Source organism: Sebastes fasciatus, chromosome 5 (assembly GCF_043250625.1).
Source record: "Sebastes fasciatus isolate fSebFas1 chromosome 5, fSebFas1.pri, whole genome shotgun sequence".
In the NCBI taxonomy this organism is placed as follows: Eukaryota; Metazoa; Chordata; class Actinopteri; order Perciformes; family Sebastidae; genus Sebastes; species Sebastes fasciatus.
The window spans coordinates 10,218,834-10,507,191 of NC_133799.1; the positions used below are offsets into that span (position 1 = coordinate 10,218,834).

The window sequence follows — 288,358 nt, forward strand, 5'->3', positions numbered from 1 at the left end:
TTAATCGCTTCACTCATTTTTCAAGCAAAAACGCCAAACACATCAAATTGAATATCTTTAGTTTTCCGAGTGTCAGTCATACATGGCTTAAAACTAATCTATGCGTAAACTATAAACAATATAAGTTAATTGATAATGATTTTTTTTATTAGACCTAGATCTACATTAGAAGTAATTTTCAATCTCAAATGCCAATATGTCCTAGTTCCAATTTTTCAATTAGGAAATTTTGCTGCTTTCCTAATGTGACAAGCATTAACCAGTTGGATATTCGGTGGTTTTAAAGGTCTCATGTCGTGCTCATTTTCAGGTTCTTACTTGTATTTTGTGTTTCTACTAGAACATGTTTACATGCTGTAATATTCAAAAATCCCTCTATTTTCCTCATACTGTCAGCCTAAATATGCCTGTATTTACCCTCTGTTTGAAACGCTCCGTTTTAGCGCATTTTGACGGAATTGCAACAGAATTGCGTTGCTAGGCAACAGCTTGGGTCCATGTGTACTTCCTGTCAGCTGATGACATTCACATATACTGCAACCAGGAATAAACTGGGACACATTTAGAATGTTTACATTTAAAATTGTGCCAAGGGTCTAAATATTGTATATTTGTGACATCACAAATGGACAGAAATCCTGACAGCTTGTTTCAAATGCAGAGTTTCTGAATACGGGGCTGTGTGTATTTCAGAATAATCAATAATGAAAATAATCTATTTGGCGGGCCTTAATTACATCAGTGGTGCAAGAAGTATTGAGATCTTTTACCTGAGTAAAATATAAATACTTCAAAATAAAATATTACACAACCTGGCAACCCCAAAGTTATTATTCATGGCTTAAAACTAATCTATAAGTAAACGATAAACTATATAAGTTAATTGATAATAATTTTTTTTTAGTAGACCTAGATCTACATTTTCAATCTCAAATGCCAATATTTCCTAATTTCAATTTTTCAATTAGGAACATTTGCTGTGACATCATTAACCAGTTGGATATTCGGTGGTTTTAAAGAGACATTTTTTTTCCGAATACAATTTCTCTGCAAGGTCCCTGAACTTTGAGCCAGGAAAATATGCCAAATATCTGAGCTGCAAACATGAGGGGAAGGTGAGGTGAGGCGCTAGAGAGAAAGGAAGAGAGGGAGAAAAGAGGGAGGGAGAGAGGGAGGAGGGCAAAGTGTGTGGAGCAGAGAGAGAGAGAGAGAGAGAGGTGGTGCAGTTGAGCAGAGAGAGAGCCAGCAGTGAGTGAGTGAGGCGCCAGAGCGGAGAGGTGACAGCGGAGAATGGAGAGGAGCCCGTCCGCCCGGCGAGCTTTGAGCGCGGCGAGCGAGGAGAACCCACTCGGCCCTTCTTCTCTTCTGGAGCCAGCGTGCTGAAAGAAAACCCGGGGAGGAATTTAACTGGGGGGGGTGGGGGGGGCAAAGGAAAGGAATGGCTGATCCTCTGCGGAGGACTTTACTAGCGAAACTCCGGGGGAAGAAATCCAAGAAAGGAGCGACGGTCGGCGGTGGTGGATACGGCTCTTCTGCTGCTTCTGCGGCGGTGAATGGTGGCCGAGAAGGTAAAGAAAAAGTTGTGCAAACGCAGCGAGACTCCGACTCCGAGGAGGCTCGCCCGGTAGTGTTGCTCACAGCAGGGCTGCTGGAGGAGAGAATGAGTACGTACGAGAATTGTGTTGACGGAGCGATGGTGCAAACTGTGATAGTCCCGGAGGAGAGTTGTTGTTGCGCAGCGGAGGTGTCCGTAGTTGGCGCACGGCGGCTCCAGGGGCGCAGCAGCAGCAGTAGAGGGGTCAGGGGGGGCAGGGTTAACGAGCAGCTCCCGGGGGTCCCACTTCAAAGCGAGGTGCAGTTTGGGGGGGAAGAGAGTGATAGGGGCCTCAGATCCGCTGGCAAAATCACCTTATCTGCGGGGGTCCCACTTGGAGGACTGCATGTCCAGAAAAAACACTTCTTCGTGTCGGTGCCGCGCCAGCGCAGCGTTGGCGACTCAATTGGGTTTGGGGACAATTCAAATCACGTTTTGTACCGAGAGCCGCACACAGGGGTCGGTAAACCACCAGAGGGCCCGGCTCCTACTACCGCCGATAGTGATGAGCCCAGAGACGGAGGAGGACACTCCCGGCACATGGCAGCAGAGACTGTCCATAGAGACTGTAGTGTCCATGAACACAACAACGCCAACTGGAGTTGTGACAACAACCAAACTTTGGAGACAGACTCGCCAGATTGCGCGGCACACGTGCATCCAAACTGCGCCTCAGAAGAAAACATTGTGATCAGAAACGTGGAGAGTTATGAGCCTGCTGAGTATGCAGGGGACGTCAGAGGGACCTTTTTCCCCACGGAGTTAGACATATGCGACATTAACGTGGCATCCCTGTGCGTCCCAGAGGGGTCACTAATTAGATACCCGTTAGATAGCGAAGATGAGGATTATTATGATAACGAAATTCTGCCTTTTTATGAAAGTTTAAGAGCAAAAAGTGATGATGGTGACAGAGCAGAGGTTGCAGAGCAGCCGGGTCAGGATAAAGGTCAGCTGGATGATGGTAACAACAGCGCCCAGGAAACAGACAGGCTTAGGAGCCAGCTGAAAGAAGCTTACTACCTTCTTATCAATGCTATGAATGATATCAACCTGGATGTCCAGCAGATTAGTGGAGGTTTAACTGAGCAGCAGGCCACCTCCTCCTGCAGTAGCCACTCCAGGGACAGCCTGTGCTCCAGGTTGTCCGCCAAAAACATGGACAGTGACTCATGGTCCTCGGGAGGCGACCACAGCGCTCAGCAGGTGTCTGACACTGACTCACTGCTGCTTTGCCTCAGTGGGAACCTTGAGTCAGGCCTCAAAGGCGGGCTGATTAGTAAGAGTGCGGTGAACCTGTCCTTGACCAAGATGAGACCCACATTACGGCGCTCTGCCAGTGAGGGAGCTATCAGGTACGCAGGTGGACCCTCACTCTGTATTCAGGCACCTGGTGATAAAGGGGCCACAGAGGCTGAAGGGTTTAAAGCTACAGGAGTGAGGGAGCTGTCAGAACCGCAGGTGCTTTACAACGCCATCAGCAGTGATGAGCTGCTACAAGATGCTGGCGGTGACGAAGACCGTGGCGGGCAGTTCAACGAGAGCGGCGGCTCAGTCAACAGCCTTACAGGTTCTTCGGACAGCAACGCCGACGCATCGACAAATCGGGGTCACGACAACAACAAGCAGGAGCTGACTGGCGTCCGAGCACGCTCTGTCAACAAGGGGCACGGCGTCACCGTCAACAAGATGCAAGAGTGGATGCACAAGGGCCGTTTGTTGTCCTCCGAGATGAAGCAGCGCATCGAGGGCTCGTCTTTGCCCCACGGCGGAGGCCAAAGCCAGGACCACCGGCCCTGTCCACACGGTAACCTCGGTGCGTGTAAACCGGGGGTCCAGACATCCAGCCGAGGGGTTAAATCTGTCAAGGCCAAGTCACCACCAGGTAGGAAGGCTACACGGAGTGGCCTCAACTCCCGTGGATCCTCTAAATCAGAGAGATATCTCACCCTCCTTCCTCCCGTCTGATTATTGTCATCCTCCTCCACTCATAGTAAACTCCGTCTGGTGGCGGTTCACCCTGCACTCCTCCTCCTCCTCCTCTTCTGGATGCAAAGCAAAGGGACGAGACCTCCTTTGCTTTCCTTTTTATGATTCTCTAACCGGTGGCGGGTTCTGTCCTTCACACTAATTTAGGTGCATTTTAACACTGAATTAATCAGCACATCAGGTTTGTAGGCCGGATCACTCACGGTGTAGTTCAGTAACAACTAACTCCCTCTCTCCTCTGCTAACTGCGGTGGTGTGTTTCATGTTGGTGTGTTTCATGTTGGTGTGTTTCATGGTGGTGTGTTTCATGGTGGTGGGTTGGTTTGTGTGTGAATGACTTTTGATTATGTACAAAATGTCAAATGATTTTTCTGTGTTTGTGATGTGGTGCAAAAAACAGGAAAACATCTGTATCATGAAACCATTGAGAGCAACAGGTGACATCATGTTATACCAAATGAGTTTGTTCAAGTGTTCAAAATGCAACCCAAATGTGAGATAGTCAGGGATTAAGTGGGATGTACATTGGTCTAACTTTACTCAGTTGGCAAAATAATCTCCCCCACAAGGGCCATTTAGTAGCTCTTCTGGAGTTTTCAATCATTACCACCAAGTTTCCTCAGCAGATGCAGTTTGTCCAATACTTCTCGTCCATGTTGGCTTAAAAGTTGAGCCTGAAACTGAAAATAATCTAACCAAAAGCTCCATTTACCCACTTATTATACATACTTTTAATTGCATTTACAAAAGTGATGCTTTGCACTTACCTTGCATGGCAGTTGGATTCGATGTCACAAGATCACACGAGAATCGCGGGATCACACATCACACGAAAATCCATCTTGTTATGGTTCAAGTAATGCGTTTTTGTCCGGCAAGCCAGACCACGGACCAATCAGCGTCCTACGAGCTACTGGTGTGGCTTAGGTGTGTGTGAGACAACACAGAGAGGCGACAGTTCGTTCTAAACAACAATGCCGGCTCCTGAAGAGGTTAGCGTGGATGCTGCTATAGCCTCAGTTATATCAGAACTGGAGAGTATTTTTTCATTGAAAGAAAAGCAAAGAACGGCACTGAAGGCTTTTCTCGCTGGAAAAAAAAGTTTCGCTCTTCTCCTAACTGGCTTCAGCAAGAGTTTGATTGACAGATAGTTCATCCAATCACCTGCCAAGTATTTTTTTAAAGTGCCTGCCCTTTTCCAAACAGTTTCCAGTGACGGCTTCTCAGATGGTTCTTTGAAACAAACCATCTGGCAGGTCGGGTTAACCTTGCACCACCTTTCAGTGACAGTACAGTACATAACACTGGGTGCACATTTTGCATACAAGTTATCATTTTACTGCGTGTAGTGCATAGTTTTACTACATGAATTGCACATTTTGTCCGTGCTGACCTGGACTGACTGCAAACAAGGCAGTTTGCCAGTTTAATCACAGGATTCGGATACTGCCTGTGTGGTAAACTATCAATTGATATTTGTTGTTGCACATGATGTGGAAATCGCTTTGTATGGATCAAAAACACATCATCTTTTTATTCAGTCACTCATAGCTTTGTAAGTGTTTGTTTGTACGGTGTGTTCTGACAGTGTTCTCCAGAGTAAATAGATGACTTGCCAGGCTGTTGTTGACTGTCAGTGTGCTGTGCTGCTAGAAATAGAAGAGTGTGATCTCTGAGGCTGCTGAGCGGAAGAAGGCCTCTGTGTTTGACTTCCAGCCGCTGATGGCTCAACGTATCTCCATCTTTTACAACTCAAACTCTTTCCTCTGCTGTGTTTTAGTTCAAATAAAGATGGGGCTCTTCTTGATATTAGTTTCCAAGGTCTCTTTCGCCCCCTTGATTCTCATTTTTTCCCCATTTTGCTCAGCTTTTCCTTCTCTGTCCCCACTGAACTTTTCCACAGCTGTGGCCAGAGGAATCCAAAGCAGGAGAGAAGCCACTGCAGTTATCCTCTGTGGTAGCGGGGTGTGTGTGTGTGTGTGTGAGTGTGTGTGTGTGTGTGTTTTAGTGTGTAGGGGGGGTTGGGCTGTCATGTTGCCTTCCTCCCCAGTCGTTTGCTCCGGACAGCTCCCTGGTAACTTGCATTTTAAAGCGACTCTGGATTGAATATTTAGGATGCCATTCCCGTTGTTTAACTTGTTTGCGTTGTGTCACTTAATTCACCGCCATGAATGAACAAAATGAAGGGCGATTAAGCATTTATTAAGGTCAGCTCTGGGCTTATCTTGCCCCTGTGGGCCTCTCAGCGCCTCACAAAGAGCCATTTAAAAAAAAAGAAAAAGAAATGCCAAAGCTCTCCAGTGAATTGCTTGTCTTGGCTTGAAACTCTTTATTGAGTTTATGGCTCTATTCTAAATGTATGCAAATATTTATAACATTTCTAAAAATAGTCCTGTTCCTCCCCCTGAGTGCTGCTTGGAAATTAATTTCTCTGTGAAGTCATAGGACAAAAATATTGGCTTAATTAGACTGCAGCTAATTTATTTCTGTTCTGACTTGTCCTTTAATTACTGTGTTAAAAAAGATCATGTCGATTATCACCCACAGCTGAGTGTGCCACTTTATATGCATATGTGTGGGTGAGGGATACTGTGCACACAAGAATGCATATTCACATCTCCGGTGTGTGCATGCGTGTTTGTAGTTGCAGCCAGAGGATTTATAGTTTTGTTGTCTTGTGTTGTGCTGTGGCAGAGGATTGGCTTGCCGGCAGGCAGGCGGTATCCAGGCTTCATGTTTTGGCCAGACCTGAACTCAGGAGTGGTATGTCAGTCAAAGCTGGTGTTGAGACTGAGCCATAGACACCACAAACAGAGGAGTACGAGATCCTCTCCCCGGAGGCAGATATTTCTGTCTTTTATTTCTTCTTTTTTTAACTCTTTTAACGAAGAGGGAAATCATACCCTGTTTACATGTCTAGGAATACTGACCACCATGGAGCAGAGAAGAAAAAAGTAAAAAAGCTTTTTGTGTCTCCCAAAAACAGCATTTAGAAGAATAGATTACCAGAAAGAAAATAAGCTAATTTCCCAAAATGCCGTAAAGTTAGATGAGAAGATTAATATCACTCGCTAGTTAGCTTAGCTTAGCAATAAAGACAAAGCTGGCTTGACTGTCCAAAATTCAAAAATATGTTTAAAGCTTGGTAATTAACATGTTTTATCTGGTGGGCATCCTCCCGATCTGAAAAGTGAAGCCAATGCTGAAGTGCCTTAAACTTGCATTCTTTCTAATAGCCAGCAGGGGGTGACTCCTCTGGTTGCAAAAAGAAGTCTGATTGTATAGAAGTCTATGAGAAAATGAGCCTACTTCTCACTTGATTTATTACCTCAGTAAACATTGTAAACATGAGTTTATGGTCTCAATCGATAGTTTCAAGTCTTCTTCAATACAGCATGATGTTCATTTAGTAAATTATGGTCCAATTTAGAGTAAAATAGACCATAAAGCAGGGTATGCTTTAAGGCGTGGCTACCTTGTGATTGACAGGTCATTACCACAGCGTTGTCCGCGTTTTTGTCTTAAAACGTCTTATATACACAGTCTATGGTTATATCTTGTTTGTTTAACTCGTACAAAAAACAAAGTTTGAGATTGAGTTGTGTGCCAGACTACTTGCTAGCATGGAGTGGTGACTTCCCGGAGTCTCCGCTCCACAACATGTCGTTTTAATTAAAGGAGCTGGTAGGCAGATTTGGTTATCTTTGGACAGACCCATGCTGCTATGCTGTTTCCCCCAGTTTTCAGTTTTGTGCTAAGCTAAGCGAAGCTAGCCGGCTGCTGGTTTGTCGCTTCATATTTACCTACAGACATGCAGGAGTGAGGTATCAATCTTCTCATCTAAATCTCGGCAAGCAAACAGGCACATTTCCCAAAAATGTTGAACTCATCTTTTAAAGATATCACATCAAATATGAAGCAAAGATTAGGCACACAGTGCCGTATTGCTCAACATTGTGATTACATTAATTCTTGCTTGCTCAGTAGATAGAAATGTACAGAGTGAGACAGGAGAGTTCAGGTGTAATATAATCCTGCTTGACTGCTGTCAAGTCATGTCAGAACGATGTGGCGTTTGGTTTTCTGCCTCGTGCCAAAAACCTGAGCTGCAGAGTTGTTGTTTTTTTCACATAAATTTATCTTGTCTGGTGCGTTGGACAGATTTATGGAGGAAGGTAGCTCTTAAGACAGATCAGGTGTTGGGTGAGAAACTAGAGGCATCAGGGTTCATACTAGGATGGTTTACGAGATGAATGAGTCACGTGATGGAGTCTATAAAGAGCGTGGGGCAAACTAGCAATTTTAAATGATTGAATGAGTAACTGGATTGCATTTATCAGGTGGTTTAATATCTTGCCTTATTTATATCAGTGTTTTGTACCTAATTGGGTCACAATGTGAGTCTGTGTCCCTCCCCTGAAGTATTTTTATCAGTTTTTTTAAACAAACAATGAGACAAGACAGAAGTGTCACTGAAAGAGCTGTGACATTGAAAAGAAATTGGGTTTCAAGCCAACGTATGGAGGAGGAAGTGGAATTAGCATTAGCAGGCTGCCAGGACGCCTCACCGGGATACAAGTGTTGACATGTGATGCAACCCTGGACGATCTCAGCCCTGCGTTGATGTAAAAAGAAAAAAATCTACACTGTGAAGAATCCTCATTACCATATGAATGAGTGTCAACAGGAATGTATGGCACACAGCAAAAGATTCCTTCTGAAGGGGGGAGCCTGAAACTCTGTATACACAACAAAGTGTTGTCTGTATGAAGGAGAAAACTAGCTGGTGTGTGTTTAGCACTTATCAAAAGAGGAGCCTCCATGAAGCAAAAGGAATTCAGGAAATAAAAGAAAAGCCTATGGGAAAGTGGATCTAGTGTTTTGTCTTAGAGGAGAGAAAGATGCTGAAGATTAAGACATATAATTGGGTTTACTGTCAGGCTCACGTGGCACAGGTTCACACCAGCACAACCAGGAAATACGCTTTTTCTTTATATGTTTGCATTCCTTTCAGCACCTCAGACAAACCCACATCGCTCCTCCCCATCCACCTCTCGCCCTCTCGCCCTCTTTTTCTCTTTATGTTCTCACACAGACGTGCACCCTTGTATTATGTGCTTTGGCCATCTGTTACCTTCAGGTCAGGGGTGCCCTGAACGCATCGTCTTCATGCCATTGCAGCACATGGGAGGCAGGCTGTGCATTGTGTTTATAGGAGGTCAGTACGTACTTGTGATGGTCATCGGTCTCTCACTCCAAATAACAACCAAAGCAGTTTTCTTTCTTTTAATTCCTGGAAAGCTATCTCGTATGTGGTAGCATACTAGTAGGCATAAATGAAAATTCAAGCTAATAAAAGAGTCACCTTTTTAAAGGTCTCCAAAAAGTTCTTCTGTAACAGGGAACTCTGCTGGTTTTCACCAACAAACAAACACCTAGGGCTGCAACTAACAATTTACATTATCAATTAATCTGCAGATTACTTTCTCTATTAATCAATTAGTTGTCTGATCTTGAGACTGCGAGAAAATTATGTAAAATGTTGATCACAATGTCCTAAAGCCTGAGGTGAGGTCTTCAAAATGCTTGTTTCGTCCAAAACCCTCAAATATTAAATCTGTTTATTATCATTAAAGACAAAGAAGCAACCTCAACACGGAGACAATTTTGTTATAAACTATCAAACTATTAATCGATTATCAAAATAGGTGTTTTTCTGATGATTGGCTAATAGATTAATCAACTTATTGTTGTAGCTCTTTATCTTCATTGTTCCAAACAAACTAATTTATATCTTTTAAATAATCATCTTTTGCTTCAATGTTTTGTAGTTTTTGTACGGCTGTCCTCGACCAAAGAAATTCTTAGTTGACTAACATTCATACAATTTTGTCGACTAATCGATTAGTTGATTTAATCGACAGAGCTGTAAAACGGAGTTTCTCCCCAAAGCTCCACTTTAAATCTTGTGTTTACCAGAGATGTGCTTATACGTTTCTTGGAAATAATTCATTCAGCATGAAAAAAGCATAATCGACTCATGAAATCTTAGTTGACAAAGACTAAAACGACTGATTAGCTTTAATTCTGTGTGTCTTTGCCTCTAAGTGTCTAAGAAAATGTCATTTTAACTATTTCAGTTAACACCTTAAGCACCACTTATCTTGTAAAAACAGTTCTCCTCTCTAACCATATTATATTATTGTAGTTTAAAGGTTATTTTTAAGAAAAGCAGACTCCAGACTTCCATTATCTGTTTCATCTGCTACAATCATAAATAGCTTTTCATATCAAAATAGTTAAGGGGGGGAAATGCTGATGTCAGAAGTTGAGAGGAGCTGGATAGTGTTGTCACGGTGAAAATGGCTGAAATCTCACTCATTAAGTCGAACCAGTGTCCTGCCGTTGCTTCGGGGAAGGTGTTGCTCCCGTGAAAGGAGACGGCGGCAAGGCTGTAAATCTGGAGCTGTGGTCTGGAATGCTGCTCGTGTCAGAACACGCTTCCTCTTCCAGTTATGAAAGACCCCTTAAAGAAGATGGCACGCTGACAACAGCTCCATGCACAACCATCTCACCTCTCTTTAGTCTCACGTTACCAGGTCGAGCGTTGGCGGCGGCAGGAGTCCGCTGTTTTTGGATCCGTCTTGGTTTTAAAAATCTTTCCTCTCTCTCCTCTTCTTTGCCTTTTTCCTACAACTTATTTAATTCTTCTCCATCCATCAAGTGTGTGATAGTTAATTGTTGATTAGTGCGTAAAACAAACTTAACTTCTACCTCTTAAATTAAAATGTTTAGCTTCTTTAGTGTCTGTGCTTTTTTTGTAAATGACAAGGCTAGTGTACAAAAATGTCTAATTACTATTGTGATGTACCTTTCTGTAGGTTTCTCCTCATGTAGATTCAAATCTGAGTGAAAACATTGGCTGTAGACAGAGTTTAAAGGGTTACAACAAGGAACTGCAGGCCAGAACAGCTGAAAACAAACCACCACAGCAGATCATTACAGCCTGCCAGTTTGGGCCTACACATCAACTCATGGGACTCAGTATAGCAGCAGAAGCATACTGCACTCTGCAGTCGGCACATGTTAAAGCTCCAGGCCCTCAAACACAACATAAGCCAGGCTAATGCAAGCACACTGCTGGCTCACGTTTCTGGCTGGAAACCTTCCTTAAATTAAACAGAGCAGAAAGGAAGAAGTACTTAATGATGTGCTTTATATCAAGGTAGCGTGGAGGTCTGTTTGAATTCGAATGAAACAGAAGACGGAGGGGCTGTGACTGGTTGTGTTCTTGTCGTTCGTTGTTTTTTTTCACTGAGGAGATTAGCTTTAAAAGTGGACTCTGTTCTTGCCACTGGAAGCTGTTTTATGTTCTCTTATATAACCGTCTGGAACGCAGAGGAATGGCATCCCTAACAGAAGCAATTTCATCCCACTTTATATCATACTTGGCATATTTCTCAAGTGGAGGAAAGCAACAGGCAGCAAGAAGATAAATAAAGTTGTTTTTGTTGTAATGAGAGGAACTCCAAAGTTGGTGTTTATGGGATTTTTGAGGCATTGGAGATGGCGGTGATTATCGAGGTGCTTTATAAAGTAGCCTTATTGTAGATCACAGGATAGCAGAGTTCGGAGAGGCTGGTTGACTTCCAGGGAAAAGTAAATCCCAGTGGAGATCTCTGCTCTCTCTCTCTGCCGCTTTGTCAATAAGAGCAACCAAGCAAAAAAAATACCTTAGTCTCAATCCACTGAGTAGGACTTATGTAATTTGAAACCATGTGATTTTTTAAATGTACTTCAGTTCTCTTCTCTTGGACTGCTCTGGATTAATAACACAAAGACGTCAGGGTTTATTCTGACTCATTCACACTTTTTTAATAGCACAGTCGTACAAGCACATTCTGGATGCCCTCCGTTGGATTTCGATTTCGTAAAGTGAAAATATTCCCCAGGTCTATAATTTGGTGGCGTGCATGAAAATGCATTTCCTAGAGGAAAGGAGAAGTTGTCATTATAGCATGTGGAGGGGCTCGTCTGGGAGCCGCTGAGGATCAAAACAGTCTTTTACATGAGCCTGCTGTACATGTTAGTGCAAGACCCTGCCCGTCACACACACACACACACACACACATGCTCAGAGGTTGTTTTTCTCTCGCTGAATCTTCTCATCAAACCTTGTGAAAATAAAAGCACGCCAGGTGATTTGCAAAGGTGCTTTTTGATTTCTAGGGAAAAACAAATTCTTACTATCTGATTGAGAAAAAAAAAATCCACAAACAAATCAACACACTCAAAGCTATGCTTTTAATGCTCTCTTTGGGGACATTAAGAGACCACGTCACCATCTCTATTATTTGTCCTTTTTCACTGCACATACCGCCACCAGCTGTAGTTATCGTCACCCCCTTCTCTCCCCTCTCTGCTCTATTTTCACAGCTGTAATGCCGGCGTTTTTTTTTCGCTCTTTTTTCCAAGTTGCTGTGATGGAAGATATGTGTGTGTGCTCAATCCCTCCATCTCCCTGTGATCTCTTTTGAATTCAAAGCCCACATATTCCCGAAATGGGAAATCACTGAGGAGAAAAAGGGGAAGGTGCTCCAGGGGGACTGCGGTGGTGTGATTGAAAGTTTGACTTTGGTCATAAAAACAAGTTATAAAACATATCAAAATCAATTGAGACAAAACAAAGACTCAAAGGCCTGACTTTAAAAGGCAGACACAAGAATAAGAGGAGGGATCAGAGGGGAAAACTCCATAAAGCCTAATGAGCGTTTCTACACCTGCGGTTTCTTGATACAGATGTTTTCTTCAACTTGACAGGACATGAATAGTCTGTGAGATTAAACATCATTTTCAGTCGTTAACTTCAGTTCAATAATTACTGAAATGATGATCATGATGATGATTGGTTGCTTTTTTATGCCAAGAAGTTGTAACTTTCACACGCTTTCCTCTTTCCGTCACACCCTCAGCTTTCATTGAGAATGTCCAAACCCCCTGTGCTAACGGCCGGGAGGTGGGCAGGGCCAGTGAGTCTTCGTCGTGGCGGCCGCCGCTCACCACCATCACCGTCTCCAAGAAACGCAATTGGCTGCAGCAGAGCTCCCTCGGGAAGAATCACTGCGCCAAGGACGAGCTGCAGGGAATGCTGGGAACTGAGGAGGAGGGCTCCCATCAGTCGCCACCTCCTCCCAGTCCCTCTCCAGACCACCTGAGACCCTCAGGGGGAGCTCCATCACGGCCGGCCCGCCTACACCTGCCTCAGGTTAGCCTATGTGTCAGATGAATCCCACCATAACACCACAAATTGTCCTTCATAAATGGAGCAAACAAACACGACATAATGTGTTAATCAGTGAGCTCAAAAAAACTACGATTAACTTTTCGTAAGATACCATACGAACCAATGCGTTGACAGACATGAGTGTTATCAATTCTCATCTAACTCCTGTCAAGAAAGCAAATAAACATATTTCCCAAAATGTCAAACAATTTCTTTAAAAACTCGGGATTCAATACAGTGGTCGCTGTGTGTTCCTGTTCAGGTGGCATCATGCTTTTATCTTTTCCTCAAAGTTAATCAGGAAACTTCTGTCTTGATTTAGATTACCGTCGGTCAGGCCAAGGTGTCTCCTCACCCTCGGAGCGTGGACCCAGCCGAGGAGAACGACGCAGATGACGAAGGAGAGATCTGGTACAACCCCATCCCCGAGGACGATGAACTGGAGATGTCTCGCCGGCCCTCCGTTCGGCTGCTGGTTCCCCTTCGATCAGAGTCCCAGAGGAGGCCCAGCAGGGGAGGGGATGCGGGTCACGGTGGCAGGAACCTGGGAGGCGGCGGTAGCGCCGTGGGGCCGGAGGCGCTCGGGGAAAGCTTAGGCGGCGGCGTCGGTGGTTCAGGAGATGGGAGTCAGGGGAATGCTGTACATTCCACAGAGGCACTACATCTGCACAGACAGATGCTCGCGTGCAAACCTCAGGAGGAGGGGGGGCCTTCCACCAGCAGAGCCACAGGTAAGGCAAAAAAAAGACGAATGCACACCTACGCTCATTCGCACTTCCCTTCCTGCTTTTTGTCAACTTAACCATTCAGTCTCTTTGGGGCCGATGCTCGATGGCCAATTGGCGTTTTGTCTCTCAGCCAGTTATTCTCAGCAGATTTTTGCGGTTGTGCACACCTTGAACACAAATTACAGCTGTTGAAAATGTTTCCAATCAAAGCATCAACAGAGTTATTTAGCTGCAAGTAATTCCTGGCGTACTAAAGCTCTACTCAGAAATATATAAAGTATTCAAGTGCGAAGTTTAAGAGTTTTGCTGAGTATAAAATCCAAAGTTCCTCCTGTAGTCTATAACAAATGTAGCCATCCTAGCTCAGTTTGTTCTTGTTCTGTTCTGTTTGATAGGAGCAGACAGGAGCTTTGGCTGTCTAATCATATCACTCCATATCAGTGTCCCTCATTAGTTAAACTCAAACAGACATTAACCAGGAGGAATTCAACAGGCATTCCTCTCAGAAAAGAATATCCATTTACTAGTGACAGCAGCTCACACAGGGCTGTGAACTCTGTAAATTGGTGGTTCTTAAATGTTCTTCTTAGAAGGCTCGCCTGGAAAGCTCGCTCTTTAAAGCTGCTCTTATCATGTGTGCGGATACAAAAAAAACAATTTCACAACCTGCAGAGTTACCACAAACCAATTGTGAGTGCTCTCTCTGCACTTTTTGATTTCCTCGTGCGCTTGGAAATTGTTGACAACTCTGGTCCGCAGCGACGGCGTAATGATGACAGCCAGCGCACGGCTCCCTGTCTCTTAATAAGCTCAGTGTGTTTTTTTCTAACTTCCGACTTTTTGTTCTCTCTGATGTGGCAACATGGTAGTTTGAACCAATTGGCACATCTCGAGCTGAGCCTATAATTACAACTTTTGACAACACTTTTCTGTGGCACGCAACAGCCATTTCTAGTTGTGGGAGCACAAAGCGAGACTGAATCGTTTTGAGTGTGCTGAGTGAAATCTAATACTTTGGCTTTTAGTCTTCAAAGCCACAGTTTTACTGCAGGAATGAAGGCATGAAATGAGCTCGGAAATATATTTACTCCCTGAAATATGATAGTTTTAAAAGTTAAAAGTCGTCGAGATCTGTTCCTATAAATTAAAGAATATACTTAAGGCTGTAGTTTTAGTCTATATAAAGAAATGGTTTATCTGGAGGAGTGTAACGTTCTTAACCTCTTGAGATGCTGCATTATCTCCCAAAACAAACCTGCCTGTGACAAGGACACAGCAGGTTTTATTGGCTGCTGATAAACTCCTTGATCCTCATTGACTGGCCGGCGTCAAACTCCTGGCTCTCTCTGACATCACATGTGGCTCAGCGAACCTCTCCTGAGACACTCTCCTTGTAGGATTAGGATTAAACCAGTCCTGAATGAGTCTCAGTGCACCAGCACTGGGAAGGCGCTAATCATAGGACACAGAGCTAATTAAATTTAGAGTATTTCTGCCTGCACCTTTTGATAGGTTTCAGTCCTATTTTGCAGTCTGGATGAAATGTCCTGTTATCATTATGGCCTTTTCATGTTGGGTAAGCAGGTTTGAGTTGATTGCTCAGCAGTTTTAACTTGTTCTGAGCTTCTGAGGCTTTTTTAATGTTCACTGAGTTGTCAGCCTTTTTTAAAAGGTGATTCATTTCCCATCCTTGCTACCATTCAAAGACCTGCACCTCATCTACATCCTGTAATAAGCTCCTGTTTAATGAGAGTAGCAGGTCTGTGATAGTGTGGGTTTACTGGTGCTCTGACTGGCCGCTGTGAAAATGAGAAGCGGGAGAAGTGTTGTTTTTTTTTCTGCTCCCTCCCGCTCCGGAACTGCCTCCCTCTCTGCTGCCTGTTGACTTTGCAATTGATTCCTGTGGGTTTGGCGACGCCATCCCACTCTTCACTGCAACAAAAAAAAAAGAGCAACAAGCCTGGCTACGTGTCATCAAAGAGGAAACGCTCATTACTGGTTGTTTGTGTGTGTTGTGGGTGCAGTGGGCAAAATCAAAAGGAATGGTAGGAAGGTAAAATATTGCTTTAGTTAGAAACCTCCTATACCTACAGAAATTGCTGTGTGTGTATTGCGGATGCTGTTAACTCAGTTTGTATTGGCTCCAGTATGACACTGCACTCCTCCTCCTCCATTCACTCTGGTTGGGAGGGTTGGAGGATGGTGGGCAGGAGTGAAAAGGACAACCGCCTGCTGTGGGTGCTCCCTCCACCCTCCATTCAGTGTCCCATCTCTACACTACAGGGTCAAACTGGGCCTGTTTGGGGACATAGATAATTACCAAAACAACATTTCTATGAAACCTTTTGTGTATTTTCCACTGATTTGTCAGATAAACTGGACCTTTACAGCTCACTGAAATACCAGACATTTGATGAGCTGACAGTTTTCTGTACGACTTAAAAGGGAAATAATATAATATTATATATAAGCCATACCAGTTGTTTTGCATGTTGCATTTACAACAACTCAACATTAGTCTTTTAATGCTTCATGAAAACGTGTACCAGAGGATGGACCAAGTCAAGACAGACATATCCCAAGTCCTAAACTTTGAGTTTTCGAGTCCTAAACAAGTCATAATGCGCTCTTAACCAAATGTAATGTCATTTTAACAACAGAGTAACTGGCGCTCTGTAATGTAACGTTAGTTCTTCATGGTTTTCTCCTGCAACTTGATTGGATGCTCTTGAATTAGTTCAAACAAAGTGGATCTGGGGAATTAAGTATAAGATAGTCAAATGTTAGTACCAATAATATTCACCAAAAATATTTTTTTCCCCCACGAGTGAATGCTCTTCCAAAACACATCAATAATGGATCTCTCCAAAACGCTCTCGGAGTTACCTGCGGTACCGGGCAGTTGATTGTCTTCGTGCAAACACTGTTTAAATAGCATACTTTTTCAAGTTGAGTCTAACGTCATCAAATTTGTAACTTGAATCTAACTCGAGTCCAGTCATGTGACTCAAGTCCACACCTCTGGCATGTACCAAAATAGCAGAATAGGAACTGCTGCACCAAACTAAACCTCACCAAACTAAACCTCACCAAACTAAACCTCACCAGACTAAACCTCACCAAACTAAACCTCACCAAACTAAACCTCACCAAACTAAACCTCACCAAACTAAACCTCACCAAACACACGTGTTTGTTGCATCATTGTTACCGCCATAGCGAGCTGTATCTTTACCGCATCTACTGTATGTGTGTTTGGGATACCACATCATGAACTGCCTCACCACATTTTTGTAAATGTGCCCAAGCCTCCTAGGAAATAATGGTCTTTGATGTAATAACACAAGGAGTGCAGCCAGAGTGTTGAACACTATTTTAGTCCCATCTTTTCTTCATAAATATGAGCCCATACAGACTCCACTTTATCTGCAGGGCTAAAGACTTGACAGGCCCTTCGTTGATTGAGCACGAATAAGAGCGCCAGCTGAATTAATGAAGCAGTGCAGATATAGATGACTCTCTGCGGCTATAGCTTTCCTCTGTTCGGCTGGCTGCTTCTTTTCCCTCACCGGATACACTCCAGACTCCTCGTGTGCTGCCTATTGACTGACTTTTTGTCCATCTGAATGCTCTATTTGTATGGAGAATAATGATTGATGGACTTTGGGGGTGGTGAGAGTGGTGTGTTCCCAATCTCTTGTTCTTTAGCGCCTGTTTGGGGAATCTGACTTGGCCAGCGCTCAGAATGGGATCAGAGCTATTTCTGGGGGTTGTTTTGGTCACGCTGGCTGCTGCGTTTGAGAGTTGGCCCCGGCTGCTAAAGTTACAGGAGAGTTCAAGCCTCTGAGCTCAAACCTGGAATCTAATCTCGGCTGACGATTGCACGGTTGGGCCTGGAGGAAGTCAACAACTCAGAGGAGCAGCATTGTGATAGCAGCACTTCAAAACCAGAGCAGATTCCTTAGCTTGGCGCTAGATGTGAAGTTCAGGTCACATAGTGTTCTCATGCCTCCTTCCTTCTGTTCTGTTCTTCATTTCATCCCCAGAGCAGCTGCAACTGTTCTGGTCTCTGTGTTGATGTGTAAAGGATTTTATCTCTGTACACTAATGCATAATCCTTCCTTAACTGGTCATGTATGCATTGGAGGTCACAGTGGTGTGGGGATGACGTATTTTCACAGATTCCTTCGACAAAAATGGTATTTTTTCTATTGGGTTTTGGATTATTGCAGAAAATAAGCTCTGTGGCAAACACCAATTATGATTTTGGTTTGGCAGCTTATGAGTTAGTTAGTTCTGGGTTCTTTACCCTGCTGGTGGTGCATCCCACCACACAGTAGCTTTAAGGCATTTTTCTGTAGTTTGCTTGCAGACAAAATTCACAAGGAGGCACCTTCACGCAATACAAAGTCAATGGAGGGCGATGAATTGTTTTCCCCTCCGATGTGGGTGGGACTTAATTTCATTTTGTCTATAGTAGTGTTGACACGATACTGGAATATCTAACTTTGATACAATACCTTGAAAAATATTGATATCTGTTTTTGATACCACAGGGAAACATTGACTCAACATTTAGGGCATAAAATTTTAGATTTTTATTAAAAGATAAATAGCAGTGTGTGTGTTTTTGTCAAGTCGCTGTTTGAGAGAAGAGCATTAGTCTATAGTGAGTTATCTGTAGTTTAGTTGGTAGAGAATCTGATCCTGAACATTTTGATGAGAGGTTTTCCAGGAGTGTTTATAACCCATTAATATTTATGGCTACAACTTACTGTTGTCATTATTGATTAATCTGTTGAATATCTTTTCAAATAAACTGTAAACGGTAATTGATCACAGCCGTTGATTCAGGTGTGGTGGGGTGCCTCCACTATTAAACACCGCTGAAACCCTTGAATGTTTGGCATTTGATAAATGATTTTTATAATAATAATAATACCTTTTATTTATATAGCACTTTTCAAGAAACTCAGACACTTAACACAGCTAAAATGATCATAAACAAGGACATTATAAAATATAAAACACACAACATCAATCACACATTAAAAAGCAGTTCTAAAAAGGTGAGTTTTGAGTTTAATTAATTGTTGCTTCAGCAGTACTGAAAGTGATCTATAGTGTCTCGCGGCCTCTTTGTGCCATCAACAATAAATTCCTCACTCATTCTGTGTGATGAAGTATGCATTTTTTGTTATCGATATGTATTGCAATAAAGAAGTTCTATTGTAAAACCATTAAATTAGGATTGTATCTCCATTAAATGCTAAGTGCTGAAAGTGTTTTTGATTTGTTTTCAGATAAAATAAGTCATTGGTCAACACTCATCACATAGCTGCCTTGTTGTTTGGATGGTGGCGGTGCAAGCGAGGCCGGTGTGGCTGCAGGTTGTCCAGAATTAGCAGCCGCTCTGTCGGTCGAGGGGCAGCAGAGCAGGAATGCCTGCAGTGGTAGGCGAGCTAGGCTACATGAGGGCTGCTTTGGCAGGGGGCCATGTTGTGCTAGTGAGAAGGGCCTGCATGCTTGGATATATTAGCAGGGGTTTTGTAACCATTGTAATGAAACGGCCGGGCTCCCGCGGCCCCTGAAAGGCCTTCCAGCACTGAATGATTTAGAGCCAAAAGGAGAGGAAGCAGCACCGAGCCTGGCCTCGGTCACCGAGGGAAGAAACTACAGGACAAGTATGCCATTCACCGGTTTATTTACACTCCCCTTGTTTGTCAGCACACCCTGGTCCTTTCTGTTTATACATTTATTTGGCAGACATGCTTGTACAGACACACACACACACACACACACACACACACACACACAAGTGAATACAAGTGGTTTTACAGGGGTAATCAGGGACAGCAGATTGTTGTCTCCCTCCAAGGCTTATCAGAGTATGCTCAGTGTGTGTCCCTCTTTCTCACACACAAACGCACATTGTTGTAGGCAAGGCGCCTAATATTGTATCATAGGAGGGCATTTCACATTATCTGACTATTATTTACATCTTGGCGTTGGCTGGAGGGACAATTTGGCTCATTATGGAGAATACAAATATCAGCCATATTTGATAATGATCAGGTCGTCCCTCACACACACACACACACCCTCCTCCTGCACCTGTCTGGTGCCAGCGTTGTGAAAAGCCTCGTCATAAATTCCTGGGCATTGTCAAGAGGTGTCAGTGACCGGGCGCCTGAGGAGGGCTGCAGGGTCACCGAGGGCGTGTGTGTGTGTGCGTTTGTCTTTATATGTGCATATTTACATGCACTCTCTTTGTGTTACAGTAATGTGGTGAGTGCATGTGCGTGTTAAAGCGTTGGGGGTGGACACGGTTCCTCGGCTCAGGTGTCACCCGGAGAAATGCAGACCTTTTTGCCCTTTGACCCAGGAACATGGCTCTGGAGGGTTGGGTGTCAAACCATTGCCCCTGATCCTCAACCAGTGAGGTGTCGTGTTACTCTGCTGGCTGCTGCCACAAGGCCAAAGGCTACAGAGGACACAGCTGCATGTGTGTGAAGCCACAGTCATTAACCATGCAACAGTCACTAGCTGATCTGCCTTACAGGGCTAGTGGACGTTGCCCCAGTTCATGTTGATGGAAGGATCTCATATACAGTAATGTGAGATGAGAGGATTTGAGAGTGTGATGAAGTCAAGTAAATGGACATTGATGTTGTCTTTTCTGAGTCCTGCATCTGCATTGTCACATGCAGTATGATCCTTCATAGTCCGTATCATAATATTGATGGTATTATCCTGATATTGATATACCAACCAAATATTGAAAAGTGAGATGTACCAAACGTTGGTACAGTTGGTCATTCTCTTACGCTTGTTTACTTATTCTTCTCTCAGATATCTACATCAGAGAACTTTTGAGACTTTAGACTTTTTGATGCATTGAGCAATTTGGCATATATATATATATATATTTTTTTAAATGAAACCCAAAAGTTGAAGCATGTTTATATTCCCCAAACTAAGATATATTTTGTAAAAAGTATCGTGTTTTGGTATTGAAACTGAAAGTACTGTATTGGCACCAATAGAGTGCTGCATGGACGACGTATTTTTGTAGGCCAACCAGGAAGTTAGCATCGACCTGGGTTCCCTCAACAAAAAGCCAATAGGATCTTTACATTGGATTTTGGATTATTGCAAAAAATAAGCTCTGTGGAAAGCATACGTTTATGATACTTACACGTTTTGTTCAGCAAGATAATCTCCACAAATGAACACCACTTTTATCTTTTTTGAAGTGTAAATAAAATCGCCAGAAGTAAAAAGCTAACATTATGCTATAAACAAACTACACCACGGTCTCATGACTTCACGTTGCCGCCACTAAGCTTGACATGTTCAGCGGGATGATGTTTAATGTCCCCGACAAACTCTGTTGTCTCATTTAACCGCTTGTAAGCAACAAGCTTTTTTTAAGACAAGAAAAGCTTCAAAATTCACAAGTAGGGTATTAACTAATGTATTTTATGTTGGAGAACAAAACGTTAAAATCTCTTCAGCTTGTGTTAACCACAGACCTTATTTCAGGCTTTTAACCAAAAACCCGTTCAAAAAGCCCACTGACTTTCAGACGAGGGAACCGGAAGTGCTAAAATGCGAACTCATTTCTGGGTTTTTAAGACGTATTCCTGCAGCACTCTATTTCAAACAATATCGTACCATAATCACAATATGGCAAATGCGTGCAAAATCGTATAAAACATCCATCCATCCATTATCTGTAACCGCTTATCCCATTCGGAGTCGCGGGGGGGGGGCTGGAGCTTGGCGAAGGCGGGTTACACCCTGGAAAGGTTGCCAGACTATCGCAGGGCTGACACATAGAGACAGACAACCATTCACGCTCACATGCAAACTTTACACAGGAGGGCCCCAAGCCAGGGTTACTTAGCTTGTATAAATGTGATGCCGTCTTATGTGCACCAAATGTGCAACTACTATTGAACATTTTGAACAGCCGTTTTGATCCATTACAGTTTTGTGCTACTTATATATCATACATTTCATTCTCATTAGTACTGTTAATACTCAGTACAATGTGTAGAGAAATTAAGATTATAGACGACCTCAGAAGTTAAACCGTGTTTCATGTACAAGGAATTTCCCCTCGTGAAAACCTTGTTTCAGACCTGACCAGGGCTCTCTGTGTACCCGACCCCACCCAGATGTTGTTTGGTGAGTTTGCACCTCCAGCACCCTCCACCCATGTTTTCCCTTCTCAGAGCGCCTCTGTGTCTATTATTGGCAGGAAGCCGTGACAAGGAAGGCTACTCAGCCAGGGGGGAAAGGAGGCTAAACATGGTTTGGTGAGGAATGTGAGGGAACAGCCGTGTTCATTTTGTACATTCACCAGCCAGCTTGCCAGCCTTCCAGTAGACCATCCAGACCTCTGAGTGCCTGGACAAGGGGCGCCTTTGTCCCCCATCTGCCGGCTACACCCTGCCCTGCTCCTGCCCCCCATCTTACTCTTCTCTCCATCCTGTTGCACCTCCTCTGCCTCCCCCATTTCACTTGTGGGCCCTCGCCCCAGAATAGCACAGCAGGTCCCCTCTGAAAATAGAGCTGGTGATGTTGGCAGGGTCATGCTCTCTCTCTCTCTTCTCTTTCAACTGTGTATCTCTCGCTCTCTGTTTTTCTCTCTTTGTCTCTTACAGAATCACTCTTTTGTTTCTGATGTTTATTCAGAGAAAGTAATTAGCTGATAAAAACAACAGAATAATTTATATTTGAAATGAGAAATCCAAAATCATGGATTAAATGATCATCAGCCCCTAGACTTAGTGTCTTCTTTACTATCTAGGCCAGGTCTAAAAGCACTTCTAACTAGGCCTACAGAAGGTAAGCTCTCCCTGCAGAGTCATGTGGTCCAGCCTCCAATGGACCCATGCAGCGAGGTAGTCCCTCTAAAGTGTAAAAAAGACAAGTTAGCCATGGAGGAAATCTTATAATAAGAGCGCTGATTGTAGAAAGTTTTCTGTTTGAGACTGGCTCAAGCTTCCCGTTGGACAAATAGCAGGATGCCCATAATATGACAAATTGCACTTTAATATCTCAAATGGCTCCGTGCCAACTCTTTCTCTTGCCAGATAGATTATTTGAATGTGTAAAATGACTGAAAGAGCAGCGATGGTGATGGGGCTCTTAGGCAGTAACAGAGTACAAGGTACATTGGTACGTCGTTATTTGTTGTCGTTATGACAGTTACAGTCAGCACATATGAATGGATGGAGGCACAGTGTACAAAAGAAAATATCAAGACCACCCAGATGAATTTAGTGTCCAATATTCACTCTCCTTTTAGCTCTGTTTTTGGTCTCCACCAACTCCTGAGCGAAATATCTGTCTCTTTAGCTGCTAGATGACCCACTATGTTCACCAGTTAGTCGCTAACTGTGTCTGTCTGCTGTTTGCTGAAGAGCAGGTAGTGTACAGTGGGTTTATACAGCTTTTTTTGCTGAAACCAGCTGCCTGCTGTGGCACCCAATTCAACTGTTGTCAGGCCATTAAATAGGCGTTAGCTATAAGCACCATAGATGTGGGTCATTACGGGCCTACTACTCCTACTACGTTGTAAAAGTGAAAGCGAAACTTAGAAGCAACACATTCTAACACGTAAAATTGAATGAAACATTAAGTTCTTTAGGTTTAGGCAACAAAAAAACTTTGGATTTTGGCTTAAAAAAAGTGAAAGTGAAACTTCTTTTATACCTTTTTTTGGTAATCTACCATGTGAATAGATGATAAAAACCTAATATTGGGTGTAGTAGGCCCCTATTGACCGACATTTACGGTGCTTATGGCAACTTCCATCCATCTTCAACCGCTTATCCGGGATCGGGTCGCGGGGGCAACAGCTTATGGCAACTTATAATGCCTTTTTAGTAGCCTGACAACAGTCTAATCAGCTGGCTGTGGCCAAGAGCAGTGACAGTAAACCAAAACAGTAACATTGCGGGCCTTAAAACCAAAACAATGAGCTGTAAGACACTAAAAGGCTCTTTGGAGCTGAGAGGGGAAATGCAGACTCTGATACAGTAATTCTCTGTGGGTATATGAGTGACACCTTTCACATTACACATAGTGATTAATTCATTGTTAATATAAAAATACTAATTACAGCAGTTTTAAACATTGTAAGATTAATAGCCCAGCCACAGAAAGGCTCTTGTTGGGTAAGCGACCTGCCACAGCTCAGTCCTGTAGACTAAACAATGGCTGTCACTCCTGCGTAGAACTCTAGACCCTGACATTTCACGTTGTAGACATCTAGTTAGGCGAGAACGGCCTACATGGTCCAATCCAAATGGATATTTTTCAACATGAATAATGAGTGAGTAACTCTAGCTCGGCCCTGGAGCAGTCGGCGTCTCTAGACAGACATTTCCCAGCTTGGAGACCACTGTTTTTCCTGGAGCTGCAGCTAAAGACATTCCACTTCAATTTACCTGGTGTTTGATTGAATGAAGCCCACTTATAAAGTAAAGGGGCCTCATGGAAACTCTTTGTGAACAATTTGATTTTTGATTTTTAAACTGTTAATTATCTAAATCGCTGTCTAGGTTTACATATATAGACTGTAACTGTATTATATAGTGCTCAAGTGTTTATGAAGCGTTGCCTGCTCAATGTGTCTCTGTCAGTGGATTACTGGGTTGCATGTAAACCTAATCACTTGATGATGTGCCATGAAGGTGTAGTGCTTTTTCGGAGAGACGGTAAATTATGGCTCCTGCACACTTTGCCTTTGGTTTTAGTCTTTTCTTTCCTGTCTGTCTTCGCTGGACATCTGAACAGTTACTTGTAATCATGGCAGTGAGGTGGCTTGTTTAGTGAAACCAGTGATTACAGTGACTTTAAAAACTTGTGACTGGTGGTGCCCATTTGTTCCTGCGAATAATCCCAAAAAAATCTCTCTAAATATTTTATCCTGCCAAAGAATTTGTCTGTAAAATGTCAAAACTTTGTCAACCAAAGAAAAATAAGTCTGCGTCAAGCTCTCCTTTTAATCTGCTTTCTCTCTTGCCGTGTTATTTCCTCTGTAGATGGTGCTGACCTGCCCAACGCCGTCAGCTCCCCTCCTTCCAGCCCGAACCCGGCCAAGAAGAGCAGCTCCCTCAACTGGTCCTTCCCAGACAAGATCAAGTCCCCGCGCACCGTGAGGAAGATCTCCATGAAGATGAAGAAGCTTCCGGAGCTTAGCCGGAAACTCAGCGTCAAGGGGACCCCGAGTAGCAGTAACAGCAACAACGGCACCGGAAGCAGTCATTTAGAGCCCAGAGCCCATTCTCCCCGAAACAACGTGAGCGGGTCGGAGGTCGTCCCCCATTCCTCGGGCCCTCCCAGGTTAGCTGCGTCTGGGGGTGGACAGGCGAGCCGTAACGTGATCTCACGCTACCACCTGGACAGCAGTGTGTCCACGCAGCACAGCTTCAGCAAGAAGAAAAGTAACGGCGGCTCGAAGTCCGCCAGTAAAGGTGGTTACCTCAGTGATGGGGACTCGCCTGAGCTGGTGGCCAAATCTGGGAAGCACGGCTCCGCAGAGGGGAAGGGAGGGAAAAGCAAGGAGACGGAGGGAGGAGGCTCTAAACTAAATGGCACAGAGCTGGACATTGATGCTTTCCGCCATTACAGCTTCACAGAACAGCCCAAGTGCAGCCAGTACATCTCCGGACTGATGAGCTTGCACTTTTACGGCGCCGAGGACCTCAAACCTCCGCGCATCGACTCTCGAGACGTCTATTGCGCCATCCAAGTAGACTCGGTTAACAAAGCACGAACCGCTCTCCTCACATGCCGAACTACCTTCCTAGACATGGACCACACCTTCAACATCGAGCTGGAGAACGCCCAGCACCTCAAGCTGGTGGTGTTCAGCTGGGAGCCCATGCCGAGACGCAACCGCGTCTGCTGCCACGGCACGGTGGTGCTGCCCGCGCTCTTCCGGGTGACGCGTAGCCACCAGCTGGCGGTGAAGCTGGAGCCGAGGGGCCTGATCTACGTCAAGCTGAGCCTGATGGAGCAGTGGCAGAACTCGTTGGACGGCGGGCCAGATGGAGACAGGGAGCCTCAGGTGTTTGGTGTGGAGGCGTGGCGGGTGGTGGAGAAGGAGAACGCGGGACTGATGGTGCCGCTGCTCATAAGCAAGTGCATCAATGAGATCGAAAAGAGAGGCTGCCAGGTGAGTCTGAGTGTGGTTCAAAGAGTTTGGCTTTGAGAAAAAGAGTCTAGCAGGTGACACTATGACAAGCTGCAGTATGTTTCTGATGGTCATGCTGCGGCTTTTATATACCTTGTTCATGAATCCGTCTGTTCTAGTTTTAATTAATCGATTAATAGTTTAGACTACAAAATGTCAGAAAATAGTGACAAATGTTCATCACAATTTCCAGAGCCCAAGGTAATGTCTCTAGATTGCTTGTTTTCTTCTGAGTAACAGCCTAACCCCGACCATATCCAGTTTGAAATAATAGAAAACAGAAAAGCAACAAACCCATTTTAGAAGCTGCAAACAGGGAATATTTTGAATTTTTGCTTTATAAATGATTAATTAGTTGTCAAAATTGTTGTTGATTATTTACTAGTGAATTGATCAATGATTTCAACAATTAGAATGAAAAATAATGATTATTTTCATTATCATTTAATCTGTTGATTGTTCTCATTCCTAAAATTAATTATTGAAACTCCCAGAGCTCAAAGTGACATCTTTAATTGTCTTGTTTTATCTGACCAGCAGTCCAAAACGCAATGATAGTAAATTTACAATGAAATAAAACAGAGAAAAGGAGCAAATCTTCACATTTGCAAAGCTAGAAGTAAAGAATGGTTGGTATTTACTTGAAAAAAACATTTGAAATGATTAATTGATTATATGAGAAATAGTTGCAGATTACTTTTCTCTCGATCGATTCATTTAATAATAATTTCAGACACATATATACACAGTACAAGTAGGTGGAAGCCATTCAAATCCTATTCGGTCATTTGAAAACAGCTGGGGATTCGTTTGAAAAGACGGATGGTAGGATATAATTATATAATGCATTTTTGTATGAGATGTGTGAGAGAATGGGGAGAGAAATAATCCCACATTCATTCAGCCTCCTTTTAGCTCAGTGTGCTGTGAGAGACGGGTGCTCGCCCTGCAGCCAATTCTAATGCTGGATGACTGGCATGAGCAGAAAGGACAGAGGAGATGTATCACACTCCATGATGTCTGAGCCTTCCTGGGGCGGCTGGCTCTTTTATTCAGAGAGGAGAAAGACTCCGAGTTAAGAGACTGACTGGTGGTGGTGGTGGTGGTGGTGGTGGTGTTGATGGTGGAGTGTTTCCCTGGATCATGTGATCATCTCTTGTTTTGTCCCCACTCCCCTTCACATCTCATGTGCTCTTTGAAGCCCAGAGAGAGGCGGCGGCGTTTCTCCTAATTAGAGCTGAGACAGCGGCAGTAAAAGTGTCTGGCCACTGTTCCTGACTGATCACTCTAGGGGGGCATGCCAGGGGCAGCGGGTGCCTGGGGCCAACAGACAAACATTAGGCCTCTCCAAGGAGCCTGTCTGTCAAATCAGACCCCGCCTCTGACCACTTGTGCAGCATACCGGGCTTGTAGCTGGAGTAGTAACAGCAAACCTGATAGTCACTTGTTTGGTTTCAAAGGTAGAAAATGATTTTATTCACTGATGTCAAATTAAAAGTTTCTCATTACATTTCATTTGGCAACACTTCATTTTACAGGTCTGCAAATTTCATGGTAATTAGGTGATAATTAGCAAGTAACCTATTTGAAATGTCTTTGGAATTTCTGCCAAATTACCCCAATATTTACCTAAAAACGTATCAAAAATTACTTAATTATAAACATTATTTAATAATTTTATGCTAAAATAGCATATCATGATTAAATATAGGGCCCTTAGGCTTGAGAAGTTGCTGTGCGCTGCTCTTCATCGGAGGTGGAAAACCAAAACTAATAGAAGACACTTCTGATCAGGCACAAATCTCGCCATTGTGTGACTTATTGTCTACACATATATAACCTGGTAGCTAATGTAATGATTTAGGGAGTTTTTTAAAGACATTTCAAATAAGTTATTTGCTAATTATTATCTATTGACATGAAAATAAAGCATATCAATTAACTTTGTATTCTTTTGCTGGAAATGTATTAAATAAATGACCAGCTATTGGGAAATAGTGGAATCTAATTATTAAATAATGTTTATAATAAAGTACATTTTGAGGTAAATATTGGGATAATTTGGCAGTAATTCCAAAGAAATTTCAAATAGGTTACTTGCTAATTATCACCTAATTACCATGAGATTTGCAGACCTGTAAAATGAAGTGTTACCATTTATTTTTTGTTAGTAGATAATGAGCCTGTCTATCATAGTTGGTAGTGCGTTAGACTAGGGTACCAACTAGTGATTGTTTTCATCATCCATTATTATGTTGATTATTTATTTGATTATTTATTTAGTTGACCAAACCTTTAAATCTATAAAATGTCAGAAAATAGTGAAAATCACAGTTTTCCAAAGCCCAATGTGACATCTTCAAATGTCTTGTTTTGTCCAGCCAAGAGTTCAACAAACATTTTTTTATTAATATGTTAATTTTTTTTCAATTATTAAATTAATCTCCAAAATCTCAAAAAAATGTCCATCATCTGTCCCCAGAGCCCAATGTGACCTCTTCAATTAGCCTGTTTTATCCAAGGAAGAGTTCAAAACACAAATATATTACGTTTCCAATAACATAAGTTGGAGAAAAGAAGCAAATTCTCACATCTGAGAAGCTGGAACCAGAGAATGATCGGCATTTTTGGTTCATAAATGATGAATCCATGATCAAAATTGTTGATTATTTTCTGTTAAGCAATAAATTACTGAATCGACTAATCATTTCAACACTACATGAGACTCTTAAGTGCAGTGTTGTCTCTTTAGCCCCGTTTCCACCAAGATGTTCCTGGTAAATTTAGTCCCGGGACTACTTGTCATGGAACTAAAAAGGTTCCTTTGGCCCATTGTTGTCTGCGTTTCCATCAAGGTCTAAAGACCCCTAGTTCCAGGGGAAAGTTCTTGCGTTAGAAACAAAGCTTTTGAGCCCCACAATGAGGATCTTTCAGGCCTCCTGCAAAAAAAAGTATGAGTACCTGTATTTGTTAGTTTAATTGTTTAGGTTTAGCCACATTTCCCCTTGAGATTTAGCATAAATGTAATGAAAGACCATTAAAATTCCAATTGAAGAAAAGGAAACATACCTGTTATGGAAGTACAAACTCACCTGACTGTCCTTTTCACTCACCTTCTCACTTAACCAATAGTTTTCAGCCTGTTAGCTCAGATTTCTTGTGTTTATGTAATTCACTCTGCTTTGTGTTGCCATATAGCGATTCCCGCCTGTTTCTGTCTCCTTGTTTGCCACAGTTTTCTCCCTCTGGCTCTGTTTTTCACTCTCTGGCACTGTCAGTATCAGTCTGAGATCAAGTATAAGGGCTCCCCCAGGTTGTAGGCAGACGGGGGTTAGGACGGGGTTGACACCAGATCCCAGAGGAATTCGCAGGTTGTGTCAGTGAAGCACGCACGGCCAGGCGTGCAGCGGTGTGCCTTTACAAATGATTATGTGGATGTTTGATGGAGACTCTTTTTCAGAGTCTCTTAGAAATGAGTGTCCTGAGGGCTTCTCCGAGCTTTTAAGACGCTGGATGATTGTGGGTGTTTTTAAAAGACTGCACATAATGTCTGTAGTCAGAGACTGGAGTTATGTTTGTGAGCACTCAAGAGACACTTTTTAAAAAGGATCCATCCCAGTAACCCACATACTGCCATACAGTACATGACAGTAAAAGATGCACACAGATGTTGTGACATGTTATGAATGGCTGTACAGATGCACCATTTTAGACTTCGTAGCATTGTGTTGATAAAGGTTTAAGTTTTGACTCTACGCAGATGTGACTTCCAGACTAAAGCCCTTCTCAGACGTTGAATCTGTAACCTTGCTGGCTTCATCTGTTTGTTAAAGGAGTTGCTTTTTTAGGCTTTCAAACACGTCTCTGTTACGTAAATAATCTGTAATGGCTCTTTTCAAACATGCCAGGACTGCAGTAGTATTTGGGCTATATGTAGCATCTGGCACAGACGAGAGACTGGTAGAAAGAAGGATTTCTTCTGTTTTCTCACAGGCTACATCAGTAAATTATTAATCAATTATTTTGCAGTTCAAGACTTAATGATCATAAGCACGAGGGACGCTTGGCTCTCAATAATGGATCCCTTAATAACTTTTCTTAGATAGGGTTGTAATTTCATAGTCTATTAGGTAAATTATAAAAATCTCATAAAGTACAGTTCAGCGGTGCTAAAGCATCGTTAAAAGGTTTAAAACGTTATTAAATTGTGACTCCCCTTTAATTCCCGCACTGGCTTACTAGATAGTCATACAAGAGGAGAGTTTTTTTCCTTTTTGTTCAGCAGTGTGAGGGGAAAAAACAGTGACCTGACAAAAATCGCCTTGACAATAGAGGTGGGAATCACCAGAGGCCCAACGATACAATGTCACAATACAATTGTATGTGCTGAGTATTGCGATAAGATATATTGCAGTTAATTACCTTTTTTCAACTGCAAATTATGCAATTTGTCAACTCACTCTGCTCATCTCAGAGTTTTCATTCACATATATTGAGGTCAGAGGTCAAGGGACCCCTTTGAAAATGGCCATGCCAGTTTTTCCTCGCCAAAATTTAGCTTAACTTTGGAGTGATGTTTGTTATTTTTCCCGACATGCTAACATGACATGGTTGGTACCAATGAATTTCTTAGGTTTTCTAGATTCATACGACACCAGTATCTTCACTCTATAGCTTTAAGACTGATCTTGCTACAATCTCTGAAAGACAGAATTGCGTCTGGGCCCACCAGCGCCTATTGCCGATATGCTGTATTTGTCTTACACCTACATAAGGTGGCAGCTGGCTGGAGGGAGATCGCCGGGAGATAGTCTGAAAAGAATTTCCAGTAAATATCACAACAAAAACGTGCGTTTTCTTTTTTAAAAAGTACAAACCTCGGAAGATTGCCAGTACTACTCATCTTTTAAGTGGTTAAATCTGATCTCCAATCTGATCTTGAGCGCACAGCTGGTTTGTTTACATGACGTAACATAACGCTTGCTGTTATGACACGGTGTCTCTTTCTGCGGCCGAGTTCTCTGCCATCATTACAGTTGTTGAATTATTCCTCATTCAGCTTGACCTAACGTTACGTATTTCATTTTCAGTTCATGAAAGTGACATTGTGTGACTCGTGCTTTCAGTGTGTGCGAGGCAGACAGCCGCGGTAGTGCTGCTCTTTTTTTTTTACAATTGAATATTAATTTTAAAATATGAATATCTGATTTTTTTTTTTCTATTACTATTTTACTACTACTACAAATTTATAATATTTGTTGACAGCACTAAATATGTGGGGAGTCATGGAATCATGCCAGGAATGCGTTCTGTCATGAAGGTGAGAACAGGACATTATTTCCCTGCTAGTGTCGATTAGATCGGTGAGTCATGTTTAGAGGAAGTCAACAACTTGGTGTACTGACTTGTCGAACACTCAAGAGCATTAATGCGGTCAAATGCACTTTTCTTTCTTTCCTTTGATGTCTCTATAAAGTCTTTAAGCTAATCCCAGACCAAAAAAAACAACTGATCCCATCACTGGTTGTAGAGTCACTGAGCATCCACATTCCTGTCGGGGGAACTCATTTGGTTTTGTGGTCATTGTGTCTGCCTCATTCTGCATATAGATCTTGGCTGGTGCTGCCTGTTGTGTTGCCCGGCAGCCGCAGTGCATAAGTGCAAGCCCTCTTTTTTGCTAACAGCTGTTCCACGCCTGCACTCGGCTCCCCTCCAAAGAGAGAGACTTTTTGAATGGACTTGTTGTTCATTGTGCCCAGTGACTTCTGTTTACTCTCACACAAAGGCAAATCCCTGCCTAATCTGTGCTCCTCTCTCCCTCTCGTGTGAGGTTTAGAAAACGCTGCTCGACTCGACGAGGAGCGCTCACAAATAGTTGGTCTGGTGGGGAGACATTGTAGTGCTCCTACGCTGGAGCCCGGAAAGGCCAGCAGCGTGTGTGTGGGTGTGTGTGTTTGTGAGGAACTGGACCCGACCCGCCATTCACAGCCCACTGACTTAACACGTTACCGGGGCAACCACACCAGTTGGTCTGCTATGCCACATACCAGACAGACACATGTAGGAGAAATTATGGTATGTCTGTAGCCAGGCCTAATCCCAACATAACAAGGAGACCACTGGTGCCAAGTTTCAACTATCAAATGTCAGCGTCTGCAGGAAATTGTTAAGAGTTCCTTTAGGTCACACCGTTGGAGGCTTAGATAAAGAAACATTAATGGTTTACTGCGCAGTGCTTCCATTTTTAATGCTGAGCTGTCAGCTGGGCTTTTAGTGGAGCCCAGTGTTTATCCAGACAGTCATAAAGATGTGATGTATTTATCACACCTCTGAGTGTAGTTTGGCAAAACACAGCTCGCATTCTTTTCTTTTATTCACTTTCAAATAATCCAAGCGATGAAGCTCACAGATGTGTTGGAAATGATGCACAGCAGTGTTATCAAATTATACTATATATCATTTGAAAGAAGAAATAACCAAATCCTCCTCTTACAATTGAAAAGTTGAATTCATAAGCAACAAAACACACTGTTGCTCATTTCAATCTACCAAGGAATTTTAGCGCTACAGCCTTACTTGACTAGTAGTTTACTGTGGCTAATGTTAACTAACGTTGCTGTGTAACTGACAATACTGAGTCGCTTTGCTGACTGGAAGACTCTTTTTTTAATTTTTTTTATTGCAAGACAAAAGACAATACATTAACACTCTTTTTAAAGGTACAGTGTGTAGGTTTTGGGCGGCATCTAGTGGTGTGGTTGCAGATTGCAACCAACTGAGTACCACTCAGCTGAGTGCAAAACCGCGGTAACGCCGTTCGCCTCGCTCAGAGGCCATCCTTATCATAATAACACTACTTTAGGAGCAACGGAAGTCAGCTGGCGGTACTGGCGGTACCACGGCTCACGTTACCGCAGTTTCACAAGCGTGTCGGAGAACTACGGTGGCCTTCAGGCAACATAAAAACACAAAAGGCTCTCTCTAGAGCCAGTGTTTGGTTTGTCTGTTCTGGGCTATTGTAGAAACATGGTGGAGCAACAACGATTCTAGTTTCAGCTGATTATACACTAATGAAAACATGGTTATGAATATTATATTCTATTTATGCTAACAGATCCCCCGAAACCCTACACACTGTTCCTTTAATACTTGTGTTATTGTCAGCTTTTAGCACTTAAATAGAACCATTAGGCTATCATGTAACTGGTCAAAGCGTCTTGATTTCAAGTGAAACACAATATTCTTCTAAAATATACTTTTGCTTTTGTAGCTACCCTTAATCTTTTGCCACTAAAGGTGGTCTGGTATTACCACTAGCTCATTTTGGCTAATGTTAGCAACATATTGTTTGTAGACTAACCGACATTACTGAGTCATTATGCTCATTTCCACCTACTCTCTTTGTTACTCTACATTTTAGCTTGTCAGACAAATAGTTCAGTTTTAAATGTTTAAAAGAAACATGCTACAACAGTCTGTCTTCAGTCAGTCTCTGTTGAGAAGATGCAGCTGGTGGTCAATCAAGTCGAGTCGGTTTTATTTGTTGAGCCCAAGTTTGTGTCAGGGCTTTACAATCTGTAAAACATAAGCTATAACTCCATCTACCCTTAAACCCTTGAGTTGGAGAAAAAACAACAAATGTAAAAAATAAAGGGATGAAGAGCAACAGAGGAGGCAGAGGAGGGATCAGCTTTTTCAAGATGTACATACATTCAATAGGCGCAGTATATGCAGAGTAGACAAAAGTAGCAGAATTAAGATATGGAGAAATAAGATTACAATAGTAAGTAGATGAAAAGTAGAAGATAAGGTAGCCTATGTATGTAAATAAATAGTAAAAACTGGGCCTCCTGTGTCCCATCAAACAGTGAGCCCCGATAGAGCTAAATATACAATATATAAAAGGTTGTCAGTGGTTCCTGTAATCTGCCTTTACGTTGAGATAAACCAGACAAAAGTTTTGAGAGGCGTGGATTTTCTGTGAAAGTAGTTTTGGCTTCTGTCCAGCACATTGTTTGAGTGCCGACTTGATCGACGGGGTGGTAAAACTGTCTCCGTCTCTGTCGAATGTTCTGTTTATTTGACCTACTTGTGTGTCTATGTGTGTATCCAGGTGGTGGGTCTCTACCGTCTGTGTGGGTCTGCGGCCGTGAAGAAGGAGCTACGGGAGGCGTTTGAGAGAGACAGCTACGCCGTGGAGCTGTGTGAAAACACGTATCCTGACGTTAACGTCATCACAGGTAAATCGATCGCTGGTACCAGAGAACAAAAGCACGGGGATCACCACACACACTCAGTATAATTAGGAATTGGTTATTTAACTAGATGGCTTTTCCAAAGAGCGTTGGCGTCCCTCTGGTCTTACCCGTACTTCATTAAGATATTACACTGAGTATACAAAACATCAGGTACGCTCCCCATGAAGCCGACAGAAGAGGTGATCCCAGATAAAAATCTATTTCCATTAGCAGCTATTCCACAGATTATTTTCTAGATGAATCGTTTGGTCCATAAAATGTCAGAAACTAGTGAAAGGCCCATCACAATTTCCCAGAGCCCAAATTAACATCATCTAATCGCTTGTTTTATCCTGTAAAAACATTAAAAGCAGCAAATCCTCACATTTGAGAAGCTGGAACCAGTGAATATTTGGCATTTTTGCTTGAAAAACGACTTAATTTTCTGAAATTGCCTTATCAATTAATTACTTAATCAGTTCTGTCATGAAGCAGAAGAGGAAGAAGAAGTTCACTGAAACATTTTAGACAATTGAAACATTTTTTAAATGTTTCGAGGAAAAAAAGTCACAAGTTATGTGTCAAAAATATGTAGTATATTGAATTATATCAATCACTTTTAAACCTCAATGTCATACATCTGTCAGAAGAGCATTGTGTAATCTATTTCATACTTTTGCTGTTTATTATGGCAGTAATGAAACTTAAATTATACAGCACTTTTTTGGCAAAAGTTCCAAATTGCTTTATATAAGACTATAAAACTTGTAATAATAAAACAATTAAAACAGATTAGAAACTAGGGACACTTTAAAACTCACTGACTGAGTAACTTAATTAAGAGTTCAAGGCTTTATTGCACATCTACATTAATAATAAAACAAAGAGGACGTGACTCAGATGGAGCCTGGATTCAGTATTGATCCAGTCGTTGCCCCAGTAAACGTGTCTGAACTGGTGTGTCCTCTGCAGATAGGTCAGCACATGCGTACGTGTGTGTGAGTCTGCTGTTTGTAGTAAAAGCATTCCAGCAGTCAGCTAACAGTGTCGACCGGTGCCTGAGGGAAGGGCCCACACACACGCGAATCAGACCGTGCTGTACATTCAGGTCATTCTTTCTCCTTCAGGTTTGTGGTTGAGACATGCTCTGTATTATCCCTTATAGGACATGTTTTATACAACGTACTCAGTCAGGTTACTTATGATGGCAGAGTTAGTGTGAAAGTTGTTTTATTGCCCCACAAGCACTGCCACAACTTTTATGTCTATTTATGTATTATTTAAAGCCAGTAATTTAAATGTCACTCAGATTCCTGTGAGTTGCAGCTTGCTTCCGCTCTGACGCTGTGAAATAAAAAAATGGAAACAGTGAGTTGCAGCACATCATCAGCTTACAAAAACAGCCGTGTCATTGGATTGAGTAATGATTGCAGCAGTGCGACAGATGAGGTGGGGGGAGGGCGAAGTTGTAGAAAAATTACTTGGTCATGATTTTTTTGTTTCTCCCACAAAAAGAGGAAGACCATGGAAACCCCTGGGCATTGTAGGAGCTGCTGTTGGTTTTGGGAAGAGGCCCCGTATAGGCGTCGTCCTATCATGCCTGCTTTGATCCACATGCGTTTGCATGGCAGGGCAAAGAACACAGTTAACAGTTGAGCGGGTTAGAAAAAAAGGGCCAGCACCAGCGCGGATTGTTGGTTTTTGCTCGCTGCCTAAATTTGCTCCACCAAGCGAGTTGCTGTTGCAGATGGGCCTGAGTGAGTGGAAGAGGACAGAGAGGGAGAGAGAGAGAGAGGGGGGAAGGGAGGCAGATGAGGGGTTATGGTGTGTGCTGCAAAAAATGTGCATCTGGGATATAATCATGGGTTTAGTCTTAAAACATACTTTCATGAAACATTTGGTCAAAATGTGCCCGTTGATAGACCTTATTTTACTTTCTCTTGCCAGTTTTTTGAAACGTAATCTCCTCATGCCTTCTAATTTGAATTTATAACTGAGATGAAATGTTCCCTCATGTTATAGTGTCTACATCTTTAAAATTAAAAAGGCTGAGATTTGGATTAAAATGCAGTGTCTGCGGTGCGGAGTCAGACCAGAGGCTAATGAGCGAACAGCAAACGGATGAGCTAAGAGGGCTGGCGTGTCACACGGCTAATTTAAACGCGGAGGTAGTGAAAGGGATTACCCAGAGATCAGAGTTCAATCCAAAGCTTGCAAAACATGCTCGGTGCGCGGCCCTCCGTTGTTTCAAATCACAATTCACTCAAAAGAACCAGAGAGGTGTTATCAACACGAGCAACATGCTGTTGGAAATCAGGACAAACCATATTATCTTCAGCAGTTTGTGTTCAGTAAATACTCCTTCTGCTCTTGCGGTTAATCTGTTCATGTGTGACATGTGTTTAGAAGGCGGTCATAGAAAGAGTGTGTGTTGCTGTAGAGCAGCTCCAGTATGTTGGGTGATGTGGAGGTGGACCAAAAGGATTCATAACCTCCATCAACTCCAGGGTCCTGGGTCAATTCACTCGACTTTGTTTTAAATATGTACTGTAAGAAAGTGTTGTTACTTTTTCCTAACTACTTTAATTTACACTGTATCTATCAAATAACCAAACACCGGCTCTAGCGAGAGACTTTCATGTTTTTACGTTACCCGAAGGCCACCGTAGTTCTCAGACACGTTTGTGAAACGGCGTTATCGTGAACCACAGAATGCAAAACCGAGCTAGCGCCGTCTGACTTCCGTTGCTCCTAAAGTAGTGTTATTATGGTAAGGATGACCTCTGAGCGAGGTGAACGGCGTTACCACGGTTTTGTACTCGGCGGCTCACGTTAACGCAGTGTTTGAAAGGGAGGAGTGAGCGGAGGGGTACTCAGTTGGCTGTAATCTGCAACCACACCACCAGATACCGCCAAATCCTACACACTATCCCTTTAATCCGATAAGCGAGCTAGAGGAATTAGAGCAAGCATCTAAACTCATCATCGTGAGTCCAGCACATAACCACTCGTAAAACCACAACTTGTCTTTTTTTACTTTCATTTTTTGAACAGGATTAAACAAAAAAGATATAACGTGTTAATTAGCGAGCTTAAGAGATGCTGGTAGGTGCATTTTTTTCACCTTTTGTCAGAGCTAGGCTAGCTGTTTCCTCATTTCCAGTCTTTATGTTAAGATAAGAAAACCGGCTGATGGCGGTAGCTTCATACTTACTATATGAGAGTGGTATTGATTTCCCATCCAACTCACTCGTCAGTATTTCCCAAAATGTTGAACTATTTCATTAGATAGATATTTAAAGTTCATCTTGATTTCAGTCACTTCATTTTAAACTCAGTATTCCCATGTTTCCCTTATTAATACTGCAGGAGAAGAAGCTTAATTGGCGCAGGACTTTTGTGCTTTTAGACAGTTTAGACAGTCTCAGTAGCCCTTTGTGTTGTTTAAATAGTTTAAATAGTTCAGTTATTCAAAATATCAGATGATGTTTTTCTACCCGGTAAGAGAGGCTTCACTCAGTAGTCTGGAGTGGTAATGGAGGTCAGTCAGTAAAATCTTATGGGCTGTTTGGCAGCTTAGTTTATGACATCAGCAGTGCCAAGTGAGACTTAACATAAGCAGAGTGTAACCTCAAAATGAAACTTTTAGACTTCACCTACCTCCTTACAGATTACCCTGGTTGGATAAATCAAAATACACAATGAATCAGTGTGTAAAAAGTTTAGTTTTAGAGGAGACTGACTGTAGCGACCTTAACTAATGATTAAGCCCTCAGCTCAACCTGTGTTGTGTGGAAACAAAGCTTCTGAAGTGATCCAATGATGGGAAACTTCTGTCCTCAGAAAATGAAAGCAGTGTGTCCCAAGCCCGGCTGGTTGACAGCTCAGCACAGTTATTGATCCTGGTCTTTTAATTTGCCATGCCTGACTCGTGTTTTCCATAGCCTACTTCCCTACTTTGCCCCCCTACCCCACCCTCGGCAGTACACCAGTGAAGACATGGAAAGTCATTAACAAGTGCCCCCTTTGTTGCCGAACAAACACAGATGGTATTTGGCTCACGCATGGGGGATTAGCTGAACCCTGGGCCGGCCGGGGAAGCAGGCAACCGCTTTACAAAGAGCTGCAGGCCTGTGTGGGTGTCAGAAAATATCTTAAACTGCAAGGCCGGGAATCATAAAGACGTATTTCTGATGATTCCACATGTAGCATGAGAGCACCACTGTTTCCAGATTTAGCAATGGGGTTTGCTCATTTGGGGTTTTGGGGGAATACAGAAAAAGTGTAAAGCTTTACCGTGCCACAGGACGAGGCAGCGACACGCACACACATCTCCTCTGGCCCCCCCTAGTGCTGTGGGGGCGTGCAGGACAGCAGGGAGGGGGCAAGACGGAGAACAAACCCCCATTTGTTCTCCGGGGCGAGGCGTTGACTGCAGCACTGACAAGAGGAGTGACCTTCCGCTTTGTTTGAACAAGAGGTCAAAGGTAGAGCCGTGCCCCAGTGCATTGTGTGCCTTGTAGTGTTTGGTGGCACATTTGGAACATTGAACGTCTGAATTGATTAGAAGACAAAAAAAACATTTACATCTAAATAGTTTTAGGCTGCTATCATCTGTAGCTTTAATTGCATGTTTTGAAGGTTCATTTGTCTTCATCGCTGAGCTGCCTTTTCACTGCAGGACTCATTTTAACGGTTTGGTGTTAATCAGCCATACGTGTGGGTGGAGATATATGTATATGTAGGGCTTATCTCTGAGCCAAACAACAAACAGTTTAAACGTGAGAGAGCAGACACTCAGCGTGTGCTTGTTGTCAGCTTGGCTGTGAAGGAAAGTGAAGCACCTGCAGGGGAAACACACCTGTTCACCCCTGAGCCCTTGTGTGTGTGTATATGTGTGCTAGGGGCTAAGACACTAAAGTAAACACTAGCACTGACTCATAGCAGGCTAATGATTTACCTGAAGGGCTGTATTCCCCTCACTTCAGACAAACACAAGCACATGTGCACAAGGTTTTACTGACATGGTGTATTTTTTAAAGTCATTGAAATGGAAAGAGCCTAAACACGTAGTCAGTCATATATTGCATGCGAGGCATATGAAGAGGACGTTTTGTTTCATGAAGCAGCGCTAACGTAAAAACAGTCGTGCTGTTGTTGTGTCTAGATGATCCGCCTCACAGCACAGCGAAGGTCAGAGGGTCCACCATGCGTGAGTTTCCATTTTAGGCACAAATAAATAACTAATCAAGTGGCAACTCTCTGCATTTTGTTTTGCCCACTCGCTCGACAAAAAAAAACGCCTTGCTTTGCAGAGATAAGGGTGAAAACACACGGCTCGTTTTTGCTTCAAGGCAGTCTGTGTTTTTCCTGCGATGAAAACAAGCAGATTATTATTATCTCAGTTGAGTCTCAGTAAAGATTGACAACGGGAAGCCGGAGGATGTTCACAAAGCATTTCTGTGTAATCTGATTTGGAAATCAGCGTGTCTAGATGAGCGTTAAGGAGAGAGCATGTATCTTGTGTTTGTGTGTCCTTATCGTATTCTGCTCGTAGCAGATTGTTTCATACCGAACCCGATGAAGAGAAATGATAACTGATGTGAATAAAAAACAAACATGGAAACACGTCGCCACAGATCAGCTATTCGCTGGCTCAGAGCGCGCAGGGGACACGTTCAATACGATTTTATGAAGTTTTAAGTGCATGTTTGCCTGAAGCCATGTTAAAATCTGACCCTGCTGACTTCTAGCTGTCACTGTGTTGGTTTACCTGAGATGGGAGGGCGGACGTGGAGCGCCGCTAGTGTGCTTGTTTGGGTATGAGTTGTTTTTCCTCAGAGCCACTACTGCCTGCCTCAGGAATGCACAATATCTCTCTCTCTGTATCTCTATGTGTGTATGTGTGTGTGTGTGTGTGTGTGTGTGTGTGTGTGTGTGTGTGTGTCAGGACGTGTTGAATGTCGAGTTCAGAGGAAAGAGTTGCGGAACAAAGTTGCTGTTTTTTTTCTGTTAAGATGGTAGCTGGCACAAACAGTACATTATTTATTATTTACCTTTTTTCAAGTATTTACTATGTTTGTATAGAGGCAGATTCACAGCTTTGAATAATCATCAAAAGTTCCTTAGGTGTGTGAGGTGACACGGAGAGGCAACTGTTGGTTTTAAACAACAATGACGGCTCCTGAAGAGATTAGATGCTGCAGTAGCATCAGTTATATCAGAACTGGAAAGAATTTCTTCATTGAAAGAAGAGCAAAGAACGCTACCGAAGGGTTTTCTCGATGAAAAAGATGTTTTCGCCCTTCTCCCGACTGGCTTCGGCAAGAGTTTGATTGAGAGATAGTTCATCTAATCATCTGCCTAGTATTTTTTGGAAGTGCCTGCCCTTTTCCAAACAGTTTCTAATGACGGTTTCTTAGATGGTTCTGTGTAACAAACCATCTGACAGGGTTAGGCTACTAGAGACCATGGATATCTGTCCCAGTTTCATGGCAATCCATCCAGCAGAAATTTCACTAAAAGTCCTAATAAGACCCCTGATAACCTGCGACCGAGTTCATGATCTTCAAAAACTGTTTCAAGTCACATTAAATGATCCCAGCTATGATCTATTTTGACTTCTGTGGAAATATACTTAAATACAAGTGAAGTAGTCTGAACTACCTTTTGACACCTCAAAAGAAATAAGTGATGACGATTCATCCATTCACGATTATTTCTATTATTTATACCTGTTGAATTTATTGTAAAATATGTTGTTGCATTATGATTGAAGAGGGGTTTTATCAGTAAATGTAACACTTAAAGTTTAGAGTGGATTATTCCCCCGATGAGTGTTTGTTTGTGTTGAATGTCGCAGTGCAGATACTGAACCTGATGCTAATCTGAGACTAAACACTGAACTGAATTTAGATCCTTCTCTCACTCTATAATACGATATTCAAAAGCTCTTATGCCCATGCAGCAGTCAGAAAGGAAATTTAAGTGTCATCACCTAAAAAACCTAATTCAAAGTTTCATTTTAAAACATTCTTCTGTCCACTTTATTAGATTAATGTGTGATGGACCCACAATGCCAGTTAGGAATAGACTGCTAAACTTTAAGCCTCCCTTAAAGAGCAGAGTGGGGACTTACTGGGATTAAAAATGAGCGTGTTAAATTGTGCCCTCCGTTGTCCTTACTGGGCCTAAAGGGATGTCAGCAGATTTACAGTGAATCTTGTTGTAGTTTACTGTAAATAGAAGGCAAGAGGTAAAACACCTCGGGTGTAACCGGCGATGTAGACGTGGTAAAGTAGGAGCTCCTATTTACAGCATCCTAATCAGAATCAGTTGCATAAGATCAAGGGGTTGTGTCACTCACTACTTTGGGAATCCCTACAAACTGGACGGTGCTTGACATGGATATATATCATACAAAGATCCCAGTTTGTAGTGAGCCAATAAGAAAACCACCAAAACAATGCAACAATCTACGACACAAAAGCTACTCAGCTCAGAACACGCATTGCACTAAAATCTAAATATTCATATTTCACCATGGCATAAATCAACAGCGTGGATGCATCATAATGTTTGTGCCAGACTTAATCCACAATTGAGCGAAGCAAATATTGCACAGAAACAAAAGGAAGAATCAGAAATGAGCCTCTGCAGGAGAGCAGTGAAACAGTCTCTGCAGCATCACAGCACACTGATCGTGTCAAATACACAAAACCTGAACAGTGCCAAGACATTATATGACAAAACGTGTTGGCACAAGTGCTTGTTGTAGAAAAGCAGCAATCTGGGTCGTCACGGTCCAAAGGTGTGGAAAGCAAGGGACAGGAAATCTCTTATTCTGTGCATGTTTGAGGCTAACAGCTGATGAGATAAGTGACAAAAACACAACGTTGTGGAACACCAGCAGCCATAGCAGTATGACTTTTCCTCAACAAAGCCATCTTGAAGCGACATGACTGGACTGAAGGCAGGTGAGCTTGCTTATGAGATGTTGTTCAAGCATCAGCAGCAAGAGTCTGCAGCAGCAGCAGCATTGCAGAACAAAACTGCAAGGGATGCGTTGGCTATATGGTGCAGTGTGCATGTATGGATTCAGTGTGGGTTTATTGATATATGTTGAGTTAAGTGTTTAACATTTGATTGCAGCAGCACAACACTAGTTATCTGCTTTCACTAGCTCACAGGTGTCACTCCGTTTGTAGCTCACTTTCTGGCATAAATGGCAAAGGTTAAAGGTACAGTGTTTGCAGATTGCAACCAACTGAGTACCCCTCCGCTCACCCCTCCCTTCCCAAGACTGCAGTAACATAATAACACTACTTTTGGAAGTCGGTACCACAGTGGCCGACGGTGGTTTTACACTCTGCGGCACACGTTACCGCAGTCAGAAAGCTACAATGGCCTTCAGGTAACGTAAAAACATGAAAGTCTCACTAGAGTCAGTGATTGGTTTGTCCGTTCTGGGCTACTGTAGAACCATGGCGGACTCCGTGTAGAGGACCTGCTCCCTATGTAGATATGAAGGGCTCATTCTAAACTAACGACAATGCAACAATTCTTATTTTCAGGTGATTATACACTGATGAAAACATAGTTATGAATATTATATTCTATTTCTGCTAATAGATCCCCTGAAATGTTACACACTGTTCCTTTAAAGTTGCCTTTGGGACAACAGAAAAGTATTGGTTAAGTATGTCGATTGCATTTCTAATTGGTTGGATCACCATTGTGCTTTAATTGCTGGTCATTTTAACATTGTAGTGACAGTTTCCCATAAGTCTTCTAAAAACATATTATATAGACCTTTTCATTGCCATTCTGTTGCTATGGCAACAACTTTGGTCCAAGTTTGCTCCCTGTCAGCTACTGCATTAACAAACATTGCAACAGGAAAATACAAAGGGCCCATTTAGAATATTTATATTGTCAAGTTTGAAAAGGTCCGTAGTGTTACTCTTTGTAGACATTTGTGTGTATTACTTTGGAGCATAACCAATATTGCTAATTACACAGACGGCCCCTAGCCGTCTGTGAAAACTGATACAGCTTCATGCAGCGAGCAGACACTCACCACAAAGAGCTGTCACACTGCCAAGATCCTTTCTTATTCCCGTATTTATTCTTTTTTTTCTCCCTCCTCCTTTGCCTTTGATGAAAAGACATGCCAGCGATATTTTAGGGGCTTAGTGGAGACAGACAGCGTGGGTTTCATGTTTTCCTGCAGCTTTTGTCTGAACTACAGGGGAGGCTGAAGTCACAGGTGTGAACGCACCGTCACAGACACCACTAGCCCCCACACCCCTGACACTTTTTGGCTGCCGAGTCCCATCCGACTCCAATCGAGCATCTCGGTAGACGCCACAGGAACCTCAATTTGCAGCCAAGAGAGTGTACTGGGTTCATCGGTGTAAAAGAGAGGCAAAATAAAAGCCTTTTGTTTCTAAATGACAGCACTTCATAAAGATATATTGTCAGTGATTTGTCAGGTATAAAAGCTGCGTGTGTGGGAAAACTGAATGACCCTCAGCTCTGCTGCAAAGAACTCATTTATTATTTATTATCCATTCATTATCTTGGCTGCAGCAGTTTTTCCTCACGCTTAATCCTCTTTCTCTCCAACTTCTCAGGAGTGCTGAAGGACTACCTGCGAGAGCTGCCCTGGCCTCTGATCACCAAGCAGCTGTACGAGGCGGTGTTGGAGTCCATGGCCACCAGGCCTCTGCGGATAGGAGCGGCGGGCTGCGAGAACGACCAGGCAGACACGGAACACACTGTCGGCCTGTTGGACAACCTGCCAGACGTGGAGCGGGTGAGGAAGACAAACCGTACCTCTCACAGTCATCGCAGTGCTAGAGTATTGTCACAGAGGTGGTTGTGAGAGGGATAATTGTGGCAAAGATAATGATGGTCATGATGATCACTACTGTTTAGTTTCTATTACGTAGGCTTTTACATCGGGGGATATTAGTGGTGGCACACAGTATACAAGCCGGTATCATTTTCTCCTACAGCTTTTCACTGTCATATAACTATTTTCAGATTAATCAGATATTACACACAATAAAATCTTTTTAAGGCAGATACCAATGTCAATATTTTAGAGTTTAAGAATCCTATAATGATATAAACACACAAAAATATCATTGACAAGTATTTTTAATGAGGATCCAATTTTGACCGAGAATAAACTGTGTAATGGTGACACTGTTTCTAACATATTTTTTCAGTACTGCAATGTCTTGTTACTTATCGGCTGACATATATACGGCATGCTGGTACTGATATATCTGCTTTGTTTGTTAAAAGTGAAATCTTTCTTCATTTCCAACATGAAATATAACATTTTATTGCTACAAATAGCTTGATGAAGTAGACTTTGCAGTGTAGCTCTGCTGCTGCTGCTGCCAATGGTACTACTACAACTACTAATCATAATAATAACATGTCTTATTTGTCCGTGTGTGTATGTGTGTCATCAGATGACACTGCAGAAGCTTCTCGACCACCTGAAGTTGGTAGCGTCCTGCCAGGAAGTGAACAAGATGACGTGTCAGAACCTGGCGGTGTGTTTCGGCCCCGTGCTGCTCAGCCAGCGTCAGGATGCGTCCTGCCACACCAACAGAGTCTTCATCGACTCCGAGGAGCTGGCCAGCGCGCTGCACTTCAAGAAACACATCGAAGTCCTCCACTACTTGCTGCAGCTCTGGCCTGGTGAGTCATTGTTGAATTTGTGATTGATTCACGCTAACAAGCTGTGGCCGTGTTCAGCTCGTGATTGGCTCGGGCGGGTGTGTGGGCGGGGCTTCGATACCGCGACTCCAGCCTCCCGATCACTACTGCGCGCAGACTCTGGCTCTAAATAACGTCAAAATCTCAAAATAGCAGCTCCCGTAGGCTATCCAGCTTCATTTTTGTACAGTGGGAGGAAGTGGAGACACATCATCCATCTATAGTCTATGGTCTGTATATACCGGCCTCTTGCCCTGCCTGCTCGAGGGTCTTGTACAGTCAGTGCCAGCTCTGCGGTTCAGCTCTACAAAGGGCTGTTAAAGGGCTGGGCTGCTTTGATCCTTGAGGTTTTTTCACCAGTGGCACAAGTACAGCTGATAGCCATCGGCTCAACCATCTGTTGGCTCCTCTGAGATGAAACTCTCCACTGAGTGCTTCATCATGGTAGACTGAGCCAATCACAGCCCAGCCAGTAAGCCCCAGTGTAAACCGAACTTTTGAGGCGTGGCGCCCCGTCTTAAGATAAATCACCGACCAAGGACAGAGACCCAGTACCAGCTTCGCTCACACACAGGTCATCTGTCTGCCTGCACAGCTGTTCTCTGCCAGCTGCAGCTGTCTGCTCGTCGTGAGATATGAAGGGACCCAAAGATTATTCAGGAGAGAGTCGCGAAGGATGGGAAAGAGCTGCAGGCGGGGAGGAAATTTGTATCGGTCACAGCTACTAATTTGATATTTCTCAACCTTAAGCGTTTCAATTCTTTAATATCATGTGCTCACCGCGTCTCTAATCAATGTGTGAGCCATTCAGTGGCTGCTGTGGTGCAGTTAAAGTCTCAGCTACTGTGGAAAATTAAACAAAACATTGAGCACAAAATTGACCACTGCCAACACACAAGTTGAAAAGATAAGACCCTGTGAATAGAATACAATAGAAAATACTTTATTGTCTGCTTTTTGCATACAAAAAGCAGAAATTTATCTTTGGTTTGCACGTGCAAAAACTGCTATTACAGCATTAAATCACATCATATCACATCCAGACAGGACACTTTAAAACACATTGACATAAAACACAATACGCCAATAGAAGCTACATTAAAAAGGAGCACCTGGTACCAGGACTGAATCAAGGTTTAATAAATGGATATAAAATGCTGTGTGCTGAGGTATCAGGCTGGCTTCAGAAAGTGTCTGTTTTCACAGATTAAGATACTTTATGGCAACACGACGAAGATCCATTACTGCTATTATAGGATATAATCGTATTACTGCAGTAGTTGTCGGTTTGCCTGTTGTGTTCCTCTGTTGGTTATTAACATTTTTATAAACCCTTGAGGTGATGAGACTGTTTGAAAATCCATTTAAATAGGTCATCAATCCAAAACTAAGCCTGTTTACTGCATCTTCATTGAAAGAAAGCACACATTTTTCAAAATTCACATGCATGTGTTCCTCCTAGCACCAATTTGGACAGACTTTATCCCGGAGCGATTCAAATCCTCAGCACTCTTCCCTGGAACCTGCAGCTTTAGCTAGATCTGTTTACTGATGTCTGAAGAACTGACCCTGTGTCTGGACTGGCCTTTTAAATTTAAACACATCCTCCGACTCCCACGTTGAAACACTTTTGTGTAAACTGCTGAAGTGGAGCACCCTCCACAGAAACACACAGAGAGGGAAACAGCAACTGAATAAGTCAGCATTTGTGAATCCCATAATTGCTGGTAGTCTGGTGAAGTACAAGTGGAGTTTCAAAAGGAGGGAGATGAGGTCAAGTGCTCTGTAGAATAGTTTTTAATCATCAGTAGTAGCCTGCACTTGTTCTGCACTCCTGTCTGCAGCTGATGTCACCCAGCTAGTACCTATATAATAATGACCTGTAATAACCTTGACAAACCGTTAAGTTCAAGCCTCTGTTTACACCCTCAGTGACATCTCCATTCTGCCCACTTCCCCCCAACTCAGAGCGCAGGACGCCTGGACTATAATTAAAGACATTCCAGGCTTAACCTTAGGCCCTCGGCCCCCGAAGCTTCAACCTAACATTTCACAATCATTATGGGATATTTTCAGCCGCCTCTTCACGCCTCTCACACGCACATACCCGACCCTCCGAGGCATTGTTGCTCACGCCTCAAGTGTGCATGTCTTTGGGCTAAGTGCAAGGGCATCTGACGCTATAGCGGTGACACTATTCACAGGTAGTGTGAGAGAGAGCATGATGTGTGTTGGAAGAGGCCGAGGGGGTGTTGTGTGTTTCGGTGTGAATTATGGAGTTTGCCAACTGTATGTGTGAGTAGATGGTTAGACAGACAGAAGAGGAGAATGTCTGTCTCTGTGTGCATTTGTTCATATTACGCTCTTGTTATTGTGCTTGTGTGCAGGGATATAAAGGAGATCAGCATAAGGAGCAGTGGTTTTGTCTGCTTCCTGCCTTCATTTCCTCTGTTGACAGCTAATAACGTAAATCGTGTCATCAGTGAATCATGTCTGAAAAATTAAATAACACGTTGCCTCTTAAAGGAGGATAATTTCTGTTTGTTTTAGGTGATAATTGGTTGAGACTTTAGCCTCAGGAGAGTAGCAAGGCATGCATCCACTGCACATAAATACTGCATCAGCAACTGCCACTCCTGATGAATGAACCGGAGTCAACATGGTTCATAAGTCATCATTTATTGTAAAGATAATATTTGAAACCTCTTTCATACCCATCTAGACTAAATCCAGTTCAGTTTTGTTTATATTTTACCTCTTGTATAGCCATACCTTTTAACACTTTTTCTGTGTTTTGTTCCTCTCCGATCCAGTAAGGGAGAGCTAGCGGTGTCAACAAAGTGTAGGTACACAGAGATAAAGACAGACAGGTAACCGGACTGTGCTGGTTGTGTTGGAGTGCTCGCTGTTCCCTTTTGGTGGGCACAGTCGGATGATTCTTTCATAATGTCCAAACAGGGTTTCACTTTAGTTAATTTTTAAGTTTGGTTTAGTCAACAGTTGATAACAAATAGGACAGAAGGATGGCATCAAAGTCACAGTGTGTGTGTGCATGTGTTTGTCTGACTTTGAGCACAGTGTGGCATGTTCAGATTATTTTGGCAGGGCAGATATCAGGGCTCCCACGACTCATGTTGCTGGTTTATCCAGATGTTTTTGTTACCCAGATAGAACTTCATTCAGATAAACCTGTGGTCTCAGTTGTGTTATAAAAAAGGCTTGTTGTTTTCAAGGCATGTTTTTTGACCATGAAGTTATCAAAGGGGGACTTGTAACACCTAATGGGTCAGTTCATACAAATTACAAACAAATTGTACTTTGTCACTTACTGTACTTCAAGTGACATCTTGCTCTGCAGATAGTTTTGTGTTTGTGGCACTCAAAGCATTGAAAAATTAAAATAAAAAAAAACTTCCGCAGCACTTTGACTGCCCATAAACAAAACTCTGTTTTCACTGGAACTACTTTCTACCGAAAAAATAGTCCCTATAAAAATTGGGGATGGTGGTAGAAATCTCAGAGACTGATATCTCAAAACCTGGGCAGATAAAACCAAAAAAACATCTGCATGGCTAGAGATTTGTTATTCTTGTAATTTGGGTGAACTAACCCTTCAAATAAATATTTTGTCATTTTGGGAAATATTCTTTCCAAAGATAAACAAAATCCACTCACTGTAATAAAACCTCTTGCCGTCTCCCCCTGTTCACACTCGTTATGCGAAGCTAAGCTAACCAGCTGCTGGCTGAAGCTTCATATTTACCGTACAGAGTGGTTTTGATCTTCTCATTTAACTCCAGGCAAGAAATCAAATAAGCGTATTTCCCAAAATGTGGAACCATTCCTTAAAGGATATGAGTTCAAATGGCCTCTATAAGCGTGATTAACTCGGCCTGTCTTTTTGTCTCTCTTCTTGTCTTGCTCCTCCAGTTGTGGACCCAACTGGCCGGTCCTCCTCGCAGCCCTATGCGGCCTCTTCGGCTCCGGCCTCATCTGACCTGCTGTCAGCTCCTCCTCTACGGCGGAGAAAAGAGCGCCCCCAGGTCCTGAACCTCTCCGAAGCGGAGATGGCGGGCGTCCTGCGGCCCAAACCGGGACGCTTGGACAGCCCCAGCAACCGCTACGCCGGCGACTGGAGCGGCTGCGGCGAGAGCTATTTCCCTTGTGAGTTTCTGCCGCCTGCCAACAAAGAGGAGGCGGACTATGACGACGTGCCCTCGGAGGATACGGAAGCAGCCGAGGAGGCGCAGGAGAAGCCTGAGGACGCAGAGGAAGATGAAGAGCAGATGGTCACGAGCCCTGCGTCTGATCCTGCTGAGCAGGAGCAGCCTCAGAGAGACGAGGAGTTGGTGAAGGAGGAGGAAAAGGAGGAAGAGGAGGAGGAGGAGAAGCAAGTAGAGAGTGATAGTTCAGGCAATGGGCAGCCGTTAGAGGACAAGGAGGAGGAGAGGGTGTGCGATCACATCCTGCCGCCTCGTCTGCCCAAAGAGCACACCTACCAGGCATACATGAAGATCCAGGATATCAGCCCCGTGCTGAGCAACAGGGTCAACCTGAAAGACCTGCAGGAGAGCATCGACACTCTGATAGGAAACCTGGAGAGAGAGCTCAACAAGAACAAGCTCAACGTCGGATACTGACTCCTACTACACAGTGACACTCACACACACACACATATCCACTCACGCACTCATAAAGACTGATGGGGTTTGGAGAAGACCTTCTTTACCGATCAAGGTGCTTCAGGATACAGCCACAGTGTTTCCATGGAGACCCTGTGATGTTGGCGCGGTGCTGCTGTAAAAAAAAACCTTAAAGGATGAGATGAGAAGAAATGCAACGGGGCACTTCCGGCGTTTGTACCTTACCCATAGACATTCCGTTATGTTTTTATTCTCCTTTGATTTTGTCGACTGTCTTACTTTTGTGTTGTTGGTTTGTTTCAGTCCGGTTCTGTGTTCCATGTTGTTATTGTTGCTTCTCTTCTTATTAGAAGAACCCATTGACCCCTCAGGGGTTTAAAAGGTGCCTTAATTGTGTGAAGGTGGTACGTCAAGAGGAAAATCCACCCTGAAATGAAATGCATTCCCTCGTGTGATCTTGATACTGTTGACAACCCAACAGGATGACATCTATGATGTTATGAAGAGTTGTTTTTACATCCAAAAAGGCTGCGTTGTATTGTGTTTTTTAGCAGGTACGAATCCACCCTGAATACTATGGGGCTCTACCCATGCAAGCCTTTAAGCGGTGATACTGATGCTGACATTTGTTGAGCAAAGTTACTGATAGACACTTTTTTAAATTGACCCTTTTCATACCAAAACATCCCAGCGCTTCCAGAGTTTCCCTGCTAAATATTTAGTTGGCAGGCTTCTGAAGCAGCACTTGGACATTGGACACTTCCACATCTATGCAGTGGTAGGAAAAAATCTGGGATGGATTAGGCCTTTCAATTAAGAATTGGTCTCCAACAAAAATATGTAATTAGGTAATTAGATTAATAGAGAATGTGCAAAGAAGCCAGGCCATCCATCACTTTTGGCGGTGGAAGAAATATGTTCCGATGTTTTATTGAACCCTGCTGTTATTGACCAGAACATTATAGTCTCTAATGCCAAAATGGAAAAATCTGAGAGCAAGTAAACACCGTGTTCAGTAATGCAAAACCAAGATCATAGGAGGAACCTGTGTACATTCTGTTTGAGGGTGGATTTCCTCTTTTTAAGGCAGCAGAGAGCTTTTCTATTGAGGTATGAAACACTAAATGTTGTACAACAATAATGCACTTATGAGGCAGGCAGTAGTGTAGATTGTCATTATAGCTCACGCAGTAAATAATACAGACTGTGGACTGAGTTGTGTGGAGAAACAGCCGCCACTGAAAACCTCCTCTTAAAGATAAATATGAAAGAATATGGCTTGATATTTATTTACGTTCTGCATTGTGCGAGATGTTTTAGACACCCATGTACAGGCATACAATAAAACTCTTATCTCTGTTCACTGAAAGCTGTAGGCTACAGTAGGGATGTGTGTTTCATCTTAAAGCAGGCAACTAAAAACAGAGAAAATGTGTTTCATGTGGCATCATATTCACTTTAGGCTGAAGAGAATAGTCCAACATTTTGGGAAATTTGCTTATTCGCTTTCTTGCCGAGAGTTAGACGAGAAGATTGATACCACTCTCGTGTCTGTATGCTAGATAATAAGCTAGAACTAGAAGATCATTATTTTAGTTTAGCTTAGCTTAAAGACTGGAAGCAGGGGGAAACAGCTAGCCTGGCTCTGTCCAAAGGTTCAATAAGTAACAAGTTACTAGCACCTAAAACCAACCCTGTCTCCTTCAAAATTACATTCCCATACAACTAAGCTGCATTCTCAATTACGTTTTGAGGGAAATGTATTTTCTCCCAGATTACGTTCTCAGTTTTAAACAGATATAACATGTGGTTAACGTTGTAAATCGCAGTTTTAAACAGATATAACATGTGGTTAACGTTGTAAATTGAAGCAAAACAAAACAAAAAATGCAACAGAACTACATTGTTAGGTTTAGTAAATCATTACAAACGTATTTGTGATACGTCAAAAACAAAACGTAATGCAAATGTAATTCACAATGCAGTTTCGTTGCATGGGAATGTCATTTTTAGGATAGGGCTGCTAAAATTAACACATTACATCTTGTTAGTTTAATCCGTGCGTTTGTGTCTTTATGCTCTGCTAAGATTAGCTAAATTATCAATCTTCTACCTCTCTGCAAAAAGACCAAATAAGCTCAAGATGTGTAACTATTCCTTTAAACACCACCAACCAGTCACCTTTCTGCTTCTCCCAGCTTTTTGACATAACAGTGAATAATAGACACGGCCGAAATGTGAAGCACAATTTTTTCAGAGCAGCGGTGGAAACTTGTCAGCGGAGGGCTTCGGTTAGTACGACTTATAGCTAGCTGCCTAAATCGACAAAGGACGTTTTCAGCAATCCAGGGATTCAGAATGATCAGTATTTAACCTATATGTATATGTATATAATTATATAAATGTATTTGGAGTATATTATTTTTACAGCTTCTATTTCAATGGCGTATTTAAATACTTCTGATGACCTCGTATAGTGTTGTAGTAATAGTCGCTTCTCCTCCCCCTCGAGCTACCTGTACACATCTTAATGTGCTGGACTAATGGTACAACTTTAGCTGTAAAATATATGATAAAATCGTGCTCTTGCAAGAAAAAAGTGATATTTTTTATTGTATTGTGTATATATTTGACATTGTTCCGTGTCTCTGGTGGACTAAGCTGTGTTCATGATTATTGGTGTTGTTGTTTTTTAAAGGTACTGAACGTTGCATGGTCAAAAGCTTTACTGACATAAACAAGGCTCTTTCTCATCTGCCTTTGTATTTGATATTTATGTGTAAAAAGACTTATTTTGTAATGTATGCTCGTTTGTTCGTCACCCTGTTCCTCCAATAGACAGATGACTGCACTGGTCAAGCTTTTTCTCCAGAGGACTTAAAGACAGACAGTTTTTCAGTTTGGTACACTTCAAAATTGTTTGTTGTTTTTCTCTATAAATATACAGTATATTCACAATTATCTCAGAATATGGCCATTTTATTTCCACTACCAAACATTTGTATCTCAATTTGTCATCTACAGTCTTGTTTTTAATTTTATTTTTTTCTTAAAGGTGCTAAATGTGAGATTGGGAGCATTTCTATTGCCGCCGCACAGCTCTCAACATGGCGAAGTAGAGTTTGCATTTTTATTTATATATTTTCCATTTTATTTTTTCACCGTCGTTCCACACCCCCATCCTCCAGCATGGTATCTGTTCACAGTCCTGCTGCTTCCTGGTGGTGAAGCTGCTGTCAGTCTGAGCAGGTCGGGTGAAAGTGAGTTTCAGCAGGGTTCCTTTCAAACCATCTGTCTGACCGGGCAACACAAAAACAACCAGGGTCTCAGTTACAGTATACAAAACAGCGTAAAGAGCATCATCTGCAGTTTCATGTCATTTAGATCGTTTTTTTTTGTTTTTAAATAGGATCAGCATCTTAGAATAGATGCTGATTTCTGCCTGCAAACACTTAAAAGATACAATTTGACTGAGATGTTTGAGTGGTGCTCAAAGAAGTCGTTTTTCCACATTAAGTACTCTCTTCCAGTCTGTTTTAGCATCCTCTCGCCTCTCTTTCACAGAATATATCAGCAAACACCTGCATGTTTAGAGCTTTCTGTCTTGTCCTCTTTGTCCTTTGGAGGGAAAATGTCACACGGAAAGCATCACTAAAACACAAAACAGAAAAGTGCTTTGTATTGATCCTGAGAAATGTATGGTCATAATAAAGTATATTATTTTACGTTCAGACGTGGACTACGAGTCGTTTTTTGGCAGATATACAAAGTCCATCATTGGATTCAGGCATAATCTGCCAAAGATGTAATTGAGCTTTCATCTCATCTCAACTTTCCTCATTTTTACTACATTAATAGTATATTTCCCACCACACAGTCAACATTTAAGTTGCAATATCACCTTGAATGAGCAGAATTAAACACTCACTTGACCTAAAGCTTGCCAAACACTGGAACAGGATTTCACAGATCTGATTATGCAGCTGTCGAAACAAAGAAAAAACAGTTCTGTGCTAAAAAAATACTGAAATATCTTAGTCTGCACAGTCAGAATATGTTAACATATTCTCACTCCTACACACAGACAAGCCTGGAATTCATTCGTAAATAACTTTGCTCTGATCATCTTTTATAAAAACACATCACTCTTGTTTAAATGACTCCACATTGCAGCCGCACTTTCCCAAATCACCATCTTTGTTTGATTGAAGACCTTTGGGAAAATCTGACCTTATAGCTTCAGGAAACTGGACTCTGTTATTTTTGTAGATTCATCTCTTTGCTGTGGGAGCATTGTAACCCAGCCTCAGCAGAGAACAGATAAATAAGTCGGGGAATTGCCCTTGCTGGCTTGTGGGAATCTCCCAGAACGACTTCCAGCTTCAGGGACATTCCCAGGATGCAGCTGCATTTAGCCGTCCAGTAAAATCCACTGCTGGAAGGCTGCACTTTCACTGTGGCTTCAAAAAACACATTACCAGGAGCACTTGTGAGATAATTAACCTAAACTTAGAACGATGTGTGTACCACAGGTAGACTCCAAAGCAGTGTACTGAAACTGTTGTTTTTTACAAAATCAGATCTAAAATAAGGACCTTGAAAACTCGGCTCCAGCTGAGGTGATACATATCTCTGGCAGCTAGCATGAGAAGTCAGAGCAGCCGCGGGCCTTTCACCACTAAATGGTTTTAAGCTTTGTTTGATGTCACTACTGTAGGTTCATATCACACATTTTAATGGCTGCCTTGAACAGGTATGAGAAAGCTCTAGGGTACAGAATGTACACATACCTGTCTGCGCCCTGAAGCCCTGTTTTATATCCCCACTGAAGTCAAGGAAAAAAACATCTACCGGCATTAAACCCTCGTAAACACTCACACTGGAATTTTGTGGAGGTGGAGACAAATATTTAAGTGACAGTTTCAAAATGTATATAATTTTAAACACAGAGAATAACATCCCCTGTCAGTCTTTCACCATGAAAAAGGATTCACTCTACACTGTAAAAAAACAAAACAGTTTTTTTACAGTTTTTTTCAAGAAATTTAAATTTTTTTGTCTGTATTTCAAAATGACAGAAATAAATGTAAAAAATACATGTTTCATTTGTGATTTATATGTAAATGGTCTTAGATTTACAGAATTATCTGTATTTAAGCTTTTCTTGATCATTTTTAAAGATAATTATTCTGTTTTTTAGATGTTTATGACTCTATTTTAACAATTCATTTATGTTAGAAGAAAAGGATTTCATGGAATTCTAAAAATATTTCTTGTAAAAATAGAGAGTTAATGTAAATTTGGGCTTTTACAATGTAAAATTACATGTTTCATTTGTGATTTATATGTAAATGGTCTTAGATTTACAGTGTATGACTATTCTAACAATAAATATATGTTAAAAGTAAAATATTTCTTGTAAAATGACAGTGATAAAGGCTAATTAGTTTATTTGTGTTAATTAACTGACAGTATTTTTCCGTTTTTTAACAGACATTTTCTGGCGCCCCTGCTGCCGGAAAATTTCCGTTATTTTACACTTTTTTTTTTTACAGTGTATATGTAATATTTATTTCTAAATTCCATCTTTAAACATCTGGGAAAAAGGGCTCAGACTCAGGTGCCTATTTTAAAAGTCCTTCATCCGTGTTTGACTTGCAAAGCAGTTCTCTCAGGCCCAATAAAAGCAAGAGTGAAATCCCATATGAGGACAGAGGTAGACATAATAACAACGGGGCCTGTTTGGATTGGTCAGGGTCGCCACTTGATATCAGGCTCAGTCTGTCTGGAGTGAACTGAACTAAACTTTTGTTCATTTCTAATTTGGGAGAGATATGGGTGTCTTCAGGTAAACATCCTTGACAGCCACCTGCATGTGAAACCAGACCTTTTCCTTCTTCTTCGCTCCCCTGTTCCCTTAATCTCTGCTGACCTTTTGAGTATCATGGCTGCAAGTCAACCGGCCAACCACAAAAACACACGCTCTTTGTTTCAGACTCTCTTTTTTTCTCAGTATAGTGTAGTGTTAACCGTGATGAGACGTCATAGCAGACATTTAATGTGACATTAAAGTAAAGCATTCATTCATTCATTATTCGTTACGGCTGTATGTGTTTGCTGTGCTGTTTTCCCTTTTCCCTCTCCAGTATCTCTGCCCAGGTGTGCTGCACTCCTCAACGACGTGCCTGCGTAAACCACATAACAATAGTGCATCTGTGACCTTTTGATTTAAGTTAGATTTTTATTTTTCTGACAAATGGCCACTACACATGGCTTGAGGTGCATAACAAGGATTACCACAGTGTACATGTCAGAAGGTACAAATTACAAAGTCACATTCAGCACGTTCAATCCTTTTATACGTCTTTCATTGGACGTATTCAGAGAGGCTCAGGTGGGTTAATGTTCTCCTATATATACTACCCATTATAAACATGGGCGAGCTAAGCCTGAGTAATTGCTGGGAACCTTTACGCCGTGACCCCGGGCACACATTCCATACATGCGGTGCCCTTCAATAGGAGCGCTATTAAACACATTTTACCAAGGTCTCAGTCTTTCTGATATGTTTTTTTGGGGGGTCTTTTGTTCCCCCTTACGGTCCGGCCCCCTGTACTTGGCAGCTCATCTGAAGGCCTCGGGGCAGATCTCTTGACGCACCGCTGACAGATCCGCCTGTTCTGGACCGCGGTGATGATGTGAGAGCAGACCAGAGGAGAGAGGGGGAGATGATGAGGAGAGAGGTGAAAGTGAAGAATGGAGGGAAGGAGAACACAGAGGAGCGGCGCTTCAGATCCTCAGGGGCCTGGCCTCACACAACGTAGGCCCTCTCCTCTATCCTCCCTGCCTCTTCCCTCCTCCACCTCTATTGCTCTGTCACTCAGGACTAGACTATTTCATTTTAATAAGGCTAATCCCTCCTAGAAGTAAGCTGCTCATCACCTCTCCCCCCCCTCCTGCTCCTCCAGACGAGAGCAATCTCCTTTCAGCGTGAGGACAGGATGAGGGTGAGGGCTTGCTCCGCTTGATAGGAGAGAAAAATGTGAAAGGTGAGACTGAAAAGAGGCCTTGACAGCAGCTGCGGTCGGGGCTCAATGAGAAGATTTTGGGCCTCCGTGGTTTGATAAACTCGCAGGTGGCGCACCTTTTGTAGTGATTCATCCTCCAAGCGGCCTGTAACATCATGCTGAAATGAGGCGCGGTGATAACTTTGTTCTTAGCAGAGGAAGTGGAGTGACACAGTTGGTATGTTAGTGTATGCTATCGCCTGCCTCCTGTCAGCAGAGCACTCTCCAGCTGTCAGTAGGAAAACTTAGTTTGCCTGCTGCTTGAGAAGTCTCCTCGATGCTGACTACTACAACGATTAGCCTCTTTTCTTAAAGGAATAGTTACACATTTTGGGGAAATATGCTTATTTACTCTCTTGCTGAGAATTAGATGAGAAGATCGATAACATTCGTATAGGATAAATATGAAGCTACAGCCAGCAGCCGGTTACATGGATGTATAATAAGACCTGGATACGGCGCCGCCGCTCAGCCTTGCTTCCGATATTTTCCAGTGGCTATATTACAAACAAAAAATCCGCAAAGGCCACCATTGAAAAAGAGATGTCTGTAAAACTGTTGACAGGACACCTCGAACTACAAACAAGGTTGATTATGATTCTTTCTATTCACAATGTTTGATCCATGGAGGTTTTATATTTGTAAAACTTTCCTCAAGTTGAGAAAAACTATTTAAACATCTGTGACGTCTTCACAAAGCAAAGTCTATGGGCCGAGCAGGAGCTTGTGGGCGGGGCATATTCAGTGGGCCGCATAACCTGGAAGTAAACCAGAACACTAGAAAACGTTTTTTGCAGTATGCACCGTATGCACCAGTCAAGCAATTCTCATTGGACTGAATAGGCTCTGTCCAAATCTGGCAAAATTCACCTACCAGCACTTCTAAAACTCATTAATTAACATGTTATTTAAACCATACAAAACCTGAAGTGTAAAAACGACACAGGGATTATATGTCGGACTATTTCCGACTTGGTTTCCTGAGTCCAGTCTTTGTGCAAAACTATCTGGTTGCTGGAGTAGTTTAAAATTTATCGCACAGATACGAGAGTGGTATCAAACTTCTCGCTAGAAAGCAAATGAGCACACATCCCAAAATGTGGAAAACAAAATCCATAGCAATGCTTTGGATTTATGTTTGAACTTCTTACACACAAATAGACTTTATTTCATGGAAGCAAAGTTATGTTTCACCATCTTTCAATCAGTGTCTGTTTGTCTGTTGTCACCTCTAATGATGACAGTAAGTTAAAAAAAGTTGAAGTTTGAAGTTTCCATAGGAAAAGCCTAAAGGGTTTTCCATATGTTTGCTCTGATGGACTGATGGTTTAGATGACAGATCCCACTCTTGAAGGGACTGCATCCTGGTCTGGGTTTATGCCAAGATACCGTATGAGAAACTTCTCAATGTGCACCTGAACCTGAATTCCTCCGGTAGAAATATTGTGGATTTTTCCCTCACTGAAGAGCCGTCTTTTGATGTGGATCAGGCGGAAGAGCATCAGTCGTTCATGCTGCCTGGCACAGCATGCGTCAGAGAGAATCTCCGGCCTGAAAGGAAGTCCTTACTCGGAATAATAACAAACTTTATTTTTGCACAAGAGCTTAAGAAGTACTTTACAAAAGAACATATAAACAAGGACAGTATAATATAAACTAAAGATTAAAGGTGGAAACATTCAAAAGAATGCACTACTAAATTGTGGTCAAAAATATAAAGAGACGTTGATACTGTAATGAGCATGAACGTTTTGAGATTGGAAACAGTAGTTTGACAAAATAGTCTTGACTCAAGGTTTAGTTACTAGCTTTTTCCAGAGCTCTCAACTGCTTATCGCAGTCTTCATCAGTAGATGGAGTTTGCTTTCTGAGTAAAAACATTATGTAAAGCAACAATCTCTTGAAAAAGCACACATCTATAGTACAGTTTGACAAAGAAATGTTGACTCAAGGTCTACTTGTTAGCTATATCTTTCCTGAGCTTTCCACCACATCTCATTGTTTTCATCATTGGATAGAACTTCCCAGAAGGCAAACTGCTGATGAACACTGTGAGATACTACTGATACCTCTAGAAAAGAAGCTAGCAAGTAGACCTTGAGTTGTTTATTTTTGTCAAACTGTACTTTTATAATTTGTATTCTTGACTGCACACAAGACATACACATGTCCCCTCTCTCTCTCTCTCTCTCTCTCTCTCTCTCTCACACACACACACACACACACGGACGATACGTTGGGTTAGGGCTGGTAAAAATGACAAGAATCCAAACTGTTGAGAGCTTTGAAATTAGAAAATGAAAAGGAGTCAAGAGGGAACATTCCACAGCAGCGCCCTGGTCACCTGATCTCTTATGAGGTCAAGGGTCAACTAATGAAACCTACCGACAGCCTCTCGGAGGTTTTAAAGAGAAACGGCTTTTACGGTTTACAGCGACAGAGCCTGACCATTTTTTAACTGTTGATAATTTTAGCAACTCAGCGGCTGCTCTGAGGTTAAAGGAAGGTGCTGAGGAAATGCTTTTTCAGACAAATTACTGTTTGTTTGTTTTTTTAACTAAATGCAAATATGTTGTTCTGATGGACAAGGAAAGAATTAGAAACATGTCTGATCCATAATTTTCTCAGAGGTAAACCACCTGTTCCTTCTCCTGCAACATCATGTGAGTGATGTTGTGTGTTTGTGTGACTCGTAACTCTCCGTCTGCAGCCTGGGGTTCAACTTGGATGTGTGAAATGTGCAGGGTGCCCCCATGTTGGGAGATTTAGGCAGCAGACCCTCGCTCCACCCCACCCCACCTAACATCCTCCGCAGCAGGAGCAGCTAAGAGGCCAGCCAGAACAATGCCAAGGCAATGGCTTAATTCGCCAGGCCAGATTTACAGCCCCTCCTGCCCAGCACCTGCTCACATTGTTTCCCAGGATTTGGCTTGAAAACTTTGAAGAATTGGTGATAAAAATTGGACAATCCATCCCAGACACCCCCTCTATTTCTTTTTATGTTTGGGAAATCTCTTGGATTTAGATGAAGAAATCAACTGAGGAAAATCTGACATCATGAATACCCTTCATTACCAGTGAGTGGGGGGGTCACTGGGTTTATGGCTGTGCAGTCATTGTCCGAAACATTAAAGAAGTGTGAGCGCTAAGCAGCGGAGCTTAACCTGCATGCGAACATCTCTGTGGAACCTCAAATGCCACGGGTGTTTACGTTGTATGCAAGCTTACTCAATTGCACAACATTCTTTGCATCAGCTATTACAATAATAACTAACCCAGCGAGGGTGAAGACACTCCCTGTGTGTGTGTGTGTGTTGGTTTGCAGAAGGCACATTCCTGAGCTGGCCTAGGAGAAAGTGAGAGGCTCCGCAGAGGAGAGAGGGACTGCAAAACAGAATTCCCAGAGAGGGTTTGAGGAGGGGACGACTGGAGAGCAGCAGAGGCCCCTTTTGTCACCCGGGCCTTGTTGGTGCCTCAGGGGCCATATGGACGCCTGTCTCTGTGCACCCTCACATCAGCCCATTCTTCACCCTCCACCACCACCCCTCCGCTCCGTGACAGGACCGTCCACGTGAATGAGTCATGGCCAGAGTGAAGTCAACCACAGCTCACTTCTCTTGAGGGGAATCAACTCTGTTTTCCATCCCTTCTTTCCTCATCACTCTCTCCTTCCCCCCTCTCACCCAACATTCAACCATTTGTGTTGCTGTTGCTCTCTCAATCCTCTCTATTTCCTTTTGAGGCATCTCAGACAGTGTGAAAACCTGGCAATAGACAGCTGCCCTATATTATGCAGTGACCCCCACCCCCCTTCCTCTGTCCCCTCCAGCCTCTTTTCTGGCAGGATACCGGCTGTCAGTTTGTGACTATAGGTTTGCTGGGCTGCTCTTGACCTGAGGTGGACCCAGCACTCTGAGGCGTCCTTATTTTATCCCCATGAAGGAGCGAAACTAATGGAGTCCAGAGAGCCGGAGAGGTTGCAAAACACTGCAAGGGAAACAGCATTCTCAGAAATGAAATTTCACTTAGGAAAACCTTTCCCTTGTGGTGAAAACTGAAATTAATGACACCACACTCTTTTTTGCTGCAGAGCTATACTTGTAGGTGTGAACAGCACTCTGCTGCTGCTGCCCTGTTCCTGTTGACACAGTTTCAAGGCCGCTTGTTCAGGTGCAGCCTGTTGCAATGTCAAAAACAGCCGAGTCTCACAGGTGATTGGACAGCAGCTAGTCAGCAGGTGATACTGACTTAAAAACAAACTGAAAAATAATAAGATAAGATAGGAATCCTCCCATTAGAATGACTGGATTCACATTAGGAAATTGTCAATGTAGCAGGCTGCTTCAAATCTACAGGTAACATGTGACTACTGTTTAGATCATGAAATCACAGCAGCATTGAGGGCAGCAGAGCAACATTACTATCATTCATGTGGAGTCATGATTGTGGCCACCTGGCCAATATTCTAACTCTGTTTTGGTCTCCACCTCCAACTCCTGAGGCAAATATGTGTCTCTTTAGCTGATAAATGCTCCACTATGTTCACCAGCTAGTTGCTAACTTTGTCTGTCAGCCAATTGGTGCTGAGCAGGTATTGAACAGTGGGTTTCCTCTTTCTTCATCATCTTCCTGCTGTGGCTGAAAGCATGGTAGATGAGAGCGGCTTGAGACTGAACCAAAACAGTAAAATTGTGGGCCCTAAAAACAAAAAAACGATGAGCTGAAAGACTTCGTTCGTCACTACAAATGAGTCCTTTCACATTAAGCTGTCATTACACCCATTGTTTTTATACTAATATTGATTAGTGCAGCTTTAAGAATGTGGTCCAGTCATGTTTTTTCCCCAACTCAAAATTTCTAAAATCATGAATGATTTACAGAAAGTAGTATTAGTATGGCCTTGCCCTCCAAATGCAACCAGGCCCACATCCGCCCACTCCAACTAGTTGATGATTGGAGACTAACAGCTTTTGCATTAAACCTGGAGTACGGTACTTTTACATATAAATGAACATCCGTTACATTCAAGCCTTGCCAAACGAGTTCACACAATGCTGGTTAAGCCTATCGCTGACAGGGAAAGCTCTCTGAATTTCGCAGTATACTGGAGTTATGCTGTCTGGTGTCTGTGGCGACTTGGTGCTGCGTTTTACTTTAACCAACCAGAGCTAAAGGGGCCAGGAAGGGGAGAGAGAGATGATAGTGATGGAGCAGCAGTAAGAGTGTGGTGGAAAATCCTAAGAATTGTCCAAGAAAAGTTTCTGGAGTGGATGCTACAGATAAAAAAGAAACTCTGCATCCAAAAGAAAGCGATCGACGGCGTGAACAAACACTCCTGGGGGTGGGGAAGACGAAGTGAGCTCACCTGTGTTCGCATAATTACTAAAAAGTTCCGCACTTCAGCTTTCAGGATTTGTGGTCTGTGACTTTTAATTCCTTCTTTATGAAACATTTCTTTATCATCAGCACACGATGAGTCATACAAAATTGCTGATGTACTTGAGCAGCTTTCAACAGATAAGTATCATGAAATTAAAGAGCCATAAAATGACTTCCTGCCAAGGTCAGATCCTTGAGGTATTTCAGACTGTTTCCTCAGGGAGCGGTGGTGAAGAGGGGGCAAATGGATGGCATTACCCAGTAACTAGATATCAGATGGGTGGATGAAAAAAAAATCCATGTTTGACCCTACAGCACTAACCCAGAAACACTCTGAACGTTGACGGCAGAACCAATTTACAAAAATGTTCACTGTTCTCATATATTACAAATACATCATATTTCAATAAAAATGACACATCCATACATTAGTAGTTATGACAAATATTGTGAAAACAGCAACAAAGATACAAACAAGGAGATTTCAAATGAATGATGTCAAAATAGTTAAGGCAATCAAATTTATAAAGAAAGAAATAAACAAAATGATAAAAACCTGTTTTATATATAATGGAGTTTGTGCAGACGTGTGTGATATCAGGTGTCTTGTGTGTCGTCAGTAGATTGCCACAGGCCCATGTCCTTCAGGATGCTCTCCTGCAGCTCCTTGTGCTCCTTCATGGTCTCCTCTTCAATCTCCATCAGGTATTTTGTCGGCATTTCAGGTTCCTGGAGACAAAACATCAGAGAGGAATTACAGTCATAAACAATGTGAAGCAAATTACAGCGGCACTTTAAAAGTTCTCCTTACCCGAGACCTGACATTTCCCCTCTCTGAAGCAGAAATATTAGTTATAATCAGTTTGCAAAAATATTGCTCATTAATTTCCTTTCACCAGAGGGTGTAGGCTTTCTTAAAGGAAGGTTTGTCAAATGATAATTTTCTGTTATCACTTTTTAATTTCATTCTAAACATAACCAGATGACACAAATACACTACACAAATAGTAATCGTATAGTTTTGTTTGTATTAAATTCCTGAAGCGTCTTGTCCTTGTCATGTGATGACAAACGCTGGAAGTGAACATCAGAAAATGTGAGAAATTTACGGCTGATTGGAGGAGCAAGAAGAGAATATCCACACACACAAACACTGCAACAAAACAAAACTTCATCTGCATCCAGGCTAGGATTCGAACATTTAGCCACTAAAAGATTTAGCTTCTATAGTTAGCAGAGACACTGCGAGCCACTGGCTGTCAATAACTACCCTCTCCTCAGTGCTCGGGATCAAATAACGATCTGACTGAATTAAACATGAGGGGAGAGAGAGGGAAAGAGAATAAGAGCGACTCAAACAGGGGAAGAGTTGCAGCTTTTCCAGCGTCAACTTTGAACTGGTGTACACACTTTTAACTGGGCCAATGAAAGACATTTGAAGGTATCACTGTTCATTCAGAGGGCTGTTCCCTAATACCAGTGGCTGTCAGTCAGGTTAGAGTGTAGCTGAGGATACAAGGTCTCATTCAAGGCTATTTTAAGGGCAAATATTGATGGTTGGGAGAGCACAAAGCCTGTTTATTCTTTCTACAGTCAGATCAACAGCTCACCATTCTCTTTTCGAGTTCTGCAGCTTCCTTCTGCTGTATCGGCCACAGTTCCTCCCTCTTCAAAAAATCCTTCAACCTTTCTTCCTCCACCTCAAAGCATTTCCTCATACTCAAACTCTGCATACAGACGACAAGAGAAAGGCACTTGTTAGCAGGCAGACATTAAATAAACTTGTGACTAATAACACAATAACCCATAATCATAGTTTCTCTGACAATGCTGGAGGTTTGGTGACCAGCATGCCTATTACTAGAATGCCTTATATGTGGACTTAATGTCAATGTAATAAAGCAACAAAAAGAAACTAGTGGCATGCTGCAGTGTTGGATTTGTTACCTCCGTTTTTCAACCTTAACCAAGGGTACATTATTATTCTTTTTTGTAAAATACAAATTAAACAGACAACTCCTAACCTTCTTTAAAGTGAGTACATATTATAGGAGGTGGTTGGATTGTCTTACCTCATTCTTGGAGGGAACGTAGAGAATCTTGGGGATTTCGAAAACACGGACCGTTCCAAGGTCGTCACTCACAGCCAGGAAGTGCTGCTTGGCTGTATGTAGGAAAAAAAATCCAGTAAATGAGCTTCATGGTTCAACAAATTTTACAACAAGGAACTTATCACCAAGGCTGTGAAAACATAAATAAAACAGACACAGAGGCAGGCACAGTATCGGAGCAGCAGCAAGAGATTACAGCAGAGAGTAAAGTAGATTGTTTTATGGCCATTATTTATTTTATTTTATTTTATTCATCTTTTAGAATGTTTTACTCCCTATTTTATTTTGTCTTTTATTTGTTTGTTTTTTAATCTATTGTTATCTATTTTGTTGATTTTATTATTATATTACATACAGTCTCAAATTGTTTTACTGTTTTCAGTTATTATCAGCTATTCAGTCATCTGTAAAGCACTTTGAATAGCACTAACCTGTATGAAAGAGGCTATTCAAATAAAGTTTGATTGATATATGTTGTACGTTTGTAGCAGCACATTCAAGTTTCCTCTCTAATCTAGATCACAGGCTTACCTCCATTTATTTTCATTTATGCAAACATACTATTAAAATGTGATTTGGATGTGAGACACAAAAGTTAGAAACAAAACATAATAAAACAAGTAATGTCTTTTTTAATGGAGCCACACATATGCTAACTAGTACTGTGTTGTGTACCAAAGAGGCAGAGAACTCACAGGAGCCGGTCCAGGGTTTGATGCAGGTAATCTTGGCATTGGTGACGTGTGCGTGGACCTGCGCAGGTTCACTGATCTTCTCCAGCAGGTTCCACACATCGATGCTGCCATCCTCTTTCCCAATGAAGAAAACAGCTGGTCGGGACAGGGACCAGCATCCCACAGTGCACACCTGCTCAGACTCCGGTGACAGGATGATGGGGCCATCCTGGATGTCGTAGAACATAAAGTCAAACAGAGTCAGTGGATTTAAAATGCAACAAATCTGGTCTGATATACATTAAATATGATGTATTTTATCTTGTTGTGTAGTACTGATTATGTTAAAAGTCTCGGCTCTTCTGTGTTTATTCATTTTTACTCAATCGAGTATGTGGGTGTGATTTCAACTGGTTGCAATGTCTGCTACTGTAGTTGAAGCGACAGGTGTTGTTACCATGACTCCCTCCTTCCAGATGGCGAAGTTCCAGCTTCCCGTTGTCAAAATGATGTCTTTGAAGAAGGGCGACCTCTGTACTGTATTCACCAACCTGTGATGGATGCTATAACAGTGGAGGACCTTGGCACCTGAGAGAGAGGAGAGACAGGGAGAGAGTAATTTGCTTCCAATGAAGCAACAGGGCAATACAAAGAACAATTAACCCTCTGTGTCCTCTGTGTACATGTATTGACTAATGTATAATGGTGATTACATTCAGCATGGCTGCCAAACCAAAGAATTGACTTACAATGATAGTGGCTATTCAAATAATTTTAATAATTAGCTTTTATGATTAAATCTATTACTGCTGATGGCTTCTTTTGTCTTTTGACTTCGAGGTTACTATTACTGTTGTGGATAACATCAAACTGATAAAACAAACTGCATTCTGCTCTGCTTTGGAGAATAGTCAGCAATCAGGAATACATGATACATGTACATGATTTGCAGTTAATGGGCTTTAAACTGACTTTAATAATGGTAAACCAGAATACTCACTTTGCAACCGTCCAGACATGTCCTTCTCCATTTTCCAGTCAGTGTAAACAATCTCCCCATCCTGGCAGTAAAAACATACATCATGGGATATGTGACAAGGGAACATGGAATAAACCTGCATACCTTTTTTTTATATTTGTCTTAGTTTTGTTATCAAGCTCATTCAGCAGTCCAGTGTTGTACTGAAGTCGCTGTTGTTGACTTCACTGGTAGGAATGTTTACCTCTGTTCCAATGCAGAGTTTGCTATTGACATCTTCCAGAAGTGTGAGTGCTTTAGCTGAGGGCACTCTGAGATGGCTGAAGTCGGGGATGCCCTCTGTACTATCATCATTTTCATTAGCTTCTTCTGTCAAGGGAAACAACAAGGGAGAGTGTAGAATGTAAGGTTAAAAGTTCAACTCATACTTTTCTTTTGTTATTGTTACATTCATGGACCTTTTTCAGCCAGTCAAGAGAGGTTGCATGATCCTCATTAGGGACAAAAAGTTCTTCAGAAAACAATTACCTACAGGGGTATACAGCTGTTGGAGCCAATATGGGTGTTTTTTGGTTTCTTTTTGAAAGACTAGTTTACATTTTGTGGGTAGGCCTATTAGCATGCCACGCCACAAGGGGGCAGTTAACATGTTGGTGATGGGTCTTGCCACACAATCAAGTAATCAGTAGACACAGGTGACTGGTCTCAGTGTGTTTGGAGCGCTGGAGATGAAATGGTTCTTACTGCAAAACTAACACAATTAAGCGACACAAAACAATAAGCTAGATTCTAAGTAATGTTAAGTACTAACACAGCTAAAGAAACTACAGCCTGCAATCAACAACCACAGCAAGACAGAGGAAGCAAGCAAACAAAGACAAAAAGGTAGGCCTATGTGCATCAAGGCCACGTGTAGTGTTCCATTCCAGTCACAACAACCTTTACTTGCCTGGCAGCTATTTTGGGTCTTGTTTGCATAGTACAAATTCCCCAAACCAAAGGAAAACACAACAAAGCAGTGGACGAACACTATGCAAGAATTTGAAAACACGAGTGACTTATCAGGAAAGAAAGACAAGAGGCATTAAAAACATCTACAATTTATTTAAAGTAAGGAAATAAGAGAGATTGAACAGTGACATTGGAGCAGACCGCTCTGTAATCTGACCGTGAACAAGACGACAGGAGGACAAAAGAGAGGGAGGCGGGGAGGGGTACAGCTGAGGTGAATGGGTTGGTAAGAGGGGAGATGAGTGGGAGTGGGAAAGAAAGGAGGTAGAGGTGGGAGTGAGGACGGTGGCGAGGAGGGGGACAGTAAGGGAGAAGGGTGGGAGGGTTGAGATAGGCAGGGCTGGTAGTGATGGAAGAAACCTTTTCCATCACAAAAGCCCAACTGTCTGTCAGGGACAGTACAGGACTATCTGTTCACACCCCCTTATCAGCGAGCCGCTCCCAATCAAGTCTCAGCCTCACTCTGCTAGATTAGCTCTTGAAGGTCAGATCATATTACCAAATCACACATCTTCTAAATCCACTTTCCCCCAGTTAAGATGTGTGTAAAGATGTGAGACAGACGATTCAGCGCAGCAACAGATGTAGACATTGTTCAACTTTCACCACACTGCACTGCGGCCTGACTGTTGCTTAATCCCCACGAGGGGTTGTTGCTCGCAAAAAGCTGGAGTGGAAGGTCATGTGGTACCGTCGCAGGGCAGGGTGGAGCTTTCCTACAGTGGCTAAGTGACTTCGGCATCAGAGATGACAAAAGGCAAAAAACAAACTTGTTGAATATAGAGCTCAGAGGCAGACGGTGTAGACTCGATCGATATGAGTCAGACATCTGAAGTAGCAAAGTATTAATCACACAGGGATTAATTAAAAACTTAATAACAGACTGCCTGAGGGCTGCAGCAGATTTATTGCCTCAGTTTGTGAACATATTAATTCTACAAAACGCCAGCCACCAAAGCTGTGGTTATGGAGGCAAGACCTCCATCCAGACAAAGACAGGTCTCTTCTTGACCAGCCAGGACACACACGATCATCTTCTGGGCCTAAAGGAGCCTGAGCAGCATATTGCAAAGAGCTGACAGTCAGCGAGGCTAATGCTCCGCAACTATGAGGGCCTTGTTTTGGAAGTATCACTTAATAAAGTGCTATGAAACCGGAGGAGAGAAGAGGGAGGCGGACAGAGAACGAGAGAAGCTAAGGGCTGATTGAACCCTGCCCCACTGATTACTGTGTTCAACCATCCAAAGCAGAGTTAAAGAATCCAAAATCCTCCCCAAAATATAGACTCGCAGCCATGCACACACTTTTGAGAATTATCATACATGGGATATTTACTTTTGTAATGCTCCTTGTTTGGTCTCCTCACTTGTTTTTAACACACAAATATTCAGAATCCAGTAATTTCACAAATTGTTTATCATGATAGCCTTTCAGCATATTGTAATTCAAGTGCTCTGAGAGAAAACTAGACTTCTGCACCTCCTCATGGCTCTGTTTTCAGGCTTTAGAATATCTAGCCCGTGATGGAAGACTTTGACCAATCACAGGTAATTTCAGAGCGAGCGTTCCTATTGGCTGTGCTCCGGCTGATGGTCGGTGCTTGGTATTTCCTAAACTATACTACAAGTTGTTTCTGAAAACATTTGAGACGAGAAATAGGCATTATAGTAACAGAATATTGATTCATATTTGATCAGCGCTGCCTAGTTTGACTTTTTGGTCGGAGTTCGTGAGTGATTGTCAGCTGGCTCTCATAGAAGGCAGCTGGACAGCAGGCTCCAGCTCAGCTCTGATTGGTTGTTTTCCTACGGTCTGTGATATCTTTCAGATGCCATGAGGAGCACCGGAGGACAAAGAGGCACATGATTTTTTTCAGATTACCAGTCTCATGCACTACGGTCAGGATATAGTGACCATTTTATAAAAATAACTTTTTTTAATCATTAATCATGCTCCATTTCTACCCACTGCTGCTTTATCAAAATTAGCTTTTCTCTCATCTGTGATGTTTCAAAGATTAAAACGAAAAATAGGAATACTCGTGCAAAAGTACGCAAAACCAGGTGCAGTGGCCCTGTGTGCTCTGCAAGAAAAGTAATAGCGTCTGCAATTTTGACACTGCAGGCAAAGAGTGTTACAATTGCAGCTTTTTATATATCTTATCACTGCTGTAAGTGTACATTTGTGTGTGTGTTTGAAATTTTGTATTTTACATTTTGGACTTGCATACCGAGTTTTACTTCTGTTCTTCTTTTTTTTCTGAAACTGATTGAGTGTGTGTGGGTTATAATATCCCACTTTTATGAGGTGCTTTGCATCCACCCAAAACACCAGACAGTATTTATTGTACAAATTATTGTAATTGAGTAATGCTCATTTGAGTGACTGATTGTAGGAGAAGGGAGAGGCAGTGCAACAGACAGGAACAAGTAAACCAAAGCCAGCCTGAAGGGTAAAATCCTTTACCTGTGGTCCTGCCTGTATTATTATCTTTACAGGTGTAAGGTTCCAGGCTGAACTTCAGAGGAGCGTATTCTCCACCAGTATCGATCTTTGGCAGGGAAACCTGACACGACAGGCAAGAAGACAACCTTTGATATTTGAAGAACTGACAAAACATTATTTAAAACAAAATCATGGCTCAAGTAACTGCACACTAAAAAGCATAAAATGAACCCTATTTGAATACATAGAAATACACAGGCATACACAGAGCTTTTGCATTTAAGTATGAAATAATGCTAACATTCACATTGTGGTATAAAATGTTACTTGCACTGTGGCGAATCAGTCAAACTCAAAGTCCTTCATAAAACCTGTTCTCCAAACTCCAAAAAATGGAATTGCTTAATTGGTTATATTAGAAGAAGTCTGATTGGCTTTCTTGAAAATGCCAAAAAGGAAAGCGGATGGCTAATTTAAATCCTATATTGTTTTTCTTCCAAAAAGACCATATTTGAAATCTTTAATTTACACCATTTTTATATTGAATACAGGTGTATTCATATATCTACACAAATCCATTTTGTTAGAGGTTTCAACATTAAGCTTAGAGCAAATTTGTCATGCCAGTGGAAGGCAATGTCAACATTTATTTAATTTTCTATTTGCAGGTAGAATCATTTTCTACCAGTATTGGTGGACTTAACATTTGTCTACTGAACACAATGGCGATTCGGTTTGAAGTATACTATCCCTTGACTCTGCATTACCTTGAACAGAGGTTTCCATGTCCGGTCCAGGTGTTTGAAAGTTTCTGGGATACTGTAGGGCGTCTTCTGATTCTCACTCTGCTTCCTGTCTGACGCTGACTGGCTCAACGCTGTTGACACTCGCACATCCCAGAACAATAAAGCGCTTTAGAGGGAGACAAATGAAAAACGTTAATCTTTTTGTCCATAATTAAACACGCACACTGTGAATATTGACTGATAAAGACTCTGTTGGAGGCCTGTGATTTGTCATTCTCTAACTAAAGGTTCAAAAAGCAGCATCTTCTCCAAATGTGGTGACTGCTAGTAACTGCAGGCAGCGAGCAGTACAGAGAGAGAGAGAAACACTGAGTCTAGTGGGACCTGTAATCTGGCTGGAGTGTCACGGCAATTGACAGTGAAGCTGGCGGCATTTCATTAATTTAACATTTAAATTGAACAGGTTTCTGTATAAGCCCTACCAGTCAGGGGAGCAGGTGACAACCTGAGCAGAAATCTTGTACTTGTTCTCCACTGGTATGCCCGTTCTGGTCACCTAATCAGAGAGAAAGAGAGAGAGTCACAAAATCAACAAACGTCTGTCAGGCTTAGTGTATTAAAGAGCTGATTATAGTGAAAAAAGGGTCATGAAGATATATGGGAGGTTAATGTGCCCTCGGGGGCACTTTGATGATTGCCTTATTTTACTTATCCAGATGAGTGCCAGTGGTTGTCATGATTTATTACAGTTGGCTGTATAGATGCGACGGATAAGCACCAGTGGGACACCAGAATTACTGACAACACTAAGCAACATGCTTAGGTTCTGTGGACTGTGATAATGTTGTGACTCTGTGTGACACCATAGCTCATTTTTACTGTATTTTCTTATGACTGCTACCATTATCTTTCACAGTTATCACTGCACTTCGTTGTTGCTGGGTTACAGACCAAACACCTTAGTGTCACTGCAGCAAATATCGCTTTAGGTCAATACATTTTTAGATTTACTGTGCAGAACATTCAATGATTTTCTTTTATGTTTGGTCCACTATTAGCAGATGAAAACTGGACCACAGACCGCAGATGTTAAATAACAGGAAAATTCAGTACAAGTACAAAAAAACATCTTGAGGCTATCATCATATCCTCATTATAACCTTCATAGCCTTTTCTCTGCCCTGACTACTTCACTGTGCCCACTGTTGCCTTTCCTCCAGTTAGACTTGTTTACATAAAGTGGCTTTTAACCTTAGTCCGATAAAAGCTCTGTCAATATTCCAAAACTATATCTGGAAATCATTCGAGCAATAACAGACCTGACCCTTTAAGTGCTTAATGTTTTATTATCAATTTGAGATTTAGGTGCGAAGGATTAAAATGTACTCTAGTTGCCTTCGGTATGTTGGAAACTATGCCACAGTGTTTACTTTAGATACGATAAGAAGAAGCTTGAGATTGAGAAAACATTAAAGAATGTTTTACTGTGTAGTCACACAAAACACCTTTTACTAATCAAGATAGGCCAAATTAAATACTGATTAACCTTGTGGATGATGGAAAATGACAGGAAATAACGTCTCTACGTGATCAGTGTTCTTCCTATTTAACGTCAGATTTGCAGTCTTCCAACCCCTCGGGCCTTCAGCTCTGTGTACCTCAAATGTTGGTGGCAGCCACTGGACATCAGTAATTGGTGCTTTGTGGCTGCTCTCTAAGGCAGACACTGCACAGAAGCGCACGACAGGAGTCTTATTCTCTTTGTTGTCATCGAGGTCCTGGTGGGAGGTCAGACACAAAAGGCACAGCATGTACAGTGAGCTCTGACATTTCAATTTAAATACAAAGACTTTATACAGCGGTGAACAGCCATCCTAAAATGGTCCAGCAGGAAATTCAAATATAGTATACATAACAAATTATGGATAGTGCAACACATAACTCCAAAGATTGTTTCTTCAATCTTGCACAGAGTGTGTAACAAAGGATTTTTTGTGTGCGGTGCCCCTGCAGTTGGATTTAAATGGTGTGAACAGAACAGAAATATATACAGGCGGATTGTAATTCTTCATTTATCTGATAAGCTAGCAACAGGTGCTGGTGCAGCGCAGCTTTCACAGCACTCAACATCGAAATAAAGCCTTTTAGCAGATACAACCGCCACTGTTTACACTGCAAACACAAGGGAGGGCAGTGATCTGATTTGCTTGTGTGTTATCTTCTGTGGGGACAAACTATGGCGGAGGATGGAATTGGCTTGTGTAACAGCTGGAGTATGGGAGCTGATGCTGTTGACTCTGGAGAATGAAGAGCAAACAAGGACAAAGAGAATAGAGGGAGGTATGGAGGGTGGGAGAGGGGGAAAGCAAAAGAGAAGGAGGTAGTGTGGACAGGGATGGAGACAGCTGTTCCACTGTAGAGGCAATAAAAACACACAAAGCAAATGGGGGCTGGATGATGGGGGCATATATGTCTATTTAAATACAGCAGCCGGGTGGAAGATGTCAGCAGGGGTCAGGCTTTAGGGACAGAACTGGTTTAGTGTTTGGTGTCTGGACGTCTCAACAGCTTTGCTATGTTGTGGGATAAATCTGAGCCCTGGTTTTTGTCACGTATCCTTACCTCTCTCGTCCCCCATCTATTCTTTATTACTCTACATAATACCATCTAAACAGGGCAGCAATGCCATGGAAATATTAGTTTACTATGATGTTAAGCCAAAAGAGAAACCCTCTTTGAAGTTTCAGTCTTCAGTCTAGAGTTTTTGTTTATCCACTTAGATCACCTCAATCTGACTATGGTGCTTGTATGAGTAGGCTAAGAGGCTGTTTTCATTTAGCAGTGGGGTCATGTAATGATATAAACTTGCTTTGAGATTTACTCCTGGCATTAGTACATTTGTGGAACTGGTTTTGACAGCTGTGGCTGGCTTGAAAAGGACCATTAGGCCACTGCATTCCCATCTAATGAAAGAGTGAGGATGAGGAGAGAACTCAGGAGGCAACGTATCATCGTCTCACTCTGTCATACAGCACAACCCGTCTTTACAGCAAACATGCTGCACGCTTTGATAATCTGAGGACCCGTGCTCGACAAAACCAGGCTGACATCATAGCTAGCCAAAGAATTACGGTAACTGATACCACGTGTAATACACCAACACGGACACAGAACACCATGTATTATTGTATCAACATTGTGCACATTAGAGAAAGGATATGGGTACTTACGAATGTCTCGGTGTTGACAGCAACCTTTTTACCCAGCTGTGTTCCCTGTAAGTGAGTGACTTGAGCAGAAATGTCCCACAACACAACCTGAGACAACAGACACACAAAATCAGTTACTGTGGATCAATATCTGAGCCAGGTGCAAAATACACTCAAAATAAATATGATCACATGTAAATTAAAACAGAGTGGGAACAGAAACAACACATTGGAACTGTACAGGATATGATTAAGAGGACTGAGGGTCTATTTAATAATTTTCCCTTATAATGAAAAGAGAGAGGAATGGAAAAGTGGTTACAAAAACTGCTACAAGGCAGAAAATGCAGCAGATGCAGCAAACCAGAGATGCAGAGCAGAGTCAAAGTCAGCACCTGGCCATTCATGCAGCCGCCAACGATAATATTTGGATCAGAGGGGCAAAACTCAAACACAAAAATGTCATCTGGACACTCCAGCAGCAACTGCAAACAACACAGAAAACCAAGGGCAGAAATATTATATTTCAAAGTAGACATTTCCATGTATTGGGTGCTTGCCATCCCGAATATTTATTTATTCTAGTCTCTCCATACAAGGTTCAGCTTTTAATCCACAAAACCGAGTGCATACAGTAGATTCCATTTCATCAGGCATAAAGGGGAAATAACTCCCAGGAGGGGCAGGATGATTCAGTATTACAGAGAAGTCATTTTTCCGCATCGTGTTTAAATCTGCTGGAGTTTAAAATTAGCTGCAACACTGAACTACGGCATTTTACTCCCCACACTAAATAAATATACTTATTTCAATTATATAATGTCTCTGGTTTCCTCTACACAGGACCCTTTGCTACTTTGATCACTGCTCCAGCAGACAGTGAAACCAAAGAATGACGCATGAACCAGTGAAGGCATACGTCATGCAGAACTCATATTACTTTTGAGTGATTTAGCAGCTCAGTTTCATTGATTCAGTGCCTCGGTCAAATCAATAGAGCTTCTCAAATTTTGCTAAATGGTCTTGAATGACAGCAGAAAGCAAATCCTTCCAGCCATTTGTTATCATAGTGTGTCTCAAACTGATATGAGGTCAGAATTAGCTTGTAAGCTGTCAATGACAGATACAAATATGGCCTTTTTGATATCTTTTCCAGCTTGTACACTCTCCACATTCACTGGAATACTCCTATACTTTCCATACCTGGGGATTAGAAGGGTCGGAGAAGCTATAGAAGAGAATGAGAGAAGCTCCGACAACAAACGTTGTGGAATCCTTCGACTGCTCCTCCTTTTTTTCTTTCAAAGCCACAGCTATCACACCTACCACATCAAAAGACACACCACACAATGGATCAACGACACAGCAACAGGAAAATAGACGTTAAATATGTAATTGGTGGCTCAACTCTTAACCCTCCTTTGAATAACATATATTCGCACTGATCACATGTTTTGGCACTTATATTATTATTATGGAACTTGCTGGAAGTCTTCTCTATAGGCGATGACAACATTACAAAGCAGTAGTGAAGAACATGAATGATTTCACAAAGGATGAGGATTTTAAATTCTAATACTTCTCAATGACAGTGAAATTACAGAGAGAATTAAGGATAATACTATCCTTGTCAACATTTTCCAACCATATGCTATTATAGACATTTTTTCATGTTCCCTGTTGTACTTTACCGTAGATGGTAGGGTGCCAATTAATGCTAGTGATTTTCTTGTCCTTTGTGTACTTCTGGTCTGTGAAGGCCTGATAGAGCATCAAACCTTCAGAAATCTTCCCAGACCAGTCACCGTCCTCAGCTCCTGTCCCCAGAGCCTTCCAGTCATCAAAGAACACATTCATGATTCCTTCCTGCTGGAGGGCTTGCAAAACCCTGCAATAGAAGGTAAAACTTCTAGTTGCAAAACTTGTGCATATGGTTTCATTTTACTCTGTCAAATATCTTCATAGCTACATTGCAACGTTTTCTAATACTCCAGAAAATCCAGTACACTGGGAAGGTGAAGGTGTCCTAAAAGTATGCCTTTTGCATATTCTAATGCTCCTACATGTGGTGGTAAAAATAGATGGGTTTGCGTACCCTGAGGCTGATACAGTAATGTATGAATTTGGGTTGAGTCTTCCTATACAATATATAGAAAGCAGACAAAATTTCTAGAATATTTCATCTTACCTGGGTGTCACTGAGTTGCAAAAATTCTTCAGACTCTCAGACTGGAGGATGTCCTCTTTTTCTTCATCACTTAACTCTCTTGGCGTGTACTGGGTACAAATATTCCTCTGAAACTTCCTGTAAAGTGGACAGAAAATTATTATACAATACATTTGTGGAGGTGGAGTTACTATTAAAATTATAAAGAGAGAAAAAATTATATATGTTGAATGCTATTTCATGAATGTGTCGGCTATATAATCTATAGTATAAGGCATATAGAAAAGAATTGCAGAAAAAAACTTGTCTCAGAAAGAGATTTAATATTGCATTTAGTGTTAAAATCTTGTTTTCTAAATGCCTTGAGGTGTTGGCAGAACCTGTAAGTGCTTCCGCCCCCCCCCGTAGAACAAATCAATTTTATGTGTACTGATTCGCTGGCATACCACTGTGTCTGAGCGCTGCTGCTCTGCAGTATGGGAACAGCCTGTATCCCGCTGTCCCTCTGCATCTGTTTGATGCTGAATCTGCTGTCTTGGTAGGAAGCACACTCTAGGTAGCCATCCTTAGCATCTGCAGTGTTGCGGTCAGAAAAACAGACTGGTGCCCCAAACTTCCTCCGCACTCTGGAGAACTTGTACCACAGCTGATGACAAAAAGGAGACAGAATAGAAAGGTGCAATGGAAGGACATAGGGTGAAAAATCTGATTCAATATGCCTATTTAATGTGTTTTTTGTTATATGCTGCAGTACCTTTTCTCTGGTCTCTTTGAAAGATTCTTCATCTATTTCCTTCTCACTGCCAAGAGGTATCCATTCCTTTGGTTCTGGGGTTTTATAGACTTCATTCTCAAACACTTCTGGTGTCTTCTCTCGTTCTGGGGGCTGCAGAACACAGAGAGTAATACAAGCATATACAGTATAAATAAGAGGACAAATGGAAGATTAGTTAGTAGGATATATTTTGGTGAAATCTCACACAGTCACACTTGTCACAAAATGTTTGAGCTAGAGCTAAAGATAAAGTGAAGTAGTTTTGGAAGTCTTTTATTTCAATCAGCTACTGAAGATATGCCAGCTGGCAAAGTAAAATAGGCCTCTGATACCAGCCAATACTGTTAGCGATAAAATAGTGTACAGACCTCCAATATAAAAGAATAGTAAATAATAGAGAACATTCCTCTAGAGAACTGTTTACCAGAATCAAATTGAAATCAAATGTTTTGGTGCCACACTGGTGCTGTTATGTTGATGCTAAATGACTAGGGCATTTATTCTTATAAATAATCATATTGACATATTTAGTTAGTGCAGAAACCTACTGCACCACTTTCCAAACACCAAGGAGTGGACAGAGCATTAGTAAGAACAAAAGGAAAAAGTGAACCTTGTAACCAAAACTACCGTCTACTTACGTTGAGGATTCTGTCTTTAGCTTCTGGTGTCAGAACCAGGTAGAAGCTGTGGTCATAGGTGAAGTCCCTGTCAAAAACCAGCAACAGCTCATCCTCTGGGTAGTCCTGTCAAAAGAAATACTTTAGATTTCACAACATTCAGCTATTTTCATGACAAAGTTTCTTTGGAAAAAATTAATGTAGTGTATTTGAATTGATTCTGGCAACTTTGTACAGCAGTAATTTGGTCGAGATGCAGTAATTTGGTGGATGATGGAGTGAGATGGGAGTGGCACACAGCCAAGGTCTTACCACAGCCAAGGTAAGACATTGGTTATGTGCCAAATAAAAAAGGTGCCATTACTTAGCACTTAGCACAGATGAGTCTGTATGGGTCCCTTGGGGCGCTCTCTGGTCTCATTAGCGTAATGTGTTGTGGTAGAAGGGGCATGAATGCTTAAAGTAAGAGTGGTGGTTACCATGTATTTAATCTTGACCAGAGACAGAGGGGAAATTAAGTTAAACTGGTTACTCTGTCTGTTCCCACAGCCCTTAACTTGGGGTCTATGTATCATCACAGTGTCTTGGGGGTATTGTCTGAGTATGACAATGGATCAGCCTCACCAGCACAGTCTGCTTCACAGGGCTGAAATCGGACACTGCGGCTCTTGTCTTAATGTCCTGTATGATGTCGTCTTTTTTTAGCAGCTTGTAAGGGCTGTCCCCTGTGACGTCCTCATCGGTGCGGCAACCAAAGAGCTCCTGGGTGGCTGATGTCAGGACCAGGGGGAAGATATCATCAGGGTGACCTTGGTGAGAGAGTTCACAATCAATATAGACAAGAAAAATGATAGAAAGAGGAAATTATAGATTAAAATGTGTTGGATCTAAACCTCCAATCTTTGTGAGCACGCAGTAAGAACATAATATGCTAAATCACAAACTATGGATTTTAATAGTGTTTGGGCAAAACACCATTTTTTATCACTAAGGATGTTTTGAGACTTTCTACTTTTATAAATACAATTACACTTACCAAAGTAATTTGAGCAAAGCAATGTTAATCTAAAAAATAGATTGTCACAGATAATCTGAAAACAAGAAGCCCCATATAAAAATAATGTAATGAAACAAACAAACAAGTGAGAAAACTGCTGAATTTACACAGAAAGCCAGTGTATTTTATATTCTCTTCCTCCACTCCTAAACTATATACACTATAGAGTATAAGGCCTCATGAAAGACAATCTTTAGGATCAATCTGAAATCATCAGAGGTGTTTGAAGATTTGACGCTGTACGGTGTTGACAATAATAATAATGAGCCATGAGTTTAATTGTCATGTTGTTGTGTACTGTCTATTCCGCAGACTGTACAAAACAAATTGCTGTCATCGTCTGTGCATTTAAAAGATAATGAGATGTACAAATATCATGTGAAAATAGTCCTTACAGCTGGAGGTGGCAGAATAGACCAGTTAAAACAATATATATTTTATATAAATGGTTTCTTTCTGATTATGTCCTGCATAGAAAAATCTGCATTTCCCTACCATCCACAGTTTAATGTGAATGGATGCAAACCAAGAGGTTTAAAAGCACACAACATACAATGCTAATAGCTGGATTGCAGATCATGTACTGAACAGTAAAGGGAACAAAAGGAGTTATACTGTGTATATACTACAGGTCGTAGAAATAGGTGAAACAGCTCTGAAAACAGCGATACAAGCATGATGAGCAGGAATGTAGAGATGCCACAACTAAGAGCCTAAACCTCACTTATCAAGTGATATTCACACAATGGAAACGTTTTAAAGTCACCATTGCCTACGGACTGTGACACAGATTCTTACCCATAATTTTCTGATCAAACGCGCAACGCTTCTGATCCTTCACCTGCCCCACCCTGCAGGCTGGACCACACTACAATATCACAATATGAAATGCCGTCCTTGTGAACAACCTACACGCAATGTCCAAACACTTGTAGAAGGAATGCTGCTGGTATGTGAGAGGCAGATCAATAATGCATGAATTCAAGACATAAACTGCTCAATTAAAGACATCTAACCAGGATTGTTGCTATATAAAACCGCAGCACTGCACCATCACCACAACAGAGTATTTCTCAATAAACAATCTATGCAGACTCCTCCATATCTAAGGCCAGGCTCAGTCCAGGGCACACTACAGTAAACAGAGCTCTGCATAATGATAGTTTTCATCCTGCTTGCGGTCTCTCTCTTCAAAGTCTTTCCACAAGGTTGCTGAGGGGACGCTGGGAACGCTAAAGTGCAGCTTAAGTAACCACTTCCCAGCTGGGTGTGTCAACCCTTTCCACTCACACCAGTTAGGCCTCACGCCAAATCATTGTAGTGGAAACTCACACCCCTCATTTCACACAGTTAAGTGTCAAATATGGCAGTTGTATTCATGGAAAAATATTTGCTTGAGAGATGAAGAGAGTGTGATGTGCAATGTTCCATAACCCTAAAGAATGCAATTAAACTGCATTCGTAGGCTGCGCTGAAGAGATATTGTAAATTTGTCGGGCCTCTTTCCTCTTGCATAATCCACTCAAGGCTTGTATTTTTTTTTACAGCATATTGTAAGACATTTATACTGTACCACAGTACACTGTAATTAGGGGCAGTTTGTTTTCATCGCCGTTGATACTACTGAAGAATTTTAAGCCTGAACAATAGACGTTTATCAGCTGATAAGATTACTATATCGTTAATGTCCTTGTGGTCTAGAGGTAAAGAACACCTGCATTTATATTAGTGTCAGTGGGCCACAAATAGTTGGTCCCCACAAGGTTAACTATTAAATGTTAAGATTCAAACTTGGTTTTAGGTTAAGTTTAGGGTCAGTGTTAGGTTAAAGTTAGAGTAAAACTATTAAGGATGTGTTCAATTGGGAGATCTAACAGACTTGCACTTATCCTGCTGGGTGTATAAGATGGAAATGTGTGAAATTATGTACAAAACAGAGCCAATGTGAATCTGAGGACTCATTACTTTTAACTCCTACAAGAGCCAATGACCTAATCCATAGTAAAAAGATACATTTGGTGACCAGCATTTGACCAAAAAACATGTCTTCAGGGCTGATATGTTGACAGTAAACTAGACCATGACAATGGGAGCCACAGCTGAGTAGAGCGCATGTCCAAAGGCTATGCAACAGTACACTCAAGATCACAACATAACAATGCATATACGTAGTTTCTCCAATTCCTCAAAGACTTCTCTGATTATTAGTTTCAGTCATGCTTGCTATATTCCTGCTTATACTCCTACTTCCCTATCAAATAAATGAAGGCAATCAAATACAAATTGACTCTATCTTCAAATTAAAATTACAAATGTAGCCATGTAAGATTTATGAGATGTCTAGTTAATATAATCTAAAATTATTAAAATTCCCTTCAGGATCTGCAAACCAGTTGTTTACTTTTAGATAGCTGGATGCGCACGGTATCTATTCTCAGTTTACCCACCAGTTTTACTAAAATTGTTAATCTATTTTTTTTATTTTTTCAAGTTGACATGAATACGCTAAGTTTTAAGTAAAGTAATAAAAGGGTATTTTTTATTGTCTCACACACATTACAGTTCAGGATGGGTAAATAAATAAGTGAAAAAGTTAATAATTTTCTCTTACCAGGCGTTTCCACACGTTGAGGTGACTTACTCCTTTTGCCTAAATGGGAAGTAACAGTCAGTTCACCATTTCATTTACTGTGTCTCTCCATACCATCATGCATGCATCTAAACACACTAATACTATACTAATATTCAGACACTCACCTTTATGTTTCCCTTTCCCTTTCTTTTTACTGCCTGCACTGCTTGATCTTGATCTACTTTTTCGTCCCTTGGGTGGCATCCTTGCTCTTAGGACAGCTTCACTAATGAGAGGGAGAAAGTTTTTGTACACCATGTTACATTTCTCCTTCCAAAACAACAAACTACATATTTGTTTTGTCTATACACATTGCTATTTTCATTGAGCAACTCTCAGAGTGAACATTTCAATTCACACACAGTGGCAGAGCAGTGTCTCGCAAGAGTGCCTGAAAAATCATTATCAATGCACACGGCATCATCTTGTGGAGGATAAGAGAATTGACCTGCCATTTTTACTTTGCCTATGAGAAGCCTATCTAAATGGACTTTAGCTGTGAAAACAAAATTAAGTCAGAGTAATCAAGTCCTCAGGCTGACACACATTTGTATGGTGTACTTCAGTTTATACTAATGATAGAGGAAGGGGAATTAAGTATTCAGGTTTCAGGTCACAATAAAGTCCAGCAATGAAAATGTTATTTGAATTACAATTGCATAAAATACATACATTATTATTAGCAGAAAACTTTATACTATTCAATTTTAGTTTATTTTCTATTTTGTTTTATTCTTTTTTATATTATAAAATATATATTGTGTTTCTTTTATATATCTTATCATATAAGCTATAGGAGTTACCCTGCACTATACTCATTTTTAACAGTCTCTTCTGCACTATATTCACTTTTAATAGTTTTCTTCATCTCCTTGTATTTTTATATCTGGTATATTTTGTTTTGTACTTTGTACTTTGCACTACTAACTTTTTTTACTGCCTTTTTACTAACATGTTTTGCACTACTGGAAATATTTACTACTTTATGTACCTTTGGGTAAATTCATCTAAAATACATGTTTTATAATATATTTGCCTTTTGGGTGAACATCTGTAATTAGAAACTATAGCTATAACCCAGCCAACATTTGTATGTGGGGCCCATGTGGGTAGTAAATGGGCTGAAAAATGGGCCCTATATGGGATTGTCCGCAGGTTCCATAATGGCCCAATGTCAATTGCCCACATGGATTCCATGCAGGAGTACAATGGGTGTTATGTGGACTGGGCAACATACCCAAGACCCATCTTGGTCCCAGCTTTAAGTTCAATGTGGGTACTACATGGGGACTCCATGGGCTGAAATATGTGTTGTAAGAGGGTTTGTCCACAGTTTCCATGTTGGCCCCATGCACTAATTTCCCAGTAGTGACCCAACTAGAACCCACACAGGTAGCGTCCTACTTAGTTGATCCAAGTGGGCCCCAGATAAGATGCCCATTTTGAGCCCATACCCACATGGTACCCCCAACATAACCCATGTGGGGCCCACATAACCATGTTGGCTGGGAAAACATGTAGTAAATATATATCATTTTGAAATGTAGGTATAAGTACAAATTGTCACCGTTATATTTAAGTTTACAGTATCATAGTGTAGGCTAGATAATGGTTAAAATATACAATATAATAGATACAATATACCTAGCATTTAATTCAGCTGCTTGTTTGCTATCAGCAAGTTATTCTATGTTTCTAACTTCACAACAACAACATACAGTTTGTTTATTAACTACAAGTCATCGAGGGTGCTGCTATTCAAAGTAGACATTAAGGTAAACCCCCACTGGAGATGCAGCTAAGTGTTAATTAATAAATAATAAACAATAAAGTGTAGTTATACCACAGAAGCTTGAGATCCTCTCCACACTGTTTCCTCTTCGCTCATCAGTGGCTAATGTTTGGTTGCCAAGGGTTACAGGAGTGGGTGGAAACAGACAGACCCGAGAGCCAATCAGGTCGCAGCAGTAAAATGACGCTCTAATGTCGCAAGTTTACCTGAGACATCACGACACACACACACAGGTGAGGAGTTCACTCACAATACAACACACACACACACACACTTCCGAAGTCCAACTCCTCTAACTCAAGACTCACACAGTGAAACAACAGTTTGAGTAACGTTAAGTTTTTTGTTTTTTTTAATTAGACCAAGACATTTTGGACACAAAGCGCGTGACGACAACAGACGACAACAGGTGTATGCAACACGTTGATTAACCAGGTGTGGGACTTTGGTAAGTAACAGGTTAGCCTGTTAGCTCATTTGTTTTCACTACCGTTCACTGTTACATATAGGCTACTCCACAGACAGGATATAGGCCATAATCTGAATTCATACACATGTAATGAATATTTCTGCTAGGTGACAGCAATAGTGGAAGCAGAGCAGAATGTGAGCTGTTGTGTATTAATAATCAATGCTCAGGTACACCTGACTTCATTTACTTCCTGTCCACAGACACTCGTGCATTAGCAATGCAAATGGATTTTTAAGACTTTTATAGACGTACTATACTATGACTATTTCTTTCGACATTATACTATGACTTTTTATGACTTTTTCCGATCTACTATAATATGATTTTTATTTTTTTTTAATTCGATATACTATACTATGATTTTTTTTTAATTATTTGATATGCTATACTGACTTTTCGACATACTATACTATGGCCTTTTTTTCGACATACTATAATATGACCTTTTTTTCGACATACTATACTATGGCCTTTTCAATTTTTTTTCAAAATACTATACTATGGCTTTTTGATTTTTTCAACACACTAATGACTTTTATTTGACATACTAAACTGTTTTTTTTTTTTTTTTTAAATTCGAAATACTATTTTATGACTTTTTTTTACAAAAATAATTCGACATACTGTACTGACTTTTTAAAAAAAATTGCAATGTGGGAAAAGACAATGGAAGTAGTAGCCTTTTAGAGCTACATATTGATCCTATATCCTGATTTTTTTTTTTTACTGGTTTTCAGTTTCCTTCAAAGGAAATAAAACGAAGAAGAATAACCTATACATTTCCCGGCTGTAATTAAAGGTTTCTCGGGCACACCTGTTCAGTCTAATGCAATCTTTGAAGTGTTTTATGGTCAGGTTTTGTTGATACTGTCTAGTGTGTATTCAACCTTTTTGAGGCCATAGTTCGGAGGGGAAGTGTATTGGATTTCATAATATTGGGAAGTGTTTCTATTCTATCTAGTGTTGTTTCCTTTATGTATATAAATGTAAAAAAAAAAAAATACTCTTTCAATATAATAAAGTCCAACACTTCAACACCTTCACTAAGGTCTCCAAAAAAATAGTTGAATCACAATATCTTTGACACAGTGTAAACAAATTAAGGAACATTATCAGCATCAAAAGGAAAGGATTTATTGCATGGCAATTGTGTTTGGTTGCTTTACATTTTACAGCTGGACACAATAGTTGACTGTTTTACATTATTGATGCCACCAAGGCTACGCTTAGTTTTTTAAGTTCAAACATGTAAATGTGAAATAAAGAGATCAATAATTTTGCATTTTTGTCCTGAAATTTCATTGGTCTCATTATTGTTGTAATGCAAATTTGTATTGCATGTAACTCATTCATATTTGATTGATTGTAGATATGGATGATTCCAGTGACTTGTATGACGGGTACGAGGAAAACGGCTCCCCTCCCTGGGCCGACAACCAACACCAGGTTCTGGAGGAGCTGGACAATGTGGAGAGCCTCAGAAGGAAGATCAAATATTACTTTATGAACCCCTGTGAGAAGTACCACGCTCGCGGCCGAAAACCATGGAAACTCATACTGCAGATCGTCAAAATTGCCATTATTACTATCCAGGTATTAATCTCAGACATGACCTGAACAGATGTTAATTGTGTTGTTTCACCACCCTGATAATAAATGTCTTTTCTCCCCCATCTCAGTTAGTGTCTTTTGGGCTGAGCAACCAAATGGTTGTCAAATTCAGGGAGGAAAATCTGATGGCATTCAAGCACATCTTCTTGAAAGATTATGTTGATGGAGGCATGAATACGTATGCTGTTTACAGACAGACTCATGTTTATGATCACATCGATTACATCATTGAACAGGTAACTGAATGCTCGGATCACCAAGATGGCATGATTTTATTTGTCGGTGTGTCAGTTTATTTTGATCATGTGACTCATTTTCCTTTTGTGTTACTGTAAATCATTGTTAAAATGTTATAACTCTGCGTGCTTACATGACCAAACAACTTAACAAGCTCCCGTGACAAGATGTAGCTCATCATGGGATTGGACTTGGTTCATGTTGTTTGAATTTGTCCTTTTGTTTAGTAGATTTTGACTGCATAAATCTAACCCTAAACTGCTGTAGCCTGACTTTATTATACCTGAGATTTCAATTTTTCATTTCTAGTATGGACATCTGCACAACATCACAGTAGGCAATCACGAATATGAGAAAAATGGTCCTTTCTACAACCCCATGTTAGTGTGTCAGGAGTTCTACAGAAATGGTACCATCTACCCTGGAAATGAGACCTTTGAAATAGATGCCCAAGTGGACACTGGTATGTATGGAAAAACGGAACACTTAACCAGGTTTAACAAGTTTATTTGTTTACTTGTTTTTCATTGTCTTTTTCTTATTGTTGTGGCTTGTATCTAATAGAGTGCCATGAAGTTTATCCGATGTATCGACCATCATTGCGGGAAGCACTTCCAGATTTAGAATTGCACTTCAAAAGGTTTGCGCGCAACATTTAGTTATAGTCTTTATCTTAATGCAAAATCATTTTCCTCTCCTGGTTTTATACATGATGTGAAAACCCCTCAGTTAATGCATCTGCTTTGTCTTCCAGGATGATCTTTGTCAAGATCACATTTGTTCTCAAGGCCATAAATTTACAGACAGTGAGACATCGAGAGCTGCCAGACTGCTACGACTTTACTGTTATTGTAAGTCACTTGACTTGTCCTCACGGCTCAGTAAACACTAGTGGATCACATCAGACTTTGTCTTTTAAAAGCAGTGGTATGACACATCTGATCGCTTCACTGCTGCCATAATGGTGACAATTAATCCTTGTGACACTGCACCTGTTGACACACAGCATAGATAGGAGTTCAAATGAAAAGAATCAGTCTGAATCTTGTATGTATTTAATGAAGCTACTGAGGACACAAAACTGAGCAGTCTTAAAGCAAGGCTGTTTGCACACGGCGTCAGCTACAGTATGTATGTAGTTAAATGTTCTCTTTAAGGCTTGGAAAGTGAATGTTTAGCTATGGGGTTTGACTGTAAGGATGTAATTGTAGTTAAACATGACTCTGGTTAACAGATCACTTTCGACAACCAAGCTCACAGCGGCAGGATAAAGGTTGACCTGGAAACTGATGTAGACATCAATGAGTGCAGAGACTGGAAAGTAACTGGAGCAAGTAAGTTTGCTTAGTTGAATTTAGTATGTACAAATGAATCATCTGCATTGCTTTAAGCTCATGTCCAGGATTCCTGGGATTCATTAAGGCTGCTCTCTAAGCTTGAGAATTTGCTGCTCATAAAATCTGTTTGAAGATGTTCGTCATTTTCAGGTAAGAGTAATTTTAATCTCTCTGTTTCCTCAGCTCCTAGAAACATATACCTGACTGTGCTTTTTGACTGCCTCATCATTATAACATGCATCATCTCCTTCACCCTCTGCACGCGCTCAGTGATCAATGGGATTCAACTGCAATCTGTAAGTTCACTGAACTGACCATAAAGCACAGCAAGTATTTTTGTTTCCCCACTCTGTAGTTTATTTACTCAGACTTAAGAAATGTATGATTAGATAGGTATGATTGTCTGATTCGTTATGGTACTGTATTCATAAAGTGGAGGTAAATCAATGCAAAAAAACTTTTACACCCCCCTTAAAATACCGATACTGAAGGATGGAAGTTGGAACTTTTATAATCTTATTTCTTGTTGGTGCTGATTTGTTGGTTTTCCTTTGCTTGATGTGTGAACTGCTTACCGTAGTCAGTGCAAGACTTTTTTATGTTTTATGGCATACTATACTATGACATTTTTCAAAAGACTTTTTTTCAACACGCTATTCTATGACTTTTTAATTATATACTATAGTATGACTTTTTTGAATAATTTTTTTCTGCCATATTATACTATGGCATTTTTAAGAAATTTTTTCAACATGGCATACTATGACTTTTTTTTTTTTAGACAAACTATACTGTGATTTTTTTTTTTGTTTTGTTTTTTTCAACATACTATACAATGATTTTTCCGACATACTGTACTGCGACATTTTGACTTTTCTTCGACATGCTATACTATGACTTTTCTTCGACATGCTATACTATGACTTTCTTTTTGATATGCTATACTATGACTTGCTTTTCGATTTACTATACTATGACTTTTCTTCGACATACTATACTATGACTTTTCTTCGACATGCTATACTATGACTTTCTTTTCGATATGCTATACTATGACTTGCTTTTCGATTTACTATACTATGATTTTTTTTCGACATACTATACTATGCCTTCTTTAAAAAAATTGACATACTATGGTTTTATGAATTTTTTCAACATAGTATAATATGACTTTTTTTTCAATTTATATACTATGACTTTTTTTAACATACTATGACTTTATGATTTTTTTCAACATACTATACTCTGACTTTTTTTTTGGTTTGTGTGTGTTAACTTCAGCTGTCAAATAAATGTAGTGGAGTCAAAAGTACAATATTTTGTCTGAATTGTAGTGGAGTAGAAGTATGAATTGAATGGAAATACTAAAGTAAAGAACAAGTATCTCAAATTTTTACCTACATACAGTATTCAAATAAATGAGCTTACATTCTACCCCTGCTATTTGTTATGTTAAAATAAAAAAATTGGTCACAAATAAAAAGTACTGATGTCTTCCTTACAGAGATTAACAGTACCACCACCTGCATTTCCTTTTGTTGTGAACAGGAGTACACACTATACTGCAAGAACAATTGTGGAAAAGAAGTCTCATGGTCAGACAAGTTGGAGTTTTTGAATGGCTGGTATATCCTGATCATCCTTAGCGACACATTGACCATCATTGGCTCCATTCTCAAGATAGAGATCCAGACTAAGGTAATGGGGATGTTCTATTACAGTATGTAATACTGATCCATATGAATCGATCCATGTAAATTGCAATGTCTTTCAACATTACGTCCCATCACAATGATGTCTGTCTACAGTGTGTATGTACTCAGAGTGTATTAGTCACATTTTAAACATCCACTTTTCTTTCAGGTCCTCACAAGTTATGATGTCTGCAGCATCTTCCTTGGGACCGGGACCATGTTTGTCTGGATCGGGGTCATCCGCTACATGGGCTACTTTAGGAAGTATAATGTAAGACGAGATAATTCATTTACAGCACATGTTCATTTGTTTTGTATGCAGTGAAATTATTTAACGATACCATTGCCACACTGTTTACAATGGAGATCCCATACAATGCAAATACAGTAGCATTCATCCTTTTTGTTCTTTCACCTACTGTTCATATTTCTGAAAAGGAAATGCTGCTAAACTTTGTTTTTCATATAGTTTATGTATCATATAGTTTATCTGCCAATATTTGAACACAAACATCTCCTCTTGAAGGGGAATTTTTCTCACTGTAACAATACATCCTGCAGGACCACACAATATTTCTTACACTTATCGTTAATGAAGCAGTACAGTATTGTACTTTGGCATTACATGCTTGGGTCTTTATTTGAAATTCAATCTGTAAGGTTATTTTCAGGCCTATTCTTGATGATTGCACCAAACTCCATTCTTGTGTGTGGTTTTCCAGATACTTGCTTTCAGAGGCCTGTACTACAAAGCGAGTTCAACATACCCAGGGTATCTTCTCATTATCTGGTTTAACTAACCCTAACAACCGCGATCCCGCTAAGCGGTCCTACGAAGGTGGTTATCAACTCGGTAAATCAACCCAGGGTTTCTCTATCTGGCTACGAGCGCGTTCACATGAACGGGGCAGTGTCTGCAGTTTATGACCAATCACAATCATGGACAAGTCTACAAACCTGCAGACAGACCGGCAGAGCGGCACATTTTACAAAGGAAGAGCGAACTATAATATTAGACAAATACGAAGAAGTTAAACACATAATCCAGACTAAAAGTAACACAGTTGAAGCTGAGAAAAGAAAAAATTGCGATGTGTGAATGCGTAAATTAACAGATTTATTAATTTAACCGAATACTCAAAAGTCAGATAAAGTTGTCTAGTTGGGGCGGAGACATATGAATAGCTTTTAAAAGTCCAAAGGATGATTGGATTACACATCATTATGTCCTTTAGCAATAATGTAGTGTGTATGACTAATTCAGTCTTCTTTCAGCTGCGTCCCGTCTCCGGCAGTGTGAAACGGACTCGAGAGCAAGTAAAAAAAATAAATAAAAAAAAATCATTCAAAGCGGTAAACACCCACAGCATAAATCCAGCTGTCCTTCCTGCAATTGTCAGTTTAAACTGTGTTATTTTTAGCCTGAATTATGACTGTAAGTTCTTCGTATTTGTGTAATATTACCATACGATCTACGCACCGAGCTCTGATTGGTCAGTAGGCGGTGCTTTCATACGAGTTGATCTCTTATCTGGAACATAACCTGCTCCGGAGCAGGTTAGGTGTTCAGCATCAGTTACCATGGCGATCTACCCTGGTAAGAAGTGATCCACCTTCGTAGGATGGAAAACCCGGAAGGGTTAACCCTGAAGTTACCTCGCTATTCCCAAATCCTGCTTTGTAGTACAGGCCTCCGGTCTCTTATCATCTGTTGTCTGTGGCTATTTTCAGATTCTCATCCTGACACTGAGGGCAGCTTTCCCAAATGTTATCCGTTTCATCTGGTGTGCTGGAATCATCTACCTGAGTTACTGTTTATGTGGCTGGATTGTCCTTGGCCCGTATCATGAGAAGGTATGTAGGCAAATATTGTACTTGTATTTCTACACTGTGGTACTGCTACTTTTACTTAAGTAAAAGATCTGAGTACTTCTTCCACCACTGGTTAATCATGACAGACAGATAAAAGTAATAACCTTTCTTCTCTTTGACCTTTTGTTTAAGTTCCGGACCTTGAACACGGTGTCAGAGTGTCTGTTCTCCCTGATCAACGGAGACGACATGTTTACCACCTTTAAGGACATGAAGCAGAAGAGTAGCCTGGTGTGGATCTTCAGCAGGGTCTACCTCTATACCTTTGTCTCGCTCTTCATCTACATGATCCTCAGCCTTTTCATCACAATCATCACAGACACCTATGACACCATCAAGGTGAGGTTTACTCATTTTAGATATTTGAAAACCCATCGTTATTCTCCCTACCTTGTGTTGAAGGATGATTTGTGTACTGGTTATACTCATATAGCAGCAGCAGCAGAGTGGAACCCCGACATCAGAGCTGCAAAAATTCATGTCGGTGTGTCAAGATCTGCCAAACTCTGGGATGTACAGACTCGACGAGAACAAGAGCTGCTTCTTGAACTGCTGCATCACCAGGTAGGTCAAATGCAGCTCACACTGGCTTATGCTAACTAGTCATTTCATCCTGTGCGGGAGTCTAATATCGTTGGTATCCTGGCATCCTTTGTTTTTTATGCAGTAACGTTCAAACCATTTTGGGTGCCTCTTATTATCAATGACTAATCTGGGGATGCAAGCGCAGTGTGCCAAAGCACTTTTTTAATACTCTATGTAGTTGCTAGACGTAACATCTCTAATTGAATATAAGCAGAGCCGTTTTCTCATTTCAGGTGCAGGAAACTTCGTGAGGGGCAGACTTCAGAGGCATAGCAGGCCATTAATGTGAGGATATTGAAAAAGCTTAACTGTACAACCATCTATAACCTAACAATTAATATGCACTTTACACTTTTATATTTATTCAGTGGGACAGTCTTGAAAATCCCCTTTAACATTATACTCCAGGTTTGCTCAAGTGATTGATTTAATGTAAAGTGGCAGGTTTTCAGTGCTGAACAGATCAAACATGAAGGTTAGAAACACTGATGCAGAGAGCACTTTGTAAATACACTTATTTATATTGATGTGTAGATGCAAAAAAGAAAAAGATTGACACTGAAATTTGAATTATATTGTTTTTACAAAGCATGTCATTTGAAAGGATCCCCATGTCGTACACTAAAGATAATGAATCAAGATTAAATAAATAATTTGGGATGTAAATTCATGAGATTTTATTCCTCCATTGTCAGGAGAAGGTTTCAATACAAAAGCTAAAATAACATTTATTTGTTTCCCCCTCACACTAGTTAATCCCTTATGAAATGTTGTTACAACAAAGAAAATCCCATTTCAGTTCATGGCAATAATAACTCAACCCATACAACCTAAAACGATATAAAACTGGCAGTCTTTAAAAGCAATATCTGGAAGCATATACTATAAATGGCTCCACTAGTCACCACTGCAGTAGTAGCAGTGGACGTGGACCTTTATTTCCCCAGAGAAGATTTGTCATTTGATCCTCTGAGTTATTGCTGGACAGGTCTGAGATCAATTCACACCAAGATGTACCACTCTTAAAGACTTAATAGAATCGGAAATGGGCAGAACAGGCTGTGCAAAGTTCAAATTTGTTTAATTGCTTGGGATAGGTTCACATAATGTCTCTTTTGTTCATCATCATAAAGCAGAAATCCTTCGTTTTGGCTAATGTCCTTGGATACAGTGCCTTTAGTCCATGCAACACGAACCGGCACAACAAACAGTTTGCGGTGTGAGTGTCTTGATGCAAGCCTCCAGAGTAGACAGACGTCACTGGCAGAGGTCTTTGATTAAAACGAGCAGCAGGGAGCAACACAAAATAAGGTGGTGACTACCCAGAGATGCTGTCCGCTATCTAAAAACAAGTCATTGAGTTCTGAAAACCTAAATTCCCACTTTAGTATTGTTTGGGACCTTGATTCCTTCTATAGTCCCTTGTATTCTTGGCAGTCTCGCAGGAACGTTGTCAGGACAATCCAAAAAGGCAGGAATCAAGAATATTGTGTATGAAGAAGAGAAAAAAAGGAAGCTTGGTAACTTCATCTTGTGTCCTGAGTAAAACAAAATCACTCAAGGGGTCAGTCTGGTTTGGATTGGGTGACGGCAGGCGGCGGCAGGACTCGCTGCTCCTCCATCCTGTTGGATTGGGAACGCAGGATGAGACCGAAAAAATCCTCATCTGGAACAGTTGGTCCCTTAGTTTTAGAAGGTGGAGCAGCACACCTCTGGTCGTTAAGTCGGGAGCCCTAAAACATACAAACAAGAGACTTAGCTGATACTTATCAATAGCAATTTAGTTCGGGACGAAATATTATAAAATGACTATTTTTTTTCGACATATTGTACTCTGACTTTTTTTATTTTTCGACATGCTTTAATACGGCTATTTTTTGACACAATATACTATGACTATTTATTTTTTTGACATATTATACTTGACTTTAAGATTTTGAAAATACTATACTATGACTTTTTTTCGACCTGCTATAGTATGACATTTTTAATTTTTTTTACATACTATTCGTTTTTTCAATGACATATGACATTTATTTTTTTCGAAATACAGTACTATACTATGACTTCTTTTTGACATTGACTTTATTTCTTCGACATAATACAATTTTTTTTTTATTTTTTTTTTTTAAATACTATGACTATTTTTTGGACATGCTATACTATGACTTTAATAAAAAAAAATTTTAGACATACTATATGACTTATTTTTTCGACATTATGACCTTTTTATTTTTTGACATACTATAACTTTTTTCCAACATACTATGACTTATTTTTTTCGACATAGTATAATATCAGAAAAAAAGTCATGAAAATGTAAAAGTATAGTATAACTGGAATTTTTTCAACATACTATGGTATGACTGACATTTTTAAGACATACTATACTGTGACATCTCTACAACATTTTTATGACACTATACTATGACATCCAGTAGTATGACTTTTTATGACATTTTGATGACATTCAAGACATTTATTCAACTTAATATAATATGGCTTTTTTTCAAAATACTATATCATGCCTTTGACATACTATACTGTGACTTTTATGCCATGCTATGACTTTTTTCAACATACTATTCTATGACTATTTTAATAATATTTGTTATGGTATGCTATACTATGAGTCTAATAGGAAACAATTTGGAAAGCATGACATTTCAGACAGGAATGGATGTAAACTGCAACTTGACTGGTTGGCGTAGGTATACAACCACAAGTCGGTAACTCTAGTTCTCACCTGGCACTTAACTAGCATGTCGAAGAAGACATCATCCCCCTCAGGCTGCTCAGCACTGTCCTCGAGTCGACTGTACAGGGAGGGTGTGTGAGGGGTATCTGTATTGGAGATCGGGGCTGGGAGGAGAAATCCTTATTAGTCACGATGTGAGTAGTGAAATTGAAGGAGGTGACCAAAATGGGCAGTATTTCATTACCTTGTGGAGGGACTTGATCTATGCTGGAGGTGGAGGGTGTAAGAGGCGGGTTGGAGGTGCTGAGACGTAAGCCAGGAAAATGGCTCAGGCTGACTCGTTGGTCGTCCAGACGACGGGCCTGGGAGCTGGCCAGCAGCTCCAGGAAATGACCAGGATCCTGCAACGGTGTTTCGCACTCCAAAATAGCTGAAAACAGAGATACTCATTATCTGTGCATGATGTGTAACAAATGGAGGATGGTGTATTACACCTATGCTATTAACAGTGAGTGGTGCCAATACAGGAAAAAAGAGCACAAAAGAGAGTTTAAGGATGAGATGTTCCTGAGTTAGTTATTCTATGAAATTTAGAGCAACGCTCCAACCAAAATGTATGTCTTGAGCACTCAACAGTCCCCATAGACTTGAAAGCTGCCTTTAATTGTAGTTTCATCCGTCATTGAGCATGAAGGCTGTGGTAAGCTTGGGTTCATGACCATTACAGAGGCGTGCAATAATAAACGATTTTCAGGATGGGCAAAATGTATCAAAATAGGACCACAGACGCCGTTTTGCTCAGTGAAGGATGAACCACAAACCTTTTACATTAAACTTTCAAGGCTAGAAGCGGTGTGGATATTCAAATAGATCTCATCTTTGACACAAACACAAAGGATTACACATTTACTTTGCTACAACATTTAATATGTAAAAGGACACATTTGTGGACATGCTGCATTCACACCATGTAGGGGAGAAACTGAGTGGCCACCACAACAGACTCTGAATACGATGAGTAATTGGCTTGTCAAAAAATAAGTAAAGACCCTCATCAAGTACAAGTTTCAGTTGTATTTCATATTGAAGTCAGATCATTGTGGTGTGAATGCAGATGGGAACACAAGGGGCTGACTCACATTTCCTTTCAGCTACAGGTGGGGTGGAGGAGGGAGAGGAATTAGCAGTGAGATGGCTTGGGCCATCTAGTAGGGAGCACCTTTGGTCGTCCATTCTGTTGCCCTGGAAACGGGAGAGGAGGTCGAAAAAGCCATCCTCTCCAATAGTATCCCGCGATCGTGGCTACAATGTTAAAAAACAAAACAAATAGACTTAATAACGATGGAAAAAGGGCTTCAGATAATTGAGGTAATCAGGATAGCATCAAATCAAAATACAGGAGAGAAATGGTAAACAGCATGGACATACTGCATCGCTTCTTATTTCTAAACTCCTGTTACAGAAGTAATCTTTAGTTTAGGGCTAATACAATTAATAACGTAATGTTAATTAATGTAATTGGATTCTTCAAATTTGTTAATTCATTTTCTAACACTCGTCTGAATCGTGATGGGCACTTTTCCTCTATTTTCTGACATTTTAGAAATCAAACAATAGATCAATCCAAAGAATACTTAACAGAATAATCAATAATTAAAATAATGTTAGTAGCAGCCCTATTTTAGTTGGATTAAACCGATGCAAATATCTACTGCACTCTTTGCTAGCTACATAAGTGCCATTACACGTTTGGATGTTTTTAAATGAAATCACAAAAACACTTTTAAAAAGGGGTAAAAAGTGAACTTAGAGTAGAGTTTGTAAAAGGTATAGGTTTGTTCTTGTGCATAGCACCTTAAAGATACAGTTGCATTCCTGTGTGTGGACACAGAGGGCATAACGTTTTTGACACCACTATATGGTTTGTACAAAAGGTGTTTTAATTTGATACAAAACTGTTACTAAACTAAAATAATAAATATATATATTCTTTTCTTTCACACGAACTGCAATCTGATATTGTTTTGGAACACATGAGTCAGAAACAATGCCACATTAAAACATTTCCTCCTACAGTATGAATACTGTATGACAAAAGAATCGTGAGTGAGGCTGTGTCATAAGATACATGTTTCACCTCTAACTATTTCTTGAGGGTGAATCATCCCTGCCCATCTGGCAATCTACTATATTTAGAAATACCTTAGGAGATACTGGTGCGTCCAGCTCAGGAGCCGAGGGCTCGGCGCGGTTTTCTTGCTGGTCTTTAGGAGAGGATTTGTTGTTCTTTTGCTTCTTGCTTTTCAGCCGGTGGAAGAGGAAGAGCTTAGTAGAAGCCTTGATTGTGTTGTTTTTTGAAGACCCGGGGAATACATCCTCTTCCCAGTCCTGTACATTCAAGATGCATACAGACTGATCATTTTTAACTGAACATCGCTGACAGATTCATGTTAGAGTGTAATGTTTTAACCATGTTAACACTATATATAAGTTGGGTGAACAGGTTCTTTGGTAAAAGGGACATTTTATCATTATTGTATGTTCCTCAAGCCGTAGCACATAACTGATTTAATTCATCTTGCATTATCAAAGTTAAGACTGAAATTCTGGAAAACTGCACCTACAATTTAATATGCATCACTTTGAATTAGCATCCATCATTTGGCACATTAGGGCACTTTCATTGTCACAACAGCAGTTGGTTTAAAGAAATTAAATATGACTTGCCTCATAATTCATCTAAAATATAAAATAGCTTTAACAAGCAGAGTGGTGTTTACAGTTGGACAGTTTTGTATGTTATAAGCTAGATTTTTATGTCAAATACAAATTGGGAATGTTGATCATATGTATGCAAACTAAAGAGTTGAACCATTTAATTTGGCAGTTTTTAATTTAGAGTGTCTTCCACTGGCTCGCAATGCATTTAAGACTAAAAATACACTGCATACTTTACATCATAAGTGTTCGTGCCTTGTGAAGTATTTTCATACATACCGGATGTGCCGATGAATCCCCAGTTTGATTTTTTTCGGGACTTGGAGTCAGTCCCAGGTTGTCTGCACTGCCTGTTATCCTTGATGGAGACTTGACCCCTGAAACAAAATTCACCAGTGTGGCCACATGGTTTTAATATTTATACAGCACTTTCACAACTACAGGAAAACAGTGATTTAATGGTGCACTGTGGAGTTTTCTAGTAAACACACAAAAGTTACGTTTACATTCAGTGTTGCTCACCAAAACTCTGTGTGTATCCCTGAGATCTAACAAACATGTTGATTGTGTGTCCTTCCTCATAAAATATTTGCAAAGTCAATTTTTGAAGTGTTTTAAATCCTGCATTGTTTACATTCACGTTTACTAGCTTGCAGTCTTCCTCTTTCCTGCCTTTGTTGGCAAATTGCTGTGTTTTGTCACCTGTACGGTGACACCATTGGGGACTAATGAAAAAACTACTTCATAGTGCTACTATAGGTTAAAAATCATACAGGGTACTCTGAAGAAAGTAGGGCTGTCTTTGACCAAAGAAATTCGACTAACACTCATACAATTTTGTCGACTAATCGATTGATCTGTAAAACTGAATTTCTCTGCAGAGAATCACACAAAAGCACCAGTTTAAATCTTGTGTTTACCAGAGATGTGCTCATTAGTTTCTTGGAAATAAGTCATTAAGCGTGAAAAAAGCATGAAAATAATTAATTAAAGAAATCTTAGTTGACTAAGACTAAAATGACGATTAGTCGACTAGTCGCCTAAGAGGGGGCAGCCCTAAAACAAAGCATCACAACGGGAGGCAGCCTTTTCTGGAGATTGGGAAAATAGATTTTCCATAGCACACGATTTCGCGTTATTATCACTATCACTATTATCAGTTAACTTTGACAGCCCTAGTACATAATGATCATTTAGCTGGGTTTTCTAGCAATCATGCCGCTAAAATTGCAATTATACAGATTCACAAGTGTAATGGCATATTGCTTCATGTCCCAAAATTGATTTGTCTAAATGCCCTGAAAATGACAGGAGCACAGATTTACCTTGGAGGCTGGAGAAACCTGGGTAGCTTGCTGACAGAGCAGAACTGTTAGTGTTGGTGTTGCGGAACATGTTGGTGTGGATGTTGGAGTTGGACTTCAGGCCTACTACCATCCGTAGGTCCGACAGGTTCATCCTGGCTGTCACCTCACCGCTTTTGTCTCCAGTCTGCAACATCGACAACATCAAGGTTAATGTAAACAAAGCTTAATGTGAGCATATCACTCCAAAACATACTATTGCCAAATCTGGCTTTGCAGTTTGTATGTCCATAATAATCTTTAATGAATGCATACATACAAAGAAGACATTATTCCCTGCTGTTCCCCATACAACCAGTAGAGGGGGGGTGTGGCCTGATGGCAGCTACTGATTGCCCTCTGAGGGAGAAGGTAAACAGTAAACAGTCACCTCTTTGGCAATCTCCAGATGTTTCTCAGCGAAGTACATGGCTTGCTGATGATTCCCCAGGGCGGTGTGGGCATTTCCGAGACTCCAGTACGCTCGTCCTTCCCCGACTCTGCAGCGGGACACAGAGGGAAACAGGCTGAGCAACTTCAGCTGAGATTACGCAAGAATGGGGAGGGCATTCATCAAACTATCATACAGTGCAATCTCAAAAACCTGATCTTAACTTGCGCTTGTGCTCATTTCGCAACAACAGCTGGTGTTCAACAATTCCATATTTATCACAGCCAGGGCGCTTCACAGCAGCCCACTGCTCCTAAATGCAGAGGTTAAATTTCATGCATGTACCTGTATGTATGCGACGATTGAAATAAAGTTAAAATCGTCTGTGTACACATTTCACAGAGTATACAAAAATGCTCTTATTTTATTTAAGAATAAATATAAAATGTGTAATCTGTAAATGGATGTGTCTCTTGCCTGCCTAATTAAGACCTGTTTGCAGATATGCATGTGAATTTGCATCTCGTCGCTGGAATTATGTGTTAATGACATTAAATCCCATTGCAAGACCTCAAAATGCTGTTTCCTTGTGACTTTGTCTGCTTGTCAGTGTTTTTGCAGTTTACTGTAGCTTCATGGGTGTTGGCAGTAACACCGCCACCAAATCTTGGCGGGTAATTAGTTCAGGCGCCACCCACAGGGATACTGTACATGCTCATTATACTTCAAAGACAGTTTGGTGGAAATAAAGCAACAAATATCTTTTATGGCCCACACCTGTCACTGAGGTCCTGAGCAATGACCAGATGTTTGAGGTGGTAATCAATGGCTCTCTCATAGTCCTGCAGTAGTGTGTAGGTGTTGCCCAGACTGTAACAGGCCTGGGCCTCCACTGCTTTGTCCTTCAGAAGCCTGGCCAGCTGCAGAGTCCTCCTGAGGGCGAAACAGAAGAGGAGGAAGACGGTCAAAGAATGTGGAGGGTGGGAGCAGGAGCATGATAGTTATCTGCTACTTTCTTCTCTTTCTTTGTTGCAATTTTCCATGGGCTTCTGTATCAAGAAAATGCTGGAGTAAGGGATTGAACACTTGTAATAAACTAATGCTACATGTCTGTACACGTCTGTGGCTGTTTAAAAATGACTGTGTTCTTTATATAATCAAAGCGGTAAGTCTTAAATGTACTTCAAGTAGTTGTAAACAGACATTTTAAGTGTTTATTAATGTACAATGTTTGTCAGTAATAATAACTTGTACTATGAAAACATATATATTAAAATGTTTACTACATTGTCATTCATTTTCTGTTGAAACACTTATGAATGCCTACAGGAGGAGTTCTACCTGCAGATAAAAACATTAAACCTCTGCTTACAACTACATTATAGAGCGTTATGAATTCATTAAATTATTAGATACTGCTTATAAATGCTAAATAGCGGGACATAAAGTAAAGTGTTGCCAACAAAACTCAGCTGGTGATGAACCAATTTCCCCATGGGGATCATTTAAGTTTAATCTAATTTTTCCTAATCTAATTGTGTTATGGTTGTAGAAGAGAAAATACATCTTCTTGCTTCTGTCACTTAAAGAGGACCTATAATGCTTATTTTCAAGTGCTTACTTGTATTTTGGGTTTGTACTAGAACAGCTGGCACATCAGCTGGCCCACTGGTGTGTGTGTTGTAAGAAGTGTTGTGAACAATGTACTAAAATCTCTATTGTACAAATAATAAAAATGTCACTATTGGTAATCTGGGTTCCTCCTGGAGCACTGAGCTCTGTCTTTAGGGATATCTCTTTGCCTGCTCCTCTACTGTATGCATGCATCTTTATTGCTGTAGAAAGAGATAAAAGATGTGTGGAGAAAAGGAGGAATGAGACAAAAATAGGGGAAATTAGGTGATGAAAAAAAGAAGTTATGAAGTGCTGTATCAGTGGGATGAAGAAAGAAATAAGGAAAAAATATAAAAGAATGGAGGAAGAAAAAAAAGGCAGTAATAGTAATAGAGGCAAAAGGAAGAAAACGGGTGAACGAAAGGAATGAGAAGAGAGAAAAGATATTAAAGGATGACCTATTATGCTTATTTTCAGGTGCATAATTGTATTTTGTGTTTCTACTAGAACTCCCCAAATGCCCAGTTTGCTCTGATTGGTCAGCTGGTCCACTGTTGTGATTGTTCAACCAAACCAAACCAAACCCTTTGGACTCCGCTCTAACTAGCTTTGTTTGAGGGCGTGCCAAACTAGCCATTATGCAAATGTTTTACTTGGTGACATCACCATGTTATGGAACAAAAGGCAGGACTTCAATCAAGGCGTTTCAAGAGCAGTTTCTTTGGGGGGGAGGAACTCCCTTTGGTGTGGACTTTTGGCTTTGTCACTTTATAGACCTTTTACATGCACAAAAAATATGTAACACTACATGAAAAGGAAAAAGCACAAAAGCATAAATAGGACCCCTTTAAGATGTTACAGTACAAAGAAGAAAACATTTCAGGATCAGGAACATCAGTGTACTTGTTTCCTGTCTGAGCATGATCATGACATACAGAGATGTCTGCAAACGACCATCACAAGGTGAGAAAGTCATCGAGCCTCACTTGTTTACTCACTTGTAATGACCAGCCGCCACTTCAAACTGGCTGAGGAATATGTGAGCATTGCCAAGGTTACAGTGGGCCCTCCTCTCAGCAGACTTATCCCCAAACTCTTTAGCGATGAGCAGCCGCTGCCAAAGAGGACAAACAGTAGGGTGCACTCAGCATTACTCAGGTCAGGATTAACGGGAAACGTTTTTTCTCAAGACGGTCACAGGACTCACAACCATGAGGTCAGACAACATGAAAATGCATGTGGATAAAAACCTCTACATCTTCTTCACACGTTTGTCCAATATCAACTAATGTTGTTAAATGTCTATCAAAGGCCTTTAAAAGTACAGGGAACGAAGCCAATTTGAAGCAGGCGTACAGGTTTGCCACCTACCTTTTCATGTGCAGCTGCTGCAGTGTCAAAGTCACCCAGAAGATAGTAAGTGTTGCCAAGGTTACCGTGGGTACGACCCTGGGCTGCCCGATCACCCAAGTCCTTCACCAGACACAGGTTTGCTCTTTGTAAAACAAAAAAAAAAACACATTTACACAGGGACACATTTTAACTGCTTGATTTTCATTGAAAAAAACATTTGTGTTTTCATTTTGACTGACAACAGTCAGTGAGCCCTCACAACAGAAACAATCCTTTCCTTTTGTTTCCTTGTGATGAATTAACTGGATAAATAATATACAGTATATACATTTTGACAAAATAATCTTTTTTGTGATACTTTTAGTATGATTTTAGTGAATTCAGAGGCTAGTAAGTGATTGACGTACCACCACCTGTTAGCATGTGACAAGGTTTCATACTTGGATTCAAAAGCTAGTAAGTGGACCTTGAGTTAAGATTATTTTGTCAAAATACTATTTCCATGGTCAAGACTGAACTTTCACTCTCAAAATGGGAAATGGAATGGTAAAAGGACTTTTATATATATTGCATTTATATAGCGCCTTTCCAGTCTTCCGACCACTCAAAGCGCTTTACGCTACATGTCAACATTCACACACACATTAATATACCGACTGCCATACAAGGTGTCCCCTGCTCATCAGGATGTAAACTAATCATTCACACACACTGTGTTTGGTATCTTTGCAAAAGACACTTGGGGACATGCTGACAGGTGGACATTATATATACACTGTATAATACCACCATGGCTACATGTCAGTGGCAGTCGGCAGTATTTTCTCTCCATTTACACAGATTTTCCCTACAGGCTGACTGAATAGACAAGCGTGCGCTTCATCAACAACTTCTTAACGCTGCCAAAAAGTAAAAGTTGAGGCAGCCATGCTGTGCTTTAGAGACAACTATTTTTGTTACAAATATTATACAGCATCCAACCAGTCACAAGTATATTACATTTTATATCTGAGGAATTTGGCTGGCAAACTTACAAAAAGTAACCACATAGGAGGTCAGCATCTTACTCGAGGAAACTTTTACACAAAGTAGATCAGTGGGCTGATGATAAAATATGAATATGGTACTGAGAATTATGTTGTACATGATTTATTTAAAAAGAAAAGATCTCTTATTTGCCCAGCTGAGATCTGGTATTTTCTTCTTCTCTGGAAGAAGAAAAGTAGATTTGTTTTTACTGGGAGCTGCGCAGTGCTTTGTTTAGTAAGATAAACAGATTTTGTTAGTATGGATGCTGCACAAACACCGAGTTTGCTGTTCACATATGAAACATTTAAATTATCCAGTTACTTGGGGAAAGCCTGGGAGACGAGAAAAAAAGCCCTTTATCAGGATAAAGTGTAGAAAGTTCTTTTCAGTGTACAGTGAATTTGAAATTCTTCCACATAAATATGTTATTTGAAAAAATATAGAACTATTTATAATTAGGGCTGTCAATCAATTAAAATATTAAATCGTGATAAATCGCATGATTGTCCATGATTAATCGCACATTTTTGATCTGTTCAAAATGTACCTTAAAAAGGGAGATTTGTCAAGGATTTAATACTCTTATTAACATGGGAGTGGGCAAAATGCTTGCTTTATGCAAATGTATGTATATATTTATTATTGGAAATCAATTAACAACACAAAACAATCACAACTATTGTCCAGGTCAAGGGACCCCTTTGAAAATGGCCATGAAAGTTTTTCCTCGCCAAAATTTAGCGCAAGTTTGGGGCATTGTTTATCCTCCTTCGCGACAAGCTAATATGACTGACTAGTAATATGGTTGGTACCAATGGTTTCCTTAGGTTTTATAGTTTTATATGATGCCAGTATCTTCATTCAAGCTTTAAAACTGAGCCTGGTACAACCACTGGAAGATTGATTGCGTTAAAGAAATTAGTGCCGTTAAAACAGCCCTATTTATAAAGTAACTTTTTTCTGCTCTTTTGTTTTTGTTAATGAATTACCTGAAGATGCATGTTTTATAAAACAGCTGGTTTCTTGTAATCCCATGTGGGCTAGGCCAGATGTTTGGCGTGACGCAGAAAAAATAAAACTAACAAGGTTATTGTGGGGAACAAACCTGTGACTCAAGCTGAGGTCTCAAGTCACTTATCATTCCTCAGGGCTTTTAAAATAAATGCAAAACAACAAACATTCAATGTTCAGTGCTACCAACTCACTCATAGTACTGTGCAGCTTTCCTCAGGGCTATCCTGGCCTCCTCTGGGAAGTCTCCTGGCTCGGCTCCAGTCCAGCAGATGCTCTTGCCATTGGCGTGGTACACGTTCCCGAAATTATACAGCGCCCGAGCCTGCCCAACCTACAGCACGCACACCACATTTTCACAGACGGAAACCAGCGTGACCAGTGCTGTAATTATATACTTAAAATACACTGACACCAGACCTGCTTGTTTGCCTGCATGCGGGCTGGCTAACTATTCTAGATGTTGGTACGCAGTCATCGTGCATACCAAAACTGTTCTGTGGCTGCAGAGCAAGTCATGTGGTACGATTGAAAACAAATTTGGATCCATTTATTCTAATCAAAGCAAATGGGCCATTTGGTCATTGACTGAACTTTTGAATTACAGAATAATGAAAAGTCATCTATTGTCAGTTTGCTAAGATAAGGAACTGAAGGAGTGTTTCACCTAAATAACTTGTGGTTCTGATATAGGACCCACCTTGTCATACATGGCTCTGGTGATCTCCAAATGTCTTTGGCAACAAACCACTGCTTCATCATACCGTCCTAAAAGCTTTAATGTGTTCCCAAGGTTGCCACTGGCTTTTGCCTCACCAAGTTCATCTCCAATTGTTCTGGGATTTCAAAGGAGAAAAAAAAACATTAGGAAATAATTAGACTTGAATATTAGCGGAAGTGTATGAGTACGAAAACACAAGAGGCAAGAAAGTAATTTACAGCTGCAAGCAGCGATACAGTGGAGTCGAGTCTAGCAATTTAATCATGGCGGGGGAAGGGGTGATTAAAAAAGTTTTAGCATTAGTTCAGAATATATTGTTGTAGAGTTTAATCTTAAAATCTTTGGATCTGTATAAAACCCGTATGTATGTCGCTAACCCTGGTTAAAATCTTACCAGCAGAAAACATGGGTATTTTTCAAGGTTGTCCAATCTGTATGAAAAGGGTTGTAGTTTTAAAGACAAACTAATATTAAGGTTGTGAAACTGTTTACCTGGTAAGTGTGAGGTCATGCCGATGGTACTCCAGGGCTTTGTTATACTCTTGTAGGTGAAAGTAGGCATTGCCCAGCTGGCTGTAGATGGCGCTGAGGATTTGAAGGTCCTCTGTTCCAACCTGGATGGCCGACTCAAAGAAGGACACACCGGCCTGATAGTCACCTGCCTTACAGAGCCGCTCACCTTCCAGAGCCAGGTCCAGACACGATGTCTCCATCCTGCAGGGAAAGGGGATCTACGTGAGAAGTGAAAGTGATCTACATGTCCAAAAGGCATGATATTGTTGAAATACTTCAAGTGGCAATCTCGAAGATTTTCATTTAAATAAATGTCTGTTATAAAAGTCAGTATCTATCGCCGAAAGAGGCAACACAATGGTGATTGGAGTATTGCAATATTTATATATTTGCAGTATAACGAACTCTGTGGCGGCAATCCGGGAAAAAATGCTGTATTAAGTTACTGCTAATGCAAACGGAACATTTCCTACTGCTGCTTCATATTAAAAGCACGGTCATTTTTGCAATTTTTGGACAGTGGATCGGTTTGAAATATTGCAGGGAGTAATGGAAAAAGGAGCAAACACAATGAGCTGTTAAATGAAGAGCTCCAACTTCTCTCAGTGAGGTAACCAACTGCTTACACTTTGTGCAGCATAAAATCAGATCACGATTTCTTTATTAAACACAGCAATAGTTTCTTTTGCTTCCCCCAGTATTCTAAGACTTGTAGTATTAAATCGCACTGGATGTTACCAGTAAATGGGGTGTCGCTAAATCAACCAGGACTGAAATATTTAGGATTGTCACTTTGCAACTACATCAGGACCAGACACTAAAGGCCCTGACACACCAAGCTGACGGTCGGCCGTCGGACAGTTAGGAGCCGTCGGTGACTGTCTGTCACCCTAGTTTTTGCGGTGTTTCCCGCACCATTGGCTTAAATTTGACCCCTACTTTACTTTAGTACACCCAGAGGAAGGGCTTACTGTATTTGTTACTCTGGACATAGATACAATATTTGAGACAAAACAGCTTGAATACCATAATTGACTGCAATGTCAAAATGAACTAGAAGGGCAGCAACTAACATTATTATTATATTCAGTATCGATTAATCTGCCAATTATTTTTTCAGGTAATTGGTTCTCCAAAAAGATATTCAGTTTACAGAAAATAGAGATACATTTTTTTCCCAAAGTGACGTCCTGACATGACCTGCTTGATCTGTCCCACCAACAGTCCAAACTGTAAAGATATTCAATTTAAAATAATGTAGAAGAAAGAAAGGCAGCAAATCGTCACATCTGAGAGGCTGGAACCAAACCAAATTTCTTAAAGGATAACGCAATTATCAAAACCTTTGTAAATTAATGTTCTGTCATTCAACTTATCAATGAATTGACTAATTGCCATAATTTTAAACAAATATATACTATACAGATACAAGAACAGCAAATGTTAAGCAGAATAAAGTCCAGACCACATGAAGCCACAGACAAGAACTATAAATCTAAAATAGGACGGAGCATTTCCTGTCTGTCGTGACCCTAAAAAACTCCAAAATTACCCTGGAACGAAAACATGTGCCTTACATTTAACCATGAACACTAAGTAAACTCAGATGTGTCATTGTATAGCCTCCACACCCTTCCTAAGACGCAAGATCATCCTTTTTTGTCAACATTAAACTGCCAGTAATGGAAAGAAACCGAAGTGAATCCAAACGATTACATCATATGATAGTAAAACAAATCCAGTCATGCATGGGTGAACATGATATCCAGCATTTACTTCATTTGTAAGACGCCGTTTCAAGATACAATTTCAAAAGCTGAATGTTATTTATTCCACTTGACTGATCCTAAATTTGGACGAAACAATGCTCTTCTACTCTGTATTCAGACATTGAATCCAGTTTATAAACATAACCTCTTTCTATCTCTTTTCTTCTACAGAAATGAAATATGCTAACCTGACTTTTGAGATACAATTTGATTTTAGTGCAGATCACATGAAAACAAATGACAATTACTGACATTCATTTTCATTTGTATAGTCACAGGTTTATGACTCAAGGCTTGTTTTTTGATCTCTCAATGTCACCCATTGAAACAAGTGGGTTAAGCACCTAGTTCTCAAAGGGTTAGGTTAGTACTCCCCCTCCCAGTCAGTCTCCTGACCCCCCAACAGACTGCAACAAATTGCTTTAGGAAATTGATGGTTAATGTTAGGGTTAAGGTCTGCAATTCCCAGCAAATACAACAAACTACACCGATCAGCCATAACAATATGACAGCATGGGGCACCCTGACCGGTCTGCGGCTACGCAGCCCCATACGCAACAAACTGCGATGTACGGTGTGTTCTGACACCTTCCTATCGGAACCAGCATCAACTTTTTCAGCAATTTGAGCTACAGTAGCTCTTCTATTGGATCGGACAACACAGGCCACCCTTCGCTCCCCACATACATCAATGAGCCTTGGCCGGCCATGACCCTGTCGCCGGTTCACCGGTTTTCCTTCCTTGGACCACTTTTGGTAGGTCCTGACCACTGCAGACATCCCACAAGAGCTGCAGTTCTGGAGATGCTCTGATCCAGTCGTCTAGCCATCACAATTTGGCCCGTGTCAAAGTCGCTCACATCTTTATGCTTGGACATTTTTTCTGCTTCCAACACGAAGTTCAAAGTTCAAAATGTTCACTTGCTGTCTAATATATCCCCTCCACTTCCAGGTGCCATCGTAACAAGATAATCAATGTCAGTGGTCTTAATGTTATGGCTGATCGGAGTATATTGTATAAGCTGCAGGACTCATTTATTTATTAGCCTGTCCACTCAATGGATTAATGATTGAGAAATTACTGACCAAATGTGGCTTCATATAATTCACATATTACAAGTCACTGTTGTGCTGCCTTAACTTACGGCTTTAAACTCAGAAGCTTCCCCGTCATCTCCATTCACCGGTACTACTTAAACACACCTTGGTGGCAAGGATTGAAGTATTTAATCTCGACTTGACAGCAGGGACCTTCTTTCAAAAGTGAGAGTTGATGTAGAACTTCATAAACTTATATTAGAAAATGTTTTATAGATCCACACAATTAAAAATAGTGTTTGCTCTTGGTGCTTAAAGATATTCTGTGGACAGAGTTTACCCAAGCATGTTGTGAAACCTAGGGATGAATCTGCCAGCAATATTATTTAAAACTACAAAATAGAAATACTTTGCTTCCTTGTCTAGATTAGCATGCTTCCGGATATATAACAACAATTCATTACCTTGAGTCGATGCAGAGTGACATAACAACACTTAGGCCCACATACCTGTTGCCTCTCCCCATTCTGATGCACTTAAGACAGTTTGACACGACGGACATTTCACGCTTCCCGATCAATCTCTGGAGCAAACACAGCTCTTTCAGCACATCACCCTTTACCTTCTCTTCCTTCACGTGCATACACATAACGCACGCAGCCACAGAGTCCCGGTGTCATTAAAATAAAAGAAGACACGGTTCCCTTGGATCTGCTGCTGTCCGTCAGAGCGCTCTACTAACCCCGTGGTAACAGCAAAACAAAGGACTTAATCCTCTCAGCGTTCACTTCGACCTTAGCGGTCAGGAGCCGGGGCGAGAGATCTTTTGTTTTAGCGAACACAGATTAACACCAGGTTGTTACTGAGCAGATATGAACGAAGAGACCGTGGTCAGCTAAGTTTAGCCGATTGTCGTATTCCTCTATGACTTAGCCATTGCTAACCTGCATCTATAAGCCTGATGGTGTGTGTCACTTCCAATTAGGCCAGACCTCAGTGGTAATTATAGCCAGTTTAAGTGGCTCCAGTGAAGCCTAAGGCTATTTGCTCAACACTCCAAGAAATAATCATTCAGCCGCAGGCAGCCTGGATATAGGAATTAATCTATTAGCCCCTCAGAAATAATTTACCTGCATGATAATATATACATTTTAATGAGATCGGTAATTCATTGTTGGATTTACATAATTCTCAATGATTTCTTTGGGCAAATCCCACCAATCCTTCAGAAGCTTCTAGTAACTCAGCTGTAGCCGATCCAGGTAAATCCACTTGTCTGAATTAACTAAGAAGTCTGCACCAATGTGCCCTCTAGGGGGAAGAAACAATACGTTGCCTCACCATTAGGTTGAGCACAGGGACTGGAAAAAACCATGTGACATTACAGTTGGCACCTCAGTTGACCAAAAGCAAGCTAAATCATTATATAATGAGGGTGAGTAACCCAGCCTTAGTGCACAGGGAAACGTTTTAGACTAGTAAATAATCAAAATGATGCTTTCTAAATGCCTTCTCTCGCCAAAAGCAACTCAGAGTACAGAGTCACTGTTAGTGCTGCTGCTCTTGTACCATTTGTCCTTGTTGCTTTTGAAAACACAACATCCTCCTGCTATCTCCCATTTGGAAAAGGGCGTTAGTGCTGAAGACTAGACCAGCAAGAATCTGGTTATCAGATTGTATTCAGTAACGAATGAGCCTGCAGGTTATTGACAGGAAGACTGGAATTCATTCAGAGCAGAGGAAAAAGTGCCGATGGGACACTGACTTGACAAGGCTCGTGTGTAATGCCTAACATTACAATGGGTTGATGCAATACATGCCGACTCTACCCAGCAATGACATTACAGCCTGCACACAGATGCATATTCTCACAGTTGTTTCAGTAGTGCCATGAAATATTTACTTTGTGGTTAGTAAGGACCTCCTGTAGTCTGCTCAGCATCTTTCATCAGTTAGCCAATAGGGTGTCATGTTACTGACACAGAAAAACTGTTGGTACTATCCTAACATCTATGTGGACACACAACTCTGTAAAAATACCTATAAAAACAAGTACAGGCAGGTGTAACCAATAATAAAATATAGACTGATATTTGAACAGTTAACTGATTATGTCTAATATAGAACAAAACCCTTAAAAAAAAAATCCATTAGGGCTGCTACTTATGGTTGATTGGTCAATAAAAATTTGAACCAGCAGATATTCACATTTAGGTAGTTTTAACCAAAGAACATTGGCGTTTTTGCTTAAAAAGCCAAAACAAAAATGAGACCTTAATGTGAAGGATGCAGGCCGTTTTTTCGGGAAAATCCAACAAACGTGATGTCATGCCCAAAGTTATATCGGGTGAAACCCGTCTTGCAAAACAGGAATGTGACCGACGCTGGGGGGAAAACTTGGATCAACATCGGCTGGGCCTTCGATTCATGGAGGGACCTTAGTTTGGTTTTGGGTATCACGGACCCCGAGCTGGCAAAATTCCTATTGGACAGGTAAGCTAACATTACTCCCAAGCATGTGAAATACATAGTGATATTGTGGATTAAGCTGTCAATCAGTCTTGTGTGTGTCGCCTCACTGTTTTGACCGATGCTCGCTCGCGTCTACGTAGTGCGAGCACAAGCGTGAGCAACAGGACACTGACTGTCGTTGCCTTAATGGCCACAGGTGTCACTGTTAAAAAGCAATTTCTGATTTTTACATAAAGTCCATTTAACTAACTAATTGTTTCAGCTCGAATCTATATCAAATATTAGGAGGTAAGTCTATAATCAAAGTTAAAGCATTCAGGCTATCTGCTTTTATCACAGTATATGAAGCACAGAAATCTGTAAACTTCCTTCAGATACTAAGCAATGAAAACAGATCATTTTGCAGTCATCTCAAGTCCACAAAGATACTATATTACGGTTAATGTGACACTGAATATGCAGCCTACCTCTGGCGGACATGAAGTAAATGCTCCCTGTCCCGTACATAGAGCAGAGAAACGACGCCATACATGACAGTCAGCCTGGTAGTCCTAACCAGAGCCAGAGACTGAACAACATGATGGATCCCTGTCAACTGCCAAGCTAAAGGTGTATCTGAAAAAATCTGAAGTCTAACTGACAAGGACTCGTCCCTGTGAAAGACTCAATACTGCCATGCATGGTTCCCATTGGACAACGCCAGAATTCAGCCGTCCTACTATCTCTGTCACACCTCTTATCTTGAAACTGGAGCTGGGAAGCGAGAGTAAACACTCACTGACACACCGTCATGTGCTCGCACCAGCAACATCTCATTTCATTCATTCAACACAATCAATGGAGTCCTTTTGAAAGGACGCAAATGGGAAAGCACTTGAATCAACAATGCTCTACAGTTTAAATATATTCACTGAGTCAATTATTAAGAGATTAGTGGATCAACAGAAAATTATTTGGCAGCAATTCTGATAACTTGTTAATCAATTAAATAACTTTCTGAGCAAAATTTTCTAAAATGTGAATATTCGCTAGTTTTCTTTGTCCCCTAAGATAGGGAACTGAAGACTTAAAACTAATGATTTGATAAATTCACTGTTTTATAGACATACATTTCGTTGAGTTTTATAAAACATTTGACATTTTGTAGACCAAATGGTTAAAAGATTAATAGAGGAAATCAATGACAGAAAATGACCAGAAAATGGTGAAACATTGATCAGTGTTTCTCAAAGCCCTCAAATCTCGTTTTGTCCACAACTCAAAGATATTCAATTTGAGGTCATAGAGGAGTAAAGAAACCAGAAAATATTCACATTTAAGAACATCTTTTTTTTTCTTAAAAAATTACTCAAACCGATTAATTGATTATCAAAATAGTTGGTGAATAATTTAATAGTTCACAACTAATTGATTAATCGTTGCAGCTTACAATTTTCCCTCATGTTTCTTAAAGACACAATATGAAACTTTAACAATAAGTAAAATATAGAAGACATTTTGTGGCCATGTTATCAGATAAACCTAGATAGTACTGGGTGGGATATTAACTTAATATGTGGTTAATATGCTGCTCAATTCTACACGGTGGTGTTCAGATGATGTTAACCTGCTATAAGGTGCAGACTGAGTGCGCAGAAAACCCACACCTTTGAACCCCTGCAAGAAGGATTCATCCTATTTGTGCCAAACTCCCACGAGCAAACAGAAACTTTAGATTCAACAGACCAGACAACATTTTTCTATTCTTCACACGTCCCATTTTGGTGATCACATGCTGACTCACTGTGATCTCTTTGTTTTGATCTTTGTGCACATACCGTTGCATTGAGCTATGCTGGACTTGTTTGCCTCCCTATTGGTTTGATGAGCCCTTTATCCAATGACCTCATTCACTGACTGAAGTGTTTTCACGCAAAGAACTCCAGCTGACTGCACGATTTTTTGTTGATTGCATCATCCTGTAAACTGTAGACAGCGTAGTAGGCAAACATCCCAAGGGTGCAGCGACCGTGACCACAATGTCTGGCACCAATCACACGATGTTCAAAGTCACTTTAGCCCTTTGTAATATTTGTCGGTAACTTCATTTGTTTTGACCTGTTTGCATGTTTTACATTACTGTATCCCTTGGTGTTTGAAATGTGGGTTGTAGCTATCAAAGTAAATAAAAAGAAAAGCAGCATATGCAATTGAAAAATACTGGCACCTTTCTATAACAATCCCTCATTAAATGCAAGGTAAAAAGCTGCAGACTGCACTCAAAATATTGATATACAAACAGAATATCAATAACACCGGGACAAACTTTGCAGTTAGATTTCCACAGTTCATTTTTACTGCCTCTAACCAGGTAGCATTGTAAAACTGAAGGAGAAATTCAAGAGGAACTGAGATGTATGGCCATGTAAAAACAAACAACGGAAAGTACCAAATACATGTCCTTTCACTTTTGATTTTGTCTATAAAAATCTAAATTGATATTAATGTAATGCTTATATTATCTGTTTATCTTAACTATTGCTAATGTAGATCTCTGAATTGCTGGGATGAATGATGTGTGGGCATGTTGCAAATTAAGTGAGAGCAATTAGTTGTCATTCATAATTTTTATTGGCCTAAATAACAGTCCTGCATCAGAACTACAGCTGCAACGATTAATCAATTATTAATCGCCAACTATTTTGAGTAATTTTTTAAGTAGTGAAAATTCTCTTATTCCAGCTTCTTAAATATGAATACTTCCTGGTTTCTTTATTCCTCAGGGATGTACCGATGCGACTTTTTTAGGCTCGATACCGATAGCGATACCTTGGCTTTAGGTATCTGACGATTCTAAGTACTGATCCGATAGTAGTGTTTAATTAATAAGCTGTATGTGTCACTGTGTGGAAGTGACCGGGATCATTCTTTTATGTGTAAGGCAACAACAGGCTTGACTTAAACATCGCTTTCCTAACATTGTAAAACAAAATGTAACAAATAAATACATAGATAACATAACAAACTTAGTGACTTGTTATTTATAATTAATTGTACACCAACAACTTGGCAAAAAAAATCTTCAAAATTAACAGGAATTACAGCTCAGGTGTAAACCGTTTCAATGCAGCAACAAATTGGTCAAAACGTAAACAGGAATAAAAATTCCAGTATATTGGATGGATAGATGGATAGACTTTGAGCCCCGAAGGGAACTACTACTTTAAACTAGATAAAAGAAATAAAAAAAATTGAATTAAAGATGTCTCTGTATAGTATATAAACATAGATTTGAATAGATCGGCCCTACAGTCACTGACCGATCCAGCTATGCGAGTCAGCATCAGCCCAATATCTGATCCAGTATCAGTGCATCCCTATTATTCCTCTACGACTTTAGAGAAACATTTTTCCCCATTTTCTGGCATTTTATAGACTAATCGATTAATCAACAATGAAAATAATCGTTAGTTGCAGCCCTAGACAGAACCAACCTAGGAATGTGTGTGTATGCTAGCCATAAAAGTTGAAAACCCTAAAGGAAGTTCTGTTTTTTTTTTTCCACCACAGGAAGGGCTGGCACAGCAATAATGTGCAAGGTGTAAAATATGGCACGGAAAAAAATTTTGTTTCTTCACCTGCAACATTAAAAAATGCTCTTACTTGACTTTCTTCAGTAGAAGAATGGTCACTTGTGTGGAAAACTACAAATGAATGCAAGCATAAAACAGCTCTTTGCTCTTTGAGTAACTGTCATTTAGTCACATATGCTAGAGATCAACCATAACCATTTCAATATGCATACACCCAACCAATCCCTGTCCAATTAAGGGATGTTCTCCAAAGTGAAAAACAAGGTTTCTTTTGAAGAAACCATCATTGGAGACTTAACCCTAAAACCCTGCGTGGGAAAAGAGGTTAAGCTGAGTTAAAATGGAAAACTGAGCTGCAACAGCATCACAGTAGGCTGCTCTGTAATCACAGCCTTCTTACATTAGTTAGGGTTGCTTCATCAAGAAGTGAAAGAAGGAGGTATTTATTTATTTTGTCTTATCTTTTATTTTATTTGTTTTCTTTGTTAGATATGTGAAATACATAAAATGTCATGTCTCTCTTTCTTTGAAATTCTAACTACATTTCATTGTATAATTTAATTATTAATATTGTTAGTCTGTCTGTATGTGTATATATGTAAATTTTAATAAAAATATTGTTTAAAAAAAGAGGGAAAAAAAGAAGAGAAAGAAGAATACACAAAAATGTAAAACTGTAGAAAAGCCACTCAGTTATTGTAATGAGAGCAGATTTAATACTTGCAATACATTTCCATTTTTGTGCCTTAAAAGTATCAGCTCCTGTTATGTGTTGTTTTTTGTTAAAAAGGAAAAATAGGGAAGCTGCAAGTTTTTTTGTTTTTTTTTAACAAATTCAGATTTACAAACAACATGGCTCATATATCATTGAATTAGAGTAAAATGATAAGGTGCATACAGAACAAGAGCAGATACAATATGTAACATTATACATGAAAATAATAATAAATTAAATTAAGGGCTAAAGGGTTGTACCTGTAATTTATATTCTTCTATTATACTAAGAAGTTTCAAAGCATGTTTGTGCCCTAAAAGTATCAGCTCCTGTTATTATGTTGTTTTTTTTGTTAAAAAGGAACAATTATGTAAAATTCAATAAAAATATTGTTTAAAAAAAAGAAAAGAAATATACACATACAAATGTAAAAGTGTAGAAAAGCTACTCAGTTATTGTAATGAGAGCAGATTTAATAATTGAGATTAATTACCATTTTTGTGCCCTAAAAAGTATCAGCTCCTGTTATGTTTTTTTTGTTTTTGTTAAAAAGGAAAAATAGGGAAGCTGCAGGTTATGATAAACTTATTCCCAGCTAACTAAATCATGGTGACACATTCATGATGATGGCTGTTTGGGAAATGACAGACAGCTGAAAATGAGTCAGTTTAGTGTGAACATGCCATCACATGCTCGCTTGTTTGACTGTCTGTCTCACAGCAGAACACTTAATATAGTAGAGACACGTTTTAGTCTGTTAACATGAAGACAAACTAACTTTAAGAACAGTACAGCAACATAAGTTTCACGCTTTTTACTAGAATTGGAGCACGACTGTTGCAAAAACAAACTTGTTCAGGTATCATTTCACCTACCTCAAACTGCAGTATACATCACAAGCAATGGCTTCAGCTTCAGAAAATAGTTCCACCAACTTTAAATCGTCTTAACTAATCTTTTTCACCCAGTGCTTTACTACTAAACTACTCACTCGTCTGTCTGAGAGGAACAAGAGACGTCGTTGTCTCGGAAACCAGAAGTTGAAGAAGCCACTCCTCGCGGGAAAATCTGCCTCCAATTAGGATTCCAACCAGTGATGCCTTCAAGTGTTTTCGGAAATGTCGACATCGCTGCTTAAATGTAAACGAAAAGACCAATCAGAGTAGTAAAAAGATAGGCTTTAAATTTGATGTTGCAAAAGGACATTTTTTGTCCCTTACTGGATGGATTAAAGTTTTATAGAGCAACATGAAATGCAAATAGCTTAAATTAATTCAGCAGCAATTTGCCAGATAGTTAGATTTGAGGGTCTCTACCGCCCCCTGTCGCACAAAATTGGCTATTCGACTTTCTAAAATAAAGCTACTGCCCTTGCCATTTAAATATAAAATATATTTTAAAAAAAGATATAATTAAATCTGTTTACAAACATGTTTATAAATTCTAAACTTGGAAAAGGGCAAATTCCGAGGAGCGTGTGAAAGCTGCAACAGGTTTATCAAACATTCCAAACAATTTCAAAATAAAAGTCTTTTTATGTCCATTTTTGTAACTTTTGGCTAAAAGTCTAATCTCTAATCTCTAATGTTTGTCCCTTACTGATGGATTAAAGTTTTATAGAGCAACATGAAATGCAAATAGCCTAAATTAATTCAGCAGCAATTTGCCAGATAGTTAGATTTGAGTGTCTCTGCCGCTCCCTGTTGCACAAAATTGCTATTCGACTTTCTAAAATAAAGCCACTGCCCTTGCCATTTAAATATAAAATATATAAAAAAAATATATAAATAAATATATTTACAAACATGTTTATAAATTCTGAACTTGGAAAGGGGAAATTGGCTATTAGAATTTCTAAAATAAAGCCACTGCCCTTGCCATTTAAATATAAAATATATAAAAAATATATAAATAAATATATTTACAAACATGTCTATAAATTCTGAACTCGGAAAGGGGAAATTCCGAGGAGCGTGTGAAAGCTGCAACAGGTTTATCAAATATTCAAAAAATTAAAAAATAAAAGCCTTTATGTCCATTTTTTTAAACCTTTGGCTAAAAGTCTAGTCTCCAAAAGCAAAGGTTATAAATATGTTTTATGAGGGATCTGTTGAAGCCCAGGCCTATGTCAAAATACATCTACAGCTGATGAGGATTGGAAGATATTAAAATACAAACAAAAGCTCAATATCAGCTACTGAGTGGACCTTGTGGTGTTTTTGTCAACTGGTGTTTCCAAGGTCGGGAATGAACTTTTAATGTCAACATTTCTTGTTTCCATTCTATGCTGATCAAACACTTCAAGATGCCACATCTTACACGGTCACACACAAATATTTACTGTCAACCAGCCACATATGCTCCCTAACTTTACCAAAAATAATTCTGTACCAACTATGTTACTGACAGATCTGCTATATCATGTCATTTCTACAAGAGTAAAAACAACAAGCATATGCTAATAAATGTAATATTGACCATTTGAGATTATGCGATAAATTGTACAAAAAAGGATTTGCTCTCAGTTCAACAGGATGGAAAGGATAAGAGGTTCACTCACACCTGAACTTTCCTGCTTGTATAGCATTGGGGATTTCTTCTAGTGCAGAAATCTATGCCAAAAAGCAAGAAAACAGAGAAAGCAGGGAGTAACCCTTCAGTCCCTTTGAATGAACACATCCTCAAGTTAACCCTCAATGTTAATTTGTCAGAGAATGGCCAAAGTGTGGTACTTGAATAGATGTCATGGCAGCATAACAGCAGTGGCGCAGCCTCTCACTTTGTTTCAGGATGGTGATTTTAGCCTTTTTCACTCATCTTTCAAACCACCTGTCCTCTCTGTCAAAAATGTGTACTTTGCTGTCCCCCAAGGAGTTTCTACTGTCCTTTAAATGAAGACAGACTGCTGCTTCTTGACCTGTGGGCTTTGCTCTATCTTGGCTATGTTTCATCTCCTGATAGGTCTCTACTCTGTATTTGTCATTGCTTTTGGACTGCTCATTGCTCTACTTGTGTTTGGGGAGTGTTTTTTTTATAAAGGGCAAGTTCCTGAAAAACACAGAGATGCTGTGTTTATTGAAGATCAGACTGAGTGACACTCCAGCAACATACGGGATGACTTATCTCATCTCCACCGCTTCTCCCGTCTCTCCGTCTGCTTTTTTTATTAGCTCTAGTTTCTGTGTTGACAAAAGCAGACGTTGGGTATCTGCAAGCTTTTAAAGCTTTCCTGAGATGTTTGCACTTGTCTTTCGCCTCAATGCTATTTGGCAAAGTGTCAGCCCTGTGGTGAAGAATCCTAATAAACCCTGACATTTCCTCTATTGTCTCTGTGGAGTGGTCGAGGACAATGTTATACCAACCTTGGAGCATTTGTCAAAACTATGACGATAAGACAAAACATTTTCAGATGAGACGGTATCATTGTTGTCATCAGACGTTTTGAAAGAAATTGACATCAGATCAGGGATCAAAGTAAGAGAGTAAGTCGATAATCTTTTTTTTTTTTCAGTGAATGTATTTTTTTCATGTCCTTGAAATATGTTTGTGCAACACAATACTTTTTGCTTGTCTCACAGGAATTTTGCCTCCTCTAAAACTCACAAACAGTAGTTCTTGTGTTCTTTTGCAACACTTTGTGTTTACTCACTTTATTTGTTGTGCTCACGTAAAACATTTTAGGGCAAGTTCAAAGAAAAATGTAATGAATTTATACATTATTATGGCGTGGTGAAATATATTACAAGGGAAGTCAGTACATGAGGTGTAAGAAAACACTACAGCTAATTATTTTAGTGCTGCAACTAAATTGAATTAATTGATTTATTTAAATTGAATTAATTGATTTATTCGTTTAGACTGCAGCAGATCAGTTTCATGCCTTGTATTAGAACTATGTTAAATTGTATCGTCCCTATCAAATAAAATAAAAATCAAATCACGACAAAATGTCAAAGATTTTCCCGTTTTGAAAAGCCAAAATCTCAAAATATTACATTTAAAAAGATATTAAACACATAAAAAGCGTTCACATTGTGAAACTGGAATTAGTAGATGTTTGACTTTTTGTGTACAAATGACTTTAAAATAGTTGCACATTAATTTTCTCTCAAACAACTACTTGATAAATCGACTAATCGTTTCAGCTCTAAAATATTCAGCTCCAAAATCTAAATGTTATGGCTTTATACCACCAAAATATACCGTAAGTATACAGTCAGACTGTTTGCTTAAGTATATAAGTGCATCAAGCAGTTGACAGGTGATTCAAACCAAGATTTATTCAAATTGTTCAAATATCTGATGCCATTTTCAAATACATGTGGTTTAAGCTTGTCTGCTTTGGGAGCAGTATTACAGACAGTAGCAGCAGAGAAGTAATTTCAGGGCCAGTGAGAAGAGGTAGCATTCCTCTCATTAGCACAACTTATTACCAGCCTCCAGTGACGGGGAGCGGATCAGTTTATTGGTCCACCCCCTCACTGGCAGCGCCGGTTAAACTGTGGTGTAACGAGAAGGACCGGGACAGGAGCGGAAAGGAGAAGACCCACTGGGGAAATCAGAAAGGAAGGTGGGGTTGTGAGAGGGTGAGGTCTCCATCAGGTTCTCCATCAGGGCCTGCCGTTTTTTGCGATCACGCCTCTTGTAGTGGAAGTCAAAGGGTGGTCGCAGCGCTATGGGGCCTCCTATCTCCTCAGAGGATGAAGCAGAAGATCCAGCACCTGGTGGCTGCTGTTGCTGGTTTACTAGATCTTCAGCAGACTCACTGGAAGATGAGGAGGAGGGGTTAGAGGGGTTGAAAACGGGGTCGACCACGGGGTTAAAGGGCGCAGGGAGAATGAAATCTGGGTCAAACGGCGCCGGTTGAACAGCAGGGGGCAGTGTGGGGTCAGAAGGAACAGGCAGCGGATCATTTCCTGGGTCATCGATCAGAGGCGGGAAGGTTGGGATCACAGGGTCCAACGGGAGGTCGTGACCCTGAGGCTGCACCGGTCTGAGGATGTCCACATTCTGCAGACGAAGAGACGAGATCACACCAAACTGATATTGTAAAAACTCACTCTCGCTGGCTGCAAAAAGAGTCTCCATCATGCAATATTACATTACACACCACAGCTCTATAAAAGAGTGAGAAGACGACATAATTATAGCACAGGACCATCCGATTTTAAGTTTAAACACACACACAAGCACTACGTACATTCGAAGACACGACACGCAAGATACGACAGAATAATTATACGGCCAGTGGCGTTCATTCATAAAGTTGAATTATCATTTCAAAGGTTGCTTTAGTAACATCTGAAACAAAAACAGCATAAAACATTCATCAAATCTCACTCAGGCAGTGGGTTATTACCTTCCCAACTGCAGTCCCACAGTGTGAAGTGACACTTCATATTATAATTTGCTGAAGTTTTTCACTGACTTTCATCTTTTAGTGACTTGAATGTTCTGTCCTCTTTGGGGTGTACATCTGCTGTGAGTGTTAAACCATTATGCTGTTGTTTTCCTGTATTAATGTACTGCCAGAGAGAATCTAAATAAACTTATTTGGTAGTCAGATTTCACGTGTTGGTGAAAGTATCCCCATAAATCCGATTTACTTCCTTTGTTTGTTAAAAAAGAACAGGAAAGCTCTGAAAATGGTAGAAATATGTTAGTAGATAGAGGATGGAGTTTCAATTGTTTTACATTCTCTTCCTTTCATCCGCATTTTGGACATATTGATTATTTGATTTATTTTTTCTTTGGTCTCTCTTAAAGGTGCTAACCAGTGGCTGGCTGCTAACAGTGCTAACAGTGACAATAACAGTTAACCGAAGTTAGCGTTAACCTGGGGGAAACCCGGGAGTGGCTAACACCACCGTTGGTCGGGAGGATGTTATCAGCTGTAACCACAGTATGACAGCAGTGCAGAGCGGTGGCCGTGATCTAGCCAGTGGGGCACGCTCACATGCACTAACATGCACTAAAAGCACGCGTGGCCGTCCCGGCTATGTCAACAAAGCACGGAGAAGCTTGGATTACAACACAAACAGAGGGATAATGACTTATTCTTTGCTCAGGTAGACATTACTCTCAGTGGTGTAGTGGTCATTGATGAGGTGGGTGTACTACTAGGTAGATGCGTAGGTAACCGAGGACGAAGTGGGTATACCCTCCTATATATTCCAACGGCTTTTTGGCTGATGGGTGGGTGCACTGTAAACCGGCAGAAAAAGAGGTTGGTATACTCCGTATACCTGCGTATACCCTCAATTACACCATTACTCCACTAACAAATTGTTGTTTGCTGCTATATTAACGGTCTGGATATTGTATAGAGAACCTTTAAGAAATTGCAGTCGTCACTTCGGCTTCATTCACTTAAGAATATGACGTGCGTGTTGGTCCATAACATAATTATATCTGACTGTTATGCACCACAACACAAAGGCAAATTCCTTGTATGTGAAATATGTTTCTGATTCTGATGGTAAATATTTCTTAACTGCTTCCTGTACCTGTGCTTTGAACATCTCACAGGCCACCTGGACATCAGGATGGACGTCCAAGTCTCCATGCACAGATCCTGCACAGAAACCTGCAGTCTGAGAGGAGAAGATGAGACATTTTATTCATTTATTTTAGGATAATGGGTCCACAGCTAGAAAAAAGCAACGGGATAGAGCAGGGAGAGAAAAATCATATAGATAATGATAAAACAAATCCATTAAAAAAGGAGAAGAGGACCTGTCAGGCTTCTTTTATAAAAGAGTCAATTACTGCAGCCTTTTAGTGGTGTCAGTTTTAAAACTAGAGATTAATCCGTCATGCCATCAAGGAGCTGCTTCAGTGATAGTACACAATATGCTGGCTGATTGATGTGTATTTAAGTTTTATGAACAACATTAATTAGCGTCATAACAGTGTCAGATTGTCAGCATATGAATCCATTTATTCAAATGAATGGAGCACCTTTCAGACACTGTTGTTCAATGATACTGTCCTTAGAAGAAACATTTCGATGTGTCCAAATCAAGATTGGAATAATATGCAACTCCGGGTTTTGTGTGAATTCTCAAGTATGACAGGTTACTTGTCTGATACGGTATGTTTATGATGTCGAGATAATTTTCCCTTTCTGTGTTGAGTACCTCTGTGTCAGACTCCAGTGTCAGTCGCTGGCAGGTGCCTCTTTCCGTCACTCCCTCTGGACAATCTTGGACTATATACTCCACAAAGCTGGCTTTCACTGGCACAACCTCAAATATAGAAATAACATGGTAAGGAAAGGGCAAATTGCATAAATAAACACACATATAAAATGCAGATACAGAGAGATGGTGTGGTTGCTGTAGTGTAATGGCTATCATCCTGATTCTAGAGCAGAGGTTCCCAACCTGGGAACATAAAATCATAATTACACACTTACTGGATAATTTATACAAAAGTCTGTAAATAAAAGTATTTTAAAAGATATATTTGTTACTACTTAGTTGGTCACATTCTGTTTAAAGCCGGTATTTCTGCACAGTTGCAGATAAAAATCAGGCTAAACTAATATTATCAGTATTATACGATCCGTAGATTAGATAGTGGTGACTGCGTAGGATTGTTTTCAACTCGTGTGATACAAACTTTTCCACTAACTCCACAGCGTTGTAAAGTCCAAAAGACAACATTTATTTAAAAAAAGATTTTGTAATCACTTCCAAAATTCACAACATGCTTTTATTTAACAAAATATTCTGCTTCTCTCCATATTTGTTGGCATTTAGCCTTAAAAAACAACATTTCCACTAATGTCAAAAACCTATTTGCTCTCGTGCCTGCCGCAAAACAAAGGAAGTCTAGCAGCAATCTATAACAGCAATATAAATTATATTTATTTAACCACCTTTATTTCATTAACGAAAGTTGATTTAATAAAAAAAGACTAACTCATTTAATAAACTGAATCACCTTATTCAATTTGAGGATTTTGTTCGAGGATTTGTAATTTTTCTTTAAGGATGACAGAAATGTCATCCTTAAAGAAATGTGAGAATCTTTTCTTAGATAAAAGTAGGGGGGGGGGGCTTCAAGGAAAATAGGTTGGGAACAACTGATGTAGAGCACAAAAAATGTTACCTAGGGAATTAATTAGCAATATCCCCAAGCGCACTATTCAGTTTCTCATTTTCTCCCCAAACAAAAGTCTGGCCAGACAGTACGGTCTAAAGTGCCTTCAGTAGGCCTAATCCTTTGCAACCTTGCCAAACTATTGCATCATTATGGTATTTGTGGAGCAGTAAAGGTACTCATCTGGCACACAGAAGCCCAAAGGTGCACTGTGTCTGCTGCTCATATATAAACACAGAGACTTTTCTTGAATGTCATTTCCCAATAAACCTAACATTCAACACATAGTTGTGTAATGACATCAGCCCGGAGCTTTGTTTGTCCAATCAGAGTTAATGTAATAACTGTATATCCAGTCGTCGTACCTGCACCGAAGCTCTGGTGATCTTCTTCACTCCCATCCCTGCACCCACTGGTGACTGTCTCTTATAGGACGCCAGAGTGACCTGTGCAGCGTTCACAGCCTGTGCGCTGTCTACAGGGAGCAGGGTGGGGCAGGTTGGGCAGGTCAGCTGGAGCTTTTCTGGGGTATCTACAGGAACCAGACAGAGATTATATAGATGATTTTATGGTTAAATTTGCACTGAAATTAAAACTAGCAAGTTTTCATATGCAGCATATGTTGGGCACATGGGCATTGAAGTATTAAGTAAAAGCTGAATTAGCTTTAAAACATGATTTAATAAAGCCCCCATGCACCAATAGTACACACATACAGGTGTTTCAATTTATGTGGGCTAAACATCATTGGTTATAAGGGATGAACAGCTTACAGCTTTAAGATTCCCTTAAAAATATAATATTTGCAGTTTGAGCAGAGGTCAAAATAGGCAAAATAACGTAAACACCTGCAGGTGTTCAGGGCCTTTAAGTGATCTAAAAAATAAATATTGAATCTCAGTTTGAGATTAGGGTAATAGACATTTTTCATGGCCAACATTTTGATTTGTCATAGTGGGAAATGCACAGATGTGACTAATTATATTAATTAGCTTTATGTAGGTGTGCCAGTATTATTAATGTTCACCCGTTTGTGACTAATTAAAATGTCTACAGAGAGAGATGTCTGTTCGAGATAGATTTTCTTTTCTTTCTGATGAGCTTTGTAATGTTATATTACTTGTAGAAAAATTCAAATCAGCACCAGCGGTTGCATTAGTGAGATGCTACATTAATTCTTTAAGATACAAAACCACACCATAAGTCATACAACACAATATGGTAAAATCCATATTTTCTGGTATCAAATCTCCCTATGATATCGTATTTTTCTTTATATGTTCAAGCACCTTGTATTCAATCTAACGTTATGTTAATGTTACCTGGGACAAGTGTGCAGTCGTAGCTGTACAGGTAGGAGTATCCCTCTGGTGTGTGGAGAATGGTGGTGTTACAGTTGCCAGAGATTTGCTGAAAAGAATAAAATAGATAGAAACTCAAGTTATAACAATCAACGCCACTTTACATGTGGCGTGACAAAACTAGGACAGTCCAAGTCTAAGTGACCTTAAATGTATGTACTCTTGTAGTTCCATCTTTGCAAGAACCAAAATTTTAGACCATGAAAGTGAAGACATTTTTGGGAAGTGGTCTTCCTTCTTCAATGGACTGTTTGTGGGGTAAAACTTTGGTTTTAAAGTTTAATGTTAGAATTAGCTGGGCTCAGCGCAAGGGTTTAAGATTTTGGGTTATACTGCAGAAAATCCCCTTATGCAAAACTATTATGTAGAATATATAAATTTGGTAGTATCAAAAAACATCTGTCAACGGGTAAGCAAAAGTGACTTCATAAGATTTATTAAATTAGTCATGACACTTCAAGATAAAGGTGATAGAGTGTTTTTAAATGAGATATTGTGACACTCTTATACTGCCCTTATTGCAGTGTAGGGGATGCACTTTGTCAGTGAGAGTCCTCACAAGCATAGTACAAATACAAACGTGTGTGTGTGTCCTACTGTTTCCATGAATGGTCTGACGTCGCAGCGTTTCCATGGTTTTGGACTGCCGATGTGACACTTGGTCTCCAGGACATCCAGGTCCAGGTAGTACACGTTGCCTGCTGGGCCCTGACATGCACAATGCAAACACAGTAATAAGAGAGAGGGTATACAAACAACACTGTGTGCTCAGATGATCCAGCAGTATTTTTTTGTTTATGGAATAAATAGACACATTTTAGTGTTTATTTGAGGCTCAAATTTATAAGTCTTCTGTTCAGTTACATCTCTAAGTAACCACTTAGGAGGTGCTCTGTGTAATTCCCTATAACACTTTGGACAATATCGATTTTAGCGGTAGCACTGAAAACAAATCTCAACAATTTGAGCTTGGCGTAATGGGGAGACTTTTCAGGTCATGAAGTTGAACTGAGCCTCTTAAAACCTGATCTATCCGACAGAAGGGCTACAATAGCCTTCAGCGGCTGACAGCATGAAGTTCATAAAGCCTGTTGTGTAAGGTTTGTCCCAGCGGTCCTGGACCGAAATGACCCGGACTTTTATTAACAGTCACTTCAGTCCTAAAGGCCTTTTTTCATGAGGCGTGAAAGAGGGTTGGCTTCTCATTTCATGATATAAAATTCTGTACATCAATTTTAATGTTTATTATAAGCGGCATGCGCTGATGACAGTCATTCACAACAAAGTGCATACAACAAGTATTTATTGTTGTTTTCATTCTTTAGTGGTTGCACACTAATGTAATTGCTGCTATTTTTCACGTCTTTGATATAGTTCAGTGGTTCCCAAACTAGGGTCTGGGGACCACAACGAGTCCTTGAAAAGCAGAGTTTAATTCCATTATCATTTCCCCGGAGTGAGAGTCAGCACATTGTGGCAATGTAAGAGGGTGATTTCTGATTAAAAGTTTGACTGTGCACAGTCATTTGTAACAACAAAACACAAATCTTCTCAAATGGGATCCCACTGGCATGAAGATTGGCCACGGTTGGTTAAATCTATCAGTGTGTGACTTCCTTTGTTCACAGGGATGTTTTGATATCAGCAACAACAGAAGGGAAAATAACCTTTCCCACCCCACTCCCCTTGTTAAACATGAACAAATCACCCACTGACAGAATATTACAACAGCCCCAGGCAGCTTTTCCTCACTGGGTGTTTGTCTCTGTACTGACCTGAGCATGGAGGTGGACGTTTGCAATGCGGTTGAGGGCAAACTTGTAGCCATCGACTCGATCCTCATTGATGTAAGTGACAGCCAGACGCGACAGCTTCTCCACTGCTTTGTCATTACAGGGGATGGGAGCGAGTTCAATAGTCGACAGTGAAAAACCCTCGCTGTTCACACGCAGAGTGTGAATGGATAATAGCAGTAATAATGTGCAGATGGATTTGTCCATGGTGGCAGAGGTTCCACACAGGAGCTAAAAAGACAGAGCTGGTTTAAAGTTTGTTCTCTTGTGTTTGCGTACAGACTCTGCAGTGACTTTTGGAATCAAAACAGGACAGGAGATGTTGAAATGATGCCAAGGACAAAGTTTATTGGATGTCAGAGGGCTGGTACCTGTGAATGAATGTTGCAGTGATTGATTTAGCCTGGGGAACACTCTTTCCTATATGACAAATAGAGTGGATGAAAAAAGTTGTATTCATAATATACTAAGGCTGTCAAAGTTTATGCAATAATAACGCATTAGTGCAAATTAGTTTTAACGCCACTTATTTCTTTAATGCATTAACGCAACCAATTTTTCGGAGGTTGTAGTGGGTTCAGTTTTAAAGCCAGAGTGAAGATACTGGCATCATATTAAAATAGAAAACCTAAAGAATCCATTAGTACCAACCATGTCATACTAGCCTGTCGTGAAGGAAGTTAAATAACGCTCCAAACTTGCGCTAAGTTTTGGCGAGGAAAAACTGGCATGGCCATTTTTCAAAGGGGTCCCTTGACCTCTGACCTCAAGATAAGTGAATGAAAATGGGCTCTAGTCTATGGGTACCCACGAGTCTCCACTTGCCCACTATATGATAATCACATGAGTTTGCCATGTTATGATTTGAACATGTTGTTTATGCTAAATGTAGTACCTGTGAGGGTTTCTGGACAATATTTGTCATTGTTTTGTGTTGTTAATTGATTTCCAATGATGAATATATACATACATTTGCATAAAGCAGCATATTTGCCCACTCCCATGTTGAGAAGAGAATTAACTACTTGACGAATTTCCCTTTAAGGTACATTTTGAACAGATAAAAAATATGCAATGAATCCCGATTAACTATGGACAATCATGTGTTTAATTGTGATGAAATATTTTAAGCGATTGACAGCCCTATATTATACACAAGCAAATGTGCATGCACAAATATGATTTGAGGTTATCTTATTCTCAGTGCAGGGGTGTTCTGTTTAATCCTGATCAAAAGATGTATGTAGTGTATTTAAGAGTGCAAATTTAATGCAATAGCCCCCCTTGAACTTGTACCAAAGAGTTACATTCCTGTTCATTGGCTGTAATATGAGCATCTCACCACAAGGGGTCACTGTGAGTCTGGTGTGCTGTACTGGAGGGAATTCTGGTAAAACTGTTGGTCCACCAGTCAGAACTGGGTTAATGACTCACTGATATCCAGTTAATTACTTTCAGCATTTGACTTACAGCTGTATTAGAACCTCGTAACTCTGATGTCTGTGTTGTCTGTCTTGATTTTACTAAGAAAAATAAATCATTATTCAGATTGATCCTTAATCTGACTGAATTTACTTCACTCTGGTAAATGAGCAATGGTAATTATTTCAGCTGTTCCAGATCATGGTGTTATCTACAGAATAAAAATTCTGATTAATTTCTCATAAATGGGATGTACTGTACAGTATATATATTGTTTTGGATTTCCAAGCAGTATAACCAGGCTCGACTATGTGTTATGGGTGGGGTTCACACTTTTGGAGCAGCCAGATTGGTTCTATTGTTCACGACAAGATCGATTAATGTCTGTGACTGCAGTTGATTAGGATACACACACATGCACACATACACGCACACAATCTATATCTCTGACTGCCAAACACATATTTGATTTATCAGAATTTTTCCACAGATTGTTTCAAGTGTAAAACAAAACACATGAATGATTCAAGGATGTTGTCTGTGGACACTTGAAGAAAATAAAAAAATATTTTTTTTTCATCAGCCATGTTAGCAGTGTGGCTCCAGGGATGGCAGTGTTGGTCGGTCGCTCCACCACTTTGATCCAGACTGAAATATCTCAACATCTACCACATGGATTGTTGATACAGATATTTATGCTCCCTGAAGGATCAATTTTAATGATTTTGGCGATCCCTTTATTTTTCCTGTAGCGCCACCAGCAGATCAAAGTTTTCACTAATTCAGTAAACCATCTCAACATTCATTGGATAGATTGGCACTCAACTTTGTACACACATTAATGGTCCCCCAGACGATGTAACGACTTTTGCCCTGACTTCTAACGCCACCTGCAGGTTAACATTTTAAGCTCAGAATGAATTGTCTGGACAACTATTGGATGGATTGCCCATGGGTACGTTCTTTCATATCCTCAAAAGGATGAATTGTAAAATCTTTGGCAATCCCCTGGCCTTTCATATTGCACAATCTTCAGGTCTACATTTCAGTTTACCCAATACTTTGGGTTATGATGACCAAATAGACTGTAGATAAACTGTATATAAGAAGTGGAAGTAGTCACTGTGACATCACCCATTGGTTTTTGGACTGACATTTTGAATCCTCGAGTTTTTGCCCGTCACCATCTTGGGTTTTTGCAACCAGAAGTGACATGAGAGGGTGGAGCTAAGTACAACCGAACACCGAATGAGACAATGTTACTATCAAGAACTGAAAATACACCGTTAAAGGGTTTTTGCATGGACATTTATAAGAACTGATTTTGTGGGTTCTTATGAATGCTTACGAACTCCTGCGGAACATTTGTGCGACCTAAATAATATTCAGATGGACCTCGACTACAGCGGATTTCTGCCTGCGGAAATATATGTTTGACCAATGAAATCCTTTGCTCCAACTGATCGCTGTCATTCTGCATAATCATTAGCCATCTGCTCCTGTTTGTTGCACAGAGAGGGTATTTTTGGGGCTTTGGAACAATGGGTGCTTGTTTTCGGGAGTACGGACTGTCGAACAAATGGGCTTTTTTCGATCCAATGGAACATTTTTCAGACTATTGGTGTTTTGGAATAACAATGGGCCGTCCCTTTCTCAGCACCCAATAATGTACAACAAACACTACTACCTCCACAACCAAATAAAGGACAATATATGGCTTGAGATCGTCCAGCATGCAGCTGGGATACGATGAAGATGGTAATGTAGATGATATGTACTTGCTAATGTTATATGTTGGTCAGGGAACAGGGCTAGCCACGACAGCTAGCGTTAGCATCACATTTGGGGTCTGATTAGTTTATGTATTGTGTAGTTAATGTTAGCCCCTTGGGTGGAGGGCACTATTTGGGAGGAAACTCTGAAAATGGATAATTCGCAACGGACCCGGTGTGCAGAGTTGTCAAAAAAAAATCCACATGCAAATTTTCTGCATTTTTGCATCACTTTTTTATAAATGACACACGAAAAGCGGCATACAAATGACATTCAAAAAGCTTAAAATGCGTCCTAATAACACACAGAATGTCCATGTAATGTTGTGCCATTTATACTAGCATGCTGATGTTAACATTTAGCTCAAAGCACCTCTGTGTCTAAGACACTGACTGCAGACTTTTCTTGTTTAAACTGTTCCAAATTGCTATTAATTTTCAGGATAAAACATTTAAAGTAGGCAGAAGGTTTTTGGCATCATTAGGCAAAAAATCCATGATAACCTTTCAGCATATTGTAATTCAAGTGTTCTGAGAGATAACTAGACGTCTGCACCTCATCATGGATCTGTTTTCAGGCTTTAAAAACATGTAGCCTGTGCTGCTTTAAAGCTGCAGTGGGTAGAATTGGAGGAAATATGATTTTAAAAAGTTATTTTTATAAAACGGTTGCTATATCCTGACAGTAATGCATGAGACAGGTAATCTGAAAAAAAACCATATGCCTCTGTGTCTCGGTGCTCCTAATGGCATCTGCAAGATTTCACAAACCGGAGGTAAACAACCAGTCAGAGCCGAGCTGGAGCCTGCCGTCTCTGAGCAGCTGTCAATCACTCACGAACTCTGATCAAACGGTTAAACTAGGCAGCGCTGATCAAATATGAATCAATATTCTGTTGCTGTAATGCCTATTTCTCACCTCAAATGTTTTCTGAAACATCTTGTAGTGTACTGTTTAGCTGTATGCCGCCATGTTGAGATCAGTTGAGGAAATACCAAGCACCGCCCACCACAGCTAAACAGTACACTAAAAGATGTTTCTAAAAACTATTTGAGGCGAGAAATAGGCATTACAGTAACAGAATATGAATTCATATTTGATCAGCGCTGCTTAGTTTGACTGTTTGATCGGAGTTCGCGAGTGATTGACAGCTGCCTCTGTTGAATGAACAGCCAATAGGAACGCTCTCTCTCTGAAATGACCTGTGATTGGCTAAAATCTCTCTCAGAGCACTTGAATTACAATATGCTGAAAGGTTATTATGGAATTTTTGCCCAGTGATGCCAAAAACATTCTGCCTACTGCAGGTTTAAGGGATCAAGTATAAAGGCCATGATTATCAGGGAAAACAGTTTGTTTACGTCTTTCATGTACTAATTTATAAGTGTGTTTTGCTTCAGTGGTTTCTTCGGTTGAAAGTATCTAAGTACACCTTGAGTGGTTAAAAGATTTAACATCAAATTCTTGTGCAGTTGGTTTCTTTGTTGAAAGCATCTGTCCAGGGATAATCATTTAACCCATTTCAAATATTCACTGAACCAGGTTCAGCTCTCAACAGAGGCTGGAGGAGGGAGAGACTCACTCAGCAGAACAAATTCTGCTAATATCAGAAGAAAAAAAAGAGCTGCGAGTGTCTTTGTGTATGTGAGTTAGTGCATGTGCTTTCATACAAGAGAATGTGCACCAGTGTTTGCCTGCATGCACGTCTGACCGTGCAGAGCCACGATCGCATGCGTCAGTGTTACCGGCAGCTAGTTGTGTTGCAGCAGAAAGCAGAAAGAGTCTGTGGGGGAGAGATAAGAACGACGAGGCTGCTCCAAGGACTCGCTCTACCAGCACAACGCCAGACCCAAGTTAGACAAACCTCCTTTGATGTGAGCACAGAGTAATCTCCCCTTCTGCTCGCTGCGGAGAGATGCCACGCCGTAGTGATGATGCCCAGGCCCAGATACGACAGGGCTGCTGCAACCATGGCTCCTGCTGTTCAACATTGTACAGTGATGGGCCTGGGGTGAGAGGAGGAGAGGAAATTTCAGTCTGACGTGGTCTAAATACTCTTTCAAAGGTTTCATTGGAGTTACTTTTAGTGGAAAGTTTCACTCTGACATGCTCTTAATGCTGTTTCAGGGACGTTCATTAGAATTGTTTTCAGTGTGTAGCATGGTCTAAATGTTGTTTCACAGACATTTCCCACCTTGCCAACAAGAAAAAAAAACATTTCTGGGGGAAAAGCTGGCAGAAATCTCCTTCTGTGTCACATCGCCTGCCAGTAGGAGAGGAAGAGAATTGGTTTCTTTACCGCACTGCACATTTAAGAGGAAAAATAAGCCTAATGCTTTTCTTCCTCTTTCCCTTTCTAATCTCATTCTACCTGGGTTTCTCAGTCAGGGTATTTACATGTTGCCTTTTATCATTACTCTGTTCACCTCTCACAGATACGTGTGAATGAATAGAACAAAATTACAGGACGGCAGCCAGCCTTTATCTCTAGCAAATCATCCTCCTTATCTCCATCTCCCATGCTTTTATTCACACACACTCACTATCTTTGCCTTTGTCTTCTCTTTTGCTATTTATCTCTGTTCACTGTTTCTGTTTTTCTTTCACAAGATGCTGCTGGGATTTCTTTCTTATCTTATTGGTCACAGTCTGCACCGAGAAGGGAAGACATTAGGATGGAGGGAGAACAGGAAGAGGGATAATTCCCCTCATTTAATTGGTTTCAAACTTTTTCTCCCCTGGAGGAGCTGCTTCCTACTCTGTTGTGGCCAAAACATGGACATTGATGCTAAACCCATTACATTTCACTGTAATTGGTCGAGCTATGAGTTCCTGTTAACAAAGCTTTCACAGTTGATTGGCATTCTCTGCAGCAGTGGTCATAAATCCCTGTCATTTTACTTGGATAATGTGGTCAGCTTTAGACTCTTAATTTCCCCGTCATGTATAAAGCTTCTCTTACTGCAGCCACAGGAAGTAAATGAGAGCAGGACACCCGCACTGAAACATTAGTAGTAATATGAAGAGTTTCATGTTTTTATGCCTGCAGTTAGTGTCAGATGTCTGTATTCTCATTAAGAGGAGAGAAAGATGAATACTAAATCGTAAACCTTTGGCATTTTAATGTACATTTTAGCATCACCTAATGTTTTTTCTTTGTAAAAATGTGTGATTTTTTTGTATTTTAACATATTTAGGCTTATTCAACTCTTGAATTGTAAACCACTGGCACTATACAGTATATGTATATATTGCACTATAAGAATGCTCCCTAACAACATTTGTTGCAATGGCAAAAATGAACTAAACTTTCACACATACTGCTTATATTTTTCATGGATGAACTCTATAAGATATAGTTATGAATATATTTATGATTTTTTAAATTTATCTCTTCCGTCGACAAAATCTTAAAATGTTTTTTGGTCTCACGGATTCAAAGACCTGCAGCTGTTTTCCTCCATTTCCTTATATTACCTTACAAAATAGAAGATTATGTTTCTGTGTTTGATCACATTATGATATTAACTTCTTTTTCCTCATCTTGCATTATATTCTATTTAAACCTACAGGCTGTATCTGCAGGAAATTGTTGTTCTCTTTCGTCTTGAAAGGTTCCTGCATTAAAGAGACACAGGGAGTCCTTTGCAGTCTAATTTTAAAGAGACATGAAAGAAGCGTATCCTGCTTTATGGTCTATTTGACTCTAAATGGGACCATAATTTACTAAATGAACATCATGCTGTATTGAAGAAGACTTGAAATTAGCGATTGAGACCATAAACTCATGTTTATAATGTTTACTGAGGTAATAAATCAAGTGAGAGGCTCATTTCTCATAAGCTTCTATACAATCAGACTTCTTCTTGCAACTTGAGGAGTCGCCCCCTGCTGGCTGTTAGAAAGAATGCAGGTTTAAGGCACTTCAGCATTGGCTTCACTTCTCAGACCCGGATGTTGACAACTGGTTGAAACAATCTAATATTAAGTGATGCAGCTTAAATGCTTTGGCTTGTCATTCACAGAATTTTCTGTAATACAAACAAGAGACTTGGCAAAACGGATCTAAAGACATCACGAGACACAGATGCGTTGCACAGCCATTACAGTACATTACGGTGAAAGCACAGCTGCATCAGTTTGAGTAGCAGAGAGAAAATACAGGGGAACATAGTCATGTCAGGGTGTGTTATAGAAACCAAGAGCTGGGATGATAACGCTCAGTGTGAGAGACTGCCTCAATCACTGAATGTGATTGAAGTACCATGTGTGGCACTCCAAAGTCTGGCCCTCGTGATGCATTGCCCACTCCGCATTTTACCTCCCCGGCCAACTCTAAGATGTATCACGACCAGTCACCTGCCACCCATGAACTACCTGGCTGGACGTCAGAGCCAATTATGCTGACAAAAAACAAATTATTTGGCAGTATTATTGTGGCTATTTGCAAAATGTTTAACCTCTGCTATATTTCAAGCGTGTGTATGCATACAGCACATGCTGAACATGCTCCAATGTGTTGTGGTTGAAAGCCTGTGTGCAGGTGGTTGTCTGCCTCTGTGTACCCATGTACCCTTCTCTCTGTGTGTGCTTTTTATGTGTGTGTAAGAGAGAGAGGGGTTAGAGAGAAGTCACTGAGTCAATGCATGACCTTGTCTAACCGACTGGGTATCAAACTCATGACAACTAAAACTTTTTCAGCCCTAAAGCCTATTTATACACCCATACAGGCCTCTTTGATGTCGGCACTTAAAAGCACCACTAACTCACCCTGGAGGAAGAGCCTGGCACACAGAGGATGCTCTGGATGTCTCAGCCTGTGTGTGTGTACGTCTGGGTATGTGTGAGAATGTGTGCGCGCATGTGTGTGTGCGTGTGTGTGTGTGCATGCTCACCATCCGTGTTTAGCTTCATGATGACTAACCATTTTTTTACTTTCATATTTCTAGACTTTACACCTCTCTTCCCTTTTATGTCCATCTGCTCCCAACGTCTGAACGTCTGCAGTCTTTGTTTCGGGGTGGGATGTTTTAATAAGCTTTCACACATTTAAATTCTCCCCGGACATTTTAGCATCTCATTTTATTAAAAATAATTTCGCTTCAGTTAAAGTCTGAATCTGTGCTGTAATTCTTCAGATTGTTGGGTAGATATACTGTACCGTGTGTATTTTCTGTCAACACGCCACTGATCTGATAGCCTACGTTGTATTTCTCAGACTGCCTTATATACTGCAGACTTGGGATGTCCTTGGCAGCACGCCATTTCAATTATCTTTCGCTTTCACTTTCTCTGGAGTAATCTTTTAATCTTACTGCTATCCACCTTAGTCTCAGCCCAGTCTTTGAAAATCACTTAGCATTTTTTTCTCTCTTTAATGTCCATCAAATATTGAATCTTTTCTTCTGTTTTCATTCTGTTTGTGCGTTGTGCAGCAGCAGCCTACTGCTGTGCAGAAGCCTGTTAACAGTAATATTCTGTGACATTTTCATTTAAAAAAATGGCAATTTTGCTGTCTTTATATCCGATTGATCGCACAAAAAGCCGTGTGAATGACACGATAATGCACAAGGAAAAAGTGTGTAATAAGAATGCCATTCTTGCTTTGTGTCATTTGTACGACATGTAATCTTTACTGACTGCTATGTAAATGCATCCGTGTAAAAATGCCACACTCAGAGCTAGTGACGTAGAATAAAAAGTGAGAAAGACTGCTTATAGCAGGTAGGACGAGAGGTGGAATGGTCCAACAAACACAGGACGTTCAACCAGGAGGGCAGTGTTCAAAACTGTTTTGTTTTCTAAGTTACATTAGTGGCGTTTGTCACGTGTTTTTTAGTGACACTTGTGACATGTTTTACATACTGATGTTACGTTGTTTCCGTACATGCCAACCATGACGTTTTTCCTAATCCCAAGTGAGTGGTTTTGTTGCCTCCTGCTGGTACTGCATCTTCATACACACGTGTAATATTCACGCCTCGGTGAGGCAAAACATGACACTGACACCCTATCCTTTCGTGGACAGGCGGGTTTCTTACATGCTTTGGCGTGATACCGGGTTGGATTGATATGACACAACAGTGATTCAGTTCAAACCAGGTTCATAAAAGCCTGTACATCTTTTCTTCTAAGCACTTGTTGTCTGAGAGGGATTTTTAAAAAATGAAATCTCTATCTAAATAGAAGTGATATATTTTACATTTCCATTTTTCTGGAATAATCAGAGGAGGGGCTGACCAATCAGTGATAGTCACAATGAGTGAACAGTCAACCATCTCGAATGAATCTTGAAGATGGACACTTTAAAATAAGATTAAATAATAAAAGGTTTTTGGTACTGTGAGGCTTTTTTGCCAACATCACAGAGTGGTCGGCGGTGTGGTGTGTTGCACCTGTAACTACATCTAATAGATGCGACAGGGTACTGACACACTAGAGTACACTTCTACATCACTACAGCAAGGTGAGAAGTTAAACCATTTGCTCTGGAATAAAGTTGCTCTTTAAATCATATAATTTTATTCCAACTAGAGGAAACTGCGGAGAAAAAAAAGAACATCTAACATGTCACCAGCGTTCAAGAATGTAGCCCTCTTCACCTGAATTTCACCTTTCCTTCACTTCAGCTGGATTGATCCTGGTTTGATGTTTGAATGAAGACGACTGGTTAGGGTAAAAATAAAAATTCAGGTCCCGGCACCACTCCCACACAGTCTGTCTCAAACTGACTACCACTCTTTGCTCGGCTGCCTCTGACCAACTATCTGCCTGATTGCTCTCTCTCCCTCACTCTCTCTCTCTGCCCATCAGATCAGTGTTGCTTACAGCCATGGAGAGAGGAAGTGTGAAAGCTCATGCAGAGAGAGCAATCCCAGGAAATGCCAGCCAGCCAAAGAATGACTGAGACAAGGAAAGTGTGTCAGCGCATGTGTGCATGACTGATTGTGTGTACGTGCATGCAATTGTTTGAGATGAATCACGTGTGTGCATGTGTGTGTGTGTGTTACATGTCATTCCCCTCTCTCTCCAGTTTTCTACCTCTCTGATTCTCTTCACAGCCTGACAGTGTTATAATGCACGGCATGAACTGTGGAATATTAAAACCTTGTTGTTTTAGTCAAAATGGGGCTGCTATAAATATGCGACAACTTCCATTAAAATGCACAAGCTCTCTCTCACACACACACACACACACACACACTCTAAGTATAGCACACATTTACATTTAAGTGTAACATTTGCACGTAGCTTTTCAGAGCCAAACATGAAATCCATTTCAAAACGTGTGCACACCTGCCGTGATATCACTGAAGTGGTTGTCCCAAGTCAGGATGCACAGGAGCGGCATGCAGGAGACATGATGATGTAGTCATTTCAACACTTTAATCATAGATGTTTCAACACTTAAATGCTGTACGAGAGGAAATGGAGAGTTGTGCCCTCTGCCAATGATATTAAGCATTAATGGATAAGAAAAACACTACACACACACTTCAGTGGCTCCTGAGAGGAACAGCTCTGCAGCTTTATCAACCCTGAAATGGGAAGCGGTTTGTGGTATTAAAAAGGAATACGTGACTGTGGCATGCAAGCGGAGGCGAGTCGGGTGCTGGTCAGGAGGAAGAGAGACGAAAGGATGGTCCTCAGGGTGAACAGGGTCCCTGTAATCCTAATCAACTCTACCATGTAACATGATTCTGGTCCAGAGATGAACCTCCATTTGGCTGAAGCCAAACATGGAAGAGGACTAAAACTATCACTGAAAGAGGAAAAATGAATAATGACAAGGAAACCAGAAGACTGTTTCAAAGTACTTTCTTCCAATTCAGTGCACAAATCAAGTACCTCATATCCTCCAATAATAAAAATGCTTTTCTACATCCAAAAGAGTTCATCAACATACATGTTTGGTAGGATATGACAACCAGATATTGGCATCCATAGCTTAAAGGTGCTAAATGTGAGATTGGTAGCATTTCTATTGCCTCCTCACGGCTCTCATCATGGCAATGGCTGAGCAGGTGGCTCGCAGCTAACGGTGATCGCAGCTAACGGTGCTAACAGTGAAAACATCTGCAACAATGATGACAGAGCCAACAGTGTTAACCTGGGGGGGAACCGGAGGATGGGTGCTATGCTTACACAATGGTACCGTTGGTTGGGACGGCGTTATCAGCTGTAACCACCATATGAGAGCAGTGCAGTGCAGTCACGGCCAGTGGGGCACACTCACATACACAAACATGCACTAAAAGGCATGTGCGGCGGGCCCGGCTACGTAAACAAAGCACAGAGAAACTCTGATTACAACACACAGATGGAAAAAGAAAAATTTGAGAAAAATTTGAAATCCAAGTTTTAAAAATGAATGCAATGAATTCACTCTGACTACAGGTACAAGAACCCAGAATCTGACCTCCTATAGAAAGTACTCTTGAAATATGACTTTAATTTCTTTGTACTTTCCTCGGGCAGCGATAAAGAAAATAAAACATTACCTACTGATCTGCCAGTTTGAACACTTCGACTGAGCACGCGTGTAACAAGTACTGAAACACAGATTTGTAATAGCAGTACTTAAAAAACATTTTTAAATAAATGCATATTTGAAGAGGGATGCAAAATGGCTGCTGCAGGTTGGACCATCAAAGTGTGAGCACAGGTGAAGACACGGGGCTGGTGCATGATTTACAGCATTGTAATGAGCTCCAGCCATTATGTTTCTGCATGTATAATTATAGTGAATAATGCCAGTGAACTGTGTGGGTACCTCCCACTGTGGGTCCCTGTGTAACCAGTCCCTGTGCTTTCCCATCTGGCTAGAGCTTTGAAGTGGCAGGTGTGGCATCTACATGCCACACACACATACACACACAGTACCACCATGTTAGCGAATGAGAGAGAGACATCGGCCTTTGTTGGCAGGTACAAAGAACATACACATTGTCGTTTTGGTGTTCAGGGACTGTATTTGATACAGCATAATCAGATTCACACATCTTAGGTTACTGAGGCTTTAATGAACAAAAGAAAACAGGCTTAAAACCCGCATGGTTGTCAGGCGTAAGTCATCCGGGAAGAGCGTTGACTTGACTCAAGTCTCGCTACTCATGTGCGAAAAGGCCTGATCTAACACGATTTGCCCTCCCAGTGGCACGGAAGAATTGTATTTCACATAAAAAGATGTGATTTACATGCATGTGCGCACACCCACACACATGCAAAAAGTGCCTTGAAATTATGTGCAAGTGAGCGAAAGCCGCAGTAGGATAAGTCAAAGCATTACAGAAAAGACATTGTCAGTTGTCACTATTCCACACATCAGCATGCACGCCTTGTTTTGGAGGTTGCAATGAATCGGAAAGTTTGACAAAACTACTTGGCTAAACTGAACTATTTTCTCCTCTCTATGGGGACGCATAAATGTGATCCCCAAAAAGCTTTTGCAAGCTAATATGTAGATTTATCCAATAGCGTGTGTTGTGTTTTAATCCCCAGTTTATCTTGCTTTGCAGGGGAAGCAAAATAACACAGCAGATAAGACTTTGAAAAACAACACCTATAAAATCATTTTGTCATATGACCAGTAGTGGAAGAAGTACTCAGATCCTTTACCTATACTCCATTACAAGTGCATTTAAAATCCTACTTAAATACAAGTAAGAATTCTTATCAACTAAATTTACTTAAAGTATCAAAAATAAAAGTACTAATATTGCAGAAAACTGGTCCATGTGACTGAAATATTTGGACACTATCAAGCAAAGCTACATCGGACTCACACTCTCACTGGTGCCATCTGTTGCTTTCCCTTAAACTGGCACAATCTAACCTCTGGTCTGGGTACAGCCAAAAAGTAGAACTGCTTAGCTTTCCTTGTAGGGCACTCAGTCTTAATGTGTCTTTCCTGACAACAATAGTAACAGGTTGGTTTAGACTTTCACTGGTTTCTTTTCTGTGGGCTGACTAGGAGATACACGCTGACAGACTTACCCTGTGCTACTGTGGTTCTGGGTTGAGCTTCGTAGCGGTAGATCTTGCATTCCCGTCTGGCGGCTAAGGAGGTGTCCATCAGCTGGGCAGCTTTCCGGGCAGATTATGGTGCATGCTCCCGTACCCACACTCTGACCTCTGGTGACAGACATCTGTAAAACTGCTCCAGCATGAAGATTTCGGCAACCTGTTCCTTACTCTTTGCCCTCAGGCCGTGCCCATTTCTGCTACAGTTCAGAAAGACGATTGTACAGTTCACAGGGTGTTTCACCTGTAAACTGTACAATGTACATCAATATTCTGTTACTGTAATGCCTATTTCTCACCTCAAATATTTTCAGAAACATCTTGTAGTGTACTGTTTAGCTGTAAAATGAGAAAGTTTGTGACCTGGCAGCCATGTTGAGATCAGTTGAGGAAATACCAAGCACCACCCATCAGCCGGTGCACAGCCGATAGGAAGGCTTTTTCTCTCTCTGAAATGACCTGTGATTGGCCAAAGTTTCCTATCACGGGCTAGATTTTTGAGCCATGAGGAGGTGCAGAAGTCTAGTTTTTCTCTCAGAACACTTGAATTACAATATGCTGAAAGGTTACTAGTGATTTTTTGCCCAATGTTGCCAAAAACGTTCTGCCTACTGCAGCTTTAACTTCTAATAAAGTCATTTTCTGGTTAGATATCTGTACTTTTACTCAAATGTGGCTTTCATGTACTTCATCCACCACTGGATATAAGGTTGTAGGGTAGTCCTGATCCTGAACACACACAACACACACACAGAAAACATTCTCAGAAACAGCGATCCCGGGTTAAAAATAACCATAGTCTAATTATTTTTTTGCTTTCCTTAGCTGTGTGTGTGTGTGTGTGTGTGTGTGTGTGTGTGTGTGTGTGTGTGAGGGCAGGATGGGGCTTCAGCAACAGAGTAATTAAGAGAAAGAAGTCTTTGATCTTAATGAGGTTTTTCTACTCTCGTCAGTGTGTGAGGGGATATGTATATATGTGAGAGGGTGTGTGTACTTGTGCGTGTGTGTTCATACGTTCTTTAAAAAAAAAATAAAAGTCTCCTAAAATAACCGAGTCTGAAATGAAAAGTAAACTCCAATTCTGTGCAAAACAGCAGGGAAGTTTGATCTCTGTCTGCTCTGGTGACTTTCTGCTTTTTGGTCACAGATTACATTTCACATCTTTGGAATGACAGATTTAGGTCAATCTTAAAAAAAAACTTCCTCTATCAGTTTTTCTCCCCAACTTTGTGACTAATTGACTGGAAGATAATTTGAATGCTGAACAGTGGCAGCAGGAGTCCACTCCATTCAGCGGTGAGATTGATGCATCTAAACAACACCAACAAACATGGCCCGCAATCACTCCAGAGGGGGTGCTCCACTGAGAACATCATTACTGACTCTGTGTTGTCTGCTAAATCAAAGACGCTTCCCCGCCTTTGATAAGAGAGGCTGGTGCCGACCAGACTGGGAGAATCACCGGATGATAAACCAAAATATTTTCTGGTCTGAATGAAATTAAACAAAAAAGACAACAACAAAAAAAATAGATCAAGGAAAGCTTTTATATGGTCATCATGGAAATTACAGAGCTGGACTAAACTGCCGGTTGAAGCTAGATGATAAACAAAGCGATGCAATCAAACAGAATACAGTAAGATTGGAAATATACTGTACAATACTATCAAACCCAATAAAATATGTTTCTTAGAAAGACAGTGTTTTCTGATGCCGCTATCGGCAGGTTGACATAACTGTCTGACTGACATATCTGTTTTATGAGCGTAACGATACTCTGTCTGCCTGGCGTAACAAAAGCAAGAGTCCAACAAACCGTGTTTGTGTTTGTGCTACTTTCACAGCTGAGGCGTTGCTGGTGGCTTCGTGCGGTCCATCAGCATGGCGTAACTTTAGCGAGTGTCCGACAGACCATGTGTGTGTGGCAGCGGTGAGTGTGGGGTTGTTGGTGGCGTTATAGCTGTGAACGTAGCTGTAGCAGTGTGTTTACAGTTTATTTGTCGGTGAATAAATGCTACAACTCCTCAAGACCCAAGCCAACTTCCTGTATCTTGCAACGCCGGCTCAGACTCTCTTAAGGTGGGCTGTTAAGGCGGACCAGCTCTTCTCCTTTAAGTGACAAGCCGCTCCTCTGAGTTTTGCTTAGCTTTTGAATTAATTATTAATATTTCTTTTAACCGTTCAACCGATAGCGTTAATCAGTTTTATTAATATCCCTAGTTTACATTGTAGTTACTTAAAAGCCCGGTGCTTTTCATACAGACGTTAAAAGGTGCCTTGTGTGTCAGTATCACACGCCAAGGGCCGTGACAAAGCGGCGGTATTTGACGCCCTGGGAATGAGAACTGGTATGCCACTCTGAAACTCGACTTGACAAATTGAATGGGGTCATAGTTTGGGGACATAAAAAAAGGGTCCGGAAGAGTTTGATAAAACCTGTTTAGAAACCCTGCAGTTTGTCTGAGAACTACAGTATGTGAACTCATTCTGATTGTCCTCGGCATAATGAGGCAGTTTAATCTTCAGAGAAGTACTCACACACACACACACACACACACACACACACACACACACACACACACACACACACACACACACACACACACACACACACACACACACACAGACTAACTTCTGCAAACTTCGACTTGTTAAACACATTAGAATACTTTGTGAAAGGCAGAGATGTCACTGGGTAAATGAACAAATGTTTCACACATTCTGAAAACTTGACCTTTTTAGAGCTCAGTCTGTTTTCTGTTTGTGGGACACAGACGATAGGTGTCTTAATCAAACTGGAGCAGTTGGCCTTGCGCTGCCTCTGACAACTTCAGACAGTTTCTCATTACTGAGCTGGCATTTAGCATTTAGTCATTTTAACATTCAGTTCCACTCTTGTCTGCTGACTCAGAGCACAGCCTGTACCGGCTACTCCTAAACACACGCAGACACACTCTACGGTTGGACATTAACACGGTTTGAAAACACTTAATGGAACGGTAAAAGCTGACTAATAGACTGACTAGGAGTGATAAAGACAACTACACACAGATATAAAGACGGAGTGACAAATGTTTTTTTGCTTGGCTTGTTTGTTTTTTGCTTCATTTGTTTAGTTAATTCACTGTGTTGGTCGCTCGAAGCTCTCCGTCTTTAGTATTCATACAACACACACTTATTGCCTTTTACTGCTGTAAAAAATATCTTTTATATTCCTCCCCTAACCATGCATTGACACTGCAAGCAACATAATCAGCAAGTCACTGGAAAACTATTAATTTACTTTAGAGCTGAGTAACCAAACTTGGCCGGTGTGTGGATGATACACAAACTTGTCAAAAGACAAAAAGTTGTCCGCAACTAAACTTCTCTGAACCAATGGGCCGTCAACAGCCAATCAGATTCTCACACTTCATTGTTCCCCTATCACAGTAATTTTGTTTCATGAACAATGGTGGGTCAAAAATGGACGAGAAGCTGATTACAACCATTCAAAGCCTCCGAGTTCGCTAATACTTTGATTTGAAAGGCTACAGGAATAAAGTGATGCTTGGAGAATGGCTGCATCTATCATTGAGGTCAATGTCAAAGCATAACTCCAGCATGATTGAACATTTTGCTCATTCCCTACTTTGTCCTCCAACTTTGCATCATGATCGCATTTTGAAATTTCTTGCGTTGTTTCAAGCACCAGTGAGAAACAATCCAGGAAGTCCCAGTTAACAGTAGCCAATCAGTGAGTTTAAAGGCCTATCAGACAGCAAGCGGTGTGAAGATTGTGAGGTAAACAGTAGAAATACGGCATTTACATAAAGTTATCTGCCAGGAAGGTGTGCTTGCATACCTATGTGATTGGCCAACACAGCACCTTGTTGGAAGTTGCAATGCATTGTGGCAAAGTTTGAGACAGGTTTAACTTTTCTTTGCAGACGACCCTGCGTTTTATTTGCCAGAATCCTCTGCATTTCTTACAGTGTTCTGACATGAGCATATTAATATGAATTGCTTAAATCGATAGTCTGTCTAACAACCATGGACTGTATATAAGAAGTGGATGTAGTCACTGTGACGTCACCCATTGGTTTGTGGACTGATGTTTTGAAGCCTTGAATTTGGTATTTTGGCAGTCTCCATCTTATTTTTTAGCAACCATAACTGACACTAGAGGGTGGTTGGAGAAAAGTACAGCCGAACCAAAAGGTTATCATTAACTTTCATGAACTGAAAACACATTGTGAAAGTTGTAAGACAAAAATGCGTGGTAGCGACCTGTCAATCACAAGGTAGCCACGCCCTAAAGCATACCCTGTTTTATGGTCTATTTGACTCTAAATGGGATCATAATCTACTAAATGAACATCATGCTGTATTGAAGAAGACTTGACACTAGGGATTGAGACCATAAACTCACGTTTACAATGTTTACTGAGGTAATAAATCAAGTGAGAAGTAGGGTCATTTTCTCATAGACTTCTTTACAATCAGACTTCTTTTTGCAACCAGAGGAGTTGCCCCCTGCTGGCTGTTAGAAAGAATGCAAGTTTAAGGCACTTCCGCATTGGCTTCACTTTTAAGACCCGGAGGTTACCTACGGCTTACAACACTGTGATAATAGTTGAGAAAAATGATAAAAATGATAAAACAATAAATGTTAAGATTTACTATTCTGCTGATGATGATCATTTAATATGAACAAAAGTATAAGCCAGTGGTGTCCAAACATGTACCACTGAGATGCATTTTACTCCCAGTTCTACACTACAGCAGCCATGAAAATATATACATATATAACCCGTCCAACTCACTACTCTGATGTGTTTCTGCCTCCAACTGTCATAGTGACTCACTCAGGGAAGAGCTTTCTCCTGTTGCACTGTTGTTGGTAACCCCTGCCTCTCTCAGGTGCAATCATTTGGAAAATCCCACAGTACTAAGGCTGTCTACTTGCCAGGTAATGGGACTTTTAAATGACTACCACATGCTACCTGCACTGCACGCCCCGCTGCTACACAACACAGTATCAGGAGATTATCCCCTGGCGTACAGTGAATCCTTATCTCTGCGTTGCAGTTGGGATTACTTTGCTTGGCGTTGTGGAGGCACCAGGAGGAGAGAGGACTTGGTGATGTCATGAAGCACAACTTGTCAAATTAAAAAATAGACCGGACACCTACTGGAACTTTATATTACCAATTTACTCTACGGTACGCGCAAGTTAGCTGCAATAACATTTCGATTTATTTCTTTTGTAGTGCATGACTTAGAAAACTGGCACAACACAAGCAGCACTGGATTCCTGAGCCAATAAGAAATGCCTCTGCTATGCCAGCACATCAGGTACCACAGGTGACACAGAGACGTCCTGTTAATTTCTACAGCAGCAACACTGCCAGCCAAACACACTGAATCAACTTGAACTGAAAAAGACCGGTAGAACTGTTTCAATCCAATATGCACAACATGCTCAGGAGAATTAGCGTATTTATCAACTTCTGTGTGCACGTGTATTGTTGTGTGTGTGCGTGTGTGCTGCACAGAGGGATGCTTGACTCCCAATAGATGTCATTATTTTCCACTTGCAAGCTCTCATCTCAGCATGAGTGCCGAGGTATTTTTATTATTCCGTCTGTGTTATTTTGTGTGCGTGCGCATGCACACATGGATGAGTGTGTGGTAAAGGAAGACATGTTTTTGTGTGCCTTCCTGTGTGGGTGTGTGCTTCACAAAATTTGTGTCTCCCCAAAAAGTTACTTTCTGGTTAGCTGAAAACTGTGGAAAATCTAATTTCCTACTAGAATTCCTGCAACAAAGAAGCTACGGCGCATCAAGTGTCACAGCGTCGAGGGAATCGGTTCAAGTCGCTGGCACAAATACAATCTTTCATCTCGTTCAGGAGCAAGCTTTTGAATTAACTGCGTATGTGGCGTGACTGTCTCTCAGGCTGGCAGGCACAGGGCTCATGTGTTGGAGAGTGGGATGGGGTTCACCCTTAGAGGAAAGAGATGACACGATCAATTACATCACCAAAAAAGCTTGCAGAAGGCGTTCAAAAGTGCTTTTGTGGGTGCTGCACCTGGATAAAGGCAGTCAAGCGTTGCAGTGTTGCTGTCAGCACCACGGGCAGCGGAGTCTGATCAGCACCACGGACAGCAGCAACCTGCTCACTGCACCGTGACTTCAGGTCTGATCACTGAGTTCATCTAATGTTTGACCAGTTAGTCCAGATAGATTAATTAAAGAGAAGTTTAACGAATTAATCTGAAGTCTCCACACTGGACCCATGCTGGAGCAGAATTGCTGCGTCTGTAATGGAAATGATGAAAGTCTGACAACTGGAGGCGACTCAGGGGGTTGTCAGCTCTAATGCTAAAATGTGCCTGCGTAGAAGGACTGTAACAATAGCACAGTGAGTCGAACCTGACCGAGTCCAGCTGTGACATGTTGTCACTGACTTGTCAAGAGGATTGGAGTTTTAAATGTGTTAAATATATATTTAACATTTAAATTAAAATGTCTCACACTGTTGATAGCATAGGCCTACAGCAGTACTGTGAATTTACATTGGAAATGTAATTCTTGCTATTTTGTTCAGGTTTTTGTTCTGTATCTTTTAGCCTAAATTTAATTGTTATTCAAACTTTTATTTTTGTTATATATCTGTCTTTACTGTAAGTGTATTTTCTGTTTTTAATACAATTTAAAAAAAAATTATATTTCTTTATTTTCTATGATACACTATGTGATTCTAAACAAAAAACAACAACATAGATACTTACACAAAGAACGCAAACTTGATTCTTTTGACACTTTGCATCATCAGATTTATTTGTGACACAATGCAGGACTTTTCCCGATATCTAATTTAATAATAATAATAATCTTCTCAGTTTCTGCAGAGTTCACCAAATTAAATTTTGAATGCCACAAAGTGAAGATTAATACCTGTTTCACAACTATACCAACTAAAACCACTGGGGACAATATTGCCTATATTATCATATATATATTTTCCAGTATTTCTCAGCTTTAATCATATAACTAATCAAATTAACATGACCCAGACCCAGATAAACATTAGAAAATGGATTGATGCATAAACCAAAAACCAAGAATTAATATACCAGTGTTTAAGTTTTTGCTAAAATCAACACTTGCCCATTGAGTCAATGGTGCTGAATGAAACTCCACAAAAAAAAGATTTCTAGCATGAATAGACCAACAATCCTTTTTATCTTTTAGTTTATAGGTGTATAACGTCTCTCGACAGCCTGCAATCAATGATACAAAACATTTATACCTTAGATTACTGCCTACAGCAGGCAAGAGAAAATATAGACTTTTGAAAATTGAATTTTGATGCCTTTTATTGAGGGATCCAATGCTTTTTAATACATTGCAAGACCTGCAGATACCCTGTATAAAGATTACAATTTCCAGTTCCTGTCCTGGTTATCAAATTTTACTTATTGGCGACAGCAAATCAAATTTGGTGCAAATCAACTCAATTCCTCGCAGACCAGATGAACCGTGATGCTCTGTCCTTTCTGTCCAATTTTATTTGAGTCAGCCCTAATAACTTCATGGTTTGCGCTACGAATCATTCCTCCTGCCACACAAATTAAATGAAATAAAACTCTCCACTTTCATTTCAGTTAAAGTCAGATCTAATTAATTAGGTTCCCTGCGATTCGCAGCCTTCTTGATGTTTATGAGGGCCGGTGGTGAGCTTGTTCTATTAAAACACATCCATGAGTTGATGAGTTGTTAACATTTTTATATAGTGCTCCACATCAACTTTTACAGTGTTTCCCAGCGCTGCAGTGTGTTGAGTTGTCGTGACTTTTACAACCCTTTTCTCAATTACGTAGAAGTTGTTTTTCTACTTCGCTCTTTATCTATATAAATCTTTCAAAAATATAAATCTTAGACATGAGGAAACAGAGAACATACAGATGGGTAATGCTCTTTCACCCTCTCCTAATACTCTCCACTCCATTGCTCTCCTCTTTCCTTGTGAAAACTGGGACTAATTTGATGCTGAATAACTCCCTGCAGCACTGAGTGAGATAGAAAGAGATAAAGAGAGACTGGGAGGGCAGTGAGATGAAGAGAGAGAGAGAGAGAGAGAGAAAGGTAGAAAGTGAGACAAAAGAGAGAGGCAGACAGAGAGAGGGAGATAATGAGGACAGACAGAGCAGAATATTTCACTTCACACTTCACATAATATTTCATTCTTACCGTCAGATTCCTTGGTTTGAGATTCTACCCAAGGCGGACAGATTGACAGACTATTTTTCATCAGCCATGCTTTTCCTCCCCGGCTGCTGCAACTGTAAACCTCTCCCTAAATGACTGCCATAAATCCTCCACGAATCCACATCTATTTCTGCCATATTTCTGGTGACAGCTGATTATTTCTGCAGAGGTTAATGTGTGTGTTCTACTACTACCAGTGTATTAATCTAACTAACGTAATCAAATCGATGGAGCCATCATCGTGACTGTGGGTGTGTGTGCTGATTCAATATGATAAAGACGAGGAGGGCCATTTAGAAATCAAAATAAGTTTCCTTACCTGAAAAAAACTCAACTCAATCATTACTTAAAAAAAATCCATCTTGATTTATGAAATAATATATTTAAAGGGTAATGTAAATTATTATGTGGGTTCCGGCTGAATTGCCAATTCATAGCAGTTAGTGTAGGTCTACCTGGCAAGCTTTCCATTCTCGCACAGAATAAATGCAGTTTACGGAGAATACAATATTCATTAATATTTTCATTTAAAATCTTTGATTCAGACAGATGTAGACAAAAGCAGCCTGCGTATTAATTTTCAGCCTGAAATGACAACTGTTGCTAGTAAATTTTATCAGCTGTAGCTGTTAGCAATATGAATTGTTCTAAAACGCTGTCGCCGGCTGACTTTTTAATGTTTCCAGCTGACTCGTTTTTAAATGAGAATCCTGTAAAGGGGGTCTTAAAAATACACTTGATATTGTGTTTAAGGACTAAGGCAATTTAAAGCTGCCCCGGGCAAAAAGTCAACATGCTCAGTTGATGATCCATGTAGGGAATATAACGCTGAATAAAGACACAGCATTGTTTTTGTATTGCAGTTGCAGTGAGGCTAGTTGCAGCTAGTCAGTTCTGGTATTATAAGAATGAAAAGGAAAAATGTAACATAACTTCTTTCTAACAAACCTCTTTGGCTATTATTTTGTGTTTTCAAACAGTGTTTCACTTCTAACGTCAAAAGAGGAAAGGCTTTTAGAATGAGGTCTAACCAATGTGTTTAGCCAACCCCGTCTCCTACAAAATTACGTTCACGTACAACGAAACTGCATTCTCAATTACATTTTGAGGGCAACAAAGTTTTAAACACACTGTTGATGTTGTAAATTGATACAAAACAAAAAAAGAGTTCAGTAAAACATCTTGGTTTGGCTTAAAATAAGTATGTTTGTTATGGTATTTACGGACATAATGTAAAATAGGTCAACGTTGACTTTTGGTTTCACACAGGCCATGAAGAGCAACCTCCTGGGTGAAAGTTTGTTGTACCTCTTGAGGTGCTCCTAGAAACGTATTGGTGATATGACAAAAACAAACTGAATTAATTAAGAGAAATTACAGTATGTTTCCCTTGAAACGTAATTGACAATGCAGTTTTGTTGTGTGGGAATGTAATTTTAAGGAGACCAGGCTGGTTTAGCAAACGTAGCGCCAACTCGTCTTACACTGTCTGAGGTTGTTGTTGAGTTTAAACGCCCCAAAATCCAAGAGTAGGACAAAGTAGCTAACGTTGGCCTGAACTCTGATAGCATCCGGGACCGGCTTTCAAACAGCGGCGAAACACTGTGATATGCTAGTTATTAACAGAGCTTTTTCCGGTTAGCCTGTAACTACATAAACTAATGTAGTTAGTTAATGATGTGCTTCTTGGCCTCGGAAGTACTTTAGAGTAAATAGACACACTGTTTATTTCACTTATTCTGTTGCATTTTTGGCTTTGGAAAGACTATATAATAAAAACACACCACCTAAACTCTTTGCCATGAAATAGATTAGGATTCACAAAAAGCTGTCACCTAATGGGACAGTAAAAAAAAAATAGAGACAATATGTATGAGTCAAATAAATCCATCCCAGAAATCATAATAGCAAAGTGGGATGATTATCATGATGAGCTGCCGGTCTTGTATGACCTTTGACCCTTATTCTACCCTTGAGGCCACAATATCCCCGGAGTCGTCATTATGCTGCTGGAAGAGCAGAATTAATAATAACCGTTTGTATTATATGCGATTTAGTTTTCTAAGTGCATTGCTGTGTTTCATCCCCCCACTCTCTTGCTGAGGAGAGGTGAGCAGACCTGCATGATTGAATCATGAAATAATAATTTCATGAAAAGGAAGCTCCTCTACAATACACACACTTTAAAATACAGGTGCTATTTAAACATCAGTCATTGTTAAACTATCAACAAGATATCGTATCTGTGATACCCTTGTATAATTATTGTAAACATAGGACACCGTGGTCGAGACGACTGGTAATCAGAGCCTCGCACCAGTGATGTTGTCACTGCGAATGTTTCTCTAAATGAAGACCATATTTCTCCAAAACCAATAAACCTTAAATCTTCTTAACGTGGAGCAACACTTCCTCTCAATAAAGTTGCCTCTTCAGACAAATATTTTCTCTTCTACTTTACTGAAGAGGATAAACAGCTAGAAAGTGATTTTCCATCTGTCTTTCACTCCCTCTACCATCTGCCCTCGTGAGAAACTCTGAAGCGTAAGTTCTGTTTGTGCTGGAAGAACATTAATCTCTTCCTGGTTTGTGTCATAAAGCAATAAAGCACATCTCTAGTCAAATTTAACTCTGCGGCAAACAATGCGAAATGTGGGCTATAGTGTCCGATAGAGGTTCACATCAGCTGAATGTGAATGTGCATTCATCTGTGTTCTGGCATCAGAAGACCAAATGGCAGCCAGCTCTGGCTCACATATGGCTGCCAGATTTGGCTAAGATGTTGGGGTGAGTTGGGCTGAGAAACGGCTCCAGTTAGCAGCACTCAGCTGGTGTCAACACCTGGAAAAGGACCACTGAACCCGTGACGATTTTGGCATGTAATTCGTCTTGAGTCTGGCAACCAGGCGTGCAGGATAAAAGCTGCTGTTGGACTGGACATTTTTGGCTACCCGGGTGTACTAATGCAGTGAAAGGCTACATGTGTTGCAGTAGCTTATCCAACTGAAATTAGTTTTTCTGCGACAACATAGAGATCTTATCTGTTTATCACATGTCCCGTGGTGTCCTTTGAGAAAAGATCAGAAACCAAAAGACAGACATTTATATTTTTCACATACAGTACATATACCTACAGTATGTACTTATTTTGTCTTAAATACCACTGCTAAGAAAACACTGTCCATGGCTTGTAAACTACATTTTCTGTAAATGTATTTACTTTGTTTATAACACACTTAGTTAATAATTTATACAAAAGTCTGTATATAAAACTATCTATAGATATATTTTTTGTTACTTAGTAGCAAAATCTAATAAAATATTCTGCTTCAATCCATAATGGTTGGCGTTTAGCCTTTCAAAAACGAAATTTTCATTGTGGTTGAAAACCTATTTGCTCTCCCGCTTGACGCACACAGAGAGAGGAATGCACCTGTATTAACAGGGCGGTCTAGCAGTAATCTAAAAACACCATCAATTATATTCATTTAACCACAATAACAAAATAAAAAAATATTTTGGCTCTAACGCTATCATAGTAAATTAATTACTTCGTTACAAAAAAAGATATTATGTATCTGCATTCGCTGGGCGAAGACGTCATCACTTTATTGATGACAATGACGAGTAATTTTCATTTAAGAAAGTTGGTTTAGTAAAAACAACTTATTTAATACACTGAATCACATAATTCAAATGGAGGATTTTGTTCGAGGATTTGTAAATGTTGAAAGGGTGATGATGTAGAGGGACAGCTGGACTTTAATGCAGTGATGTCATAATCTCAATATGTCTTTAGTTTGTTAAAAATTTAGCCAAAGTCACTTTTACAATCCCCGTCATTACAGCAGCACCGACATTTGTCTCTAGACTTTTTAGTTATTAAACTATACACATGCTTCCACTTTTCAAAAGTTGTCAAACTGCTGCAACTTTTATAAAAGGTTTTTGCTGAGCAAAAACAAAACTTCTGGTTTCTTTTGAGACAGAGAAGAGGACCTTCTTAAGAAAGCACCTACTACATCTAATTCATTGTAATTGAACTTTTCCTCACTGCCAGTCGAACAGAGAATCAAAAACTGTTCAGGAGACAAAGAATTGATCCGCCTGTTTTGCTTTAGTGTGGAATTTCTCTTTGAACCTGATATTTGGAAACTTGTACTCGCTGACCTCTAGTCCACAGTCACAGTCATAGTTTAGTCATCTGTCTTTCAGTGGCAGCCATGTGTCTTCCACAGTCTTCCAGTTCCATCTCTCTGTTGCTCAGGAGAACTGTGATTCTCTGGCAGCTAATTTTTAAAGTGTTTGTAATGTTGCATGGCAATGAAGTGTAGCGCGGTGCTGAAGGAAACAACGGGGGAGCCATACTGCAACAATCAGTGTGTCTCTAGTCGAGCCCTTGCCTGGGCTGGTTAGTATGGAGATTTGGTGCCGGAGGTTGAATGAGGAGAAGACTTTCCTTTTGGGAGAAAACCAGGCGTCTGCTCTGGCTTCTCACCATGTGAAATATTAACAAGACCGGGGACTGTAAAGCGGCAGCACACAGCCCTGGCCTCTGCATAACGTCAAGACACAGAGACACCATAAAAAAGAGACTTTGTTCTAAAGAGGAAGATGATAAATAAAACAAGGGAAGCTGCAGACCAACCGATACTTTCTGAAGATTTAAAAGAGCTATATATGATAGAAACTCAAAGAAAGAAAAGCTGTGAATACCTGTTTGATGACTCATGGCTGACCGGAGTCATCCGATTAGATTCCTGTGCTGACTGAAGTGTTAGGTAATCAATCAATAATTTAAAACAGATTATAATTTAAAGTAACCTTCTGAGCCCCGCTGCGTGTGAGTCAGTCTGAGCTCAGCACTTAGATGAACTCTAACATGATGCAACAATCCTGCAACTGAGACACACACACACACAGAAAAAATATGCAAATCATCTTCTAAAATATGCATTTCTTCTATTTTTAATAATTTTCCTGAATCACATGTTGGTCGTATTAGTAAACCAGAGGCAGGCACTGACTCATTCCTGATGTAGTACAAAGGCTGCCCCTCGAGAAGTTGCAATGTTCATGTCAGCAAAACTGTAGGCTTCTTCAATCGCTGCAAGCAGAAAACCGAAATTCTAATTTGTACTACAACAACATTACTTGACATTTGTTTACTGAAGAATGGGAAACAGGAAAAAGAAAAGATGGAGATAAGTAGGAGTAGGAGAGAAGAGGATATGAAATGCAACAAAGGATGCAAATTGGATTTCAATCTGCCATTATTCAAGTTCAACTTTGCTGTGTTTGTCAGTGTTTTTTTTTTTTGTTTTTAATCTTGACTTTTCGCCACCGGAGTTGCAACAAAGCATCCAAACACTTAGATATCTAATTTACCCTGTGAAGGGAAGCCCAGACGTCTTCAGGGAGCAGCCTTTGACTCGAGAGCAGAAGTATTCTCTGCTACACGAGGAGACAAGGGCCAAATGAGGCAGGCTGATTGCTATTCTGAAACGTGGCGTTGTGCAGGGAGAAAGACAAGGCCGGCGCCAAGAGAAAATCTGTACGCTGACAAAAGAGGAAGAAGTGAAGGGTGTGTGTGTGTGAGTGTGTGAGTGAGGGGGAGAAGGTGTGGAGAGAGACACGTAGGCCACAATTACTGTCGAGATTCATTCTCATACTCAAGAGTATCTCTCTCTCTCTGTCTCACACTCACACACACACAATGTCACTGAGCCATCTTTTCAAAGATGATTTAAAAAGAGATTAAAAGCGAGAACCAGATTTTTCTACAGTCCCCCGTTGCTATGGCGATACACAATTGAGTCTCTCTCTCTCTCTCTCTCTCTCCTTCTTATGGTCAAATCATCAAATCAACATGTGCGTGCAGTCTTGAACACAGTGGCAGGCTCACTGCAGGGTGTGTGTGTGTGTGTGTGTGTGTGTGTGTGTGTCACTGCGCTGCCTCCCCCTTGCTGCTGCTGTTGTTGTTGTTGCTGCTGTTACGTGGTGACAATGAGGGAGCCTGAATGAATCAGACCGGTGTGATTTCATGTTAGGGGGCTTCCTCGCACCACTGCAGCTTCAGTCGGAAAACCTTGTATCTCTAGAATGCCTGTTTTTGAAGTTGCAAAGATGAAGTTATGGATCATAACATCATTAGATAGATGATATATATAGAAGATATATATTGATATAGCTAAGAGATCACCCATCAGTTAACAGAATGGATTGCAGTATTATATCTTTTTATAAACTTAGGTTCCTGTAGGTGGCACGCTCTTTGGCCATGGTCATACTTGTAAACCCTCCGGATTTTCCCAGGAGACTCCCGTCAAGTGTGTCACACCTTTTTTTCCTTTTCATTATCTCAACCGATTTCCAGTCAGATGACAATAGAGCTACATCAAATGACATTTCCCAGTGGAAGAGAGCTGCTCGTGACCATGGATATATATATATACGCTCACGACCAACACAACACGGTTTGAGCTGCGCTCGCCACACACTGTGGCGCCCAAAGTCGGGCTTTGCTCGACCCAGCGAGAAGTTGCCGTGGTGTGGCAAATAACGAGTTTCAGAGCGCAGTGGTGCCATTGTCGCGTTGTGTCTGAAAGGGCGTTCAGTGAGTGAGAGAAGGAGAGAGCAATGGAGAAAGCTAAGAGAAAGAAATACTCAAGCAGAAGCAAAAAATTAATGAATGAATGAAGTTCACGCCAGAGGGCTGAATTATTCAGTGTTCTTTCCTGAGAATTAAAAGTAAAATTAAAAGTAGGCCTATTTAACATAAAAATGCTGTTACAGTGAGCTTATTTTTTTGTTATTTTCATTTTTTAAAAGTCGCCAGAATACAGGAACCAAACTCTCTGAAACTCAAATTTCAACACACACACCCCCCACTTTGGTTTGGAAACCCTCCCTATTTTTTAGGTCTCATGGTTGGCATGTATAGCCATGATGGGGTCATTTGTCATGGTAACAAAGAATACATTTGAGTTTATTTAAACAAATTTTAAGCTGAGTTCTGAAATATCTGCAAAATAAATTCAGTAAATCAATCATTGTGGGTTGTTTTATTCACTTTCTCAATGAGAGTTAGATCTGATGGCCAATAGACGTCTCTCATGCCTTTGTGTTAAGTATGGATTTAGAGCCAAGAGGCGGTTAGCTTAGCTTAGCATAAAGACTGGAAACAGATGGAAACAGCTAGCCTGGCTCTGTCCAAAGTGAAAACAAAATCTACTGTACCTACCAACACCTCTAAAGCCACAATGTGTGCTGTTACAGTACGTATCTATTTGTGTACATATTAAAGAAATGAGATATCATGTTAATTAGCGAGGTTTAGAGGTTTACAGATTTCTTTACCTTTGGACAGAGATGGAAGTATAAAGTGTTTGCGATTTAGGTGACATTACCCTTCATAAAGAGTTTGACATATTAACATTGCGTAGGCACAAAAGAAGCAAACATTATTTATAAAATACAAACTTCCGAAAAATATGCTCATCTCCACGGTAACTCTGACCCGTGTATACGCACACTGGAGGATTGAGAAACTGCGACACCGATGGCAGAAGGATGAAACTCAGTTGTAAAATAAATTGAAATATTACCTCTGACGTATTATAAATATTTTTATAATTTTACAGTTTACGGGAATCATATTTACTTTGCAAACAAGGGTCTACAAATTACACACCTGGGTCATCCAGTGCTTCTGGCATATCGTGTCCCCCTCTAGCACCGTCAATACCACACCTCGGAGGGATTCTCCAATTATTATAGCATCAAGGGGGTGGGTGCCGGCAAAAAGGCTACAGAGTGGCAGCATGTGATGGAGGCAGTGAATGCTGCCAGCTCAGAAGGTCGGACCCTCGCCGACAAAAAAAAAGTGGTCTTCGACTTTTATGTCAGAGAGGGTCCGACCTTCTGAGCTAGCAGCATTCACTGCCTCCATCACATGCTGCCACTCTGTAGCCTATTTTGGCATTTCTAAAGCCCACACTGTGTTCACCAAATAATATATTCTTCCTTGCCTCTACCCCTTCCAACAAGTACTTCAATCTCACACTGGGTGACATTTCTTTTTATAGCCCTTTATCTCCGAGTTCGCCATCATTGTCTGCATGGAGTCAGTATCGATTAATATTGCCATATTTCAAGTTGATGGGATTTATAAAGTGAAATCCATGTGGGACGTGCGTATGGAAATCAAAATATTTTTAGGCGTAAGCTAAGGCTGACCCAAAGCTTCGACCGTTGCCATGGTAATCAACCTCCAAATTTTATAAGTATGTAATAATAATGTATAAATCCCAAAATAGCACATGAAATCTGGAATAATCTCAAAACAGTCTTCATATTCAACATCATTATTGGTTATTTTTCAGACGGATATCGCTGTTTGTTGTTTTGTGCCCATGAGACATCGAGAGAAACAGAAATACACACATTAGCAAAGAAACTAATTTTTAAAAAGTCTTCCATGAGATGATATTTAAACCTTCAGTGGGTCACACAGTTCCCTATACTTGGGCTGGATCAGTGTTGGTTTTAAAGCAGTATTTGGTTGCGTCGTGTTCCTACTTTAAAACTATTCTCAGCAGAAGACTCACACCGTAAAAAATAAGATTAGACTGAACTACTTCCTACAAACACTGAGGGCGTCCTCAGAAAGCAACACAAGTACTGATCCCTCCAGAAGAATCGCTGGCTAAATTTAAACTTCAGAGGCTTCAGGGTAGAAAAGAACAATGGGACGCAGGAAACGGAGAGGGGAGAGGAAGGTAAAGAGGGGATAAGGTGGGAGGAAGGAAGAGATGGAGAGGACTAAAGAGGAAAGAGGAAGAGAGAAGTGTGAAAATGCAGACAGAGCAGAGATGGCATGGTGATATTTTGACCTTTGAGACGGATTTAAACTTTTACTTGAGCAACTAAAAATACATATTATTACTAGTATCTTACAGGTGAAAAATGTGAGTTCGGGAACATTTTCATTGCCTCTGCACGGCTCTCAACATGGCGATGACTGAGCCGGCGGCTAGCAGTGAAAACGACAGCAAAACTGCTGACAGAGCTAACAGTGTTAACCTGTAGGGAACCGGAGGGTGGGTGCTAAGCTTCTGCAGTGTTATCAGCTGTAACCGCCGTATGAGAGCAGTGCAGAACGGCGGCCGTGAGCCAGCCAGTGGGGCACGTTAACATGCACAAACATGCCCTAAAAGCATGCGTGGCCGGCCCGGCTATTAGGGCTGGAAGGATACACCTATCTCCTGATTTGATACTATCATGATACTTGGGTGCCAATTCAATATGTATTGATAATTTTAAGTATTGCGATTCGATATTATGATTTATTGCGATTTTTGTTAACTTTTTTAAAACTAGACCACGGGATAAAGTTGAATCATACACTTCTAGGGACCTCTACGTTAGAAAATAACAAAATTAAAATTGTAAAAATGTTTGATTTTCAGCATGTATGTAGTCAGAGATGTCCTGAAGTCAAATATATCAGTAATTGTCAAGCATTAATTATTAAGTTTTAGCCATTTAGCCATGATGTCTAGCTCTGCTCTTCCTGTCAATGTGTGAAACCCAAAGTGGCATTGACCCACGTTGAAGGCAAAGTTATTTATCTTACCTCTGCATCTACTTCAGGGAATACTTAGGGATACATTACCAGATACAGATATTCATCTGTATCTGCAAATATGTTGAATCTTGTCCAAATGCAAGACAACACTTATTGAATTAATTAATAGTATATTGCAAAGCAAGAAATTGTTTTTGTTAATTAATTGATCAGTCTTGCACTTTGAATGTTAATTCTTCATATGACACAAAACACCCGGCAGACCTTCCAAAAACAATTGACTTTTTTCTGTGTTTCAGTGGAACATTTTGTCTCCCCTTATGGGCCAAAATTTATTTGTGAGCTTTCTTTACATTGACAAGAATCATAACTGTAAGTCTGGAGAAAACACTCCATAACTGATTGAAGAGAAGATTACATTTTAAGACATTCAATACCAGCCCAAACTCTACTTCTGACCATGCTGTGAATCACTGGACTGAAGCTCTTACTAGGACATGATGAGGTCAGAGGAGATTTACGTCACATGAGGAATTTCACAGTTCAAAAAGGCAGGAATGCCATAAACTTCAGTTGTTTAAAAAAAAAAAAAGCAAGTTGTTTACTCGCTGCTGAGGTCAAGTGCCATTCTTCAACAGAAGTTTATAGCACTGTTGTTGTTGTTTCTGTAAATTCCCTGACTGTTTAACACGTCTTGTTCCCTCGCCTTCTCCACAGAGTTTCATGGGTTCTTTTAAACTATACATGGTTTGTCATCAGGTTTGATTTAGATTAAAGCTGGAGCGATGAAACATCTTCACATTGTTTTCCAGTGCTGAACTGATTTTGGTCTGACTGGAGGCTATCTTTAAAGAACAAAATGTCAAACTTTGAAGTGCCCAAACTCCCACAATCTGGTTGACATTAAGCTGGCTGCACACATTCTGTATTAATTACAAATTAAAGTGATTGGCCTAATGGGGTGCAATAATTAAAGGTCAAAATCTTTACCTCAGATGCGATCACTCAAGACACTGCAGTTCTGACTTTGACAAAGCTTGCCAGAGAAAAAAGTTACTCTGCAATTAAAATTCAGTCATACGTACAATGACGTGCTCAGTGATGTCAAGTCAGCAAGGGTGCTGGGCTGTGATCAGATAAAACGCACTCTGAGACAGGACTTCAAACCTAATTCATTTCATGGACACAAATGCTAGTTCCTTTTTTCTGAGAGGTTGCTCGTGGTACTGACATTGGTTATTTATGCAAGATATTTACATGACCTTCTGCTTTACATAGTGTTACAGAAATAGATGAAACTTTCTGATTGTCTTTTCTTAGAATGAAAATGGCACCACTGCGCTTTGAACCCCATTATTTCCAATGGATTGTGCCACGCCACGACAGCTTTTCGCTACGTCGTGCAAAGCCCAACTTTGGGCGCTGCATGCTGCGATGTGCGCTGAACCCATCGGCGAGCGCAGCACAAACATGAGCTCAAACTGCGCTGTGTAATGAGCATAGACTGCTTTCTTTTTATACACGCTGCACAGTGCGAGAAACGGGTTAAGTGTGAAAATTTGCCATAAATCAGAAGAAATACAGGAGAATAGTGACCCCGTCAGGAAACCGGGAGAGGGCAATGAAAAACGGGAGTCTCCCAGGAAAATCTGAGGGACGGTTGGCAAGTATGGCTCTGCGCCACCGCAGCACGGGCAGCAGCATGCAGACGAACGACGCCCGCCTCCCTCCATGCTGCCAGCGTCCGGAGCTCCTCGGACAGACGTGATCACTATAAATGGTTTCCACTGTACAGCTATTTTCACATATGCAGTATAGTACTCCCACAGACCTGCAAATACTTTGATGTGCAAAATTTCCAGTAAAACTACAACTCTGCAATTGCAGAGGTCTGTATATTTGGATTTACCCTCGGAGATTTGCCTCCGAGCCAACGCTGCATCGTGCTAATCCAACAACTGCACATTCATGTAGTTACTAAAGCGCAACCTCACACACCAGCTCTAGCCTCTGATGCCCAGAGAGGTGACATTACACGTTCTAGCCTTTCCACCGCCAAGTCCCACAATGCCTGAAATCTGCTCCTGATCCCGTCTCTGCACCTCGCAGATGGCAACTCCACAAGGTAGTGATCCTGCCTGGCTTTTCACCTGCAAGTATCACCCCAAGGACTTGGCTCTTGGGCCTCTGTGTTGCTATTCTGAACAACGTTGTCTCTTGAACCAGTCAGGTGTATTTATGAAAATCCAAAGCCGCAAAATCATCTTTTATTTAGTCCTGTAAAAAGTGTAAACTGAAGCAGCAGTGCTCGGAAGTGAACAGAGAGAGCTACTCTGGGGATTAACCAGTCTTAATTGAGGTAAACCAGACTTTCACGGTTGTCAACAGACATGTTACAGAATGAGCAAACAAATTCAGAAATGGCAAAGGCAGCAAGGAGTGGTCAAAAACAACCAATGCAGACAACACAGAGTGGAAAGCTACAACAAAGAGGCAACACAGCTAATCAGGCAAGTAGTAAGTGTTCACTAGAGAATATATATACTGCAGTAATTGACTAATAAGGGGCAAGCGTGCATGCTGGAGACTAATCCGGTGAGTGAAGGCAGGAAACTCATTGAGGGCAATTGCTTGACAAGTGGGGAACAAAGGACAGTCTAAAATAACAGGAAAAGTCAGTGGATGGAGGATAAAACTGTGACAGTTCAAGTAAAATACTGTATCGTCATCTAAATATAAAGAAAGGAAAGCAAAACCACCTGAACCAGATTCACAGTGGTGTTAACAGACAAGCTTTCTTTTCCATTCAGTCATTCAGCATGCGTTTTATTAAAAAACAAGACAGGCAAAATATATCTTTATTTTCTCCTTTTGCAATGTTGCCACACACAAAAATAACATTGTATTTACTAGTTGCTTTGAGCTATACCATCTTGCTCGGGGTTTTTGCTTTTGCTTTGCTGGTAAACGTGTAACTCAAGAGCAAGAGAGGGTGCTCAGTTCAGATCTGTGCAAATCTCTCCAGTGCTGTGTCATATTTATTTTAGCAGCCTAGTAGATAGAGATAGCTGCTGCTGACTGCTGCTCAATAATAGATAACCGTTCATTCCTTAAAAAAAACAAAAACAAAACGCTCGTTTTCCTGCAGAGAGTTCTGTGAGGGAAAGATAGAGGCGAATGAAAAGAGAAAGAAACAGAGCCGGAGAAGAAGAGAGAGAATCACGTCGTCTCATCAGCTCCAGGAACAAAGTCCGGAGAGCAAAATACCTCACACCAGTGGACCAGTGTTAGGAAAGAGAGAGTCAATTATTTATCCGGGGGGTTGTTGGGGGAGGAGAGGAAAGACAGATTTGTGTTGGTGAGGTTGTGTGAAGATGACTCACTCTATGTGAGACACACACACACACACACACACACACGCAAACACACATTTCATAAAGAATATCTTCTTTTTTTCCTCCCTCCTCCATCTTCTCTCATCTTCACCTCTTTCTGTCATTTCCACCGGTGATGAAGTCATGCCACCACGCCTGCAGTTGTGCCCCCCTCTGACACTCTTTGGTCGGTTACTAGTGAAAGCCATTAACCCTTGAAGCAGAGGGTGGGGCGACACGCACGGTATCATCCATAAGATATGAGCTCTGGTCCGTTTCTTTAAACTCTGAAGGCATTGAGACGTGTTGCTCTGGCTTTATCTGTTTGGCATGGAGAGGAGGTCGTATTGCTCTGGCTCTCTCTGTTTGGCATGGAGAGGAGGTCGTATTGCTCTGGCTCTCTCTGTTTGGCAAAGAGAGGAGGTCGTGTTGTTCTGGCTCTTTCTGTTTGGCGATGCCGGGAAGCTGCTTGACATCCTCCTGGATCCACCTTCTCACATATGTTCACATTATATGTATTAATATTTGTCATATGGATTGTGTATGTTGTTTTTTCATCATGTTGTTATTCTATACACACGACATCTAGAGCACGTCTGCCCATCCTGAAGGGGGATCCCTCCTTTGTTGCTCTTCCTGAGGTTTCTTCCATTTTTTTTCTTTTTTCCCTGTTAAAAGTTTTTTTTTGGGGGGAGTTTTTCCTTATCCGATGAGAGGGTCGCACTGTAAAGGACAGAGGGTGTCGTATCCTGTACAGATTGTAAAGCCCCGAGGCAAATTTGTGATTTTGGGCTATACAAATAAAATTGACTTGACTTGACCCAAAGTATGACCTATAAGTAAAACCTAAAGATGAGGATTGGTAACACTATACTAGGCTGCTCAATTATGGCAAAAATCATAATAACGATTATCTTGGCCATGACTGAAAGCACTTTGTGCTCTTATAAACAATTTAATCATCAACATATTGGTTGTATAGATATGAATGTTGATGTCACACCCACAAAGCATGGTAAACAAGACGGGCTCTGTGGTTCAAGACAGCAAAAGCGCATCGCTGTAAAGGAAAAGGGTGCGCTGGATTTATAACACGAGACAAAACGAGAGCATCATTGTGAAACAAAATGCGGCAATAATCGTTTTATGTCAATTATCTTGTTTTCATAATCGTTAGAAGCCATAATTGTCATTGAAATTCAATTAATTGCACAGCTCTACACTAGACTAAAACTGGATGGAAATTGTACAAATCTGAATTACATGGCCTTAATGTATTCTCCGTGATTTGCAGCTGTCCTCACCAAAAAAGGACAGCAGTGGTCATTTGTTCAAATGGTTAAAACAACTTGTTTTCATTTTCTTGGCAAGCCTCCGATTGCTTTCATGCAACAGTCAAGCCTGATATTGTGCAGAGCAAGGCCATTATTTTCAATGAAGGGTATGTCTGCTGGGCAGCTGTGTGAGCCATAGTGGTGGTAGACAATATCAAACACGGCAGAATATGTCAGAGATGGTGGGAATACTAGATAGAAAATATAATGTTGTGAGCTTGTAATCGTTTACATTCCAGTGTAGCATCCTTGTTAGCTCCTATATGCTTCATCCAGACACAGCCACGGATTAATTAACATTTGGTGTTGTAGTGAGTATTTACAGCAGCAGGATGGTGTATGAGGAATTGACTCCAAATAAACTACATTTCCCATGTCCATGGTAATAAAGGAACATGTCGCCAAGTGGCACAGAAGATCCACATGTATATCAGGCGTTGATTCACATCAATAGAATCAATTGGTTTTGGTCTTTTGACAAGATTTGTTGACAATGTCTTTTCCTTTAATCATAGAGGTGTCAGAGCAGTAAAACCTCCTATGAGTTGTTTTTTAAATGGTCGTTTTAGAGGACAGGTTGATATGAATATATAGCTGATTAGCTGTCGGGGCGTTTGACTTGCATTTTCAATTCAGTGCTTCAGTGAAACAAATGGAGTATATTTAATACTTTACACTCGCAGACCACACTTTATTGTAATCAAATTTCATTCCCTGTCACTTAGCTACAGTTAACGGCTTTATGTCAATTATACTGCTAACGTGTATTTATGGCATTCATTAGCAATTTGCAATAGTTCCTGTGCTGTTAATCTGTTTCATATGAATTGATGGGGCTCTCACTTCTCTGAATAATACAGTGCACCAGACTCCACAGGCTGTCAGGTAATGGGTTTCTTTTATTAGTGAATCTAGCTTTAAATGTGATTCAATTTAGCTCGCCTTGTGGGTTTTTGAGCTTTTGTGTATTTTTTTTGTGGGCTCAGCCGTAGTAAATGCCTCTATAACGCTCCGAGGAGAACTACACACTATCATTCAAAGTCGTCCTCCCAGGTTATAAACTTCACCATTCATCAACAAAGAGTTACAGTCAAAAACTTGAGTCACTCACATTTCAGTCTCACTACCATAAATGATTAATTTAGTCTTCTGGCATACAAGTGGAACTCATTATGGAGTTTTAATACCTTTTTTTATTACTTTTCAGTATGCAGTTGTCTTCTATAATCTACTGAGGAATTGATCGTACAGTGTGTCAGGTATAGGCTTAATGTTGCCTCCAGTAGTGAACATCAAGCAAAGAACATTGAGTGGCCCCATTATTATTATTTTTATTAACAATATGACCTACCCAGTTATGTGCCACGTCCTGAGTAGACTTAAACCGACCTCATTTAGAAAACTTCAATGTGTCTGTCATCCCCAATACCTGATGTCATTTTTTTTTTACATTAGCTATATTTTCTCATGGTTTGGGGTCCCACAAACCCAACTGCATTATGCTTAATAATAATAATGATAAAAATTGGAAAATCATCCACTTTTTTTCTGTTTTCAAATCTTCTGCCATTATTAAAACCCAATATGTAGAAAAGTATTAAAATGGTGATGGTGACAAATAAATCAGTGCTTCCCAAATCCCAAGATGACGTCCTCTAATGTCCTGTTTTGTGCACAACTCAAAGATATTCAGTTTACTGTCATAGAGGAGTAAAGAAACCAGAAAATATTCACATTTAAGAAGCTGGAATCAGAGAAGTTTTGAATTTTTTTCTTAAAAAATACTCAAACCGATTATCAAAATAGTTTCTGATTAATTTAATAGTTTACAACTAGTCGATTAATCGTTGCAGCTCTATCTTAAACTCCGTGACAATTTCACTTGCAAAACAAGCAGAACAAATAAAGCACATGCAACAGTTTTATTACTCACGCAGTCAGCTGGACAAAGTGGTGGTAGCCGAAAACAGGATCTTCTCTTCTCCAGAAAAAATCCAAGGAAGGTCTTCTGGTCCTATCCTTTAGTGAGCACACACACGTTTCTTTAAGTCAGTTTTTCTCATCTAAAAGTCTATTAACAAGCTGGGTGTGCTAATTGTGATTGGCATATACATTTCACCACACTACATCTTAATGAAACAGTTTAAAATGATCACACACACAAGTATTTACTATCCGCAAGCCTCATAAGTCCCATTACCCATTGGTAAACTCAGCATCCACCATGGTTATGGACCTAATTCTCCAGTAGCTTTAATATATACACACATCTTATGTCAGCTCAGCTCATAGCAGCACTTATCATCTCTCTACCAGTTGTGAATGCAACAGTGTTGCCAGATCAGATTGCCAGTTTCCAACCTAATCACATCTTAAAAGCTGCCCAATTCAATAAAAAACAGCCCAAGTCACAACTTTGCCAGAAACCCGTAAAACTTTAAAGGTCCCATATCGTGCTCATTTTCAAGTTCATACTTGTATTTAGTGTTTCTACTAGAACATGTTTACATGCTGTAATGTAAAAAAAAACTTTTATTTTCCTCATACTGTCTGCCTGAAAATACCTGTATTCACCCGCTGTCTGAAACGCTCCATTTTAGTGCATTTCAATGGAATGCAACGGAATTGCATTGCTAAGCAACAGTTTGGGTCCATGTTTAGTTCCTGTCAGCTGATGTTATTTACATACACTGCAACAGGAAATAAACTGGGACACATTTAGAATATTTACGTTTAAAACTGAGTAATGGTCTATATATTGTATATTTGTGACATCACAAATGGACAGAAATCCTAACGGCTTGTTTCAAACGCACAATTTCTGAATACGGGCTGTGTGTATTTCTCCGTATATTGAGCGTTTTGATAGTTTAACAGTATTTATAAAGCACTTAAACCTGCTTTGTAATGTAAAAGACCTGAAAATCTCACTTTTTACAATATGGGACCTTTAAAAACCATTACATGCACAATATAAAACACATCATACAAAACTTTGTTTCTGCAAATAACCTAAGAAAATGTTAAAATGTTAGATTTATAGGCTATCACAACCCACAAAGAGTGCAGTCAGTTAGTTATTAGTGAGCATTATAGGGGCTGTTTTTGTTACCTTCAAAATATATAGGCGTACCCTTCAATTTCCTCTTCTCTGTCCTTCATCTTGAGCTTGTTAATTGATTACCAAAGCTGATCAGTTTGATTGATTTGTCTTCTTTATTGACAAACAGTGCATTGTAAATGTAAGACTCAGAAAGTTAACAGCTACAAACTCACACACACACGCACGTTGTACAAACATTGAACTGCACACTGAACAGCACACACACATTATATTACACACACGCACACACACGCGCACACACACATACAAAGATGCACAGGCATACTCACATTATATTACAGCATTATAATACATTACAGTGGGATGCTCTGACTATATGAGCAGTAACACCTATAACAGTATTGTAGGTAAACAGAGAAAGGCAGACTACAGCTGATTACTGAGCTGTTTTTCTTTTTTCAAGAGAAACCAATATACAATACATACATACTGAAAAGTATGGCAAGCAATATAGGAAATAAAATAAATTAAAATTAAATAATTAAAAAGGAGGAAAAAAAACTTTTTCTGCATGTCCACGGAGTGTTTACAGCCAGGCTGCTTTAGTTCAGGTTAGTTTGATGAAACACCGTGCATGACTGAACACATGGAGGCTAAAATGAGATGACAAACCCTTCATTTTTGGGTAGAGAAGACCTTTACCTTCACAGTTTTGGGATGAATGCTCTCATGAAAACCCACAGCTGATACTTGCCAATACATCATTAAAAGATATAAGTTAAATAGTGCACCTAAGAGTAAAACTGAACTTGCTTGCCTTCACACTGTTAGTCGGTGGAGAAGCAGACTGGAAGCAGCAGAGTGAGTTGTGCAGAGAGGTTGTGGGCATTAGGAGAAGAAAGAGGACAGCCGGGTAGAGCAGGGAGAGAGAGGGAGACAAAAAGAGAAAGAGTAATCTCTCCACACCCAGCCTCATTTTTATTCAAACACGAGTGTCGAGCTCTGCCTCTCGCGCCTCCTTTTCCTCTCTTCTACTTCCCTTCTCCTCTTGCCCCTTCTATTACCTATTCCCTTTCACTTTTTTCCCTCTCATCTCCAGCCTCTCCTACAGTATCTATTACACCAGAGCAACAGGAGAGGAGAGAAGCAGCCGAGTCGGTCCAGCCTCCAGAAAAAGAACTGCAATTAAAAGATAAATCCACCCTAAAGCTCTTAAGAGGTCCTTCAGGTGACACACCTTGTATTTCTGGGCCTATTTTATTGTGTATACTTTTCCATTTCAGTGGTTAATTGGCCAAACATAATGCAACATCATGTTGACGTATTTCAAGCACAGTTAGAGTGGAGTCTGAATGGAGTTCTCTATCTAAAACATCTGCAGTAAATGCCAGGTTTCGGTGTCAGTCCCTCAGAATCAGAGAGCGAGGGCTTTTGTCTGCAGCTGCCATTTGTATCGCCGTTCAACAATGAGAAATTCATCATAGTCGTCCCCATTGACAGAAACCCCAGGAGACCAGAATGCATTGCGGCTGCAAAAATGCAGATGTATACGCCAACCTTTTTCAGAGCAGCGGGTTTCCACACAACACTAAAGTATCATGCAACACTTCATAACAAAATGACGTCCTAATAAACAACACGTATTATAAATAGAGAAACCTTAAAGGATATTCATGGGTGAATCTTTCATCTTTAGTACAGTAGCTGTGTCCCAAACCAATACTATATACTGTAGAGATGTGAGAAGATATTTCGGTGCTCCTGGTTCTGCAAGTAAAACCATTAATTTTTCCATTAGACAACGACCCCAGTTACACTCAACGTTAGGATCGGATAGCTATCTGATCTCAAGAAAGATAAGTGTAAATGCGTCCAAGAAGCATTCGGACTGAAATCCGATTGTTCAAACCAATTTTGGAGATGAAGTTAGCTTAGCTAACACCAGCTAAACTGTTATGGTTGTAACTAAACTGAAACTAAAGTTTTACCATACAGCTTCAGCTTCGTTACCACCTCCTTGTGGACTGGAGGAGGGCCGATCCTGATTTGCAGTTCGCCCAGAAAACCAAGGTCTGGCCAACAATGTCATGACGAAGTGCAATCAAAAGTGCCTTGAATCTCATCTGGACTTTCTGAGTGGTGGTGTCCGTTTTTTCTTCACATGCACAGGCACATGGGTGACATGATTCACATTCCTGCCAATAAGTTTCACATTACTACTGTACATTTTAAACACAGGTGGTGATAATGTGCCAAGAAATGCTGCATTGCGCTAGTGAAAGGCAGAGAAGAAGAAGAAGACAGTAAGCAAGACAACCTAGAAGTAAAAAAAAAGGCAGATTTAAAATGTTAAAACTAATATAATGTGTTCTGTAGACCGTTTCAAACTTGACAACATAAACATTTTAAATGTACTTCCTGTTGAGATGCTTGTTAATGCAGACAGGAAGTAAACTTGGACCAAAGCTGTTGCCCTAGCAACAGACTGGCAATGAAAAGGTCTATAAGGAAAGAAAATACATTCAACGTGCTTTTTTAGACCTCGAGGATACAAACAAAGAGTTTTGGTGAGTAACACTGAATACATGCACCGACGCATGTCAGTAAAACTGCAACTTTCAAATGTCAAGTGTCCAATAACAGCTCAAAAATCAAGATATTTTGAGTATGCTTGTCACATTTCCAGCGTGAAAACACTACTCCATCTATACTTAAAACCTGCTAAGATTGAAGCATGTACTGTAGTATGGCATTGGGACACATCTAGTGTCTTAGGGAAATATTGAATCTTTAAAAAGTCTACAGTGTATTAGCGCAAAATATGCTGTAAAATAGAAAAAAATAATAAAGAATGGCAACAATTTCAAGGATGGACTTTCATTGGAAGTTTGGTGATTTTGTTTTTCTAACATAAGACCCTTCACAAAAAAAGAGAAACATTTTAAAAGCATGATGTCAAAACGTCCCACTTTCAATAAAAAAAGATTAAAAATTTTTATTTAGCCTTGAAGTACAAAAATGCGCCCGACATTCAGCATTGATATAATCATAAAGTGTATTAACTCTGGCTACTGTTCATTGCCTGAAAGTGTATCTCTCTGTTTTCTTGTATACGAGTCTAGTTCACATACACAAATAGAAAGCTCTCAAAGGATTTAGTAACATGTTCCTCACTTTTAGGGGCTGGATTTAGGGTGGATTTAACTTTTAATACGCAAACGAACATCAAACACAGTTTTCTCCAAGAACTCTTAAAGCACTTCATCTTGTATTAATCTTTTCATATAGTGCATGATTTAACAATAAACGATCCCGTTCTATGCAGCAATGTGGACGAAACTGTTGTGTTCCTGAGTTATCCTCTCTTTGTGCTCAAACCAACACGTCGGTGTATAAATACAAGACGTGCTGTAGATCATTTACGCCTCCATTGTCTTTTCACGAACACTGACACAGGGACATGTGAAATGCCTCTGAAAGCTCACATCTAACCTTGTTAAATAGAAGAAAAAAATGAAGCAAAGGATAGACACATCACACTTAGCTACATGTTACGTAATGTATTAAGAAGCCTGCCTGTGTTGATAGCTTTTATTTCTTCTGGGTGATATTGTTTAGATGGCGTTCAATATGAGCTTTTAGGCACACTCATCTCTCTCCCCGAGCCAGCGCCGAAACTGTTTTCCCACCGGCATCTATTTACAATGAATTACGCCTCCGAACCACTGACAGTTGATCTCAATACCTCCTGATAAAATGTTCAATATGCTATCGTTTCTGGGCAACAAATTCAATTCCGGTCATGCTGGCAGAGCAGAGTTTTGCCAGAAAAGTGGAAACTGAAATGTTTAAAATAGTCGCGGACCTCTCAATGTCACATAAATAAAAGAGTTTGGGCCGTCCCGGCGCTGGAGAGCATTGGTGTGAGACAAACACAAACACGTCGTCCTGTAGGACGTGTCAGCAGTAAAAAAACGTGTTGAAAACAAACAACTAAATACTGTCACTTCTGTCATTGTGAGCACACGGCTCCGAGGGGATGACAAATAAAAATCACGACATCCAATCAGGGCTGCAGACTGGTAATCCTCGGGATGTGGGGGCACACGCATGACCAGAGGTTTGGGCTAAAGGCGGAGCGAGCCTGCTGTTGTTTCGCAGCTGGTAATCTGCTCAGTGCTGAGATAAAAGAGATCTCCCAGTGCTTCTCCACCAGTGTGCCCCAGAGTGAGATCAGGCCTTCTTGATACTAATATATTTTGTGAAGACTAGTGAGTCAAACATCACATTTTGGCACCAAAACATGATAGATACGCCAGCGATTTCCTTCTTGACCCCCCCCAGCATTTTGTATTTCACTATCTTTCCTCTGACTTGTCTGAGAAATCAGTCTTTGCCGCTTGTAAATTAGTGTTGCGTAACACCCGCCATGGAAAAGGTTGCTGTCCGCTGATGTGAACGTGGATAAGTCACTTCATGTCGTTTCATCTGCAAACTGACGCGACAGTATTAATCACTGATGTCAATCGGGAGGAAATGCGGCTGTCAAAACAGACTCTGACAACAGTGACATATCAGGCAGCCAATGAATGAAAAAATGAATTGATACAAAGGCCCCCGCCTGCCTGGCTGCCTGCTGTAGAGCGATTACCATCTGGACGGCGGCCATACCGTTTTGACTGAAATGAGATTTGTTTCATGCGTGGACAGTACATGAGCATTGGATTTCTGGTGTGTCCATGCGTTGTATTAATGCCTGACTGGCAGTCGGCTTTAGGATTTGCAGCCAAATCACAAGAACATTGGATGAGAATACCTTTTCTCTGGCCACTGCTGTGTGTTCACAACAGGTGCGTCTCAGCAGCTGGTAATGACTCAATATCTGCAGTCTGCTCTTCTTCTTTACTTTGAAGTCTGCAGTTGCTTCCTAGACTTATTACACTGCTATGGTTTAATATGTCTTTATCTGATTTTCTTTCTGTTTCCCGGTCTGTAATTGCCTTTACTCATGGGGTGTATGTGCTGATTGTAAAACATCATCCATTATGAGTAACCTCTGAATTAAGTATTTTAAGTAGGCCAGGCTTTGATAGCTTACTGCGTGGAGGAGTTTATCTTTTCCTTTTGCTGCATGGAAAGCACAAAAAATAGAACCTATTTTTCCAATTTGTTTTGTCTGCAGTCCACAACAAAAGTTTGTTCCAGTGACGAATCAGGCGGAGGAAGATAATCATAGAGCTCACAAAATACTCCAGTGGCAATTAATTGTTCAATACTGTTGGCAAAAAGTGAAAGCAAACAGGAAATAAACATCCCATATCATAATATGTACAGACTCTTCAATATGAAGATGGATTCACAAAGTCCCATTTAACTGTTGGCTCTTGTCTGGATTCAAATGGTAGCAATTTTCACCAACACACTGAAGTAGTCTCAACAAGACATACTGGAGATAACGAAGCCTACGATGGGTCTCCAGAAACACTGTTTTAAAAGACCTCTTGTCAGCCTTTTAGTCCAGCTTGTGTCCCTTCATATAAATGTCAGTTTCCTCTTCACAGTAGCGTTTGTGTGATATATCCTTACATAAAAACCAGGCCATGTCGCCCTTGACTCAAACAGTCAAGCTGGTAAAAACTGGTCTGTGGATTTCAATGATGTGAGTAATCTTGCAGGGAGATTTTGGTGGGAGAGGGAATGGGGGGTTTGTGATTGTCCCCGACAGAAAAGTCCAGACACTAGTTTGTTTTTTGTTTTTGCAGTCACAAATCATGTCTGCCTTGTTTTTCCTCTTGCACTAACTCTGCATTGAATTCCCTCCAAGAGGCATTTAGTTTAAATCAATTTGCTAAATGGTTTGAGAGAAGTCCGTCCAATGACTGAAGGATGGACCTGCTGAGGCCACGCAGACACACAAATGGCCAAAGTGATTGTTTAAAAACACGTAAAGTGGTTTAGAGTTCCAAGACTGAAGTGTATGTGGGTAAAACAAGAAGTGTAAAGATGACAGCCTGCTCGTTCAGACTGTACACATGTCAAATATCTCGTACTGTGTCACTCCCCTGTGTGGTTACACAGATTCAGTAGGAGACTGGTCATCGACGCTGTGCGTCATCGACTGAACACTGGTCAGGATTTTCTTCTGGTGTCCGGCAAGAGACACGCCAATCCTCTGAAGATCTCTGGAAAAACACGGAGAGAGGCACAGATGTGAGGTTGCATCATCTTCAGCCACTTTTAAAGGTGGTATTTGTCAGCCCTATCTCCTAAAAATGACCTTCCCATACAACTAAACTGCATTCTCAATTATGTTTGGAAGGAAACGTATTTTGTCGTAGATTACGTTTGTCATTGACCTCATACAAATACATTTGTAATGATAGTTCACGGACGGCCGAAGCAAGTAGTAAAACGAGCGACGCGCAGAGCAACATACCTATTTAGCCTATATAACATCATATACATCACTTTATATGGGCTATATGGGCAGATGACTCTTCATAGGATTCTACACAGGCCTGAATTTTAAATTATAATTTAACTCACACAACACAACATTAGTTTGTGTTACTAAGTTTAGTTTAGTTTAATTACAAGGAAAAATTGGTCAGAAAGATTTAACGCCTATTTCATCCCTGAGTAGCTGTTCCTCATCCATTAAAAGTGTTTTAAATACAGTTCAGTGGCACAGAGTCAATTCTGTGTGGCTTTATCTGCCGTCTCCACACTGGTGCTATGTTAAAGTATACTTAATTAATCCCTGTGGGGAAACTCATCCTCTATGTTTGACCCACAGTGTAGCAGACAGGGAACAGCTCCAGGTCTGGGGTTTGTGCCTCGGTCAAAGATAATGGCAGGAGAAGTGGCCACATCTCAGAGAGAAGCCTCGTTTACAGGCTTGTTTAGGCAGGAAAAGCAACAATCGACCCATTCTTTAAATAGCTAACGACACAATGCATCCTCACACTGCATTATACTTAGTAAATGAAGCTAAAACCCCCAGAATTTCTCACAATGGCAGATGGTGAAAGGAGTGAAATGCTGATTAAAAAACTCGCTTCCAACACATTCACTAGATTCAAAGAGAGAACAAACCACAAGCAGAAACACCAGGTACGCCAGGTACATGAAATAGCGACATGAAATCTTTAAAGAAACAACAGCATCACTAATATCGCTTGGAGGAAAGAGGCTTGTCATTAGTTTCATTTTCAAATTGTTTACAGCAATTACAGTTTATCTGACAGAGTTACATTGATGTTCTGTAATTGTATTTTATATAATGATGAAAAGAAGAACAAAGGATAGAAGTAAGTAAAGTCTGGGAGATTGTTCAGAGAGACTGACTGGCGTACACATGGACCAGCAGACAGCCAACCAGCCGCCCTGCCAGTTGTCCAACTAACAAGACACCGACTTGGCAGGTGAGCAGTGTGAGACGTAGGCAGGAAGAGACAGACACATAAAAACAGAGAGGCAGTTAAACGGGTAGACTCACTCGGCCGTGATTTGTGTGACGAGCGGCAAGGAAGTGAAGCCCGAGCCCAGGAAGGAGTCTCGATACTGGGTCATCTTCAACGCAGCCAGCCAGTCTTCCACAGAGCTCACCCTGCTCAGATCTGGAGCTCCGCGGTCTAACAAGGGATGATGGGGAGGACTGCAGACAGCGGATACAATAGGAGAGACAAAAATAGTGTTTCACTGAGACAGGATGAGTGTGTTTGTGTATGTAAATGAGTTCGTATCTCTCCTCACCCAGGGGGGACGTTGTTGGTGCCGGCTTTGAGAGATGCAGGGTTGCGTATCATTTTGTCCAACATGCTGACAATATCGGGGAACTTTGGCCGTGCGTTCCTGTCTTTCTGCCAGCAGTCCAGCATCAGCTGGTGCAGCACCACCGGACAGTCCATGGGAGCTGGCAGCCTGAAGTCCTGCTCGATGGCATTTATCACCTGGGACACAGTGAGAGCGGGGAGGAGGGAGAATAGGCAAGAGACAAACCCACAGAGAATTAATATATGACTCTCAGCTCATTGGTTTTACGGCCCATAACTTTACTGTTTTGGTTCAGTCTCACAAGAACACGAACGAAAGACATTTTAAGGTGACCAAAATGTTATAATTAACGTTCTTGAACTGAAAACACACTGTGAAAGGGTTAAAGTTGCAAAATGAAAACACAACTCCCAGACCGGACAACGCCATGGTAGCGACCTGTCAATCGTAAGGTATCCATGCCCTAAAGCATACCCTGTTTTATGGTCTATTTGACTCTAAATGGGACCATAATCGACTAAATGAACATCATGCTGTATTGAAGAAGACTTGAAACTAACAATTGAGACCATAAACTCATGTTTACAATGTTTACTGAGGTAATAAATCAAGTGAGAAGTAGGCTCATTTTCTCATAGACTTCTATACAATCAGACTTCTTTTTTGCAACCAGAGGAGTCGCCCCCTGCTGGTTATTAGAGAGAATGCAGGTTTAAGGCACTTCCGCATTGGCTTCACTTTTCAGACCCAGAGGCATCAAACAGCAGACAGACAAAGTTAGCAACTAGCTGCTGAACATAGCGGAGCATTTAGAAGCTAAAAGGCCAGACGTTTCCCTCAGGAGACCAAAATAGAGCTAAAAATTGAGTAATTACTGGATTTACAGGTCGCCAGATACACATGTCCAAATAAATGCTAATGTCGCTTTGTATCTGCTAGATGTGTAAATAGCAACTTTACTGTTAGCAACTGCTGATGCATTCATTATATCATCTTTGTGAGGTTATAATATGTCAGTGTTGTGTTGTAGCTTGTTCCGCTGCCCAGCCAGAAATATCAACACTGCTTTATGTTATAATATAAAATACAGTGAAATGGCAGTTAAAGCATCTTACTCCTTCTTATTGTATTATATTATATTACATTATTATATAGTTCCAGGGTTGATGGGATATGTGGGCAGGGTATAATTTTAAGAGGGATTTGATCAAATCATTCAAGGATTTGATTGCTGGGAAGCGATTTAGTGAGCACAGAGTCTCTGGGGAACTACTGCAGTTTGAAACAATTGTAGACTGCATCTACATCTTTTTTTTTTGCGTGCTGATATCCAAACACTCGTCTGTGACCCATGATAATGTTCAACTAGCTATTACGACCCACAAATTAATGAGGTCAAGTGTTGTCTAATGTAATGGAAATGTTAAGTGGCTCTAAACTCACATTTAATTGGATGAAAAATATATTCACGGATATATTTGACATGTATGAGACACAGGTTGAGGACTATTCTTCTGTGTTTTAAAACATGCCGACTTTTCCAGTAGAGGAAATGAGAGATATAAATGACAGAGAGGAGAAAATATTTTGAAAGAAATTTATTTTTGTGATCAGACATCAGTAAATTGCCCCCAGCATGGTGCTGGTCTGTGATACTCAGGATATCAAAGGGATGAAAGAGGCAAAAAAAAAGATGCAGAAGTTGCTCTCTCGCTGCTGTTTAAGGGACACTTTATATTTTACTCTCAAGTTTTGATTTGTGACTTCCTGTTGGCAGAGAACAGTTCAGTCTTCTCTGTGACAGCTCCTTTGTGAGTTTGAAAGGTGTGTTTTAACAGAAGAATCTTGCCTCGTTCAGCTTTAATTAAAACTTCAGAAAAAATGAAAACTTGGATTAGTTAAGAAGATTCAATTTCCATTTGAGAACTCCATCCTCACACAGCGTGCAGTCGCACAGTATATCATCCAGATATTCATCGCTAAGCAGCGGTGACGCCTGCTGCAGTCTCTGATGTCGAGGCAGGTAGTTTTACACAGAGGAGCTTTTGATTTCATTATGCCAGTGCAGGTATTGAGAATGATAAGGATCTGTCGAGGCTTTTCTCTGAAAACTTTTAGGCAAGAATTTTTGTACTGCAGAGAGGTTGGGCTAAATACGCCGGCATAACTTGCAGAAGTGCAGAATGTAATTATCCCGAACATCACACAATCCAAAAACTCCTTTGACTCAAAGAGTAACTAGCTGCCTTGCCACCTACAAAATGTAATCAAAGAAAGAAAAAAGTTCTGTGATCATTATCTCAAATCATTCACGCCCCCTGAGCCAGGAAAGTGAGAATAACTGTTTAAATATCTCCCAAACTCTAATTACGATAGTTGTAATGTTAAAAACTCACATTGTTGTGCAACCTGATGGCCTGAATTAAAAACATTTTCTGCTTGGAAAGATTTAATATCTATCTTTCATCTTTCTTCTCGCCCTATACACTCTATTCTTCAGAGGCCCGATGAGTATTTTTCATGTAAACAAACCCTTTATGGCATCAGGAATCAGATGGGCTACAACCTTTTGTAATGACAACCGTGTGGAAGCTGACAGAGTGTCAGCATCAGTATTGTTTGAATGTAACAATACTGAGTAATATGAAAAAAAACCTTAAACCATCCATATATTCAAAGGAAATGTTTAGGAAATCAGCTTATTTGCTTTCTTAGTAAGAGCAAGACGAGTAAATCGATGCCACTCTCTTTGTACAGTAATTATGAAGCTACAAACAGCCGCTGGTTAGTTTAGTTCAACTTAAAGACTGGTCTGCACATGAGGTTGCCACACAACAGTGGACTCCAGGAAATCACTGCACCCGGCCAAGAAATAGTCACACAAACCCTCGCAAAACCACGTTTGTCGTTTTTACACTTAGGGCTGCACGATTATGGCCAAAATGATAATCCCGATTATTTTGATCAATATTGAGATCACACTCATTCATCACGATTATTCATAGATTTTAGGCACATACTATTTTTTAATTGCAATTTCACATTTAAATGAACAGAGCGCTGCTTCGACTTCCATGTTGTGCTACATTTCAACCATCAAAAATTCTAATTGTCTAATTGTTTACATTGTTATTGTCATCTATAGTGGTTACTTGCATTAAAAACACAAAATTCAAATGATTAGAAAATATAGGACTGTAGTTCTATTTAAATATTTGCTTTGATAAAAACAAATCTTGGCATTAGTAGTTCTAATTATATATTATAAGCTGCTTGGAGCTAGTGTTGGGAAGTTAAACAGGTCATAATTCCCTCTCTATTATCTATTTTACATTGCTGTGAAAACATCTCCTTCGAAAAACTGGATGTATTCAAGTTTCTCGCAAAAATCTGCATTTTACAAGATTACATCTGAACATATATTTTAACATCGCCCCATTAGTCATTTTTACTGAGTAGAGCTTGAACGCACCATAAGCTCCATAAACTCCGTGCTGTCGGTCACTGTGATAACTCTGAGCAGCACTATGGGAATGAATTACAATAACAGTCTGATTAAGTTAGTTGTTCCAGATGTTTGAAGGTTGTTCCTCCACGGCTAATTTTGGACTTGCAGTTGTTATAAATTGCAGCTTTATGTCTTCTTCACTCACAATGAAGAACTTCCACACCGACGAAATGTTGTGTGTGTGTGACGTTACTTACTGTGCCTAACCCTAACCGATCTCACTCCTCATGCCTAAACCTAGCCGATCAGAGGCAGAGTAGGGCGGGTCAAGCCTACACTAAAGCAGGATTTGTAATTCAGCTTGCAGGTAGGCCTCGATCTCTCTCTGCAAGATTGTGTTAAAGTGTTAAGTGTTAAACTATTCCTTTAAATGAACGTTATTATTACAGTCAGATTAGCCAGAAGTTATAGGTAAATTAGTTTAAGGTCAATACATTCAGAATCTTTTTTTTATGTTTTTTGTCTGCTAGTCACTACCCTGCCATTCCCTCAGTTGTCCCCAGTGTGTTCCCAACCATCCTCCATCACCTGCTCATTATCCTCCCAAGTTTACCCTGTAGCAGTGCTCTGCCAGATTTTCTATTGTGCCTTGCTGCCAAAGCGTTCCAGTCTTTTTTCTTGCCTTATTTTATGACGTCTGCCTGTTTCTGGACTTTTGCCTGCCTGATTTCCCGCCTTTCTCCTTGCTTTTGTCGTTGACCTAGTTAATGTTGTACTAACTCCACCTGTTCTGTCTGTGATTTGAGCTTTTGAGTGCAAACCTTGCTTCAAAATCAAATCTGTTGCATTGTGTCTTGAGTTTTGGTGCTGCTGCTGGATTCTGCCTTTAACAAAGCGGATGTGCCATAAAGACTCCTTGAAATAATACCTTTTTTTTTATTTTTTCAGCACTCCCCGTGAATCTAAAGTTACTAGCCCATGTCAGTGTACTTGTAAGCCTACCTAACAGTAAGCTGAGGGGAATGCGGTGCTTCGACTAAATTCAGCACCGGGGATTTGTCTGCTCGCTGCCTGAACTCTACTTGACCCCGACACACTTCTCAGGCTTTGTGCCGCATAAATTCTCTCTAAGCACCGCTGTCAATCAAAATAGCAGCGAGTGTAGTAAAACATCACAGGTCTCTTTCATGATTAATTCATGTCGAACACAGCACCTGTGGTGGCTTCCGCTGACAATTTCACCGTTCGGTGTTCTTTGAAATCCTATGTGTGTGTGTGTGTGTGTGTGCTTTTATACATGTCTGCCTGCATGTGTGTGGTTCAGCTGTGTGTGTGTAGCATGTGTGAGTTTAGGGTGTGAGGTTCATGCATAGTTAATGCCCCAGCAGACCCTCGTTAGCTACAGTGGTAACACACACTTTCCCCATCATTATACACTGTCTGTGCCATTATAAAACTGTCTCTGTCATTATAGTGGCTCTCTGTCATTACTGCTGCAGAGACTGCTTCTATTGCTGAGGAGCGACCGTAGGGGAGTGAGGGGTGAGGCTGCAAGGGGAAGAGGTGAGGAGAGACAGCAGGGGGGGAGGTAAGAGGCAGAGGGGAAAAGTGTGAAATAAGGAGAAAGAGATGGTTAAGGTGATGTAGATGCTCGACAGGGAAACGGTTCTCTGATGACAAAAACGGGGGAATTATTTATTTTTATTAGCTGAAAATGTGTGTCTGTGTTACAGTAGGAAGGACTAATTAACTCCTCATCAATGGGACAGCTAACCAGATGGAGAAATGTCTGAAAATGTGAAAGATTAGACAAAAAAAGCTGAAAATATTTCTTAAAAGAACGTTATTAAGAGTATTTCCCAGGGGATCAACACAACTGAGGCCAATCAGCAATGTTTGGTACGATTATCCGCGGCAACAAAATTTATGTCATAGCTTAAATTCAAGACAAACTGGAGGCTTGTAAAATTCCCCGGCTCCTCTGTGTCACAGCCATTAGATATATAGTTTCAGAAAGCAAGAATTGAGATTTAGAGCCTCGGTGCTTTGAAGTGGGTTTTAGTGCCAAAACTAACTATAATCTGGGTATCACATTTCTTCTCGGAAGAGAAACCTAAAAATAAAAATGGCAGCAATCCGATCTTCTGGAACCTCCTTTTTCATGTACTGTACGGGATCCCCTTTAGGTTTAAACTGTAAAATTGAATACTCATTATAAAGAATGATACATAAAACTGCACTTCTTTTTTAAAATGTCAATCATTTCCAGCCTAAAAAACACACAGTAAGGATAAATGAAACCTCAAACCACTTCCTATCATTTTGATGCCAGCAAAAAAGAAAAAATAAGGTATCAAAATGCTGCAGCAAATTGATCATACTGTGCAGGTAATTGGAATAAAGTTGACAATGAAAAATTCCCAGAAGAAAAGATCATCTGGAAAACAAACTCCTGATGCCTTTTTGGTCTGATGTTCCAGGGAACAAACATTTCTGTGACACTTAAATTGATGTCCTCATTTTCCGTGTGTTTTCCAAGACATGCAGACACCCCGCTGTGAGAGACGGCAAAGGAAACAAACAAGCAACCCCCAACCCACACACACACACACACACACACACACATCCTCCAGAAAGGCAGTGTGTGACATAAAAAATGGGTAAACGTATGCAATCTTATACAGGTCCCAGACATCAATAAGAACACAAGAAAACAACAGAAAGATTATTTTTCTCTCTCACACACACGACCCCACACACTCACACACACAAGCATGCAGTGTGACTCACATCTTGGTTGCTCATGTCCCAGTAAGGCCTCTCTCCATATGCCATCACCTCCCAGGTGACGATCCCGTAACTCCAGACATCTGAAGCCGACGTAAACTTCCTGTAGGCGATTGCCTCCGGAGCCGTCCACCGCACCGGGATTTTACCGCCCTGAGAGAAAAAGAAAAGGGAAGAAGAGAGGGGAACATAAATGAAGGGGGAGAAAATAAGGAGAACATCTTTTGCTGTATAGTTCCACTCTTGACATGCACACTTATACATTCATCACAGTACTAAACAGAGGCCATAGGCAGCATATATCTGCAACAGTACGTCATAAAGGTGAGGACTGACTATTAATGTAATGGTCATCACAATCCTTACAGGGACATATGGTATGTCACCATATGCTGTTTTCAATGGGAGAATGATACTGTAGTAAACACCTGAATTTTCCTAAATTTTTACCTCTACTGTGTAGGTGAATACAAAGCACATGTTTAATAGTGTAGTAAGAACGATAACATACATCCATTCCACTCTTTCTCCAATCTTATCTCCTCTAATGAAGGCAGTGTGAAGACAGCGTGCTAACTTGGGAGTCCAGGAAAAAAGGAAATACTGCTACGTGTTTGTTTGACTTCACTTTTCATAGGAATATATCAACTGTGTAAACTAGGGTCGTCATGATATCAGATTTTCACTACACGATTATCGCGGACAAAATAATTCTCAATAATTAGGGCTGCACAATTAATCAAAATGTTATCGAAATCACAATAATTTTCAAATCGCAGGAGGTGCAATATGTGTTAAATTATATAGTGTTGGGCTGAAGAGATGTCCTGGCCTATACACATCCTATTCTACAGCCTTAAGAAAAAATCTTTGTTTGGTACAGATCCCTGAAAAAAAAAAAAAAAAAAAAAATCATTTTGATATGTTTTTCAGTGAAAATGAGAATAATGAAGTAAAAAATATCATTCCCTTTAATATTGCAAATCATCGCAACTGCGATACTAGTCCAAATAATCCCATCTATAAAATATTTAAAGAACAAAATAATGATAATGCTTTCAGTCAAAGCCGTCTTTAACTTTGTTTATTGTGCGTTTAGTCTCTTTTTTTGGCAAATGAATGAAACTCAAAATACGAGTGTAAGAGGTGGAGAGAGAGTCTGTAACCATAACTGTACAAAAACGTGATTTAAGAGTCGCTGGATTATTTACACGATATTATCATACATGTATTATCAACATGATATTTTATTGATATCATGTGTGTCAAACTTTACATTTATTGTCCAACTCGTGGTAAAGATCTAAGATTCGCAAAGTCATATATTTTTCATCCACTCAGCAATTTGATTTTCTAATAGCTTCACTTTAACTGTTGTTTTTTTTCATTGTGTATGAACGGTCCAGCCTCTCACATAGTTATTCAAATTACCAGCAGGAAGATTGCCATCTTTTGGCCACCGTAGCAATGCAGCGTTACTGTAATCGTCTTGAGTGTACATTTATTGCGTGTTCCCTGTGAGTGTGTGAGTGTGTGAGTCCTCACCAGTGAGCTGGTGTAGGTGGGGTCAGAGGTGTCGTCCTCCAGATATCGTGATAATCCAAAGTCAGACACCTTACACACCAGGTTACTGTTAACCAGGATGTTCCGAGCAGCCAGGTCCCGGTGAACATAACTCATTTCCGCTAGGTACCTGTAACATCAACAGGATTTATTGTGTGGATGTGTGTGTTATCCATTGCCAGCTACCTGGGCTACTAGAAAAAGCTGATGGGATTTAGTGTGTGTGTGTTATCACCGCCAGCCACCTTTGATAAAATAGGAATGGGATTTAATGTCTGTGTACATGTACATGTTTGTGTGTTATCACAGCCAGATACCTGCAATAAAACACAGATAGGATCTAGTGAGTGTGTGTGTGTGTCTGAGCAGTGTATCAAGCTGCCAAGCCGACAAGTTGTGGTGCTCTTAACTTGAATAAATAGAGTTTGTGTTTGTTCATGTGTCTATGAATGTGTGTGTGTGTGTGTGTATGTGTGTGTGTGTGTGTGTGTGTGTGTGTGTGAGAGAGAGAGAGATCTCAAGCTGCTGATGTCAGATTGCGTAGAACAAAAGTCCAGACAGTATTAGATCACCACATGAAATCTCAATGTGATATAATTGGTATTGTTACATAAAAATCAAATTTCACAACATCTGAAAAAGTTTCTTCTTCTTTTTAATAAAAATGGATTTCCGTAGCAGGAGTGTGTGTGTGTGTGTGTGTGTGTGTGTGTGTGTGTGTGTGTACCTCATTCCAGACGCGATGCCCCTCAGCATACCAACCAGCTGGATCACTGGGAACTGCCCATCATTTTGCTGCAAAACCAAAAAGCGTGACAGGATTATTTTTATTTACCGTTATCTGACTTTTTCACTTTAGTTATTTTGAGGAAGTCAATATGTCAGTTTTTCACATAAAATGTCATGAGAGGAGCTCTAACAAACAACTTTGGGAGAAAAATAAAATACTTTTTTTCAAACCAGATGACAGTGACATGTTACAGAGTGTGGCTGTAATGTGATTAAGGTGATGTACGGAGCACAGAAACACAACAGAACTAGTGTTTTTGAAATATGACTCATCTTTCAACTTCAACTTATCAATTTTAGTGATTAAATTCTCAATTTTCTATTAATATTAAGGCCTATCGGTCTTGGGTTAGGTGTTTGGGTTAGGGTTAGGGTTGAGTCAGTATGCTTAAAAGTGTTTGTAACATCATAAAACAGAGTCTAAAATATCCTGCCCCCACAATTTCCAGTATCCAGTGGGCTTTGTTCAACAATTTTTGTAACTTTCCTAGTGCGTAGTTTAGACTGCACAACTTTAGTCTTGATTTTCCCTCACTGACAGTTTTGGAGCTCCCTGACAAAAGCCACAGATCAGAGGCAAATCGGTCTTAGTTCAGTGCTTGCAAATCGGCGCTCAAGCATCATGTGTGAACTGCTCAAAGATGCGAGCCAGCCAAAAGGTTCGCCGATGCAATGCAGATGCATTCCAGATATCTAGCCTGTTAAATATGTGGATCTGTCGGGGGCTCTGTGAGGGGGCTACAGCCAATGAGCGCTCAAGACACGTGTTGAGGGGAAACCTGGAGGAGTGGTCGCCTGTATCAATAGGAACCTTACTGTGTGTGTTGCATTTGCAACACTGACCAAAGTTGTTGTTGGACCTAGAGAAAACAGGCTGGTAAATAGTAAAGACGTGTGGAGACAGGCAATTTTTGTGAACACGTGTGCCGATGACAACATCAACAAGCATGACTACGGCTGTGTCACTTCTCCTTTCATGACAAAACGTAGTTTGGAGACCTCATCTGGGATTCCTCCCAGTAAAAGATGTTGTAGTGTGTGACCCCCTGTCTCAGGTCAGTCATGTAATGTGAAAACCGACTTAAAGTCTCCCAATTACAAGAGAACAAGTTGTGTAGTGTGAACAGTACAGCGATCTGACGACTTTGAAAGTCATGTATTGTGAACTTGGCTTAAACTGACACCGCATCTTTGTCATCCTAATTTGATAACTCATGCTACATGTCTATAGTTTGTCCTGTACAGTACGAGATGTTAGTTAAATCGGTTATTTTCACTTTGAATAGAATAAAGCAGGTTGACCAACACTGCACACACGAGGCTGTAAAACAGGCTCGTAGAGTTAATAAAGTAAGAATTAATTATGCTGTTTTTTTCCCTTTGGAGAACAGTTCAGCTAACCAAAGATGTTTTTAAGCTGGAATAATTAAGCAGGGACTTTGATATTACTCATGGATGGGTTTTAGCTGTCCCATACATGTACAGTATGTGATATGATATAAACGTGGTGCATCATATAATTGCAAACATTTTATTCAGATCATTAGGAGGAGCTGTTTATAGAATGATGAAACCATTTTTGAGAATTAATCCTTAATGTGCATGAGCAAACATAACATTCCTGAACAGAATAATAAAAAATCATCAACAGTAAAACCAGATATTTTGAGGAGCTGGAGACTTGTTGTTGTTATGAGACATGTTTACGAAAACCTTTTTGCTATTTTGCTCTTTGCAGCTTTGGGCCAGACAGTCTCTGTCTCTTATAAACATCCCTGCTGACATAGTTGCAGTTGAAGGTGCGTGTGTGTCTTTTAATTCACTTTGTGCATCAAACCGCGTCTTTGATGCTCTTCTAGCCTAATCCTCTGCAGGCAAAACCTTCTTCTACGGGCACACACACACACACAGACACACATACACACACACACACACACACACACACAGATTGATCCTCTGGGTCTTGTGCCTGCAAGATGGTCACGCTAGGACAGCAACACCAGTGAGATCGACCATCGTGTGTGTGTGTGTGTGTGTGTGTGTGTGTGTGTGTGTGTGTGAGTGTGAATCAGCGGATGATTTCTGAGTCAAAAGGGGTCACGCTGTGAGAACCAAACATCAAAGAGTTTCTCTTTCTGTCTTTAGAGGCACCTCGAAAGGAGGGCAGATCAAAGAGACGGACAGACTGACAGACGTGTTCGCAGGAAGAGGAGGAAAGAGCAGCGGAAGGAAAAGAGAGGAGAGGAAGAGGAGCACGAGGTTGCTTCTGTCTTTGTGTCTCTTTCTCCCAAAACTCCCTCTCCACTCCTCCCCTCTATGTCTCTTTTCTGTTTGGGTACTTTATGTGTATGGACTATAGACCATTTCAACGGAATCGCATTGCTAGGCAACAACTTTGGTCCATGTTTACTTCCTGTCAGCTGATGTCATTCACTTACACTGCAACAGGAAATAAACAGGGGTTGCGTCCGAAATCCCATACTAGTACGCTAAAACAGTATGTGAGATATTTTAGTATGTCCAACACCTTAGTGTGAAACCAATACTACGTGAATTGCATACTATTTCCTGTGAAATACTACAGTATGCAACGCTGGATACTACGGAGGCATCAATATCCCACAATGCAATGCGACAACGTTTAAAACAGACGTTGACGGACAGCTCTGTAACATCAGTAACGCTTCAATTTAACTGTAAGTAGATTTCACTTTGCTAGGCGTGATATGTATTTTGAATTAATTCAGACTTTGATTCTCACAAGTTTTGGTCACATGAGGTTGGCACTGGTTACCATGGTTACATGTCTTTCATGACAGCTAAACTCAACACTAGAAAGCTGATAAAAGTATGTAGACCTTAGGTTGAGACTCTCAACTGCTGGTTCCAAGGTCAAGAATGAACTGTTAGAAGCTAGTTCACTGTTGTATTTCCAACATGTCTTATCTGTTTTATTATTGTTGATTTAAATAATTTTAATATTATGGTTAGTTACTTTTTTCCATTTTATTTTATTATTATTTTTTATTGTCTGACTTTATTTGCCTCCTTTCAGTCCTGATGTTTATGATTTAACCCTTGTTCAACCATGTAAAGCACTTTGTAACTTTGTTTTGAAAAGTGCAGTATAAATACAGTGTATTATTATTATTATTAGTAGTAGTACTAGTCGTATACGATATCTGACATTTGCAGCTTTAATACATAAATATTTGTATTGAAATCAGAGTTTGGGGTAATTGTAGTTGTGCAGTACACATTCCTGCACTTACACTGATAAAATAGCTACACATGTACAGTATGTGTCTGTGTGTACAGTGTGTACGTGTTATTTACCCTGAGAAACGAGTCAAGTGCTCCGTTCTCCATGAACTCGGTGATGATCATCGTAGGCCGGCTCTTGGTGACCACTCCCTCCAGTCTGATGATGTTTGGTTGGTCAAACTGACCCATGATCGACGCCTCGGACAGGAAGTCCCTTCTCTGCCTCTCGGAGTAGCCAACCTTCAGGGTCTTGATGGCCACGAGAATTTCTTTTTTCCCGACCGGCTTCAGGCGACCTTTGTACACCTCCCCAAACTCACCTGAGGAAGGAGAAAACATTATGTAGCTGAAATTACAACATTCTGTCTAAAAGCAAAATTAAAAAGGTAAAGTATACATTTAGGGCTCTTCAGAAAACAGTATGTTACACAGCAGGGAAAAACAGGTACATTATTAAGGAGGATTGTTTTTTTTAATGCTCCTTTGAATTCAGAACCCTTAAATAAATTATTACACATTAAAAGGGGAGAATAAATACTGTGACTGCATTTTAATCACATTTTATGATGTATAAATGAGTCACCAGGCGATCAGATGGGCTGAAGTTCATACCATTTATCTACCATTTATTATTAAAAATCCTCCAGCATATTGTCCTTTGCAGCAGGTGAGTGGGTCAGTAGCGAGAGGGGCAGGGTGTGTTAAACATATAAACACTCTCAGTCGTGGGAGCTGCCCTCTGCACTCTCACGGGCAAATTCACAAAGAATGGATTGTGGCCGCTGACACCACCACGAATTGCACATCACTTTCAACCGATACCCGCCCCGTCTCAAAGTCCAATTTACAAAAGATATTGTGCTAATGATAATACAGCACAAACATGTCCATAAAGTTTTGCAGTAGTGTGCGATTTATCCTTTTTTTTGCGTGTGATTGCAATTACCCATGTGGCAAAGTATAAATGTTGCCTTTGCGGCAAGAACAGAGTAGGCAGAACGATGGCAGAGACGAAAAGAAGAGTGAAATTTTCAGACTGCGATCTACAGGTCCTGACCGACGAAGTGCATAGGCATTCCTCAAAACGTCAGCCAAGGAAATTTAAACGAGAAAGAGAGAAACCATATTTGAGATTTAATATCCCAGCCTGTCAGAGCTCTTCAGTTACCACCAACTCTCTGAAGACACTAATAATTTCACTGTAACTGCATGTGGCTATTATCGCTGATCTTTGTGAATTGGACTGTTTTTAGAGTGAGGCTCATTTGCATAGAAAGGGGCCCATTTTGCACCAAATGTATGCATATTGCATCATTTTAATACATGCAAATAGCTCAGGAGCACTGAGAGGCTATTTCCTTGGCAGCACAGTACATTTCACCCTTTGCAGGTGCTTTGAGATTTACACGGTGGCTTTTTGTCTAATTTGTGCAGGTTTAGCGGTCGCAAAAGCCACGCAATCCTTTTGTGAATTCGCCCCTCAGTGTCATACTGATGGCCTTTCAGCAGCTTTGCTTGAGCAGATTCAGGTCAAGGGCTTTGCTCAAGGGGGCACTGATGGTATTTTTGCAGACCGAAAGAACAACAGCATTTGAATCCCCTCAATAGCTCCTCTCAGGGGTGAGAAAAGGTTCGTAGAAGAGGTGGCAAACAAGATAAAAGGGACAATGCCATTATTATTATTGGTACAAGGTGTACATCTGAAGTTTTAGCTTGTGGTTTAAACAAAGGCAGCCGGATGACCTCATGTATAAAGAGACTGTGCTGAAACACAAAGTTCATAGGTTCAGTCCCTGTCTGCAGTTTAAATTGTCTAGTAGGCTAAAACATTTTCTAACTCTGTTCATGAGCCTCAGAGCACCAATTTATTGTCCAGGGTCCTGTATGGTCACATAGGATTGTTAGCTAGGTAGACTACTTAGTATTAGCCTCCTGAAAAGAGGTAATAACAGGTGTTTTCAGTTATTCTGGCTGATTAGACCTCTGCAAAGTTGGGCCAGAGCTTTGATGGGAATTTATGAGGTCATAAATCTCATCCACCAATAACAATGATGAAGGTGTAATTTTTCCCGCCCTAACAGGTGCAACAAAGCGAACAGAAGACTCGAGAAGATGTCAGTCAATTAAAGTCTATACACGCCAATACAGTCCTGAAAAGAGGTCTTATCAGCCAGATCAACTGAAAACACCTGTGTGGGTGTTCAGAGGCTTTAATAACATAACGGATTTATGAAGAGTACTTCTTTATAAGTTTAATAAAGAAGTACTGTGACCCAGTAGGTGTTCCTTATTGTTAATGTTAAACTGACATTGTATGAGACTTGTTCAAATTGGACCAGTCTGTGCAATGTCCCAGAATTCACTTGTACAAAACAAAAGCCACACAGTGTGGAGGAGACAAATGCAGTCCTGTGACAAAAAAAATAATATTATTTTATGATTCTCAGTTTTTCCAACATTACCTTTCATAGTCTTTTTTTTTTTGGGGGGGGGGGGGGGGACATAGAAATCGAATAGGAGTAGAACAGACATTGAACTGTTTTCCGTGGTCATTTGACTAGTACAAAAAAATGGCAACTGTTGTTTGTTGTTATGGTGACAACAGAACACACGTCAGTGGGGCAGTTAAGTGTGGTCGTAGCTCATGGGGAGGAGAAGCCGTAGCGCTGCCGATGGCCACCAACCCACTGTTAGGCTCATTTTCTGTTACCAGTGTAGCATTGAAGCATGGTGGAATTAGCAAGCTAGCTAACGACGGCTGTGTCTAGAAGGTAACCCACAAATTGCTAAATCTGATCTGAAATCTGCAAAAACTCTCCCGAGACTCGCTGCCGGAGGACCAATCATAACCTTAACTATTCGAGATCAATGTCTAACCTTAAACATCTCACTAGAGTTTCACCAACTCGTGGGTTCCCTTCTAGACACGACCACTAACTAGCCAGCAGTCCACTAGTTTGCTAGTAAGCTAATTCCACCATGCTTTAATGCTACACTGGTTACAGAAAATGAGCCAAACAAAGTTGTCACTCCTCTGGCGATGGCAATGTGCTTTCCTACGCTGTGATAAGAGTGTTTGGATGAAGCATTAAGTTTAAAATTGTACTCATGTACTCTGGCTCTCTATGCTTTGTAACGTTAACGTTACTACTCCACTGCTCATTTGAATTGTTACTATAAAACCTCACCTCAGTGAGTTTGCGACTTGCCGTAAGTCGGTTTAGTTTATACGGAAGTTAGCCCACTACAGCGGTCGCAATGGCAACGGCACACATAAAAATGTTCGCCGCTCTGACCTTCCTGCTACGTTGATTAGAGGGATGTCGGTTCTACTATTCTATGGGGAAAACTTTTAAACTAAAATCTTCTTCATGTGTCTTTTGGTATTGATTTCTATATAGGTTGCTATATTGATCTGTGAATTGGTTGGTCGTGGTTGGTTGCAATGTCAAACATATTAACCTAAAATATGAACTGTCTTGAACTTGTTCAATGTACAGAACATTTCCTGCTGTGCTGGAGACACAGATGTCTTTTGTCAAAATAAATGCAGCCATATGCTGCTTGGGGACATGAAAATTGAATATCACTTCAAAATAAAAGTCCTCATCTCAGAGATATAAATCATGTGTGAATAATGGATGAGTGATGGGAATTGGATGACAGGCTGTGTCGTCCTGTCTCACTGTGATCTCTGCTCCACATCTCACTGCTCATTAAAAACTATCTACTGTCACTGCCGTAAACCAGCTGAAGTAGAGATGGATGGAGGGCAAGGAGGATGAAGGAGGATGGAAAGAGAGGATGGGGGGAGGAAGGAGAGATAGGGGGGTGTAGATATGAAAGAGTGAAGGATGGAAATGAGACAGTGTTGATAATAAGGGAGAAGAGGAAGGATGGACGTAGAGAGGTGAGATCCGGTGACATGTCACTTCCTCTTTTTCTAAAATAGAGGTGGTCAAGGGGAAGATGGAGCATTAGAAGAAATGTTCATTGGTTTTATTCTTGACTTAAATCTACAGTATATCTAAATACAGTTTAAGTAAATTAACTGGCCTGTCAGGGGAGATGTTATTGCCCCTTTCTATTGTAAATGAATGTGTTTCAGGGCTTCAAGTGCTTTTTTAAAATTGTATTTCTTACAGTGTGAATGATAGTAATAAGGAATGAGGAGAAAAAAGAGGTGTTATCACAGAGAGAGAGGGGAAGAGAGAGTGAGGTGAGATATTTTTATCATCTCCTTAGGGTGCCTTTTTCTTTTATCTTCCCTCCTCAATCTGTTGTTCTGCCTTTTCCCCCCTTGGTTCTTTGTTTTAGCATTTCTCTATACGCAAACAAACTCTAAAACTCCAGAGGGGCTGAATCACAGAGAGAGAGACGAAGATGGGAGGAAGTATCAAAGAAATACAGAAAGAAAAACAAAAAGAGAAAGTCGGAGAGAGGGGGAAAGAGAGTGATGTGGAAACATTTTTACTTTCTATCGCAGCAGAATGGGGGAGATTCAACCATTTAAGGGCTCAAAACCCGGCCACATCTCATATCACCCGGTTCATATTTTCCCCTCCCTCCCCGTCGTTTTCATCCCTCCTCTGTCACCTCTGGCTGAGGTGAGAAACCTTCCCCTGAAAGAAATAAAGCGAGAAACGGAGGGATTACGGAAAGCCTCTCAGAGTGGCTCAACAGACCAAAGCCGAAAGCACATACTCTCAGCGGTGAGGGTCTGAATCTGGTTCATGACCTTTATCACCCGGAGCTCCATGGCAATTTGGGTTTGATTGGTTTTGGTCCAATGACAGAAAAAAAAAGTTATGAGTTAACTGGGGGATAAAATTTGGAGTAAAAACATTCCTCCATCTATTATGGTTTGGTGTAAGACAAATATCCCTAATTAATCAAAAAGTCAAAAATAATGAATTATTGTTTATTAGGAAACAACAACTGGGACAATTGACCACGTTGCTAAAAAAGCCTTGGCCAGATCAACCTATTTGACTGACTACGTCCTGCTCTGTGTTGTCTTTGCACTGTGTTAAAATTAAGTGCATTGTAACAGAGACCCAGAAAACAACCAGTACTTCTAGGCAAGAAATATTACTATGTGATTATTTTTTTCTGATTAGTTTGTGGTAATTCAATTTAATTAAAGGTACAGTGTGTAGGATCTGGCGGCATCTAGTGGTGTGGTTGCAAATTGCAACAAACTGAGTTCCCCTCCGCTCACTCCTCCCTTTCCAAGACTGTGGTAACGTGAGAAGCCAAGTGCAAAACCGTGGTAACGGCGTTCGCCTCGCTCAGAGGCCGTCCTTACCATAATAACACTACTTCAAAAGCAACGGAAGTCAGGCGGTGGTTGGCGGTACCACAGTTTTGCACTCTGGGCTCACGTTACTGCAGTTTCACAAGCATGTCGGAGAACTACGGTGGCCTTCAGGTAACGTAAGAATGCTTAAGGCTTTCTCTGGAGTCAGTGTTTGGTTTGTCCGTTCTGGGCTACTGTAGAAACATGGTGAACTCCATGAAGAGGACCCGCTCCTTATGTAGATATGAAGGGCTCATTCTAAGCTAACGAAAACACGATTCTTAGTTTCAGGTGATTATACACTAATGAAAACATTGTTATAAACAATATATTCCATTTCTGCTAATAGATCCCCCAAAATGTTACACACTGGACCTTTAAATACAGATTTACTAAGAAATATGCACAATATGAGTGCCAAATAAACTGAAATAATTCAATAGATTTTGTCACAAGGACTTTACAAGACGATTACAAGATGAGGTCTTAATGCAGGACGCATCTTAGTTTATAATTGTAAATTAATCAAAGTACCAAAAGGCGACTGAGAGTGAACCTGAGCTTTTAGAGTTGTGGGGTCCTGAGGCAGTTAAATGCTGTGACGGTGCTCCTATAGTAGGTGGCATTGAGCTTTCATGAAAAAGCGTTCAATATTTAATGTGGAAATGATATGGCCTTATGATATGTCTTTGAGACCTTGAATAGGTTATTTATTGATAAATCTGATGCAAAAAAACAAAACGCATTAAGCATTAATATCACCTACTGAGCTTCAGGTTATTCTTCAGTATTTAGTATTAGCAACAGATTATAAGGCAAAATGCGAATTAATTAATGAACAAATGTGAGTTTGATCTGAGGGGCAGTTTTATGATAAACTTCGGATATCCAAATGTCTCTTTTTACAAATGTAGCCCTACCATTGATGAGTAACTGGATGATGCTGATGTCTGGATGTACTCCTTTTTTTACACTGCATTTTGTGAATCTATTTATGACCTTGTGTGGTGGGTTTTGGCATGTTTTACATATTTGTATTTTATGTATTCTATTTCTGCTCAAATCTGTGTGTGTTCTGTGTTTCACCTGACGTTGAACTCCTTTGGGGGAATAAATCTGAAGTGAAATGATTGAAGATGTTGCATAGTTTCAGTACTCAGGGATCAATGGTAAAAGAAGGTATTTCATCTTAGCATCTGTAAACTGTCTTTTTTGTTTCTTATTGCCATCTTTTTTCCATCTGACAGCTAACCCCCCCCCCCCAAAAAAAAATGCAGAGGATGCTCTGGGACTCCATTTCACATCCAACTTTCTCTATTTGCCAAACATCACACAGCATTTTTACAGTTCAGATCAGATAGCCAAAGAGAATGCACGAAGACAGTTTTAATTTATTCCTGTGAAAGTTTTCAGCATGAATAAAACATCTCTCCTGACTTCAAAGGGAGAAAAAATAAAGCAAAAGCAATAATAAATTGGCACTGCACGTTTCCAGATCTTTTTCATTGACACACACATCTGGCACAGTTGAAGAAATTGATTAATTTACTGTAGACTAGCTGATGTTTCAAGTGACAGTTTTTGGTCTTGTTAGAGGAAACCAAGGTTTACTTTTCTAACATTCCCTTCTGAAGCAGTTTTATAGTAGATGTGAACATGGACTGTGATTTTTTTTGCACAGTAATCATGGATTTTCATTTGAGGTATTTTTACTCTACCTGATCCAATGACTTCTTCTATTTTGACACATGAGGGGTCAATTTCCTTTGCAAACTCCCGAACTGCCTCGTTGGGGTCCTCGTAGGTGAAAGGGTCGATGTAGATCTTGACCCCCGGTGAACTATGACCTTCAGACAGGGTGGGAAAGGTCACCGTTGGGGTGGTACCACTGAACATGTCGGGCCTCAGAGTCACCTCTGAGGAAGAAAAATAGAAAATGTAAATATAAACGCTGTTTTAGAAGTTTGGTGTATGTAAATGTAAGGCTCATTTAAAGTTTCAGCACTGGTCGTACCTCCTCCTGCGTTGTACTGCTGCAGCTTGTCACCGTACACGCTCTCCTTCAACTGCCTTCTTCTGCAGACAGAAACACAAAAGGAGAGATTTTGGGGAAAGAGGCAAGAAGAGAGAAACGTTACACAAAAGTTAGAAAAGTTAGAAATACTAATTGGATGTCTTCTCTTGAGCTGAGTTGAGGTAAAATAAATAGTCATCCTGAATGTCAAAAAAGATTCTGCTTGAGGGAAGGAAAAAGTCTTTTAAGGAATTCATTAGTATTAGGTGGCTTGTTACTGTTCTGTGTTGTCAGCTCTCGTTTCCTGCTTTCACCTGAGGATTGAACCAAAGAAATGCACCCTGTAATATTTTAATACGTCAACTGATCTTCACAACAGACACCTTATACCACATAAAGGAGAGACAGCTTGTCGCTTGCTATTTCTGGGAGGTCGCATTACACATTACAGACACTTCAGGCATATCGGAAAGTCCTGATCTACTTTAAAATCGTTGTGGAATCAAAAGTAAATCAGTTTTGTGCAAAAACCATATCGTCATTGTTCAAATCATGCATCTCTAGTAATTGCAAATTTTGTAAATTGCCACATTCAGCAAGCTTAGAAATACTTTCTCCTCATCTGCATTATATCCAAAACGTTTTGTGTAATGCATCATAACAGTAAGTCTTATTCAATACAGTATGCAACGGCATATGGAGGCACAAAAAGTAAATCTAGCAGTTTATACCTGATAGGTTAATTGTTTTTGGCTTTTCCCAAATATCTCTAAAAAATTCCCAGATTTTTCTAAATTGGTTTAAACCAATATTCACAGTAAAAACTGTTCTCTTGTTGTAAGAAAAAATATTAGAAAATGCAAAAAAAAGCTGTTCAAAATGCACCAGACGCCCTCAAAATAATGCATAAAAATATAAATGATTAATGTGAAAGTTTATTTTTGACCTTGCAAACATTATTTTTGATACAAGGTAGACTTACTACCTGTCAACCACATCTCACAGTGTTTGTCAGCAGTTTGCTCAGTTGTCATGGAGATGGCTCAGTTTTCATCACATGACCAAAGTATGGAGCTTCACATGATAACAGATGGTTGTATAAGGGGGAGGGGATCCTACACCTGTTACCACGTGACTGAGGCTCCAGACTGTGAGGTGTGGTTGAAAAAGCTCTGGAAAATGCTAGTGAGTGAAATCTTAAATAAATGAATCTAGCTGCTTCTGTTTCAGGATCCTGGTATTGTGCATGTTGGATCACTGTCACACTGTCAGGACTTGAACAGAAAGGACCCATTGTTAATGTTATTAGTAACACTGTGCTTTTTTTTTTTTTACTAAGTCAAAATGTCTGCTCTGAAAAAGACCAATAAATGGTTGTAATACTGAGTGTTTACACTGCAAACAGTCTGATTTCCAGCCCTAGTTTTTTATCATTGATTTTATATCTGATTTTCACACATATCAAAAGATATTTAAATATATACAGATACATTCCCCGATTAAAAAAAGGGAAATGATGAGCCTTATTGAATCCTATCAAGTCTGTACATGTTTAACGCCTTGATTAAGGACATTTTGATTGGACAATTGAAAGTATGTAATCAGTGTAACAGTATAGTACCTCTACCTTTTTCTTTTAAAACATCGTCTTTTTATCCATCATTATTTTACGTATCTATCTATCTATCTATCCATCTATCTATCTATCTATCTATCTATAATCTTGCCTTAATTTGATTTGCATCCTGACTGCCAACCACGCCACCCCCTCTCAAGCACACACACTGTACACAGTCACATGCACACTACTTGATATTGATCTTTGCCCAGTTCTGTTGGCTTTTTAAGTTCTTTATTATTATTTTTAATTAATTTTTTCATGTTATTTATTTATCATTTTTTTATTTTTTATTTATTTATAATTTATTTGTTAATGTTATTTATTTATTATTTTATTTATTTATTATTTATTTTTTAATCCGTTTTTATTTTGTTTTGTTTTATTCATATTTCATTTTATTTTATTTGTTATAAGAAAAACAAACAAAAAAACAACTATTCAACTGGCCAGACATGGGACATACTGCCTCCCTACCGAGTGGGCTCCTCCACCATCAATGACTGCTTATGGATAGAAAAGGGCAAACACCCTGAGCTATCTACCAGAATCACGACCTACTACTACTACTACTAGTACCTCTACCAGTTAGGATATTCCTGTGACACACACATGAATGTAGCGTGTGCGTTAGTGAGAGACTGTGTACATGTATGTCAGTGTGTTACCTGGTACAGATGATGACAATAGCTACCAATGAGACGATACACACTCCACCTACTAGAGAGCCTGCAATCAGAGAGAGCTGCTGTCCCAGCTCTGACTTATACTCATCTGCAGAAACACACAGATTGAAAAGAGACGCATTATTTCTATATTTTTGAGACACTCTCACATACACACAACTGAGCAAAATATACACATAGATTCTCTTTCTCTAATACACATAAAATATCATTTACAAGGCTCATTTAACATGACTGCAACACACAAATTCATGCACACACACAAAAAGTAGGGCAGAATTTAATTACTTCACAGCCAGATTTTCACTCTTGCTCAACCTCTCACATTCCTCCTCTCAGTCCTGCACTCTCTATCCTCTCCACCACAAAACCCCCCCCCCTGACACACTCCACTGCCCACTTACCGTCGGTGAGCGTATGGAAGAGCATCTCCTTGCTGTAGGCTCCGTAGCCGGCCACGGTGCGAGCCCTCACCTGGACCAAGTAGCCGGTCCCGGGCCTCAGACCCTCCAGAACGACATTGGGTGTTTCGCTCAGGACCACTGAACTGTTCAGTACTGCCGACAGGGACTGAAGAAGGGGTTGGGAGAAAGATGAATATGTTTCAAAGTGAGCCAAGACAGACCATAATACTTCTTCAGCCACAGACTAAAGGAGACTAAATTTAGTACTCAGTTTTGGCCTTCAGCTAAGACAAGATTAATTCTTCCAAAGTTCCAGTCCAAACTGAGACATTCACCATTTTCAAGCTGTGATACCCTGGCAGGACGTAACGGCAACATCTTGAAATTGAATTTATCTGGTCATTCATTCATCTTGTCACAACACACCAAGTCTCCATCACATTTTTTGTCATTTTTCATTTCCAACAATAAAAAAAGAACAGTCCAAATACCCTCGACTACAATTTGTGTCTGTGCTCCGCACTCTTAAAATATCTATACTGTATATATGTCTGTATGTCTCCATCTATCAGTTCACATCTTAAAGGGTCAGTTCATCGAAATTACTAGACATTTTTACACTTGCCTTGACGGTACAATGTCTAGTCGTGGAAATAGATTTTATTTTATTTGTCCATATTGAGGTATCTGCTTCCATCGAAATACAGTGGAGGTGCTCAAAGCATAGAAACAAATAGTTTTCCAGAAATATTGTCCCAGTTACTCAGAATAATCCACAGACCTCACTGTGAACAGGTTTTATTGGAACTACTTCCTATTGAAGGAAAGTCATTATGAAAAGTGATGTGTAGATTTTCCACTGGGTCATGTTGCTTTTCCCACATTATATTTTTCACTATTTTGAGCAGCATAAGCAAAAATGTATGTACGCTCATCGTACTGGGGTGGGGCAGGAGTTCCAAAAAGGGCATTTCTCAAAACCTCAGCACAAAAAAACTAAGCACTTGCACTGCAAGGCACCACTAGCGTTGAGTGATAAAATATGTGTAATGCTTTGAGGGTGAACTGAACTGACCCTTTAAAACAGTAACTTAACACCAGCAAGTAACACTTTTTTACTGTCCTCATTGCCTTACATCCAACAGTGATGTCATTATAGCCAGGAATACACTTCTGTATCACAGCAGTAAGGTGAGAAGTTAAAACCACTGAAGGCCAGCAAAAACAAGATTTTCAGCTGTTGTTAACTTGCTCTATTCAATTCAATTTCAATCTATTTTTATATAGCGTTTAATCATAACAGAAGTTGGTAACACTTCATTTTATAGGTCTTCAAATGTCATGGTAATTAGGTGATAATTAGCAAGTAACCTATTTGAAATTTCATTGGAATTACTGCCAAATTACCCCAATATTTACCTCAAGAATTATCGAAAATTACTTTGTTTGGCTGTCTTGACTTGGGACTTGACTCAGGACTTTTATTATTATTATTTCATATCTATTATAAACATTTAATAATAATATTCCGCTATTTCCCAATAGCTGGTAATTTATTTAATGCCATTCCAGGAAAAAAATACAAAGTTAATTGATATGCTTTATTTTCATATCTGCTGATAAATAGATAATAAATAGCAAAAAACTTCTTTGAAATTTCTTTAAAAACTCCCTGAGTCATGACATTAGCTACCTAGTTACATTTGTGTAGACAATAAGTCACACAGTGGTGAGATTTGTGCCTGATCAGAAGTGTTTATTAGTTTTGGTTTTCCACCTCCGATGAGCAGCAGCGCACAGCAATTTTTCAAGCCTAAGGGCCCTATATTAATGATTATATGCTATTTTAGCATGTAATTATCAACTCATGTTTATGATAAAGGAATTGTCTATACATTTTGAGGTAAATATTATGGTAATTTGGCAGTAATTCCAATTTCAAATAGGTTACTTGCTAATTATCACCTAATACCATGACATTTGCAGACCTGTAAAATGAAGTGTTACCCAGAAGTCTCAAGACACTTTTCATATGGAGCAGGTCAAGACCGTACTCTATAATTTAGAGACACAACTAGAGATCCCCCATGAGCATGCATTCTATGCGACAATGGCAAGAAAAACACTCCTCTATAAGTGGTACATAGTCATGTTTTTAAATGACATTTAAAAAACTAAAAAACAGCAAATTGACTTTACAGAAATATTTTACATTTTACTCTCTACTGGATAATCCTCACGCGTCAGTGGGAACAGATTTGATGCAAACTATAGTCTACTGAATAAGTAAGTTCTGTAGATATACTGGGTCATTGTCTCCAGCAAGACATATCACCATTAAATTTGACAAAATGTAATTTTTCAGTGTTTTGTGCAGCACAAACGGAATTCCATTTACTCCCATTTAACTGGAGCAGTGACAGAGAGGGCACAAAGTGAATAATTCAAAGCCTTGGCACATAAAAACAAAACCATTTGCATTGCAAGACACCACTAGAGTTGAAAAATAATATTTTTGTTTTCAGTCACTCACTCATTTTGTCCCTGTACAATACCTTCTCTCGCCTCTTTGACCTCTTTGACCTGTTCTTTTCTCCATCTCATGCAAATATAACAAAGCGATAATGCAGTTAATTAGTCATTGCTCTCAGGGACAGGTCTACCAGAGCATTTGTGCCTCTTTCCGTCCAGTCCTCCTCCTGAGGTGAATTAGACATCAGACCTATCAGGCCTATCTTTATAAACCCAAGGCTTCAACCTTTTACCTCTATCTTTCTACGCCGGCCGTCTATGCTTCCTCTCACCCATTTCATTCAGATAAAAAGATTTTATACTGCGGCGAGATCGAAACGGTCCAGAGGGAACGACAGATACGGTGTGGTGACGGCATGAAAGGACTGGGGGAGGGAGTCATGCCATGAGGATGGAGGAGGTGGAGGGGTCGACGGCAGAACGAGGACGAGAGGAAGAGAGACGATGAGGAGGAAGGTTCAGGAGGGAAAAGAGGGTTGGGTCAGTGAGGGTTGGGGGTGGAAAGAGAAGAGAGAGGAAGAGGGAGGGTTCTCAAAAGAGGACATGCAAATGAATAAAAAGGGGTTAAAGATGATTGAGTTTTTATTACTGGTATTATTATAATTCTTAATAACAATCCCCTTGATCATCTTAATCCCCCTTTGTTGTTGCTTGTGGCTATTTTTTATTGTTACTGTTGAGATATGAGATGTCTTGTGTCATGTATTAATGTTATTCCTGTGTGCCTACAGTATCTTAAAGAGGACCTATTTATGCTTTTGTGCTTTTTCCCTTCTCTGAAGAGTTTGGTTCGGTTGACCAATCACAACAGTGGGCCAGCTGACCAAATCAGAGCAGACACGGACAGAGGGTGAAAAAAGGTGCTGCAGCACAGCCGGTATGAGAAAAGTAAAGTGTTTTTTGAACATTAGTGCATGTAAACATGTTCTAGTAGAAAGTAAAAAGTATGCACCTGATAGGTCCTCTTTAATATACTGTATTTAACATCATTATGCTCTAATTTCTTTTACTGCACTATTATTATACTGTACTATGACCAGCCAGATTCCTACTGTCATAATTAGGACACAACACATGGATAACTATAGAGTTTGCAGTGTTAAAACCTGGGGGAGAATAAGATAGAGTTATATTTGGAAGTGGCCACAGACATGGGGGTATTGTGTTGTGCTGGGGTTTGGATTTGGAGGTGTGTGTGTGTGTGTGTGTGTGTGTGTGTGTGTAGGGGGGTGGGGTGGGGCTCTATGCTTGCCATAGTGAGAAGGTTAGGGGGCAACCCATCTGGGAAGGTCTGGAAGCCAGAGATAAGTAGTGGGGAAAAATCCTGCCTCCCTGTGCCATATCAAATTTACAACATTAAAACCTCATTATCTATAGAGTGGCTATGAGGGAAGGAGGAGGTGAGGGAGGGATGGAGGGAAGGAAGGTGGAGAGAAGTACCAGAAAAGGTACGGTACAGCTGTCTGGTAAGAAAAACCTGTCCTCTCTCTCTGTCTCTCTATCTCTCTCTCTCTCTCCAGGCTTATCAGACTGCTCCCCGAGGACTTCTTCACTTGAAGCCGTGAGCTAAAATTAGTCACTTCATGTGGTTGGCTCGTCTACAGCGTAAAATGCAGTATTTCTCCCTTCTTAAGATGCGTATCAAGGAAGAAGAATGACAAGAAGAAACAATGAAAGGACTTAACTGCCAGCTTTCGATTCTGGGTCTTAATTGGCTTCCATGTTAAATAATGTTAAAGCAAAGGCAGCAGCAAATAAGGCCGGCTTACAGTAAAGTCGTTGCCCTGATTTTGACAATGTAAGTGTTTTATCTGTGACTGTCAGACTGCAGCTACAGAACATCTCTCAGCAAGTGCACTTCTTCTCACTCTGTCCTAAACTCCAACTCTAACTCACTCTAATTGCTCTCCGAGAGGCAGAACCTCAACTTTCTCTCTCTCCCTCTGTATCCTCTATCTTTCTCTGGAAGTTCACTTTTACCCAAACTGTAGGAAGTAGCATCCCCATCCCCAGGTGCAAGCTTATCAAAAGTTATCAAATGTTTGTTGACATCTCATTGCGTTTTGAAGATATTGACCAATTAACTTTAAAAGGGCATGGCTCAGCACATCAATAGACCTAACTCCACAACAGTCGGTCCAACCATCAACGAAACATGTAAGATATGTTTAGGAAAGTACTTGGAACATACCCTAAAAGTTTTATTCAAATCGAGGGGCACTACATGCAAAAAAAAAGGGCGTGGCATATACAAATCAGACTATAAATCAGAAACTGTTTGTCCAATCATTACAAAACTTGCAAGGTGATATTTCATACAATGTTGAACCACGTGTGTAAAAGTATTTTGAAATCGCTCAATAGGGGGCGCCACCAGTTCCAAATTTGGCCATAAATCAATGACAGTTGTCCAAACATCACCAGACTTGGTGGATATTTTTAAATAGGCTGTTGTAACGTGCCCAAAATTATTTCAAGATTTGACCAATAGGGGGCGACAATGTTGCACAGATTTGGCCGTAAATTAATAATCATCTGTCCGATCGTCATAAAACCTGTTAGTCATCTTTAATGCATGTCTCGGAAACTGTCAAAGGTCTAGACCCCTCGCAGCTTTCAACTTCTAACGGTCTGTGTTGGCTTGAACAAAAAGTAAAATGTAATTATCGGTAGCAGCGTGAGCTTTTCAGATGGTTTCCTATAATATTGTGTACAGTGTCCTACATATTCAGACAGCCTCTCCAGCATGAACATAATATTAATGTTTAAATGCAGTTTTTAACCAAAAGCACACTTTAAAGTCTCATGAGCGGTGACTCATTTATGACTAAAGTACATTTCCTAACTTTGACATTTTCATATTGACATACTGTTTGGCTGACATAACGTTATGAGGTGCTGTCAAAATGGGATTTATTATGTTGCTAGAACTCCATACTGTGCATTTTTGTTTGTCTAATGTTCCAATATGTAAAATTTCCCTTTTTTATTCCACTGGCATTTATTGTACACACAACACCACAATTATTTTTCAGTACCTTCTAAAATTACTGTTATATATGAGCATATTTTGATCTGCCACCAATACAGTCGAGGTTAGGGACACATAAGAAACCAATGTTGACTGTTGGTAGGAGACCAGATGTAAACTGTGGTTTCTGCTGACAAAGTCAGACAACTTAAGAGGTTTTGCGCCAGTAAAACAATTTCACAAGAGAGTCTAAGAAGACAGTCACCATTTGCATGATCACAAAATCTTAGATGTCAGGAAAACTTGGTGTGGACAGTCTTAATATCTGAACTACAGTGAGAAATCTGCAATGTTTCTTCTTTTAACACGCATGAAACACATTCGGATAATGGCATGAATGCATTTCACTAATTGGAAAGCAATAACACTCAGTGAGCTCTGAAAGATCTTTTTGAATTACAGTACATTTCACGGAAGAAGATCAGCAACGAGGAGAGTTACAACCCAGCTATCATTATACAGGAGATTAGACACCGGAGCTGCATGTGTTGACCATATTAGTAGCATTTCAAAATGTGAGAGTAAGACAGGAAAGAGCGGTTGAATATAATATGTAAACACGAATGAGGTAATAAGGGTAGAACTTTTGTAGGACACCAAGATTATACTGTGCATACTTAAATGCATATACCAGCATACATACATTATTACTTGATTTGGTTGAATATTTATCAAAAGCATCAACATACGTGAAGGCAAACTTAGTATATAAATGATATAATGATGAACAGTTGTGTAGGTAGCACACGCTGAACCAAGAGAAGCAACCACACTAATAAAAACGACACACACTCTCTCTTTCCCTTGTGCAGCACAGTGAAATTATAGCCCATACACTATGTTGTGCTGGAAAATTGGAATCTGTGAGTGAGCCCTCTGGAGGCATGGACTTTAGGACTATGCCTGAGTGTTTTCATCAAACAGAATAGATAAGAAAGAGAGTTGTCAACAGTCTTGAGCATTTACAGTTTGCAGTTATGATTGTATCCCAGAATTTTAGTGAGTTATAGAGGCACCAACTCACTGACAGTATGCATTAAAAAGAAAGAAATGAGCGCAGAGACTAGCAGTGGTATCCCCTCCAAAAAAAGCCAAAAAACGATTTTCTTCTTTTATAAAAAGAATAGCTAGATGGCAAGAAATCAAATGTGGGCTGTGGATGAAGAGGCATGTTGTTCTTTTTAGTGTATCTCACACAATCCCTTGTAGGTGCATTGCTCTTTGTTTTTTAATTTGTCTGCAGTGAAAGTCTATCTTATGTTTAGCTTTGGGTGATAGATATGCTTTTAATTTAACTTGCAGTCTCCAAATGCATTGCTTCCCACTGACTGAATTACAAAGAAGACATGATATGTCTTTTCTTTGGAGTTTTTTTTCTGTCCTGGAGCAGCAGTCTTTGATGGGAAAGAAAATCAGGTCCTGAACGTTTCACCCCTGAATCAGAAGCCCTCATTGGTGCCCCGGGTTTGACATTTTTTTATGCAGGCTAGTTTGATCATTGGACTCTGGCAGTGAAGTGCTTTGTGCCTCAGTCTCCTGGTTCACACACGTTAGGACCTTGTCCACTACAGGACGGCTGGAGGCTTGATTGCTTCAGTCAGACAGAGCCGAGTGGTAGAGGAGTTTTGATTTCAGCAGCATCCACTAGCGAATAAATGGGTGCTTTTGGTCTTCTGGTCTTTCAGTGATTCAGCTAGGGATATAGAATGACCTTCCAGTGCTCTCAAGGTGTTGACATACACAGCAAAAAGGAGTAAGGTGACATTTTTATCATCACATTCACTGTTTATTCTCTTTTGCAAAACACTGAAAAACAAGCCCTTAGAGACATGGGTAAGGCGCTCAGACATCTAGGAGGGAGATCGGAGTAGAGCCGCGGTTCATCCGCATAAATAGGAGCCAGTTGAGGTGGTTTGGGCATCTGATAAGGATGCCTCCTGGGCGCCTCATCTTGGAGATTTTCTTCGCATGTCAAACTGGAAGGAGACTGCAGGGAAGACCCAGAACACGCTGGAGGGATTATATATCTCATCTGGCTTAGGAAAGATTTGGGATCCACCAGGAGGAGCAGGAAGACATCCTTAAATCCAGAAGTACTGAGACTGTTTTCTTCCATTCTTACCACAGTGGGAAGGATAAAGCAAACTCCCAAAGAGTTTTAGTAAAAAGGACATAATGACAACTCAATAAGCACCTTTTCTGTCCATCAGTAAATCTGCTGATCATTGGCAATGGAAAAGAGAATACCAATTGTCAATTTGGACGTCTCTTTTTTCCCTTCAACCTCAACATCCTGGGACGGACAGATCTTCAACATCCAAGCCTGGATGAATGGATTGTTTCCTGCAGAGATGTGCTACTCTCTGTGGTGGTGTCTTTGGGAGGAAAGGCTCAAACCTTCATAAATAAAGGTAACTATAAAACAAACCGGTTGTCTGTGATGTCTTCTGGCACATATTGAGACACCGAGGTCCACAGAGACTTTGAAGGCCACATCAACAGAGAGCTGAGGATATGAATCTAGGAAATAATCTCGCTCTACAAACAATGGAGCAATATTAGTGGCTGCAGTCCACAAACACTGTAACATTCCTCCCCATGGCCCTTGGAAGATGTGCAACCATCACCATGAAGAGCCTGTAGTGGAAAAACTGCACCCAAGCTGCAAAATGTGTCATATCATTGAGAAAATGAATAAGACTTGTATATAAAACATGCATTTTCATCTCCTGCAGTCATCATCATAACCTATTTAATGATTCAACTAGGATGGCAACAGGAGAACATTTTTTTTGGTCTAGTTTATTTTTCTATATATATATTAATTTGTCTAAATAATTGTCCATAATTGTCTGAGGTTCTGTTTCTTCTGGTGCTTCAAGTGAAGAGTATCCGGCACAAGACACACAGGATGAGTTACTTGACCAATTAAACGGGTTTAATTGGATCTTCCAGAGCGCACTGATCTTAATTAGATCCCATATTGTGTGTTACAGCTTATGAAACTGTGGCACCTCGAACTACATCAGTTGTTCGTGGAAGACACATACACAGCTTTGTTTGATTCAATAAACCTTCCTTTCACAGTTTGGTCGGAGTGATGCAGTCTTAGAATTTGACAGGATCCCACTGTAGCCACTTATTAATGAATAGATGCTCATCTTTGCTGCATGACTACGATCAACAATTGATGTGTACTGGAATAAAGAGAGGCTCTCCATCACTGTAAAACCCTGTCAGTGTCACTACAGGCTCCATGAAATATGCATTGATCAATCCAGACCTATTAGGAAATTATACTGTATGAAAGATGATGCATGAACCCAACGTTTTAACAGACATTGAGCACAAGTGAAGGAGAAAATACATCAATAACGGGAATTAAATCTAAGAGATATGTTGACACGTTTCTGTTTTCAGGTGTCCTCCATTAATCATCACGTCATGTCTATGATGAGCAACATTCACCATTTTCCAGCCTCTGTACTAATAATAATAATAATGATTCTTTTTATCAGTATAGTAATGTTTAAAGAACTTCACATTATCGAGTGATTATTATTATTTTAAGAGACATTGTGGTCAATGGACACATTCAAAGACACACCACATCTGTCACATCTGTCATGGTGTCACCGTTTCGTGGTCTAACAGTGGACATTGCTTTATTTAGTTAATAATTTTAGTTATTTGCTGAAGCTGAAGAAACATCTCACAATATGAATATCTAAATCATGACAGGTGCCTCGTAGGGCAGCAACTTAAACAAATGTGGGAAAAAAACAACTACTGCACACTGTTTTGCTTACATTAGGTCAACCCCAGTTGTAAGGTATAAAAAACCTTACAATTACGCTTGCTGGACTATTATACACGTATTTATTTATTTTTTAGAGTTTGGATTCTTTTAAGGATGAAAACAAAAAAAAGTTATTTTTATATATATATATTTTTATATATATATATATATATATATTTTTTTTTATATATATATATATATATATATATATATAAATATATATAAAAAAATATATATATATATATAATGTCAAAGTTAACGCGATAGTTAATGCAAATTAACTATTGCAAATTCATAACAATCTGCCTACCAGCACCTCTAAAGTTCACTAATTAGCACATTATATCACACAAGAGCTAAGTCACTGTACAACAGTTATGTGCCGGACTGTTTCTTTGCCGGGAGAACTAATTTCTCCTCTGATAACCTTACATTGATGACAATTTGTGTATGGAATAAACAAACGAGATATTGAGTTAATTAGTGAGTTAAGAGGAGCCCTGGACTGAGCCAGGCTAGTTGTTCCCCCTTGTATAACGCTAACCAACCATCCTGGCTGTTACTTAATACTACTGCTTCAAAAAAACAGACATGAGATTGGTATCGCTCTTCTCATCTCAGCAAGAAAGTGAATGTTTTTTTTCTCCGAAATGTTAAACTTTAAGTTCTTTATCTACTAACCTTGACGGTAATGTGTATGTTTTCTCAAGGTGTTTCATTCATCAACTGACCTCTTTTTTTGTGGTCCTTGATTGGTTATTTACCAATTTATCTGTGCATGCATAATGAACTGTTGTAACTCCTTGTCTTTATACCTGTGAGACTGTTGCTGCTTCTCAGCGAGTCCCGATAATAGATGACTTGGATGTAGTTGATATTGATTTGCCTGTTTTATCGACTCTAATGGATTACTGTCTGTGACCATAACACCAAAAAGCACACACACACTCACAAACATTTATCATCCCACTCTACCTTGTCAAAGTATCGCATCTCGTAGTCAAGGATAATTCCGTTGGGCTGCTCGGGCGGTGGCCATGACAACGAGAAACTGCGGCTCGTTGAGCTCACTTGGTGCATTATGGGAACTACTGAGGGCGCTGTTAAAAAAGAAAAAACACACACAAGAACACACAATCAATTAGGTAGTTAAAAGATTCGCTTGCATCCTTAAACTTCATAAATATGGAAATAGAATGTGTAATGTAATGACATATTACCAAGGATTATTTACACCCAAAGGAGAAAAATGTTTCCTCATCCAAGCTCATGAAAACAAATTACTGCACTTGTCACTGATGGGGAAGCAAGAGTTATGTCTGCGATGCATTTTCACCCATAATTTTATGAACCAGAAGCTCTTGGCTATAATGTATTTCATGGTTTCGCCTCCCGGATCTTTTTATGAGATGGTTCTCATCACATTTGCACTTCACTTGACAGCGTACAGTGAAGAGAGGATGGAATCAAGACACGGATATTGATGCTACACCAGTAACAAATATCAAATTGATGCAAGTTATGTTGAGGGTGTATGCATCTTACACAGCTGAGTCATCAGGACATCATGGCGCAGCCATACTGTGATACCCCATGAGCCAAAGACTTCCTCTGTAGTCAGAATTTGACAGCCTGAGCGAGTTATCACCTGAAAACCTCACAGTCATTTTTAATATTGCCACAATTGACATTTTCTATATGTCGAGTGAGTTTCATATCCTAAGGTCCCATGAAATACGCTAAAACCTATTGCATAATTTAAAACCTCCCCAGTGCAGTCAACCTGCAAATAAATCATTTTTTTTTGTTGAGTACTAAAAGATTTCAGGGATAAGAGAGTTTTGCATCCGGCAGCAGTAACAAATGCGCTCAGAAAGCGACAGGGTGACAATGGATCATGTTTCGATTAGGAATGAGCCGGGGTTGCTGTAGATGAGGTAAATGATGTGTTTTCCATCAGAGCAAAGCGGCTTTTAAATCTAAATTTGGGTAGCGGTGGAAATATCACTTGTGTCTGTCTCTATAAAGTATTGATGGAGCAGTAACTCAGCTCACTTTATAGTCTCTAAGAATTACACTGTCAGAGACGGAGAGAGAGGGGGGACAGAGAGGGGCGGGCAGGGAGAGGGGATAAAGGCAAGAAAGACAGAACAGAGGCAGAGGGGAAGAGGAAAACAGGATGAAAGCTGTGGATGTGCAGGAAAAAACACAGAAGGGGTGAGAGAAAGGGAGACAGAGGGAGAGAGATGACACGCTTATAACATGTTTTATGAATTAAAAAGCTGTAGCTCAATTTCCTTTATCCCCCTTGCCATCCCTCCCTCGCATAATCCTCTGTGCCCCAGGGCGTGCTTACACACACATATACAGATGCTTGCACACACAGCGTTTGGACTCACCGGCCTGATTGGTTGTAATGTTGATTGACAGTTGCTGGGCGGGATAAGGGCTCTTGTTGGAGACTCCGTTGACTGCCTGTGGAATAAAAAATTTAATGGTCAGCTATTCCATCGTACAGACATTAACCACCATAGTTACTGTTGCTAGGCCTGTCAAGCTTTCTGTTCTCACACAGCACATGTGTAGTTTACAATGTTGACAGTGGCAGATTTAACACTCAAAACTCTTCTTAAAACATTAAGTGTTTGATTTGACAGAGGTAAATAAAAGCAGGCTTCTCATTTCAAACTAGCAGCTGATTTTATCAGCCCAACTAACAACGGAGTTGGTTGAAAACTGATGTTTTGATGTTTCCAGCTGACTCGTTTTAAAAGGAGAACCATGTAAATGGATATATGATATTGTCCCAAAAGAATGAGGATAAAGATGCATGTCCTTGGCAAAAAATTAGACAGTTTCACCAGTTGATGATTCATGTAGGAGACGTGGAAATACAGAAACAACAGTGTTCCTGTGTTTCACTATAGAGGTAGTTAGTTCTAGTATAGAGTGCTACAGGAATGAGTCCTAAAACCCGGAAATGAGCACTTCCGATTCCCCGTCTGGAAGTCAATGTTTTTTTTTATATATTTGTTTTGGTTAGATGCCTGAAAAAAACTCTGTGGTTAACACAAGCTTTAGGGATTTTAACGTGTTGTTCTACAATATAAAATACATCAATAAATATCCCACTCATGAATTTTGAAGCCTTTATGTGTCTTAAAAAAGGCGGTTGCTGGCAAGTGGGTAAATGAGACTACTAAACATCATCACGCCGACTCGTCCTCCTTTACAGCCCTGTTGTGTATACTTTTCCATCTAGCGACTGCAGTCACGCTTCAAAAATCATACAAGTGATGTTAATTTATGAAGATTATCTTGCTGAGCAAAACGTGTAAGTATCATAAACATGTGTTCGCCACAGATCTTATTTTCTGCAATTATCCAAAACCCAATGGAAAAATCCCATTGGCTTTTTGTCGAGATGCGAGACTGGAGTTGGAGTTGAGAGACGACGTGTACGACTAGATTGTTTCACAAGTAGCCAGTTTGCAAGCTAATTTTAAACCAATAAAAAGCGAAATCATTGTCAGACGAGGTAGTGTCACGTTGCGAAACTCTCGCAAGATGGTTAAGCTAAGGCATTGACCTTAAATTACGAGACTGCATTTCGGCCAATATGTTCTGCCTCTTCTGCTCTCCACACGGACTGTTTACCGGCATTCAACCAAAGCGTGCTCGACCGTGATCAATACCACTCAGACTACAAATGGAAACCAGAACGCTTCCTATGCCAAAATCTTGTCCCGTTGCCTACAGATTCTACATAATGAATGCAGAATCTGTTTATAGAGATTAGCTTACTACTAAGTAAGTACAGATGTAAGCAAACATCCTTTTGTTCATGTATTATTGGATTTGGAAAGGTTAAATAAAAAGCCTTTATATCTTTATATACAGTGTATCACTCTGACTGCAGCCACATGCACTCTACTTTACGACTGCTAAGCTATGATTGGACGATCGCTGTTCAGGGGAGGGATTCAACAAAAAGTCAATTATCAGCAACAATGAGATGGTTTTCATTTCCGTGTAGCAGCGCTGCCAATGTCTTCTTGAAACGGTCCCACCGTCTGTCTCATCTTACCAACACAAAGACACAATTAACAGGTTCCCAGTGTGTTTTAAAGACCACCTAATTAGCTGCCACATATTGTTAGTCATGAGCTCAGTTAATCATTTTGACGGTCGAAACAATGTCTTCAGTCACAGCAAATCATTAAACAAAGGCGTGGTAATTAGTGACGCTAGCTTAATGGCTTACTCCGAGCTCTAATTCTGTTATTTTGTTTGTTTCTTTATCATTTCACATTTTTTATTTTGTGTTTTCCCTTTCCTTGAGTCTCTGAGTATTCAAAAATATCACTTTTGCCAACATATAAAAAAAGTTTTTTCTACATTTCACTAATAAGATTTCAGAGATACACAGATATTTCTACTATCGAAAACTAATTTTGCAAGTCAAGGTGTTCAGATGACACCTAACTGTGATGCCACCATTTATTTAGTTGAAGTAGTTGTGAGTGTTTAATTTGGTGGATAATTTAGTTTTGGGGAAAAAAATGGATGGATATCTCAATGGATATTCCGCTCTGTCTTTAATGGTGGCTGCGTTCAGTAAACACATCAAATCACAATCAATACTTTCACAATCAGGTCAGTGTTTGTCATTCATTCATACATCATTATTGATCCGTCCGTCCCACATCAGACTGGTTCCAAAATGGATCAACTCAGGCTACACTATTGATTAGATTTAGAAAAGAATCATGAACTTTATGTTGTATTCCTACACAAATCGGTAACCTTTCCTTTTACAGTCCCCCAATTACCAAGTATTTACCTGGTAAATACATGGTAATAGTAGTAGTAGTAGTAGTAGTAATAGTAGTATAGTAATAGTATATTATATTATTATTAATATTATTATATATTATTGGGTAATTGCCTGTAATTACCACTTAGTATGTAAATACAAAGAAACCATAGCTGAAATACTAATAAAAACCTTCGCCATTACCCATCAACTCAACTCAGTTCTGTGTAGTTGTGACCGGTTTAGGCTGGTAATAAACTCAGATATATATGTGTACTTTCTAGGAAACTATAGGCAACCAATTCTTTGAAACACTCCCTTTATTAATGATCAATTCAAGTTACAACTGCAAGGTTTATGTTAGTCTAGGTTTAATTATTATTTCTTTACATGTACCTACCAGTGGTGATTACTAATCATTAACCAGGTAGGACTGTAAAAGGAAGGGAAACCCAAAATCCTTTGACATTCACCAACAGGAGATTTGGCCACATTTATATAAGGAGATTAAATTTCACAATCCAGGACTAAATGGGGGGAGTCAAGTAACACGCTTCCTTCCTTTAACAATTACAATGCAGGTGACCTTGATTTAGACACCCAGCCTTGATATTAAAGGCGGATGATAGCAGAAGATTGAAGGTCCAAACATCGTACTGGTTTTATAGGCTTCAGGGTGGCCTTGTGGTTTGAGTGAGCATGATATAACTGGAAATTGTGCATAGAAAGCCTCCATGTCAGCAAGCATCTATGTAGCCTCCGTATCCTTGAGCACCACAGTGAATATCTGGCAGCTATTTGCATATAACACAAGAGTTGATCCAAACCAAACTACAGACTTTCAACACGCCTTTCAAGCCCAAAACCAGTAAGCGTGCGATACTCAAAATAAAGATTTCCATTGGAGCAGCATGCCTGCTGAATAAATAAAGCTTCAAAATGGCACAAAATGGACCAACCTGTATTTCGAAGGTGTACGATGTGTGGGCCCGCAGCTTGCTGATGTCCACCCTCGTATCCTTTAACCCGTGCCTGCCTGAAATGAACGCCACGCTGTCGTCACATGGCTGACACGCCCGGCGTTCGCTGCTGTGGCACCGGCGGCACAAGACGTTATATGACAGGTCTTCACGGTGCCCGATGTCACGCGGTGGGTGCCACTCCAGCCGCACCGATGTCTGGTTGACGACTGAGACCACGTTGCGAGGAGCAGAAGGGACACCTAGAGAAAGATGGTTGGACATTAATTGACAACATGTTTCCAGTGTCTGTTTCAGAGTCAATTTAAAGCAATTCACCGCTCCACACCTGGATGCAATCAAACTTCATTATGGCAAGCACTTGAGAAATTATTTGATTTTTCATCAAGCAGTGCTTACTAAGTACATATGGATACTTTTTTATTATCACAGGATGTCTGGTATTTTATAGCTAAGCAAGCTGTTGTATAAGCAAAGCATCACTGCACATACAGTATGCAATAAGCTGATGTTTGGAAACGTTTCCGTTGATAAAATATCACAGTAACTAGCAGGCCAAGAAGTCTCATACTGTATTGTCATTAATGTAAATGTGTAATGGAAGGGTACCATATAAGATGTATTCATTTATACAGTATCACAGTCCTGTTACCAACAATCTTTTCGATAAGCAAATCTGACCTATTACCGAAATAATGTAAAATAAATCAACACAACCAACAATAGTGCAGTTTGAGTCCCGTAGCTCAAGATTAGATATACAAATACTCTTTTAAATTGTGGCTGCCAAAGGAGGAAAAAAAAATTAACTCCATTAGTACTAACTTCAGAAACATTTGAAGCGCAATATACCTCCATTTCTCTACATTTCACAGGGAAATATTTATCTAATGGCAGTAGTTACTGGATACTTTCTCAATAAAGATGTGACAATAGAGCAAAAACAGTTAATCAATTAGTCAACAGAACAGAAAATGAATGGGTATCAATTGTGACAAGTAATTCATTTTTAAAATGTCAAAACAATAAGTGGGTCTAGCATAGAAAATGTGAATATTTGCTGTTTTTTTCTAGTCTTCTATGATGGACAACTCAATTGTGTTGTGGACTTTTTTTAGACAAAAGAAGCATTCAAATGTGTCAACTTGGGCTTTGGGAAATCTTCTGACAGTTTAAGGACCAAATGATTAATCAAGAAAATAAATTGAAGATTTTTTGATAATGAAAATAATCATTAGTTGCGGCCCAATTTTACATAAAAAAACACAAGATCAATCTGTCGAATCTGAAAACATATTCACCACTGACGGCTGCAACAGAAAAGAACATGTCCCATCCCATCTTGTGAATTTGAGATCCTTTAATTCACCCTGTCTGCCAGGATTTTGTTCTACATTAAAGTACAGACAGCGGTACAAAAAGTGAAGAATCAAATCTTAGCTTAGAATGAGATCTCTGTCAAGAAAAACACTGAAGAAACCTTTCTGCTAGTCTGACTCACCGAATGTAGACTGTGGGTATAAGCTTGCCATTGGCCGCCTATGTCAGCCGCCATTCTCTTCCCCTTTTGCTAGGGTTGACGCTATAATGGATGGTGCAGAGGGACGAATGGTTCGGTATATCCTATTGGTCAGTGGATAGGAAGCGCAAAGGAGGCACATGCGCAGAATCAGGCAAGCATCCCTCAGTCAGGACCATCCATTATAGCATCAACCTTCCACTATCGGCGCTAAGGCTGGGCAATATGACGATATATATCGTCAAACAATTATGTTTATGTTTTACAATTATGTACAATTTCTATATCGTTTCTATCGCAATATAGGCTAGGCCTATATTTATTTTTTTCTCTCTACAATTTCACTTAAAATGTTAATTTTGCACTTGAGTTCTTAAAATGAGATGATTTTTCAAGTATTTTATTCACACAAAAATGGGCTTTACCATGTGGTTATTTCATAGAGACTATATATTTATTGAAAAAGCAGAAAACATGCTATATCATGACATATGTCGTTATCGAGATATGAAATAACCTTTATTGTGATGGAATATTTTGGCCATATCCCCCAGCCCTAATCTACGCTCTCTATTTTGCAAGGACATCGTCGCTGCATCCTGTGCTTTAGCACCGCCCAAGATGACTGTGATTGGTTTAAAGAAATACAAAAAGCCAGAGCATTTCTTCCCCTATAATACCAGAATGATAAAGTGTTGAGCCAGACCTTTCTGTAGCGCTGACACAGCGCTGTGGAAATAGGTCTGCCTATGCAAGACTACTTTCTCTGTACACTGACCAGTGAATATGAGGATGATTACTTTACTTTCACTTTACTGACTTCAACTGCCAAGTGCAGTTTCCAGCCAGTACTGCTGGTACAGATGTAGGGAACTCAGCCAACTCTGTCTCTAACAGTCAGAAGATGACCTAACAGCTCACCGCCAGCCAGAGAGTCTTTCTGTCTGTCACTCGTCTCTCTCTTGGTGGTTCTTTCATTTCTGTCAGCTCATCTCTCTGATCTGAGTAGAAAACTCTGTCTTTTAGGGTGTTAAAGTGAGTCTTAGACGCACACCCAGAGTTTTCACAAGGTTAAACCTAGCGGGTTCACTTCTCCTTCACTGTTCACACACACATCACACAGACACACGACACACAGACACACCCGCACTACGACATGTTGGAACAAGACGTGAAATGGATGTTAAACATTGGCATATGTTAAATCAGAGTCATAAGAAAGATCTGAGATGGCCCTGTGGAATATGTATATGTGTGTATTAAACCAACGCTGCAGAATCAAAGTGTTAACAATCAATGATGGATTGAAAATCTAAGTATCGACATCTTAAAAACATTACTGAGAGAAAAACTGTGCATTCATAATTATACTCGCACAATTATCGACACAGATTTTCACTCAATCTTACTTTTGATCTGAATGGCATACATAAAAAGTATTTTACACTGTCAGATATACCCACAGAGTTCACAGCAAATGCAGTACACATTAAAATGCAAAAAATAAGAAAGGGGATAATGATCATTTTAAATTGACCATTTTTACTGCTGTGACGATAGAAACTGCTTCACTACAAAGGGTTATCTGTACTGCAGTCTACAACCACACTCTGCACTTCCTCACTGCAAGTGGCTTTCACAATATATGACCTAATCTGACACAAAAATACACTTAAAAAAAAGCAGTACACACACACACACACACACACACACACACACATCTCCGTACCTACGCAGCCCATGAGGCAAGTTGAGGGAATGATTTTCTGTCAGGGAACTATCCGCACACTGCGCACTCACTCTTCCATTTCACTGATCTGATTTTATATCATATTGAGTTCATACCAAATAAAAATAAACTGACGCTCCTTCCTATATTGAAGTTCTATCCCACAGTTTTTCAGAGTTTTCGCTCTTCTTTTTCATCGCTGTTGTGTTTGAAGAAAAAAAAACTTCTGACTCAATTTGTTTTTGCCCTTGACTTGAAAGTACCAAGGTAATTCACAAAGCTGTGTAGGCTGAGTAGGTTGACACCTGACACCTTTTCACTGGGAAAGTTGATTTTTTTCCCCTCTTCTGTCAGCATCAATTTGAGAGTGTTCTGCTGCTTGTTTGAGGTGAGGCTTTTCATGTGCTTTCTCTGTTGTCAGCATAGGTTAACCCCACAAATTGTTCCATAACCACTGTGGCAAAATCATTTATGTTCCCTCTGTAATATGCTGCGATAAATGATCACGGTGGGATTTCAATAACAGTAAAGGAATAATATATAATAATAATATATATACATACAATATATAATAATAGTTTTAGTGTAAAACATGAAATGAGCTTTAATCCTTCTGAACTAGATTGCATCTATTGTTGACAAATCGTTTTATTTGTTGTCTCTATGGATGTTTTCATGGATCACTATGTCACTATTTTACAACATTGATTATGCCTCTAAGGCTCCTTTCACACCTAAACACATGTGCATTTGACCTTTTGGTTTGGTTTATACAGACCGGAGAGGAAGCTATCAATCGAACTCTGGGGCAACTGGAACAAGGCTACCTGAAATGTTGTTTCTCGATCAGCTTCTGGTGCGGTTTGTGATAGCAGAGAAGTCATTTCAGCATGAAATCAAAAGATAAACCACTATTAAATCAATCTGATGACTGGGAACTGTCAAAAAAGTGATCTGTGATCTGCATAGTATAAATGATGCACTGTATAGGCTATAGAGTGCTGCAGGGATGACACATTTTTGTAGGCCAACCAGGAAATTAGCATCGCTCTGGTTCCTGTGTCACTTCTAGTTGCAAAAAAACAACAAGGCGACGGGCAAATACCAAGAGAGTGACGGCCAAAAACCAGGATAGTGACAGCCAAACTTAAAGCTTCAAAACGGCAGTCCACAAACCAATGGGTGACGTCAAGGTGACTATGTCCACTTCTTATATACAGTCTATGGTCTAGACCAACTGAACCAAACTACGGGTGTAGTAAAGCCATCCAAACTGTGTGCAATTGGATGACTTAGTATAACATCATTCAGTCAACATAGGGAGATCAATCCTAATAGAATCCAAAACTAGTAGACAGAGATCAAAACCAGTTCTTAATTGGACGGACAGGGCTAAAAGTAGTGCCTCGCCAATATTCACTGCATAATCCAAACATTATATTGAGTTTTTACATTATAGAAAAGACAGTTTTGGGTTTACCTTTTATATATTCTTCTGGCAGAATGTTGCAAATTCATTCATGAATGTAAGACAGTAAAATAATGATCTGCCCATGAATGAACCAGAGCTTTTTATAGCCTTGAAAAACATGAAGTTGTATCCAGGTCACCGGGACGTGCATACAAACACACACATGCACCTACGCACGCAAACACATACACACAGTTTCACAGTTTGAGACTAGCTACAGAGACAGTCCAAAATGATTCATGTCTCAACCTACTTTCACCATCTCTCTGTGGAACAGAGAGGCAGCGTTTTTCAAACTCTGTGCCTCGTCTTGCATAGCAATATAGCCTCTTCGACACACTAAACACATATTCACTTCAATGGGAAGCCTGAGGAGTGTGGCAGTGTTATTACTTATTGCTCCCCAAATCCCCAAACAAGGACGGGAACATTGCAGCACACTCGCTCTGAATGAGGTGCATGAAATTAGGGGTGGAATGATAAATCAGAGCAGATATTGGCCTTTAATTCAATGATGAGATATTGGATTGTCTGTGATGTCGACCACTGATACGCTGTAATATGTCAGCGAGTGGTAACTTCAGTCCAGAAATTGGCCTTCACAACCCTCAGGCATAACCACACACTGTTACATATACAACAGAGAAAGGTTTATCGAGTATGTATTTTTGTTTTTTGTGTGTTTGTTACACAGAGAGAGAGAGACAGACTCACTGGTGCACACGTCCTCCGGTTTGTCCATGTCACCGCGGTAATAGCCGTTACGACAACCGCAGAGGGTGGCGGCCTCGATGGTGGAGCGACTGTTGAGCGGACATTGCTGACATAATCCTGGCCCCTGGAACGACTTAAAGGTGCCCTGAGGGCAAGCTGAAGAAAAAGAGAGAGAGAGAGGGAGAGAGAGAGAGGGGAAAAACGTATAAAAAACAAACAAATATACAACTCAGCTTCCTGAACATGAATGAAACATGACAAATAAACTGCTTTTTGTTTGTCTTGACTGCAAGACATTTGGCAGACTTTGTTTTAGAGATACACTTAAGAGTTATTACTGGTAGTATAAAGGTTGACAAAGCACAGACGGGGATTTTCTGGGAATAGCAGCACATTATCTTGTACATTTTGTATAAGTCCACAGTGTCACACCGGTTATCTGTGGTGTAGATTATAGTTCAATTCCTCTGGTTCCTTTATCTGGGTCACAGTTATTTCCCTCCATACTGAATTATTCTTTGTGACATGAAATACATATATGAATTCTTAAAGATGATGTTCCCCTTTATTTTATTCATCCGGCAATGGCTTGTTCGGAGTATACAATACATGCTCTTTATTCAGCTTTTATATACACTAGTATGGCCTTTCATCATTTGCACTGCAGTCCGCTTGGGATGAGACAAGCCCAATAACGGAGGTCGGAGTCAGTAGTGTCACTTCTGTAGTGAAATTAAGGCGATGCCTGTCTCTCTCATCTACAGTGTTTAGTAGGCTGTATGAAGGCTGTCCCTTTCACTTCATTAAATGTAAATGTCACAGCAGGTCTTGTTATGTGTCCCTCTGCAGCCTTAAATTTGAGGAAGAACAGGACCCATTTTAAAGCAATGTCTGGGTCTTTGTAGTTACCTTCACTGAATCATGTACATTTAATACCCATCTGTTACAAAATAACCTCACAAACTTCCAAGCTTTTGAACAGCTTTTAGACAGTTCTAACTCTTTGTTGCTGCCACCCGATCCCACGGGAAGGCGTATAAATAGAACGACATTTTAAGGACATTCCACGTGTCGTGATAACGCATTTTAGGCTTTTTGCCTGTCATTTATACGCCACAGAGTTAACACTGTGAAATGTCTTTTTGCGTGTCATTTAATGCCAACAAAACAAAGGTAACAGCTGCAGTTAGGTTTAGGCAACATGGAAAATGGAAAAACAACGTAACTTCAAAATAGCTCAACAACTCTCTGGGACACGAACACCGGTCTCCTAGTTGAAAGTCCTGTGTTTGTTGGGCCCATCCATTTCCACTGCCGCCCGCCACGAGCAGTCTTTCTCACTTTTTATTCTACGTCACTAGCTCAGAGCGTAGCATATTCACACAGATGCATTTACATTGCAGTCAGTACAGACTACATGGTGTACACATGACACGCCAAAAGCAACAAAGGCGTTGTTATTGCACGTGAAATGACTTACAAATTACCGTGTCATTCATACAGGCTGGTTGTGCATAGCTTCCCTGTTCATTCAGGAAGAATCTTCAGGAAACGTTCACGCAGTTCCACAAAAAACATTACAGAAATTAAAAGTTCTCACTCATCATCATGACTGTACTTCCTCCTCAGAACTGCCCATTCACACCACTTCCTGTATTTTCATCCAAAAACACATTTCTGGGATGCCACCAATGTATGCATCATCCCCTTTTTTTCCAGCTGCTCTGCTGAAAATAGCGTTGCATTTTTAATTTCTGGCATGAATTCTTAATAGCTAGACCTCTGCTTTCACATAATGTCATAGACCAGAATCATGGCTGCTGTTTCAGTTAAATGTATCCATCGGTATATATTCTCCTGGCTCTTTGAACAAAATGAGCACAGTGTGTAAGTAATAGTGCTGCTGATCAATGGCAGTCATGTCTCTGTTACCTCCAAGATGTTTTCTGAGACTGTTTGCTGGGAATTTTTATTTAACCTTTATTTTACTAGGAGGGTCTCTTGAGATCAGAATATCTGCTTTTCAAGCAAGTAAAAATGGTAGCACCGCTTATAAATAATAAACAAAGCACAGCATCAGCTGAAATATGAAAAAGCTTTCAGAGCAGCTGCAATCACTTTCTAGGTTTAAATCCCTAGTAAAGCCCAAGGACAGCAACTGTTTGTGTAGATTACTTAATATTACATGCCGTGTTTGAGACATTTTGATAGTAGCTCCAGTTAACCATTGAACATTTTCAAGCAGGTTAGCAATTGAACCCTTCAAAGCTCCAATTTGTGCAGAAACACCGCCACCACAGCTGCACTACTACGTCTGTGGGACATTGGATACTAAAAAAAAAAATCTAGTTTGAAGCAGTAGAGAAAGTTAACATTAACTAAACAAATTAAATGTAACATGAAATATATCATGTCAAGTCAAGAGTACTTTAAATCCCAGAAGGATACCTTTAATTAATACATGGGATTTCATAAGTGCCTTTTTGGTGAGGGCAAACACATTCTGAATTATGACTACAAGTAAAATAAAAAGCCAAACAGAGAAGTGTGAAATGAGAAATTAGACTGAAACGAAGGCTCTGCCAAAAGGCTGAGAAAAAAACAAATGAGCTTTTTTTAATGTTACTTGTTTCCAGTTTTGATTAATCTTTAGCACTTTGTTGTCCCTTCCTCCGCTGTAATGAATGTTCACTTTATCTCAGCGATGCTTCAGATGCTATAAGACCAAAATGCAAATGTTATACAGATTTATGGTGGAAGGCAGAGGAGGAGTGCACAAGCAGGCTGTTACCGAGTCCATACAAACTGGAGTCCAGATGATAACGTGAACTGAGTGAAAGAAGTAAATGAGACAAAGTGCCAGCAAGTTAAGAGCCGCAGTGTCACTTAATCAAACATTAAAGAGAGAGAAATACAAAGACGGAAACAAAGAAAGAAATACTCAAAGATACAAGAGAAAAGACAAAGAAATGGAGCAGGAGAGAATAAGAACAACAATAAAACTGCTGTTTTTATTCTTCCCTCTCAATATCACTATTTCTGCAGTACTACTACTCTATTGTGTTCACTCTCCTGCAATGTTATACTGCTACTTCTTGGTCTTACTGATTTGTTCTAACCTGATTTACAATGGAGGATGCTCTTCTCTGCCCCCATGTTTTACTGCATATTACATTGTACATGAACCACAGAGCTTGAAGAAACTACTCACATCTCAGATATGAAGTACACTTCATATCACATTGCAGGACTTGATCAAGCTTGTATTAAATGTGAACAACTTTATACATCACTGGCCCCAAATGATAGCATTGGAGTAACCGTTTCACCAATTATATAACATCAGTGAACTGAACTCCTTACGTCTAAGTGCCCTCTCCTCACTGTGTGGGCTGGAGGAGGTTGTGAGTCCCGGTTTCTCTGAGTAGACCACTTTTATTTTAGTTTTAAGTTGGGATGTTTAGATTTTTTTTTATGGTAGTGCTGAGGGCTTAAAATGTGATTAAATGTGGTGTACTAAAGAGCAAACAATTACACAAGAATGTGTAAGAACATGCACTTGAACAGTATGCAAATCCCTAAACTAGAGCTGGGGCTTATGGCTGAGATATATATCAGGATTATATCAGCTTTATAGTGAGTTTCAGCTCATTGTTTAGCTGTCTGGCTCACATTTGAGTTAGTTTTGGTTCACTTTCACCGCTCTCAAGGGTCGTTCACATGCCCCTCGTCTAAAATGCGTAGAAAACGCCAGCCGTGCCGCTTTCATCCTTCTATCCAAGGTGCTTCGGAGGTTGCACTACTGTCGCGTCTGCTATTACTAAGCAACCAGCGTGTTGTTGCAATGACGATGATGAAGTTGCGGTAATTTAGCAGATAAATCGAGCAGTAACATTACTGCTCGATTTCTCTGTGTCAAGTTGGCTGACCTTTCAACTGGATGTTGTGACGTTCTTGGATGGAAAGGGTGAAGAAAGTGAAATAGTCCGTGGGAGAGCCCTGCACTAAAATGATTAACTTCTCTTCCATATATTTACCGTAGACTGATATTTACAGAAGAAAGAAAAGAGCTTTCCATATCTGCCGGCTGTGATTGGTTGTTCCTTGTCACATGACATGCAGTGCGTGCTGCAGCGTTCCAAAAGTTGAACCTTTTTTATCTCGGAGCGCTGCCATCGCACCCTGAAAAAACCCAGACTCTCATGGTGTCATTTTCAGCTGTTTTCAGTGAAAAAGCTTGAAAAACCCACTGTGCACTACCTGCTCTGCACCAAATAGCAGACAGACACAGGTTTGTATGATATCTCACGAAAAGTTATTCCTCTTTTGTCGTGCATTTTCCTACGAATGTCAAGCAAGAAGTGACGCGCGTTTCCACTTCAGTCTTTTCAAAATCAACTTAGGAAAAGATCGACTTGGTTAGGTGTAGGCAACAAAACTACTGAGTTAGGATTAGGTGTATAAAATCGTGGTTTGGGTTAAGGTAACTCCGGAAGTGGCATAACTTAAGTATGGAAGTTACGTGACAAATAAATCAATGTTGACTTCTGGTTTCACTCGGAGTACAAACATCGGCCTCCTGGGCGAAAGCCCCCGACTTCCTCCGTATGCGGCGTTTGTCGTTCTTTATAATTCCTGGTTCACGATTACGTGGATTACATATGAATTGATTTTTTTTTTTTTTTCTTTTCTCTTTTCGTAGGTATAGCTACAAACGGTGTATGAGAACAACCTGAGCAGCTCGAGAGTCAGATATTTCCCTCAGGAGTTGGTAGAGACCAAAAACAGAGCTAAAAGAGAGTGAATATTGGATTTAACATTCACCATGTGGCCAGAAACACGACTTCAATAATAATAATGTTTCTCCGTAAAAAAAATAGTTTGCTAACACATTCACCCTAACAACTTTATGAGGCGATAATATGTCAACGCTGCTTACAGCTTGTTTCCGTTGTCCCCAAGTGGCCAAAAACTCAGTTATTGCAGGATCTAAGAGTAAAAAGCTGTGGGGCGCACCTGTAGTTTAGGGGTTAAGATGCTGGCCATAAACTACAACGTCCCCGGGTTTGACTCTGGCCGGGGACCTAGTTTGCAGCTTTACATCCCTCATTTCCTGTCATTTCTACTGTCTGTAATAAAGACATAAAACTGCCCCAAAGATACTTTTAAAATAGTAAATAGCCGTGAAAGACAGAGACCCGTACCCTTGAAACGGCTGCAAATTATTTGTACTACTTGAAATTCAATAGCCATTATTCTTTCTCGCACATTCAAATTATCATCAGCTACAGTTTTGCCAATGTTTCCCTTAATCCCCCTATTTGTCAGACACCCTCTCTCTCCGTTTCTCTGTGTCTGTCTATATCACGCTCCCTTTCTGTTAGTTTCTTTATATTCAGACCTTCCTTTGAAGTCGTCTCTTCAGGAGTGTCAATGGCTTGTGCCTCTGTGTGTGTTTGTGTGTTTGTGTGTGTGTGTTTGTGTCTTGAATAGGCAGATAGACATCTGGCTTGTCAAGGTCATTTATTCAACAACCTTGCTCATACACATGGGGCGTGTCACCATGGCAACAAGTCTTGCTCCCTCTCTCTTTTAGATACCTCTCTGTATCCTATAGTTATCTCTCTATCCCCTTTGTGTCCAGCTGTCTCAGGATTTTCAACTACTAACACCAGATGTGCTGCATGTTGTTTGTGTGTACACCATTATCGTGGCCGAAAGAATTCACAGTAATGATATTAACACGATTTCTATTGAAAGTTTAAAATAATAATAATAATGCTATCAATCAAATTTATCTTTAACTTTATGTTTTGTGTGTTTTGACTCTTTTTTAGAAAATTAATTACACTTAAAATACGAGTGTAGGGAGGTGGAGAGAGAGTCTGTAACTATAACGGTACATATAAAATGATTTATAGGTGCTGGATTATTTACAAAATATTATCATATGTGTATTATTACCATGATATCAATATTTAATTTTTAAATATCACAGTTATCGTTAATACCGGTATATCACGACACCCTTACTGAATATCAGTAAATGAAAAAAAGATATGATTGGTACAAACGTAGGTAGTATAGATATATTTACTGTTTTCATAGTTTTATGTATCCAGTTTGGCTTGGATAGAAAATGACAAAAAATGAATATGCCTTTGAAGATGAACTGACGCAGCTCACAGAGCAGAAAATTCATCATGCAAATGGAACAAATCTAAGAACGGATGGAGACACAAAAACAAGATGGAAAATGCGAAAGATAAGATAGATAAAAAGGAAAGCACAGAGAGTTACAGAGAAAGAAAGAAAGAAAGAAAGAAAGAGTTAAAAAGGGGACAAAGAGAGAGGAAAATATCATTCCCTCTGTGCCTTTAGCCAGCTGTGTGGAGTCACACAGCGACCATGTGGATGACAATTGTCTAAAGTTGGCATACAGGCTCACTGATCAATTATTAAAGAATTGCATGAGTGCATGTGTGTGTGTGTGTGTGTGTGTGTGTGTGTGTGTGTGTGTGTGGGTGTGGGTGTATGTGTGGTAAAAGGCTGCATGTTTTAAAAACTCTCAGAGCATTGTCGGGGTCCACAGCAGGGGTAGTTTGTGTGTATTCAGTGGTAGTGCTGACATTTGTAGTGTGGTGCATTCGAAGTAAGGGTCTATTTGAATATGTTTACTTTACTTTACACACACACACACACACACACACAGTACTTTGATGTCAAGCCACTTTTGCCGGATGGTTTGCACAATATGCTGGTTTGGTGCAAAATAAACACCATCTCTGTGGCCTGACACACACATACATACAGACACACACACACCCACACACACAAAGACAACCATCTGTTCTAATAGTGAGTCCAGTTTCCTGCCAACTTGTTATCAGCTGATTGGCAGAAGAGCACACCAAAAAGACGGCAGCTCGGTGGAGACAGACGGGACAGGTTCTGTCCCACGTCATCTTGAATCACTGCTTATGCACAAAAGCTTTGAATAAAACACACGAGGCAGGTGTACATAGACACGCCATCACGGAAACTGTCAAGTCACGCCGACTGAGTCGGTCTTTGGACTGCATCCAGTAAGTATCTAGTCTGGCCGGGCGATATAAACAATATAGCGATCACAATGGGAAATGTTCTCTGTCAGAAAATAAGGAACTTCAATATAATGTCCATAAGTCGCATTGCTTGACAACATACTAATAACCCTGTCCCAATGCAGAAACAAAGCTGTTTCTAACCAATGATATGGACGTCTTTTTTAGTCTCTTTTAGGAACAGACCGCCTACTTCCCAAAATAGGTACGAAAAGATGGCCGAGTAGCTAAAAACACCACTTTCTTTTGATGGGAGAGAAAAGCGCACCCTTTGAGGAAACAATTTCATGTTGGCACAGAGAGCGACAGCTCAACAGTTACAACAACCTTAAAGGTAAAGAGCTGTAGTGGATAATATACGTAACAAGAATTTGGTGGTGTGACGATATTAGGGCTGACCCGAATGCTTCAAAGCTTCGACCGTTTTGTTTGTTTTTCAACATTAACTATTATTAGTTATTCTCCGATAGATATTGCTGTTTTGTGTAGAGGTGTGTGAATGTACAGTAGTGTGGTAGCGACGCTGTGCCAGGCACTGAAACGGGAGAGAGAGTCAGACAGACAGAAGAAGCTTCGAATACATTCAAATATTTCTCACCCAAGCTTCGAAGCCCAAAAAATGGTATTGGGGACAGCCCTAGAAGATACTTTGGCTACTAAATGCCTTGTTTGGCCACAGAGTTGATGAGACAGACTCAAAAAGGGCTAACTTTAAGACAGGATATACCAAGAACTAAGTTCATCACCTGAGGCATCACCATCTAATAATGCACGCAAAGTGCAGTCTCGCCAGCAATTAGACCCATCCACAGGCCCTAAGAGGAACACCAACAAACTGTAACATCAGTATCTGTTTCCCCAGTTTCACACATGCTGTTACTTTTTTAATGGCAAAAGACATGGTGCAGATAGGTGCAGTTAAAAACTAGATTTTAATTCATTTATTCAAATAGATATTCTGCTTTCTGCTCATGATTCTAGGTCATTCTCCTATGGGGTAATTTCAACATAAAACTCAACTAATTTATACTGTCATGAATATTCAATTTATTCAATGTATCAACTGATTGGAAAACTACTATTGTGATAAAAATGTTTTGCGCTATCTTCTTTCTAGTTTTGTTTTTCAAGGGCGACAATTTACAAGCTCAATATTTTTTTTTAGAGATCGACAGCAAAAGACTGGGAAGACTTAATCAGTCCAAATTTCACCGTAATTCCTTCTGCAGTAATATTGTCAGACTTAATCACTGTCTCCCATGAATCGTGTCTGGCTTACCTTCTACCCACTCAAATATTATATGAAGAAAGAGTATTTCTGTGCAAAAGAGACACTGACACCAAAGGCAAAGCTAACATTTCACAGGAGACAGATAGAATACTATTCATCAGTCCCTTCTGTGTTCTCCATCTCTTTTATCTCTCACAGTTATTTTACCTTTCTGTCCTTGGTTTGTCCTTTTTTTCACTTTCTTGCTAGTCCATCTCTCTAGAGGGCTCAACTGTTGTACTTTCTTTTTCCTATTTCCTTCCCTCCCTCCTTCCTTCCTTCCCTCCTTGTGCCCCTCTATCTCTTCGACACTCTCTGGCAGTTCAGGACTAATTTGCAGTAGACTAATCTGGCTGGAACACGCTAAACTAATTAACATGGGATGAAGCAGCCTCACTTATCATTTCACCATATGTATATACATCACACACACATGCTCACACTAACCCACACACTCTCCGGCACACACACACACACAAAATGGATGAGACTCTCCAGGCAGAATAAGAAATGATTGGTACTACTTCGCAGAGGAAATGGGGAAGGAGGCCAGATATAAAAAAAAGGAGGTAAAGGAGATAGACGAGCTATTTCTGTTCCATGTTCAGCCAAGTCTGCTTCTACTAATATTAACATAGGGAACATCGTGGGCTGCACCCTTGGGCAAAAAATACATCTGAAAATGTATACATGCATGTGATTATTCAGCTAGGACTGCCAGAAATGACACACTTTGTTCTCCTGCACACAATAACACATTTGCATTTTCTACAGAATTGACTCAGCAGAGAAGTCTAGTTCGTTTTGTAAACAAAGCTACTGTAGGACTTAAATATGGCACATTTCTCATAGTGAAGGAAAACAAAGAGTATTGATATGCACACATTTTGTTCAAAAGATCATTTCCATACCATATTTGTAACACACACACATTGAATATAAAAATGAAGGTTGTAACTATTTGTTTGATTCTAGCATGCTTGGTGATACTTTTTCTTTTGTTGTATGCTTTGTGATATATTGCCTGCTGCAATAGCATGTTTTCTATGGTTGATTATTAGAAGCATGTCCGCTGGATATTGATTTGCTGTCCTGCCGGCTTGTTAGCTTTTGCAACAAAACAATATGAAATGCGTGTGCAGCATGCAACAGTGTTTACTGTAGCAAGGTCATCAGAACAGGTTTTAAAGAAAAGAGACTGAATTCAGCTACATGTGCTGTGATGCAGTTTACTATTTGCAGCCGTTTAAATCTTTTCTTCATTTTTTACGAGAACAGTTTGAACTAGCAGAGCCTCATTAAAGGGCAGATTTACCTCGACACACGTTGCCGTTGTCTGGTTCATAACCCGCCTTGCAGCTGCAGCTGCCGATGGGTACCATCCACTCTCCGTCTCCGTTACAGTAGAGCTTTATGGGCACGTCTACTTCCTCAGCGTTGGGGATACAGCTTCCTCTGGCGATGACTAATGAGGTGGATTCTGCTCCAGTCAGTGTCTGCACAGAATCAGAATCATACAAAAAAGGTCTACTTGCTTGTCTGTATTCATGCCTGATGAGAAGAGTATCACAGTTTCCAGTTAGTTCTGGTTCATACCTCTGGGAAAAAAGCAAAGTTCTGCACCACGCTGGGGCATTTCTTGTAGAAGACTCTGACAGCCAGAAGGGACATGCAAGCGCCCAGATCCTGGAAGGCTAAGTGGAAGCCTCTGCCTTTGGACAACGGCCCAAAACTCCGAACTTCTGTGTTCACCTTCATTAGCCTTCCCCCAAAATCAACCTGGGAGAAACTCTCATCTGCTGCGATGGTGTCCACCTTACAGAGTCAGAGACAAGGACAGACAGGGGGAAGGATAGGAGAGGCAAAAGAAAGCGAGTTGAATGAATTCAAGAAAAACAAAGTAGTGTTTTAATCTGATGTATAATAATGGATAAATGCACTTGTGACCACATACCATATCATTTTATTACATTAGAATTCAGTCATAATTTGCTATTTCCCCAATGAACATCGCTGATGGCACCAGAGGAGGCTGCTAGGAGATTTCCAACACTGATTCATCAACACAAACAGTGTGAAACTACACTGAAACTTGATTAAATTTGGTTAATTGAAAAACGGCAAACATATAAGACTGAGTACATGACATTTTTACGGGAGATGTCAACTATGAATCTCAAAGAGCACTGGGAAAAACACATCCAATCAGCAAGCGTTATATTCTAATAGCTGGAGGAAGTTTGAACTTTGTAGACTTTGTTCACTAAATTAAGCATCTCTGGTGATTCACTTCTGGATTCTTGATTAATTTTTGATCAGTGCAGTGTTTTCTTCTGGATTGCAAATTGTCCCCTTATGACAAAGCATTTTTCAGATAATCTAATGGTTCTCTCAATCCAATATAATGAATTTGCACAGGTGTCAGATCTCCAGCCTGTGGCCTGCATTTTCTCCAGAGTGAAATAATGAGGCCCATGTTTACTACAGCACTTAACACTCCCCAGTCTTTGTATTGAGTAAAATTGTGATTGCCATCAAAATTTTACTTTGAAATGCTAATTTATAGTGACAATACCAACAGCTCTTCACACTTTGCTTCTATTCTGGACCCATTACCTTAAGAAAAGGGGCATTGGCCCAGTACTCCACCCCTTTAATGCTCTCCGACACGGTCCTTTCGGTCTCCAGGTAGTACAGGTTGAACGTCTCTTTGCAGGAGCCCAGGACGCTGGGGATGGAGGCGCAGTCGCGTACGGTGAAGCGGATCTCCACGTAGATGCGTTGCGCCGCCCTCCTGTCGATGTAGGTGGTGAGGAGCCAGTTGTTCTGGCTGGGCTCAAACACGTTGCACACCTGGTACGTCCTGATGGTGTTGAGGTTCTCATCATAGCCGCTCACCTCTTCCCACTGGGGAATGTGTGTGTGTGAGAGAGAGGAAGGGGCAAGGGGCATGGATGAGAGGGGAGGAAGTAGGGGAAGAGGGGAGAGGAGAGGCCAAAATGATTAATAGGTTTACCGAGACCTGACACAAATTAAACTTTCTCTTTCCCTCCCTACCATTTTCTCTCTCTCTCTCTTTACCTACCTCCCGACTGCCCTCCCTCCTCATTCGCTTTTTCTCTCCCCTCTACCTTGTTCTTTTCTGAAGAGGGACAACCATTCATCACAATTAGAGCCGCTCACCTCAAACACACACACACACACACAGCAGACTATTGTAACCAGCTAGTAGCCAAGCCACCATTTAAAAAATCCAAGGAGTTCAAGAAAATGGGTTTAAGACCCTACTGTATCTTATTCTATTTTATTTTATTCTATTCTAATAATTTGTCTCTTGCGGACTCTTGTGAGCTACACCTCCCTGATCTATTGGAATCCACTCTATTCTGCATCAATAGCGGTTAATTGGTGTCACCTTGCAACTGTAATTAGGATTTTGACAGACTCCTTAATGGAGCACTGTAAAGTGTACTCAAACTGCTTTCCCCAAGGGTACACACACATGCATATACACATATACACACACAAGCACAATACACCTCTGCACATTGTTCTTACTCCATTGGCAGGGAACGATATCCAGCCGAGCTCAGCTGTCGCTGTCCTTGTATCCATCACTGTCTCTGTCGGACAAAAAGAGAGACAGACGGGGAGAGAGAGAGAGAGGTGAGACAGGGAGCTGCAGGAAGAGGACAGGTAGGAGTTTAATTAATAGTCAGCTCAGATGCCAACTTTCATTCATATTCATAAAACTCCACTTTGCTCTGTTTTCTGTAATGCTTCCCCCGTCTCTTCTTTCTCCCCCACCCTATCATAAAAGAGATAATGGCCACAAATAAACAAACAAATAAACAAGCCTGTGGTTATGCTAAGCATAAACAAAAGTAACACAATGACAACAAAGGTTATACAATTATAAACAATGTCAAGCATGTCCTGCTTAGTCAGCATCCGTCTCATATTGCACAGTGCCAAAGCATAACACTATCATTCAGTGTTATCTGCACACATATGACCATATCACATATTACAGTAGGCCTATATAATGAAGTATATATGTTGAAATCCTGGTGTATCCTATAAATAGTAATACAATTATCCAGTTCTTATAAAATTGCAATGATGGCTGCTGGTCTGTAAATAGCAGTTGGCAACAGTAATAACAACAGAAAGCGATTTGCAGCAGTTTACAGCAGCATTAGCAATTAGAAACTGAGAGCAAATTAAGAGCTAGCTTTTGCAACAGCCATAACAGTTAGCAACACAGGAGCAATTAGCAACAGCAATGGCCATCAGCAAAAGAAAGCAAGTAACAGCTAGCTTTGCAACACCTATAACAGTTCGCTATAGCAACAGAGGGCAGTTAGCAACAGCATTAGCACTTAAAGTGGCAGTAGGCAGAATATTTTTGGCGTCATTGGGCAAAAATTCCATAATAACCTTTCAGCATATTGTAATTCAAGTGTTCTGAGAGAAAACTAGACTTCTGCACCTCCTCATGGCTCTGTTTACAGGCTTTAAAACAATCTAGCCCGTGACGGGAGACTTTGACCAATCACAGGTCATTTTATTGAGAGCGTTCCTATTGGCTGTGCTCCGGTCATGTGACTGAAACTTGGCGTTCCTTCACCAGATTTCACAATGGCGGCGGCGTCTCAAACTTTCTCATTTTACAGCTAAACCGTGCACTACAAGATGATTCTGAAAACATTTGAGGCGAGAAATAGGCATTAACGTAACAGAATATTGATTCATATTTGATCAGCGCTCGCTGCCTAGTTTGACTGTTTGGTCAGAGTTCGCGAGTGATTGACAGCCGGCTCTCATAGACAGCAGCTGGACAGCAGACCTCAGATCAGCTCTTACTGCTTGTTTTCCTCCAGTATGTGAAATCTTGCAGATGCCGTTAGGAGCACCGGAGGACGGAGAGGCACATGATTTTTTTCCAGGTTACCTGTGTCATGTTCTACTGTCATAATCATATTTTCTCCAATCTCGCCTACTTCAACTTTAACAAAAGAAAGCAAATTGAGAGCTAACTTTGCAACAGTCACAACCGTTAGCAGCAGAGGGAAGTTAGCAGCATTATTAGCAGTTAGCAACAGAAGGTCAGTTAGGAACAGCCATAGCAGTTCGCAACGAAAAGCAATTAACAGCTAGTTTAGCAACAGCTATAACGGTCAGCAACAACAGGGGACATTTATAGCAACAGAAAGCAATTGCCAGTAACAAAGTCTTACGTTGAGTAAAGGGTGAGGGTGAAAACAGTGGTAGCAGTCTACCGTTTCAACCACTGGCTATTGACTAGTTAAATAATAGGCTAATTACATAAAGGTGAAATCAGTCAGTGGCAGCAATAGAAATTAAATAGACAACTCCATTGTGTGGATGTGTGTAGGTAGCACTCAGCTGATCTGGGTGCCACTAATGACTACATGTCCCCATCTGAACCTACACAATCAGCTCCATCTGCTACAGTAACCTCACATAACCTGACTCATTGATTAAATCACATCCGGGTAACACACTGACACAGTACTGTGCACCAAGTCCTTTCTTAGATGGCTACAACGATGTGTGAAATTTAAAGCACAACAAAGCTATAGCCTACTAAACACCAAAAAATCAGATGGCCACATTCATTGTAAAAGTAAGACACTTCATATTATACATTACAGCCTATACTGTGTTTATGGTGAAATATTGCTATGTGAGCTGACCTAGTTTAACTATTTTCTGCACTTTTCTGTCGGATATGTGCAAACCATGGCAGGCTGGGTCATTGGAAAATAAGGAGAATATGATTTACGATCACATGTCCATGCATGTTAATGTTGGTATAGTACTGTAAGTGGAAGGAAAAACCACATACTATCAATAATGTAGGATGACAGTGTTATGGAAACTTTTCATTACATATTGGTGCCTTCAAATGGGGTTGTGTTTACCGCGTTCATGAGAAAAGTCCATATGAACGCCCCCCTCTCGGTATTCACGACCTCGTAAGTGGAAAGTTTCTGAAAGCTCTGAGTTTTTACGAGTTGTGACGTGTTTGTTGACGTTGTCAGAAATGGCGGAGGCCATGGAAGTACATTTTTCAGTGAATAATAAGATAATATATTGTAATTTTAATCATATATTGTTTTTGAGTGTGAGGAAGATGTTAATATTCCCAACGGCCTCGTCTTTTTCCTCTGTCATTATGCCTTTATATTTCCTTCTTTATGTTACCCGCTTGCTAGCTTGCTAAATTATTAGCCTCTGTGGCTTCTAGATGCCGACAGTAACGTTAATATTGCCGTTGCTCAGCAACGGTGTTCTCACGACTTAACCACTCGAACGTCAAGAATATCGTGTACACGACTTCCCATGTTGTAAACACGAGCTCACGAGTTGCATTTGAAGGCATCATATTGCTGGTAGCAGGCCTACTGACAACTTAAAAATGTGAATGAAACGCTATTTCCTTTGCAACTAAAGCCTGTTAATAGTGTTTGAACCACACAGGAAGATAAAGAAAATAATAATTTCCCTTTTGATGTTTTTAGGATTTTTTTAAACATGATTTTGCTCAGGCGGTTTCTTAGCTCTCCTACGTTACTTGCGGGTGAGCTAAACTGCTCGCAAAATTAACAGCGAGCGGACAGGCTGAAACGCTCAGGCCGAGATAAGTTAGTCGGCATGCTGACAACACAGACCCTAACACAGAGCCCTTTGTAATAAAACATGGTGAGAAGATTCAACGACATCACACCACGAGGCAGCTGCAGGCAAACAACCTCCCTTGATTCTTGACATGCTCTCCTCCTCTTGCACTCTTTCAATCTGTCACCCTGCCTCTCATTATCTCCACCCCTCCTCCTCCTCCTCCTCACATCCTCCCCACCTTCATCCTCTCCTTCACGCTACTTCCCTGTCTTTTATCTCACCCTCTACCTTGGGTGCTTCTTTTTTTGCCAGCGAGCGAGCCTAATTACAGCAGAACCCAGTTTTTCAGCTTTCCCTTGGGAGTGAAGGTCGTTTTTAGAAAATGAAATGCTTGTCACGCGAAAATGTAGTCGACTATCAAAATCTTGGACCAAAGCTAATTCAAACGGTGACAATTGTCACTATCTAATTTGTAGCTTCAGTGCATTTAGTGGCATGTTGTCAACAGAGATTTTCAAACGCCGATCCACAGCAGAATATAGACCCAGTTTATTTCTGCCTTGCATATTTTGCCTGTTCAGATGCCTTTGAAGTTGGGGTAAAAAAAAATGAGGCTAAAAAGAAAAATGGTAATATAGAGACAAATCCACAATGTTGACAGAAGAGATGTTGGAATAGCTCATGTAGTCTTACAAGCTATACCTTCCAGCAAAGCCTTGCAAGAAGGGATTTTTTGATTCAGGGCTTTGCTTAAAGAATGGAACAATGGCTGTGCAATGTCATACTCCACCATACCACCATATTTCTACTTCAAAAACAGGGTATTAAAGGCATATTCTCAGGCACTTTTAGCATACAATACAAACTTTGCTGGCAATACATTCATTGAAAATTGATTGCACCACCATGCCCAGGAACTCTTGGGAGGCCTCTGTGATTCATCATTTTATGTTATTACATCCTGTTCACAGCTTGAGCATTAGGACCAAGTGCTGAGAGAGTAATGTGGGTATAAACATTAAAATATATATATATATATATATACACAGATAGAAAATGTGTGATTCATTTGCGATAAATCACAATTAACTGTGGACAATCATGCGATTAAATATTTTATATATATATATGATTAAAATATTTAATCGCATGATTGTCCGTAGTTAATTGTGATTAATCGCAAATGAATCACACATTTTCTATCTGTTCAAAATGTATTCAAGTATTTAATACTCTTATCAACATGGGAGTGGGCAAATACGCTTGTTTTATGCAAATGTACTGTATGTATATATTTATTATTGTCCAGAAACAGAAACACCCAAAACATATTTCATTTGCTGTCATACTGGACAAAGAAAAGCATAAAATCCTCTCATTTGAGTGGCGTGAACCAGCAAAAGTTTAGCATTTTTGGCAACAAAAAAAAAATCTTTCGATTGATGATTAATTGGCTGATGTTTCAATTCTCTTCATATCTTTGTACAATTACAAATCACTTGTGCAGGAGTATGAGAACAACATAACCGAACCATATTTGCAAACGTGCCTCGTGAATTCCCGGTTTAAAAGAGAAGAAGTCTACGCCGGGCTTATTAGAGTGCATACTCATCAGTCTAATTAACAGCACACAGCACACACCTCTCTGTGCATAATAGGGTATACTCTCCGATCAGCCTAATTACTTCTGACATATTGGTGGCTGTGATAGCAGTGTGCCCACCTCCCCCGCGGTGTTGCACCTCCTCAACCAACGCTACACGGCTGAACAAAACCAAAGCCATTTTATGGCAGAAGAAACAGCAGGTAAATCTGTACGATATTGTAGCAGTCAAAGAGGCTGTTAAATCTTTGTTGTGGCCCAAGAGGGAGGAATAAAAGTATTGCCATCACAGACGCTGAATTAGAAGTAATATTACGGTTTCACTGCCTCCACCTCTTTATTTTTTCTCTATGTGTGTGTGTGTGAGATGTACAAGTACAAGTGGTCAAATGGCAAGTGAGATCGGTTCATCTTATGCTAATTAGCCTAGTGTGTTCTAACCAGATTAGTGTACTGTTCAAAGACTGCAAATTAGTGCTGATTTATATCTGAATGTGTGTGTGTGTGTGTGTGTACGGTATACATTGTATGTGCCTCTGAGAGAAAGAAAGAAAAGTAAGCCTGGGAGCATCACACTCGTGGTTAAGGAAGCACACCAAAATAACACGCAGATATGCACATACACACTCGCCTAACACACGCTAAAAGCCCTCCTGGAGTGAAAGACGTCATGCCGCCAGCAGAGGCGGCTGTTGACCAATCAGGCGTTGAAGTGAAATGGCACAGCGTCACGGAAGAACAACTCAGTCAAGAGCACACACACACACACACATTCAGACGTAGATGTGCTCTTGCAGTAATCAAATATACGTAGGCTATACATGAATACACTCTCATACACACAAACATACTGCAGGACCCATGCAGAGAAGCTTCTCTTTTATTCCAACCTCACATGCCCCCAAAATCAATTATGAAGACAATTATGAGGCTGCTCTGAAAATCTGAAAAACTCATCCACACTTGTAACCTTTGCGAACATTTACCTCTCCACAGGAAGTGATGTAATTAGAATTAAGCACTAGAATGAACAGCTAAACAAGAAGATGGTTCGGATTTTAAGAAAGAAAGAATAAAAGCAAGTGTACATAATAAATCTTGTCAAGTTTTAGCTCCTGTCAAAAATGTTTTCTTGTATTGGCCCCACAGGAGCTCCAGCAGACTCGGTATTATACTCTAGTGTCTCAAAACTGCACGCCGTTCCCTTCAGCTACACTTTGGCTCGTACACAGCCTGCAAAGTCTCACCCGATAATTTTCAACATTCAACATCAATCTGAAGTATACTGGCTAATGGGCTGACCCTGTTGTCTTAAAACAGCTTGCTCAGCAGTTCAAAAACACATTGTATCAGCAAAAAACAGACATAACTATGCAACAACAGTAGATTTACACGAGGAGCCGCGGATGTTGTGGACGAAATTACAATTTTGCTACAATAGCATGACACCATCATGTCATAAATTAAAGAGAGAGTTTGGTTTTGGGGCGTCTTCTTTTTTATCCATTTACCCAGAATGGAACAAACACATACTGATACTATTTTAGGTGCAATTTGAAGATATACTATACAGTATATTACCTTTAAATTATTAAATTACTGGATGTCTATGGGATCAGGAGCAGCTCCACTTCAAAAGTAGGGAAATACACCTACAGTACAGTACTTTACTGTATGGATAGTGAGTCTAACTCAACTACATGTTGTAAGACTCGTCAAAATCAAAGCAATTGGCTGTAATATCCTGATTTGTAGCCCTTATGGGTGAAGCTCCCCCCACCAAAAAATGCCACCTATTTTTTGTTGATGTAGCCAATAGCGTCTTTTAGTGAGACCTTCCCTGCCGGTCTTTCAAACTCCACACCTCCAGTTCATATTGCAGGCTTTGTGCTATACTTTTGTCTTCAAGCCCAAATAACCAAAGCCCCCAGAAGACATCATACAATGCAACATGCAAGTTACGTTAGTGATGTTTGTCACGTGTTTTGTAGTGACAGTTTCCGTACTGACGTTACGTTGTTTCCTGTACTTAGTTTACATACTTATTTTAAGCCCAACCACAACGTTTTCCCTTAACCTAACTTAGTGGTTTTCTTGCCTAATCCTAAATCAGTGGCTTTGTTGCCCCCTGCTGGTACTGCATGTTAATACAGGTGTTTAATATTCAAGGCAAAACATGACACTGACACGCTATCCTCTGGTGGAAAGGTGGGTCTATTACAAGCTTTGGCATAATATCAGGTTGTAAACTGACCTTTATGTGTCAAATTGGTGGAATGTCCCTTTAAAACCTGTCTTAGTTGATGAATTTTCAGCATTAAGGCATGTAAGTACACTTGAGTACCTGATTTTCTGATATAAATTGAACGATTATTGATTCAAATGAGGTAGAAACTGTCTAAAAATCAAAAGCAAACAATGCCCAACTAACCAGTGTTTCATTTTTTTTGCATCATCTACTACATGTTCCCATGGTCCAGTGGGCTCTGTGACAAGTCCATTAAGCATTGGACTACAAACCTAAGCTACGTCTTAGGCTTCGGTAATATCTGAGAGAACCATAGGTTCTGCTGTATCACATTTATCAGTCATCCTCTGCTAACTTTTCCTGCTAATACTGGTATTAATTTCCTACTTGATTTCTCCTCCTCTGTGTGCTGCACAAAACAAATTAGACACATGGGGCTCCTGGTCTTCATGTATTAATAGCTAATCTCTGTTTATTTGCTTTCAAACACTGCAGGGACTTCAGGACCCAGGCATGCCACCATATGTACCAGTTCCGCGAAAGGCCAACCTGCAACCTGACAGTTTATTAGTGTTGATGATGAACACAAAAGGACTCCGAGCCATTAGTTGAACTTTTTGGGGCAATTAAGAGGTTGTTCAAGTGATAAATCTCACTGAAATTCTCTACAGTTAAATGTCTTCCTCTATACTTTTATTTGATTACTTTAAGTACCTGTGTTGAGAAATCTTACTGCTTCTTTCTGGCAGTCTATTGGCTTTGTTCCCATTTTCCTTTTTACTAGAGGTGATGTTTTTTTTCCAACCAAGGTTAGTTTGTGTCAGGAGCACAATCCTGATGGTAAAATATTCCTGAGTGAAAGTTCCACTTGACATTGCTCAATTGCTCTTTGTGGTGTTCAGCTCCACTCTTATTTATGCACATTCAAACTCCTTTTTGTAGTTCAAGACCCTCCATCCCTACTAAAATAATAGACCATGGCACACGGATCATTCTGAAGAGAGCAATTCGGGTGAACAACATGCAATACATTATAAAGTTACATCATAGTGTTACAGTAAAACAGGCAAATATGGCTTTGAAGAAACTCCTTAAATAACCGAATATGAGGAAAGCATCAGATGATTGACTTTATTTTTTAACACAAACAAAAGGGCTTCTTTAGGTTAATCACTACGATCGCTAGAGGTCGCTGTCGTGTTCTTTTATACCTTCTTTCGGTGATCTACCACGTGAATAGATGAAAAAACCTACTATTGGGTGTAGTATAGGCCCCTAATGACCCACATCTATGGTGCTTATAGCGACTGATAACTCCTATTTAATAGCCTGACAACAGTTTAATCGGCTGAATCAATTGACTAAATTGGTAATTTAAGTGGGTTTACTGTAGTCATATAGTGCTTTACTTCTTATTTAATGAACCATAAGGGCTGTAGCTGTAGATTATAATATGGAAGCCTGATACTAATGCCTTTGTAGATAACACCTATTGATTTTACGTGTCAGCCTGTATCAGTGTATCAACCTTCACTATCACTTCATATAAGTAGGTAGTAATGTGATAATCTTTTCGCCCTCAGCTGATCTCTTACATGACAGCAACACGCACCAGTGCACTATGTTGACACTGTTGTGATGTTGTGTATATGTGACATGTTGTGTGATATATGAAGGTGATATGTTGCTATTTATCATTGTGACTATGTTGTGTTGTTGTAACTGTGCTGTTGCATACTGTATCGTCACAGATCCCACCAGCTGTGGTTAATTGAAATGAACCGATTTAAACCTGCAGTACGCAGAATGGTTTTGGCATCATTGGGCAAAAATTCCATAATAACTTTTCAGCATATTGTAATTCAAGTGTTCTGAGAGAAAACTAGACTTCTGCACCTCATCATGGCTCTGTTTTCAGTCTTTAAAAAATCTAGCCAGTGATGGAAGACTTTGACCAATCACGGGTCATTTCAGAGAGAGAGCGTTCCTTTTGGCTGGAGGCAGCTGTCAATCACTCGTAAACTCCGATTAAACGGTCAAACTAGGCAGTGCTGATCAAATATGACAGTACACTACAAGATGTTTCTGAAAACATTTGAGGTAAGAAATTCTTTCAAAGATTACCTGTCTCATGCACTACTGTCAGGATATAGTGACCGTTTTATAAAACTAACTTTTTCTAACCATATTTGCTCCATTTCTACACACTGCTGCTTTCAAGCTGCACTAATCAGTATTTTATATTACAGTAACAATGGAGAAAATGACTAAGAAATCGCACAGCTGCCACAAATATTCATGTCACAAATTATCGCCTAACTCAGCAGTTCCCCTCAGATCTGTGGAGAATTTTAGCATCTTCTTGCTCATTTGTCTTGTTTTTTATGGCCAGCAATTTTACATTTTCTTCAAGTTTTTTCCAGCAGCAGCAGACAGCTGATTTCAGCAAAAGTAGCTGGAATAAACCCACTGTGTACGCTATATGCCCAACACCAAACGCCAGACGTTAGCGACTAGCAGGGGAGCATAGTGGAGCATTTAGAAGCTAAAGAGCCAGATGTTTCCCTCAGATGTTCATGAAGACCAGACAGCTAAAAAAAAGAGTGAATATAGTACTTACACTCATAAAGTGATGAGAACAATGGCTCCGAATGAATGCTAATGTCGCTCAGCGTCTGCCAAAAGTGTAAATAGGCAGCTGTTTCCCTAACGCACTCACCATATCAACTTTATGAGTTGATGTCAGCGTTACAGCTTGTTCAGCTCCCCACAAGTGGCCGAAAACATTTTTTCCAATATATCTTCAAAAAATGTGTGACCCTCCCATAACGCCAACCCAAAGCACCAGCAGCGAGCATGAACCACCTGACAACAAGGTGATAAACAGATAATAAATGGACACGGATTTAAAGACATTCATCCATCCATCACACTCGTTGTCGACGTTTTCAGGCCAAATGTGCCCACCAAGCAGACAGTGTGCTCTCTCTCTCTCACAGCTACAGATCTGTAGGATCAGATGTGTGCACAAGTGTAACCAATGCCTTGAGGTATCAGCTTGTTTTTCTCTTTGCTGACACGTCGTTGTTGCTGTGAATGGAAGCCGGGAGAGGCGCAGGGCCGCTGTGTTAAAAAGAACAACCGAGCTGTCACACATGAGCACTTATCTGTGTCCTGGTTTCTTATTGAACAAGCAAACACACACAACACACACACACACTTTCAGCCTCAGACTTTGTGGTCCCTCTCTTTGTTTCTTTCTCTGTCTTGTCCCTCACAGTCTGATTTCACCTCTCCTCTCATTCCCCTCGCGCATCTGTTGTTAACAGCCTTGACCTAGAAAATTTGTGGTGTCATGACTTCACTTGATGAAAGAGGACATGCCCGTCACTGTCGGAAAACATATCATGTCATCGCTGTCCTATATAGAAACCTTTTATCTGAAGAAGGCCTGTTAAATCCCCTGATTCCTGTGCATTTTAACAATTTACAGCTTCCTCCATCGATTCTGACAAAAACAAATCACAGTTGAGAAATGCTGGCACATAGCTCCTATAATGTAGGATTTCTTTACAATAGTATAGTTTGATGATTTGTCACAAAGACATAAAATATGATAGATAATTCAATACAACACAGTAAAACAGGGCAGACCTGCCAACATAGTCTTTAAAGAAGCAGGGCAGGTTAACACAGAAGATGTATCGCGGTCCTCGAATTTATGATTGCTTGTCACAGTAGAGGCTTGTCACTATAAATACAACTGCAACATATTGAGCTTAGACAACAGGGTGCGCTAGTCACTGTAAAATTAAATATATAACTAACTTATTGTCTTTTAGAAAATAGGAACGGCACAACAATAAAAGGAGAACATATTGGGTTCGTATTTTTAGAACTGAGCCCTGATGAAGCCTGTCTCTCTCTCTCTCTCTGGAAGAAAGCTTAACATGAAACTGCCACTACCACAAAAAGAAACGTGCACACACACACACACACGCACGCACACGCTCGCTCAGAGACACAAGCACTGTGTGAAGCATCCAGTCTGTCAATGTGGCAGAATCCTTTGTGCCTTTGTGACTAACACAAGGGGAACAGGCCTCTAACTGACATGCTGTGTTTTTTAAGGAGAGCGACGCCTGTAGACGCCACATTAGACGTCGTACCATGCCGGGTCGTTTGTGAATGTTAAGTGCATTGATGGGATGGGTAATTCACAGAGCTACATGAGTGGGCACCGGTGAGGCCGATGTAGCTTCTGTAAGCACAAATAAAAGTTTATGTGCTCATTTGGCAGCATATGGTGAAAGGGAGGGGCAGCTATTTGTCCTCTTTTGTTAAATGGGAACATAAACTGATAAAATAAACTAGAATTACTACCTTGCGGTTGTATGTCTCTGCCACCCAGTCAAGTTGCAGTTAACATCCATGTCTGTCCAAAATGTCATAGCTTTATGATTTCATCCAAGCCCCCAAGAAGAGCGGCGGTCGTTGATGCCAATTTTCGTAGTGGCCAAACGGCGGTACTACAACTTCCGTGTCCGTCACGTGATGCCATTGGGCCCAAAAATACTTTTTCCCATTGACTTACATCAGGAAAGAGACGTCAGCCAGATTTGATGTGCTTCACAATTAATGCATTTCAATGTGTAGGCAGTGGCGGGCCTTTACTGTTAAACCTGGGGTGTTGACAATGTCATTTGTGGTTACCATTACCACAATGTAAGGTCATTTACAGTACAGGTAATTTGTATACCCACAAAATGAGTTTGTATGTAATCCACGTAATTGTGAACCAGGAACTATAAAGAGCGACAAACACCATGTAGGGAGGAGGTCAGGATGGATGGGTGGTCTACCCACCAGACCACCCGACCAGAAGTCAACGTTGATTTATGTGTCACTTAACTTGTGTACTTAAGTTACGCCACTTCCGGAGTTATTGTAACCCAAACCACGATCTTTTCCTAAACCTATGTAAGTAGTTTTGTTGCTTAAACCCAACTAAGTAGTTTTGTTGCCTAAACCTAACCAAGTTGTTTCCTGTGAAGACGGGAGTATTTTGAAAAGACTGGAGCGGAAATTGACACGTGGACATTCGTAGGAAAATGCACGAAAAATGAGGAATACGTTTTCGTAAGTATCATACGAACCGTTGAATGAGGATTTGTTGCAAAGTTACAGTTACAGATATAGCCTCATGTTTCTTAACGTTACTGATCCAAATGTTCCATGCAGCAAAGAAGCATTATAAAGATATGGGGAACAAAAAATGCAGTGGTTAGGATTAGTGCTCAGCAGCATGAGGTTCGGTATCTGATTTGGTATCGGGAGAGGGCAAAGTCGGATTGACGCATCCCTAGCTGCTGCTGCTTGCTGTTTGATGTTTATCTGCAGAATAATAATTGTACTGTAATAGTGATTAATGCACCCCTCAGCATGTGGTAACTTGATATAGTGGGGTTTGATAGGAGATGAATGCTTTAAAAGGTCAAATATAAACCCATCCATAAAGTTGGGTAACTCACAAGAGACAGATTAAAAACAAATGGTCAATGTTGAAGCAGAGATATCCAGATTTTGTTATCCCTAGTATGGGTCAAACTCCACAAATGCTGAATCCTACATTTCCCATATACAACCAACATCATCTTTCTCATCCATGTCCCCTGTTTATAACGCAGTCTTTCTGTTATAAATGTGCAGTCTCCAAACCCAAACCACAAAAAAACTGATTACATTATTTTCTCAGATTTGAAAGTTGGCTAAAACGTCTTCATATCTGTGTAATCTTCTATCACTCACCAGCTGTTATGACTTTTGCAGAACAGACAAACCAAACACTGGCTCTAGTTAGGGCCATTTGCGTTTTTGCATCGGCCGCTGTAGTTTTCCTTCACGCTTGGTACTCGGCAGAAGTTTCTGTTGGTTGCAACCTCATCGCTAGATGTCACCATATCCTACACACTGCACCTATATGTGTAAAACCAGTGGAGTTGCCCTTTAAGAAGGTTACACTGAATGTAAAGTAATAGTCTCCTGTCTGGCTGATATGAGAAGAAAAATTGTATCTTCTGCATTTCATCGGCTTGTAATGATTATAACGCAGTTAGGGGGGTAACTGTTAATCAGGTTTATTATTCTGTTTATTATTATTCTGTTCTCCTTTAAAGGTCATTGTAACTGATACTACTACTCCCACTACTACTAATAATAATATTAGTTATTATTATTATTATAAAAATAATGGTTTAATACCATATACCGGGATACTGTGAAACCGCGATACTGTCTGAGATGGTTATTGTACTGTGAAAATCTCCCACAGTTACAACCCTAAATAAAGTAATGCACTTCAAGTGAACTTTTACTGACATCTGTTTGATCGTCAGAAACCGTCACTTTTGATATGACAGAGTAACGCTGTAAATGAGACTACAACTTCAACTGTCACAAAACTCACAAACTCACAAAACTACATTGCAAAATCCAGTAAGGCTTTAAGGGCATCAAGAGATTTCCAATGTTTTCACTGTGTGCGTCTCAGAGCTGCCAGTCAGAAATGAAAGATGAGTGGGACACGATATCAGACGAGGCAGAACTGAGAGCTACACATTGAAGCATTACAGCTCCAAACGTCAACATTTAATCTCCAAGCCCCCGACATCAAAGCCCTAATCCCCCCACATTTTTCATCAACTCAATCTTGAGTAAATATACTTCCATTTTATATTTCTTTTGCATTTTGACATGTAAACTGAAACTGACAATAATTTAGAAACCCACGGGAGTCCATCAAAGTGGGGTGTCAAAATGATTTTATATGTGACTTGCGATCAGAAAAAGCCTGATGGAAAAAGGACTCAGTAGCTGAATAGAACTTAGCTGAAAGGAAATGGGCCACAGTGTGTATTGTGTGTCTAAGTACATCTACACCGCATCTCAAACGGTGACAAGCTCATCCTATTCACAAAGAATACACCCACAGCAGCATTACAGCCTCTTAAGTTTATATAAGTGTATTGAGAAGGCAATGTGCAGACTGAAAAAGAAGTCCTAAAAGAACACAGATCTCAGAGCTCATTGAAGACTCCAACAAGACATTTTCAGCCGAGCCTACAATTATTAATCTTTGTATGAAGAAACATTTCAAATGTTCTGAACATGGTCGAGTTCTTCAGATAAGCTCATTTTTAAACAAATATAAGACTTAGACAAATAATGCATTTAAAACAAAATACTAAGGGTGTAACTAATGATTATTTCTGTGATGATATTATTGATTATTCTCTGAATTAACTGATTAATCATTTAGTCTATAAAAAAGTGCAGGTTGGCATATTCAAAGATATTCAGTTTAATATAACAGAAGAAAGAAAGGAAACTATCATATATTGTCATGTGAGAGGCTTAAACCATTTTTTCCTGAATTATTACATAAACAATTGTCCTGTTTTTAAAATAGTTACCAATTACTTTTCTGTACATGAACTAATCGATTAATCTGAATTACCGCCTCATGGTTGTATGCCTCCGCCAACCAGTCAAGTTGCAGTTAACATTCATGTCTGTCCAAAATGTCATCACTTCATCATTTTATCCTGTTAGACATTTGTGTGAAATTGTCATAATTAGCATATGAATTCTTGATTTATGGCCAAAAATGTGTTTTGTGAGGTCACAGTGATGTTAATCTTTGACCACCAAATTCGAATCACTTCATCTTTGAGTCCAAGTGGACGTTGGAACCACATTGAAGAAATTTCCTCAAGGTGTTCCTGAGAATGGGTTGGACGGACAACCCGAAAAAACAATTCCTCCTGTCACGCCTGTTAGAGGTATAAAAACTCACTTAAAACTTTACAGCTGTAAGACCAAACAGAGCTTTGATGCACATAATGAATCTATTTTAATTACCACGTTTCTTTTCTACAGTGTGTGTACAGTATGTGTTTGATGAGTTCAGCCACAATAATATCGTTATGATGTCAGCGTCAACTTGTGTTGTCGAAGACAGCCGAGAGCATTGATGTTGCACTTGTTCTACTGTAATTTAGTTCTTATTTGTGTCTTTTCCATCAGTTGACATATTTGACACCCTGCCATACATGTCCAGCAAAAATGCAATTTTGTTGTCCAATGTTAATTATTGCTAAGGAATGCCATTTACTGGATAATGATAAGACTACTAAAAGAGGACAGTCAATAACAAAAAGCCCTTTTCCCAGCTGAAACAACTGTCATTAATGTTCCTGTGTTAATATCATCACCGTCCTCTGAAGTTCTGACCCCGACTGACAATGAAAACATGACCACCGTCTATTCTTTTCCTTGTCCTTTGTCTTTTGAGTTGCCACATTGAAAACATAGCAAGACTGAGTGATCTGTTAATGCTGACTTTCGTTAAGGGAATCTATGTTTGTTTCAGAAGAAACAAGAAGCCTCCTGTACACACCGACATTCAAAGAAATACAGAAGAGTGGGCAGGTACAGTATGTTGTTGGTATTCAGCAGTGAAATGTCAAAGTAATTTGAACATAGATATATAATTTACTTTATGACATTGTATACCAGTACAAGCATGGCCAGCACTAAGCCCATGTACCAGTTTTAATCTTATGCCATCCCCCATCATATATAAGAAGATAATTAAAAGCACACAGTCTCCAGCTTTAAGCAGTAAACCTTGCTTTGCCTTGCTTGGCATAAAAGAGGTTGCCTAATCATCTAATTTGTATTCTATTAAGGCAGACCATTAGTCACAGATCTGTTTATCACATGTCAGCATGTGTCTCCGCTTGTCTCCCCGGAGACAGCCAGAGGAAAGACAGAAATGAACAAAGAAAGAAAGAGAGAGAGAGATATCAGCTGACCACATGCCACCGTGCCTCTGCCGTATCTCCCCCGACAGTCTCAATCTATCAGCGGGTCAGTCTGTTGACAGATGTTCAGCCTGGAAGACATCCGCTCGCTCACTGAGACCCCTTGTGCTAACTCGGAGTGTGCAACATGCCTAAGAGACACATGCTCGCACAGTATGACGCTTGGTCATGTCAGCGTGGAGCTGCACACTACCACACTACCAGACTCACTGTAGACCACGATGTGAGGATGGGGGGCGGGGAGTGGCTGCTGGCACGACCCCTGAGAGGAAGAGCAGAGCATGAGGCAGCTCTGGGTTGGTGTTGTCTATATTACTACATGCTACTAATGGATATAGAAAGGATATCATTAATCTATATCCTCCTTATAGTCCCTAGTAGTGTTGTAGTACTCGAGATGATCGGTCTTGGTCTTGAGACCCAACTCAGGACCACTTTTTGAAGGTCTCGTCTTGGAATTAACGGCAAAGACTGTATTTTATTTCGGTTAAAACCACAACTGCAGGATCACTAAATTGCCTGTGCATTGTCTGATTTATTTGTTAACATCATTACTGCAATTGCTCGTAGAAAACAAAGGAAAATCCCCACACATAAAATCCACCTCTGCAATGCATTTTGGTTATTTTATCAAGACATTTCTCATGGTACACGCATATAAAGTATATATGGCAATAAAACAGGTGATTGAAGAGGAATCTTAATGTGTTTTCTGTGGGTGTTTTTATGGGAATGTGGATCTTTCTGATCAATTTGAGAGTGCCTATGGTTTGCATGTTGCACATTTTATTGTAAGTGTGTCAAGTATGTCGAGTCTTTTGAATTTCTGCGAACACCACAGGCTTTTCTCATACACCATCATACCAATGATACCAAATACCAAAGTAAAAAACGAAGTAGCTTTTGTCACGTAACTTCAGTACTTAAGTTATGCCACTTCTGGAGATATTATAATCCGAACCACGATCTTTTCCTAAACCGAACAAAGTCGTTTTGTTGCTAATTGACACGTGTTGGTGAACATTCGTAGGAAAACATACGTAAAATGAGGAATAACTTTTCGTAAGTATCGTATGAACTATTGTATGAGGGTACATTGAAGAGCAAAACAATTGAGGTAAAAGTTAATTTGTTTGTAGTGCTCACACAGAAAAACAAAAACTCACAAATAATATACAAACAGATGATTGATTAGGCAACCATTTTGATAATCAATTAATCATTGAAGTTCTTTTTTTTAACCAAAATTGTCAGACACTCTTTGGTTACAGCTTCTCAAATGTGAGAATTATATAAATGTTAACTGAATATTTTGGGGTTTTAAACTGTTCAGATAAAATAAGACATTTGAAGACATAATCTTGGCGATTAGTAATTTGTGAATGCCATTTTTCACAATTTTCTGACATTTTATAGACCAAAAAGATATAATTTGGTTGTGAAAATAATTACTTGCAGCTCTGTAACATCTGTTCCTGGAATCAGTGTCTTTATTATAAATAAGTATATGAGAGATTTAACCTTTGCAGATTGATTTAGGAAGAAAATCAAGAGATGTCACATTGCTGAGAAAACTGTTTGATAATTGATTCTTTCCAAAAGGATACTAAAAGACAACACCCAGCCCAACCCCAGCCTGTTCACCCGGCTACCGTCTGGCAAGCGATAGTAGCTGCCGTACCAGCAGACTAAAGAGCAGCTTCTTCCCTCAGGCTGTGAGACTCCTCAACTCCACCTCATCATCCTCCGCACTCCACCAGAAATACATGACATGGAACTTTCTGTTATGCTGCTTTTGCACATCCCTGAACCTCTACCTCTTGCACTACCCTCGTTATTCCCTCTATAAAACAAAGTCTTTATTCTGCACTGTAATTTAAAACACAAGTATTGCTTTATTTTATTCCAATTTAAATATTAGTATATGTTCTATGCGTATGCAGCATGAAGGGGCTACAACTTGCATTTCATTGTGCAACCCTGTGTGTATAAAATAATAATAATAATAATAATCTTTATTTATATAGCACCTTTCAAAACACAGTTACAAAATGCTTTACAATAAAAACAGAACATACTTAAAACAAAAGGATAACGAAATGTACTGAAAGCCGATAACTAAACAACAGTAAAACAACTAAAATGTAATAAAACATAAATAAAATCACAGAAAAGTATTTCTAAAAAAGTGATTTTAAAGTCGTGACAGAGTTTGCAGCCCTGATCTCCTCAGGCAGGTCAGTAGGTGCCCGGACTGCAAAGGCTCTATGATAAATAAATGAACCTTGAATGGTGCACTCCTAAAATTTAAATTACTTTGGTCTGTAAATAATTACACAATCAATTAGGCAAAAAATATATAAAACAATATGCAATTATTCCAACATAACACAGTAGAAAACTCAGCAACACAACATGGACGGTTTTCGACAGACTGATATCATGTCCGATAAAGCAACCTTTTGTATCGTAGCATTATTGAACCCGTCCTCCTGTATTGCGCCACCTGCTATTTCATCATGCTCACCCGCACCAATAGAAACAAATCACCAACATATCCTCTAAAATAATTTGCCTCCCCGATCCCAACCTGCCACCACTCGCAGATCACTGACCACAGCACACGACCCCTGTCGCCTCCTCTACCCGTACTTCACCCTCCTCGCCTCTGGTCGCAGACGGAGACAACTCCTCCGCAAAGAGAACGGCTTTGGGAGGAGTTTTGTGCCCTCAGCCATTACTGCTTTAAACAGCCTGGACACGATGTAACAGACTTATGTTGTGTTGTGTTGTTGTGATGTTCTTGTTGTTTATATCTCTAAGTGTTACTTGCTCTGAGTGTCTGATTGTGTACAGACTGTGAAAACAAATTTCTTCTACAGAGGACAATAAAGAATGAATCTGAAGTCCTGACGTCACATCTGGGCTCGCCTCTGTTCTTCTAGATTGTGTAACTCAATGCAATCTCTCATTTAACATTTCATTCAGTCTTTATGAGAAAATAAAGCATGTCCACAAGTGAAATTAGCATCCACTAGCACCTGCTATTAGAAATTGAAATCGTTAGAAGTAACCACAGACTATCGACTCGTCCGTGGACATGCCTCTTTTGGCGAGCTGTGACGTTTAACCCTGAGATGGTTAAAAAAAACTACAGAAATACTAAATAAACAAAGATATTAGATATATCTAGACATATGGAGTGAACCATATGACTGTTGAGTAAGGCTCTATTCCATGTTTTTGTTATTTGCATTATTGTATATGCATGTCAATGATATTTTGAATGCAGTTTTCTGACCTATGGAAGTTCCAATTACACCTTCACCACAATCGATTTAGCATATAAAATAATTATAATAATATAAATAATAATATTAAAGGTGCAGTGTGTGGGATCTGGCAACCAACTTAAACTTCTCCTGTGTGCCAAGCGTGTTGGAGAGCTACCGTGGCTGACGCTAAAACATGAAAGGCTCTCTCTAAAGCCAGTGTTTGGTTTGTCCGTTCTGGGCTACTGTAGAAACATAACGGCCGGCTCATTCTAAAGTAACGAAAACACGATTATTATTTTCAGGTGATAATACACTAAAGAAAACATTATTCATTAATAATATATTCCATTTCTGCCAATAGATCTCCCTATATGTTACACACTGTTCCTTTAATCTAAATGTGCCATTATGTAATAAATTTTTTTTTAAATACTATGACAATGATCATTGAGCATGGAGAATTCAAGAAAAAAAGATTACCTCTTTAAAATGATAACAGTAACAGTTTACAAATTTACTTGTAAATTAAATTTAACCGATTCTACTGTATGAATTAATATGCAAATAATTCCAAATTAAACTTGATCATCACTGTTCCAAACAGTGGAAGAGACATGCTTGATTGCTGTATGAAATGCTTTAACATGTACCATTTAATATCTCCTGTTACTCATTTAAATGCTGAGAGGCCACTTCAAACATTTTGGAGAGGTGCTGCGAAATCAAGTGGCAGCACCGAAACAGGCATGAAAAACTCTTCAAAATCCATTTCTCTCTTCATAAACCCACCAGGTTTGTGTCACGGAGGTGGAGAGATCGGATTGAGACAAGAGGTGTAATTTAAGTAGCTGAGTTCGCCAAAAGGTCGCCTGTACCGTGACGTGCCACAGCTATTTTCTGAGCCAGTGAGGGTGATTATGTAAATTCTGTGCATGCAAGCTAAGGTAAACCAAGCACACCTAAACAATTTGAGCAATGTGAGAGATATATGTTTGGCCGTGGGAGGGGAGTTTGAAGTTTGTTAGAAACCTGAGGAGGATCAGTTGCTGGTTGGGGGGCGTTTGAGAAACGACGGGGGGGTGGAAGGAGAGACAAGATCGCAGAGAAAAGACACAAAGTGAATTTGTTAGTATACAGCTTCAGAAATGACTCGGAGTTTACTCTTTCTTCTCTGACTTTAGTTCAACCATCAGCAGTGTTTCATGTCACTTTGATGGGTACCACGCTCATCATCTTTGCCTCGAAGATGCTGTGTTTGTGTGTGTGTGTGTGTGTGTGAGAGCGCAAAGTGCATGCCTTTATGTGTGTGTGAGGGTCGTCAAAGTCAAGTGTTGGTGTCTAGTCAACCGCATTGCTTCGCCTGAGTGCATTTACACACACAGAGTTTGATGCGCTGTAATATAGATGTGCCCGTGTCTCCTCCTGGATCCACCCTGAGGGCTGCAACACAGCTGCATCCAGCTCCACACATCTCAACCTCTGCACCCTTCACTGCTGTCTTTTACTTTCGGTGAGTCTCCGAGCACAGTTTGTCAGTCTTCAAGTATAAATTGGGTCCCCGACTGAGTGTTGGCCTACTCTTCGCTGTGGCCTTCCTAAGTCCCTTAAATAGTACACTCAGAGAAGCATGTGTAGAGTAGGTGATGTACAAGTTGGACTCCTCCATGTAGGCTAAATAGACAAAATAATAGTTCAACATTTTATCGATGTCATCAGTCAGAGCAAGATTATATTAGTCAGACAGATCGCTTAGTTTTTAACAAAATGCATATTTGAATTTGTTTACAGCTATGTGGTTACTACTGTAGCTTCCATATCAGGTCAGGACCACCAAATAATTATTCCCATGTGACATTTATTGTGAGCAACATCTTTTTTCTTAAATGAGCAATTCGGCAAAACTACTTGAAAGTAGCAGAGCTATGCAGCAAGTTAAACATAGGCTACTTCCATTAAGAGCTGAAGACGTTTGAAGAGTTTACCTTTGACGTTTTTATTAGAAGAAGCAATTTTGAAAAGTAGGCTACTGGTATCTCGGTACAGTAATTCAATGATATATTAATTATAAATTTTGAAAAAGATGAGATAAACACTGAACTACATAGAGAAACAAGGAAACTTACAGGCTTACTGACTAATTGTCAGATTAGTTATCTTGTACCTCATGCTAGGAAGAAGAAAAGTATTATCAATCAAAGATCAACATTAAACCCCCAAAGGAAGTATAACACCGTAACTATTCTACTGAACACATAAAGAGTCCACAAGAGTCAAAGTAAAATGAGTAAGATATGTTCCCTTCAAATGAAAGTTGTGAGGTCACGGTTTCGACAGGGGAAGTCAGGTACACAATATACTTGGTTAAGTCGTGAGAACACCGCTGCTAAGCAACGGCAACATGGACGCTACTGTCGGAGTCTAGAAGCCACAGAGGTTAACAATTTAGCAAGCTAGCAAGCAGGTAACATAATGCAGGAAATGCAAAAAAACATGATGACAGAGGAAAAAGATGAGGCCGTTGGGAGTATCAACATTTTCCCCAGACATATTATAAAATTACGAAGAAAAACAATACACGACTAAAATTACAATATATTAACTTATTATGCACCGAAACATTAACTTCAAAAGCCTCAGCCATTTCTGACGACATCAACAAACACGTCACAACTCATGAACTCTGAGCTTTCAGAAACTTTCCACTTACAAGGTCGTGGATACCACAAGAGAGGGACGTTCATATGGACTCTTCTCGTGAACACGGTAAACACGACCCCATTTGAAGGCATCATAAAAACAGATAAAGCTCCAACAAGACATTTGGGGACAAGATGACGGTCAATATTTGTCAAAATGGCAGATGGAACAATGTCAGTTTAGCCAAAGAACGTATATTGCCAAGAAGTGGAAGTCAATTGTTCGTTCCATTGCAACATCAGCGCCCAGCAGCAGAGCACGCTTCCGCCATTTTGGACTGAAAGCAACTACCGGACGCCAGTAAAACGACAAAAGTGAAACAAACAAATTCTTATTCTATTGTTATATTCTACAAAAATGGCCTGTGTTGAAAAATAAAATATTATAAATATAATAAGCAATTTCAGTCCAAAATGGCAGCATTGGCTGGGGTTTCGTCTCTTTATAATACATTTTAAGGAATTCGTACTATTTCATCAGCCTCAATAAGAGTATCATTACAGGACTTTTTATTGAACTGCAGTACAGTGTAGTCTCTATTTTGCTGGTTATTCACTATAGGTCAACAACACTTTATATAATAATAAACTAAAAAGAAACATAAATGAATGTAGCCATTCTGGTAATGGCTGCTGCGTAAAATTAGAAAATTATAATTTGGGTCAGTGGAGGCTTACATGCGGTGCTCACCTTTCTCTATGTGAATCTGTATGAAACTCACTACCTATGAAGAAAAAAGTCGATAGTGGGTGTGGGATCACCGTCATACACAAGTCAATATACATTGTTGGTATAGCGATTGTAGATGCTCCCTTAGGTGCATCTGTCTGCATTAAGGGCTCGTGTTAGAGATGAATCTCAGAGTGAACTCTTGCTAAACGTATTTCTGCTGTGTTCACGTGGTGGCTGAAAGAAGAATAAAATAAAACTTCCCTAACAAGGAATGTGCAGTGCTGTAATCTACTCTGCTCATAACCACTTGGGCTCGCGGATTATACACCAAAGAGGCTGGTGCTCCAGTGAAGGAGATTTCACACAAACGATCAAGTATATACTGTACGTTAGTGTGTGTAGTCCAGGTCATGACCCACATCAAAAATTCATTTTCTCATTCTGGGGTGAAGAAATGTGCCACAGCTCAGAAGTGTCCAGGTGGACCAGTGGCTTAAAGCACACACTGTATGTCTGCAATACTGAATCTGGCTCATCACCAACAGGATGTCGAATGCCCTGTACCTCCCATCTTTTCTCTTTAAAGAATAATAATATAAAAGTATTTTGATGGATGAATCAAAGGCTCACACAACTGCTGATGGAAAGAAAGCTGTTATTTTGCTTACTTGTGTATACCTGCGTATGTGTTCACAGCTATAAAATTTAAATTCCACAGTAGTCAGAAATTGCAGGGCTGGATTACAAGCCTGCTAACAGCCACTCAAACACTAAGAGCTTGTTAAAATGGCTCCCTAGTGGGAGGGACCTGACACTTATTGGCTCTCTGCTCCATATATCAAACTGCAGAGGGCTAACCGCAGAGTTCATCGTCTCTGTATTTATGTCTTTTCCTTTGCTTTAACTCGTTTCCTCTCCTCTTTCATCCCTCTTTTACTCCCTCCATCTCTCGGGAGATTTGCTATCATAACTGATGCCACGCAGAGTAAAACTGTCAAACTAAAATTGCCCCCGTTGCCTGTCTGCTCTGCCCTGGATTCGGCTTTGCTCCTGTTGTGATGAAAATTCAGTAAGGAGGACAAGAACGGAAAAAATGTGAACACAAAAAAGCCTGAAATGTGGGGTCATGATATGTGCACTGTTCAAGAGTGTGACATTTTGCCAGACAAAAGCCGACATTCGGAGTACACTCGTCAGACCTGAACAATAATCTTTTTCTTTTCCTGCGGTCAGTTTCCTTCTGTTCCTGAGCAGAGCCGCTGAACGGCCCACTGCTCCGGCAGAGCAGCTTAGCGGCCGGCACAACAGAAGCCAGCGGCTGTAAAAGGCAGGTGTGGATGAAACCAAGCAAGTGTGAAGCTGCTATAAAAGAGCACGGTCAACCTAGCGTGAGTTGGTAAAGTTTAAACTGAAATAGAAACACCTGCACTTTGTGCAGGTAGAGAACTACAACTATGAACTGACCGCTTTTTTTTCTAATACTATAAATAAAAAGGAAAATGCTTTTGAAACCTGCAGTAGGCAACAAGTTTCTGCCATCATTGGGCAAAAAATCTATAATAACATTTCAGCATATTGTAAAAAAGTGTTCTGAGAGAAAACTAGACTTCTGCACCTCCTCATGGCTCTGTTTTCAGGCTTTACAAAATCTAGCCCATGACAGGAGACTTTGGCCAATTACAGGTCATTTCAGAGAGAGAGGGTTCCTATTGGCTGTTCATTCATTGGAAGCAGCTGTCAATCACTCTCAAACTCTAATCAAACAGTCAAACCAAAGACTGCTGATCAAATATGAATCAATATTCTGTTACTGTAATGTCTATTTCTCACCTCAAATGTCTTCAGAAACATCTTGTAGTTTACTGTTTAGCTGTAAAATGATAATGCTTGCTCTGGCTGGTGGGTGGTGCTTGGTATTTCCTCAACTGATCTCAACATGGCTGCCGGGTCACAAACTTTCTCATTTTACAGCTAAACAGCATCCGACAAACACACGACTTCGAACCAGGAGACCTATCTTCAAGACCGGTGTTTTGTTTTGTAATTTATGTTTGTGATGTGTTTTCCATACGTATTTTACTTGGTTTACGTACTTATTTTAAGGCCAACTATGATGTTTTTCCTAAACCTAACTAAGTGGTTTTGTTGCCTAAACCTAAAGTGAGTGGTTTTTCTTACTTCTTACTGTTTTATCATTGTAAATAAATTATTGTTAGGTTTTTGCCTGTTGGTTGACATCATGTTGGACACCAGGAAACCATGACAGACTATTTAGTTTTGACTAAATGTTTAAAAAATAAGGGTTCACCATTTTTCAAGTCCATTTTAAAACAGTCAGGTGCCCATATGAATGTTGAAAGAGGTTTTTCTTGCCGTAATTATTCCTCCTGTTCATACCAGCCATTAAAAGATCCCTTCCTAATGCATTTCCAATCTAAGTGATGGAGGACAAAATCTGTAGTCATCTAATATGAGGCTTCAGCAGTCCAAATTGGACAAATCAAGTGGATATCTTCCAACGATCTTTCTTTTTGTTACTATTCGTCCTCTGCAGCTCAACACAAAGAGGGAATTTAGTACTAAGAAGACTTTGAAAGATATCAACTTAATTTGTCTAACTCAGACTGCTGATGCTTCCTATTAGCTTCAGGTAAAGGTTTTAATATTTTTTCCACTAAACGAGGGCTGTGGATTTTTACATTGGAAGAGCAGTACAAGGGAAAACGGTCTGTATCAACAGGAGGAATGATTACAGCAAACGTTCATAAGGGCACCTGAATAATGTTTTAAGACAGACTTTTGAACCTATCCTTTAATTTATTCACTGATCACTTTTATACTGTTTAACATTACTAACAAATCAAAGCTGATTAAAATTCCTGATGAGGCACTTTTCCCAGCAACCTTTCCAAGGTGAGGCAAATTCACTGATGTGCGTTGTCTCACCCATTTTGTCCTCTCCCCCCTTTTCTGTTGCTTCACCAGTGACACAGTCCTTAATATCCAGCATGGCTATCTGTGAGACCATATGCCCACGGCAGGAACCCTGAAGTGGCTGGCAGAGGGCCCACTCTCAACCAGCAAATAAATAATGGGCCATTATGTTCAATCATATGCTGAGCCATAAAGGTCTAAAGCTCAGAGCTGCAGTATGCAGCATGCAGAAGGAAGAATAACAGAACAGAATAGAAGGGTTTACTTTCAATACTTCTATGATACTACTATTTATTGCTCAACAGCAAAGGTTAGTTAGTTACATTACTCGTTACATTACAAAGAGCCATCAAAGATGCTTTTAAACAAGTTCAAAGCCTCCTCACCCACACGTCACATCCTCTGTGTTTAACACATGTAAAACAATGTGGTTGAACAAATTGTCGGTCTATAGTTTAGAGGTATAACTATGAACATCTAGCTTATGTCACAGGATACTTAACGTTAGCCCCAGTGACAGCACACAGTCTGTCCGTTCAGTGAAGCTAAGGGACTGAAAACACCTTCCAACTCTGAACAAAAGTACGCCTGCGAATATTATATGTCCAGGGCTTTTATTGTGAAAGGTAAAAACGGACGAAGTGGATCTAAAAATTACGTTGCTTTTTTGCCGCGTAATATTCACATTCTGTGTGAAAGTACTCATGACAAAAACAACAGTTTGAAAAAATATATTGACCTGTGAATTAATCCCATGAAAAAAATGCCGAGAAAAAAATGAAAGCGAACCTCAAAAATGTCAGTTTCGGAGAGTTACTGGGATTAGTAATGGCAAAGTAATTACTGAATTTCAGACTGTCATACATTTCACTACTTGTTACTCATAAAAAAGTAATCACAAAACTTTAACCCGTTATTCAGTAATGCATTACTGCCTTACTGATTATGTTAGCAATTAACTAGTAAACTCATTAAGTGTATTTCCGTTTATTGATTTCTAAACTGTAAAGCTGCTTTCACATGACAGGAAATTTACTCTACGCTCACTGCGAGGTAGAGCCAACACGTTCTCATCCCAACTCGTCACATGCTGACGCTTTGTCAGACCCCTCGGCGTCACTTTTCGGTCGTAGTAAACACGTGTAATATGCCATTAAAAAGTGTACAAGGAACGCCATTCACTGTTTCTAGGCAACAACAACAGTTGCAGCTGTTATCTCATTGGTTGGTTCATCGTTAAATTCCGAGCAGTGTGCCACACCAAGGGTAGCTCTCCCCATTGGAAAACAATGGCACAGCAGCCAATTTTACCACTAATCAACAACATTCACTGATACCAGCTTTGCAGATGTTAGCAGATTCACTATTTTATATCATTGTAAATTAAATATTTAAAAAAAAAAAATAAATAAAATCACTAAGTGACACCTCATTTATAAATGAAATAAACAAACAAACCTAAAGAACCGCAATCTGGAGCAGTCTTTGCTTCCCTTTATGCCTAATTTGCATTTAAAAGAAGTGAATGCATATTTCAAATTCTCTCATTCCTCCTGTTTTTTTCTTCTCTACGGCCGGCAGGTAGAGAAGTCAGCGAATGCCTGAGGTCGAGATTAAATAAGGTGTTTTTTATTTGGGAAGTCTACCGCAAGAGCGTAGAGAAATTGTTTTACCGTTGCCTGAAACAAAACACTTTTGCCTTTGCCTGAAACAAAGGGTAATTGTTGCTATCGCTTACCTTGCATGTTGAGAAAGAGAAGACAGAACAACTCAAGGAGCATGCCATTTCCATCTGTCTAATACAGCAGTGTATTGATGTGACTCTTTGAGCTGCAAATTAGCTGAAGTGACAGCATAATGGATCCAAGTGAAAGGAAAAGGAGAATTTTAGGTGAAAACAAAGGGTTCTTTCATTCATTTTATGCCCACCAGTGCTCTGTATCAATTATAGTCTCATATCAGGGAAATATAATCTATGTAGACTGGTTTGTTATGCAAATAACCTGGGGAGTTTGGGTGGTGGAGTGTTTTATTATGCGCAAGCCTTCTGCTTCTCTCGGCAGCTAAAATCAATTTACGCCTTTTTAAACGTGTCAGCGATGGCAGCTGTGGAGGAGAAATAGTGATTGTAGTTAAATGTTTGTAATGAAGGTGCTTTAGAGGCTGATTGACTGTTGTTGATATGAACGGTATATTCACTGAGCAGGTTGCAGCGAGGACCTGTTTCACAGCACTTTCTAGATGCCTATACAAGTAAGCCTATCAGACACCAACGCAGATTTTGCATGTCAAGCTTAAAGCTGCTGTATAATCCCATCAACTCTACAGGGGATTTTAGTGTCTCTCAGCAAATTGTTTTGGTCTTTTGGTCTCACCCCTCAACCTCATTTCCAACTGCAAAAAAGCTCTGATAAACTGACCGTACGCTGCCTACGGAGCACAAATGACAGACAAGCAAAGTTAGCAACTATCTGGTGAACATAGTGGATCGTTTAGCAGCTAAAGAGAAAGATATTTCCTTCAGGAGTTGGTGGAGAACAAAACAGAGCTAAAGAAAGAGTGAATATTGGACTTCATCAGGTGGACAGAAATGCTAATGTTGCTCAGTATCTGCTGGATGTACTAATAGGCAACTGTTTGCACACACGTTACATGTATATTGACTTTATAAGGTGATAATATGTAAAAGTTGTGTTTACAGATTTGAGGTGAGAAATGGGCAGTAACAGAATCTTGATTCATGTTTGATCAGCGCTGCCTAGTTTGACCGTTTGATCGGAGTTCACAAGTTTCAAGAGCAGTGCTTGACAGCTCCTCGCCTCTGATTGGTTGTTTTCCTTCTGGTGGCCCCTTTGAAATCTTGTAAATGCCATTAGTAGCACTAGGAGAACACAGAGGAACATTTTTTTTCCACAGATTATCTGTCTCATGCACTACTGTCAGGATATAGTGACAGTTTTATAAAAAAATACTTTTTATCATATTTGTTCAAAGTTACCAACTGCAGCTTTAACGGCTTTAGGAATCTTATAGGATTTAAACCTGTAACCTCTACAATGCTGTGAATGTACTTCAGCTCTAGTGCCACATTGTCTTCACTCAATTACAATACAGCGAGCACAAAATGCCAAATAAGGTCTGTGTACATATATGTATGTAATTCAGTTGCACACTACTGGTTTTGCTATACAGTCAGGATTGACTTCGAGAACTCGGCAGCCAAAAGACTGTTTTGGAACAATAAAAAATGAATAAGGCAGGCCTTGCCTAGCAAAACAGCCTGAATATTTAATTATTTGGCCTATACATTGCAGGGACTGTGTCTAAGTACTATTAATACAGCGTTGAATGGCTGTGTAACTTTAATGGACTTAAAAGACTTGCATCTGGACTTGTGATTTGCAAATGAAGACTTGTGGTTGACTTGGGACTTAAAAGGTACTATATATATATAATAATTTACATGTATTAATTGCTTTGTATTGCCATTGTGTGAACAGATTGTAATGTAACTTAAAAACTGAGACCTTCCGCGACTTTCTCGGTTGCCTATAACAGCCTGCGGACTGATTTCTACGTAAAGGACTCGGGACGGATTTGCTTCGTAATGTTAGCTGATGAAGTAATTGGCAAATGGCAAGCTAGTTCGTATCATGGAGATTGGACATTACAGATAGTAATGGTGATGTTATGTCACGTCACTGTTTTGGCCAATGCTCAGGATGAATGCTCGCGCCCGCGTAGTGCGAGCAACGGGATGCTGACTGCAGTTCACTTAACGGCCACAAGTGTCATTAATTACAAGGATTTCTGAAAGTTACATATAGTGCCTTTAAAGGCCACTCTATTAAAACTGGCTATAACTGCATGTACAGTATAAACTATTTTAGATCACGTTGCACAAATATCCTCCACAACAGACAGAGACACTGTGACCCAAACATTTGGTATGGAAACGCTGCCAAGAAGTATATGCATTAAAAAATGCTGTCTTTCCTCAGTAATTGACATGACTCATCACAAAAAGTTCTTCCCAGAATATAAGAAGAGGATGGTTGATTTGTGTGAAAATTCACAGCCAAGGTGTGAAGATGCATAGTTAAGGATATATTTTCACACTAATAGAACTTATTAATCACATCTCAGTAAACACTGAGCGTGTTTTGTTGGAAATGGACTTCCTGATCCACTGAAAGCTGTGATATTGAGGTCTGATAGCCTGTGTGGGTATAGAGAAGCACAGCAATCCAAAACCAGACTGACTGATCTCAAATTGCTTCTTGATGCCCAATTCGCCGTGAGAAACACGGCACCAAAGCCCGGGACTCTGAGTCTCTCAGCAAAAAGGTAAATATTCCCACAGGTTCCAAGTACCTCATGGAAGAAAAGTGTATTCTGAAACAATTTGAATGCTACGTGGAAATAAATATTTAATACTGACGGGAGGCCCTGAGGAAAAATAGACTTGGAAACGCTGGAATAAAAACCTCAGGACCGGTGAGAAGGATCTTCTTCCAGGCTCCCACTTTTCCCCAGTTCAACTATCTGTCTGTCACATTGATAACCTGTCACCATATGAATATAGAAAACGCATCTTTAAAACATGAGCTGGCAGAGCGTGGTGCAGGGTACAGTATGCGTGGGTATATGGATGTGTGCTGTGTACGTGCAGTGTGTCATCTGCATATCTCTTCGCAATAAGTGTGTGATAGGTTTCCCCCGAGGAGATAATTTGTTCATTATTAGTTGCACACACACACACACTGGTATCGAACAAAGTCACAAATTACAGCTTGTCATGTTAATAACACGATCTACGATGTTTAACCTTTAGCACTCCCACAGGATGACAGATGGGGCACGGCACGTATGTGTTCAGGCTTCGGGGGGGGAAGAGGACCAAAATAGTTGACGTGTAGGAGCAGAAATGATATGTGCAGTGTAACCATATGTACAGTCGGTGCATATTTTACATGTGGCCATGCCTCCGCAGCACACAAATTCAGGATTTCTAAATAAGGCTCCGACTACAGTAAGCAGCTCTTGCATGCAAAAAGTCGAAAGAAATTAACTCCTCGACCCCTCGACACTCAACACTGACACAAATCAGCAATTTCAGTGACAGAGCCTGCTGCTGACGGAGCGTTTGGTTCACACACAGATGACTTTGCCTCCCTCCCAAAGGCTTGTTCGTGGGATATGTAGCACTTATACCCTAACAATATCCGCTGGGTCAGGGTTTGCATTGACTTTCAAAATTACAGGGTCAAATGCTGGATTACTGTACTGCGTTTTGGGTTCTATGAAAAGGTGTAGATCCTGAGGGAAGGTAAAGGTCAGTGTATTCGTGCAGCAATTTCAGGCAATGTAGAAGACAGCAAAACAGCTACAGCCAGAGTGATGTGATCATTATACTTTTCTTCACAAGAGCAAACTTTCACTTCATGCTTTTAAAGAGCTGCTGGTGGGAACATTTGTAAACAACAGATATGATCAAGACAAAAATATTTCAAATCTAGCAACGTCCTCCATATATACACAGCAGTCATTAGGGTTTGGGCAAAAAGAAATGTCAAGAGAAAACAGAAAAACACAAAGGCAGATGGAGAAAACACTAAAGTATGACTGATGCTGGATTTGTGAAGCAGATGTCGATTCATTTATCAACAGAAGATTTATCTGCAACTATATGATAATTGATTGCATAACAATTGATAAATCCTTTCAGTCAATTTTTTTAGAAAAAATGCTAAACATTCTGGGTCCAGCTTTTCAGATATGAGGAGTTGCAGCTTTACGTCACTGTCATATATGACAAGAAACAGAATATCTTTGGGTTTTGGAGGGTAGTCGGATAAAACAAGAAATACGAAAACACCTCCTTGGGATCTGGGAAGTTATAATGGGCATTTTTCAGTATTTTCTGAAATTATATACATAGATTGTCACTGTATATAAGAAGTGGACGTAGTCACCGTGACGTCACACATTGGTTTGCCATTTTGAAGCCTTGAGTTTGGCATTTCGGCCGTCGCCATCTGTTTTTTTTTGCGACTAGAAGTGACACGAGAGGGTGGGGCTAAGTAAAACTGAACTCTGAATAAGACATTTTTAGTCGACCAAAATGTTACAAATAACTTTCATGTACTGAAAACACACTGTGAAAGACTAAAACACAGACAACTCCCAGACCAGACAACGTTGTGGTAGCGACCTGTCAATCACAAGGTAGCCACGCCCTAAAGCATCCCCTGCTTTATGGTCCATTTGACTCTAAATGGGACCCTAATTTACTAAATGAACATCATGCTGTATTGAAGAAGACTTGAAACTAGCGATTGAGACCATAAACTCATGTTTACAATGTTTACTGAGGTAATAAATCAAGTGAGAAGTAGGCTCATTTTCTCATAGACTTCTATACAATCAGACTTCTTTTTGCAACCAGAGGAGTCGCCCCCTGCTGGCTGTTAGAAAGAATGTAAGTTTAAGGCACTTCAGCATTGGCTTCACTTCTCAGACCTGATTTTAAATACAAATTGTTAATCAATTAATTGAAAAAAATGCATCAGATTAATTGATAATGAAAATATTTGTTAGTTGCAGTCTGATAACGATAACATACATTAAATTAAGTTGTGTGTCTTGGACCGTCTTATGAACAAATTTTTGATTAGTTCATTGCCTGTCATGACTAATTCATCATAATGTATTCAAATCGTATACTTGATTTCTCCAATCAAAAACAACACATTTTTGGCAGTTCTGTACTACAGCTTCTCGTTACTTCTTTGCTGATACTGATATATCTGTGAGAAGCTAATATCAGTGAATACCAGTGAATGTGTCGATCGGGCTCTAGAAAAACCGTCTGAAAGTTAACAGAGAAGTGTAAAAGTGTACACAGAGCAGAGATAATAGCAGTGACTGTGTCAGCAGTGGGTCTATTTTACACCAACAGTCTCAGATCAGCTTATGCATCAGTTCATTGAGCACCTACTTACCATGAAAGGGCCACCGTGACCACAAAACAACCCACCACCCACACTGTACCTATCTGTCTCTCCTCTCCATCTTAGCCTCCTACCTATCTCTCTCTCTCCCTCCTACCCCCATACACACAAGTTCTGTTTAATCAAAATAGACCTGCCCTTCAATGCATTTACATGTCTCGTAATGGGGGAGACTCACTACGGAGCCCGTCATTACGCGCACCATTAAAACACAGCAGTAGACTAATCTAGCGCTTCCATAAGGCAGCAGCAGCAGCAACAGGAGGAGGAACAGGAGGAGACGCGGTAGAGGACGTGGGTCCCTGACTGTCTCTCTCACAGTGCTTTAAACTGGCTTCGATCCTACATAGAGTAACTGGTAGAAAATTCAACATGCGTCTGGGTGATCACGCATCTGCAAAGCACGACTTGCCGGTATTACACACGGAAGCTGTCTTGGTCCACTGCTATTTTCCTTATATATGCTTTCATTAGGTTACATCATCAACAAGTTCAATACAAATTTCCATAGCTACGTAGATGACACACAATTTGGTTAGTTTGACTCCATTGAAAAAAAACTAATTTTACCCTGCAGGACACGGGGGGGGGGGGGGTTGCTGGTCTATCGCTACCTCGACTGGTCAGTTTGTTTGTATTATTGTGTGACTTTGGGAAGTTTGGATTCACCAAAGTCACACAATAACACAAACGAACTAACCGATCGAGGCAGCGGTAGACCAGCAACCCCTGTGTCCTGCCAGGTAAAATTAAAGTTTTTTTCAATGGAGTCTGGTGGCTTTGGCGAGAGTATAGATGGATACAACGGCTTCAGTTCCGCGTCTGAAAGAGATGTCTGACAGCAAGGTAAAGAAGCAGTAAAAGTATACACAAAGCAGGATGCAGAGAAATTGATTCATGCTTTCATCACTAGCAGTTTGGACTATTGTAACGCCCTCTTCACTGGCCTACCAAAAACGTTTATAGGAAATCTTCAGCTAGTTCAAGAACTCTGCCGCCAGACTTTTAAGAAAGACTAAGCTCAAAGCTAAAGAGAGTTACTCTCCTGAACTGCCTGAAACAACAATAAATAACAATAATACATCCGTCCACAGCTACATCAGATATGCAAGCTCTCTTGAAATCTTTACAAATCATATATTTTTTATCTTTCTCTACTACCATTTTTACTACTTTTATTTCTCTGAATTTTTATTGGATCTTTTATTCTATCTTTATGAACTAATTTATTTTTTGTATTTTTTTTCTATTGCGTTTTGTTCTTAATGCCATACTGTAAAGCACTTTATGTATGAAAGGTGCCATACAAATTAATTTATGATTATTATTATTATTATGGGAGTAGAGGCTGATAGGGGAATGCTGCAGGAGGAACGCTGCAGGAGGAACAGAGGAGGAAGTCAAAGGAATGTGAAGAGGATCAAGCATGAAAACAGCATAAAAAACGACTAATCGACTGCAGAAATCTTAGTCGACTGAGACCAAAACAATTAATTAGTTGACTAATCAACTAAGAGGGGGCAGCCCTGTTGAAGACTGGTAAAGAAGATACAGGGGAATAAGAAGACGAGGAGGAAGGGGATCTTGAGGAGGAACACCAGTGGCAAGAGCAGTAGGAGAAAATGTTTGGGGAGGAGGGAAGAATAATGAGAAGGAGGGAGGAGAAAGGGATGTTTGAGGAAGAGCAACAGGAGTAGAAGTGGATGCTGCAGCTGGAGATGATGCTTGGAGAGGTGCAGCACCAACAGCTGATGTTTGGGGATAATGAGCAGGAGCAACATTAAGTGATTTTTTGGAAGAAACACTAGAAGCATGAACACGCAATGCTCAAAGAGGAGCAGTGGGAGGTGATATTTGTGGAAAGACAAAGGGTGATTCTTGGGGAAGAGCAGCAGGACCGTCAGTAGAGGAGGTGCTTGGAGAGGAGCAACAGGAAAAGCAGTGCTTGGGGAGGAGAAGAAGAAAGAGCAGGCGTGGTTGCTGAGAGGCTGGCATAGAGTAGGTGAGTCTTAAGAAGTAGAGGAGCAGGAGTAGAATTTGATGCTTGGAGAGGAGGAGCAGGAGGTGATGCTTAGGAAGAAGCAGCAGTAGCAACAACGCAGTGATATTTGGGGAGAAATGGCAGAAGGAGCAGTCGTGAATGCTCGGGGAGGAGCAGCATCAGCAGCTACAGTAGTCAGAAAGGGAGCAGCAGGAGGTGATGCTTGTGGAGGAGCAGGGGTTGATTATGTGTGAGGAGCAGCAGGAGCATGATAATGCTTTGGGAGAAGAAGCAGGAGGTCATACTTGGTGCAGCAAGAGAAGCAGGAGGTGATGTTTGGAGGGAGGTAAAGGTAGGTGAGGATTAGGAGAAGGAGCAATAAGAGCAGCAGGAGTAAAATTTGCTTGGAGAGGAGCAAACGCAGTGGGAGATGCAGGGGGACAAGCAGCAGTATAGCAGCAGCAGCAGGCGATGCTTGTGGAGAAGCAGGAGCCAGGTTCTGCGTGGTGAGGAGCAGCAGGAGCATCAGCTGGTGATGCTTTGCGGAGAAGCAGCAGGAGATCATACACGGAGAGGTGCAACAAAAGAGACAGCCTGTGATTTTTTGGAAAGGAGCAGGGGGGAGATGACGCTTCGGGAGGGGGAAACAGGAGGAGCAGGAGGTGATGCTGAGGAAGAAGAAGCAGCAGTAGCAACAACACAGTGATGCTTGGCGAGAAATGGCAGAAGGAGCAGTTGGTAATGCTTGGGGAGGAGCAGCATCAGCAGCTACAGTAGTCAGAAAGGGAGCAGCAGGAGGTGGTGCTTGTGGAGGAGCAGGGCTAGATTTTGTGTGAGGAGCATGATAATGCTTCGGGAGAGGAAGCAGGAGGTCATACTTGGTGAGGTGCAGCAAGAGAAGCAGGAGGTGATGTTTGGAGGGAGGCAAAGGGAGAAGCAGTAGGTGATGCTTTGGGAGGAGTAGGAGAAGGAGCAAAGGCAGTGGGAGATGCAGGAGGAGAAGCAGCAGTATAGCAGCAGCAGGCGATGCTTTTCGAGGAGCAGGAGCCGGGTTCTGCGTGGTAAGGAGCAGCAGGAGCATCAGCTGGAGATCATATTTGGAGAGGTGCAACAAAAGAGGCAGAGGCATTTTTTTTTTTGGAAAGGAGCAGGGGGAGATGAGGCTTCGGGAGGGGGAAACAGCAGGAGTTGGAGGTGATGTTAGGGAGGAGAAGGCAGCTTCATGGAGTGACTGAGCACCTGTGAGCTATAATTATGATTCACTTTGCCGCTCCAGGTGAGCAGCAGTGAGTGTGTTAATGGTGCTATACTGAAGTGCACTCAGGAGGGAGAAACACAGTAATGTTTGGCACTAAACAACATGTACATATCATAGCACATTACAGAGTAGATTATGGGGGAAATACCTACTAATATCATAATAAGGCTCTATGATTAAAAAAATTTTAATTGGAATTAAAATGATTGTGCTATTTCATGCATGGTGGTATTTTGCATGAATATTATGCCCCTAAAGATATGCATGAATGTAGAATAAATATTTTCTGGAGAAAAAAGCCTGCAGGTTACTTTTTTTCCTGTGATTTCGTATTACAGAAATAAGACAGTTGCATTCCTACACTGCCCAAAAATCCTGCAGCTGAAAGGCAAATTATCCCTCACATTGAACATTAAAACTCACAGGCAAATATCACTTAAATGCATGAATGTAGAATAAACATGTTCTGAAGAATTTCTGTGATTTCTTATTACAGAGAAAAGACACAGTTGCATTCCTGCACTGCCCAAAAATCCTGCAGTTGAAAGGCAAATTATCCCTCACATTAAACATTAAAACTTGCAAATATCACTTAAATGTCACACTAGAAGTTTCTAGACTAAAAGCTGCACAAAGTTGTCTATAAGAATATGACAAAAAGCAGGCGAGTTGACAGCTTTAAGCACAGTTAAATGAATTCAAGCTTGCACCATCTGAACAGTGAGAAACGTCCCCCCCATCTCTCTCTCTGCACACCTACCTTCCACTGCAGACACTGAAGTGATCACACAGAGAAACACTGCGACCCGAGAGACCTGCACGGCCAACATGATGACTCCCAGCCTGTCCTCTCCCATCATATATCCTGGCTGACAGTAGAAAATATAAAATCCCACAGAAACACGCTGTATTCCTCCGGTAAACAGTCACATCTCTCAGTGTGTGTGTGTGTGTGTGTGTGTGTGTGTGTGTGTGTGTCAGTGGGGACTGGAGCGGATACTCTCTGCTGCTGCTGGATCTCCAGCTCTCTTCTCGCCTCGCACACCTTTCTGTCCAATCAGGAGACAGCTCAGTGGATCGTAAACCAATCACCCGTCCTCTCCCACCTGACCCGAGGCTGCATGCCCAATGGTCCTCCGGTGTGCTGCTGGTGGCTGCTGGTGTAACAGCGACACCCAGCGGCCAAACTGCAGTACTGCTATTTAAAGAGAAGCTGATGCACACAGACCTGTATGAGTGGCTCATGCCTCTAATGACAGGATGGGGTTGGGGTCTTTAAAGTAGCAGTAGGCAGAATATTTTTGGCATCATTGGGCAAAAAAAATCCATAATAACCTTTCAGCGTATTGTAATTGAAGTGTTCTGAGAGAAAACTAGACTTCTGCACCTCCTCATGGCTCTGTTTTCAGGCTTTAGAAAGTCTATCTCCCGTGATGGGAGGCTTTGACCAATCACAGTTCATTTTATTGAGAGAGCGTTCCTATTGGCTGTGCTCCGGTCATGTGACTGGAACTTGGCGTTCCTTCACTACATTTAACAATGGCAGCGGCGTCACAAACTTTTTAATTTTACAGCTAAACTGTGCACTACAAGATGATTCTGAAAACATTCGAGGCGTGAAATAGGCATTAACGTAACATTATATTGATTCATATTTGATCGGCGCTGCCTAGTTTGACCGTTTGGTCGTAGTTCGCGAGTGATTGACAGCCGGCTCTCATAGACGGTAGTTGGACAGCAGACCTCAGATCAGTTCTTTACTGCTTGTTTTCTTCTGGTCTGTGAAATCTTTGCAGATGCCGTTAGGAGCACTGGAGGACACAGAGGCACATGATTTTTTTGTCAGGTTATCTGTCTCATGTACTACTGTCACGATATAGCGACCGTTTTATAAAAATAAGTTTTTTTAATCATATGTGGTCCAATCTCGCCTACTTCAGCTTTAAGCATGGTGCAATAATATAATTTGTAAAATAGTAATAGCAACTTTATTCCATCAAAATAAAACCATATATATATATAATATTTAGGCTACGTTTGCATACTTTTTGTTTTTACTTTTTACATTGTGTTATGTATGCTTAAACTAGGGATGCACCGATACCGATACTGGATCGGATATCAGGCCGATATTGACTCACATAGCTGGATCGGGTATCAGTGACAATGGAGCCGATCTATTCAAATCAATTCTATGTTTATATACTATATACATTATATACTGGAATTTTAATTCCTGTTTAAGTTTTGACCAATTTTGTTGCTGCATTAAAAAAAGTTTACACCTGAATTATAATTCCTGTTAATTTTGAAGATTTTGTTACCTAGTTGTTGGTGTACGATTTATTGTTTTAATAATAAATAACAATTCAGTAAATTTATATCTGTGTGTATTTGTTACATTTTGTTTTTACAAAGTTAAGAAAGCAATGTTTAAGTGAAGCCTGGTGTTGTCTTACACATAAAAGAATGATCCCAGTCACTTCCACACAGTGAGGCATACAGCTTATTAATTAAATACCGGTATCGGATCAGTACTCGGCATCCAAAGGTATCGATACCCAAAGCCCAGGTATCGGTATCAGTATCGGGACTGAAAAAGTCGGTGCTTTCCTAATTTAAACCAATATATATTTATATATATATAATTGTTTGTCATCACTATTATATAGTCATATTATTTCTGTATATTAATCTGTGTTCTCTTTAACATTGTGAAATTTTAACACAATTTAGGTGGAGGCTTCAAATAAGCCCAGTTGTTTTTTTGCCTCTTCCTGAGCTGTATATTATTTATTTATTTGTTGTTATGTTTGTGTAGTCTTAATTTGTGCAGAATAAATAAACAAGCAAATAAACAAACTTTTAGTACATACTGCAGCTGCCCTTACAAAGTATGTACGGTTTCATGCAGCATGCATACAACTGGGACATAATACATCATCATAACATTCCGCCTTGAACTTTGACCCTCACTATATCCGCTGCGCAGACAATTGTGGGTAAGAATAGCCAGAAAAGCATGCTGGCTTGCATACTGCAAAATGTGACTGGATGTAGTAGGACTTCCTGGTATTGTTGGCATACTGAATTTCACATACTATGTATTGGGACATACTAAATCTGTTTCTGGCTTACTACATAGTATGGTAGTATGGGTATTGGAACGCACAGTTAGTGTCTTTGGTGATCTATAAGTCACATTATTTATCAATGGACTGCGTACTCTATAAGGAAACCAGCAATAACCTCAGACATAACCCCAATGGAGGCAAGATAGCTAATAATTCATGGTATACTGGGAAAGACTTGTGTTAAATTTTATGAAATTACTAAACTTAAAGGGACTATTTGTAAGATTCAGAAATGCTGCTTAACAGCGACACCTATAACACTACTTTAGGAAGTCAGACGGCTGCTGGCAGTACCACGGTTTTGCACTCTACAGCTCACGTTATCGCAGTTTCACAAGCGTGTCGGAGAACTACGGTGGCTTTCAGGTAACATTACGTCTCCAGAGCCAGTGCTTGGTTTGTCCGTTCTGGGCTAGAATCATGGCAGAGCTACATGGCGGACTCAATGAAGAGGACCTGCTCCCTATGTAGATATGAAGGGCTCATTCTAAGCTGACGAAAACACAACGATTCTTAGTTTCAGGTGATTATACACTAATGAAAACATAGTTGTGAATATTATTTTCCATTTCGGTTAATAGATCAAATGAAATGTTACACACTGTTCCTTTAACTGGAAACAAAAGAACTATTTTTCATCATGAAAATCTCGCGATACATTTAGACATAAACTTTTAAAGGATTTATTACACTATTGGACTGCCCTGGATTGGGGGCCTCTTTTGAAAGTGACCACAATGACCCCCCAAAAAGATCTATTAATACACATATTACAATCTATGTAACTTTTCATATACCCCTAGCCGTCAGTGAAAGTTCTTCATATTTCCAGCATCACACTGGCAGAACAATGGGTGGTGGTAAAAGGTTAACTCCTTAAATGATTTCCTCCCAGGTGACATTAAATACAGTTTCTTTGTGAATGTCACTATGAATTGAATCTTTCCAGACAGTTACAGTCATTCTGTCACGACTGACTCAGCTTTTAGTCTGGCTTCATGTCACCCTACATAAAAACAGATTTCCTACATACTGAGGTAATACAGATTTAACATTTTGGGGGAAAAGAGAGCATCTGTATTGGATCTGAATAAAGGTAAAGGTAAATGTACTGGAACTGGTGAGAAAGAGTCGGATAGGTGCATGCCTAGCCGTATCATGGAGAAATGAGTGAACAGGAAGTACGAAAAAGTTTTTTGGCCTCTCTGCAACAACAATCTAAAAGTTGAAAACTGAAAACTCAGAAACATTTCAGCCCCCGATGGCTGTGGATCAATTTTCTCTTGAAGTTTTTGTCCTGTCTCTCGCCTCCTTCATCTCCTGCAGCTTCCTGTCTCAAAGGGAAAAAGCTGCTCAACAACACGACAGAACAGATCATTGCTGTGACGCTGTGGTTTCCAGCACAGACAGTCCATTTTCAGTCCCTCAACATGACGTTTCACCCGTCAATAGCTTTCATGACACCATACCATGTACCACTACAACAATCACCTTTATTCAGTGGCATCCTTGTACACATTGACCAGCATTAAAGAGTTGTGTATATGTCTGTGTGTAACGGAGAGGCAGACAAACAGAGGGAGACGCTTCTTATCTTAAAGCCAGCAGTCGGAGGCATTTGAAATTGTTTAGGAAAAGTAGCGACATCTCTAAGAAAACACATTAGCACTGAGTCTGTTTCTTTTTAAACCACAGGTGGAGACCCAAAAATCGATTGTAGACCTGCCGGCTGCCACATGAGCAGAACAATTATGTTTAAGCTGTCTCCAGAGTTACGTTACATCTCTTAAATTTGTGCAGCAAGAGTTGTGGCACTTTTTAGTTGTGAGGTAACTCTCACCTGGGGGACCCAACATGGACAGACAGCTCAGCTCACAGTGCTGAGCGTCGATACATTTTCATGTCTAGACAAGTAAAATCAACAGACTGCGGCTGCTACACGTGTCCTCCCACGTCTCAGTGAAACTTCCTTTACTTCCACATCATTCACAATTACAAGGACAAGACACATTTCAGGAAAGACACGTGATTGTAGACAAAGGACAGATGTTCAGATCAGATGTTGAGAGGTGAAATGAGCCCTGTACACTGAAAACATTTAAGACTTTCCCATCATTTAAAGACAGAAACTTGTTCTGCTTCATTCTGTTGTATGCATCAGGAAAATCAATCATTCATTAACTCCAAACCCCCAGACTGACTGGTGCAGGATTGTCATCCCCACACACACAAAACACGTGGCCCTGTTTTTTCTCCAGCTGGGACACATGAGACTTGTCAGTGCCTGTTATAAAGAGTTATAGGTTTATTTATAGCTGTAGTGCAGCTGGCAAATTGAGTTTTTCTGGAAAAAGAGAAATCAGGGAGTGAGTCGTGACTAAATCCGGTGGCAACAGAGCATCAGGCACAGGCAGTGTGGAGAAGAGAGCAACTGGTGCTTTGTCATATCTGAAAAGCTGTATCAGATGACTTTTCACTGAGAGGAACAGAGAGGCCTTAAAGGGGTACTCAAGTGATTTAGTACTGCACCTCTATAAAGTTTGGGGGACTTGCAAGAGACTTTTCAATAGCACTAAGAGTCCTGCTAGTGTGTGTCTGTAAAGCTGTACTTGGGCACAGTGGTACTTTGTGAGCTAAATGTGAGCATCAGCATATTAACATGCTAACATACTGAATGATGCCAATCAGGTGTAATGTTTACCAAGTTCATCATTTTAGTTTATGTACAGCTGAGGACGATGGGAATGTCATTTGGTTTAGAGAAATACATACATTTTAGACTATATAAAGATGAATGACATGAAAGCTCCACAAAAGTGAAGCAGAAAACATCTGGATCGCCCCCTGGTGGCTGGCTGCAGTATAGGTCATAAATTCTGAACTCAAACTGCTCCACCCTCTGAGCCACAGCCGCCACAGTCCAGTCCATACACAGTCTATGTCATAAACCAAAGTATTGGACACATTTAAATTTTGACCTGATGATGGCGCTAAATTAAAAATTAAGGGATCACCAGAGTGATTAGATTTAATCCTGTGGGGAGTGTTTGCACCACATGCCGTGGCAATCCATCCAATAGTCCAATAGTTGCTGAGACATTTCCCTTAAAACCACAAATGTCAACCTCATTGTGGTGCTAAAGGAAATGTCAGGGCATTACCAAAGTCGTTAGGGTTCATCCTCTGGGGGACATGAATGTCTGTACCAAATGGCAATCCATCCAATAGTTGTTGAGATTTCAGTTTGGACAAAAGTGGTGGACATACTTCTAGTGGGACTAAAAATGGTCAAACTTGAAGTCGTAGAGGCAGAGAGATCCTGATTTTTAGTCCCTAGTATGTAAGCTCCATAAACACTGGATCCTATAGTTGCTGTAATGCAACTCAATTATTTACTCTGACCCTCCCTGCCAGGTAAACACTCAACATCTTTTATAACAGTCTTTCTGTTATACATTTTTAGCCTCCAAGCCCAAGCTGATGACTTCCCTATGACATCCTCAGGCTTATTCTCTCAAACTTTATAAAGCTCCATCCAGAGCCATAGAGGACAATAAACAATTTTGACCTCGGTGTGTAAAACCAGTGGAGTGCCCCTTTAAATAAAGATCTAGCTTCTTATCAATGAATGCTCATCAGTAATAATCAAATCAAAGTGCACATGGCAAAATCCACTGCTACAATCAAACAGAGTTTAATGAATGAAATGTGTGATTAAATACACAGATGAACAAAAATCAGCTTTATACACAATCCCAGTGTGTAAATGTGTGTATGTGCAAGAGACTTGTGTGAATCAGGAGTCCCATATGTACCAGTATAGTAGTGTAGACTGCAAGAAAGGCATGCCGAGTAAATGATGCATCACCAGGCAAATGTATATCACATATCCTGTATTGTATGTACAAAACCGTTGTTTTCTTAGTGATGCTTTTTTTTTTCTTTAACGTATGCAGTTAGAAAACCTGGTGAAAGGGTTGTCACAAACGTACTCGGGGCAATGTCGGCTGTCAGAAAATGTAAAAAAAGTGTTCAGTGTATTAAGTGCTTTGGTTTGACCTACCGTATATCAGCCACTGTGTTGCTTCTAAGACTTCATTTAAAGTTACTGGACGCAGGTGTGCGTTCAACAAGGAGTCCTCTCTACTGCGTCTCTGTGGAGATTTTTGTGGCAACCAGAAGCGTCAGAATAATGTGCAAGTTTTCTGTCTTCGTTGCAGGAAAAAACTGACAGGACTTAAGGAAACTGCACGTCTGTGCTTTTTTACAAATGATTCGATGACGCTGCTTGTTTCTTTACGAAGGTGATTTGTTAAAAAGGTGGTCATTTCCCTTTTCCTTTGAAATGGTTGGGTATACAGTAAAAGTGAGGTCAAATCTTGCAATCACAACATCTCGTACATTTCAGGAGTGTGATCATTTATCTGCAATATTTCAAACACATACTACTGAATGTATCTGCCAACACACACCGAAACATCTGGACGACTACATCACAGATTATGGGGGGGGATTCATTGCCAATATTATACTGTACATTCATGGCTCAGTATGGTGCCAGTCTTTTAGCTAATGTAAACAAACATTTACAACTTACACAATGTTTGTTAAGGTAGACAACCTCGACTTGAGTTAAAAAACTAAATGAAATAAAAAAAAGCCTTGTTGAACGCACCACATATCAGGGCACTAAACATTTTTTCTGCCGCCTGCTGACTGGAAACTGGCGCTACATGGACCTGATAGAGTGTCAATAAATCATCAATATCCCCATCATTATCTTCATCATCAACCAGCCATCATTCTTTTCGTCTTCTTCTTCGCCTTCCTCATCTCCGTCTTCTTCCAACAATCCATTGAAACCAGCTCAACAAACTGAATCACATCCAAACTAAGACATTGAAACCGAGCAAAACTAAATAAAGAGTATTGTCACTGTCAAGTTTTGCTCCTCTTGGTCAAAGAAAATGTCCATTCATTCCCCAAAATGTCTTTTTTCCTTTTTTGGCAAAAGTTACGTTCCAATCTTTCCCCCTTTTTGTCCGTCCCGCGGTTCAGCCCTCCACTAGATGTCAGAGTCTGACTGGAGGCAGCGGCGGTCCATCATCGCTGAAGCAGCAGGATGGCCGACGGGAGCAGGAGTAGGAGGCCACAGATGCGGGTTTGAGACGTGGCTGCTCCTCTAACTCGGTTGTTGTCTGGCGGGTAGGCGTACAATCCCGGCCTGTTCCGAGAACACTGACCACCTACGCACATCCCGCTACCTGAGCCGCTGATGTCATCACCTAGGGAGGTCATTAGAGAGAGACGGCAAACACATGGTTAATGGGAGATTGCTTATTACTTTTTTAAAAACAGATGAGAAGGAGATGAGTTTTTGCTCCTGATAAGATCCCACTTTTCAGTTCGTAAGAGGTAATTACTAAGTGGGGACCATTTGACCTTCATGAAATGGAATCAATGTTTTAATTACATTTATTAGTCATGTACTGGAAGTATTTGGTCTGGTTTAACATGGGAAACAGACCCTTAAATACCTTCATGTTATGTGTGAGACTGCTGAGATTGTGAAAAGGCAGAAACATAACTGAATTGACAAGCTGTGCCATGTGTAAAATATTAACACTAGGAAGTACATTCAGAGCAGCTTTTAGAAAGGGACCCACTTGCATCCTGGAAGTCCACGTCGTTGCCGTCCAGTGCGTTTTTCAGCCTGTTGCTCATGATTTTGAGTTGCATGATCTGCTGCCGGATGGTCATGTCTGGCTTTGTGATGTCAAGCTCCACTTCTGGGTTGTTGATCTGATTGGCCAAGCCGTCTCCCATCACCTCTGGAAGGTACCTGATTGGACGAGAGCATGGATAGGGGAGGAATGTGTGGCAACACCATTAGGGCATTTCTGGTGTTTTTCAGTATGGGTATAAGGCAGAAAATCTGGTTAATGAAAGGGTATTTTTTTTAAACACAGCTCTATTGGAATATTGTGTTTACTTGAAAACACATGCATGCACTCACTCAGTTACTCTGCACAGCTGTGCTCAATTTTGTAGTAAAAACAAAAACAAAACAGGATCAATATCGCTGCAGCAGAACCAGCGCCTACATTTCCCACAATGCAACTCGACCACTGACAGTTTGATTGGAGATTCGGGTGTGTCATGGCAGTGGCAGCTAATGTAGCCTCAAGCCGAAATGAGGAGCAGTCTATCAGCTTTTTATTACTTGAAACCTAACTGCCTTCCACTGTTATGTATTATATCACACAAAACTATTAACAAAACCAAAAATCTTCCTAACTATTAACTATTTTTTATTCTCTAATTGAACTTAATTAAAAAATTAAATGTTATCGTATTGTCATGATACAATTTCACTGAAAGTACAAATACAACATCTTCGAATGATTGCTACGCCCTATCCTTACACTAACCTTAACCAATCTCAATCTAATTCCAACGTCAACCCATTTTTTCGCTTGCTTTCTTGATAATCCAGACACCGTGTTGTTTACTGACTGTTTTTTAAAAATTTCTCGCAAACAATTGGTCCAAAATGTGCCAATCAAACTTTGGTATGCATGTAAGACCTGCCACCAGAGAATCAGGCTTATGTTTCCATGCATTGATATGTTTTGGGACTTTTACTGTGCCAAATGTCCAGAACACCATGAGTCTACATTACAGCAAGCACACCTGTCATATGAGCATGTGAGACAGACTTGTAAACCAATCCTTTAACTCTCAAATGTCCCTTTAAAGAAGAGGAGAGAAGTGAGATGTGAGGAGTCAAAATGTCCTCAGGTTAAAAAGTCTTTGTCCTCGCAAAGATAGAGGTACAAAAAACACCCACACACCCACACCATGTGCTTAGTGGTGGGATTTAATTTACATTCTTGCAGCTGCTTAACAATTCAAATAACCCAATTTAAACTCCATACTCCAACACTATATTATATCTTCCACTCTGAGAATTTATTAGAGTTATAAATTAGTGTGACATTTATTGAGCTCTCAAGAAATCCACGAGATGTCGCTGTAGAGTTTCACACAGTTATCATTCACTCTCTTCCCTTAATCTGTCACACACAGTCAGCGATCCATCTATATTTCATGGCCTTTCTCACATTTCTTTCTGTCACACACACATTTATATAGCTATATTTCACGCTATTTGACTCATATATTTCTGAATGTTCTGCTCAGCACAAATCTCATCAGTTGGCTGTAATCCAACCCCTTTAAAGGACGCGAGGTGTGTGTATGTGCGTGTTTGTATGTGTGATTGATATGCATACATATCAACATGGCATCAAATTGTTCTATAATCCATTTACACGTGGATTAAGGGAGGCGTTGGGGGTGTACGTGTGTGGCCATGACTGCTTGTGTCGCAGGATGTGAATCTCCTTTTGAGGCTGTTGAATCGCTGAATGTGGAAGAAATGTCAGTTCATAACACCGTTGAACAATTTTCCATTCAGCACTGTTTTCAGTTTGTCTGAGAAGAAATAGCTTGTTGCCTCTTCTTTCGTGACACAAAGGATACAAACGGCCTTCAACAAGAAGAGAAGTGGCCTGTTTCATAACAACTTTTAGTCGCCTCCGCTCCTCGCTTTATACTCCTGACCTCCGAAGCCTCTTCAAGCTTTTAAGCGTTAAAGTACACACGTTTTCTTTCAGTAATGTATCTTGTTTCCTTGCCGCGTCAATACAACTTGTGTTGAACAGATTTCAGACCTTGAAAGTCTTTTATTCAACACTACAATCGAGTTTTCTGTGGGAGGATGGGTGAGCGGTTGGTTTAGCAACATTGTTAACAACAACATGGGTCCAAGAATTGAAATCAGAAATGTAAAATGTAACTGACTTATGAAACACTTTTTTGATGCAAACCAAAGAAATATCTTAATGTTGAGGTTAAACGAAATCTAGTCGTCTGGATTTGATGAGATCAGGTAGGCTGGATGTAGTTGGTGCTTGAAGCCACATATAAACCTAAACAAGCTTGTGATTGGTCAGTTTTTCTCGGAGCGGGTTTCTTCCTCACCTGGCTTTGGTAATGCCATTCCAGCATTTATCCTGACCGGCGCCTCCTGCTGCCAGTTTGCTGCAGATTGCGAGAGGGAGCTGGGTCCAGTACTGCCGCATCTCCCTCAGCTTACTGGACAGATCTGACACCTGAGGACAGACACAGTGTTTTCTGTTTTACTGGTCAAAGTGAGTCTCACGTCCCAAATCCTATAGTTTGGGTATAGAGACCAAAACAAGTCATAATGGGTTTTAAATCATATTATCACCGAATACCTGTTGTTCATAAAATAAATGTAAAATCTATTGTAATACATGGAGAGCTTTCACAAAGGCACTCAAATACAGCATTTACAATAAAAACCTCTGATATAGTCTTCTTATAAGAAAGTAAATTTTGCAAACATAGCCAGATGTTCCAGGTTTTCTATGAAATAAATGCAACTTTTCACAGACAAAGAAATCAATGGTACAACTGATCTCACAATAACCCTTGCATTTCACTCTCTACATCTTTATCTTGACCGCCAAAGACAAATCCTGCGATACAATAAAACCATTCATCTAAAATTACTAGGGCTGTCAATCAATTAAAATATTATATTCTTATTTAATATGCTACTGCATTTAGCATAAAAAAATATGCTCAAATCACAACATGGCAAACTCAAGCCCAACAGGCAACAGCAGCTGTCCCAAACTGCATGTGATTATCACAAAGTGGGTATGTTTGTAAAAGGAAGACTCGTGGGTACCCATAGAACCCATTGATGTTACATATCTTGAGTTCAGAGGTCAAGGGATCCCTTTGAAAATGGCCATTGACATTTTTCCCTCGCCAACAGGTACAGGTGGATTCCTTAGGTTTTCTAGTTTCATATGATACCAGTATCTTCACTCTAGCTTTAAAACTGAGCCTGCTACAACCTCCGAAAGATTGATTGCGTTAATGCGTTAAAGAAATTAGTGGCGTTAAAACAAATTTGCGCTTACGCCTTATTATCGTGTTAACTTTGACAGCCCTAAAAATCACATAAGTGCTATGACTTTTATGAATAGATGAATAGATACTCTACATAAGTAGACTTTCTCTCATCCACATGTAGGCTCTTCTTTGTTTGCTGTGCCTTAAATAATAATAATAATATCTACATACCACAGAGTTAGACATTATCTAAACATACAGTACATGTACATGCACACACCTGCATCTCCAGTCTGAGCCCAGCGGTTGGAGAGGGTTTGTACTCAGAGGATGTCAGGAAGCCGCTCTTCTTCCTCTGCTCATGAACAGTGGGACTTCCTGTTCCTGGTTCACCTGGAGTCCCGCATGTCTGGTACACCTACACACACACACACACACACACACACACACACACACACGGATACACAGACGCACGTCAACACAAACATGTACTAAAAGCTGTGAACTATGAAGTTGTGAATATATAACATCGCACAGCTCTAGAAATTACTGTTTGGACTGTATTGCAACATTGTGCGGGAACTAAAAACATCCACTAGATGTCGCAATATTCAAGTGTTTAACACTGTGAGGATGTTCGGGCTCCTGGTTGCCATGTGCGGGTTGCCTGATGGCCTACATGTTCAAGAACATAGCATTGATATTGCCTACAGTTATCACTATTGACGGGGCAGATATAAATAGAAATATTACACTTGATTTTATAAAATAAATTGCACTTATCGAAATGTAAGAATAGAACAGCTTGGCTTTGAAAACAAGGCCAAGACTGTTCATAGCAGCACTCACTGCTTGTCCAATAAACTGGCACTGATATATACATCAGTAAAATGATGAGAGCCCAGCAATTTAATAATGCTGCCAAGCCTTATTTAAAGGATACATCTATAAAACCTATAAAATGTAGTGGCTAAGCCCATTAACACTGGAGCACATTGTTGAGCTCAGGTATCCTCGAGGTAAAGTGCTTCTTGAGGATAATAATTTAGATTTTGCACACTCCTTAATGATATTTGACCGATCTGATAAAGAGGTGAAAGGTTTGAACAATAATTCTAAAGGGCGCAGGACTGCAGACGTGAGCTGGCATTTGACTGGAGATAAAATGCTCCCAAGGAAATTTAGGAAGTGACGAGACAAAGTGAGACATCTTACTTTTGCTGTGAACGCGTCCATGTTTTCCTGCACGTAGTGAACGGCCTCGTAGATCCGAGCAGGGATGGAGGAGAGAACCACGTCGAGGCTGGGTTCTGTGCTGAAACTAGACGCCACCTGGATCATGGTGTCTGGATGACGGAAGGAGCAAAAGCGTAGAGAAGCATTTTTTTATAAACTCAGAGACATTTTTCGGGGGGCACAAAACTTGATTTGCTCCCAATCCACTAAATCACAGTTTACAAATACATAAACTGTGCATCCACTAAGCCTTATAAGAACATCTGGATTACCTCTCTACCTTTACTCTACAATGTCTTACTGTCTGAAACTCACCTATAAGATTCTGCCACTCGGGGTCCAGGTCAGCTTGGTTTGCCAGGCAGCCCTTCATGACATTGGAACAGTAGTTGGAGCAGGGTTTGACGGAGGCTATGCCGCGACAGTGGGGGCAGTAAACCATCTTCATCAGGGCCTTCATACACTCTGGACTCAGATGAACCTGGGGAGGTCCGACGGGACAGTTAGCATGACAAACCTCAGATCCAGTAGTGAAAGAAAGACATTTAATATTGCAAGAGTGTGTTTATGAACTTAATACTAGGGTCCCTTTTCTTCCCTTCACCCTTCCTGAATCATGCTTTTTATTGTTTCCTTAAGAAAAATTATTGCAACAACCTAAACCATAACAAATAAAAAATATGTACATATGACAACGGATAGTAACTGTAAATTGAAAAACAAAGTATTCAAAAACAAGGCAGGAGAAAAGAAATGTAATAATAATAATAATAATAATAATAATAAAATTAAATAAAAATAAATAATAATATTAATTAATAATTCATTATAGAATAAAAATTATAATAAATTAAAATTATTATTTTTTGAATAAAAATACAAAAATAAATAATAATAATAATAATAATAATAATAATTAGAAGAAGAAGAAGAAATATAGATTAAAAATTAAAAGATAAATAAAATAAATTCTCACACCAGATTCCCAACACCTACTTATATCCCTGTGGTCCCGCCCCCACGTTAATCCACCCGCACTTCCTTTCACCCTTAATTGCGGAATCAGAAATGTAGTTGTGTCCCAATTCATTTGTCTGTTTAGCTCTTCCCCTCTCCTCTTCAACAGGGAATTTACTCCATGAGGGCCATAACAGAGTACAAACAGCTCAAGGAACATGATGAACAGCAGAGGGCGGTATTGCAACGTTAGAAGGGATGAAGTAGTGATGGCCCTTCTTGTCTTTAAACAGTACATGGTTTCTGTTACACTGTCAGCTTCTGATTATATACGCGAGTCATGAAAGGTGTCCAGTGTCACAGTGAAGATATTTTACCACCATCCTGCACAGATGTGATAGAGGGACACCTCCAAAATGAGGGCAGGGAGTTAAGGGATCACACCAGTATGTTTGCAAGATTTAAACTGCATTTTTGCTGACTATTTTTAATCGCATGCTACACAGTTTTAGATATTTGGATGCATTTTATCGACTGGCCTTCATGCATTTTATTTCTGTGCGGTATGAAAATCAGACCACAGACTGGAGTTGAATATAATCCATCACTGTCAACATCAAGTCTGCATTAATTTGTGTCAATGCTACATTATCGTCATGTGGTAATGTGGTTTAAGTGCTGACGTAAAAAGTCTGCACTCATAACCATAATGTAGCTTTGACAAAAATGAATGCAGGTATGATGTTCACTGTGATAGATTACTCAACTCAAGTTACTTTCAAGAATGTGATCTGATTATTACATCGATTGGAAATGAATAGAAACTAATTGAGGCCTGGAACTATAAGATAAAAATACATTACAATTTCTAAAAGACAGCAGAACCTTTTGCAAAATGATTAACTGTGTATGTAAAATGCTAAATATGGGAGTTAAACATGAAACTGTGGTCCCTTAAATTGCAGAATTGAGATGGACCTTACACAGTAAATCTAGCATACTTACTTATCGGGCATGAATGGAGACAGAAGAGTGTACAAATGCTCTTGTGCACATATAAGCTGTGTCAAACATTAACAATGGTATTTTCACAACAATACACATAGAAGAAAACACATCTGACACGCAGCGTCTCAGCGTCTCTGAGCGATGGCAAAAAAAAACTGCACCGAGAGCTGTAAAAACATCATCACACCCGTAATTTGACAACACTGTTGTCACCTCTCCAGATGAGAGCTTTGTTTTCTGTTGGCAGAGTCTGATGCTTCATTTTTTGATGATCTTTGTGTTTTTCATTTTTAAGGGTGGAGACGTTTTCTCTGACAGTTTGGGTGTGACAACCACGCATCCATCATCTCTGCTTTCTTTGGACTCAGCCCAGCAGGCCTCAGTGTCTCTCTCACACGCTCACGATTTCCTCTCACGACTAAGACACAAACACTGACTCCTGAACTCTCAGTTTCTCTCACACCAACAACTCATCCCGTCTGTCTCTCTCTGTCAGACTCACTGTGTCTCTCCTTACGTCTCATGTACACACTCACACACACTCACCTGTGAGACCTTCCTGACCACCTCTCCGCTGACTATCAGCCCCTGGACAAACGACCTGGCTGTGACAAAAGCCCGGATCAGTTTCGCCCTCATGTCCCGGGGGACGTCTCCAAATGGCCGCAGCGTCTCCTGTTGCTTAGCAACACATTCAAGGTAGTCCTCTGACAGGCTGACCTGCCAGACAGGAGGTGAGAAGGGAGAAAAAATGTAGGAGATGTATATTATTACTAGTATTTTTTGGCCTGCATGCAGTATAGAGAGAGATGGGGGATGACATTCAACAAAGGTCCCTGGCCAGACTCCAGGACATTGTGATTACATGATCAGCCTCGTGAACCTTAAAAAGTATGTCATTGTCATGTCAACAGATTTAAAAAATGCATCTATACGAGTAGAACACAGATCAATGTTAATCACTCGCAAACCCTGATCAAACGGTCAAACTAGGCAGTGCTGATCAAATATGAATCAATATTCTGTTACTGTAATGCCTATTTCTCACCTTAAAAGGTTTTCAGAAACATCTTGTAGTGTACAGTTTAGCTGTAAAATGAGAAAGTTTGTGACCCCGCAGCCATATTGAGATGTGCTGAGGAAATACCAAGTACCGCCCACCAGCCGGAGCACAGCCAATAGGAACGCTCTCTCTCTGAAATGACCTGTGATTGGTCAAAGTCTCCCATCACGGGCTAGATATTTAAAGCCTGAAAACAGAGCCATGAGGAGGTGCAGAAGTCTAGTTATCTCTCAGAACACTTGAATTACAATATGCTGAAAAGGTTATTATGAAATTGTTGCCCAATGATGCCAAAAACGTGTTGCCTACTGAAGCTTTAAGGATAATGATAGATGAAAATAGTGCAGCTAATGCATAGAAGATTTTCAAATGTTTATTCTCTTTATGAGCCAGAACAGAAGCAGGAACTGAGGAGTGGCAGTCTAGCCAGCAGCTGACTGGATCAGGAGAACTAGTTCACAAAATCCTTCAATCGTGACAAATTTCAAGTATTTCCATTCAAACATCTTTTAGTATAATTCATATGATTGTTATTAAGGTATCATTAGACATCCAAAACACAACTGAGACTGCCATTTCAATCATTATCTTTTCATCATTCTGTATACCAGTCTCTCATTCAAAATGTGTCAAAAAGTTGAACTTGTTCACTCACATCTGTGGGAGCGGAGATTTTAAAGGTGCGCTCCAGGAGGCGGGACCAGAACTCAGACAGGGTCTCGTCCATGTTGAGAGCGGAGCCCCGGTAGTACTGTTTTAGGTCGTTGTAGAGATCGGCGTAGAGACGAGTGTTCTGGGAGTACAGGGGACCGAGCGGAGACAGCACCTCCTGGAGGGAGCGCTCAGAGCGACCGTGCAGCTCAGTGAAATAGGCTAGAGGAGGAGAGAAGACAAAAAAAAACAAAGACAATAAGGAAAGATAGAAGGAGAGGAGTTGACAAGCAGAGAAATAAGAGGAGGAGGATGGAGGAAGAAAACAACAACAATAGATGAGCTGAGTACACAGAGAAATATTAGTATCTAATTGGAGTCGTGACTAATGTAAGTCCAGTATTCACTCTCTTTCAGCTCTGTTTTGGTCTTCACCATCTGAAGACTGCTAAATGCTCCACAATGATCACCAGGTAGTCGCTGTCTTTGTTTATTGTGCTTTTTGGTGCTGGGCAGTTACGTTTCCACACAGTTTTGTTTTTTGTCCATAAATCCATATAGTATACGGATCACGCTCCCTTGTGTTCAACGCAAGGAAATGCATCTCGGATGGATAGAAATACCACCGCAGATATGGGAGAGAAGTTCATTTTGTTTGTTTTTCGCTGTCCAGTCTGGACGAGTCACATTTATACATTTTGTTAAGGGAAAAGGTTAATGGTATATTTAGCTGACATTGGTAGAACGCTAGCTGTGTAACATATAGAGTGCATGCAGAGTGGTTCATACATCTTTTAACTAAATATTTCACAAAACTGGCTAAATATGCGATCGTACTTTTCACTTGGAGAAAAAAATCCTAAATAGAGCTGTATTACATTAATCAATCAGTTATTAATTCTCTAATTCCACAGTGCATACGGTCTGTTATCTGCCGCAAAAGTAAAATAAATGTCAACGTACTCAAGACAAATTACGGACTGAAGAGAAAACAAAAAACAGATGGAGGAGTTTCGCAAATACATCGGACATTATGGAGGTTCCCATCGGAATTAATTAACTTCCTGTTGACTCGCATACGTACACAGAGTTATGTGGAAACAAGGCGTTATGGGGTTTTAACAGAGATGCCTGTTGACTCTGTAAACGTCACTAATGAGAACGGAGAGACTCAAAACAACCTTCTGGTCCGTAAAACCAAAACTAAAAACTCTCTGTGGAGCTGAGAGGAACTGCAGAGCTGGGAGATAATTCTGTGTGGAGTTGACACTATGAGCCCCTTTCACATTAAACATACACATCTGATCCATTTTTATTTAAAAATATTAGTGCAAATGTGTGCTGTACTGTGTTTTATGTTTTGTGACCGCATTCTAAATTAATTTCATTCATTTATCATTTTATTCGTTTACTTAGTTTTATTTTCATTGTAAATCTAATTATTTTATTTCAATTGTATGCACTGCCATATGTTCAATGTGGGGGAATGTTCAGTGATGTATGTACAATGGAAATAAAAATTAAAAAAATATTTGTGGACCTTTAAGTGTCATTTTATTTTATAGAAACAAATATCCAATAAATAGCAATTGAAATACTTGTGAAGAATAAAGAATGAATAAGAAATTAGATCATATCAATAGACAATGGCTTTGAATGTACTGTAGTTGAATTTCTGCCCATTTATTTAGCATGTTTAAAGGTTTCCTTGAAATTGTCTTTGCAGCCAGATGGATACAAAGCGATAGAGAGGTCAAACAGAAAGAATAAGGGAGTCAGCTCGCTGTCTCTACAGTATATTGGTCTGGGCTTTTCCCTCATGCTTCAAAGACGTTGGACCGGTGCCAGCCTGCTCTAACCACAACCAGATGGGCGGCCACATTACTGCTACTGAGGTGGCCTGCTGCCTTGAGACTAATAATTCTGTCCTCCTCCTCCCACGACTAGTCTTCCTCCTGCTCTTTTTCTCTTCTTCTTCTTTATTCATTCTTTATTTTGACTCACTGTTTCTACGCTACTAATGACACATTTCTCACTTGCTGCATTCGTCTGTCTCCCTATTGTTAGCGGTGGCACCGCTCAGTCTTTCCGTCTTTTCTTCCTCCCTCCATCCCTCACTTTCTCTGATGTGCGGTGATCTGCAGCCCTCGGCTCCTCAGTGGGTCAACTGCTCATTAGCTGAACCAGCCACAGCCCCGGGGGACACCCCTCTGTGTGTGTGTGTGTGTGTGTGTGTGTGTGTGTGTGTGTGTGTGTGTGTGTGTGTGTGTGCCCCTTCGAGATCAGGGGATCGGCTTATCACGTTTCATTGTGTCTGGCTGACTCCGCTCTCATTATAACACCCGGTCAGGGGTCCCCTTGACGCACAGGACACAAACACATCCTCCCTCGCACCGTTGCCTATTGAAGCTGCAGTATTGAACACAGTCAGAGCTCGTAACCAAACACAAATTCACGAATGCATAACACACTAATGTCATACTCCTCTGGGCCCACTGCTGAAGCTTTGGTATTGAGCTCAGCCCATAATGAGCATCTGTCCTGCAAAACACACAAACACACACCCTACTTACTGTCGAAGCTCCTGTGGAGAGCGTTGAAGGCAGACTGCAGCGACCTGCCGGCCTCTCTGATCAGTCCCTCGGTCTCTCGGGCGCTCAGACCGCCCAGGTTCTCCTCCATGGTGCTGGTACAACAAGTTGGACCCTGAGGACACATCCTCAGATGTTCACCTGGCAAGACACAGAGTCAGAGTTAATTAAATTAATTGTTTTATTTAAGCAAATTACATATTTTAATCACTGCATATGTCTTCAGCTCTTCAACAAGTACCTTTACCACCAAATCAATAGACCAGGCTTCAATAGATGGAAATGAAAGACACAGTAATTGTAAATGCAGGTGTATGGTTGTTATTATCAATACTAGTGGCTCTATGTATCTATGGCAACGGTGGTCGCTCCACCTCTTTAGTCCAGACTGAAATATCACAAAAACTATCGGATGGAGGTCCAGACATTCACGGTTCCCAGAGGATGAAACCTACTTATTGATCCACCTGACTTTTTGTCCAGCGCCACCATGAGGTTGACATTTGTGGTTTCGAGAGAAAAGTCTCAACATTTATTGAATCGATTGCAAATGAAATGTTTGTCAGACAGGATGAATTGCAACACATTTTTTTAATCTAACGTCTCATCAACATCATTTTTAAGGTGTCCGATACTTTGGTTCATGACTAAACTACTTTAATGACATTCCCATCAGCTGTAGTATAACAGCTTTACTGTACGCTTATTTCCATGGGAGACTTTCTCTTTTAATTCTCCCAACATTTTTGTAAATATTCAGATAAAAATCTCTCAAATTTAGCCTGTTAGGAACTACAGTATGAAAACAGCTCTGTTTTAGCCTTGTGACTTGTCTCTTGACCCCTTAAAACAAGGCAATGTCTACTTACACGGCCTTGTGACGAGTTTAAAGTCTACCAGTTGTGACCAGTTATTTTGTTTGAATACATTTTAGAGGCCTAAAATCATCTCCACTGTCATTTGTCTCGACTGTCAGGTTGGGAACCGGCTGCTGTAAAGGGCTGTGCAATTCTACAACATGATCTGAAAGCATAAAATTCCCCAATATTGGAGTTATACGGTTTCCGTATGGCAATAACAGTATGACACATTACCAGTAATCAGTACTAATCAACAAAGTAATCAGACATACAACAACATACTGCTTTTGTGTTAATCCATCAATCATTTGAAAGGAGCAAGTATTCATTAAGTATGGATACTTGTGTATATTGTTCTGCTAATATTTATTTACTTTTACTTAATTACAATTTGAATGCAGGACTGGAGTGTTTTTCAGATGTGGTTCTGCTACTTTTAAAGGATTTTAGTGCCTCTCACACCACTGCATGAATCATTTATTGGATTCCTTTTATATATATATATATATATATATATAGTTACCAACCAGAAAAGCACTCTGTACAGTAAATACAGTATACTGTACTTTTCTGTTCTCACTTTCAGTGTACTGTGTGCTCTGTAGTTTGTGTGTCTGTACATTCGTTTTGGGATAGTATATGGGTACACTGAGACCAGTTCAAAATCATTGTATTCCTATTAATCTTATTAATAAACTTAATTTTGATTCTGCAATGCAGGTGTCACTAGTTTGAATTCAGCCGGAGACCTTTGTTGCAAGTTATCCCTCATTTTCTGCCCCCTCTCCAGTGATGGAAGAAGTACTGAGATGTTTTACCAATCAGAATCGAGTATTCAACACAGCCGTGTAAAACAATAAATGAATAAATATCTATTATTCATATAATATTGGAATTTTATTAGTGATGCAAGCATGTAAGAAGCATTCCCATGTTGTCAAGGTGGAGCTTATTTTAAGTTTTTTATACTGTTGGGTAGTTTTTCAAGAACAATGCATTACATTTTGAAAACAAATGTTTTAAATGTAAAATTTTAATCTGAAATGTCACTAATAACTATAACCGTGAGATAAATGTAGTGGAGTGAAAAAGCACAATGGAGTATAGTGTAGCATACAATCTATATAGTCAGGTAAAGTTGAATGTGTGTTGAGTAAGTTACATTCCACTACTGCGCCTCTCTTCTTTCAAAATATCAATATAAAGGCAGAAATGTCCCATGAATATAGTTAAAAACACACCAGAAATATATGAAATTAAAGTAACCTTTTCATGTGTGGTTTTGTGTCAGCTTACAGGACAAATGTTTGTTTGACCATAAGTACAAAACTGCATAGTAAGATTGTATTTAACTGACTCTTCTTGTCCTCTAGCCAATAACTAAACGGACACGCCCAGCCTGAACCTGTGCCCTAATTGTGTAGAAATTGTAGAATAGGAGGCTAGAAAACTGCTTGTCTTCAACATTTTTTTCTATTCTTATGGGAATACTCCCACGGGGGGAGAGTAAAAATAAAGATCTTTTTCACACACACATTCAAATATACCTCTGCACACACACACACACACACACACACAGTGAGTCTGCCAGACTGCCTAGAAAGCAGTCTGCAGCATCAGTCTCTTGACAGACTAGACGAGTGTGTGTGTGTGTGTGTGTGTGTGTGTGTGTGTGTGTGTGTGTGTGTGTGTGTGTGTGTGTGTGTGTGTGTATGCCCACGCCTGGAAAGGTTAAGGGTGAGTAAGTACCCCACAGCTGTGTGCATCACTGCTCTCCTTCTTCTTAACAGGTCCTGGGTGTGTGTGTGTGTGTGTGTGTGTGTGTGTGTGTGTGTGTGTGTGTGTGTGTGTGTGTGTGTGTGTGTGTGTGTGTGTGTGTGTGTGTGCGTGTGTGGGTGTGGGTGTGTGTGGGTGTATGTGTGGGTTGGGGGGCAGAATTTGTCTACCAGGGTAAGTGGAGCAGAAGAGGAGACGCCTTAATCATCACTCCTCCATGAATCTTTCATTGGCACTGGCTGTGTGTGTATGTGTGTGTGTGTGTGTGTGTGTGTGTGTGTGTGTGTGTGTGTGTGTGTGTGTGTGTGTGTGTGTGTGTGTGTGTGTGTGTGTGTGTGTGTGCGTGAGAGAGAGACAGAGATACTGGCTTCCATAGTACAGGAAATAGCCGTTTATGTACATATTTACTTTTCCCACATCCCTTTTTGGGATATTTTAAGATGTATTTTTTGCTTTTTCATAAATACAGGAAGAGGACAAGTGGAAGAGGCATACAGGTCTGCAGCTGGAGTTGAAAGCTCTCTCACACCCACACACACACACACATATACACACACACACACACTCCACATATCGACCATGACACTCATCTAATATCATAATATATATATAATATATAAGTGTGAAGTGCAGGTCATTCAGTCTGAGATGAGACACTCCACTCCTCTGAACCCACACACCATCAAACAAAATCACTTCCTGCTAATCAAACACATGTTTTCTACTGAGCTGTGTGTGTGTGTGTGTGTGTTTGATTGATTATTGAAAGTTGGAAAAAACTTCTAAAACTGTGACGGCATCCTCCTCACACTTTAACTGTGAATTTCCACACGACCACAATCCTTTCAATCTATTTTCCTAAGAGAACTACTGCATCACCTCTTTGTGTTTATCAGAGACTGCTCTGAGGGAAATCTGTTATTTTTAATAGATGCTATTGAACTACCCTACAATACAAGTTCAATGATATCGGCATTTAAAAATTGGATTTTAGCAAAAAGACTTGTATTAGTTTTTCTGCAGTGACAACCCGCCACATTAGTGGTCTCCATTGGGTGTGAAATGTTGGTGCCGACAAACAAAATTAGTGCCATTACTATAATTTGTATGGGTGAAGGAAAATATTGATTCAAATAAGAATTGCAATTTTTATCTTTTATGTGTTCAGGCCATTAGATAGGCGTTATCAGTCGCTATAAGCACCATAGATGTGGGTCAATAGGGGCCTACTATACCTACTATGTTGTAAAAGTGAAAGTGAAACTTAAAAGCAACACGTTCTAACACTTCAAATTTAATGAAACGTCACTTTTTGAACACACTGTTCCTTTAACTAGAAACTAAAATCCCCAAACTATAGGATCATAGTCTTATGGGGCCCTAAGGCTCTGGGGCCTGGTTGGCAATCCAGCATCGGTGATTCTTGTTGCAACCCCATCCTAAAATGTCAGTCAACCACTGCCACCGTAGAAAACGCCTACCTATAGAGGCTTCAAGCTTTCCACAGGTATGTCAAGAGAGGAGATGTGTGACACAGCTGAGATCTGAGGTATCAATCAATGTCATTTTCTTTGATCGGGTCACCTCTCTGAAAACGTCTTCACACAGTCGGGCAGAAAGAGGACAGATTCCTCTGCTGGGATTGAAAAACACACCATCAGTGTTACACATGTGGGTCAGAGACAGCAGACACCGTCTCTGTGCGCTCATGTGCTGCAGCTAATGTTAGCGTTTAGTTGTTGGTTTGCTTACCAACCTAGACGACGCATGCAGGCCGTTTACCACAGACACATATGCTTTACTGCATTCCTGGGTTGCTGGGTAATGGAAGCAGCTGGCATCCTGCTATAAAAACTTAATTTACTTGGGAAAGACAGAACTGAGCACAGCAGTGACACACTAACACATGTTCAAAACGCAAGCTTGCCAACGTGCTAATACATGCACACGTGAACATAGGGCAGGTTATCTCACAAAGTATCTGGGAATAGGAGCCTTGCTAAAGGGCTTTGTGATGGGAAATGGAAAGCCTTTGGGCAACCATCTGCTCATACTGAGAGATTATCAAAATGGTGGAATCTCCTTTTAAGCAAAGCCTTGAAGACAAAACAGAGCTTTTAAGTGCTGCTGGGAAAAGGAGTGTGAACAAGAAGAGGTAGAGGAGAGGAGATGAAAGGATAGGAGAGGAGAGGAGAGGAGAGGAGAGGAGAGGACAGGAGAGGAGAGGAGAGGAGAGGAGAGGAGAGGAGAGGAGAGGAGACGAGAGGACAGGAGAGGAGAGGAGACGAGAGGACAGGAGAGGAGAGGAGATGAGAGGAGAGGAGAGGAGAGGAGAGGAGAGGAGAGGAGAGGAGAGAAGAGGAGAGGAGAGGAGAGGAGAGGAGAGGAGAGGAGAGGAGATGAAAGGATAGGAGAGGAGAGGAGAGGAGAGGAGAGGAGAGGAGAGGAGAGGAGAGGAGAGGAGAGGAGAGGAGACGAGAGGACAGGAGAGGAGAGGAGAGGAGAGGAGAGACTAGCTGTGAGGAGATTTGGGTTTCTATTGGTGATTTGGTTGCTCACATTAGTTTTTTTTCCCCTCAAGCTTCAGTATATATTTATTTGAGTCCACTTCCTGAGGGCACACACACACACACACACACACACAGGCTTGTACTACACTTGTGGGGACCCTCATTGACATACTGTAACACATTCCTGTAATGCCCAATTCAGATGAGAAAAACAAGATGCTAAGAGCACTGCAAGAGGGGGAGAGATGGGAGACAGTAAGAGCTCGATGCTTAAACATAGTCAAAGTTGATGGACAATGTTTCCCTGATGATGAATTGTTAATGTAAAGATATTATCTACATTATCTGCCCGGAGAATTCACCAGTGTTTTTGTTGCTGCTCTTTAAATTCCTCCTAATGCACTGCAGGGATGCACTACTGTTTTTGTTTTGCTTTGTTTTGTGTTTTTTAGCATGCAGGGACTACGACTGCATTTCATTGTGTGAACCTGTGTCTTTGTGGAGCATCTCTGGATCTCATCCCACCGACTGACCTCACCCATCTCATTACGAATGCCTGACCACGTTTTGTAGTATAGGTCAGGTAGAGCTGCCTTCTCTTTTCGCCTGAGAGACACACTGTAAACAAGCCTGAACATTGCCCTTGGTGCCCTCTTTCAAACTGAGGGGGGAAGCATTACTTAAAACAAGTTTTAACCTTCAAAGAGGCTTTTAATGAAGCGGGGTTCAGAAAAACAACTGGTCTCCCTCTCGAGGTCTAAAACAGAAAGTGGCCATCTCAAAGATACAGTAGAATTACAGGAGCACAGAAACACACTCTGTTATAAGGAGCGTTAGTTTCTGCCCTGCAGTGATAAGATAAACTCCCTCTGGGTGAGTGATAGTGTGAGGCTGAGTGTCCAGAAAGAGTTTTTTTTCTGTGCCGCAGCATCTTTTTTCAATAGGCTCTTTTCACAGCAGTCATTTTGAGAGGTCATAGCAGGTTAAACACAGGTGTAATTGATAAAGTTAATTATGGTACCATTCTATTCAGTGTTTCACAGGTATTCCAGTCAGCCAGCATGCACACTACCTGGACCCTCGCCCACCTAAATGAAACAGGGCCATAATTAATGTTATTAATACACCTGTGTTTCCATGCAATGACATGTCAAAATAGCTACTGTGAAAAGGGCATATTGTTCCCAATGAGGACAGCCGCTCCGAGTGCTTCTAATTGAAAATCTCTGAACTTTTCAAAAAGGCGCTGGTGTCGTCACTGTGGATGACAGCGTTAGCGTTCCCCAACTCCCTGGTGTGAAGATTTTGACCTTACCTTTTATTGCTTCCTAGAGGGGACCTGATCAGCAGAATTTCCTGTAGCTCTGTAAACAATGATGAAACTTGAGAGTGCTTCAGAGCTACAGAAGAGACAGCGTCTCACCTCTGACTGATATGAATTTGACGCTCCTGGCAGTAAAAATGTGTTGAAGATAAAATAGAAAAAAGTAATCCTGCTTTAAAACCTCTTGTACAATCATTGTCCACTTATATTTTAAACATTTATGTATCCAGGAAAGAACTGCTTGGCCTCCTATCCAGTAAAAGTATGCTTCAGTTTATTATAATCATCATCACAATCAACCCTGAGTGCTCCTCAGTTCAATCACAGCCATCTATTTGTGGCTCATTCACATTCTCCTCTTCCTTTTTATCAGCAGTTCAGGGACTCAAACCGACAACCTTATGGCCTCAATCTGATTTCTATAAACTCGGAGTCAAAATCTATTTAAACTCAGATTACCCTGCTTAATATTTGAGGTAAAGTTTCTTCACCTCGTTAGGTTGGCATGAATCCTGATGAGGTAAATTCTTTACTATTGATTATGTGGAAACGTCAGATGTAATATTTATGGGTATAAATTCATTAAACGCTAGATATTGTGCCAAGTAGAGATCACAGTTTCCCACAGCCCTCCTGGTGTTAAGTGCTGCGTTAGAGAAACTGCAGAACCTTGTTCTGCTGCAGGGCATTTTTACACTTAATCATTAGTGGATCCATTTAATTCGAAACTTGTTTTTGGTTTTGCCTGCAGACGTTTAACAGCTTACACAGGTCGCCATGGAGACCACATCAAGACAACACTGCTCAGCCATTCATTTCCTTTTCCCATCAAAAGCATCTGGCTCTCACTTTCTTCTCGGTGTCACGCCCTCCTGCTCTGTCTCCCTTTTATTCCACTGCATTCCTTGTGGCAGCCCCAGCATACCTGAGCCTGTCTCAACAAGTGAGCCAACAATCAGTACGTGTGCCAAGCAGGTGAACAGGTACCCTACCCTGCATCGCACCGCACCGCACCGCACCGCACCGCACCGCACCGCACCGCACCGCACCGCAGGCTGCAAAGAGCTGCATCAAAACCACTCAGTAACAGAAAGTGTGGCATCACAGACACTTCAGAGGTGACGATCTATCTGCCTCATGTTGCAAACAAAACATCTGTTTATCTTGGACGATGCTCAGAAACCATGAACTAAAGCAGAAGCTAACTGAAACTCAAATTAAACTCCCATCAATCCAAACTCTCAAATATGTCAAATTTTCTAGTTTTGGCAACACCCAGAGTTAATCAAAGATACAGCAATTTATTAAACACTTGACGGCAGCTGCCTCTGTACCTACGTTGACACATTCATTATTATTTTGTTTATTGTCATGGTGCCATGCTGCTGCCTTGTTTGTGTGGCACAAGGCAGTGATTGGTTTGGCTAATCATTGGTATTTCCCCTACGGCAAATTGCGTTTTTACTGTTCATGGGAAGTTTTTTTTTTTTGATTGACAAGTTGTTTTTTTATCTTCGCTAA

The 288,358-nt window shown here is 40.4% G+C and overlaps 7 protein-coding genes across 16 annotated transcripts in view; 2 read left to right on the plus strand and 5 right to left on the minus strand.

The window, feature by feature from the left end:
* The first annotated feature begins 1,201 nt into the window (after positions 1–1,201).
* Positions 1,202–53,156, plus strand: syde2 (synapse defective 1, Rho GTPase, homolog 2 (C. elegans)). Of its 3 annotated transcripts, none has more exons than XR_012593883.1 (9): positions 1,202–3,479; positions 12,556–12,848; positions 13,189–13,597; positions 24,655–25,790; positions 33,922–34,048; positions 43,681–43,862; positions 44,533–44,764; positions 48,713–51,253; positions 51,297–53,156. XR_012593883.1 is itself a non-coding variant. In XM_074634994.1 (8 exons), exons 1-8 carry the CDS (start codon positions 1,439–1,441, stop codon positions 49,420–49,422), a joined length of 5,130 nt encoding a protein of 1,709 aa, XP_074491095.1. In that variant the 5' UTR covers positions 1,202–1,438; the 3' UTR covers positions 49,423–51,254. The 3 variants fall into 3 exon arrangements, 1 of the variants encoding a protein (XP_074491095.1); XR_012593884.1 differs by having other exon boundaries at positions 1,210–1,568; XM_074634994.1 differs by lacking the exon at positions 51,297–53,156 and having other exon boundaries at positions 48,713–51,254.
* An 8,748-nt stretch (positions 53,157–61,904) lies between these two features.
* Positions 61,905–82,201, minus strand: dnai3 (dynein axonemal intermediate chain 3). Of its 2 annotated transcripts, XM_074634995.1 has the most exons (23): positions 82,141–82,201; positions 80,423–80,523; positions 80,277–80,315; positions 77,233–77,417; positions 76,630–76,734; positions 75,968–76,099; positions 75,660–75,859; positions 75,235–75,351; positions 74,738–74,934; positions 74,250–74,368; positions 73,442–73,531; positions 73,068–73,154; positions 71,496–71,615; positions 70,320–70,393; positions 69,859–70,003; positions 69,113–69,212; positions 65,880–66,004; positions 65,657–65,717; positions 65,114–65,244; positions 64,678–64,885; positions 63,944–64,035; positions 63,482–63,598; positions 61,905–62,600 (listed from the first exon to the last, which is right to left on the minus strand). In XM_074634995.1, exons 2-23 carry the CDS (start codon positions 80,499–80,501, stop codon positions 62,469–62,471), a joined length of 2,655 nt encoding a protein of 884 aa, XP_074491096.1. In that variant the 5' UTR covers positions 80,502–80,523; positions 82,141–82,201; the 3' UTR covers positions 61,905–62,468. The 2 variants fall into 2 exon arrangements, with proteins under 2 accessions (XP_074491096.1, XP_074491097.1); XM_074634996.1 differs by lacking the exon at positions 73,442–73,531.
* A 53-nt stretch (positions 82,202–82,254) lies between these two features.
* Positions 82,255–90,563, plus strand: mcoln3b (mucolipin TRP cation channel 3b). Of its 4 annotated transcripts, XM_074635002.1 has the most exons (15): positions 82,255–82,316; positions 82,448–82,537; positions 83,931–84,154; positions 84,241–84,408; positions 84,719–84,872; positions 84,974–85,049; positions 85,164–85,260; positions 85,644–85,743; positions 85,930–86,042; positions 87,295–87,444; positions 87,610–87,711; positions 89,172–89,294; positions 89,445–89,651; positions 89,746–89,876; positions 90,131–90,563. In XM_074635002.1, exons 3-15 carry the CDS (start codon positions 83,933–83,935, stop codon positions 90,168–90,170), a joined length of 1,683 nt encoding a protein of 560 aa, XP_074491103.1. In that variant the 5' UTR covers positions 82,255–82,316; positions 82,448–82,537; positions 83,931–83,932; the 3' UTR covers positions 90,171–90,563. The 4 variants fall into 4 exon arrangements, with proteins under 4 accessions (XP_074491103.1, XP_074491102.1, XP_074491105.1 ...); XM_074635001.1 differs by lacking the exon at positions 82,255–82,316 and having other exon boundaries at positions 82,317–82,537; XM_074635004.1 differs by lacking the exon at positions 82,255–82,316 and having other exon boundaries at positions 82,326–82,537; positions 89,749–89,876.
* On the minus strand, positions 90,450–113,997 carry LOC141767561 (G-protein-signaling modulator 2-like). 2 transcript variants are annotated; one of them, XM_074634998.1, is made up of 15 exons: positions 113,846–113,997; positions 103,268–103,489; positions 102,755–102,890; positions 102,249–102,388; positions 100,033–100,156; positions 99,660–99,775; positions 97,825–97,980; positions 97,048–97,156; positions 96,639–96,804; positions 95,593–95,690; positions 94,798–94,983; positions 93,735–93,897; positions 92,840–93,025; positions 92,644–92,759; positions 90,450–91,630 (listed from the first exon to the last, which is right to left on the minus strand). In XM_074634998.1, exons 1-15 carry the CDS (start codon positions 113,980–113,982, stop codon positions 91,463–91,465), a joined length of 2,223 nt encoding a protein of 740 aa, XP_074491099.1. In that variant the 5' UTR covers positions 113,983–113,997; the 3' UTR covers positions 90,450–91,462. The 2 variants fall into 2 exon arrangements, with proteins under 2 accessions (XP_074491099.1, XP_074491100.1); XM_074634999.1 differs by having other exon boundaries at positions 113,730–113,895.
* Positions 113,998–117,108: 3,111 nt separating this feature from the next.
* Positions 117,109–124,414, minus strand: LOC141767565 (alpha-2-HS-glycoprotein). The gene is made up of 7 exons (XM_074635008.1): positions 124,097–124,414; positions 122,919–123,029; positions 122,283–122,370; positions 121,326–121,492; positions 119,994–120,101; positions 119,361–119,447; positions 117,109–117,864 (listed from the first exon to the last, which is right to left on the minus strand). Exons 1-7 carry the CDS (start codon positions 124,319–124,321, stop codon positions 117,349–117,351), a joined length of 1,302 nt encoding a protein of 433 aa, XP_074491109.1. The 5' UTR covers positions 124,322–124,414; the 3' UTR covers positions 117,109–117,348.
* A 38,556-nt stretch (positions 124,415–162,970) lies between these two features.
* Positions 162,971–261,816, minus strand: LOC141767558 (ephrin type-B receptor 1-B-like). Of its 2 annotated transcripts, XM_074634992.1 has the most exons (20): positions 261,536–261,815; positions 225,120–225,184; positions 224,178–224,468; positions 223,158–223,376; positions 222,877–223,057; positions 213,189–213,344; positions 207,735–207,997; positions 204,359–204,434; positions 202,935–203,059; positions 192,598–192,763; positions 192,176–192,281; positions 189,890–189,951; positions 189,594–189,791; positions 182,649–182,896; positions 179,251–179,318; positions 178,506–178,653; positions 176,964–177,113; positions 170,705–170,901; positions 170,448–170,606; positions 162,971–169,131 (listed from the first exon to the last, which is right to left on the minus strand). In XM_074634992.1, exons 1-20 carry the CDS (start codon positions 261,633–261,635, stop codon positions 169,020–169,022), a joined length of 3,090 nt encoding a protein of 1,029 aa, XP_074491093.1. In that variant the 5' UTR covers positions 261,636–261,815; the 3' UTR covers positions 162,971–169,019. The 2 variants fall into 2 exon arrangements, with proteins under 2 accessions (XP_074491093.1, XP_074491094.1); XM_074634993.1 differs by lacking the exons at positions 162,971–169,131; positions 170,448–170,606; positions 170,705–170,901; ... (6 more) ...; positions 192,176–192,281; positions 192,598–192,763 and adding an exon at positions 200,988–201,443 and having other exon boundaries at positions 261,536–261,816.
* Positions 261,817–267,587: 5,771 nt separating this feature from the next.
* LOC141767564 (glypican-1-like) overlaps positions 267,588–288,358 on the minus strand; it is a 48,427-nt gene continuing 27,656 nt past the window's right edge. For both annotated transcript variants that reach the window (XM_074635006.1, XM_074635005.1), the window contains exons 4-12: positions 280,350–280,508; positions 277,781–277,998; positions 276,609–276,782; positions 274,413–274,578; positions 274,077–274,207; positions 273,142–273,279; positions 271,956–272,086; positions 269,576–269,751; positions 267,588–269,194 (exon numbers count right to left, since the gene is read on the minus strand). In XM_074635006.1, coding sequence (XP_074491107.1) covers positions 269,013–269,194; positions 269,576–269,751; positions 271,956–272,086; positions 273,142–273,279; positions 274,077–274,207; positions 274,413–274,578; positions 276,609–276,782; positions 277,781–277,998; positions 280,350–280,508 — 1,475 coding nt within the window. In that variant the 3' untranslated portion in view covers positions 267,588–269,012. The remainder of the gene's footprint in view (positions 269,195–269,575; positions 269,752–271,955; positions 272,087–273,141; positions 273,280–274,076; positions 274,208–274,412; positions 274,579–276,608; positions 276,783–277,780; positions 277,999–280,349; positions 280,509–288,358) is intronic.

Coding starts and splice junctions, on each gene's coding strand:
- syde2 (XM_074634994.1), top strand. CDS start 1,439: ATGGCTGATCCTCTGCGGAGGACTTTACTAGCGAAACTCCGGGGGAAG. Junction 13,598..24,654: donor TTCCACCAGCAGAGCCACAG/GTAAGGCAAAAA, acceptor TTTCCTCTGTAG/ATGGTGCTGACCTGCCCAAC. Junction 34,049..43,680: donor TGACGTTAACGTCATCACAG/GTAAATCGATCG, acceptor CCAACTTCTCAG/GAGTGCTGAAGGACTACCTG.
- dnai3 (XM_074634995.1), bottom strand. CDS start 80,501: ATGCCACCCAAGGGACGAAAAAGTAGATCAAGATCAAGCAGTGCAGGC. Junction 77,418..80,276: donor TCAACGTGTGGAAACGCCTG/GTAAGAGAAAAT, acceptor TCTCTCACCAAG/GTCACCCTGATGATATCTTC. Junction 69,213..69,858: donor CATGGAAACCTCTGTTCAAG/GTAATGCAGAGT, acceptor CTGTCGTGTCAG/GTTTCCCTGCCAAAGATCGA.
- mcoln3b (XM_074635002.1), top strand. CDS start 83,933: ATGGATGATTCCAGTGACTTGTATGACGGGTACGAGGAAAACGGCTCC. Junction 85,261..85,643: donor GCTACGACTTTACTGTTATT/GTAAGTCACTTG, acceptor TCTGGTTAACAG/ATCACTTTCGACAACCAAGC. Junction 86,043..87,294: donor ATGGGATTCAACTGCAATCT/GTAAGTTCACTG, acceptor TGTTGTGAACAG/GAGTACACACTATACTGCAA.
- LOC141767561 (XM_074634998.1), bottom strand. CDS start 113,982: ATGTCGACATTTCCGAAAACACTTGAAGGCATCACTGGTTGGAATCCT. Junction 100,157..102,248: donor AAAGCTGCACAGTACTATGA/GTGAGTTGGTAG, acceptor TGTTTTACAAAG/AGCAAACCTGTGTCTGGTGA. Junction 93,898..94,797: donor ACGCACCAGTATCTCCTAAG/GTATTTCTAAAT, acceptor TTAACATTGTAG/CCACGATCGCGGGATACTAT.
- LOC141767565 (XM_074635008.1), bottom strand. CDS start 124,321: ATGGACAAATCCATCTGCACATTATTACTGCTATTATCCATTCACACT. Junction 122,371..122,918: donor TCAGACCATTCATGGAAACA/GTAGGACACACA, acceptor TATTCTTTTCAG/CAAATCTCTGGCAACTGTAA. Junction 121,493..122,282: donor CGACTGCACACTTGTCCCAG/GTAACATTAACA, acceptor TGGTTCCTGTAG/ATACCCCAGAAAAGCTCCAG.
- LOC141767558 (XM_074634992.1), bottom strand. CDS start 261,635: ATGATGGGAGAGGACAGGCTGGGAGTCATCATGTTGGCCGTGCAGGTC. Junction 225,185..261,535: donor TTCAGTGTCTGCAGTGGAAG/GTAGGTGTGCAG, acceptor TTTGTCCGACAG/AGACAGTGATGGATACAAGG. Junction 223,058..223,157: donor ACTTTGCTTTTTTCCCAGAG/GTATGAACCAGA, acceptor GATTCTGTGCAG/ACACTGACTGGAGCAGAATC.